The sequence below is a fragment of the Haemaphysalis longicornis genome, unplaced genomic scaffold, assembly GCF_048455015.1.
Source record: "Haemaphysalis longicornis isolate Haplotype H1 unplaced genomic scaffold, Haemaphysalis longicornis Haplotype H1 scaffold_1, whole genome shotgun sequence".
Lineage (NCBI taxonomy): Eukaryota > Metazoa > Arthropoda > Arachnida > Ixodida > Ixodidae > Haemaphysalis > Haemaphysalis longicornis.
The window spans coordinates 26356497-26602398 of NW_027526203.1; the positions used below are offsets into that span (position 1 = coordinate 26356497).

The following is a 245902-nucleotide window of genomic DNA, read 5'->3' on the forward strand; positions in this document are numbered from 1 at the left end:
GGCGGCATGTGAAAAAGTCGTAATAAACGGATACAGAACCCGTACACAAAACGCTTCAATCATGTGACCAGTTCAGCTTGGGGCGACGCGGGTTGGAGAGCGGCAACGTTGGCAAAACATTCTACGCCGCGGCTCTGAGCTTTCTAGCGCTGGAGCGAGCGCCATTTCTTTGACAATCTCAAACATCGGTTGCCTTGGCAACAAGGCACAAACCGCTTAGAAGTCAGTTACGGTTCCGGGATCCCGGTTCAGCTCGGGGCCCCACCTCGCGACATGTGGGCACTGCAGGCGTATCATTCATTCCCACTGGGAAGTGCGAGATGCGTTTGGCATTACAGGAGGCGATGGTGTGTGTGTTGTGGACGCCTTTGTTTCGCGATGAAATGCGCCGCTGTGCTTGTGCGGGTGGATAGTGCTTCCCATGGTCTGGATTATTTTTCTCGAGCGACGTACGACTCAACCTCGCATGGGGTATGTGCAGTGTGCGTGGCTAAAAGCCATCGGCTTGTGCGCCAGAGTTAAGTGACTTGCTGTTCGTCCCCGCAAAGCGCGCGCGAGGTGAGTACCGAATTTACGACGGGCAGGAGGCAACCCATCCTCTGTCAATCGTGGTTTAGACTTTCAACGCATGTTGTGACGTTGTGTTCGTTAGAAGCGCAGCTCTGGATTGTTTTGAAGTTGAATAAAATGTATGCGTCAAACCCGGGTATTCGGCTCAGGGCGTTCTCTGCGATTGCACGAAAGAAGTGCCACGGGGCTTCAACGCTTTCTTTATGGAACGTACTCAGGTAACAGATTATCAATGTCGTGTTATGGCTGTGTTGCATTCAATACAAACGGTTAAGCGTTTTTTTTACACTTGTTTCGTTTGTCGTAAAATGCCCAAGCACTCCGGCACTCCGCTGGCAGATAAGCCGGTGAGCCGACGCTGAGCAGACTCATCTCTTTGCCGGAAGTGCGTGAAAAAGCCGCCCAATAGCAGGGTGTCTAGCTCATGACGAACATCTGGGAATCGATGATGTAGGCATGTGAAGATGGCGGCGTCCAAAAACACGAAGGAAAGGGTGAGAAAAAAACGACAAACTTTGCAACAAAAGTGTGAGCTTTCCGCTGCGCGTAAAAGAGTAATACTTGGCACAGAGGACGTTGACGACCCAATCTAACGGTTGCGCTAGTTCATTTAGTGTGCTCAAAATGCCTTTCAGGGCCCCTTTAAGTAAAACACATCATAACAGAGTTTAGAAAAGCTATGGGCAATGCAATACAAACACTCATACCTATACATATCCGGATCTATACATGCATATACGCACACATGTGCATATTTACAAAACACAATAAAGGAGAAAAGTATGTTTAACACAGCTCAAAGAATTAGGTCAGGATAAGTTAGAGAGTAAATAATGGGCATTAAACGCACATAATGTGTCATCATTTCACACGTTTTGTAGAATAAAAATTAGAGAGGCAAAGTAAGACATGAGAACAAGAAAACAGTACAACAAAAATTCCCCGCATTTCCCCGAGGGGAAGAATGTGAAAGTGCGAATGCACGAGTTGAATTTGCGCGGTTCGGTAATGTTCGCGAAAGAGAGATCACACACACACACACAACTACATAGAAAGAAAGATGCATTTATTCACAGACACCTATTTGTGTTGTCGTTGTACTTGATTGCTAGAGCGGATCTCAGCTTTGAAATTTCGTGTCAGTACTCCTTTAAGCAGGTGCATTAGCCCTTCTCACGCCCGATTCTTGGCCAATCCCCCACGTGGATATGTGCCATGTCAGCGGCCAGGCAGCGCGCGCCCATCTCCCCTCGTTGCCAAGGAAGACGAGGAGATTCCTGGCTAATCCCCCACGTGGGTATGTGCCATGTCAGCGGCCAGGCTACGCGCGCCCATCCCCACGTGCGCGGACATCGCCGGTGGACGCAGGTTCAGGGTCGCTTAAGAAGTGCATTAACACTTAAAACTCAAACAATAAAAACAATGCAGTACCTATTACGAGATAAGTAAACAGAAGCAAAATGCGTAAATAGCGAACGAGTCGACTGCGTGGAAATATTAATACCCGATGACGAAAAGTTGTGTAGAAGCAGGCAATGTTATAAGATAATAACTGCAATCCGTAGGATGTGCGACAAAAACGCCGATCCATGGGTATTGTTCTGGGGTATTGTATTCATATTGGCATTCGACAAGATTAAATAAATTTGTGAACTGCTGATTTTTCGTACGAATAATGTCCGATACGTACAGGCGAGACGAAATTCGTAAATATTCTACTGATAATATTGTATGAGCGGAATAAATAATTAGAGTATGAGAATTGTAGGGGGCATTAACAATAATTTGGATATTACTCCTTGTATACACACTGTTAGTTTATTTATGTTTGTTTTGGATGTAGTTGCCCATACTAAATAAATGACAGTAATTGAGCGTAGGTAAAAATAGTTCATTATACAAACCTCGCTTTACGGCCACAGGAAAAAAATGTGGTTGATCCCTCTTTCATAAGAATCGGCAAAACACGAAAGTGAAAGGACCTTCACAGGAGCAGTTGAATGTTAAAGAAATTTCCTTCTTGCGCAAAAGGCTCGCGAGCGTGACCCCGCCAGACGAAGTGACACCGACACGCAAGAAACCAAAAAAAACAAAAAAAAACAGGGGAGGGTGCCTCAATTCAGGTGCATCCCCCGTACACGAAGGCGCCCGCATCCAGCCGCCAACTGCCGGCCCCTCATTAGTGTCATGATGAGCTACTTCGCTTCCCCTCTTCAAGACGGCGCGCACCATCTGAATGAGTCATAGGAAGGACATAAGACGCGTTCGTAGCAGGTTCGTAGCATATGCTCACAGCTCGGTTCGAAGCGCACTGGGAAGAGCTCCACGTACAACAAAATATGCGCCCTATGAGGCCCGCTGGAATATAAGAAAACGATTGTAAATATTCTTTACGGTGTTTCCTAATACAGAATTTCCCCCGCATGGACATTTTAAAAGACGATAGTCTTTCTTGGGCTACTTAAACCCAGAAATTTTGGTCTGTCTGTATGTCTGTCTGTCTGTGACTCGATTCAGTCACCCGGCCAAAGTAAAACAATGCCTGCGAAATAGTCTTATATAGTCACAGCTAAATCTACCCGCCTAAGTCCGGTGTAATGTTCATGCTTGTCAACATTGTTGAAGAAGAACAAGACATTACGCAATTATAAGACAACAAATTATTACAGAAGTGATATTTGCAGTGTTCCTTTATAAAAAATCATACATGCTTGACTTTGGCTACACTAAATACTTTATCAACTGCAGAAAAAAAATTCACTTCGCCATCGCCTGCTGTCGTCCGCGCCACTATAACTTCTGGCGCCATTTTAAGAAATCAACCGGCAACAGTTACGAAAGGTTCCACTAGATAGGTTCCACGTTCTGCTTTCAACGCACGTGGAGTCGGGAAACGCGGTTCTATAAACTTTGAAGTAGGGTGCCTCGATTCATGGTGTCTTCGCCGTACGGCAGCGTTGGCATCGAGACACCCGGTTTGGAGCAGTACAACGCGGGAAATTTAGAAAGATTTAAGCAAACCTTTGGGGTCTTTACCTTGGGAAGAGCGCGACGCAAGAGGAACAACATGAGAGGTGAGCGGGAAAGCGAAGGGAGGCATTTACTTGGCAAAAGTCGATGAAGACTATCGTCTTTTGACGACATTTGCAACGAAAGGAGCAGATACGCGGCCAATTTTTTATTTCCCTTTCTTCTGACCGGCAGCAATACCTTGGGACAAACTGAAAACTAAAGAAGAGATTTCGTAAGCGAATTTTTTTTTTTGCGAACAACGAAAATGTCTGTGAATGTGCTTTCTATATTGTAGGTGACAATTTTGTTGCCGGCTTACAATTAATTATATCGCAATGACATGCTATGCCAAACCGCAGCGGCCTACAACTTTATACCACCCTTCACAGCGCGCAAGAAGGCATGTTTCCGGGCGCGCGCAGCTTCGTCCAGCTCATGAGCAGCGGATTCGGTCGCCGCTGATGCCTGCGAGCGGCAATTAAACCAGCGCAAGGGACCGGGCAGCTGGACGGGTGGCGCCACCACTCGGCGCTCCCCTGGTCAGTGGAATGAGCCGGTGCATTGGACTACATAGCCTCCCGTTGTTTTTGTCGTGTTTGCTTCGGTGCTTTGAACGTTTTGGTGGTGTTGTGAACGTATATGTGCGATGAAACAAAGTCTAGACAGATGTGTTGGATTCTTAGATGCAGTAATGACTACGTAAACTTCTCGGACGCTCCTAAAGTTTGGTATCGGCTGCTATGGCATGAGCGCTTTTTGCAGCGCTCTGCGCTGGCTACACCCGTTCTGAGTACGAATAAAACTACTATTAGTAGTATTATTTTCTTGTTAAATGCACTAACGGCTACGCAAACTTATTGGATGCTTGTAAGGTTGGGAATGGGCTACATTGACACAAGCGCTTTTTGCAGCGCTCTGCCACTGGCTCCGCGCGATCTGAGTAGGAATAAAGCTATTAGCAATATTATTATTCATTTCTACCACTTTGAATTATCTTCACTGGTTTCAATGACTACGGTTTCCACGCCAGCCTTAGCGCTGGGATACCTCGATACGTGTGCTTTAAATAGAAAGGCTCCTGCATACGAGATGGATTACCGTGTAGCCGTAGAAATGCTGCGGTAGTTTACACTTTCTGAAAACCGTGAACTTTGTGCCTTCGGTTTTGGTGAGCGACACTGTGACAGCATGGGAGCCTGAAAGCCGAAGTGGAAATCCCACATTTGTGGTGGCCATTTTATCAAGTGCCAAAGTTATTCACCAACTCAAAAGCCCAAGCTACAAACCACCCCTCCTGCCCTTCCCGTTTTACCACCTGCGTAGAATAAACGCTGGCACCGATAGTTAAAAAATGTGGCAGTGTTAACGTCAGCCGGTGTTCTTTAATGCTGAAGTATTATTTACAGAGTACCTAAAAAAATCGTGTAATGCTTGGTGAAGACAACAAAAACGCGCGATTAGTTGCCTCAAATATGGGTGCATCAGCCCGAGTCCTCCAGCACAGGCACATTTCCGACACGCTGGACAAAGTTTAGATTTGGAGAGGGGGGCATGGAAGTTCAAAATTAAACAGCAAAATCATCTAGCCCTCCGTCTAATAATTATGATGGTTGAACGCAAAGCTTTCTTCCTGCGAAATTGAATGGGAAATGTTCAAAGTCAAAGACGCTGCGATCAAATGACCAAACTGCGTGCTGGTCAAATTCGACGCTCAACTAGTCGAAGTTTAAATCCAGAAGGCAACCAAGAAAACCCATACGATATAGCTTGGCGATAAACCCTCATCGTCGTTAGACGAAGGTGTGCATGATTTTTCAAGCGTAGGTGGCAGCTTGTAAACCGACCGTAGCATTCAGTTGTGAAGCTGAGTTCACGTTTCGGGCACCCTCCTGTCTTGCGTCCTTCAGCCACGCAGGAATTGGCTTTTGAAAACCCATTTACCAACTAGCCAGCAACCATAGCAATTCTTGTAGAGCAATGCTTCTCCACGACAAGCAATAACGTTCTACTATCACGCGGTATTTATTCTATCAACGATTCCCGATGACTGTAGTAAGAGCATTTCTGTGAAATTAATCACGTTTCAGCCGTAGGTAATGAAGTTACGGAAGCGTCGTGCATCACAAGTTCTGTTTTGAGGTAAATATTAGAAGACACCCCCCAACTTTGTCTTTCGCTTATGCGCGACGTCAACGCCGTTTCGTCATCAACTGCCCAAGGCCAGCGCCGCAGCATTCCTAGATCGGTTGCACACACCGGCTTTGTGGGAGAATTTAGCTGCAGTATACTCCTCGATACGCTAAACTGCATGCAGGCATCAAAAAATTGCATGAAGCAGCGAACTTTCACTTCCAGCTTGACTTCCAGCTTGGCGCACTGAGCGTCGTCTGCTATTTGTAAATAATGAGTATGGGCGTAAATCCCACACATGGCATGCCACGTAAAGGTCACATCCACGCTCAAGATTTACCGATCTGAAAAATGCACGTGGGGTTACGTACTCTGTGCAAGCCGCACCGCAGAAAAACGACAGAAAGCCATGCACAGTTACGCTGCGCTGACCGCCACCGGCATTCCACTGACAAGCGGTTCGCCACGGGCGGCGCTGTTCGCTGAAGCGACGGTGGCATAGAGTTAATACTACTGACTCTAGAGCAAAAGCTGCCCGGCCAGCCCGTGCATTGAAACCGTGCTACACCCGGGCGCTGACATGATGCCACCCTCACAGCGTTGCCCGCTGCCTTTTTGCCTACTAGAGTTGGCGGCAGTAGTCGGTATTCACCTAGTAACCAACGCATTCCATCATGGCAGCCGCCGTTGCTGTGAGTGCGCCGTGAAAACTGCTGTGCACAAACGTTGTGTGAAGTTTTTCCTGTGGTAGGTAGCGAACTTTTGTGCCATGCTGCCGCGTTAGATGCAGTTTTGCATTCTCCGCAACTGAGAAGGGTAGCGCGTAGATTAGCGGGTACTTCGTACGCTCGGAGAGGTAGCTTTTGCCGGTGCGTCAGGGGAGTTCGGTCGTCGCTTCGGAGTTGAGCGGACGTGTTTTTTCGTGCTCCGGTGCTTCGGAGGGGCTTCATTTCGGCGGCCCGTTGCAAGCGCGGGCCCTTGGACGTCGCCCGGCTTTCGCTCTGCTGGTGTGGGCGGTCAAGTGCCAGCTCCCGCGCCCCCCCCCTTCCCCCCCCCCCCCCTTAGTACCCGTCTCCAAAGCGGTCGGGACCGCCGCAGACTTCGCTCTTCGTCGCACCATGCTCGCCTCCGCGCTTCACTGTTCCCTTCGAGGTTTCTCGTCTCCTAGACGCAGCATTACGCCAGCCAACAGTGTTTGTGGTGTGTTGTGTGCGACGGAATGACCACAGTGGAACTACTCTTCTCTACTCTTTCCTCACCTTTCTAATCTTTACTTTTCTTTCTCCTATCCTATTTCCCCAACTATTCCCGCTTCCGGACTGTGTTAAATGCAGGTGAGCTCCCATGAGAGCTTAATAATATCCACAGTCCATTTATTTTCCTGCTTCCTTTAAAAAGAAATCACTTCCCCATGATTGCTTTTTTCCACTGATTTTTTTTCCTGGTGGCTTCCCCTGTATTCGCGCATGCGCTGTTTCTGTATATATCATTTTGTGTGTGCTAATAGAGTTCAGTTGATATGCAGCGCTAGTCCTCTGTAGTCTCTTCTTCGTTGTCCCGTCTGTACAGCGCTATTTTAACATGTTTCACACGCCTCCCCTCCCCCCCCCCCCCCCCCCCCTGTATGCGTCAGCTGATTGTTTTCGCAATCTATTGAGGTGCTCTTTACAACTACTTGCTGTTCTAGCGAATGGAAGTTCAAACTGGACAACGCTTCCAAGAAATGCATGTAAATGGAAATCGTATTTGTGACTGCACTTTATGCTAAACAAACATGCTTTCTGTGCCTGTTCCTGTGCCTGTCTACGAGGCCCCTGCAGCACGTGTGTCAACTTTTTTCTCCAGTTGAAATGCTTTTAGGTAGTGGCCCTTGCATTAGCTTAGATTCAATAACCGTGAAATACCCAAGCCTAATATTGATAAGTTATGTGCATCAAGAAACTCTCTTAAGAGATTTTCCGTTTTTCTAGGTACGCTTAGAAGATTTGTCATTGATTGTATTCTTGGGGACGTCACACAAGGTACATGATTAATGTTGTCAGGTTACATTAGGTCGCAATAATTCTATTTAATAGCAGCTTAAACAAAATCTCGACAAAAGCAAACCAGAGACTAGAAGATATCATGAAGAACGCGCATTTCCATTCTGGGTTTGTGGAACTATAGCTTTCAGTACTTCCAACTACAAAGAAAGTAGTGCAAGTGTTCATTAGTCGCTGCAGGGCTCTTTACCTTTTAAAATTTCATGCCCCCTCTCCCAGAATAAAGAAAGAGGAAAATTGTGTGAGGAACTAACTATTTCCAGCAAAGTTATGGCAGGTTTAAAGCCAAAAAACAGACAGGGTTAAAAGCCAAAAAACCTTTTTGAAAAAAAAAAACAATTTCATGATAAAAAACCTAAGCACTGGAGAAGAGGAAAAGAACGAAATAAACAAATACAAGCAGAGGCAGAGGAGGAAACACTTGACCACTTCCTGTTGTCTTGCCGGCGGTTCTCTTCCCTCCGAAATCGTTACCTGGAGGCTCCCCTCCGGCGCCTGGGTCTCGCCTTGTCGGTGCCTAATTTATTGTCATTTGGGGCAGTCGGGCTTGGTCGGTGCAACGGGGATGTTTTTCGCGCTGTTCACTCATTTATTGCCGAAACAGGTCGCTTGCCTTGTTAATCAATAGCTTCAACCCATTTTTAATCGTTTATTGAAATACCTGTTGTTCCAGTAGTATTGAATTTCTTTTGGTTCCAAAATTGTTAGCATCACTGTACCCTATTTTCCCTTCGTTTGAAACTAATTACTAAGCTTCTTTAGCAGTGAAATCACAATAAGACTTGGCCAATCCCCCAGAGTGGGTACGCGCCATTCTCGTTCCGGATCCAACCAACCAACCAACTATAAAAGAGCAAAAAATGAACAAAGCAAATGCGATTCTACGAGGCAGTTAGTCACGAAAGCTTCCACGAGGGAGCAGACACTTCAGGAGAAATTTAAAAAAATTAGAAATTATGTACCCTATTTACATTATGTACACAGAAAATCAGTCATATTTCAGTGGTTTTAGACAAGATGGAGCTAAAGTAGCCAAATCAGTTCTTGCCTTGAAGAAGCAGATTGCAGTGATTAAGAGAGAACAGTCACAGCTGCTGTAGGGGTGTTACCAGTATGCAGCATCCTTCGTTTGCCCATTTTGTCATTTTGCCTGCTTGTTTTATGCCTATCTTTTTTTCGCCCATGGTGCTGTCTTTGTACTGGCCATTTCCACGCCATGTTTTTTTTCTCCCGAATTTTTTATCCTTTATTTTATGCCAGTCCTTTCCTTTTCTTTCAAGTTTCCTGTTCCCATTTCCACATGTAGCACAGCCAGCTGGACAGTTCTTCTTCTTTCCTTGGTTAACCTCCCTAGCTTTCTTCTACAGTTTCTTCCTTTCTTTGAAGTCGCACATTAGGTCATCTTAGCCTTGCTCTTACCTTCACAAACTTCCCTAGAGGTCTGGTGGTATTACTGGTGGGGAAATAAAATTTGTTGGATAAGAATTGCTTGTACATATGACCCTCTTGCTTTTTCTGTGTTTGTTTTTGCTTATGATACACGGACTGATGGCATTGCGATGGCCCATAATTTTTGATGAAAACAAGAATGCTGATGACCACAATCTGAATGAGCATTAGCCAGAACTTTCATAATCAGCTACAGCATTACTGGAACCCAGCTTCGGTGATGCAACTTCGTGATCATCCTTGTTGCTGTGAGCACGCTGAAGCGTGGAAATTCTACAAGGTCTGGTGTGGCACCTTTGTGGCCACCGGTTTGATGTTGGCATAAATGAGAAGGCTGTGCTACACATATCGAATTCCTTCGTTCTATCGCGTATCGCATTCGCATATCGCATTCCTTCCTTTTATCTAGTGTATACAGCTGAAGAACGTCTCCAGATGGCCCTGACTGAACCGATACGTGCAGATGTAACTGTCGCAAATAATAAAATTGAGAATTCAATTTATTGTCGGCTTTCTTAATGACTGCCATATGCAATGCACATTAAGTGTCTGAATACTCTATATTAGCGATTGATAGTCTCATGCTAGGCAGTCTGATTCACCTGCTATAGTTATGTTTGGCAGCTGTTTCAAAATTAACCACTATGATTGAACTAATGAGCGGCAATAACAATTTATAGGTGCACTCAAATAATTTACTTTTCAAGGGAGATGTATATCCTTCGTCGACTTCGCCTTGCACAAAATACATGACGGTCCCATCGCGACCCAAGAAAGCGCATATGTGTGTTACCTCAACATGCTTCCTAGGCTGTTTCTGTTGACAGAGATTTCCGGCCGAACCCGCAGGCATTTCAGGTAAAACTGCCTGCAGTCGGGGTGGTCCCGATAATTGGGCGTGGACAGAAGTGGCCGTTTCCGTTCATTGGCGAAGGCACCCAGGGAAGGACAGAATAATTTTTCTTAACGCCCCACCACACGGGTGCCCATCTCACATGAACGAAGTTTACTCCTCCCCCACCTCTTCTGTGCAGGTATATACATGGGCCATATGAGAGCAGAGGTGCAAGTATGCGTAATTAAACAACGTCGCTGATCCGCCGAATTTAAGAAATGTGTCATGCAAAGCATCAAATATATTCTCGAAAATTTCAGATTGCGTGTTTCAGCGATCGAAGAAGCATGCACCAATCGCACACACGCATACAGGAGATTTCTGCACCTACATTTGGGATTACCTTTCGGCTTCGCCTTGTCCTCCTCTAGAAAACCACCTTATCGTGCAAATAAAGTTACCATTATTATTATTAGTTGGCGGTTGTTTTATCTCTGACTCAAGTAAAACACCGTTCAGTGAAAGTATAACAGCACCCGTAAACAAGAGCCTAGTTATACGGTAGGCATGGTAAAATGGTTCGTACATTTGTTTGTTTTATTTTACGAATCATATACGATTAAAAGGAGCCGATCTGCCCAGACATGTTTCGCGTAACATGATATGACCGGCTGACGGCGAGTTCAAATCGGCAGCAGCCACTACGGACATGTAGAGAAGGTGTCCTTGAAGATAGGCGGCGGCGGCTTTATTCCGTATCGTCGGCAGTCTTCGCAAGCAACGAAGTGACACAGCAGACACTAAGGCGTGTTAGAGTGAACCTTTGTAAATTAGCCCCACACGACTGACGCTCCTCACAATATACCGAAACTAAATTTGGCGCCTCAGCCCGACGTCTTCTTTTTGCTTATAATTTCATTTATTTTTGTTCGTCAAGCATGAATACTTCAAGAAAACTAATAAAGAGCATACAAACTCGTAAAGAAACTCAGTTATTGCCATAAAAGTTGCCTAATTTTAGCATTGGGCCCTAAATTTGTGCCTCATTTTCAAGAAAAATTGTTAGCCATATCTTCAACTACTGATCTGGCAACTACAGCGTGGCATCATGGCGGCATTCATGTTTAGACACATTTTTGAGCCAGCTTTAGGGGGGGCGCTGTGAGCGCTGTGAGCGTGTGGACGTGTCTCTGTGCTGCTCCCTTTTGCATCGACTTTCCTGCGCCCATACAACTCCTGGTGCACGAGAACGGACACCATCAACGTTCTGAGTGCTCCTGGCTTCGAAACCGGTACCTCGGAGGGCGCTTCGGCGCCCACCGCCTTCTGCCACGAATGCCTTGCCGGTCGCTCGACGGCTAGGCTTAACTCGCCTCTTCAAGATCCGCGAACGCCGCCCGATGTCTGCCGCTGCTGCACGTGCTACCAGTTCTCGAGCTGGCTGCTCTGGCACGCGGGCGGGCGCACGTGGGCTTGCGCCGCCCTTGTTGACTCCTCCACCGGCGGAACACGGCTCGCCTATGGACCATGACTCATCGACGCCGGGCGTGGCCCCGGAGTCCTCGACAGCAATGGATTGTGTCTCGTTGAATTCCGGCCAGCTACGAGGTACGCCTACGGTTCCTGCTACTACGCCGCCTCCCAAGAGGGCGATGCAACGCCCTTCGGTACCAGCATCTGACCTGACATCCCAAGATTGCAGCGCCAAGCGCCAGTGTCCGACTCTCCCATCAACTGGTCTCCTGACATCGACATCTGCAGGGTCGTACAAGGTGGTTGTCAAGCCACGCTGCGCCTACGACATGTCAAAACTGCCCAATCAAGTCATGCAACGCACTCTTGATGGTTGTCTCGGCACCACAGGGTTTAGTGGCTACACTTACCACCGCCCCACCAACACGATCTCTGTGTGGGTGCCTACCCTGGAAGCCACCGCCAAACTGCAGACCCTCCAATCGATACCGGTCACAGAAACATTTACCCTCCCAGTCCAAGCCTACCTCACCTCCGGAACCGACCTCAAAAGGTACGTCGTGAGTGGAGTAGATGTCGGGCAGGATCAAGCGACTCTAAGTGCGGACCTCACCTGTCCAACTCATAAGGTGGTGTCGGCGCGATACCTAGGGCGCAGCCGTACATGCCTCGTCACCTTAAGTGGGCCTTCGGAACCACCTTCCTGCCTTTACTACTTTGGGTGTATCCTTCGGGTTCGCCCGTACCGGCCGTCCGCGATATTCTGCTACCAGTGTTTACGTCCTGGACATATGAAGGCCTCTTGTCCGACTCCTCCAAAGGACGCCGACATGGAAGCCCCGACAACGCCAGAATATCGCTGCTCATTGTGTCGCAGCAACGACCACGACATAACGTCTGTGAAGTGCCCAACAAAGTGCCGCGCAACAGAGAAACTGCGGGAAAACCGTCGACAAACGCGCCAAAACAAAGCTGCGGCAGACACTGGCAATATGTTAGCACTGTCGAACAGGTATGAAGTATTAGCAGAGGAACAGGAATGTGACGAATCTACGGAGCCAAATGGGAGCCAACCGCTCGGCGACCACACCTACGCTACTGCGGTGAAGCGGCGACGTCAACCACCAGGCAATACCCGCAAGGAACCATTGCCTTCAACTACGGATTGCGCGGATAGCGTGGCTGCTTTGGACCACCGTTTGGCGGAGCTAGAAGCAGAAATGAAGCGTATCCGGCAACGTCGTGCAACCTTAGCGCAACGGGCGAAGCACCAGGAAACACCTGTTTCAACAACTGCCACATCAGTGCAACGTCGCGCGACCTTTGCGCAACGGGGACAGCACCACGATGCACCTGCTCCTCCACCTGCCACTTCAGCGCCGCTTCGGGAATTACATCCTGATTCTTCTAACCTTACGGCCACAGAACTTCTCACTTTCGTAGCGGAGCAACTGCAACATCTGGCGACGGTTCTCGTGGCGCACCTACGTCCATGATGGCTTCAGTGGCCCCTCAAGGTGCGAATGCTTCCCCAAGCCCGCTACGACACAAGTGTGTACTCCAGTGGAACTGCAGAGGTCTCGCGACCAAGGTAGGGGAGCTGCAGTCTCGTCTCCGCATGGGCACACTTCAAGCGTGGGCTCTGCTCTTGCAGGAGACAAACTCAATGCCACGCATTAAGGGATTCACTGCGTACTCTTCACCTACCATTCCGGACCGCCGTTGCAGCAATGCATCTGGTCCACCTGGTAAAGTGGCTGTGTACGTAGCCACCTGTTACCCCCAGACTCAAGTGCCGTTGGTGTCTTGGTGCAGTGCGTGGCAGGAAGTGGTTGCTGTATTGGTTCGCCTACCCCGCACAGACGTGATCCTGGTGTCGTGCTACGTGCGTCCGTACAGTGGCAGTGCACCCCGACTGCGAATGGGCTGGCTTGCTCACCTTCGCCGCACGTACCCCGGACGACCTGTGCTAGTCGGTGGGGACTTTAATGCGCCTCATGAGGCATGGGGTTACCCTTCGTCCAGTGCGCGTGGTGTGGCAGTCTTAGATACATTTACAAGCCAGCAGTTTGTGCTACTCAATGCTCCGCACATATCGACACGTCGCTGGGATCATCCTCGCGCGCCCCCCTATGCCCCGGACCTTTCCTGGTGGACAGGCGTAACTCCGGTCTCATGGGACCGTGAGCCGGACTGTTGGGGCAGTGACCACTATCCCTTACGTCTTGGTTTAGCTCCAGGGTCCCAACGATGCCTACGGCGCCGCTGTCGTGTGACTGACTGGGACTTGTTTAGGAGGGTGTTAGACAGCTCCCTACCTGGAACCCTATGCGATGCAGTGCCTATTTTATGCGCCGCCCTTAAGGACGCAACGCGGACAGCTTGGGTGGACGAGTCTAGGCCAGTTCCTGACCTGCATCTCCTTCGATTATGGGCAGCTCGTCGTCGTGCTGAACGGGCTGTGAACCGGTATCCAGGATCTCCAGAATTGCGAGCTTCTTTAAATCGTGCCACAGCCGCTGCCCGCCGCCACGAGAAGCGCCTTTCTAGACAAAGGTGGTTAGATTGGTGTGCGTCCATTGGACCGTCCTCAACGACATCTTCCATCTGGCGGACATTCCGCAGCATGGAAGCTGGTGCACGACCACCGGACCCTGCCACTAGTGCGTGCCTTGCCTCTGGGAAAACGCCAAAACAATTTGCCCCAGAGTTAGCCAAAGCATTCTTCCCGGCGTTCGACCAGGCTCCACCACAATTCATCGGCCAACTTTACCTCCCTCCTGAAGCAGGTGCGTGCCCAACTCAGGTGGACATTGATGGCATACAAGGGCCCTTTACAATGGCGGAATTTGTGGCCGCCATCGACCAGGCCAAGTTGCGCACAGCTCCGGGACCAGATGGTATCACCTATGAAGTGTTCAAGAACGCTGATGGCCCAGCTCTTCAGTGGATGCTTGACTCACTCAACGCCATCTGGGCCTCAGGGGAGCTCCCAGCTTCCTGGAAACATGCGGAAGTGGTTCCGATACCAAAACCAGGCAAGCCAGTGGACCGCATGAGTAACCTTAGGCCGATTGCATTGACATGCACTATCTGCAAGCTGCTGGAGCGTATGCTCGCTACTCGCCTGTCCTGGTGGCTTGAGCGCTACCTGTGGTATCATCCAGCTCAGATAGGCTTCCGCCAACACCTCGGTACAGAAGATGGCCTGGGACATCTTTCGAACATGGTACTTTTGGGTGGCAGAGCTCGCAGCATACGAACGCTCCTAACCATGGACGTCCTAAAGGCTTATGACCATGTCAGTCACTCTGCGATCCTTACCATCTTACGTCAGTTGAAAGTTCCAGTCATGGTCTGCAACTTGGTGCGGTCTTTCCTCGACAGTCGTACCTTTTCTATACGAATCGGCAAGGAAAGTGTAGGGCATTTCACCTCAGAGCGGGGAGTACCCCAGGGCTCTGTGTTGGCACCAGTGTTGTTTAATGTGGCACTCCTTCCCCTCGCGTGGCAGTTAGCTACCATTCCGGACGTTTTCTTTCTAATCTACGCCGACGACATTACAGTCTGGTCAGTACATGCAGATTTGAACAGACAGCAAGCAGGCCTCCAGGCGGCCCTAGACAAAACGGCGCATTGGTGTGCCAAGATTGGATTGACACTTTCGGCTGCAAAGACGACCTTCATGTCGATCACAAATAGGTGGGGCCGACGTCGTCTTTCCCAGACGCCCCTCTCCTTGGCCTTAAACGGCCGTGCCATCAATCCCGCATCGTCAATGCGAGTGCTTGGCGTAGAAATAGACGCCTCTGGGTCCGCTGCTCCATGGATCCGCTGCGTGCGCGGCAAAGCCTCCAAGACGCTTCATCTCTTCCGACGGATCTCACAAAAGACCGGCGGTGCCTGTAGTCGCATGGCACGTATCCTAGTTCGATCTGTCTTGCAACCCCGGCTGATATACCAAGCTCAGTTTCAGCATCTCACACGAAGGGACTGGGACCTACTGGAAAGTGTAAACCGAGAGGCTATGCGAGTTATCACAGGCCTGCCTCGTATGACCCCAATTCCGACGCTACAAGCGGAGGCCCAGCTGAACACCCTCGACGAGCTTGTTGAACAGCGGAGGAGGGCACGTCACCTGAAAATTCAAACAATTCCCGTTGCTGCGGCATTGGCCCACTACTTCGATTCCAAGTCACCTGTTATATTACGAAAATCACCTGACCTTCCCCCTTGGAGCCGAAGCCAATCCACAGACAACCGGCCACTGACCCGGATACGCCGTTTTCATAATCAGTCCCTGCAGCCCAACCCTTTTCCCTCGGAGTCGGATGGCGCAGCCGAGGCAATGCAAGTGTACGTCGACGCAGGCATGGCCCCAAATCTCCTACACACCAGCCTTGTGTGCCCCACTCATCCAGAACTGCAGCAGACCTGCTCATACCTCACCGAGGCACCTCTTCCCTCAATCATGGCAGAACTTCTGGCCATCCGGGATGGGTTATCCTCATTAGAGCCTCGATTACGCATAAACCCGCCGTCGTGCCTTCACCTGTACACAGACTCCACACAGGCAGTCCGTCAACTCCGACGCGTCGCCAAGTCGCTCGACTTGACCTGCGATGTGCATCGCATTGTGAACTCTTTTCCGTGTCCCGTGCGAGTTCTGTGGAATAGACGTTCAACACCTGCCCACACTGACGCTGACGCGGCCTGCCATCCCCAGAGGGTAACTGGGCCGCTACCCCTGCTCCAGTTGTCGCAGAGTGACACCCTCATCATTCACAAGGAGTCTCTCCGGCGCTCCACGCGTGCCCTTCTTCCCCCGCGTGGGTCGGACCTTCCTGGCGGTTTAACCCGCCGCGAGGAGGTGGCGCTTCGGAGAATCCGCGTGGGCGCAGCTTTGACCCCGGCGATAAAGGCCTCATGGAGGACGCAAGTTCCCCCAGAAACATGCCCCTTCTGTAAAACCCCTGCCACTGAAGCGACCCTGGACCACCTCCTTGGTTCATGCTCGGGCCTCCAGGCAGCACGAGTTCGTCACATGAGGGCCCTTGGGTACCACCCAGGACGACCACCTGACCTTCGCCGCTGGACGCACGGTCCCCAATACCGGCCCCTCCTCGACTTCATTGTGGAGACGGGACTGCTGGACTACATCTAGTTTATGCCAAAGGGCGTACTTGCGTAAATAATAAAAATAAATGAGCCAGCTTTACCCGCCTGGACGGTGGTGCCATACAACAGCTGCCCAGTCCCAATACGCCTCGAGCTTCGCGATCGCTGCGCCGCCTGCCGCCGCTTCTCCGCGGCGTTGACGGGATTTGCGCTGCGTGGCTCGTGCAGTGTTCTGGTTCTGTTTCGCTTTTTTTCGCCTTTCCGCGCCCTAAAAAAACTTGTTATGGTGACGTCTATAGGCAAAGAGTAAGTTTAGGTCACTTAAAAAGCAGCTGCGTCTTCGTAGAGTACGCGATCGCCAGCAAGAGCTACCCGGGGCGTGGTTCTGCGAGCTTCGTCGCCGCTCTTCCGGGCGTCGGCGACGGAAGCAACATATCACCCATGTCCCCTCCAAAACATCAGGCACAAATGAATTCTACTGTCGCCTTGTTTAGACCTGATACTGGCACAATGAGAGGTTGGCTTCATTTTGCAGCGTGGACAACGAATGCGGCTTCGTTTCGAATATATACATCGCAGATAAATATGTTTCGGGGATGTGATTACCCAACCCCGGGACAATAACTTATGCCTTTTATAACAATATAAACCATGCGAAAATGTTAAGTATATTCCAAGCCTGTGTGCCGTTAAATATGTGCCCACACACGCCATATAGCAAGAACGAAGGCAAGTTAATGAAACCACGGAAAAATTTGATTGATTGATTGAAGGGTTTAACGCGCCAACGCAACGCAGGTGATGAGGCGCGCCGTAGTGAAGGGCTCCGGATAAATTTTGACCACCTGGGGATCTTTTACGTGCGCCGAAATCTCGTACACACGGGCGTTTTTGCTTTTCGCCTTCATCAGAAAAGCGGCCGCCGCGGCCGGGAATCGAACCCGCGACCTCGTGCTCAGCAGCGCAACGCCTTAGCCCCTGAGCCACCGCGGCGGGTGAAACCACGGAAAAATAAATGCTGTGCAAGAGCGGTATTAAGAAACGTAATAGTTATAACGGAAATGAAAGAAAAAAAACAGTGCAGCTTCTGACATGCTAAAGACGTTCGTCGACACTTAAGCCAGGTAGGGTTCATTACACCAACTATACGCGAAATGGACTGCTATTTCGCGAGATGGGTGGGGGGAGGGGAGGGGGACGCTGTGTACAAATGCGGAGCTTAATCAAGCAATGAACATTTTAGTAATCCCACGCGCGTTCACTTGCCTTTTGTTTTTCTACTTCAACGAAGAGCTTGTCGTACGGCGGACGGATTTTTGGAAGGTAGGCTGTTCAACAAAAATTAAGCGATGAACAATGTCGTTGGAAGTGTGGTATGCGATAAGGCCCCCTGATTTGAGTTTCTGCTTTATTCTGCAGGCTCCCTGTGCCATATGATGATATTTCGAAGAAGCATTTAGTCGCGGACGCGGATTATATACTAAGCCGGTCTCCGCGCTTCTCGCAGAGGATATATGTAGCGGATGAATGTTTGCGGGCGCTCACCTCACGACCAGACGACTCTGTCGTGTGCTGATCCCCGAGTATAATTATGCATTGCCCATCGTAGTTTTGTTGAATATTCCCGAAATTAACACAGACTGGCTTGTAAATGGTGGTGATCAATATCTGAGGTATAATATTGGCAAACGTAACTGGCGTGCTGTCAGGTATCAGTGCTCCGCTGATTATGTAAGCGCACAAAACCGATTTAAATCATAGTGTATAGCCATAGCATGAACATCTGAGGAACCGGTGGTTACGGAGACACGGATAGTAAATTCAGGTCAGTGTAACTACAATCGGCTCCATCATGCGCCGGTTCCGCGACGCTGGCGTGTGGCACACACCTGGCGCTTATACAGAACGAATATACCACACTAAGATCGCTTCAGAAACATTTACACTCTCGTAAGCACACCCCATTAGCGAAGAGAGTGACTGCTCCACATAATCATGTATTTTAAAGGCCCGCAATCGGTAACTCTCAGTCGTGAATGTGCCGCAAAAGCAGCGGCGGCACTGGGGAGCGGGGCGCGGACCACTGATCTCCACTTAGTTGCTGGGTGGCGCTTCGCCGCTGTCACGGACGGGCGCGCGCACGGCCGCCGGAAGTTCAACGGCTCGTCCCGGAAGTCAGGCGTCTGCGCGCTGATAAGCGTCCCAATTGGCGCATTTTGGCATTTTGTTCTCACTTAATTGCATTTTGGCTATACACATCGCGTTCAGATCGCAACTTATGCTATACCAAAATATGCGACGTCAATATGAAGCAGAATTTAATTGCGAAGGAGAACGAAAATGTCACTTGGGTCTTGGTTTGAGAGGAGACAACGCAGCTCTAACGGGATTTATGCTAGAAATTTATACTAGGGATTTATGGTAGAAAGGAAACAACATGGGCACGGCGTCAGGCTGTAGCCGAGTTCGTGCGCCCGTTCTGTCAAAACAATTGTCAGTAAAGTGGTCACTGCAGAGCCTGCTGCCTGGGGATGGAGAGCTATATAGCTATATAACTATAGTTACACGGGTAGAGTTAACCACGGTTAAGCAAACCGCGGTTAGACAAAACCGCAGTTTGCTGCGTTACACGACAGACGAAACTGCGGTTACGTCGCTAACCATGGTTAACGCAAACTGAGCTTCGCCACCTCAGTTCGGTCACGCTAACCGCAGTTTCCGCAGCCGCAGTGCTGAAAATCGCACAATTCAGTTCGGACGCAAGTGGCGGCGCATCAGCGGAGGCGAAAAAAAAAATCACCTGGCGTTCGGAAGAGACGAAGGTTCTCAAATAGCGGGCGCCCCAAAGCTGTCCCCAAGATGCGCTTGCGTTCTTTGCATCGTTCTCGCAATCAGCGCGACTGCCCGTCAGCAGCGGCTCATTTCCCGATCTTTTTTTTTTATTAAATGCCTGTTTAGACATACACAAACAAAAGGCACATACACTGGTTAAAAGTCGCCAGCTGAAACCCGGCTGACGATTGTCACACTAAAATCTTTTCAAAGAAGCAAGGTCATTCAACAACGCCACCCAGTCAGGCGGATGGCTCTGTATACTATATAGCTCTTTCATTTGCAGCATACTTTCAATGAAGTTCTCGCGTACCGGCCGGGCATTTAGATCAGCATGGCGCACACTAGTCTTCCATAGGCTGTAAAGGCCTAACAGCATGAACATGTCATAAAGAATTCCTCCGTCGTTTACGACGGGCAAATACCTTATTCCGTGTGGCGTTAACGGTAGTTCTTTTTTGAGTGTTCTTTGCAGCACGTCCCAAAAGAATATTGGGTCCAAACAATCCAAAAAAACGTGTTCAATGGTTTTTGGTTTTTTACAAACAGAACAGTTAATTGTCCAAGGAACGAAAAAGCCTTTTTCTTGCAACCATGCATTTACCGGTAATGTATTAGTGTGGAGTTTAAAGAAGAAGGTCTTAACAGTGGATCTTACTGGCATTCTCTTAACCCGCTTAAGAACGTCCTGCCCTGGTGCTTGGGAATACACGGTTCTGTAAAGGGGTACCGGTAGCATTGTGTCGACTAAGTCTCTATACAATTTTTTTTTGTAATTGCGGATAAATATTCAAACGAAAATCGGCTTTGTAACATTTGGAATGCAATTGTCACCTCTTTGAGGTAACCATTAGGCCTTGTAGGGGGCCGCCAGCAGAAGACACTATAAAATGCTGAAAGAAATTCATTAATCTCACTTGTATAACGGTTTTCAGAAAGTCGTTACTTTGGTCTCTGACAAAACAAAAACGAGACACTAATTGCCGAAGAAACAAATGGGAGAGACCGAGCACTCCTGCTTTCACACGGCGAAACAAGTTAGTACGGCTAACTCTCTCCCAACTCGAGTTCCAAATAAATACGGCAAACGCACGGTTCACCTTTTGTAGGCACATTCTGGGCATACATAAAGTCAACACATACCAGACTTTGGCAATGAGAAACGCATTACATACGGCGGCCCTTGCGAACATCGAAAGATCTCGCCCCTGCCAAGCTGCGGCCTTTTCTTTTATCTTTTCTGTTTCATCGAGCCAGTATTGCTTGCTCTCACGATAATGGTTCAGCGGGACTCCCAGGTAATTCCCCGGCACCACAGTCCACTCGATGTTCGCAAATCTTTCGGGCGTACAGTCCCAAGCGCCATGCCAGAAGCCCTGACATTTGCGCCAGTTGATTTCAGACCCTGTTTGGTCACAGTATGCGGTCGCTACCCTTACGACTTCCAACATACTTGCCCTGTCATCACAAAACACAGCCACGTCGTCCGCGTACGCAAGCAATTTCACTTCAGCCGCCAGTAGTTTAAAGCCTCGTACATTTTCGTTCTTGATTACTCGGACGCAAAACGGCTCGAGATATAAAGCGAAAAGCAGCGGGGCAAGGGGGCAACCTTGCTTCACAGACGATCTGACTTGGATGGGTTCTGTGAGGGACTTGTTAACAATGATTCGTGTGCTGCAATCTGTGTACACCATTTTGACCCCTTGCAGGATCACGTCGCCAACGTTGACATACTCCAATATACGCAACAATATGTCATGTGGCACTCGGTCGAACGCCTTCGCCAGGTCCAGCTGTAGCATCGCTACTCGACCCGCGAATGCATCAACACATTCCAAAACGCTTCGTGCGACATGAACGTTGGTGCTTATGGAACGATTTTGTATACCACAGGTTTGATGAGGCCCCACCAATTCCTTAATCACACTTTGCATCCGTTTGGCTAAAATGTTCATAAAAATTTTGTAGTCGACGTTGGTAAGGCTAATGGGTCGATATGCCTCAACGGACTGCAGCTTCTCCTGATCATCTGTCTTTGGGACTAGCACCATATGCGCAGCCCGAAAAGAAGGGGGTACTTGTTTTAGCTCGTAAGCTTCAACAAACAATCGGTTTAGAATAATGGCTAGCTGGCATTTAAACGTTTTATAGAATGACGCCCCGAGCCCGTCTGGCCCAGGCGACTTTCCTGGTGACAGCTCGTCTATTGCATTCTCTACTTCTTTGAGACATATGGGTTCTTCAAGGCGGTTTTTAATATCCCTACTCAAAATTAGCATCAAATGTACAACTTCTTTTTCGAATCCTTCCATTAGGCGATTCTTCTGACCAAACAATTTGTTGTAATGCGATACAAATGCTTGCCTAATCTTGTCATTTTCACATTGTACTTCCTTTTCAAAAAATATTGCCTTTAATTCATTTCTGCTGGCGTACCTCTTTTCATCAGCTAGAGCGCGTTTGGTGGGCGTCTCGCCCATCCAGAGTTGGTTAGAACGCGCTCTTATAGCTGCTGCTCTGTACCGTACTACGTCTAATGCCTCCAGATGATTCTTGACTTCTCTTATCTGCTTACTAAATTTACCGGGCTCAATTCCTTCCATGCTTACAAGGAACTGCAATTGTTGTTGCAGTTCTCGCTCCTTTTTCTTTTCTTCGTGTCGAAGGATGCAACCTCTTTCAATAGCCAAAGTCTTTATGTCGCCTTTAAAGACCTCCCATGCAGCCGCGATGGTTATCGTTTCGAACGTGAGTATCTGGTTCACCTTTTCTTTAGCCGCTTTTACGAAAAGTTCATCGTTCATCAACCGAGCGTTGAATTTCCACACGTCCCAGTTGAACCGCGTCTTTCGTTTAATTTTTCCGATTTCAAACATGACTAAGCGGTGGTCGCTAAAGGACACTGGTTTTACGTCATATTTGCTACAGTTTGGCAGCAGAGTCAGTGATACATAAACCCGATCAAGCCGTGAATTGCTTTCCCCTTGAAAGTGCGTGAAAGAGGGTCGCACGCCGGATGGCAATACCTGGCCGATGTCTTCTAAGTTATAACGTCATATTTGCTACAGTTTGGCAGCAGAGTCAGTGATACATAAACCCGATCAAGCCGTGAATTGCTTTCCCCTTGAAAGTGCGTGAAAGAGGGTCGCACGCCGGATGGCAATACCTGGCCGATGTCTTCTAAGTTATAATCATGTGCCAATTCACTTGGAAAAAGTGCGCTCTTGTCCCTGACAGGCCGATTTCTAGCGCGGTCTACAGCGGAGCAAACACGATTAAAATGACCGAGGACAATAATTATTTTTTCCGTATTTAAGTATTGTTCAATGCGCTCAAAAAATACCTTTCGCTCAGCTTCATTATTTGGGGCGTACACACAGATTAGCCGCCAAGACATAGCAGACAACTCGAAGTCTACGACAAGCACTCGACCAGATTCACAGCTCACAACTGCCTGTTCCACAACACCGAGATCCCTACGAATAAAAACGGCGCAACCACCGGAGGTACCCACGGCGTGGCTCACACACGCATTATAATGTGCACGGAAAGACGACACCATGCTATCAGTATGCACTTCGCTCTCTATTTTAGTTTCCTGTACAGCAACCACGTGTAGCTCATTGTCCTGAAATAGACGATTTAATTGGCATTGCCGCCTTCTAGACCCAAGACCCCTAACGTTTAACGTTGCTACACGTAGTGCTGTTGTACCAAATGCGCGGTACCTCTCCCGTACAAACAAATACATTGGCGTGTGACTCACAATGTAGGGCTGTAGTTCTTGGCCTTCCAGACTCGTGCTGTTGAGGCGGAGGCCATTCCACGCACTTACGTAAATATTCGCGCGCGCGCGCGCGCACACGCACACGCACACACGCGCGCGCGCGCGCGCGCGCGCACACACACACACACACACACACACACACACACACACACACACACACACACACACACACACACACACACACACACACACACACACACACACACACACACACACACACACACACACACACACACACACACACACACACACACACACACACACACACACACACACACACACACACACACACACACACACACACACACACACACACACACACACACACACACACACACACACACACACACACACACACACACACACACACACACACACACACACACACACACACACACACACACACACACACACACACACACACACACACACACACACACACACACACACACACACACACACACACACACACACACACACACACACACACACACACACACACACACACACACACACACACACACACACACACACACACACACACACACACACACACACACACACACACACACACACACACACACACACACACACACACACACACACACACACACACACACACACACACACACACACACACACACACACACACACACACACACACACACACACACACACACACACACACACACACACACACACACACACACACACACACACACACACACACACACACACACACACACACACACACACACACACACACACACACACACACACACACACACACACACACACACACACACACACACACACACACACACACACACACACACACGCGCGCGCGTAATAACGCGATGGAAATCACGCAGCACTTGAGTGTCACGGTGGTTGTGCCCCCTCCCCCCCTGGCCGCTCGTCGGGTGGACTACTCGGCGGCACATTCATACTTGGGTCATATGCTTGGGTGTCGAAGCGTCGGTGGTCTCAGCGGTGTCGCTTTCGGTGGTGGCTCGTCCGTTTGCGTTCACCAGAGCGTCTTGCCTCGTTGCTCACGTCCCCGTGGGGACGTTTTGCGACAACGTTGGCGGTCGTTGGTCCGGTGGTTTCTTTCACTTCCCCAGTTTGACTCGGCTTCCCCGTGAGCACAGCACTGGTTCCCGCGGTTGATGTGGCGTCCTCGAATTCCTGCCGAGGTGTCGGCAGAAGCTCACCTTGGCGGTGCATGGTTGCTTGCGCATCCTTTGGGGGCGTTTCCTCAACACGACTGTGGGTGGGCGTTTCCTGCTTGGTGGTATTCTCGGTAGTCCCAATTGTTGTTGTTGTTGTTGTTGCGCCTTTTGGTATGGCACATACCCAATCAGGGGATCGGCCAATCAACAGAGGATGGTTAAAATGAATGGAATTCTTATCTAATCACGAGACGTTTAGGAAAGATAATTTAGACCGGTTTGAAAAATGTTTGGGAAAAAAGGAAAAAGAAAAAAAAATCCTGAAAAATCAACGCGAGGGTGACCAATCGCAATCATAAAGAGAATCGTTTTGAATTTTCAATGTAGCGCAGGAGGGCAGAGCATACATCCTGGCGGCAGAACCCCGTTTCGGATGCCCAATTGCAGATTCTTCCTCTTCGTCCTCGTCCATAAGGAACTCAGACGACTCGTCTTTCCTTGTGGGTCCTACAACTTTCGCGTACGTGCGCACACAGTTCGCCTCAGTATGTCCGAACCGGTGACAGACGGTACACTTGGGTACACGGCATTTTCGCCTCACGTCACCCATTGAGTGGCAGCGCAGACAGAGTGGTGCCGTGCCCGCAACCACCACAAGGGCGTTATCCCCGCCACTCGAATCTCATGTGGGATATCTTCGATATTCACTCCTGCCTTCAGCTTGAGGGACACCGTGCGAGTTGTAGAGCCCTTGTCGGTAGCGCCTTGCACCCTCCATCTCTGTTTTGTTATTTCCGTCACCTTGGCGTACGGTGCGAACGCCAGCCGCACATCCTCGTCGGGTACATTGGGAAGTAGCCAGTGCAACTTCATCCGCACGTCCTGGTTGATAGGGTCAATCACCAAACACCGACGGTCCTTCACTTTAAATTCCGTTTCGGCGGCCAATTTCTTCTCAGCTTCAGCGCTACTAAACGTCACGGCCCACACATGGCTCATCTGATACGCCCCCAAAGCGATAACTTCGGGGAGCAGCAACAGACGAGCCAGTGCGTCGCGAAAATCTTCTACACGATATGGGCGAGCCCGGAGATCACCGTGTAAAAATAAAGTTTTGACAACACTCTGACCTGTTGGCAGGGTAGGCAGCGTAACTTGATAATCCTCGTTTCCATATCCAAACGTCCGGTTTCCGAGGCCTTGCTTGGCCGCTGTAGCCGCCCCTGACGGAGCATCCATCCTGCGTCCGTTCACTCTTGTGGCCGGAAGCGGAATCCCTCGTTTCCCGATCCGCCCGATGAACTACGACAAAAGCCGTGCCAAATTTGTAAATTCCGCGCGTCGTCTGCCAAAAATGGATATAGCAGGTAATCTTGAAGCGTTTTCAGCACTCGGAAACGATCGGCGCGCGCGTCGGCCGTGCCTGTAAACACGCCGGCGCGCCTGCCCGCACGGCCAGGCCTCTCAAGCTTGGACGTTCCCTGTCTTCCCTATAGGCGGCGTAAAAATCGACGCCCCACGTGACCAACCTAAAGCGCTGTTTTCGACCATCAAGCCCACCAGACGGCGCAGGCAAAATGTTACTTTTGGTATAGAATACAAAACATTCATTCCGTGTCTCAAAGAGCCCACACAGTTCGCTTACAATGTGTTATTTAAAAATACTATTAACAAGTTCCGCATCAAACATCCGTTGAGCAAAAATGTACGCAACTTTTTACGAACAGCCGACTGGTGCACCACCTCGTTTCTGAATTCGCAACCACAAAGCCGCCAATTCAAATTGAAACCGCTGCAACGGCCGACCGTTTCAATGTGCGCGGAGCACCGGTTTCGTGACTGTTATTGCTGTTATGTGCTTTTGCGTCCATCAGTTGTTGAGAGGACTGGCAAAACACGGGAATTGAGTGCTTGTGGAATGACAAATGTGGGAAATTCCGCATCGGAAGGCAGCTGTCGAGGCCAGAATATTCGATTCTTTCAACAGAAGGTGAGTGTTATGCACTCCGCTAGAAAGACGGTGCAAAGGAAACCGTTGTCGCCGTCAATACCTCATTTGTGCCCTTCGTTCGAAATCTTAGCGCAAGTGAACGAGTTGTTATGGCAAAAAAAAAAAAAAAATGTTGTCACGAAAGCGACGTACAATTGCAGCGATCGAAATGAAATGATGTCCTGGCCTCTGTAAACTTGCGGATGTCAATAAACGATTTGTTCTCACTTGCTGCTCACTGTGGTCTGTGCCAGTCGAGGCCATCTGGTCACCTGGCGTAACATCACTTCACTAGCGCGGCGCAAGTAAACACGCGACCAGCGTGCCAGCCAGGAGCCAGCAGGAGCAGCCACGGCCGGACTCGACGCCCCTTTCGCGCGCGGGAGGAGGAGAGTCGAGTCCGGCCGTGGAGCAGCGAGCCGGCGGCCGCCGTGCGAGGGCAGCCATGTTATTAAGGAGCTCAAGCGGCCTGTGCAAAAAGCATCCGCCATGTTTACAAAGCCGTGTTTACAGCGCCATCAAGCGGGCGTACTGGGTAGTTCACGACGCCGCCACTACGCTTTTTCTGGCACTACAGGCAAAGCTAGACCTTTGCTTCTCTAAAATCCTCCCTGTTCTGTGGCACGGCACTGCTTGCGGCCCGAACCGGCCCAGACCACGGCAGCAACAGCTTATCGCATCGCCGCTCTTCGAAATCAATCTGATCGCTGAAAAGAACTTGATTGATTGTGGGGTTTAACGCGCCGACGCAACGCAGGCGATGAGGCGCGCCGTAGTGGAGGGCTCCGGATTAATTTTGACCACCTGGGGATCTTTATCGTGCGCCGAAATCTCGTACACACGGGCGTTTTTGCTTTTCGCCTCCATCAGAAAAGCGGCCGCCGCGGCCGGGAATCGAACCCGCGACCTCGTGCTCAGCAGCGCAACGCCTTAGCCACTGAGCCACCGCGGCGGGTACTGAAAAGAACTTCCGCATGCGAGAAAATGGATGTTAGTGCGGTGAAAAATTGTGCTATGTATACAATTCGCAGTTGTAGAGATAGCGGTGGTCAAATATCTACCTCGATGCTAAGCTGAAAGTTCCCAACACCGAAAATACCTAAGCAAACCAAGCCGGTTGCGAGCAGTTGAGGAAGCCCCTCTTCTCGCCGCGCACAAGTGCGTTGCGATTGATTGATTGATTGTAGGGTTTAACGCGCCGACGCAACGCAGGCGATGAGGCGCGCCGTAGTGGAGGGCTCCGGATTAATTTTGACCACCTGGGGATCTTTATCGTGCGCCGAAATCTCGTACACACGGGCGTTTTTGCTTTTCGCCTCCACCAGAAAAGCGGCCGCCGCGGCCGGGAATCGAACCCGCGACCTCGTGCTCAGCAGCGCAACGCCTTAGCCACTGAGCCACCACGGCGGGTACAAGTGCGTTGCGTCTGTGTCAGAAGCGAATGCTTTACGATATTTCTTTTTGTCTACACTGCTTCTCTTTTGTTTTTTATCGTGAAGTTAAAAGTGTCGTAATTTATTTTTGTTGCGATCATAATCAAGTGACTGCGGTCACCAAACTTGCAATTTCGCGTGTAACATCCAAAACCGCAGTTTGCGATAACCGCGGTTAAAGTTTAGTAACCACGGTTAAATTTAACTTCGGTTACTTTCGCCGTGTAACTAGGGTATAAGTTTGCCACCCAACGCCGGTATAAATCCGGCTTAGAGCGAGGGAACCTGCGTAACAAGAACCACAGCTTGAAAACGACACTGGTTGACGGTGCAACAAGCAGGCATTTTTGGCGGAATGCGTGCGAAACCAGCCCATGCGTAGCATGCGCTATGCTGGAACGGCCGGACTTCCGGGACGAGCGCTCGAGCTTCCGGCGGCAGTGCGCCGGAGAGCTCGAAGCGCCATCCAGCAACTCTAGTGGAGATCAGTGGCGCGGACTCCCGCGGCTGCTTTCGAAACGGGCCGCTAGGGGGATTTCAGTGGCGCCCCTACAGGCCGCGCTCGAGGCGTATACACCATTTTCCTTGCTAGAGGTGGGCGCCGCCATTTGCTTTTTCTGACCGGATGCTAGCGCCGTCTATGAAGCGACCGCCGAAACCTCCGCGCTGGGCTGTTGAGTGATCCGTTCTTTCCGTGCGTCTGCTCGGTACCGGTGCATTACCAAGTGAACCGTAGCGGTTTGGCGTTAAGTTAACAGTTGCAGTGCTTGCATGTGTGTGTGTTCTGTTTTGTTTTCATCATCTCCGGACGGATTTTAGGTCTTAATTTACTGCCAGAGCGGAAAATGCCCATCCCGGCTGTTGCGAGCAGCAGTAGCAGTGTGGTGGTGGTGCCGGTGGTGCTCTGCAGTTCCGCGATGCAAACGAATCGGTATGGCACCGACTGACATATATAAATCGATATCGGGGAGTAAATACGTGTTTTCAATGCCACCGTGCTTGTTATGTTCACCGATTAGTCATCTTTACGGAAGCGCGGACGTCGAATGCGAAGCGCGCACAGCATATGTGGGTCACGGTGATCCGTGCTCGCGATGGACTTTCGACGAGGCGATTGCTACGCTGTTGACATTGCAATGTAATATAATCTTTCTTAACTAGACTTATGGCGGTTACTGACGAAACAAAATTACCTGGGCGGAAAAATAGCACGACCGCACAACCAGTCAAATTACTATTCGAAGGTTGAGCCAAAGGGTCGACGTTTGGGCGAGTTAATATTGGTTGATCATGATCGTGATTATTATTGACCTAACTCTGCGCAGCGCATGTGGCCTGTCGCTCGGAGCCCACCTTTGTGAAACCGCTGCTTGCACCACAAATGCTTTACGCGACCAGCAGTAACTGTTTTGTAATTGTAATTAGATTCCGTGACAACGCAAAAGGATTAGAAGCTTTTCCTTTGACCGCGTTGTGAACAGGTTGAGCTATTTTCTATATGCAGCGTTCACGCGTATCTTGAGCTGCGTTTCCACATTGGGCTGCCTGCATGCTTATCCTGCTATCGACCAGCAGTGTGCGATGGAGAAAGTTATCCTTTCATATCGTTTGGCACTGCAATGCGTTGGCCGGAAAAAAAGTAAACAAAACGCCGTGATTTTAAAGGTTAGATTAGATGAAAAGGGGATTTTTTAATGCCAATCGGCTGTAATGACCAAACAATATACGGTGTTTTAAATTGACTACAAGGAACCAGAAGTTATTGTAATGTTTTATTGTATCAGCGCTCGTGAAAGATCCCCAGGTGGTCAAAATTAACCCGGAGCTCTCCACTACTGATCTGATTGTAGGGTTTAACGCACCGACGCAACGCAGGCGATGAGGCGCGCCGTAGTGGAGGGCTCCGGAATACTTTTGACCACCTGGGGATCTTTAACGTGCGCCGAAATCTCGTACACACGGGCGTTTTTGCTTTTCGCCTCCATCAGAAAAGCGGCCGCCGCGGCCGGGAATCGAACCCGCGACCTCGTGCTCAGCAGCGCAAAGCTCTCCACTACTGCGCGCCTCATCAACCATGAAGCGTTGTGGCGTTAAACACCATAATGAATCAATTAAACAATTAACCAATCAATCAACGCTGTATTGTAAAGGATAAAGTTGCTTCTAACATTTCAGGGGGTTCCGTTCCCTGTCGCAGCTTTGCGTGTGACAAATGGATTTTGCTCCGTCTGCTTGCGTCCAAGTGCACCCAAAAGACCCTGGAGTTGGTCGTTGGTACAAAGTCGTTGCGATTTATCAACGGCATCCATCAATATCTCAACTCGGTGTGTGTTGGGAAGCGATGCAGCAAAAACACTCCGCAACCGCACTGCATTTTCTCCAGGCAGTGCCGTGCACATGCGTGCTGTCAGCAACTGTTTCTCGCTTTCTCTGGTTGTTCAATAACCCATCACCGCGCAGTGCTGACCAAGCGACGTTTGCGCCTTGAACGGCATCGCAGCATTGGCTAAAACACTTGAAAGTTCGGCAAAAAAAATTGTCCGCGTATCTGCTGCTTTCGTTGCCTATGTCGTCAAAAGACGATAGTCTTTGTAGACATTTGCCAAGGAAATGTCCCCCTTTGCTTTCCCGGTCACCTCTCATGCTGTTCGTGTACCGTCGCGCTCATTCCAAGGTAAACACACTAAAGGATTGCGCAAGGCGATTTGAATTTACCGCGTTCCACTGCTACAGGCCCGGTTCATCGATGCCAGCGCTGCAGTACGGCGGAGACGCGCGTGAATGGAGGCGGCCGATTAGAATGTTTATAGAGCCGCGTGGCCGTGCTCCACGTGCGTTCCAAGCAGAACGTGGAACCTAGCTAGTGGAACCTTTCGTTGCTGTTGCCGTGTGATTTTTCATATGGCGCCAGGAGGCGGCGGTTTTCTGCAGTAGATGTAGAATATTATTTGCTATCGAAAAACTAAGCATCCATGAATTTTTTTAATAAAAGAACACTGAACATATCCCTTGTGTACTAATTTCCTGTCTTATATTTGCGTAATGTCTTGTTCTTGTTCAACAAAGTTGACAAGTATGAACATATAAACCGGGTTTAGACGTTTACATGTGGCTGTGAGTATATAAGACTATTGCGCAGTATCAATTTCACTTTGGCCGGGTGGCTGAATCGAGTCACAGACAGACAGACGGACAGACAGACATACAGACAGACCAAAATTTCTGGGTTTAAGTAGCCCAAAAAAGACTATCGTCTTCAATAAGCACGCGGTGCGAAATACCCCTGAACTACGCAGCGGAGCACACCGCGCCGAGCGATGTTAGCAGCCCAGCGCGCACAGGCAACACTGGTCGGCCGCCGAGAGAACTGGTTTGAGAGTATTTTGCTCCTTTCCCGGCTGCTTATGTTCCGTCGGGCGAGGGGGAAACGCACTCTCGCACGCAGCGGTCGCGGCACACGGCCGGCTTTCCCCCTCTCTGGAATGTGCGCTCTATGGTGTGCGCGCCGATCACAGTGGGCCTGGCGCGGCTGCTCCTTTGCCTTGACTACGCTCTGTAGGCATCGTGCGTGCGGGTTTACCACTAAGTTACAAATTATTTTAATGAAATGTAAATAAATGAGCCAGACTAGGAGCTTTCCAGTTGCTTGTGTGCTTTAACACGCAAGATGTTTGGCAATTTTGTTCTGCTGAGCTCTTTATGTACACCTACTTTGGAGTAGTTGCAGAAAATTCTTCTACCTTCTTTCTAAACCAAAATAGGTCACTGAAGATTGCCTCTGCCGCAGATGGTATTAGTTCCATCTCCACCGTTGCTGCGGTCACATTGCGGCAAAACCAGCTCCAAGTATTACGTAGGCTGGCCTTGGCGATTTTCACAGTGACTACCACCTTCCTAGGTTGTCCCTTTACCCAGAAATCTGAGGGGAAGGGCGAAGAGGGGCTACTGAAGGGGATTGTACCTCTCTTCTTCCCCCATACCCGATTCGGGCAAAATAAAGTTGTTCACTCGCTCACTCCAGCCAAAACTGCAGTCTATTACCCAAATGTGATGTCGCTTTGTCGGCAACATCAAACTAAGCAACGCAAAAGCGAGCGCTTGCCTGGTTGCCCAACGGCGGACGCTAATAAATTCTTATATGACGCTCTCCAGGAGCTGTGTTGTTTATTTTATTTATGTTGTACATTAGTTGTACGGCTAAATTAAGTCCATTGTGTACACAGACTCTGAAAGCGTTGTACAGGCACTGTCATTAGGAAGGTCATCTAAAAACTATGTCATAAATGCTCTCTTCAAGGTACTAATGTCTGTGTGGTAAGGTGAACGGAAAGCGTGTGTGGCCAACCCCTAGGACGGTCAGATGGCTGGATCAGGCTGTGGGAAGAGGAGGAAGACGAGGAAAAAAGAGGGGACCGGGTAACCGAAACTGCCCGATCAGTGGTTCCGGCCGGCGTCGTGGATCTCCAGGCCGGCGAGAAGACACGGCGTACCTCTCGTCCTTCTTCCGGAGGAGCGCTCAAACAGCCCTGGTGCCCGGTTGCCTCGCGGCGTAGGCCCGAGGAACTCAACTTCTCAGCAGTCTCGCCCAGTCACCGACGCTGACATCCGAGCCAGGACTGGGGTTTGGTGAGACGCCGAGAGGACATTCTCCAGAGACTTGTGTTTTGCGTAACTACCCGTCTGTGTGTGTTGGGTGCTGGGAACTATTCGCCAGTCTTTCATTTCGTGGTCTTGTCTTTGTGTTGGAAATACAAGTGCTGGCAACGTGCAACGGAGCGAGTCGTAGGTCTGGTGCGAGATACTAGTTGGACTCCTGATCATTACAAAAGTGGCGAGCCTGCCAGGATCCAGCTAGCATACTGACCGATACGACTTCCGTACCGTACAGAAAGACCACCATGGACCTCGAGAAGCTGACAGCGCTAGGCGTCCAGTACGGCCTATCTGGGCATGAGCTCCGCGAGTGGGTTGAGAAGGAACGCGCCAACCAGCGCGCTGAACGAGTCGCTCAGCGGGAAGCAAACCGCGAGGAGGACGAACGACAGAAGGCCGCGGACGAACGACAGAAGGCCGCGGATGAACGGCAGAAGGCCGCGGACGAAAGGCGCAAAGAGCTTCTGTTGCTGGAGCTCCGACTTCGGGAAGCGCCGGCAACTGCAGGGACCCAGGAGAACGGCGTTGGACCGGTCGGCACGACACCCCCTGGGGCAGTGGTCAATCCCCAGAAGGTTCTCCCCATCTTTGACGAGCGCCGTGATGACCTACATGCATATCTACAGCGCTTTGAGCGTGTAGCTACTGCACAAGAATGGCCACCAGAGAAATGGGCCACGGCCATCAGCATGTGCCTCTCTGGGGAAGCTTTGACCGTCATAGGCCGTCTTACAGCAGAAGAATCGCTGGATTACTCCGCAGTCAAAAAGGCTCTATTGCAGCGCTTCCGCTTCACTGCCCAAGGCTACCAGGAGAAGTTCAGGGGAGCGCAAGCCATGGACGGCGAGACTGGACGACAACTGGCTGCCCGGCTCTCAGGATATTTTGACCATTGGATCGAGATGTCAGGTGTGCCGAAAACGTTCGAAGGACTCAGGGACCTTATCGTCTCCGAGCAGTTTCTTCGATGTTGCCACGCGAAGCTAATTGTGTTCCTGAAGGAGCGAGACTGCAAGACGCTGAGTTCTCTCGCGGACCATGCCGACCGCTTCCTGGAGGCCCAAAATATTACTAACCTTGGGAATGGCAGTGAAGAGCCGCCCAGAGACGGTAGTCATGCTCAAAAGAAGTCGCTAAAATGCTACTTATGCAACCGCACCGGCCACACTGCCCCTGACTGTCACGTCCCTTTTAGAAACCCGGCAAAATGCAAGAGTTGCGGCAAGTCAGGGCACAGCGCTGAAGAGTGCAAAAACGACCCAACCGACCCGGAACATTTTGTCTCGTGCGCCTTCACACGGTTTTCTCAGGGTCATCCAAACCGGGTCTCCACTGCTTCCTCTAGGAACGCAGACGAAACATCAGACTTCTATAGCCGAAGGGACTACAAGGCACCTCGATTTCTAGCAGACGGCCTACCCGTTGTTGAAGGGCGTGTACTCGGGAAACCTGTACGCGTTCTAAGGGACACGGGCAGCAACACCGTTATTGTTCGGCGCAGCCTCATTCCCGACAAGAGGTTTTCCGGAAAAACAAAGGAAGTCTTCTTTCTGGACGGGTCGGCGATGTAGTTACCAGAGGCGAAGATTCACGTTGACACGCCCTACTTCACAGGGGAAGTCAACGCCATTTGCATGGAAAACCCCACTTACGATCTCGTTCTTGGTAACGTGGCTGGAGTACGAGCAGCACTGAACCCAGATCCGTGGTGGGAGAGCACAAGCAGCCGGGACGAAAAACAGATTGAGCCTTTTAAAGAGGAAAGGCCACCAGCCGTTCCAGTGCTGATGTCTGCCATTGTCAAGGCGCGGAACAACAGCCGTTTTTCCAAGAAACTAGGAGTTATGAGCTCTCTTTCGAAGGACGAGATAGCTCAACAACAGAGCAGCGACCCTTCATTGAAATGGTGCCAGCGGAAAGTCGGCAAGCGAGTTTATTACCGCAAGGGCCACTACAGCAACTTCCTACAGGAAGACAATATTCTGTACCGGCAGTACCACCGAGTGATGGGTGAAACGTACAGCCAGATCCTTGTGCCTAAGCCGCTGCGAGAATCGGTCATTCGAAGCTCACACGAAGGTACTCCGGCCAGTCATCTCGGGGTACGGCAAACGCTTCACCGAGTGCTAAGAGAGTTTTACTGGCCTGGCGTCAACGTTGACGTGCGGCGGTTCGTCGCATCGTGTACCACCTGTCAGCGAACATACTCTCCAAAAGAATCACCGCAAGGAGGTGGCGCAGGTGTCATGGAAACCGGCTGGACCCATAATCAACGAACCCTTTAAGACGTTTTTTGGTGGGACTGAGAATAGTTGTTATAACAACTTTCTTAAAAGGGGGGTAATTGTGGTAAGGTGAACGGAAAGCGTGTGTGGCCAACCCCTAGGACGGTCAGATGGCTGGATCAGGCTGTGGGAAGAGGAGGAAGACGAGGAAAAAAGAGGGGACCGGGTAACCGAAACTGCCCGATCAGTGGTTCCGGCCGGCGTCGTGGATCTCCAGGCCGGCGAGAAGACACGGCGTACCTCTCGTCCTTCTTCCGGAGGAGCGCTCAAACAGCCCTGGTGCCCGGTTGCCTCGCGGCGTAGGCCCGAGGAACTCAACTTCTCAGCAGTCTCGCCCAGTCACCGACGCTGACATCCGAGCCGGGACTGGGGTTTGGTGAGACGCCGAGAGGACATTCTCCAGAGACTTGTGTTTTGCGTAACTGCCCGTCTGTGTGTGTTGGGTGCTGGGAACTATTCGCCAGTCTTTCATTTCGTGGTCTTGTCTTTGTGTTGGAAATACAAGTGCTGGCAACGTGCAACGGAGCGAGTCGTAGGTCTGGTGCGAGATACTAGTTGGACTCCTGATCATTACAGTCTGCTTATGCCTCAAATCTCGAAATAACTATATGCTGGGTACCAGGGCATTGTAGAATCCCTGGCAATGAGGCCGCCGAGCAAATGGCTGGTGATGCTGCTCTTATGACTACAGTTGACGTTACAACAGTACCTTACACCGACCTAAAGACACACATCATACGACAGCTTCGTAACACATGGCAATTACACTGGAGTCAACAAACAGACAACAAACTACACGTAATAAAACCACAACTGGGACGCTACATAACTGACTCACACAACAGATACACTGAAGTCGCCCTGGCTAGGCTGCGGATAGGCCACACACATGTTACGCACTCCCACCTGCTCACTGGAACTTCGGGACCCACGTGTAGCAGGTGTGGAAAGGGCCTATGCGTAGTCCACATACTAATCACATGCAAGGCACTTGACACAACACGACACAAACATTTCCCTGAATTATACAGACGACACATTCCTTTGCACCCATCATACTTTTTAGCCGACGAACCAATGTTTTCTAGTCAACGTGTTTTTAAGTTTTTAGCTGAGGTAAACTTTCTGCAGCTCTTGTCATATCATGTGTAATCACCCTGGCCCTAGACACCAGCCATCTCCATTGTCTTTTGTTTTGCATCACCTTTACTTTTAGTCACATGTTTTAGTATGTACGGTCTCATCATAATTCAGTAACTTCTTCTTTGGCGCTCTGTGCCCATAGTCGGCCTTGCGCCAATAAAACCCAGCTATCATCATCATGTACGGCTAAATTGTTCTGTAGAGCAGCTCGAAATTCCAGAGAGAGGAAGTTTTGTTTATAGTTAGCGGCAGTGCTGACTGAGGGTAAGGTGTTTATATATCGATAAGATGTAATACAAACTATGTAATGAGCCAAATACTTGCAAAGTTCACCCGAAACTACCTGTATTAACCTCTGAAGGGATATGAAGCCCTGCAGAGTGCTGTCAGGTATCAGCAGGTCAGCTCGCTAGTCTGTTACACTGACACGTGCTTCTGCTTGTTGCCCATGGGCGCCGAGCGAATAACGGTTAGATCGTTTTAAAAATATCAGTTTTTGCAGTAAAGCGATCAAAATACCCGCTATACGCTATCCCGGACACACACACGCAAACGAAAAAATTGTGACGTATATATGTTTGACACGGCATCGTTTACCCACTGTGGACCACGCTACCTCTAGGCGAATTTCAGCTCCCCGTGGCCCAAAAAGCCACCAATTTAAGCCAGATCGCTTAAACGGGTCCTACGCAACAACTTTTCTATTTAAAGTATACTACGAAAATGGACGTACAACGCGCTACAACGCAAAATTCACCCAGCCGCCGTTGTCGCCCATGCGCCGCGGAGCAAACGCCCAAGCCAGCAAATCGGCCCGCACGAGAGGGCGCTGCGCACGCCACGCCAGCAGAGCGGCGATTAAACATATCAGATAGGGCAGCGGGGCCAGTGCGAACACACTCTTTGACCGGCGCTCCATGGTTCCCGTCGGCGCCCATACGCGGCGCAGAGATGCAGTTTGGCCACCGCTCCCGTGCTCCGTTTACTTCTGCGCGGACCTGTACCTCCCGTTGCGTCCAGAGAGTCGTGGGATTGAATCCAGCCGCCGCCACGTTAATGCCACTTTTTGTAGCGTAAGCTGCACTGGCCGAGGTTGAGCAGTTTCGCGTGGAGCTTGAAGGGCCGTGCTGCGAAAGCGCGAGGAGCATTGGATTGAATTTGGATTGGCTTGGATTGGATTGGAGTTGGATTGGATTGGGATAAATTAGATTGTATTGGATTGAAATCCAATTCAATTGAAGTACGGATGTGTAGAGAATTGGGTCTGCGCATTTGCCGGTCGGCGTATTCCATAGGAGTGACGTCAGCTGAGCCGCGGTAGAAGCGCTTGCGCCGGCGCGTGCCCAGCTGTGCGCCTCGGTTGCGGAGTATCCAAGTCTGACGCTGCGCCGGAGCCGCGATAGCCTTCTCGCGTGGCTTCTGGAGCACCGTGCTGCGCGAGGAGCACTGACTGGACTGGACTGGACTAGATTGGATTGGAAATTGTTTTAGCAGCAAACGCCATGATAATCAGCTGATCCTAGACAACCACGAAACCTAAGAATAACCAGCTGAACCTTAGCTCACGCTACTTATATGCTGGCATAGCCGAGATAAGCTACTGCTAATTTTTATGGCGACGTCACTTCCGTGCCGGATATCACGTCACCATAATGTTTGTGTAGCCGGGCATAACACACTTTAGTGTTGAGATGTGGCGATTCCGATTTAGCATTCCACCAACTCTATTTAATCTGCTGCATACTTGTTCAACGTGCAGATCCCATGTTAAATTTTCAGAAAATAGAGCGCCAAGGGTTTTAACATGATCTACAATTTCAATGTTATCTGTATTTAAATATATCCCTGACCTCATGTTTAATTCTGTATTCTTTGTTCGGTGCAGTACTGCCTGCGTTTTTTTTTTGAATTATTTTCAAAAAGTTTTCTTTACAACATTTCGAGATCCGTTCTAGAATTTTATTGGGCCGGCATATTAAGCTATCTTGATCTACCCAACATAACCGAGTTGATGTATCATCCGCATAGCCTATCCAAAGGGAGTCATCTGACGGTTGAAATGTCGTTTAGATATAACGAGAACAGAAGAGGGCCAAGATTGCTCCCCTGAGGTACACCGGTCGTTACACGTTTCTTGTCAGGTTGTACACCTTGGTGGCTAACATACTGATACCGATATTTTAAACAGGACTCCAGAAGTTCGTTTGCCTTTCCACGTACACCATATTGGTCTAATTTGTATAGCAGTATTTTATGATTCATGCAATCGAATGCTTTAGAGAAATCAATATACAACCGCAGTACGACAGCCTTTCGTTCAAATGCGTCTAGAATGTACTCTTTTTTTTATAGCAGAGCTATAGTTCGGTATATTTGCCTTCTTGAAAACCGTATTGATCAGTGGAAAGAAGTGAATGCTTCCCCAAAAACTCGCTCGAACGAGAATGTATTATTTTTTCGAATCCTTTCAACAGTATAGGCCTAAGAGATATCGGTCTAAAGTTACTCGCGTTATTTATGGCACCGCTTTAAACATTGCTATAACTGTTGCTGTTAGCATTTCAGAAGGAAAAGAGCCAGTTTCTAAAGCTAAATTGTACAACATTTTCAGAATCGGAGCTAGAAGGTCAATAACATACTTAACTGGGTCTATCTGCATATCGTTAGAATCTTTTGATTTGGAATTTTCAAATTCCTTAAAGTATTTATAGTCTCAGTATCATTGGTTGAAAAAAATCCCATACTGCTAGTGGAATTTGCTGTTCTATGCAGACGCGAATAATTGGTTATGCGATAGCCGCCTGGGTCGCTTACTGAGACAAAATATGTATTTAGTAGATCTGAAAGCTCTTTGTATTTAACAATTTGATTATTTACTGTTATACTTTGAACAGGTGTATCAGCATTCGGTCCAATAAGTGAGTTAACCTTATACCACAACCTGTCAGTGTTGTTTGATACGCAGTCAAAATAGGCAGAAAAGTAGTTACGTTCTGCTGCTCATAGTTTAGCATTCAGTTTGTTTCGGCATTGTTTGAAAGCACACCATTTTTCTGGGTCCTTTTTGCGTACAAACGCAGCGTATAATTGGTAATCGACCTTAATTTTGTGAAAAAATGAGTTCGTTATCCAAGGCTTGCGACATTCCTTCAGCTTAGGGGCAGTTACGTATGAAAAGTGCATTTTATAAATCTTAACAATATCGGACAATTAAGCACTGCACATTGAGTCTGCGTCAGTTTTTAAAATCACGTCATTTCAGTTGGGATTCAGGATATCCCTACGAAATGAGTTCAGTGTTACACTAGTTATGCTTCGATAACGTGCTGGAGGCCTTCCTTCCGCTATCTTTTCTTTATCGTCACGAATAATCGCAAAGATAGGTAGGTGGTCACAAATTTCATATGCTGGAGTGCCACTTCTCCCATCGAAATTACCAGTATTTGTGATAATAAGGTCGACAAGACTTTCAGATGATGGTGTTATGCGAGTAGGGACAGTAATTACATTCTTAAAACATATGATTGGAGTATAGATAAGAATTCGTTGTCCAATTTGAATGTTTTCATGTGGTCGATGTTAAAATCACCTCCAAGAAAAAGCGAGTACAGTGGAATCTCAAGAAACGGAAAGCGGTTAAACGGAACTAGCGTTTAAACGGAACAAACGTTTCACAATTAGTTGGTTTTGTATTAGGTCAATGTAAAAAAAATTCGTTAAACGGAATTTAAATTTTCCGACCACCTTATAAACGAAAACAAAAACTGACTCAAAACCGCAACTATTTGGGCAAGAGCAGCGTAATCGCGGTACGCATCACTGTACCCCCGTTCGTCCCGGATATTTCCGGTTTCTGTCTCGGGCGGTTTTTGATTTTCTCTTTGTGCGGTGTCTCTGACTTTGTGCGGCGGTTTATGAGTTCGTGCGGTGTCGTATGCGACATGTCGTCGCGAAGCCAGCATATGATGGCAGCACAAAAACGACCGCGCAATGCGCTTGCGTTGTCCAGGAAGTTAGAGGTGATCAACGACTTCTATAAAGTGGCCGCTTCACAAAAACTACGCTCGCGACGAAGTACGGTGTCCCCGAGAGCAGCCTGAGGAGAATATTACAGGACACGAACAAGCTGCGGGAGGCTTTCGAAAAGTCAGGCTTTGGTGCTGAACGGAAAAAGACTGCGAGTGTCTAACCACGAAGATTTTGATAAGCGCTTGGTAGTTTGGCTACAGAGAGCCCGCAAAGAGAACATCCCCATAAGCGAGCCACTCATTCGTGCGAAAGGAGAATTCATCCTTCACCTCGGCATAGGCGGCTTCGCATGCGGGTCGCCTCTTCACGTCACTTCGGGACCACGCGTCGTGAAGACCATTGTACGATGCTGAATCCATTCTGTCTCTAAACGAAACTCCTGATAAACGGAACATATTTTCCCGGTCCCAAGAGGTTCCGTTTAACGAGAGTCCACTATATTTGTTAACAGATGAAAAATGTAGAAACGTTTGCAAAAAAACAAAGAAAAGCTTGTGGATCTGCATTTGGCGGACGATAAATCACTGAAAACATTTTTTGAACAGTCTACAATCATTAATATTTCATAATTTATGATGAAAACGGTATTTTCCTCAACAATCTGAGGATTGTGCGTCTTCTTTATTAATAACAGTAAACCACCGCCTCGCCGCTCTGGACGACTCAAAATAAAACATTTGTAGTTAGGGTAGGAATAAGGAATAAAATGTTTAGTATACAAAGTTTTGGAAACCATAATTATGTCAAACGAGATGCCAGAACTTTCAATTAATAAATTCAGACCTTCGTGCTTGTTTTCTAATGAACAATGGACATACTCTTTTTTGCATTATTGGATTGCAGATCAGAAGGTTTCACTGCCATAGTGAAACAGCTTTAACTGTCTATAAAGTAAAAACCAGCCCTCATTTGGGCGAAGTAATCTTGTTGACATCGCTTAGGGCACGAATCCGAAGTATCGGCGTCTTATCTTCTCGGCGTGCGAAGATTTTGCCGTCTTTCGCCCATACGGACTCCCACCCGGCTTGTTTTTTTTTTTTTTCGCAACCGCGGCACCGAGAAGCTGTTTGTTTTGCCTAGTCAAGGGTTCGTTTACGTAAAAGGGAGCCTTTTCGGTGCAGCCAAGTTCGGTTATCCTGATCCGCATTTTTTTTTTGGCCTTGGAAAGAAAAGAGTTGCGCTTCTCTCGACGCCCAAGCGCACAATTATATTCGACTCGCTTTGTTTCGCGGTAGGAACCCTGTGGCACACATCAATGTCGTCTTTAGTGACTGTAATCGACCAGATTTAGGGGAAATCCCCAAGGTGGAGTGAGATTCTGCGAAGGAAAGTTTGACATCCACCTGAATGCAGCCGTACGGCGACAAAGGAAATAATACAGCTTTCTCAGAAACTTCGCAGTTGAACAAAAATTCGTCCTGGTCCAGAATTCAAACCCGGGACCACCGCTTAACAGGAACAGTCGCTCTACCAACTCAGCTAACCAGGAGGCTAGTCGTTTGTAGCGCGAGAGGCGTTTGTAGGCTCGGCAACTATTCCAGACATTATCAAGATAATTCTTGGGCATCCTGGTCGTCTGGTACACGTTTTACTTCCAAATTGTTATATCTGGTGTACTGCTCGAGTTCTTCTACTCACTGCGTAAGGCTGCGGTCCTCTTCTTCAATGATTGATTGCTGGCTGCTCGTTTATTTCGTTCATCATAGCTTGCACACAGTGGCTTAGACTTCTTATTTTTCCGGGGTGGGGGGGGGGGGGGGGGGGCAGACCTGGAGTGCGCCTCGAAGCGGCGAAAGGGGGGGGGGGCGGAGGAAGCGGTGGGGGGTCCCTATGAGATGACACGTCATCACCCCGCTACAAAGAGGCTACCACTAATCACCACCATCATCATCATAAGGGGCACCTGCAGCAGCGAGGGCCTTTTACATTGTGTCGGCTAACTACGAGGTGTCCCCAAATAAGACGTCCCGCAAATCTATGAGCCGTGAACTTCAGTGGTTTGACGCATCCAGTAAAAATTTCTTTGAATATGTGTTTTACTGGTCACATTTATTCAAAAATATTGCATGACCGAACCATCAGCACAAAAAAACGAGTTGATTTGTTTTTATTTAATGGACAGTTCTGGGGTAAAAAGAAAGGGACACGACAGGGGCGCTACGCGCTGCTATGTTCATTTCCGTTAAGAGCCCCCGAAACGGGTCTGACTTTGACCACTTATTTTTGTATCCGTGTGTGTGTTGTGCCAGCGCGCCCGACACAAATTCGCTGCACCTGGTGACGTGCCGATGGCGGGGTTGATTCGTGCCTAGGCCAAACCACTCGCGTCAGACGAGCCGCGATTTGGCGGGAAAGGAGCCGCCGAGTCTGCTCTCCCTTTCCCATCGCGACGGCTAGACCAAATCATGCCTGGAACGAACTAATCCCCGCAGACACGCAGCAAGTAGCGCCTGGAGACGCCGCCACAGAGTCGCCTTCCCTTTCCCGGTCGTGGCGGCTCGGCTGACGCAATCGCTTCGCCTCCATTCGCCAGATTCATAATGCGGCCAGTGATAGCTCCGACTGGAGACTTTGGAACTGCACTCGGCTGCAACGGAACCCTGGGGGTATAAAACCAGCCCGGAAGCAGCGGTGGTGCGGTGGCATCTCATCGAAGGCCCTGAGTTGAGAAGTGCTATCGCTCTTGTCTTAACCATGTAACGCTCTAGCTACCTTTGTATATATTGTATATAAATGCTCCTTCAAATAACCGTCAGCTCGGCTACTTCGTCGCTATGGTCTGCGCCGCGTCTATAGCGGACTGGGCAAGGCAACGTCGCAACAGTAGTGACTGAGCTGGGATGGCGCAGTCCCAACAGTGTATGAGTATGTGTTTCGGAGGCTTGGAGCGGGTATCGCTCGCAGTCGACGGCCGCAGTGCACCCAGTTGCTGCCGGTGCTTGGCAGCCGTTACAGCACTGGCCAACTGCTCTCGCGTGCTTTGTTTCCTCGAAAACAAAGTTTGCAGACAGGCTTTTCGGAGGCGTGATAGCTTGCACTGACGTCTCTGTATTCCCGTGTTGGTGCGTTGGTTGCACAGTGGAAATGTGAAGCTCTTGGTTCGAGAAGCGCTGATAGCTTAGAGCTATCGATAAAAAAGTGCGGTGACGTCGTCATGGGCAAGCAACATGTTTTACGAGGCGTTCCAAGACGCGAGATAAAGGTAAAACCCCAACGTCTGGCGTTGGCATTCATCATATAAAACGGCCCTTTCACGAGGCCTTCCACAGTGCGAGCTTAAACTCGGCACAAGTTGCTAGCGAGGAGTGGTCGCCCCGCCAGTAAACAGCAGATGAAGGTAGGGGAAGAACAACCACCGAAATTCACCGTCGTCGTCAGCTTCATCATTACACGGTGGCATAAACAAGAAGCAGCGCATAGGGTTTGCATTCGAAAGCAAGACGCTCCTCCAGCAGCAAGATGCCAGCGCTGTTCGACAAAATATGCGAGGCGAAACAAGGCGTCACACGCGTTCGACTGCACATTATGATGTCCGATTAACAACCCACAACCTGCACGCTGGGGCTATATGCTCACTTGTAAATGGACAGCACCAGGACTTAGTCCTACCAAACCTGAGCAAAAAGTTTCAAAACAGGAGCCTAATAAAACCATGTGGTTGACGCAAACCATGCAGTCAATTTGACGCGAATCACGTAAACTAACTGTGACTGTTTAAATGGGCGGTTCCGCTCACGAAACGACTATGGAAACGAGCATCTATGGAAACTGCTTAAGACTGAAAAAGGGCGACTTCGGTGCGCGTAGTGCATGCATTGTGAGCAGCCCCCATCGCTTCCCCTAAAACAATTTGAATGAAGCAAGCGCAACGAAGCAGCTACGCATTCCCAGGCCGCGCATTTGTAAACAAAAATAACTGCTCCAATCAACAGGTGCCGTAGAAACAGCAACTGTGGCCGCGCTTCCCACCGGGACCTAACCCCCTACTTTTGCCCTTTTCACCACGACCCCTTAGCGAGCGACCGCCGAAAAACGCTAACAGCGCCAAACAAGGACAGGCAAAGGAGGGAGGTGCAGTTTTCGTTGCCTGATTTTACCATCCTTGAGAGTTAAGCAGCACAGCACCACCGCTAAATGTCTGAAACTCGTACACGTGCGTACAGACTTGAGTTTGTGATGAACTTGTTTGCACTTCTGTACTCACGAGTGCAAGCACTCGAAAATACAGTATTCATGAGTATTGTAATTATGAGTACTGTGTACTCATGAGTACCAAACTCACCAGTACTCATACTCATGAGTACTTATGCTCATGAGTATTGTACTCATGAGCACTCATACTCATGAGTAGTGTACTCATGAGATCTGTACTCACGAGTAGTGGACTTACCCCTGTATACCCACTTTTTTAATCTGTGTGTGTACTCACTCATCATTGTACTCACTCGTGAATTTGAGTACAAATGAGTACAAATGAGTGTACTCACGAGTGAGTGCGCCGACCTATGCTGCCGTAAAATGTCGCTTTGCTGCCGTGCTGCTGAAGCCAAGCTATGGTGGCTAGAAGGGCCACCCTTCTAGCCACCATAGCCAAGCGCAGCGCTACATTGTTGTCAACAATCCGCACACTGAGCACATCTAACTCACCGTGAAGAAAAGCGACACGGCCCTGCGTTTTCCCCTGCCCATCGGGAGGACGGAACTGTCTTTCAAGATCCCAACCCCTATTGTAAACAATAGTTGCCAGGCAGGACGGCCAACAGTCCGATGTCTACGGGCGCAGAGCCGAGCCAAGCCCTTAAAAAATGCTCAGCCGGGGCCGGAGGGGGCTCTGCCCCCCCGTAAAGCCGTCCGGGGGGGGGGGGGGGGGCACGAGCCCTACTGCCCCCCCGAAGTTGGCGCTTCTGCTTGCACATCTTTGTTCGTCCTTGTCGCCTCATCACAAGTGTCAATGCAATATTTCAGGCTATCTCTCAGCTTACTGAACTCATCAATCATCTCCTTTCGGAAATCATCAAAGTCTTGCTTGAAGGAGTACTGACACGAAAATTTTATGATCCATTTTTGTTGCTTTTATCGATGCTTAATGGTCCGGCGAATCCAACACAGCACTTAAATACTTCAGCGCGCGATAATTAACTTCCTTAAACGGCCTGGAAATCGTTCGTTTCAATTTCCCGCGCTTTTAGCCCGAAAGGCGCATGTGACAATACCCCGCATTACCTCACCGCTTCGTGCGGACGTCAGAACACTGCGAAGGCCGGTGGGGGCGTTGTTTCGACCGCGCTGCCGCCGGAACTGAACGGCTGAGCTGCCTGAAGGTGCTAGGCCTACCAATAAATTCGATGACCGCTTTCAATAAAAGTCCTGATGACGACTTCTGTTGCGATTCGGGGCTATATTATCGCTTCCTGTCCAGAGTGTGGAACATTATTTTTGCCAACAGTGCCTTTCTGGGCCGCGGTTATGCCTGTAGCTCTGGCTACGTGCACCCGTTTGTGAATGCGCCAGCGCCCAGTCGCCGCTCGAGGGGCCACGCGTGTTACTTGACGTCACGAGTTTTTGACGAGCGGTGTCCGCGTCACTTATTTTGGCTACCACGCGATGATGTCACGCTGATGTCCATTGGCTAAGTGCCGCTCTGTGTGCTGTTCCGTCGGCGCGGTAAATGAGGTCCAATCAAAGTATGTTCTTCGCGTTGCAGGCCGCTCATATTTCAGCCAGGGTATTCTGTTGGAGAAAGGAATTGAACTGTGCAATAATATTAACGCCGAAGATTGGTGTCAGTACTCCTTTAAGGTTAACATCGCCACCATCAGATACGTTTTCCGCCCCGCGAGTACTCATCGTCCTCGGACCGCAGTGAAGTACCCAGCAAAACGAATCACACTAGACAAGAACACAGACACAACTCTGGTCGGCAGCGGTACAAAAATGGGAATGTATTTCAAGAGCGTAGCTCTTACCTGAAGAGACAGAAGTTTTTAGCCTGCGCGCACTCTGTGCCACGCTGCCGAACAAAGCAGCCGGCCGCTAAGTCAGGCATTATGTCGGAGACGGAGGGTGTTAATTTCGGGCCCCTGACTTCTTAATTAAAACCGCCCGGCAAGTAGATATTTTTCACTGGGGTTAGCCTGTTTACCTGAATGATGTTTGTTTCCCCGCCGACCGAGCTGACTTGGGCGTGAGGGGCGTAAGGAGAAACTGCGGAGGCTTCTTTGTTACTCGCCGTGCTTTTGTGTCCACCCGACGAGCGGGCCCGGAGACGACGCATACAAACTCGTCGGCCAACGAGCCAGCGAGTCATCGTTTCAGCGATCATCTTATCGGATCATCGCTTCGATCATCGAGCACCGCCGACCGATCCACCTTTGAAAGGTAACTGGGGGCATCGCTGCTTGGTCCGCATGCGCCGTAGGAGTCTGACCAAGATGCCCTTCTTTCACGCGTCTCTGGATCGCCTTGCGCAGCCCACTGTTGCGGTAGCTGCGTCGCCCAGGTTCCACCTTTCAACCACCTCATGATTTCCCCGATCTGACAGAAGTTTTAAAGCCGATAGTCTTTCTTGGGCTACTTAAGCCCAGAAATTTTGGTCTGTCTGTCTGTCTGTCTGTCTGTCTGTCTATCTGTGACTCGATTCAGCCACCCGGCCAAAGTAAAATGGATACTGCGCAATAGCCTTATATACGCACAGCCAAATATAAACGTCTAAGCCCGGTTTATATGTTCATACTTGTCAATTTTGTTGAACAAGAACAAGACATTACGCAAATATAAGACAGGAAATTAGTACACAAGGGATAGTTACAGTGTTCATTGATTAAAAAATTCATGGATGCTTGGTTTTGCAATAGAAAATGATATTCTACATCTACTGCAGAAAACCGCCGCCTGCTGTTGCCCGCGCCACTTCCTGGCGGCATATGAGAAATCACGCGGCAACAGCAACGAAAGGTGGCACTAGCTAGGTTCCACGTTCTGCTTGGAACGCACGTGGAGCACAGACAGACAGACACACACACAGACAGACAGACAGACAGACAGACAGACAGACAGACAGACAGACAGACAGACAGACAGAAAAACTTTATTTCGGTTAATGCCATTCAGGTCGCGCTTGTAGCCGGTGGCATCCACTCACCAGCGACCTCCTCAGCCCTGTCGATTAGCCGGACCTAAAGGTCCGTATCGGAGCTGCGGAGCGCAGCCTCCCAGTGCTCCTCAGTGGTGATTAGTGGGAACGCATCCTGGGGGCATGCCCATATTATGTGAGATAGGGTGGCGTGTTCACCGCACAGGTGGCAGGCTGCAGTTGGGTAGAGACTTGGGTGTACGTGGGTAAGACGGGCTGGGTTGGGGAAAGTGCTCGTTTGTAGCAAACGCCAAATGTGAGCTTTGCGGTTATCTAATTGCTGGTCCGCCGGTGGGTAGATCTGGCGGGAGAGGCGGTAGTGTGTGGTGATATCATTAAATGTGACCAGGCGATCCCTCGCAGACCGCGCCCCGTGATAGGGATAGAGATTAGGCCCTGCCCGGATCGTGAGCCCTCGGGCGTGTTCGTGGGCCGTCTCGTTTCCCTCGAGGCCGGAATGTGCGGGTGCCCAGGTCAAGTGAATTGTCTGGCCTGAGGATATGGGTGGACATTTTCCCAGAATTTTGAGTGCCACTCGCGATAATCGGCCAGTGGCGAAATTTTGAATTGCAGTCTTTGAATCAGAAATGATTGTCTTGGCGGTGGGATTCCGTATTAAGGCTAAGGCTATGGCCGCCTCTTTCGCCGTTTCAGGGCGGGTGGTTCGTACTGTTGCCAGTTTAGAAGTCTTTTAGAGAGGTCCGTTATAGCGACTTCGAATGCATCATGGTGCCTGTATTCTGCTGCGTCCACATAGATGGTATTTGGGTTATTGCTGTGTATTTTGTGGAGCGCTTCAGCCCGTTTGTTTCTCCTGGCTATGTGATGTTCGGGGTGCATGTTGCGTGGTAGTGGTTTTATTATTAGCCTTGCGTGGATGTGTGGTGGTATAGGATAGAGGTGTGTGTAGTTTGTGTCGTGTTCAATAGATAACTCTTGGAGTATGTGTCTCCCTGCGGATGATCGTGATAGTCTTTCGTACTGGCTCGTTAAGTGGGCCTCGATAAGTTCGCTGACTCTATTGTGGAGGCCTAAGCCTTCGAGGCGTGCAGTGGATGTGCCGGGGATGAGGCCAAGCGCAAGTTTATACGTTCGCCTAATAAGTACATCGACCCGTTCAATTATAGTCAAGCAAAGGTAAGGGAGAGAGTGCATGAGTCGACTTAAAACGAACACCTGTAGAATGCGGACCTTTTCGTTTTCTTGCACACCTTGATGACCCTTTGTGATTCTGCGAATTAATTTGGCTGTTTGGGTAGCGTTTCTTTCCATTATATTTAGGAACTCTCCATTTTTTCGTCATTTTGAATAAGTAAACCAAGCACGCGGATGCGCGAGACCTCTGGGATAGGGTTTTCTAGAATGTGTAGCTTGATGTTTGGCTTCTCCGGTTTACGGGTTTGTGGTGATATCAAAAGCAATTCTGACTTAGAAGGTGAGCATGAAAGTCCTGCTTTGGCGGCTTCTTCGACCACTACCTTTATGTCTTGGTGGAGGACTTCCTCGATATGCGCATCACTGCCTCGGTTTGCCCAGAGCGTAATGTCATCAGCGTATAGGCTATGGTAAAGTCCTGGGATTTGGCTGTTTTTGTGGTATTGTCACAATGGCCAGATTAAACAGAAGTGGTGATATGACCGCCCCCTGGGGCGTGCCGCGACCCTCTAATAATATGCACTAGTGTTAATCGGTATTTAAATATCTAAAGTCTAGCGCATAAATAAGGATTGTATCCACTACAGAGTTTCTCCCTCCATAATGTGACAGCAGCACCATTTGGGCATTTTCATTTTTTGGCTTCATTGCCCCCCACTGAAGAAGCCTTGTCATAGATTGCCGCCGCTGAGCACGAGGACGCGGTTTCGATCCCCGGCCGCGGCGGCCGCTTTTCTGATGGAGGTGGAAAACAGAAATGCCCGTGTGTTCGATATTTCGGCGCACGTTAAAGATCGTGGAGCACAGCAACGTGGTTCTATAAACCTTGAAGTCGCTCGCCTCGATTTGCGCGCGTCTCCGGCGTAGTGCAGCGCTGGCCTCGAGGAACCCGGCATGTAGCAGTGGAACGCGGTAAATTCAAATCACCTTGAGTAAAGGTTTAGTGTGTTTACCTTGGGATGAGCGCGACGGAACAGGAACAGCATGAGAGGTGAGCGGAAAAGCAATGGGAGGCATTTCCTTGGCAAATGTTTACAAAGACTATCGTCTTTTGACGACATTTTCAACGAAAGGAGCAGATACGGGGCCAATTTTTAGCTTGTGCGCACTCAGCGCACCGCTGCCGTTTACAACTTTTAGAGCACTGAACTACAATTCTATAGCTTTGGTAACTTCAAACTTCTTACAAGCAGACAGCTTGCGAGCGGTACGGTAAGAAAGGCATAGGGAAGAGCATAAAACTCGCCGTGCCTTGCCTACGTCACAATTAGCCGCGGTGACGAAAGCAATGCCTAGGAGACGTTCTGCGCCAAGGCCTTTTCCTGTCAAAATGGATGCCAAGAGAACCGGTGTTCGGTGTTCTCTAATAATATGCACTAGTGTTAATCGGTATTTAAATATCTAAAGTCTAGCGCATAAATAAGTATTGTACCCACTACAGAGTTTCCCCATCCATAATTTGACAGTAGCACCATTTGGGCATTTTCATTTTTTGGCTTCATTGCCCCCCACTGAAGAAGCCTTGTCACAGATTGCCGCCTCTAGGCCGATGCACTGCTGAGCACGAGGACGCGGTTTCGATCCCCGGCCGCGGCGGCCGCTTTTCTGATGGAGGCGGAAAACAGAAACGCCCGTGTATTCGATATTTCGGCGCACGTTAAAGGTCCCCAGGTGGTCAAAATTAATCCGGGGCTCTCCACTATGGCGCGCCTCATCGCCTTCATTAAGTCGGCGCGTTAAACCCTGCAATAATGCAATCACTCAATCAAACCAATTTCTTAGATTGGCACTCTTACAATATTCTTGTTCACTGTACCTTAGCCGAGTGTCCTACACGCACACTAAGGCCGTATACTGGTAACGGATACGGAAACGTGCAATGGGTAGCTTGTGAACTGGTTCGAGTGTGCGCGCGGTTTTTAGCACTAAGGACGGCACTAAGGCGCCTGGATAGATGCAAGGCTTCACTGTCACAGAGGTGCCGTTGCTTTCAGCGCCACGCATTGATCGATTGCCTAACTTCAAAGCTGCCCGGCACCGCGCGTGCGCCAGACGGTTCCGTTTATCGATCGGCTCAACACAGAGTTCCTTTCCGGCGACGCGGATGAAGCAGGTCGCAGCATCGCGAAGAACAGTGGAGACACTGCGTGCCCAAGGCGAGGACACACTAGGAATGCTATAGCGTCCCCATCTATGGGAAACATCGTAAAGCAAAGTCGCAAAGGCTTGAAACCCGAGTAATAAGACTAAACGAGGTCTGATTGGCAATATTTTCTCTGAGACTCTCATCATCGGATTTTATTTGAATCCGAAGTTGCGTAACCGTATTAGCCACGGGGCAATATATGCAACTAAGTGATGAATTTTTGTCGTCAACGGCGCGTAGCTACGGAGCGCACCGCGAAAGTGTTCAATTCTCAGGGGGGGGGTCCCATTCTTCCCCTTCACGGTTCCAGAACATAGGCGAGGGCACGTTGCCCGTTAACAGGCAGGTGCATGAGTTGACTTTGAAACAGCCGTGGGTCGGCGCGCCGATCGCATTTAGTGTGCGAGTCGCGCGGCCAGAGGATTTACGGCTCGGATTCTTCAAAAGTTTCGTTCCACGATGGCGCTCCTAACTCATCCCTAGGCTAGGGAAAAAGGTGAGCGGACCTATTACTCGCCCAGTCTGTCTCACTGCGTTGTTGCCCCCGCGAGCTTGCTGCTCGCATCCACACGGTTCCGAAACCTTTGAAAGTGCTGCCTCTCAATCTCCTGTCGGGTTTGCAGGGCGCCAGTGCACGCGGGCTTGGACTTCCGGGTGAAGGCGGTCGTACGGCGCAGCTCGCCGTGGCACAGTGTGTAACATGACAGCGGCGAAGTGCCGCGACGGCCTTTCATCTGCTGCGGAGCTGCTGCTCGTATTAACGGTAAGGGTTGTGTGTTTGCAGGCTACCGGAAGATTACTGCCTACTTATCTCTGCTTTCTTTTGATCGCAGTCTGCGATATGCCATGGCACATCGCAGGCTGCTGTGCCTCTTGTTCTCGGATCCGATACTCTACAACTGGTAAACTGTACCTGAGATCCAGCCTGCGCGGCTGATCTTTGCCTTGCTCAGTATGAAGCTGCGTGGGGTCTTGGGTTTTTCAAAGGGGGTTGGGGTGTGCCATCGATTCTTCGCTACTGTGAGTGGCTGGATGACATTTGGCGCACTGTGTTAGTACGAAAGGCAAGGAGATAAACGTTCTTTTTTTTCGAAGGGGTACAATATCGTCAGTTAGATAATATAGAGAACGAACAAACGAGGCCGAAGGCGTGAGAAATATCGCAGCCATCACAAACTCAATGACGGCACCCTGACTGAGGCTCAACCTCATTGCACGTATTCATACCTGAAAACTCAGGGCGCATGAAGAAATAAAGCAAACTCTCAGCGGCGATAAACTGTAGTTTGCGGGCGATCAAACTATCATAAGAGAACAGAGAAAATTAACTCACCTTTCTTCTTACGTAAGTGAGAGGCCAAATGCAGACTCCGGTGTAGTGTTCATTATCGAAAAATCCCGTGCTCCTATTGGCACGACGGACCTGAAAGGTTGAGCGCGTTTGCTCTCACAGTTTTGTGAGCTGCATGCCACCGGCGCATCTGGTTTGGCGTCCTCAGAAGGTTAGGACAGTTCTGCGCCTACATTTTGACTCTCGTGTTACGTGCCGATAAGTTCGTGACTCCGTGACTCAAGTTCGTGATAGGTCCGCAATTATTGAGCTAAAGCATGTTGACAATACAAGACAAAAATTCAATGCAACGAAAAACCACCTTACAAAAAGTGGTTTTAAGATGTTCACGGCGTACTGCATGTGCCCCACTTACACAAACAAGACAGTGTGCGGGTCTGCTTCTTTGCGGCGTGTATGCCCTAGGTGCACTGTTCAAGAGCAACGTTCACCGCTGGAGGCACTGCTGGACAAGCATTTCATACTTGCCTGTAACTCCTTAAATGCACATCGACCATCAGGAGGCTTGGTGTGGCGAGACTCCTCTCGGTCTCTGTGCTGTTAAAGCACAAAATACCGGGCCATCTCCACTAACGCGAAACCTGGAGAGGGGGGAAGCATGGAGCGTATAAGTATTCTTGGCGCCTTAGCGTTTTTCTCAACGGAGGTGAGACCGTTGGGAGGTAGTGGTATACAGCTTTGTTGTAAAAGTCTCTTGTCTTTTAAGCACGAAGTTTTCTACCATGAGGCGTAACAAGTATCCCGGTGTTTTTTTTCAATACGCGTTACGTTCTGGCGCGAAGCGTAAACGAGTTTACCGGTCTTTTAGTACCGTTACTACATGAGACGACGATTAAGACGACGACGACGACAGGAGACGCCCACAGCCCCAGCCACTGAGGGGCTTCGCCCCTAAAACAAAAACCACACTAGTGAAAATTGAAATATGAAACTACCAAGAGAAATGTAAAAGTAACCTTCGACGGAACGAACCTAGGTTAGTGTCAGATGCTATGTCTTCAAGTTTCAAGTTTCAAGTTTATTCAAAATAATAAATAGAGTATTGTTGAATACAATAAACCTGCTACAGAAGGAGGTCCCAAAGTTAAAAAAAAACTGTCGGGGGGACCTCCTATGACAAAACAGATTTAGAGAATATTACATAAATGAAAGCAGTGCTTTCTTAACAGTAACACGAGCAGAATTATTATATAAGTTTAGACAATGCAAAAACACTTTAAAAACAACATATATGTAACCATTATTAGAAACATAGAAGAAGTATAAATACAATTTGAGCACATACAGTGATTTGAAAAAAAAATTCTCCAAAAAATATAACAATAAAATGAAGCAGCAGTGTTTGTGGAGAGATGAATACGAGTAACTATTCAAAGCAGAAAGAAGTGAGGCTAAATATGCAGACAAGAGTAACGCAGAGTCATGGGAAGTGATGAAGTGGGCCTAGAAAATTTCTTTTAGTGAGATGAAAAAGTGAATGAACATTACACGATGTTTTGATTTCAGTGGGAATGGCATTCCCACCAGCGAAAGCGGTGGTAAACTTGACGTAATCTGTACGCGCCTTGGGCAAAACAAGGTTATTGCGTTGAGCAAACCTAGTGTTATTAGTATTTAAAAGATAATTAATATTGATGTCGTCAATGTGCGCGTCATGATTAGTAAGCCTATACATAATTATTGATAATTTTAACCGGAATAACTGTCTAATCGGAAGAATGTTGAGGCTATGATAGATTGGTTGCGAATGAGACAGGAATGAATTAAATGTCATTATTTGAATGGCTTGATTTTGTAGACTTTGGAGGGGATCTAAATGCGTCAAATATGGGTTTCCCCAGCATGATAAGCAATATGAGAGATGGCTGTGAATATACGCATAGTACAAGGCTCGAATAATATGTGGTTCAAACTGTGAACGCGTGTTAATATTTCCATGAATACCGCAGGAAACGTTTTGGAGCAGTGACTGAGCGTGATAATGAAATTTCAGTTCCTTATCTAAAAGTACACCAAGAAATTTGACCGTCTCAGAAGTTTGTATTACGTGGTTATTTATGGATACAGATGGAAGAGCGTTTATCGTCATTTGAGCTGACTGAAGTAACATAAATGTTGTTTTTGTTGGATTAATAAATAGGTTATTACACCATCACAGATTCACTTTATTTAGGTCTGTATCAAGTTGGTTCGCTAGTGTTGCGGTGTTTTTATGAGATGCATAGATAGTTGTATCATCCGCATACAGAAGGAATTTGGTGTGGGTGAGTGAAAGGGGTAGGTCATTATTAAACAACAGAAATCGCAAGAGAGAAATAGAAGACATTACGCGTGAGTGCAAGGTTCACTGAATTTTTGTAACTACTTATCGCGATTAGGTGTTGAAAATAGAATTCCCAATTCATTATCGACTGCAACTCCTCTTTTCAGCTGAGACAATCGGATATATGGCTGCACGATTTACCCGATCGTGTTTGGCATAAATTGGTACGATCTCCAATGACGAGTACAGTTCCGCACTGGCGATAAGCGGCTACGAAAGGGCGGGCTGGTTATAAACATCTTTCCAGTCTGCCTGCTTACAGAGGTATGACCGCTTGCAGACCTGCCGGCGATTCCAGCACGATTACAGCTGTCGTTCTGCTTGGACGGCAGTTTCGTTCCATTTTTGGTTTTGTTTCTTAGGCGAGACAAATAAATAATTTCGTTGTAATTGCTTTGAAGGATAAATAGTCGTTTCAAAGTATTATAAACCACTGTGCTGCCGCCTACGATGTTCCGAACCGGAAGCATTTCGCTTGTCAGTTCACAGCATCCTCTGGCGAGCAGGAACGACACGTGGAGTGCATGGTATCTGTACTGCGCTGGGAAAGGACTGATGAGTGTGGTCGAAGTTGTGGCAAGGTCGCTCTACGCAAACCGTGCTGGGAACTTGCCGCCGTGGTTGTGGCGTTGGCACGGTGGCACCGGCTAAAAACCTATACGTGAGCTGAGGTGCCCCCGGAATTATGTGCTTATCAAAGCTCGTGCCGTGCTAGTTTTACTCCGTGTTTGCGCAGGCAATAGCTGTCACTGCTGAAGAACCGCAGTGAAAAGTAATAACAAGTTGCTGTTTAAAACACGTAAATTTACCAGGGGCATAAGCACTACTTATAATGTGTTCAACAGCCGAACCTGTCTACTCATTACCTTGAAAGTTTTCAATTTCGAAACCTTGGCTCCCATTATTCTCATAATCATTTCCTTATGCTTGTTGCATCAGTATGACTAGACAGATACTGAAATCCACATAGCCGCCGACCAAGGAAACTTAGCGGAAACATACTTTTCTACTGGCTACTCACTAATTGCTACTTGTGTTTTGGAATTGTAAAATGATTTCATACAGGCCTGAGTACATGACTCTAACACGTTTCCAAGTGCAAAGTCACAACGCCTTCCCTAGCTTCAGCTTTATCAGCTGATGTCAGCGAGCTGGGTGGGGTTGGGGGTGAGCACTTGCCGGGTTCCATCCCTACCCAAACAAAAATTATCACAGTTTTTTTAAAGCAAAGCCTTCTACCTCTACTCCCCAAGGGTTCTTTCGCGACCGTTGGTGTCAACAGAAAACTCCCGCAATAAATAAAATAATTTACTGGAACCGCCAGGAAACGAACCTTTAACTAATAGCGGAACAAAGCGAGAGCGCCTTGTCTTACCGATGTAGCTACGAGTCCACACACAGACGCGGAAGACTGGTGGTGCACTCACCAAGCACATCTACGGTTTTACCCCCTGGATTCTCGTCGAATGTAACGTGATAGCGTCACATGACTTCTTCCGCCACTGTGCACTCCGACCACGGCACGTCTAGCAGCCCTGTGCGCGCCTTGCGCTTGGGCCAGGAGTTACAAAAATTAATGGAAGCAAACACCAACGCATGCCATCTCACTTCCAGTACGCCAATGTGCCAAAGCCTGGGGCCTGCAGTGTTCACGTAGAAAATCACAGCTCCTTGTTGTTCGGCCTCACGCCAAACGACACATCAAGGGACGCATTCAAACACTCCTTGGGGGCCAGGCCATCACTCCAAGCCCAAACATCAAGATCCTGGCCCTAAATCTCCAGGCCAACACCACGAGTGGCGTATCCTTGCAGCGCCTCAAACACAGCATCAATCAAATCATACAAATGATCAGGAGAGTTGCCACAAAGAAGCGAGGCCTCAAGGTATCCCATACCTTTCGAATAATTCAAGCTTTTGTCCTCTCGAGAATCACTCACCTCAAACCCCTATCTACTTCTCGGCAAGGAGTACATAAAGATGCGTTATATAACAATTAGAAAGGCGGTTGAGCAGGCCATTTGTCTTCCCATAAGTGCGTCCACAGAGAGGCTGCTTAGCACTGAGCTGTACAACACGGTGGAAGAGGTGATAGAGGGCCATCTTTCTAACCAGAAGCTCCGATTTAGCAGAACTGTGGCGGGTCGCCGCATCCTTCACCAGATTGTCTGGGCAGCACCGAATGTCACTCCGCTTGTTGTACTCCCGGACTCTTGGCCACAATAACTAAAGGTGCTTCCTTTGCTTAAAAATATGAACCCCTCACATAACGAGGGTCGCTGACAAGCAAGGGCTCAAGCGCTCAACACCACTCTATTCCGCTATTAGTTCCAGGTTCGATTCCTGGCGGTGCCAGTAAATTATTTTATTTATTGCGGGAGTGTTCTGTTGACACCAACAGTCGCTAAAGAGCCCTTGCGAGGTAGAGGTAGAAAGCTTTGCTTTAAAAAATAGTTTTGACTCATGTGCTACACCTATACAACTCAACCAACTACCGCTCATGCATTACGCATTGATTTAACGTTACAAAGAATACCTCTCAAGTAATAAAGGGTGCGGTTAAGTGTATTTCACTTCTCTCTGGTTTCACTATTTGTATAGCGACATGAGTGAATTTACGTGACGTCGCATGGGTAATCGTTGTGGGTGCTGTACCCAGCTTTGCTTTCCAACCACATTCGCAGGGTGGATTGGCGCAATTTTTATCCCAGCCCCATCACACAGTGGATTCGGTTATGCAAGCGCTGTTAAGAACCCCGGCTCTTATAGTCTCTTATAAAATTCGAACCTCTACGTGCATGATGCTTTGATTTCTGATTTTTATTCGAAAGTTTGCTCTGCAGCGTAGTACGATGGAGGCGGGTATGGCTAAATGTTCTTCGCTTTATTTATTTCTCCGTTTCTAGGAATGTAACGTCGTTAGGGCTTTGGGTTTTCCGTGCACACTCTTGCGTGGACCCAAAGCGGTACTATTGTTGAGTAATATACACCACGCATTTTCGCCGCTGTTAGTTAACCGGCGCACTTAACTTTGCAAGGTTTGCCGCAACTGCCCCTCCTGATCAGCACCTTTAAAAGCTACACGCGACAAATCGTCCAACGACGCACAAACACACACAACCAACATATTTGTTTAGTGTTTTTAATTCGTCAGATAGCCACTTGCAAAATGGTTGCTCCACATGGTAACTTGAGAATGGTTAATACCAAACTTAGTTCAAAAGGATTACTCTGGACTGCATTACTACGATGACGTAATTAATTTTACTCATCTTTCCGCTTTCACACTTCAAAATGTCTCGCGAAGGCACGGTCACTTACCGACAGCTCCAGAAAAGCATATTTCCACGTGGTACATTACTACACTGCATACACCCGAAAAAATATATATCCATTTGTACATTCCGCCCATAGCCATGCACCCTCTACCACGTGGTTGGGAGTGCCGCCAACACCACCCATTGCGGCAAATCACAACCCCTCATTCGAACAGTGCAAGGGTCGCATGACCAGCTCTAACCCGGATCCCCACTAGCATTTCGAAGAACGGGAGAGACAGGCCGCCCAGGCACAGGGCTTCCTGGACTAGGAAGGTACCCCACCTGGCGGTCAACCAAATAACTCTAATTTACCCAATAAAGGCTTACTCCTCATCCTTATGCATGTTTTAGTTGTGACGTTCACCGATTTTCCGACATATATTAGCGCGTAATATTGAATAAATCATGAAAAAGATGTTTGGGAGGTGCGAAACTGCCTTTAAAAAGCTCTCGTCACTCTTACTAAAACTCCTAACTTGTTTAAACGCCACAGAACTAGTTGGTAATGGTGTAGACGTGTACTCGAAATATATCGAAGTTGTTATATCTCCCGCTGGGTATGCGTCATTAGTGACCATGATCATCATCGCTTAGAGCCCTGTCAGTAAAGTTATCGTCCCCGCTAAGGGCAGCCATGGCCCAGGTCTCGCTTCTCTCGTTCTTCCGTTAATATTTTCTGGTGCCGTTAAACCCGGGAGGATGACCGCACGCGACGACGAAGGAGACCACCTACGTCCCCTCCGGCTTGAGGTACCTAGAACCCCGCGATTTCGACTGTTGTTCCGCTGATCAGCCCCGCCCTCAGCCGGAGGTCGGCATGGCTGGCCCTGACCGCCCACCTACGACTGACTGGAACCTTCAACGGAACGCAGATACGCCCCGTCACGTCCAGGGTACCATGCTTGGGTACCAAGCTGGTGACGACCTGGACGCCCTGCGTTCGTTGAGAAAGGTTCTTCGCGCTGCAGTTACGAGGCTGATTAATACAGCGACCGCGCTCCGGCAAGCTCCCTCGCCATCTGCGTTGGACTTGGAGTTGGCTATCAACGAGCTCGAACACAAGGACGCCGAACTCAACAAGCTGAACGATATGGTGGGTGAGCTGCTGGAAGGAGACGAGTTCGAACACGATTGCTACGAGATTTTGCACTACCAGGAGAGGATATGCGGCTCCCTCAGTCGGCTGCGATCGACTTTGAACGATCTGCTGGCAGCCGGCATTAAGTTTACCGGAAAGGGAACTTCACACCGTCCACACGACCCCTCCCACGTCGGCTCGCACACGTCGACTTCGCCAGTTGTCCTGTCGATGCTGCAGGTTACAACTTTCAACGGTGAGCCACGTGGGTGCAAGGGGTATCGGTGCCGTGTCGAGACGATGGCCCACAGCCACGTACCAGATATTGACAACGCGAGAGAGAGCAGCGAGGTAGCGTCGAGCGTTCAGGCAAAGAACAACTGTGACGAACGCGAGGCCACGCCAGCCGCATACAAGGACAACTCCGCTGCTCCCGTCCAAGTACATGACAGAACGCGTGAAGTAAACGGCGTGAACGAAAGGATAGAGCAACTATCGTGTGAGCTTGAGTTCGAGTACATCTATTTTCCCAGCTTCATGAAGGGTGAACCATTACCGGACATTTGTGAAGGCCGGCTAGCACCAAACGTTGCAGCAGCGCGCGAGGTCGCACCCATCCAGGAGTCTGAACCGTTCCATCCACCTGAAGGCCTAGAAGCGGAATCACGCTGGCTGATTGCTTCGGCTGCGTATGAAGAAGCCGTAAAGCGGTATTCTGACCGCACCCCAAGCAGAAAAATAAGTACGGCGGAATCGCAAACTATCGAAAAGCGAATGCACAAGAGCCATTTAGGAACACCGCTAGACTCGCTGCTCAGGGGGGACCGCAACACCGAAAAATGAATAATTTCCCGACACCGCTCCCACTACACTTTCTACAGACGACCTGCTGGATTTGAAAGTTTTCAGCGAGCTGGACGCCTAGTTTTCGCGCCGTCCCCCTCGCCTTGGCGACGCCAGGCTCTGCTGAAAGTTGTATGACGGCAGATGCACCGTTGGAAACGCAAGAAGGAAGAGCACTTCACGACAGATTTACACGGATTAAATTTGCGAAACGGAACCCAAACATTACGGTTGTGGACTTCTTGTTCATCCTCGCAGCAACTTTCTTGCGTGCGGAGGGAGAGGTATGATCAGCCGTTTTGAGCCGACGAAGAATTCGGCGACCTTTGGGCACCGTCATAATTGTATCAGCCTGCGCACCCAAAGCAAGCATGCGTTCCCTGCAGGTTAGAGACACCGGAAATGGTGCAGTTCCCTTTCCGTCGTACTCCGACCATCGCGACTTTGTATGGAGTCTGTTGGAAGCTGAGAAGCGAAAAGAGAAATATGAAGGAGACTCAACGAAAACTGCAAGTCTAGATAGGTGACGCAGCGTGGAGAAGTCGAAAACTCTGCATGTCTCTGCAAGGAGCCCGAGGATTCACTCAAGCTTTTAAATGGACAGCGGTACTCAGTTCATGCATCGTTTGACGGACTTTGGTTGAGACGCAGTAACGGTGTCACCTGGAGAAGTCAGTGACTAGCCAGCAAGTTCCATGTTCGGTGCAGCGTTTGTACAGTGGCGGACACGAACGTTGCGCGCGGGGGAGGATGTTGAATCTCCCGCTGGGTATGCGTCATTAGTGACCATAATCATCATCGCTTAGAGCCCTGTCAGTAAAGTTATCGTCCCCGCTAAGGGCAGCCATGGCGCAGGTCTGCCTTGTGTCGGTCTTCCGCTATAGAGGTATCGGTGTTGCACTGGCTCTTCCAGGGATAGCCTCTTTTTGAATGCACATGAATGATCTCCTGAACATGCCTAGCTTATCAAAGTCCGTAATATACGGTAGTGACGTTTTTATACCGTCTCAAAACCTGCTTGTATTAACGGCGTTCAGGTTAATTAAATATGCTTCTATAATATTATTGAAAGCTCAACGTTTCATCTCAAATTTCCACCCTCGCTATAATCATGTTACACTTGCGATATCACTCCTCATTGCTTACAAGTTAACGAACTTTGACATTATTAAAGGGGTCCTGAAATACCTTCCGCCGATGCTTGGATGTACATGTAACCAAATTAAGCAATGTATTATCAATCTGCTCCTGCAACAACTTCCTAAAGCGATGAGTATTAGCTGAGAAATCGTAAATCAAAAACCGCGCATTACCGTCGTGCCGTATTTCCTCCTTCTTTCAACTTTTTCTTCGCTGTTGACGGCGCGTGAGCCTTCCCTCCCATGATGCTGCGCTCCTCACCGGTGACGTACTTCCGCTATTGCTCCCCTCAGACTGGCGTCTGCTACGGGCAAGTTCTTTCGGCTTTTTCATCTTTGTTTAAACCATGGACATGGATCCCGCACTCCGCTCAAGGCTCGAAAAGCGAACGAAAGACCTTGCCGCATGTGTGCGGCCTGGCCTTGCCCTTTCTTGGTGTACGTTTCTGCAGTTGCTATCGGCGGCACGTGACTTTTTATCGGCGGTGAACTCGCTGCCGCACGGGGAGAATCGCGCGTTCGTTCCCTTTGATGCACCGCGCACTGTTTATCTAAAAAGCGCCGTCTCAGATGTGGCCCCGCTAGTTCCGGGTCCTATTTTGCGGCGGTGGTAATTCCTACCGGCGGCATGTAAAAAAGACATTTTAAACCGACACAGAACCCGTGCACAAAACGTGCCGGATCGGATCGCTTTATCAGTGGCGATGAACGGCAAGGCGCAGAGCAAACCAGCGCCGCACTCGAGCAGCGAGCACCCGTATTCTGACAAGCTGCACCCATGTGTTGCATTCAACACTGACGGGAAAGCGTTTGTTTGCACTTGTTTGGATAGTCGTAAAATGTCCAAGCACTCCGGCGCTCCGCTAGCAGATCAGCCGGCGAGTCATTTTGCAAAACATTCTACAGATGGCGCCGTATGCATTAGCTTGTCGCTGCGCAAAAACTGATGATACGCTCTACTAAAACTCCCCTCGCGGTGTTTACGTAGCGGGACGCAAAAATTTAGCGTATGCAAATGCAACAAACGCTGTACTAAAACTCTCTATCAGCAGCGAAATAGCGTGCGTACGTGAGACCGCTTGCGTTTCCAACATGGCGGCAAGTAGCGCGAGATGGAGGAAAGATGTTTTGCTTCCGATCAACCAAGTTCTTTACCCCTGTGTTTTTAAATACGTAAGTGGTTAGCACGTCGCCCTCACGCAGCTCTGTATCATCGTAACATCGCTGACTGTCTGAACGAAGCTTGCAGCTAAGCCAAGGCAGCGACCGAAGTTGTGTGTGTGTGTGTACATCGCCTCCTGTGTTGTGGACGCGTTCGTTTCACGATGAAATGTGACTGTACTTCTGCGGGGGGATAGTGCTTCCCATGGTCTGGATTATCTTTCTCGAGCGACATACGACTCAACCTTGCATGGGGTATGTGCAGTGTGCCTGGCTAAAAGCCTTCTCTGCATGCGCGCCAGAGTTAAGTGACTTGCTGTTCGTCCCCGCAAACCGGGAGCGAGGTGAATGCCGAATTTACGGCGGGCAGAAGGAGGCAACTTTAACACGTATCCGCGGGCAGGAGGAGGCAACTTTAACACGCAACACGAACAACTTTAACACGTACCCGCAGCTTGACATACAATCCTGTCAATGTTTTCTGTGGACTTCTCCATACATCCATTTCATTCCAAAGAAGTTTTCCGAGAAATAATGGTCTCTTCAACCCGATTTTTTTTCGAAACTTGTATTTGGTCGGTCACCGTTTCTGAATTGTGCCTTGTTGGTATTACCCGATTTTATTTCCATTACTATCTGACTGTTCTGGCACGTGCTTTATTTAGCTAATGCTAAACCTAAAGCTATTTTGTTTACCAGTTACGTTAACTATAATAGGCGTGATCACGATGCTCCAGCAAATATAAGAGCTCGTGAAAGGTGCGCAGCCAAACAGCACAATGTGTTTAGGAAGTAAAAAGTCGATCACGCTTTTTTAGATGCAACGCATCTCATGCTCGCCCCTCTGTCCTTCCTGCGTCTGTCTGGCGTTGTCCTCACAGCTGCGCCTCTCCTCCTCTCCTCTCTCCGGTAGCGAACACTCTCTCCCAAACAGCTGCGGGTTGGCGCAGCGCGCTCTCACTCCGTGGCTAGGCGCCGTGGGCGGCGCTGCGCTCGGGGCTTCGCATGTGCAGTACTCTCTCTCTCTCCCCGCTCTCCTCTCCTTCGGGCGCTGTGAATATAAAGCGGCATGCCGCGCTCCGGCGGTCTCAGTCGACGGTCGTCCGCCCACCTCCCCTTCGCGTGAGAACCCCTGCTATAAGCGTAATCAATACGATGGAAAACGCCAATGGAACCCCCCATGAGATGCGTTGCATCACACCAGGGTTCCCGCGAGGGGAGGTGGGCGTAATTTTTTCAATATTCCGTACCATGCCAGTTCTGGCCAACGTTTGCATTGACACCTTTGTCACAAATATTGTCTGTGCGCTTGCGTTCATCTGAAATATTTAGCTCCTCGCCCATGTACCACTACTTCTAGATACCAATCCCCTGCACGTGTTCATCCCGAAAGCATGAAAAGAAAATTGTCGTATCACGCAAATAAGGGGGTTGCAATAATCGCCCCTGTCTTCTAGCAAATTTTAATGCCCCCACGCCGGTGTTATGCAGAAAGTCAACGCCAGCCGATATCCCGCTGTGTGCGTACTATGCTCACATACAAGAAAAGAAAAAAAGCGGCATCGCTCAGTCAAAGGCTCCCCTACCAGCCAATGGTGTCGTTCTATCAACGTGACGTCGCGGCCAACCGCCTTGCAACTGCAGGCAGCGCTCAGAGCCAAGCTTTCCTGGATGCATTCGTGCCGAAAAGTAGTTTTTCAGGTCGCCTTCATTTTGAGCGGAGAGAAAAATCTTTGCTAAAATTCTGTATTTGCGCGTTATAATGTAACGCATCAAATAACTTATCGTCAGCTGCATGTAGCGAGCTTCAATTACAATCCTGATGGTGAATTTCCGCTCTTCCGGGTTTTCCCTCAACCGCTTGCTTCTTGTTTTATGCATTGGCGGCCCCATTTCCCGCCATGGATCCCGAAGAAGTTGCATCTGAATGTGCTTTATCGTTCTCGACTGAGGATTGTGGTGCGTTTCCATCTACGCCACGCCGATGGTACAAGAAAAACTAAAGCGGCCTTGTCATCTGCAGCTGCGAACGGGAGATGATCCGGAACGCGTACGTTCGCTTGCGGAATCTTCACCCAGAGCGCAATGTTGAAGAAACGGCCGCGACAGTGAGCGATCTTCTTGGAGTTAGCGTGAGCTTGGTGATGGACGTTGCGAAGGAGATGAAAAATAATGATGGGAATGTTGCGACGCCCTCCCAAAGCGCCTGCGAAGCGCCGGAAAGAGACGATGCACAGAAGTGTACGACGACTTCCGAAGTGCGCATTCCGGTCGTCCGTGCATCGCTTTTTTAGCAGCAACGAGATCCCGACAGTGAAGGCAATTGCTGCGGATATCAACGCTAGCGGCGATGTTACTCCTCTCAAGCCATGGACTGCGCTCCGCCTGCTGAATGACATCGGGTTCAGGTATGGGAAGAGGGGCCGGAACTCGCTGATGATCGAGCGGGATGACATTGTCGCGTGGCAGCAGAAGTACCTCTAGGACATCGCCAGGTACATGATGGAAGATCGAAAAATCATCTATCTTGATGAAGCCAAGGTGAATGCGGGACACACGCTAACGACTGTTTGGACGGACACGACGGTTGCTTCCCACCACGACAACTTCATGCGTGGTCTGACGACAGGTTTGAAGCAGCCGTCAGGGAAAGGACAGCGCCTGATTGTAACGTACATCGGCAGCGAGGACGGCTTCGTCAGTGGTTGCCCGCATATCTTTCGGGGTACAAACACCAGCGACTACCACGAGGAGATGGATGGCACCCGCTTTGAAAGGTGGTTTTTGGGGCTGTTTTGTCGCAATGGCCACAAGGTAGTGCAATTATCATGGACAATGCCTCGTACCACTCGCGGATGGAAGAAGCAGTGCCTACGACATCTTCGCGCAAACAGGTCATTCAGGACTGGCTGACGTCCAAAAGACTTGCTACGGGTGAAAACTTGCTTAAAAAGAAGCTCCTCAGGCTTGTGGCGTCTGTAATGACACGGTAAATCAAGGATCGATCGTATTGACGGTGCAGCTAAAAGGGCAGGATGCATTGTGCTTAGGCTCCCACCCTACCATTGTGGGCTCAGTCCCATTGAGCTCATATGGGCACAGATGAAACGAGGTGTTGCAGCTACAAATGCCACATTTAAGCTGGCAGATGTAGAGGTGCTGCTGAGGGAAGAAGCTGCCAAGGTAACACCTCAACACTGGGCAAACGCTGTTCAGAATGTGATCAACATTGAAACAAAGTTCAGGGGAGACGGTGGAGCAAGTGCGCATGTTAAACCTATTATAATCCATCTGGATGAAGATGACGTGGACTCCCACAGTGACCTATCTGTTATCGAGTCCTTTGAAGATGTGTAAGGTGGTCAGCTATTCGCCAGTGCCGCCTTTTCCCCTTTCAGTTAGTGTGGAATGCGCCATTTAGCTTAAGTATGTGTGTTTCCATAGCTGCAGGAGCAAGCAACTCCTTCAGACAGCAGAGAATACCAGTCATTCTGTTTGTGTGGTTTATTGAGACTTGTTTCTGGAGTTAATTGAGCATCCTGTGTGGTGCGTAACTTGCTCATGGTTGATTGCTTTGATATGTAGCTATGAGAATCCGAAGATGCCATTACAGTGTTTGGTTTGTTATTTCATTTGCCATTACTCAATGTTGTGTGCTGTGTCGTAGAATCAACAGGGATCTTTCAGTGAAACAGTGAGGGTGGCAGAAGTTATTTCAACAAATGATGTATGGTCTCATTTGCTGTGGTGAACCGAGCGCGGTGTATTGTGTGGTGCTGGCTCAGGGTTGGTTGCCTTGATATGTAGCTATGAGAATCGGAAAAGGCTGTTGCAGTGCTTGGTAACTGATCTCATTTGTTGCAAGTGTGGTGCAGGAATTAGGCCGAATGACTGCAGTCCTGACACGACACTGCGTGGAAGATGTATCCATAAAAAGAAATTGTACATCTCGAGCTAGAGAAAACCCACACTGTTCCAACCTATTTTTTAGAAGCAAGGCCACGCTTGCGCTGTGCAATAGTTTTCGCTGCAGAGGGAGGATGGCTATTCGCATGTATAGCATGAGCTGTGAGCAAGCAGAGTAAAGCGAGTACACAAATTCACTTCAACAGAATCACTTTGGCAGTGTGTGACTCTAGGGCTTCTTGTACGACACTATAGAAATGGCGATAAAGGCACGTTTCCCCTACAGGAAAAGGCGCTAGTTTAAGTTTTCACCCCAAGATTTTTACGTTGTTTGGACACTTATACACGTATGGGATACGGAAACAAAGTTGCAAATTGAATGCCTACGTGAAAGCATGTAGTGAATATTGTGTGTCCGTATGGCTGGATGAGCCAAGTTGTGTTCTTATAGAGCGTTAAGAACAAATAAATCTGCTTCAGTGTCTTATTGCTCGTTTCATTTGCTCTGCATAATTCAGCAGTGTGTCTGTTTAGCTGTCTGAGCCAAACCTGACTTAGGATACAGCAGGGAGGACAAGAAAAGTTGCTTCGGAGTTTTATTTATAATTTCATTCTGTTTAGCTTATATTTGGCTATGTGTGTCTTGATTGATTGTAAGGTTTAACGCGCCGACGCAACGCAGGCGATGAGGCGCGCCGTAGTGGAGGGCTCCGGATTAATTTTGACCACCTGGGGATCTTTATCGTGCGCCGAAATCTCGTACACACGGGCGTTTTTGCTTTTCGCCTCCATCAGAAAAGCGACCGCCGCGGCCGGGAATCGAACCCGCGACCTCGTGCTCAGCAGCGCAACGCCTTAGCCACTGAGCCACCGCGGCGGGTGCTATATGTGTCTTACGCAGGACTTAGAAAAATAGGTTTTGTATGTTGTCTACTCCACTGGATAAAATTCACAAGCACAGCTTAAAAAACAATCCCCAAAGCTTTGGGAAGGGGAAACAAGGTTGGTTTCAATCGATCCTCCCATGTATGGGATTACTTTTATGTAGTGCATATTTGGCAAGATAATAAATTTTCTCCTGTACATACGAACCGATTTTGGCTCTTGCGTAACAAGAAAAGTATGATATGCATTGACCAGTTTCAGTACAGAAATGTGTACCATATTTGTGCTTCAATGCATCCATTGAACCGACATGTCATACATCAACCAGTGCAGGTAACATTTTATGCTACAGATCGTTAAGTAACCATTCAAACATACTTCATTGCGTGTGTTAAGAAGTCGGCATCAATTCATGTGCTGTCATTGTGATCTACACTCTTGATATATGTGTAGACATTGCACGTGTTAAGTTGCGAACAGTGCTGCGGCAAGCAGCAGCTTACTATTTGACTTGGCATCCACGATGTTGAGCACTGATGGAGCAGCGGGATTCTCGCTCTAGTAGCCACTTGTGACGCAACAGTGAGAATGGGTGAAATGCTGACGTGTTTTTCACTCTGAATTCTCCATTTAGAATTTAGAAAACATGCATGCAGATGACCATTGCAGCAGCAGCTTCTTACTTAAGTGACATAAACAAAAGCGAGCAGTGCCTATATACCTGAAATAATGCACATCTCTCATGCAAGAATTTCATTAGGTGAGCAATATGCATGCGCATGTGTAGAAAAAGCTGAAGGGTGGTTTATTTGATTTAAGTGATGCCTTTCATGTCTTCACATGCATTGTTGCAGCTGGTCATACAGGAGAAATCTAGCTAATGTAATGTCACTATCGCGAAGCACAGTTTGTTCTCGAAGCATAAGTGGGACAATGAAATTGATTGATTGATTGATTGATTGATTGATTGATTGATTGATTGATTGATTGAAGGGTTTAACGCGCCAACGCAACGCAGGCGATGAGGCGCGCCGTAGTGGAGGTGTCCGGATTAATTTACACCACCTGGGGATCTTTATCGTGCGCCGAAATCTCGTACACACGGGCGTTTTTGCTTTTCGCCTCCATCAGAAAAGCGGCCGCCGCGGCCGGGAATCGAACCCGCGACCTCGTGCTCAGCAGCGCAACGCCTTAGCCACTGAGCCACCGCGGCGGGTGACAATGAAATTGAAGTTACAGTGGTAATACTAATGTGGAATCTTCATTATCATAGACAATGCAAACTCAAGCCACATCCCTATTCGTATTTATTTCACAAAGGTTTTTGTCCGGAACAACAACCTAAAGCACTACAAAAAAAAAAAAAAAACATGCGACGAAAATATACTATTTGCAGTTAACACATTTAACAATGAAATCTCAGCGTAACCGAAAGTTTGAAGGTTTATTGAAAAAATATAGTTATTACATTGAAATACATTAATTCATACATACAGAAGGAGGTCCGAGAGTGAGACACTGTCGCGGGACCTCCTGTAACAACGTTATATGGTGCGAATATTCCCAAAGGTGTAGCAGCATTCGATGGCGGTACAGCAAGAAAAATTATACAATAGAAAGCGAAAACATGGCACACAAAGAAAAGCTATGGTACCGCATTGGTTCTGCGAGTTGTTCAGGCGGCGTACAACACACTGATGTGTTAAGTGCCGAGATCCGCAATTGCTCTCAAAGAAAAAAGCTTTTTAATCTACAGTGAAAAGAACTTACGGAACAAGACAATTTAATTTCAACCGGTATTGTGTTCCAGAATGCAATGCCTGAAAACAGAACTGAAAACAAGTGAAAACAGAACCGAGAAACAAAATAGAAAAGGTGGCATATTAAATCCCATCACGCAGCTAAGCTACAGCTCGTACGCAGTCACGGTCAAAAAGTGCGAAAATTCAGCTTCTTGTATTTGGCGACTTCATCACAATTTGGGCGAATACGCTTGCGCCCAGCATGAACTTGGGACACAAGGCTCGACATATATGATCTAACGAAATGCAGCGCGTGACGTCGTGCTGCTTGCGTTTCGCCCCGTGCATAACTCTCCATGGTGTTAATGTCGTGTGCTCTGCAAAACAGTAATATTGATAACTGACTGGCGTAATCTACGCGAAATAACGAAGGAGTTCTCGCCCCCTGTCCCAAACACTGGTGCGATAACGTGGGTTGCACAGACACAGGAGGGACTAAACGGTAGAACGAGAAGCACTTCACGCTCAAGACCAAACGCCCGCATAGGATGATGACGACCGCTTTGTATCATACAGCGTACACAGATTGCAGTAACTGCAGCTGCGGCTGTTTACCGGCGACGCCGAGCGCTCACAAAGTAGAACAAAAACATCAGAGCGGTTGTCGTTACCGAGCATGTTAAGAACACTGCACACAACACTCAAAAAAGGAATACGACTGAACGACACTAAACATCGCCCTCAGAGAGCCCGACGACGCCGATGGTTTGACACGAACAGCGGAGGCGGCCATTTTGGTAGAAGTCTGTAAGCGCGGAAGAACATGCTCTGATTTTGTCCGCGAGCGCGGCGTGGAGGGGGTCTACCGCGAGGTCATGTTGATACGGCGACACCATTGGCTGGATGGGGGTCCTTTGATGAGGAAAAGCCGCATTTTTCTTGAGTTGTATCCGAGTATAGGCTAGCATTCACTGTTTTTGGCGTGGCGGCCATCCGTGGCAGTAAGCCATTCTGGAGAAATAATGCCGTCACACCAGAGTGGACACAATGACAGCTGCAGCACCTCTCGGCTACGCTACGGGCGTTAGGAATAGCGTTACACTTAGAGCTATTACGTCGTCAACCGATACCCGCACTTTGACGCACAAGGAACTTCATGTTGCTTGACACATGCTTAAGCTTAATTCTTTCAGGCTAGCAAAGCTAAAGTGTAAACGACGACAAAGGCGGCAACTGTCGTATATGCGCCAGGGATTAGGCCTAAAGTTTCGCTTTAAAGCCTTACATCAAAGTGTATCCGCAGCTTGAGACACCAGGATGATGGTCCTTGCTTAGTACGTCATTAATTTTAACGTGAGGGCTACCAAATCACACGAAAATAACGCATGCGCAGACAAGGATGAAGAGACGAGACAGACACGACGCGCCTATTTCCAATCCTCCTTTCTTTCTCCTTGTCTCCATCAGCGATATTTTCCCGTTGGAACGTCGTACGACACTGCCAAACTTGGACTCTCGTAGGCTACCATACGCTAAGCCTAAGCACAGCCATAAAATGGGAGCTTTGCCAAGGTTTTCAGTCATAGTAACGGCGAGAACAAAAGAACGTAAATCAAACAGCAGCAGCAGCAACTACCGAGCATGCTCCGTACTAGAGGCGGAACGTTATACCTTGTGGTCTAACATCATCGATCGGCACCCCCCGGTTTACGCACAATGAGTTTGACGTTGCTTGGCACGTCGTTAAGCATAACTTTAGGGATACCAAATGCTAAACCTAAGCATAGGCGTAACAAGGGTGATTAGCCGGGGATCTCAGTCATAGTAACAGAGGGAAGGAAAACACGCAAGGGTGATGGCGATGCCTTCGCATCCACGTCATAAACAACGCAACCGTGGATGTAATCGGAAACTTTCTTTGAAGGTCAGCAAATTGTCTGCCTGGGTCTTCCGTAATTTAGCAAACGAAAAGAAACGGTCGAGAAAAAAAAGAGGGGGGGGGGTGCACAAGCTGTCTCTGCGCTCCATTCCCCAGTGGTCCCGGCAACACTGCTGAATCATATATAGGCTGTTGTAATGCCACAAGAGTACCGCTTAGTAGACGGTTTTTAAGTGAGTAATGGAGTGAGTAGTGCGATGGCACACGACACCGTAAATTGCGAGGAAGCATCAGAGGCTACGAGTGTAGTCAACCGTGGGCCATGACCTTGGCCCGTTATTAGGACGGCAGAAAAGCGGCCGAATTCGTGCTCCAGACAGAACGAGTGCACGTAACTAAATTTCGATCGTTTTCAAACTGTCCCGCAGTGTTTTTTGAGTCGCTCACCCCACCGAACCTTTCTGGCTTTGTAAGTTTACCGTAGCGGCTCAGACTGCTTTCTTTCATTTTGCGAAACAAGTTACAGCCAACATCGAAAATTGGGCGCGTTGGTACGTACACACAGAAAGCAGCGCACAATAAGGTTTCGACGGGGACAGGACAACGACTGCGCTCAACGATTAGCGACGAAGATTGGCGCAGTCCCCGTCCTGCCTGCGTCCCTGTTTGTGCACTGGTTTATTGCGCAGTGGTGTCTGTGAATTTACAGTCAACTCCACCAATCCCGCGCTGCCGCGGGAACAGAGGCGGAAGCGGAAGTGTAAAATATGACTCGCTTTAATGCTGCGACTACTAATTCCGTATGGAGATGGGATCAACGAAACCCGCCACGCACGTATACGCCCTAAAGCGGAAATGCATTGTATTTGTATTTGTTGTAGCTATATTTTCCGGTGTTACAGCCATTCTTAGGGAGCACAGTCATGCGTTAATAATGACAAACCTCAGATAAATGCTTTAACGGCAAAGTTCCGTTCAACCCATAGACACAAAACTTTGCCCGTCGAGGGAACCCTCCTATGACCCGCCGCGGTGGCTCAGTGGCTAAGGTGTTGTGCTGCTGAGCACAAGGTCGCGGGTTCGATTTCCGGCCGCGGCAGCCGCTTTTCTGATGGAGGCGAAAAGCAAAAACGGCCATGTGGATGAGATTTCGGCGCACGTTCAAGATCCCCCGGTGTTAAAAATTAATCCAGAGCCCTCCACTACGGCGTGCCTCATCGCCTGCGTTGCATCGGCGCGTTAAACCCTAAAATCAATCAACCCTCCTATGCCATCAATAAAAGCAATTTGTTTAAATACCTGTCAGTTATCACGCCAGCTACAGCCGTTTCTTGGGGCCCTAATCATTTCGCGTGGCGCTGATGTATTGACGCGATAGCGCTATTACGCGCATTTCTAGCCGTCCGCTATCAGCTATGCTCATCAAGCGTACAAGGAAATACGTCATCGCTGCCACCCGGCAGGTACGACTGAGACAGCGAGATGCGATGGCCGAGCCCTCGGATCTTCCTGGAATTAGATGGAATACGTCGCAGGGGCAACTGAAGTGTGGAAAGTAGGATAATGATACTCCAGAGGAAAGGATAGAAAGGATACGTGGATACGCATTTTTGCGGGGCCCATACCTGCGCAGCGAAGTTCGTTACACACCCTATCGATGGTAGCATGCTCGGCAGATACGGTCGCCTGCTGTTCCCGCAACTGAAACCATCACATCAAAGCGCCTCTGCACTGGAAGATAAAGAGAAATTAAAATTTTGATAATTCACATGCCGAAGCCACACCTGCGCTATGAGGTGCGCACTAGTGTAGGGATTCGGATAAACTTTGACAGCATCGGGATCTTTAACGTGCGCTCAAATCTCCACACATGCATTTGCATTCCCTGCTTCCATCAGGAAAATTCCGCCGCATCCGGGAATCGAATCTCGTCCTTGGGCTCAACGCACTATGCCTTACCCACTAAGCCACCGCGTCGTATTTTCAACCGGAACTGCTGCTGGCACCTGCATTGGGTGTGCGAACGAAAACACTGAGCGAAGAATTAACACCGGTCTCTCAAAAATCAAGGAAGGCATATATTATGGGCAGAAACAAAATAAAATAAAATGTTGTATATAGCGTCTAAAAATATGAAGTCTGTGACTACATTTTCGATATTGCCGCGGTTCTGTTTCTGCCTCAACTGTGTTTGGAAAAGGAGGGGTGGCGCATGCGGCCGAGTTTGAAGTCACCCTAAAAATGGGTACGGATTTACTCCTTGAGAACAGTCACGTACGAATATTTGGCGTGGCTCTAGAGTCAAGCGGCCGCGCCAATCTCAGAATCTCCAAAAAAGAGAGAAAATCGGTAAACAATTGCAAAATATCGCACGCCTAGCCAAGAGAAGAGTAGGAATGAGAGCAGAAACGGTACGACACATGCAGTCACTGATCATGAGCCGAATATCCCAGAGTCTACCTTGATACAAACTTACACGCAGCGAAGAACATCAAGTGAATACTACCATCAGGACAGAAATACGGGAGCCCTCAACGTCGCAATTTTTACCGAGAGACGAACTGCCAACTTGTGGGCCACCATGGTAACAGAGTGGACACCCACAGACGGGACGAAAAGAAGGGGAGGGTCTGATTGATTGATTGAAGGGTTTAACGCGCCAACGCAACGCAGGCGATGAGGCGCGCCGTAGTGGAGGTCTCCGGATTAATTTTGACCACCTGGGGATCTTTATCGTGCGCCGAAATCTCGTACACACGGGCGTTTTTGCTTTTCGCCTCCATCAGAAAAGCGGCCGCCGCGGCCGGGAAACAAGGGGAGGGTCTTCTGCAATTGTGCTTTAAAACGCTTTGGAAGAAATCAGAGAAACCGCTCCCCTAGCAGAAAAAGTGGGGCTTGGAAGGCAAAATCGGGATGGGTCATCGCCCCCTCCCCCTCCCCACCTAAAAAGTATCGATTGTACGCCATCGCAGGCATGTCACCGATCGTACGACTCCGCATGAACACTCTCTACCAAAACCGTGGTTCCACACCTACGCAAGGACAGATGATATGACAGGATCAACTTCATTCGAGGAAAGTTCTAGTATCATGAGGACACAGTATACACTGACTCCAGGACGCACGAAAGTAGCAGGCGGAATTGTAGCGTACGAGCACTTTGGCAATCTTTGTAACTGATGACCCGCCAACACAGAGGAAAAAAGAAGCGCAAGTTGTATTCGGTTAGGTAAACTGACTAGCGGGTGTATCGAGTAGAAGCGCAAACACCATTACAGACTCTCAAGAGGCGTTAGGCTTTTGGCGGCCGGAAGAATACCTTCACGCTACGGTAAGATACTCCTACCCACAACGAAGAGAGTTAAAAACGTCACCTGGACACCCGGACACAAGTATCTGGAAGAGAACGAGGCACCGAGCCAGAGGCACGCGAACCCACGTACCGTGCACATTGCGTCTACGACAACCGCACTCCTTTCCCCGAAAACCATTAAGGACATCTTCTTATCGTGCGCTTAAGAGCAGGATTTTTCCTGTACTACAAGGGGACCTAATTGCGAAAAATCACGAAATTTGTGGCGAATAAATTAACAGAAGTATGGGTAAATAAATGTGGTCGAAGATGGTCGGTTGGAACATCATACATCGTCATATATCCACTCTCTTCCACGCAGCCGGGTCACGTTCAAGGGTATGCTCAGATGATAGCAATTCAGACATTACACATTACACATCTATCGAGATATATGACGGGGGATTTTACCAGCTCATTGCCTCAAGATCTGCACGAGGTGATTGAGAGGGCAAGGAAAGAAACTGCTGCATCTGGAGCCCTAGTTTCCGGTTCCACCCTTGAGTTCCTTGCGATCTGTTTGCCCGTTTTTTTATAAACCCCAATTTTCTCACTCTCTCCTAGCATAAAAACAAGAGCAGTCAGTACGGCATAGACTTTAGAGAACAAAAAATTTGAAACACTTAGACTGTAACCTTCACGCTGAAATTGACTAAAACCCCGCAACCGCAACCTTTCACGCTCGCATCTTAATTCACAAAGGCGCAGAGGGCTTCTGTCTCTCAATTGCCATGGCAATTAAACACGATTCCTGCTAGGCTTTCTGCCTTCGCTTTCGTTCAATGCTGTGAAGCATAGATCGTAAATGCAGCAATTCCGTTCGACAACGCTCCCTGAGAGTCGATGTAATGTTATCGCGTTGTACATCTTAAGAGGGAAACTTCGATGACATAAGCAGCCTTTTCTTTTTAAAACTGCGGTAGCTAGCCTATTACCAGTGGTAATCTATCGGATGAAAGTCGGTGCGGTTACTAAACCGACCTAGCAGATAAAAGCGGTAGGATGCATTGTAGTGGGCCTGTCATGTAATGCGTGTTGATGCCTTTCCACACCTGCAGCTGTTCCTGCAATCACGTAGGACGCCAAACTAAAAACCAAAGAACTAAAAGAACGCTCATATCAAATTTTCGCGTTTTAGTATCCCAGCAACGACTATCATTTGTGAAAAAGAAAAGTGTGTCTTTTTAAACAATGCCGCGGGCTAACGCCCCTGCTCGTGTCCGATTGACCCAGTATTCGTGGTCCTCAAACCGTGAGCTGGTCAGTCCGCTTTGCCAGGGCTTTGAAACAGGTACAGGCATGGTATACAGGGGCCATTGAGGTGTAGAAAAAGCAAAGTGTTCTACCTCAAAATCAACGAGTAAAACTAGTGTAACAAAAAGAACAAATAATTTCTCAGGAGGACTACCTCAAGACATAGAAATGGTCCAAATGAGACATTTGCACATTTCTTTTTGCTAGTATTTGGTACCGTGCCGAAGAGCAGCCTGCGAGCGGCTGGTGGGGCCGGGATCAATATCGGGTCCTTGGTAATTGATCATGCGGGACATCGTGAGCGCAAGTAAACATCCCTCGTGCACAATGAATTGTGTGGGAGGGCGTGTGCTCGTCTACGTACTTGTCTGCGTGCGCACTTTTTACTTCATGGTTGTTATGGAACACTGGTATGGATTATTCCGGTGGCGTTTACTCTGTTCGGTGTTGATCGATGGAAATGAGCCGCTCGACATTCGAGCGCCATTGAGGGTGGAGTGGAGTATGTGCACCAGGAAGCCGTAGTTTGCTTACGACGGCCACACTATGTGAATGGTCTTTTTGTTCTGCCATTCCGCAAAGATTAATGCGCACTCGAGATCACACGGCAAGCACAGGATTAGTGTTATATGCAAGCAGAGTTTTAACGAAGTTTGCGAACAGCGCTATTGAAGGGACCACAGCCAGGCTTCGGAGGGTGGCCGTGTTGAACAAACAGTAAAGATGTAAAAAACGGGGTTTAACTCTTCGAAGTAGCACCCCAGCTTCGAAGCACGCCGTAGTGGAGGGCTGCGAATTAATTTCAACGACCTGGGTATTTTTAACATGTGCTGAAATGCCTACACTGGGGAATTTGCGTTTGTGGCTGACGTTAGAAAAACGGCCGCCACGGCCGGCATCGAGGCCTCGTCCTTTGGCCTCACCGGCACCAAAAATTAAACTGTATCTCAAAAGTTCGGATTGCGGTCTATCTCTCCGAAGCTGCACTTCGAGGCGCATCGCAGAGAAATGTTACAAATTATTGTTGACGAACACAAAAACTCCGAAATTCGCTCAAAGGATTGATCTAGTTCCCCTTGGTCAGGACAGACTATTAACATGACTGGTGACTGTGAACCTGGGATCTAGTGCTCGGTAGCGCAATTTCTTAACCACTAAACCATTTAAAACACCAGGGAAGATTTGTTTATGATTTCTCTGTGACATGTATAGCGTACATAATAATTTCATTTGGCTGAATTCTCCCCCGGTTTTTCTCAAGAGATCTGCTTTGCCACAAAGCATTCGAACACGCCTTATCCAAGCATAGGGAAAAGTTTACGACCACCGTGAAATGGTTCGAGTGCTTTGCGTCGAAGAAAGCAGAGGTGACATCGCCTTGGCTTTGGCTCGTGGGCAGATGGCTTGGGTTGACGAAGATGGCTTGAGCGATGGCGACGGGAGCAAAACAACGGTCTTTTTGTTGACACCGGGTGACATGCGGGGAATTCGCTCACCTTATCCTATCATGGAACAAGGATCTGATAGCAGCTTCGCTGTAACCCCCCGTATTCACAAGCGAACCTCAAGTGTCACTTTTGCCTTCCTACACTTTTCAGCGCCCTGACGTGTTTCAAGAACCAAAGTTATGCCGAAAGGTCGCCTATTCGCGAACTTATCGGCCCCCCCAAAAAAGCGCTACGTAAATCAGTTCCCAGCATACCTTACAGGCCGACTGCACTCAAAATATCGCCCTCTTGGAAACTTTATGTGCGTATAATCTGTCTAAAAAGACTGCAAGATACAAAATATGACAACTGAAAAACGCGTATCCACGACGCAAAAGAACATCAAAAATCGGAGATTTTAAAACCTAAATTGAGAAGAGGGTGGCCATTACGGTAAGGCTGAAGTGACGTGGCAGCCGGCGAGCGAGCGGCCGCAAGCAGCTGGCCGGCCAGAGCAAACCTGCGGGCAACGCTTCGCCCTCGCCCCGCAGTTCTCGACTGGTTCTCCTGGCTGGCCGTAGGGAAAAAGCGCCGGGCCGCGTACTTTCACGGGTCCATAAGCCATGTCCCTGTTGGTTTGGTCGTATACGTACCGACCATTCCAAACAAATTTAGCCGAGGCGACAGTTGAGGGGAGTTGCCCTTCAAGTGCGCCGGTTCCAGACGGTTTTATGAGCGGTTTTATAGATGGCGACCTGCCCATAGCAGCTGGTGGCAATGGGAGCAAGCGTGACAAAATACTGCTCTTTTGGGACGGCGGCCTCGGCCAGGTGGCGCAGAATTTGTTCCCCAACGCTTATCCGCGAGCAGGTACAGGAAGAACTGTGCGGAGGTTGCGGCAGGGAGTCGGAAACCATGCAACATCATTGTAACAGAGTGCAAAGGTATCCGTCGAGTCCTCAGTGAGGTAGACATCCATCTTCCGGAAGCCCTTGGCTTTAAGGTTAATGTAAAAGTGAATTGGAAAGCAGTATATGCTAGTAAAAGAAGGTTGCAATGATGGTGGGAAAAGAGCAGAGAGGAAGCTAGGAAGATATCCGAACAAAGAAGTCAGTCTTGCACAAAATTACTATAAAGGGTCATTTTCTTTTTTCATGGCGAAGTGATTGCACAGTGGCGTTACGACTAAGGTCGCTCCGCAACACCACCCCGTTATAAAGGTGAAGCCGCTAAGCATGATGATCATCATAAACAACCTAATTAGCTTTGCTTAGCTCGCAGCGCGACCTATCGATTGCTTCCACAAAATGTAGCAGTCGTACCAATAATTGCCGGTAATACCGGCCAGCACCGAGAGTTTACGGTTCTGCCTAGACCTGCTTCTTCGCTGCGCAAACCTTAACGTACAAGCCTTAACTGCACTGCTGCTGCACAGGCCTGCTCTATAATCATTCGTTATTTCAAAGCATTTCACTGCATTTAAATATTCAAAATACAGGGAATTTTCTCGTAATGCGTAGCATTGTTATGCCGCCTGTGTTGAGTGTGAGTTTTCTCCATCGATATTTTTTGTTTTTTTGCTAAATCCTGTCCGACCAATTATCTCCAATCACGCTATTATAATGATTGCAGGTGAAACTTTTGCAAAATCTTCAGTTTTGGGAAATGCAGGGTGTTACACGCTTCGCCATTTTAAGTAATTATTTTATATTTTTATTATTCTCTGAGTTTTAAAATTTCGTTCGACGAATTCTGACCATGTACGCTATTATAACGATTACAAGTGTAAATTTCCTGCAATCTGCATTATAGTTGAAATGCCATGCGGTATACGTTTTGACATTTTCCGTAATTTTGCAATATTTTTTTGTTTTTTTTTTATTTTTTCAAAATTTCGTTCGACGAGTTATCTCCATTTACGTTATTATAACGATTATAGGTAGAAATTTCGCGAAATCTGCATTATTGTGGAAATCCCCGGTGTTACACGTTTCGCCATTTTCCGTACTTTTTATATTTTTGTTATTTTTACTTTTTCAAGATTTTGCGCGACCAGTTATCTCCATTTACACCATTGTAGCGATTACAGGTGTAAGTTCCGCGATACCTGCATTTTTGTGGACATGCAGGGCGTTACACGTTCCTGGCTGTGGGGGTACCCGGAAAATAATGCTTTGCCGAGGCAAAGAATACTTTGGCTTTAGGTCGGGAAGCTTCTTTTTTAACATGAAGCTCGTGATGTGAAAGTGCTCTAGTTCACAGGGAAGGCTTGAATTTGTATAAAGCAGCTCCAACAGGGACTTTGTACTTGCTGTTCTGTATATGCTACCTGATGGAAATTTCGGTGAATTTTATGGGTTTCTAGCGACTATTTTATCGTTTGTGAACGTCAATCAATACGCCTTAATTTTAGGAGGTGTTTTAAACACTGATATGTTGATAAAAACTCCTCAAAGTGAATTATCTGCAATTCTCGACACCCACTTTTTGTCTAGCGTAATAACCACTTCCACACGTATGACTGCAACTGGTGAAACCCTTATAAACCTTTTCATTGCGAACCTATCGCTTTATGACGTATGTTCAGGTACCATTAATGTGACACTTAGCGACCATTTGCCCATTTATTGAGTCACGGATATGTACAATACGACAAAAGAAGTCACCGCAAAAGTAATACCGTATGTAATCGATTCTAAGCACTCCCTCTTTTCCACGATCGCGATGCCCAAAGTTAAGGGGGGTGCTTAGATTCGAAAAACGTAAATTAACCCCCCCCCCCCCCCACCCACCCCATTCCCTCTTCCTTTCTCGCAGCCGTATCTCGACGAGACAGGCACAAGAACGTATGTTTAGTTGCTGATATCTGGAAGAAAACTATATGCAGACAGTGAACCGACTGCTTAACTGATACTCAGTCACTCTCACTACTCTCACAACTACTCGAGCGTGTCACACCGCTTGAGCCGGTGCTCTCAGTATCCCACAACAGGTCGTCTTCCGGTTCTTTGAAGCGGTTTGTAATTGAACACTTCGTAAAAGACTTCTCCACAGTGCCAGCTTGGGCCCCTTACCATGCGTGTGAAATCTACCTTGCAATGGTTGCTTAGAAAAGGGGTGCTTAGATTTGCATGAAAACTTTTTTCTAATATTTTTCCGAAAGTAGGGAAAGGTGCTTAGAATGGGGGGTCCTTAGAATCGCGAAACTACGTTTTATCAAGACATCAACGCGGCTACACTGCCGCGGTTGCGAGATGAACTCACCACGACTAGTTGGGACGAGACTTTTGCGTGCCGTTCGGCTGATACCTCATATGCCCATTTCAAAGAATTTTTAATTTGTCTATAGAAGATTTATTCCATACAAATAATTAACAAAGCCATAGCGTGCCGTTAACCCTTTGGTAACATTAGGTCTCTTAAAAATGATACGTAAAAAAACAGGCTATACAGGTGTTCTTGAGAAATCGCTGTTTGAGTACACTGAAGGCACTTAAGGCCTAGGCTAGCCAAACGCGACTATTACTCTACTAGTTTTAGCGGCATCATAGGTGCAAACGAAATGTGGAAAAGATTTTATCTTCAAGTAAACGAGCGCTAGGCGTCGACCGAGTTACCATTGACAACCATATATTTCAAGGAAAACCATTACCCCATAAATTCAATGGCTACATTACTGCGTCGTCAGATAGTACTTAGGATGGAATTGCTTTACGTTATTTACCAACGACTATAGCCCCCTCGATTTTATTAACCCTGTGGAAGAATGTGAGGTAGCAAACGCTTTAATAAAACTTTAAAAAGTATTAGCGATGACATTGACGGCAAAAAAAAAAATAGAACCGATTAGTTTTGTTATTGCTTTGTTAAGTCCGTACTACATGGAGCGATTTCGCCTGTGAATTCGCTGATGCGGCGCCGCTCGTGCGGCAAAACCACCTTTTTTCGTTGCTGCGGCAAAGTGCCAAACATTTGAAGCGGTCGAGCAAACGCCGCTCGTGCGGTGTGTGCGGCGTAGAGGGGCCGGACCTGCGGCCAACAGGAGCACAGCTCGACACCACTTGCACGCTTGGAAACCAGATGGCGTTGCTTGTATGAGCGCGACAAAAGCGCGGGCATACCAAAACGTTTGTCTTCTCTGCTGTGTGTGCGTATATTGATAAAGAACTGGCGATTCTTATATAAAACCGCAAATAAACTTATATTTACCGCAAACTAGGCAGAAACAACTTGCCAAGAAAGTAAAATAAAACCACCCTTGATAAAATCACAACAACCTTTGCTGGTGGCAAACTTAATTCAGTCTGCAAACAAGGCGCATCTGAAATGCGAAAATGGCGGCGTTCGCAGGCCCCATGTAGACGACAATTCCAGGCATTGCGAACTTCGCAAGTGCGAATGTTCGTTCCAGCGGATTCGCAGGCGAAATTCACTCCATGTAGAACGGGCTTTAGTCGCCTGCCTGTACCACATACAGAATATTTTTTAAGCCCAGGTTTGTTTGCATCAGCGGATGAAAAATGCAAAAGTCGGCATACTTTACAAAAGTAGCGACAGCAACGAAATGGGTAATTACCGGCCAATATCAATATTGCTCATATTTTCGAATGATCAAGGAAAAAATCTTTTTCACTCGACTGAATAAATTTTTGGTCTTCGATTCTGTAATCACAACAGTGCAATGCGGGTGTGCCGACAGAGACAGCACTGTTACACCAAAGATAGCTCATACTCGGCAAAATTGAAGCAATAAAGCTAACACTAGTCGTATTCGGAGACTTTATGAAGACGTTCGACGGGATTGATAACCAAACTTTGTTAGAAAAATTGTCTTACTGCGGTTTTAGAGTTATCGTAACTAATTATGATAAGGAGCAACCTTAGTGATCGGTAGCAGTGTGGGTCTATAAATAGAGAAACATGTACGTCCGAAAAATCAAACGTGGTGCACCGCAGGGAAGTATATTAGGACCTCTTTTAACCTTAATATTAAGGACATTGTACAAGAGGATCAACCAATAGCGTACATTATTTATGCAGATGACGCGAACCTAGTTTTCACAGGAACAAATGTGGATAATTTGGAGCAAGCACCTAATGAAACCTTAGACAAATTATCGAAATGGCCACATCGCAATTGCTTACACATCAACTCTAAACGTAATGCCGTTGTTTTCCACGCGAAAAGAGTGGCATGCAATCACACGCACAAACTGTTACTAAATAATTTTGCAATTGAACTTTCAGAGACAGCCAGAACTTTAGACGTAATTTTCCATAAACATATGTTATGAGATTCCCACACTGAACAATTATGTATTAAGCTAACAAAAGCCCTTCGTATGCTAAGGAGATCTGTTTTTTCCGCCAGTTCCCGGGAACTTTTCATTTTTAACACGCTCTTTTTGCTCTAACCTACGTTACTGTCAGTTGGTATGGGCATCTGGCACTCAGGAATCTACACAAAACTTGCATACACTGCTAAAAAGCACATTGCGAGCTGTGGCAAATTTAGGCTACCGAGACCACACATGCTATTTGTTTATTAAATTTAAGGTTTTAAGTTTTGTGTTACATACGAACATAAACCGTTGTTGTTTTTCAGATCTCAAATTTGCCGAAATTGTGCAAACCTGAGAGGCTTAGCGCATTTGGAGCCGAATATTTGTTGCGTCCTAACCACTGCCACATCCCCCGACCACAAACAAATCATGAACTTCAAATGTTAAAATTGTTGGCCCCACACTTACTAAATAAGGTCAGGCTTGCAGAAGAGCACTTACGTCTCCTTTCAGGTATTGATATATTTAACATGTGCACACAATAAAGTGCCACAAACCTAGAAGAATCACAGCCAGTCCATCAAAACACATCCCACCCAACTAGCCTGGAGCCAAGAAAATCCAACCGTTACCTAACGGTAGCGCCATTTCCACCGGTTTTAACAACTGCCTCTGCAACACAACACTCTTTTATGATTTCTTTTGCTGCTTTTCAGCCTGCGGGCTATTCATATTCACCCATTCATTTGCGAATATTGACATATTGTTAGTTTGTTTTGTTAGTGTACGTTTAAATGCCATAAACTAGATTGATTTTACGTCGTCCTTCGAACTTCATAGTAAGTCATCACAGATGACGTGACAAAATCGGTTAGAACAATGACGCAGCGGTGAGAAAGCTTTTGAAATTAGTTTTGCGCTTGCGAAACTGCTTGCAACTCGGCAGATCAAACGGAGTACATAGATTGAAGGTTCTGTACTTTAACGTAAAATTGCTCGAGGCACTCAAGTCTGTTTACGCGCTTTGAAGGCGAAAGACTGGGCATATTTATTTATTAACAATTCCCTTACTACTACATTGTATTTGTTTCTTTTACATTTGCTTTCGTTTATACGTCTTTTGGCACGAATTACTTCGTCAGATTCCTTTCTGCTACACCATGTTTGCATCTCTTTATTGGCTTTCATATACTCGTCTTACTGCCAGATTTACGCAAGCAAGCAGAGTAATACATGCCACAACCTCCCTAGAATCTGTGTTCTGCGAGGCCGGTGTCCACCCGTTTAATCACGTGCCATCACGTCCAAGCGTCGCGCAGCACGCAATATTTTTAAGTTTTATGTTTCCAATTCACAGTTTTGCAAGTTTTGCGAGGCAGGTACATTATCCCCTCAAAGTTTCCGATCCCGGGTAAATCCCCCAAGTGGCCATGTGCTACCAAGAAAGGAGGAACGACGACGACGATGATGATGGTGGTCGGATTTTAATGGCGCAAGGCGAACTGGAGCAAGCAGCCCCAAAAAGAGGGGTTAGCTATCTAAAATTCAAAGAAAAATGGTAAAATCGTTGAGCAAGGACAATAGTAAAATCAAAGACAATTAAGATGACTGGTGTAAAAGGCCAGGTTCTTATCACGTGGGATGTCCAATTTGGCGTAGTCATTTAACGTTGATAAAAAATTAAAAACACGTTTTACTTGAAACATAGCTAGTACTTCCCTAAAAAGTACGGTGGGTGCGGTGGAACGTGTTGTCTGTAAAGTTCTCTGAAGTGTTTATGTTGTGTTGTGTCGAGTGCCTTGCATATAATTAAGATTTGAGCTACAGACAGCCCCCCCCCTTTCCCCACACCTGCTGCACAGCGGCCTAGAAGATCCAATGAGCAGGTGGGAGTGCGTCACATATATCCTAACCTTGCTAAGGCAACTTCCGTGTGTCTGTTGTGTGAGTAGGTTGTGTATAGTCGCAAGTGTGGATTTATTAAGGAAGTTTGTATTCTACCGGTTCGGGCCATGTTTTACGAAGTTATCGCCTGGTGTGTGGTTTGAGGTCAGTGTAGGGCGTTGTTGTTATGTCCACTCTGTTTCTGAGTGCAGCAGATTCGGCCCTTCCATCTGCCACGTACCTCATTTCCGAAAATTCCAGAGTGGCCTGGAACCCACCACACTTTCATTTCTTTTTTTTTTTTTTTTTTTGCGAGAGTTTGCCTTACGGCATAACAGTTATATATACAACATTACATTGGTTTCACGCAGAAACGTCAACAGAGACCGGTACTGAGGCCCCCATATCCACCGCTGTAGATCAGGGGGTCTCCCAGGATGGAGCCCTGTGCCCCGGAGGTGTTGCAGGCGAGAGGTTTGAAGGGCAGGGCAGGTCCATAGAAGGTGGCTCGTGTCGGCTTCAGACGCAGGGACCGTACAAAAGGGACAGGTGTCCGCAAACGGTGCGTGATAGCGGGCAGGCCAAGCGTGGGTCACTGCTGGGGATAATGCCACCCCAACTCGAAGCCTCCGCAGCAGGACCTCCTCCCAGCGAGCGAGCCCACTGGGGAGGTCGGTTCCACGCGGTGGAAGTAAAGCACGCGTGGCGCGGCGGAGGTTCTCCTTTTCCACCAGCAGTTCTTCTCGGGTGGACACCGGAAGAAGTGGCAGCGGCCTTTGTAGGTCTATACGGCGACAGGCGCGATCCGCCGCTATGTGGGCAGGAAGCATGTCCCGGCGAACCCACAATACACGCACAGGGCATGGGTATGTGTCCAGGATCGCGTGAATACGTGCCGACATGCTGGTGCTACGCGCAACGCGACGTAGATCACGTATCGCCGTCGTTGAGTCCGTGTAAATTTCCAGTTTCACACCGGTAGTTACAGTCGATGAGAGCGCTTGGAGACCATCCCGAATTGCAGTAAGTTCTGCCAACAGGCTTGGGAGAGGTCGGAGGGTCTCGTAGGCGCAGCACTGGTTTAAGGTTGGGTGAGAGGGACAAGCCAAGGCTGTGGTTACGAGGCAGTCATGTGCCCCGGCGTCCACGAAAGCCTGTATGACTCGTGTCCGCGTCGCAGGCGCCCAGTGACGGACATGAAGGAGGGCTGCATCCGGAGGTTGATGAAGGCCAGAGATTCGGACATGTAGCCTTGCCAGAGGCTTGTTGTCCGTCACCTGATGGTAGAGCCAGGGCGGTCTAGCCGCAGAAAAGGCTGGCATCGTATCAGGAACGTGGCCCATATACGCAGCGAGAGCCGCTGCCTCCGGTACATATCCACGCTTTAGCAGGCGAGCGGAACGACGCTGATGGATGATCTCATCTAGGGTGTTTAGCTGGGCTTCGGCTTGTAGCGGCGGGATTGGTGTTATGCGAGGGAGGCCAGTAATGGTGCGCATGGCGGCCCTGTTGATGGCCTCAAGCCGAGCCCAGTCCGCTTGCGTCATGTGCTGGAACTGGGCCTGATACACAAGCCGTGGCTGTAGTACGGCGCGCACTAGGAGACGGGCAACAGTCCAGCAGGCCCCGCCAGACTTCTGAGCGATGCGGCGAACGAGGTGGAGCATCTGTCCGGCTTTCTGCCGAGCAGATCGGAGCCACTGAGCTGCTGACCCTGATGCCGATATTTCTAGTCCTAGGACCCGAAGACGGTCAACCACGGGTATGTCGTTCCCATTCAGTTGCAGTGAAACGGGAGACACTGCAAGGAGGCGGCGGCCCCAAGCGTTGGCCACGGGAAGTAAAGCAGTTTTCTCTTGCGAGAGAGAGAGGCCCGCATACTCGCACCACCTCTGGCAGTCTGTTAGTGCTTGCTGGAGACACTCAGCTTGTCGTGACAGGTCTGGATGCACTGACCACACCGTAATGTCATCCGCGTACATGAGGAAATATAGATCTCGGATTGAAGCAAGGTGCCAAGCTAGCGGCAACATGACGATGTTGAAAAGAAGCGGAGACAAAACAGACCCTTGTGGTACGCCTCGGACTGGTGTAAAGAGACCGAAACTTGCTCCGTTGATGCGGATGGAAAAAGAACGGTGTTGAAGGAAGTATCGGACGAAATCGCAGACTTTGTCTGGAAGGTGAAGGCCATGTAGAACTTGTAGGATGGCAGCGTGACTAACATTGTCATACGCCTTGCATATGTCCATGGCGAGCACAGATCTCACACGGCGGGATCGGCCTCCAACTAAAACCATAGATGAGAGGTATTCCAACCCATCCTCAGTACCGAGATAGGGCCTGAATCCAATTTGCGCCGGGTGATACCATTGAAAGGTATCAAGCCACCACTGAAGCCGTGTTGCAAGCATTCGCTCTAACAACTTGCACAGCGTCGATGTCAGGGCGATGGGGCGCAAGTTCCGAAGTACATGTGGTGGTTTCCCGGGCTTTGGAATGGGAACAATATCCGCCCGAAGCCAAGAGGCAGGTAGTTGACCGGAGAGCCACACCTGATTAACCGAGTCCAAAAGCGGCACGAGGGCTGGGTCGTCGATGTTCTTGTACACCTCGTAAGTTATGCCGTCGGGACCCGGAGCAGTCCGCTGTTTAGCGTGATCGATCGCTGCCAGGAATTCAGCAACTGTGAACGGTGCCTGGATTCCCAAAACGGCTTCATGAGTAGGCCGTAATCCAACACCGTTAGGCAGGGGGAACGGAGACGGCATGGCAACTGGCACAACGTCAAATGCAGGAAACAAGGCCCGAGCAACGTCGGGGGCGAATTGTGCCGGGTCCTTGTTTGACGCAATACAAGCGCTGGCAGCTGCATCTGGAGGCCGACTGCCCGATTCCATTGCGCGAAACGTGCGCCAGACAGACGCCGTTGAGGAAGATGGGCCTAGAGAGGCGCACCACTCAAGCCAGCGCTGCCTCGACAGTCTTTTTCGTGCCGCCTGGCAGCAGCGGTAAGGCGCTGATACTGAAGCCTGGCTGGTAGGGACGAAGGATCCCGTGCGGAAATTAATTCAGCTTGCTTGCGCTGAGCCCAAAGCTGCAGGAGCCGAAGATCAGGCTTTGGGCGGGACTCCTCCACCCACGTATGTTGAGAGGAGTCCATGAGGACACGCCGAAAAAGAGCGGTGGGATCCGGGATGGGCTCCGAGAAGGATGCATTCAGTGTGGAACGGAAGGTGTCCCAGTTCACCACTGTGCAACGGCGACGAAGGCGACCCGTCGACTCTGGAATAAGGCCCAGGCGAATGGGGTGATGGTCGCTGCCCCAGCAGTCAGCTTCACGTTGCCAGGATACCGTTTGTGCACCCAGCCACCACCACAAGTCAGGTGAATAGGGGGGCATCCGTACGTGGGTGCACCGGCGTGTTGGGCTAGTAATGTCATTCAAAAGTGTAAAGCTGGCATCGGTGAAGTGCTCCAAAACCACTCGACCACGCTCACTTGAAGACGGATATCCCCAGTCGCAGTGCGGAGCATTGAAGTCCCCCGCCACAAGAATGGGACACCCAGGGTTAGCTCGCCGTAGTTGGGTAAGCCAACCTAGCCGCAAGCGGGGAGCACGACCACTATAAGGGCGCACGTAGCACGACACCAGTATTACCGCACAACGCGGGAGCTGCACTTTTACCGCCACCACTTCCTGCCAGTCTGTACACCACGAGTTTAGAGGGATGGGGTTTTGAGGAAACCGAGATAGGACATAAACGGCCGCCTTGCCCGGAGGAGTAGAACTTGAGCTGCACCGCCGATCAGGAATGGACGGCTCAGCATACGCCGTAAATTGAGGCACTTTCATTTCTGAGTTTGAGGAATATTCTGACATAATGGTTCTAAGAGCAAGATTCACGATGTGGTTTGTAATGACTTTCTGGGTGACAATAGACGCGTGACGCTAAGGGAATTTGTTCAAATGAAGAACTTCGGAATATGCTGTTCAACAACGTGACTTACAAGAAAAAATGCCGAATGCTTCTGCCGTAAACATGCCGGTGTTTTCATTCATGGTTCTGCATGCCTTAAAGTTCGGTCCATGTGCAGCACAAGACACTGCGGTGGAAGTTATGACTAATCACTGAAAACCTCTGCAGCCCCGTATGTCTCCCGCAGATACCTACAATGCTGCAAAAACCGAATTCTTTGTACCTTGCTTTCCCGAATTGTATAAAAGATAAGTCACACGATACAGGGAGAAGATGTCACGGTGTTATATAATCAGTGGTAGTTGTTTTTAAGGTGTCTAAAAAGCAGACGGAAAGATCACAATGTTCTTCTCTCGCCTTGAGTGAGAAAGAAAAAGAAATGGATGGTCGACTTTCAAAGAGTTGGTGTGATGATGTATCATTAATGATGGAATTAAAAGGATGGTTAGTCATAGCCATGATTTTTGAGGCATGCAGCAAGTCCATGTATATCCTATGGTGATGTAGGGACCACCTATCGCACTCGACGTGGACTGTCTCTGGCTGGGTCAGTGCGGAAAGCGCTACATGCAAGGGCAAGCCCCAGATTTAGCACGGGGTCGAGAATTTTTATTGCCGTATTTATTGCAGATGAACGAGCAAAATAACAACAACAGCAACTTTTGCTCTGCTGCTTGCAACATTCTTGGACTTTTTCCTGCGAACTCTTAAAAAGTTATTCGCTTCTTCCCTTTTGAAGATGTTAATTGGGTTCCCTACGACGTTTTTGTTCTATTGGGATTGTATAGCTTGTGTACGTGCCGCATGATTGACCGGCGTACGAAACCCATATGTCACCCAAGGGCATTGTGCGAGAGTAGGCAACGTTGGTGCGGAGCTTTTATGCGGCGCAGAGTGATCCACCGTAACGGCTCCATCTTTTCGATGCGTGGGTCAGCTTGCCTGAGTTTTGAAACGGTGCCGATTTTTTTAGACCGATGCGCTTCTTGCTACGCTATCCGTTAGCTTTTCTATCATGTATTAATTGTTAGATATGAGTTTGGCTACATCTTCTATGCATTAAAGGGAGGAAAAACACTCTCAGCGCAGTCGGTCGATCATGGGCTGCTGCTGTGGAGACCCGGTTTCAAATCCCACTTTGTGAAGCACGTGGTATTTAGTCATGTACTCGTTACAGCGGCAGCCACTTTATTAACCGGACAACGGCAACAACGCTTTTTTCGCAGAATGGGCACTTAAGGCTTTCCCTTTAGTAAATTAATTATGCAATGCTTTTGAATACCTCCAAGTGTCCGCGTTTTTTAGTGCAGCGATGTCGAAGACGGGTACAGCGATATTTTTCACTTTTTATTAGTTTGCTTCAAAAGACTGATCAAAACCATGCTAGTAGAAACGCAATAAAATGTTAACAGCCGGTCCTTTTTAAGCTCGTATCAATGGGTTATGCCTCCCGCTTCATCGATCTGCTTCGCGATCGAAAAAAGAGGCGGTTTCACCTTGTGCAGGAGGGCAGACGTTCAAATTTAGGTATAAATATATATATCTGCCCTTCTAGATATAGATACAGACGCAAGGTAGATGTAAGCTTGCCTTCGGCGTTTCGATCGGAGTCCGGTTCTTTTCGGGAGCGATTACAAAGCCAGGCAAGTGCCGCGGCAGCCCCGGCACGCGCATTTTGCCGCTTGAGAAAACGTGCCCCAAAGACTGCGTAAAGTAGCCAACTTACTTTGGCAGGAACCCACGCTTGCGCCTTTCGGAAAAATGAAGGAATGAATAAGCTCCTTTGCGCGGGGGTTTCCGACCACCAGGTTTGGTGGCGTTAAGGGTGGTACAGAGGGAGATGCATTGGGAGGTTATGTTTCCTGGCGGCTTCACATCCGTCGGTGAACGTGCTTGAAAGAGCGAAGTACCTTAGAGAGAGGTTGCAACTTTCTTGGCTTCTGCTGCCGGCGCGTATAGTCAATCTCTCAGTGATCGCTTGATGTTTTGGGTCCGCCCTTCTCGTGTCACAAACCTACGGGGGTCCAGATAAGGCGTTTCACGTAGGGTTTTACAGCGAAGCTGTCTAGGGCTTACTCCTCCGGATGTCTTCATTTAGCGACCTTTCAGCACACGACGCCTTCACCGTCGCTTTCTGGAAGTCGTAAGTTCGGATCCCAACCGGCGGCAGTTTTCGCCGCTTTTTTTCTTTCGTATTAATGCATTTTGTGAATACTTTTTCTCGCTTCCGAAACCACATCTTTCTTCGTCATGTTCCGATATATACCGTTCTAGTCATACATTTTACTTTTTTCCTGTGTCACCTGAAGAGGTATACTTAACTATTTTGGGATTGAAAGATACTAGTGCAGGGCTAGAAAATATCTGTGCAGTCATTTAAAAGCTGTTGCTGATGTTATTTCTAGTACGTTATGCATAATAATAAATCGCATTTTTGAAGGTGGAATTTTTCCGCAATTTTTAAAAAAGGCAAAATTTATTTATGTGTTTAAAAAGGGAGATAGGTTACTATTTTCCAACTACAGGCCGATCTCTATTCTATCAAGTATGAGTAAGATTATGGAGCGGTTATTTGTACAGCGTTTGAACAATTTCTTCGCGAAATTTGACCCCCTTAAGCCCAATCAATTTGGTTTTCGCGATGGTAGCTCGAGTAACCTCGCACTCCTATCCCTAAGATTATATTAAAAAATCAGTAGACTCCGGCATGCTAGTCAGCTCAGTGTTTATAAATTTCACGAACGCTTTCTACACAATTAATCATAATATTTTATTCCATAAACTTTATCTGTACGGTATAAGGGGCCCTGTATTTTCTTTTTTGAGGAGCTATTTAATTAATAGAGAAGGCAAGGTTTACAATGGCGAACATTCTTCTGATACCAAAATTATAAATAGGGGCCCATCAAGGGTCAATTAGTGGCCCCTTATTGTTTATAATTTATATTAATGACACCGTGGATCATCTTCAATCAGATCATTGTGTTCTTTACGCCGACGACACCACATTATCTTGTGCCCACAAATCGCTACCGCCCCTTGTTTCATTGCTAAATGGTGTTTTAACAAAATCCATGGATTGGTGTCACAAGAATCACCTAATTATAAACCCCTCAAAAACTAAATTTTTGTTATTTAGATCGGAACAGAAGCGCGTCCCCTTTAAACCGGCGATAAATCTGGGTACTGACACTATTCAGGTCTCTGACCATGTCATTTTTCTTGGCGTTCACCTTGATTCGCATCTCAAATTTCGCAATCACTTCCATTATTTAAGACGAAAAACTGCTAATGGCATTAGAGCCCTCATTAAGGCTCGTCAGTTTTTTCCAGGTCACGCGCTTCTATCTTTGTATTTTGCGTTTATTCACAGTCATTTGACTTATGGAATTGTTGCGTGGGGTAATACGTATAAGTCCCACATTTCATACGTCCAACATGTCCAGAACCAAGCCATCCGCATAATCACAAATAGCTCCTTCTATTCCAGCGCTAGCGCACTTCTTGGCCAAAATAACGTGTTGTCAGTTCGCAAACTATTCCAATATAACATTATTACTTTATTGTTCAAACTGCTGACTAATCAACTTCTTTTCTATTTTATTGAGTTAAGTTGTCTCACTAATACCAACCCAGCCAGATTCACTGCAAATTACTTGCTTCCTTCAGTTTCAACAAATTACGGAAAAATGACTTCGCATTTTCCCGCTATTTCAAGCTAGAATAGTCTGCCGGATGCAATTAAGTCACTTTCTTCTTTATCGCCATTTAAAAAGCATCTTAAGGGCACAGGGTAAGCCTTATACTTTCCATGCATTTTTGGCCATTTTGAGGTACATTTTCTCGGCATCTAATAAAGGTATCTTAATAACGTATATATCATTCTCTATCAAATTTTGTGCTCTTTTAACGGAACTAGACTGATGAACATCCTTAAAAATTCAGTTTTGTATAATTTTTGTCCGTTAGTACCTAAAATTTGGCATTATTTTAGTATTAAAAGTTGTGTAACAAAAAAACTGTTGCGTGCACATTTTCAATTCTAGTACAGCAAGTGTGACAAGTTATGTAGATGACAGGGAAAAAAATCAGCTCGTTGTCCTGGAAGATATAGGAAATAATGGTATCTATGTAACAAAAAACATTGTTCTGAGATAACTGAGTTTAAAGTAAAAAAAGAGGTGAAAAACAATACTTTTTTGCCAAAAACACCACTGGGGCCATTTATTTAAAAATAACCAGCTTCGTAATCAACGTCGAAGTCAGTTTTTTCCTCTTCAGCCGGTCGTCTGCCTTTCCTTGACTATTTTTCTGCACCATCGTACAGATCTGCTCACAAAGTATTTCGCTTGTGGTCAACATGTTTAAGCCACTTGATGGTGGTTTTGCGCCCAGGTTTTAGTCTGAATGATATCAAAATGCTGGCTCATGCGTTGATATCATCATTCAATGAAAGAAAAGCATCCAATGCTGCAATCATGAGAGTGTGAAGCCCAAAAAAGATGTTTTTTTTTGTGTGCGGCTTCGATGGGCAAATGTAGAAAAAACGTGCAACAGGGTTGTTGTATTGCCCTCGCTGAAAAATCAGCTATGCAATAGTTGCTAAAAAATTTCTTAATACAGTTTGTCCAGAAAAGCGTTTTGATCTGGAACTGGAGGTTTTTTAATGAAAAAAATGACAATAAATACTGAGAACATTCCTAAAGAGGATTTGGGCACTTACTAGTTGCTTACGGGAAAACTGTTTCTTAGCGAGAAATAAGACTTTTTAACTCAAGTGTGAATATGGAAATGGGCACAAAGAACTCAGCTTGCCTAATTGCGAAGAAAAACAAAAAGTCATTTTTTTTAATTTCGTTACCCTGTGCCCCTAAGAGTTTCTTTTGCAGTTTTGATTCGTACACAGTAGTTGTACGAATGTGTAATTTAGCGTGTGTTTATTTTTTGTTGTTGTTGCATGCTTGTTTGTTGTCGGTTTTATTGAATATATGTGTGTTTGTGGTTTTGTACTGCTAGTGGGATACAATTTTTTTTCTTCAGTGTCAGCCACATTCCAATTCACATTGCTCAGTTTATTTTCCACTTTTTTTCAACGTGCGCAATACTCGCCCCTTGAACTGCGTTACTTTTTAGATGCGACTGCATCTCATTCTCTCGCCTTGTCCCTCCATACGGCGTTGTTGTTGTCCGTCCACACCCCTCCCCCAGTCTCCTCGCCGCGCGAGCTGCGCTCTCCTCCGCTCACCCCCTCTCCTCTCCGATAGCGAACACTCTCTCACGAGGGGCATTGGATTGGATTCGATTGGGTTGGCTTGGCTTGGCTTGGCTTGGATTGGATTGGATTAAATTGGATTGGATTAGATTTGGATTTGATTGGATTAAAGTGGATTGTGTTGGATTGTGTTGCGTCATAGCCGCGCCAGGTTGCGTCATAGCCGCGGTCGTTCCAGCACCGGCGTCCCGATTTCGGGCACGTGCATAGACTTGATCTTCGCTGCAAATTGCACGGTGGTCCCGTTACTTCACCATCCACTACCCGTACACTTCAACGACCACAAGGCCGTCATCGTTAACGTTACGCCACGTGTTAAATTAAAAATACATCATACGCGTTTTTCACACGTTCCACGCAATTAGAGAATCAACCCAACGGAAACACCAAGTGAACCCCCAAGGTGCGTCACATCTCCACAGGGTTCCCCTCGCGGGAAGGTGGTGTAATTTTTTGTCTTCTCTTGGCATAAATTCTTTGAGATTTCGCTTAAATTCACTGTTTCGTCTATTCGTTTTTCCTGCACATTCTGAATTGTTGTTTTGCTTAAAATTGTGATTTGACATACAATACAGTGTATTATGTCTAGTTTTTCTTATCCTCCTTTCTTTTTTCTTTCTTTTTTCTTTTTTTCTACCTCTTTTCATTTTTCTTCGTTCCATCCTTTTTTTTTCTAGTTTTCTTTTCTTCTCGTTCTTTTTTTTAATTTAGTCGGTCTGGTAATGTTACGACATGAGTTCTTCGTTTGCTTTGCTCTGTTGTTACTTTAGCTCTGTAACTGCAACTGCCAGACTTGTGACTATTTAAATTGTCTTTAGCTGCTTTCATTGTATTTTTTTATGTAATTATATATTGAGGGTCCCAGTGCAGTATGCTCTAAGGAACCCTCGTCTAGATATATCTTCACATGTAACCTTCCTCTTTTACTAAAGTCAATAAACTTCTTCTTCTTCTTCTTCTTCTTCTTCTTCAAAACAACTATCTGTTTCAAAGATAATAAATGACCTACCACATTATCCACTTTGCTTTCCTTGGCTTTCTTGACTGCCTGCCCTTATGTTTACCCTAATTCAACGAGCCCCTCATTCCCTATTCGAATTCGCTACATGCAGTTTCTCTGTTTCTCATGAAGTTTCTTTCTACATGCAGTTTCTCCGACATGCAGAGTCTCTTTTTTGACAGCCTTGGTGCTATAGGTAGCTTAAAGGAGCACTGACACGAAAATTTTATGTTACACTTTTATTGCTTTTATCGATGCTTAATGGTCTGGCGAACCTGAAACAGCACTTCAAATACTTCAGCGCGCGATAGTTAATTACATTGAACGGCCTGAAAATCGTTTGTTTCAAATTGCCGCGCTTTCATCCCGAGCGGCGCATATGACAGCCTCCCGGTTTGACCTCACCGCTTTGTGCGGTTGTCAACGGCGCCCGCTTGAGAGGGTGTTGCGCCCGCTCGCCGCTTCCCCCTTGGCGCTTCCTCGCCGCCGACGGGCTGCACGCGAGTTTCGAGGGCGTCGCGGTCCTGGCGCAACACTTTAAAGGGACACTGAAGTGATATGTAAACATTGCGGGATTACTAGCGCAAATTGTAGTCCGAAGTCCCCAGGCCATGTTTCGACCACTCTAGGCGCGTTTACGCGATTTTATTTAGTAGAAAAACTAATTCGAAAATGCTGTCCTCCTCTCTTTACGCTCGCCCATTTTCTGTGGCGTTTTCGTGTGACGTCAGGAGGGGATGAGCTGCCAATTGGCTGCGCCACGGCTGCGCTACTGCACGGCTCCCCGGCCGACAGAGTCAGTCGGCCCAGCGTTTCGTCCGCCGGCCGCCGGCGGGTCGTCGCAATCAAGGAGGTTAAAAAAAAAATTGCTTGGTCGCAATTCGTTCGCTTAGTTGTAACGAAGCCAGGACACGTTTGTGAATGGAACAATGTGCTTTTCTTTACTTGGTTTGTTTGTACACTGTATCTAGCTCCAAGTCAAGGTCGCTTCACACAAGCGCACATGCGACGCTTCGCTGACTGGTACGCCAGTAGGAAAATATAAGGCCTCTTGAAGGCGGGAGAAGAGTCAGCGAAGTCAATATAGGTACTAAGGAAATAAAATCAACTGATATTTTTACCGTACAGCGTAAAACTAGGGCGCGGGAAGCACTTTTTTGCGCTGGGCGCACAAGCACAGCGGTCAGCAGCACGACTACGCATCTGCGAACGCTTTTCCGTCTACGAAATGCAATTGCTAGACGTGAGCTACTGTGGAAACTCGGGCGACGCTTACTGCACGATCGCAGTACAACAAATAGTCACCTAAGCTGCTTGAAATGCCAAAACTAAATAAAAGTGTAAACCGGTTATACAATATATACCCTATATTAGCAAAGCCTTCGCTTCCCGCTCCGTGGCTCAGTGGTCTGGGGCGTAGGTGTGTCACCGCAAATGTTTTGCAAGTCACGAGTTCGAATCCCCGCGGGTACGTGCTTTTTTTTTTTTGTAAGTTAACTTTTTTATTTTCCGCCGATGCTTTCTATATTGAGTTCACCTTTTTTTGGGCCGCAACGTTCATGGCTCCACGAACTAGTTCACATAACGCGCGCAGGCTGGCACTGGCGCGCTAGCGAGTTTTCGTTGGCGTGCTGTTGCCATAAGCACCGACTGCTTGCAGGCAGTGGGCACAGGCCAGAATGACCAGACCCTTGGCCTGGTGCGAACACGCTTTTTACGATACTGGCATGAGGGAGGCAAGCTCCAAATATGGGGGAAAAGCGCATGACATTTGGGCGGCTGCGGGTACGCGGAGGGCTTTCATGCACTGCGTAGGTCTCGGCTAGTGAATGCTACGACTACAAGCCGTCCTGGGAGGCTTATCTTGTGCATTTTACAGCCGACAACATGGCAGAAGCGCGGTACGATGATTACTGAGATATTGAGAATGCCCATCCAACAACGCCATTGGTTATGTTTTACAGAACCGAAACCGAAACCGAAACTTGTGTGATTGCTAATCTTGGGCATCGTCCAATCACGGTGCCCCTCCTCCCAACGTCACAGCCTTAGTTGGTGCGGCCGCCGCAAACCGCGCATGGTAGTTTTTCTTCTTTCGCGCTTTGTAAAATAATTACTGATTTGTCAACCGGATTAACGATGAAAAGTGTGCTAATTTGAGCCAGTCTACGCAGTGCAAGCAAAAACGGGAGCTTGACAAATTCACTTCAGTGTCCCTTTAAGGAGCGCCTGCGCTATCATCGCCCGCGTTGGGCCTCCGCGCCTCGACTAACAGAAGAAACGGACAACCATGACCAAGCGTCTCCCCCGGCCGGCCTGTCCCTGTCCCCCGTGCCCACCGTGCCTGCCGTGTCCACAACGTCCGCCCCGTCCCACGCCTTCCCGAGCCCCGCCCATCCCAGAACGCCGCTACATGACACGCCTGGCCACGAAGGCGGCGTCGCAACCAAGCCGGGAGGCTGAGAATTGACTTGCAGTGGAGACAGGTATGGCTCGCCCTGATCATGCATGGTCCCCCTCTTTTTTGTCAATTAGGAAATTAATCGACAAGCGTGTTCGCTTTGATTTGCACGCTGCTCACTTGGAAACATACGTCAACCAGAACGCCGCACCAAAAGGCCTTCGTCTAGCCTGCACACCCTCGATGTGCACATTTAATCCGGAGGAAATCACGAAATTGGAGAAAGTGCTGTCCGATGCGTCGGTGGGTCTCACGGAGATTGTTTCGCAGCACAGCCGAAGACGGGCCATGGAGCTTCTAGATGCCGAAATTCTAGAGAGGTCGCAATCGAATTTATCCGACTTAGAATGCAAGGAACTTAAAAACTTTGAGACGACAAAGAGGAAAGAAATATCACAACAAAAAATCAAGAAATTGCAACGCGATGACATTTCCCCACAGTTTATAGTCCACCCCGTGCAACCAACCCATCCCGTAGGCGTCACCCCAGGTCCCGATGCTATATCTCGCCCCGTGAACGCACAACAAATGAACGTGGTAAATCTGTCAAGCAAAACATTATCCTCGGCTCAAGAAAAACTTCTCTCAAAAGGTTTGACATTTTGCCCAGCCTCCGGAAATTTCAATGAGTTCCAACTATATCAGGATCTGGACACATTCGCACGTAATCTGCGTCTCCGGGAATACTTCCATGACCGCCCCAACACAAAAACACAACTGCCTGGTGCGTCAAACAAATCCTGGACACCGAAAGACCGACGAGACCAGCACTTAGATATGTATATAGCGGCTGTACAGAAGGATGTAATCCGGGCATATGCACAGCACCAACCCGGGCGCAACAACCTGTCAGTAGAAGAGCGAGCAGCTTTAAATTCCCTTCAAGCGGACACCAGCATAATTATCAAACCAGCGGACAAGGGGGGAGCCATTGTTATACTTGACAGGTCTGAATACTTGGAAGAGGGAATGCGACAACTAAGCGACAGACAATTCTATAATGAGCTACCAAATGACCCCACAAAATTCTATGAAAGGGAAATTCACAACACCCTCAAATCTCTCGTAACGGAAGGTAATATAACTGCCGCGATGGTTAAAATTATGTCACCGGAACATCCTGTCCCTGGTCAATTTTACTTGCTACCTAAAATACATAAGAGCAACCACCCGGTCAGACCCATTGTATCCAGTAACGGGACGGTGACAGAAAAAAATTTCAAGCTTCGTTATTCACATAATTAAGGACATCCCCCCTACGTTCCCGTCCTACATCAAAGATACCAGCCATTTTCTACAGGAAATTGCTGGTATCGTCATCTCCCCAGGGTGTTTTCTGGGTACGCTGGACGTCTGTTCATTGTACACAAATATTCCCCACTCGGAAGGCATCGCAGCGACCGTGGCAGCATTTACTGGCTTAAACAACCCATCGATAGACATAGAGAGCGAAACTCTCGCAACGCTTCTAACCATTGTACTAAATTATAACCACTTCGAATTCAACGAAAAGCACTTCCTTCAGATCAGCGGCACGGCGATGGGAACCAAGATGGCTCCAAATTACGCCAATATTTTTATGGCATCATTGGAAACTCCTTTCATTGAGAAGCAAGAAAAGAAACCACTGTTTTACAGGCGTTTTCTAGATGACATATTCATGATATGGAACCACGACAAAGCGAGCCTTGTCGACTTCATTTCAAAATTTAACTGCCTCCATCAATCAATCAACTTCTCCCACGACATATCTCAAGATACTATCAACTTTATGGATGTAGCCCTTCAGGTACATGGCAACTCCCTCGCGACCACCGTCTACAAAAAACCCACGGATCGCCAACAGTACCTGCATTTCGACAGCAACCACCCACGACATTGCAAAGTTGGAATACCATACTCGCAGGCATGCAGATACCGCCGAATCTGTTCTGATGTCCAAGAATTTGACAGAAACTCGCAAAATCTAAAGAACACCCTTCTGAATCAAAATTACCCAGAAAATATAATTGATGACGCATTCAACCGGGCCCGCCAAACAGACCGCCAGTCGGCATTGTCAAAAGCCAATTCACAAAAAACGGAAACACCCCAGACCAACCTGATATTAACATACGGTGCGAACATGCCGCGAGTGAACAACATACTGAGCAAGCATTTCAACATGATCAGACAAAGTGAGCACCTGTCAGCTATCTTCCCCGAACCACCCCGTGTAGTGTATCGTAAAGAAAAGAACTTAAGAGATATGCTTGTTAAGGCTAAAATTGGAATCACGAAACAACACTCAGGCTGCCGCCCATGCGGGAAAACGCGCTGCAATATCTGTCCCCTCATCACCCCAACCGACACGGCAAAATCTAACTTTTCCAAATTTTCCTTCCGAATAAAAGAAAGTCTCGACTGTGATTCCAGTAACGTCGTATACAGACTGCACTGCGAAATGTGTGGCAAGGAGTATATTGGCCAGACCGAGAATGCATTCCGACTCAGATTCAACAAACACAAATCCCACGTCACCTCACAGCCGGATCTACCATTTTCCAAACATATGCGCCTGCCGGACCATTCCATTGAGCATATCAGAATCACTCTCCTGCAGTCCGGCTTCCGCCCTTCCCTCGAACGCGAGCACAGGGAGTCCTACTTTATACATAAATTCCAGGCATTCACCCATGGCATCAATGAGGACCCGGGCCCCCTCTCATTCTTACGACAAAAAGCTGCGCCTTTGACGGAAATATCGGGACCTTGCGGGCAATGGAGGGGGTGAGCGCGGAACCGAGACGTGCATACAACTTAAGAAAGAAAGCAAGAAGGAAAAAAGGAAACCCCGCTTTAGGGACGAAGTCAAGCAAAACAAACGGGTAGAACGCCCCCCCCCCCCGCCCGTTCGGCAACCACCACCAGCCTAATCAGTGACCTTGAACAGCTGTGAGCGCGCCCCGCGGGCCCGCCGACGCACAGCGGCCTGAATTATGACCGCCGCACCACTGACAGACAAACGGCCGAAGAATGCGCCGCAAATGAAACCAAATCCAAGTGTGACTTGTTCTGCGGCTCGCTGGCCGCGTAGCAAAGCTTGGCTGCACCACTCGGTTTCGTCGAAGCGGCGCCAAGACGAGAGCTACTGTAGGTTTAACCAGTAGTAAAACAAAACCGAAAATGGGACAGAAAATTCTGAGTATGGCGCGGGGACCATGCGTCGAAGGGCGGGCCGTGCATGTATGCGGCCTTGGAGTTTGACCGAATCGACGATCCATGCCTGTGCCGCCATCTTATGTCCGTCTCCCTTCATCCCCCCCCCCCTTTTTTTGCCCCTTTTCTTCTTCCCGCTGACTACTTTAACACCATTTGCGGAGCGCGCAGGACTCACTCTTGTTTTTGATCTTGTGTTTGCTTGTGTGCCTCTTGTTACGTGTTTTCGTGCTGCCTTTTCGTCCATGTTCTTTCCCCTTCCCTCACCTTCCACCTTTCTAGTCAATCGGAATGCCTCACTTGCTCAAACTGTTTGAAACACCCCTCACCCGCGACCTCTCTTGCAGGGATGAGGGAAGTAACCCTCCCTCACAGAAGTTTTTGTATAAAGACGCAATGTGAGAAATTAAAATACAGCCCTGAAGAAGGAGTTTGTAACTCCGAAACTGTTGGCAACAAAAACAGGAAACGTGTCAGTCGACTTCTTTCACTATTTTTATACTGGCCCATCTAACCTCATGATATATCTCTCTCTCTCTCTCTCTCTCTCTCGATATATATATATATATATATATATGAATATATATATATATATATATATATATATATATATATATATATATATATATATATATATATATATTGGTAAGGCATTCGAGATCTAATCAAAAGGCGTGGGTTCGGTCCCCACTCTGGGCGCGTGTTTTTCTTTCTTTCTTCCTCACGTAATTAATAATAAAAAAAAATATATGTAACGTCACCAACGGTAAAACATAGTCTAATCATTCCCCTATGCCGCCATTGGCGTTGTAGACTGCCGGCATTTGTTTCTATATATATATATATATACAGAAAGATAGGGCAGCAGTCTACAACGCCAAATGAGGCATAGGGGTGTGGTTAGGCTCTTTTCTTTTTCACTACGGTTAATGAAGTAAACATTTTTTTAATATATATATATATACGACAGAAATAAGGGCTGGCAGTCAAGAAAACCTAGGAAAGCAAAGGGGAGGATGTGCGAAGTCATTGACACAGATAGAGAATTTGGAAATAAAGAAAGTGGAGAGGAAATGCCCACCGGGTGGGATCCGCACACACGACCTCCAGAATACCGGTCTGGTGCGATGACCACTACGCTACCGGCAGGGTTATTTACCCCTCCACTTTCAGGGGTATTTTTGTTAAGGTATTTTTGTTTCCTGAGATTGGGGGTGGTAGCCAGCGCCACTCGGGGTGAAGGGGACTTTCTTTTTAACCCCCGGGCCGTGACTCGAGTGTCTACGACATGTCGAGAGTGGTCAACCACTCTCGACATGTCGTAAGAAAGAAAGCGGAGAAAAATTGCCCGCCAGGTGGGATCCGAACCCACGACCTCCAGAATACCGGTCTGGTGCGATAACCACTACGCCACCGGCGGGGCGATTTCCTCCCCCGCTTTCTGGGGTATGTATATCAATGTAATTTTTTCTTGTGCTTGGGGGTGGTAGCCAGCGCCACTCTGACTTCTCGGGGTGAAGGGGACCTTCTTTTTAATCCCCGCGCCGTGACTCGAGTGTCTACGACATGTCGAGAGTGGTCAACCAGCGTTGAACCCTCTTAAGCTCCCTATGGCACCAAGACTGCCAGAACAGAGGCCCTTGCTATGCATGTAGCGAATCAGAATAGGAAATGAGGGGTTCGTAGAAATAACACAGAAATAAGGGTTGGCAGTCAAGAAAACCTCGGAAAGCAAAGAGGATGTTGTGATAGGTCATTGAAACAGATAAAGAATTTGGAAAGAAAGAAATAAAGCGGAGAAAAAAATGCCCGCCAGGTGGGATCCGAACCCACGACCTCCAGAATACTGGTCTGGTGCGATAACCACTACCCTACCGGCAGGGTGATTTTCTCCCCCGCTTTCTGGGGTATTTATATCAATGTAATTTTTTCCTGTGCTTGGGGGTGGTAGCCAGCGCTCAGAGTGGCGCTGAGTGGCGCTCAGAGTGGCTCAGATTGGCTCGCGGCTGAAAAAAACGCTTATAAACCAGAACCGACATAGTAATAAAGGCAGCCGGCCAAGGTGATAGCGTAGTTGTTTTGCCTATGGGAAAATACAAAGATGACGCTTATAGGCAGCTCAAGAACCCTTGCCACTACAAGCCCTTAGATAACGATCCGAGCCAGGAGTACAGCGTAGCATTCCTTCAGAGTCTGACAGATCTGCGATCTAGAGAATTAATACGACCACTAACTTAAACTTTATGAAACCGAATAATAAATAAGCAGGACATTTTTACCTCCTCCTAAAAGTCTACATAGTCCCCGTTGAATCATTGCTTACTGCCGACCTTCCTGGCAGACGCATAGTTTCGAGTAACAATACCGCAACCGAAGCATTACCTCTGTTTCTGAATCATTAGCTATCCGACATTCCAGCTCTTCTGCCCTCATTCGTTCAGGACAGCCCCCACTTCCTCCGCATACAATAAGAGACAAGTAAGGGTTCGCGCCTACCTAGTGGAACCCTCCTTGTTACTCTTGACGTTGCCGCATTGCATACAAATATCCCTTTCGTCGAAGGAATCGAACCTATTTCAAAAGCTTTATCAGAGACCCGCACCAACATGCGACAGAAGTGTACATAACTTTGTTAAAAGTAGTTTTTACTGTCAATTATTGTGAATTTGTCTCGTCTTACTTCTTGCAAGATTTTGGAACCAGGCTGGGCGCTCCATGAGCGCCGACCTACGGCAATATTTTCATGGGGCAACTTGAAGCCGCCATTTGAACTCTTTTTCGCATAAACCTCAGGTTTACCTGCGCTACACAGACGACATCTGCATTATTTGGAAACATTGTCGCGCGACTCTAGAAACGTTTATATCTCTTCTCAATTCTTCGCATCCGACTATTAAATTCTCCTGCCAGCATTCTGAAAAAGAAGTGAACTTCCTGGATACTACCGTCTTTCTAGACAACGGTAAACATAAAACCATTGTTTTAAGAAAACCAACAGACAGGCAGCAGTATCTAGATTATAAAAGCCATCACCCGAGACACTGCAAAGAAGGGATCTTTGTAGGATAAGCCACCAGACTTAGTAGAGTGTGCAGTGATGACAGGGACCACGTAAAGCATCTAGACGAACCACGTAAAGCATCTAGACATCTAGTCCACCCCTATGAATAGGAACCACCCAAAAACTCGCTCTATCAGGCGAGGCATCTAATCTCAAAAGGGATGCCGTGCTCAACAAACAGCGAAAAAACCAAAGCGCCAGGCCACTTGCCCTAATAACTAAATTCTCAGACGCCCTCCCCAACGTAAACAATATCCTGCGGAAATACTACCCCATTTTAGCCAGTAACGACCGACTTAAAAAGACGTTCCTGGAAGCACCAAGGGTTACCGACCGGAAAAATAGGAATCTAAAAGATATTTTAGTGCATGCTAAAACAGGTCCTTCAAAGCAACCAGTCATAGCCAGCTGCTCCCATCCCAGATGCAAGACTTGCAGGCACCTGCAGACCGATGGCATTGTAAAAAGCACAGCCAGCAATTATGATCACATGGTCAATTCAAGTTTTGCGTGCACTTCATCCAACATTGTGTATATGTTACAATGCTCAATGTGTCACAAACAGTATATAGGCGAAACGAGTCAACCTATGAGGCTACGTCTTAACGGTCACCGGACAGATACTCTTAGCAAATCCTCCTTAGCTGTAGCGCAGCATTTCAACCAACCAGGCCCAAATTTTGATGACCTTAAGTTCTATATACTTCAGTCAAACTTTGTCTCATAGGGAAAGAAAATACGGAGAATCCTATTTAATTCACAAATTGAACTCCATAGAACCTGCTGGAATTATTGCGTCTAGGGGCAACTTGGAATCCTTGCGGTATTCACAGGGAATACAGAATTAGGCATTGTCTTCCTTGTACCTTGTCCAAAGAGTATGACCCCTCCCTGTTCCTTTTCCCTGGCCACCTAATTCCTTTTGTTTTCATTCCTTAGCTTCCAGTTTAGTACGCGCAGGCATCCATCCAACCTTTTCTCTGGAATTCCATTTTTTTTACTTTTTTCGGTCTTTTTTGCTCCGCTTTGTCTTGTGCCCCGTACGTCCCTCTAACTTTATCTTTCCGTTTTAGAGTTTCAGGAAAGACCTGTTCCAGGAATGTTGCTGTTGGCGACACATGCCATTTCAGTATTGCGGTTATTGCATTTTGTGCGTGTGTGTGTGCGTGCGTGCGTGCGTGCGTGTGTGTGTGCGTGCGTGCGTGCGTGCGTGTGTGTGTGTGTGTGTGTGTGTGCGTGTGTGTGTGTGTGTGTGTGTGTGTGTGTGTGTGTGTGTGTGTGTGTGTGTTTTCTTTTTTTTTTTGACCTAGCTATTTTCCTCCTTATCTACTTTTTCTTTTGACCTGGGGCTTGCAGACCGCTTCTGATAACGACTCCTCTCACGGTCTGTTCTGCTTCCGGCGTTTCTGAGAACCTTTCTGTAGACCGCGCGGCGGGGCAACAAACACCCTCTTATTCTTTCTCTCCAGGAATTTCCCATAATATCGTCCCCAGCTGACTTCCCTCTTACGGTCTTGCGTCCAGTTTCTCAGCAGGCAGTGATTTGCTGATCTTTTTTATGAAATCCGTGGTATAGCTCGGTTCCATATTAGTCGCAAGGTAGGAGGGGGAAACTAAATCCTCAGCACAAATGTCGAGCGTGAGGCCACGTGTTCCGAACTTGCGTTCACTGTCGACACATAAGCATAACCGTCGTTTTCATGAATTGAATCCCGAGGCACGAAAAAATTTTTCTTTATCGTTGTGTTCGGGCCGGGCTCAACTAACGCCACACGGGAGCTGCCCGTGTTCATATGACTAGACCTCACAGAAACGAGCATGGCTGACGTAGGAGGCAAAAGCGCATTATCGGCAACAGCCAGCCCTCCTTTGATGCTTTCGGTAGCATCCTCGATGTAGGCAAGCAGATCTAGCGGTAGATCAGGAAGCGGCCGGCACAGTCACAACCTCTTCAATCTCATCTTCTACTAGTACACAATACACTCTGAACTTTTTTTCCTCCCATATACTCCATAGAGGTTCTTTTTCGTCTGTCCTCTAGTGGTCCTCCTTGTAGGAGTTTTTTTACTACATGGAACAGGGAGGTTTTGTTTACCTCCTCAAAACAGGGAGTTTTTAGGTTATAGAAATGAGGTATTTAGGGGGTGTTAAGAAACGTTCGGGAGAATTTAAGGAGGTCAAAATGGAGTATTCTTTACTTCCTGAAGCGCGTTTTTAAGTGATGTTTATGGAATTTTTAGGTGGTTGAATAGGAGCCTATTATGGCTCCCTTTGGAAGTACTTATGTTAGTTTAGGGGCGTTTTTAGGAGGTTCAAGGGAAGCATTTACTTCTTTTGAATGGAGTTTTACGAAAGCTTGGGGAGTTTTGTAGGCCTTCCGAAAGGAGGTTTTCAAGGCCACAAGGGAGAATTTCTAGTTCCCTGCGGGAGTACTGATTTCACACGGTTTTTCTCGATTTCAGGTTTATTTCAAACGAACTATCGCAGACAAGTTTACATGGTACATGGTGTACACAAGGAGGTTCCGAAATAAATACTTATGGCGACCTCATATTAGAAATCACAAATGGTACATTGCTAAATAACACGCCAGTTAGGAATTGAAGACAGCAATACGATGCTAGTTGAACAAAACGTAGAAACAATATTACTACAAGAACTGGAAATACGCGAAAAACAAAGATAGGCACAAACACAACCGCATGGTAAGTGAAATCATTATAGAATACTAGAGGATCGAGAATGAGTCAGTACTTATCAGAACTTATCAGTACGCATCAGCGCTCAGTACACAGTGAAAAAAATGGCTGCAGTGGTTAACAACAACAAACAAAATTCAGTAGGTGGTGAAATGAGCGAGAGCTGTCTGCTAGTTGAACAAATTGTAGAAACAATAATAATACAAGAACTGGAAATACTTGAAAAACAGATAGGCACAAACACAACCGCATGGTAAATGAAATCATTATATAATACTAGAGGATCGAGAACCCGTCAGTATTTATCAGAACTTATCAGTACTCATCAGTACTAAGTACACAAAGTGAAGAAAAAATGGTTGCAGTGGTTTACAACAACAAAACAATTTTTCAATTTGTCGTGAAATAAGCGAGAGCTGTGCAACGATTTGATATTGAAAGGTAACAAGCATTTTGTAGGTGGTAAAGGCACAAGAGATAAATGATGTAGGAGACAGACTGCAGTGAGATGGCTATGGATAAATGAGTAATATAAAGAACGAAAAATATGCTGCAGAAAATACCAGTGCGTTTTGATAAAGACACAACTGCGCCAAGAAAAGTGACCGAGTCTGACGGGTTAATTGCAATGATATAGAACAGAATGGTGGTATCGGACAGCTTCTTTAGAGTGAGAACAAAAAGCCATGAAATTCGTGTTTTTCGGATAATTTTTAGTTGATTTATTTCGCACCAGTTGCCAATATTATTTAGATAATTGTTTCAAGTTAAATTAGTTTGTTAATATTATTGCTTCACTGAAAGATAGCTGTATTATGAGCATACAGAACGGCCCATCAAATATCCCCTTTTCAGTAAAAAAAAGAAAAAAGAAAGAGTCAGAAATTTAATACGGAATTCTTTTGACTACTATCCAATGATTACAGGATTGAAAACAAATATTAGTGAGCGATATTGATGCGATAAAAGTTAATTAGTTCTAAATCCTTCACACGTGGTTTGGCGCAGGCAGGGTCCAAAAAGCCATGTTCCACAAACGTTAGAGCTCTGTGTGCCTTCTTGGGATATTGAATGTTGAAAATCCAGAACGATGCAAACAGACTACACAGTCCTCCCAGTAAAGATGATGCAGTCAAGACACGCTGGCCATCGATGTGGAGGCTAACTTCCCCGTTCACGGAATGCAGGCAGGGAGTCAGAGGAACATCTGCCTGAAAAAGCAAAAAAGCAAAAAAAATGCCCCACACGTAAAATGCAAAACAGACACTATGGTTAAATGAACTTAATAATTCGGTACAGTAATAAAATTGTAAGGCCAGGTTCCCTGCGAATTCCAGTACCTAAATTAGGAATGCAAAGGCTTCATAAAACCAAGTGCCAGTACATTAACCGTCGTGGCTTTTGCAGCAATAAAAAAGATATTAATTCCGCACAATATACTCGAGCACAACTTTAAATGACAGTGAAGATAAAATGCAAGTCTCTGTAGGTTGATAGATTAGTTTTTGTTTTTGAATGAAAAACACTTTGGTATTGCATGATTTTGTTAACTGCTGTTTCTTGCTTTAAGATGCCAGCTTGCATCTATTCAAGTGAGTGGGCACACAGTTAAAGATGCAAACCCTTACACTGCCTCTCCCCTACCATGGTGGCTCACTTTCATAGAAAAAGTGGAGCTTTTGCGAGCTGGACGGCTGTTGCAAGCCGTGGCAATACTCACTTCTGCTGGAGGGGCCAACTTGGTTTCCGAATGCAGCCTTGCCTTGCACAGCACAGCCTATCCTGCCTTAAGATCTATGAAGTCATTCAACTCGATCATGTATCAGGATCTGCAGAAGAAAATCGTGTCAGCAAATAATGAATTCATGCCGGACAGGCACCCACTGTTTCAGTTATACTTGCAGATACCTCCACCTATTTCCCCCCTGGTGTGTTCTAATTTGTTACGGCTTGTCTCATCAAGTATGGTCATTTGTCATAACACAGCTAGTCATACAGGAAAGTCCTTCACTGGGTCAGAAAACACTTTCTTTTTTTACAGTAGTAATAAACTAGGCGACTCAGTCATCCGTATTCTGACACCTTAATATTCTGTGTCACCGAGCTGACAAGCGTGATTGGTGCATAAGGTCATTTGTAGCCGCAACCGTTACTACAGCCTTGTTAGCTAACGTAAACCTCGTTCATGGCACCAAATTACTTGTGATTGCATGGCAATAAAAAAAAACAGCTGAAATGGAAACGCTATTCTCGCAAACTTACCAACGCTGCATGCCACACACACCTGCCTTAGTTAATTTACCGTGATTGTAGAAGTTTCCGTCACGTAAAACCACAGTGCACTTTTTGGAGCTGCAAGCCCCGTGTCAAAATCGGGTGTCAGATGAATCGAGTAATTTTTGTGTATGGTCTTACTATTGATTATGACAAATTTATTACCAACAAAAGAAGAGTGTGTGCATTGTTCTTGTAAAAAAATGATATCCTTTTTTATACCCGGCAGACTTGTGTCATGCTACGGCAAACTCTGTTCTCTTCCATAAGGGCATGAATTTGTGTTTTTAATTAGGTGGCCTTAGCTGGCGACTGACGGGCCCCGATTATATACAGACCCCTCATTATCATCCGAAAGGGAGTAAAAACATTTCGGTTTCGAACCACGTCGCCGTCGTGGTCCACACTATATGCATTTAATCGTTCGATAGGCTGATAGCATCTTTTACGCATGTCACCGTTTCCTTAATAGGGTACGCTGTTAGATGTGAAGAGTCGACTCAAGCGAGCAAACAACCCCACCGAATCTACAGGGCACAGTTTTCGAAGGGGGTGGCCGTCTGATCTGCGGCTTTCGCCGACCAGAGCGCTAAGAATGAGTCAGAGCCTTGAACGAAAACAACACAAAGACTTATATTTGGACAGGCAAGCCATCAGGAGCGTTAACAAATAGATATTACAAAGTAGAGCAGTTAACTAAAAAGAACACGAGCAGTTCGATGCATATGAGAGACAGAGTCCCACAATATTCACCGACCGGGCCCGACGATGCACCGTTGCCGGAGGCGATTCGGCTACCTGAGTAACCGTCACGTTGCTTTGAAACGACGCCGCGCGCGACAAACGATTTCATATCGAATGCCCTGTTACAAACCGGCCTACAAAAGAATGCGAATGCATACCCCAAAAGCCACAAACAAGTACAATAAAACGAGTGTGCGCTTTTTTCTTTGCAAGTCCAGCAATATTCACCGACCGGGCCCGACGATGCACCGCTGTCGGAGGCGATTCGGCTACCTGAGTAACCGTCACGTTGCTTTGAAACGACGCCGCGCGCGACAAACAATTTCATATCGAATGCCCTGTTACAAACCGGCATACAAAAGAACGCGAATGCATACCCCAAAAGCCACAAACAAGTACAATAAAACGAGTGTGCGCTTTTTTCTTTGCCCGTGCGTGTACGTGCTGTGTGCGGCACGGGTACTTCGCAGTTAACCCTATCCAAACGTTTGACAAACGCATCGACTGATGAAAGAGCACTTACCAGCGAGCTGTCCACAGCTGTCGCCGTATCCAAATGTTGTTAGCGGCCGTTCGTCGTGTGACAGGGGCACATAAAAATCTTTCCACCAAATGGCACTCCTAGTCCTTCTCAAATAAGAAAAAATGATGGCCCAAGGCGAGGCGCTTGAAGCTCCGGCCGCACCAAGTCACCGGCCGCGCTGCATTGATAGCACGGAGGCTGTTTACATCCGGGCAGCAAGTCGTGCCGCCAGGGCAAGTTGAGTCGCTGCAGTCGGGTGCGTTGGCGCGCTGGCACGAGAATTTAAATTGTCTATATATGCGCAAGCAAGCGAAGCAGATGAACATTGCAATTGTTTGCAACGGCGAGAACTGTCTCTTTGTTAGCAGCAGAGTTTGACAACACCTACCACCAAAATAAACAGATTGAAACAACACGGCCGCGCTGTCTGCTTGTGATCGCGCTGGCTGAAGCATCTATACGGGTATACGTACGGTATCGGTTTTGTAGCTGCATGCAACTGTCACGTCCTGCTTTCTCGTTCTAATTAGCATTAGTCCATGGTTGAAGTGCTGACACACGGAAACAACACAAGACTAACATGGCGACCGCCCGCTTGAGATGATTACCCCAGATGGGGAGTTTATTGTGGACGTGGTTGTTTACAAGGGACCGAACGCCATCTCACAAATGGTGTTATGTCGTTCTAAATCCTCCCTTTTGCTACACGGATGGGCAACGGTACTACCATGGAGGTTCGTCCACTTGTTTAGACCATGCCTAGGGAGTACATTTTTTGCTATAAGTACTTTTCAGGGCACATTGCTTGATTAAAACTCCATTTCCGGCTAGTTTGCGTTTACAGTGTACGCTTGACAAATGCTTCTCCGATACTGGGCCGTTACAAGATCTCCCGTAGAAACAGCTATGTTACAGTGTTATTCCTAGCGGTCTCAATTCCTCCTTCGACAGAATGTCTTAAATTAGAGATACGACTCATCACATATCTCATAAAATATGGATGTTTGAACCACCCAGGATCTCTGTGGTAGGTTCAAGTGTTAGAAAAACAAATTAGTAATCAATCCCTCGAAAACAAATTATGCCTTCTTCAGTTCAGGAAAACAAAATAAGTCGAAATATAACACACCGACACGCAACCTCTGTTTCCTAGAGTCAAGGCACATTACTTGGTGTTTAGCTGGACAGCCTGTTGAAATTCAATCCGCGTACTAGTGCAGGGATATCAGCCTGACTTACGGTACTCACCTAAAAACAGTACGGCATACTCGTTCCCAAGCCTTTCTCATTATTATCCGCAGTCCATATAAGGCTGATATCACACCTCTCTCTCAGACGCTGTATTTTTCCATTAAGTGAGATCATAACATACAGTATAAGCATTTTGGTATGACACCTGTTTAACAGCAAAAATCTCGTGTGTAATCGGTGGACATCGGCGTACCGCAATAACAGGCAGTTTCGCACCAAAATAACTTCAGCCTCCCAAACGTACCGTCGAGCAATCGAAAGCACACTTAGTGACAATTCAGGAGTGGAACAGTCTAGCAATAATGTCAAAACTTCCCGATCTTTCTTGCCAGAAACACGCTTGTTGCGCTCACCACATCAATATGACCAGACACCATGCGCCCTCCGAAGTGGGACTACGTGGGTCTTACTGAAATAGGGAAATGTACGCATATATATGGCCGTATATTTCTACGCATGTGTGACCTGATATGAACACATATAGTTATTTCATGTGCTTACGTGTATATATAAGTTAATCGGTGTGGTTAGTAATTCTTCATCCCAAAATTCAAATTATGGCTTTAAGAGTGCCGAAGCTACACCTGTGCTATGAGGCTGGGCTCTATTGGAGTGCTAAGTAGGGAGCTAGTCCACAGTGGAATGTTTAACGAGTGCAAAACTTATACACACGGACGTTTTCTTTTTACGCCGTAACCGTGTGGAGGTTTAAATACAGCTGCGGTCCTTAAGTCCACGTACACCGGCAGGAACTTCTTCCTCAGTGCACACCAGCAAATCGATGCGGAACGCAGGATGCCCTTCTGGGCCGTAATGGGTCAGATTTCATCAGAAGGTTACTTCCGCTTTCAAAGGGGTTACAGGCTCACATTTTGAATTGAACATAAGTCTACTGACATTGTCGGCAGACTTCGATTGACCCGCTGTTTAGTTATCCTGATTTGTGAACTAAGGCTCTCTTTGCTTTCGCGTACATGGAAGAGTTTCGTCACTTATGGGACTCCTAGTGCGGACTGTTGCACTGTTACCGACCTGCACAAGACGGGGTGACGGCAATGCCATGAATGTCAGAGGCGTGCCCTGTGTTTTCGCGTCCTTCGTTTTGTTGCAAGTTCGAACTGTATTTCGCCAAGAATGTACTATCAGCACAGATCAGAGCCATTCAATATCGTTTGCTCCGTCTGTACGCTGTCCTCTGTAGCATCACCAAGAGACTGACGGAATCTTGCTCTTTCCATAGCCCGGCATTGTCCGGAGTTCGGAGCCACAGGTCGGCCTTGTAAGAGAATGGTTACAGAGACATATAATAAACACATACAAACGATACGTTCGCTACTTGAGTGTTGTGGAGTTACCTCTGCACTGACGGGCGATTTTTCTGCGCTCTGTAACAGCGCACACACCGTTATGGGCGCGCTGTAGTTGCAGCAGCAGTAGATGCCAATGCCCGTCACAGCATCGACCTACGACAGCACATCTGGGCAACGACAGAAACAAAAGGCGTCGCTTTGTTTCGAGAGCGCCGTCGCGAGCAGTTTTCAAGGACACGCAGCTGCCCTGTAAGCCGTGCGAAAGGGCCTGAGGATTACCCAGCCTCTCTGGGCCGCAGTCCCGCGTCCGAGACGGAAATCAGCCTGCATATTTCGTGTGCGCGTAGTGCGCTTTCGGTGAATGCCGGTGCTTTTGGTATTGCCCACGAGTTTGCGTGCAGTGCCAGGGCCTTTACAGTGGGTGCTCTGGGCGAAATTAACCGCTGCGATTGTACAGTGGTAAGTAGACAGAGCAATCGCTATTTGTCATACCCAATCAAACCTTCGCACAGTGTACAAGTTCTGGGCCTGAGAAATTACCCGGGAGGTGCGTCGACAATATTCAAGGAGCTTTGAACGCGGAGATATCGGCCCTTGCCTGCCCAGTGTAGTTAAAATCGCAAGGTAACTGAGGGACAGATCGTTCGCAAAACAGGAAGTTGTAGTTTTCCAACATTTAGAACAGAAATGTAGTTTTCCAACATTCGCTGGCACACTTGTCCCTCCGTGTCGGGGGGAGGAACACATTTGGGCTTATGTATTCTTGATGCTGATCAGATGATTAAAAAACACTTCTCCATATTACTAGCCAGAATAACATGCTCTAGATGTACAGTTTGTGCTATACGAAACACCACCGGTTGGTCCTGTTTCTGCGAACAGAAAAAATTGTGTGAAACACCGACATGCCTTGAGAAGACTTTTAAGCGCGAAAAATTTTTTTGGACGAAGGAGAAGGCAGCGCATGTCTCTGTCATCAACGTCACACAACCAAAGCGTATATGTTGCTCCTAATATGCCTCCCTATGCCCTGACGCTCGAAACAACCAAAGGTGTCGCCACTGCGAAAGAGAGTGAGCGCCGTGGTGCCGAGTAATAGTCAGTTTTTCAGGGCGCGCAAAGCGGTTAAGTTAGTGGTTATAAAAGATTATTTTCTACGTTCAAAATATTTACTGCTTGTATTTAGAGTACTCAACAAAGCCATGCAATCAATGTGTGCCTGTCTGCTCTACTAGAGTGAACTAGAAGATAGAGTGGTTCAAACGCCCCATGGGCCGATGTATAAATGTGAGGCAAAAAAAGTGGCCGAACCGTGTAGGGGCGCTCCGAGCGTCACCCCCTCCATGGTGGCGCAACGGATGATGTACTCGGCTCTTACGCAAAAGGCCTGGGTTCAAATCCCCTCCCTCTCCTACCCCAGGGCAGTTCTGTTTTCTTTTTTAGTTGGTTGAAATTTTAGAGCTGTAACATAGCCAGTGCCTTTTATTTTACTGCGGAAAAAGATAACATAAGCTAACCCCATTTGCGAATCAATAACTGGTCTTTCTGTTTTGTTGCCATCTCAAAATACACCAAACAACCTTTTTGCGTGCGCCGGGATTAAGGTGGCCATGTAACCAGTGTTCTGTAGCAAAACTTCATGCCCTTTTTAAAGGCGTACAAAGCTGAATTCATGCACGTCGCTTACAAATGAAGGTAGCGGTATACATTAATTTAAATAAAATAATGTAATGATGACGCCCTTTCTGTGAAACGATATCTGCCATGGTTTTATATGTGCCTGATTAGGCTGCATCTCACAAAACGGCAAGTGTACGTGTACGGCATGTACGTGTTTGTTGTAGGCCGGGAAGCTGCAGTAGTAATTCCAGCCAGTTCATATGGCCGATGCGTTAGTATGTGTCCTTTTTTCTCTTTGCCCTGTAGGTATTTTTAAAATGCGTTATGTGTTGGTTGTTTTAAATGGCCAACCCCTCCACTAACAACCGCACAACATAGCCCAACTTAATAATTTATGCACAGGCACTTTTGTTGCCTAATGACGTAATATTTAAAAAAAAGGAGAGGCTCAGGCGGAATTTGAACCCGGGTCGTTTGCGTAGAAGCCCAGTACTGTACATACGATGGAGGGGTAACGTTCGCAGCACCCCTAAACAGTTCGACCCTTTTTTTTTGCCTCACATTTTGGGGCCCGTTTGAACCACTCTATACTTCTAGTTCACAATAGCTCTACAAAGAGGTGGCTTTATTATTGCGTGCTGATTGCACGGCCTACACTGACCGCATCCATGCCGTAAAGCAATAAAAGTCTATTCAGCATCGGATACGAAAAAAAGTAGCGCACCGGACAAGATGCTCTTTCCAGGGGAAGCCAACGCCTCGTTGTGCATGTGCGCTCGTGTGTTTATGCCTATATGTATTCATGTGCTTGTGCGCGTGTACTTTACGTGGAAGCTTTTCACACCCAAGCTGTACGCGGCTACATTGCCAAATTGCGTGTGCACCATCGCGTCGACAAAGAATAACTGAAGCATCTAATCGCTCTTTCGTTCCAAACAAAGGGAACGGCGGGTGCGCAGAGGGAATAGAGGGAAAGGGTTAGGGCGCGTGGCCCCAGAGAATCTACGGTTTCACAGCGCGCTCTCCATAAACTGCGCCGACGATGGCGACAACGACGGTAATGATGATGATGATGATGGTGATTGTGGATGGGGGTTCTCGAGACTCGTAATGTGTGTACGTGCGAAAAGAGCAATGTTTGCCTGTAAGTCTGGCACACACCACATTCGGTGCCAACCATTGCCCACCATATTCTTTCGTAAGCCTAATGGCTTTTTTTCTTCTCTCTGCCAAGGCGGCCAACGACGTATACAGTGAGAAGATCCCCATCCAAGACATCTCCTGTCTTCCAGAGACTGCCTCCGTGAAATATCGGGTCACCCCAGCTGGGGCACAGCTAACTGGGGGCTGCGGCGGCGACGGGGCCTAATGGAAGGGGCTGGCGAACATATCGGGTCGCAGCGGGCTGCAAGGCACTGACAGTGGGCCCCCTGCTCTGCTTCGGGTGAGTTCCGGCTATGGCTGGTTTACCCAACCATACCAGTTCAGTCATATTCACATTGAAAGTATTGGCGTTGACACCTCGTTCCATGAACCGCACTGTAACAGACCCCTGCCCCCCCCCCCCCCCCCCCCCACCTCGTATTCACTTTCCGTCAACGCTACAGATATTCCCTTGACTATATCCTACAAGTGCTACCCATGGTACCAAATCCTACCAAGTGCTACTTGGGTGGCACCCGCGGGTTTGAAAACGTTGGAGGGTTTGTCTGCGGTAAAGGAGGAAGATTGTGCGAAAGCAAATAGGATTCAGAGTACGCGCACAGATTTCTCATGATTTACCCTCAGAATCCTTGCGCCCTAAAAATTGATTGATTGATTGATTGATTGATTGATTGATTGATTGACTGACTGACTGATTAACTGATTGATTGATTGAATGATTGATTGATTGATTGATTGACTGACTGACTGACTGACTGACTGATTAACTGATTGATTGATTGAATGATTGATTGATTGAACTCTTTGACTGACTGCATTAGTTGAGTTGATTGACTGTTTACTAAAGCGCCTTGCAGTACACCGCTGCGGCCATGTGCCACGGTCAGCGAGCTACATTAGTGTTGCATAGGGCACCTATGATTGCCTGATGCAACTATATAGTTTCCCTCTGCAAGCCACACAAACGTATACGTTTGGGTGGCTTCAGAAGGGGGCGTGAAAGAGCCACGGTCACCCGTTTAATTTTCAGCTAAAATAAAACAAAGGGCACCCGGTCGACCTCTTCAATTTGCTTGAGATGTTTTATATTGTTTTCTGATGAAAGTAATGTCCAGATTCATCAAAATTTTCTGTTAAAAAAAACAATTTGGAAACCGGGCAAAATCTTCATATCTCACGTGGCGGATCCCCGCCTGTGTGCCCTTGCACCTCGCCCAACTATAGCGACGTCCTTCTACGAGAAGTTTCGTCGGAGGCAATTAGTAATTTTTATACCTAATCTACTTGTGGTGCATATGTTTCTAAATAATGTTCTCTCAAGCTCAGAAAATGTGTTTTTGTAATAAAATGTAAAACTTGACTAAGAGCCCAAATTTTCCCGAACTTTGCGGCGGAAGATTGCCATAGGCAGCGTCTAAATGTGAAATAATTTGTTAACTCTTTTTTGTATTTTGCTTTTTCCTTCTTTGTAATTTCTTTTAGTCTTGCTCTTTTCTCTTTTTTTCACAGAATCAAGGCTTTTGTTCCATGCTGCTTGTTGTCATCTTTTTATCAGTGTGTTCTGGGATTTGCGTAAACAAACTATAGGCGCCTTTTTACAGGATTAATTGTTATCAAGTTCGCCTCAGATCAATGGGCTACATTTTTAACGTCAACCTGAAGATTTGAAAGATAGAGTGGTACTCAATTTTTATATATCTTTCTATAAATCTAATATACAGACAGCTACTCTACCATGCGTGGAAAGTAACGCCTACACGGGCATCCAATGAAACCTGTGATGGTCTGGCACTGTCACAAAACATGGTGGTCAAGCACTGCAATCGCGGGAAAATAGAAGTGAATACTTTTTACTACAAAGGCGTTAGCACAGGGCTAGTGGGAAGAGTGAGACGGACGCGGGGCTGTCTGCATATGGAAGAAGAAAAAGCATCCAAGGGACCCAAGGATAACGTTGATGATGACGATGAGAGGACGAATTGGGCAAGCTGAGATAACCGCATTATAAGAAGTGCTTAGTTGATTTCGTCTTTTGTTTCTTTGAAGATGTAACTTTTTTGAACTTCTTCGCAGACCCATTGACAATTCAGAGACGGAAATTGTCGCGTATTTTAAAATCGCTGTAGCTTACGTGGTTCAATGGGTTACCATTATCAAGATAGCTACGTAGCCACGAGATTACCCAACGTTACTGGATGTATGCAACATCGGTGGTCATATGCGTCAGCTCTGTGATTCGCCAAGGCCAGCAAAGGCATACGCAAATTAGTCAGGGATGATAAGTTTGCCGAACAAGCTTTAAAGTTGCGCCTACATTTAGGGCACATTCTTTGTATAGCAGTAACAATGGTGGTGTAAAGAAGGGTGGAAGTTACGAAAGTACACCTAAACATAGAAGTACCGATGGTACCGATGCGTACTGCTGTTGGTACTGAGCGCACTATGCTAGTTTTTGCTGAACAGCAAGCGGCACTTTGGGGTTGTCTCAGATGACACATGGATTGGCGTAAGTGATGGCGTCTTACGGGACCTTATTTGTCGAGCGAGCACCGTCTTTTACGAAACGATTACTTGCTGCCTTAACAAAAGCAATCCGGCTACAAACACGGTCAAAAACAAACCAAAGGCAGAAAACGGCCAGCCACGGTATAGTGGCGCCATCTAGGTTGACTAGCGGTAAACCAGGCTCCGCAGCACATTAGGTTTGGCTTGAAGACACGCTCTTGTGATTTCATTGCAGATGTTTTGAAAGCACATGATTTGGCTGGGGAATCAAAATTTTAACTTAAATTCAATAATTTCTGGTTAATAAAGCATCGTTTGCTTCCGGACAAGCGCTGGGTACACTGCAAAACATGAAATACTTCGAATAAAACAAGCTTCTATTTTGTCTGCATGGCTCCTTCAAATTTCAAATAACGAAATACCCGGACAAATATTTAGACACGTAATTTAGAAAAAAAAAATACAAATGGACACCACATCCCCATCTTCAGTTCTGACTAGTGAACCGCGCTACTTACGGTAAAGAAACGACAAATTTTGTATGCCATGCTTGCTTAATAAATTCTCCTGTTTACGCAATGTCGAAATTTTTACCGTTTCTATGAAAGATGTGCGGATAATGGTATCATTATGCTGTCGTTTGTATATTCAGTTTGTCTTCCTTTTGTGTGTTTGTTCCTTGCACTTTTGTGGAGCTATTTTTTAGGACTTTGTACGTAATAGCCCGTTTTTCTTTTCTTTTTGTGTATTGTACAGAGCAAATATCCAGTAATAATGTGTTTTTGATGCGTTGGTTTATTGATGGAGCAACCTACGCAAATCACATTAGCAAATTACAAAAAATGCCTTCCCAGCTATTGTATGTTACTTTTTCAACATGTCAATTCAGCGGCAAGGTTTGTTGCCCAAGATTACTCATACTTCAGCTCTCCAAGGACCTTGTCCGCTTCTCCGAGTTTTTTTATTAAATTAAATGACATCGCTTCCTTACGTAAAACCTTGTACTACCACTGTCTCGGTTTAAGCTGCCGTTTCTCTGACCTTCATTCACAGGACTCTAATAATCAGAGTATTCAGCCGTCTGATTTGCCTACAAAATCCAGAATACGAGATAAGTGCAGTGTCGGAGGCAGAGATTTAGGTAACGAAGAAATCTCAAGGAACAATGATAGCAGCGAAATTACTTCTGTGCTAATTTCTCTAAGACAGGCTTCGTTGATATGCAACCGGACTGATGCATTTTACTGCTGTCCCCGAGTTCTGGGAGTGCCACCATGTCAATAACCCTTCGTGGAACAGAAATTTACCGAAGAAAATCGCCAGACACTCACATTGTATTAGACGTTGAGAAAAGTTACCTGCAGGCTTTGTCTCGGATCGGAGGCTGATTATTCGGTCGTTTGTTGGGTCTGTCACTCAACTAGAACGTATCTCTCGCGTCCTCGGCCAGAACCGACGTCGTTCGAGGCATTTTGGCGGGGTATGTTTCATGACCGTGTCTGTTGGGGTCGGCGGTCGGCGCAGAGGAGCTGGCTCGAGTGGAGGGCCATGTCTGGAGTGTCATCGTGGCGTGACTCGTTGCGGACGGTGACGTTCCAGCGGTCACCCTCCAGCCGCCACCTGGACGCGGGTCGCCTGGGGTTCGAGGTGCTCGTCGCTGAACCAGGATGTGGTCTAGTTGTGGCCCACGTGGACCCACAGTCGGCGGCGCACCGGGCGGGCCTCATGCAGGGCGACCGCATACTGGCCGCCAACCATGTCTCCTTCCGGGACCTCGACCTGGGCGCCGCACTCCAGGTCAGGGATCACCTTGTACTCCCGGAAGGGCGTATCCGGCTCATAACATTTTGAGCAGGTCAAGGTTCACCTTGTACTCCCAAGAGAGCGTGTCTGGTACATACATTTTGACCAGGTCAGGGGTCGCCTCGTACTCCCGACCGAGCGGGTCCCGCACATAACCTCCTGAGCTCGTTACTAAATGTTCGCCGTGTTTTCTGTACATCAGTGGTTCCAGACAACGGTACTTGCGCAATAAACTGCTACCATGTGACCGATGTCTTGTGCATCACTTATTTACAGCTCTTTTGTGACGTCGTTAGTCAGACCATTGAGGCGGATATACCGCTACTGAAATGGAATCACCGCTTAGCGTAACTTTCCTAATTTGCTTCGGGCCGTGCTTCGTCTGATATAAATGCGTGGTTTCCTTTGACGTCACAACTACTGAGACGCCCTAAAAACTTACCGATTCATTTCGTACTACCTTGGTTTTTTTTCTAGCTGGAGAAGCTTTTTTTTTTGTTTTGAGTGCGTCGACACGTCAACGTTGCCTAGATATTAGCTTACGTATTAAAAGGTTATTTGTAGTGGAATGCTTCGCGTGACGAGTTTCTTAGACCGCGCTAAAAATTGGTGCGACCACACGCAACAGCTCTGGGGAAGTTTACTGTCATCCTTCAATTTCACGCAGATTGGTCAGCCTCACAAAAGCGTCCGGGTCTCAAGCTCGCCATCAGATCTTAGGCTTTTAACTGCAGCCTATGTTGCACAAAAAAAAAATGCAGCCCATTCGTCGCAACTGGTCGGACTCACCATTAATTCTTGGGGTTTTGTTTTTTCCATAGTGTCAGTTTGGATGAAGTCGATGCTTTTCCTGTTTTGATTTTAAGGAAAACCACGGCACTGAGGGAAACATTCGAGGTAGTTGCAGAATCACTAAACTGAACGTTCCTAATCTTGGCAGCAGTGATTACATTTCTCCCCAGACTGAAGGAAGGAAATTAGAAATACCGCACTACAATCTTTTGTTACGCAAAACTTGCACAAAATGTATACGTTCCCTAAGAAAGAGAAAAACAATATGTAAAAGCTGATGCAAACACAGAAACATTGGCCTCGAGAGCCCGCTGTGGCCACATGAAGCCAGATGTAAAATCGGGCGCGCAAGGATAGGAAATGGGATGAGGCCATAACGTTTACAGCCGCTCCATTACGACGACTGTAGATTTGGACCTTACCCCTAACCATGTGTTGAGCCCCCAATACCATCAGTGTTAAGACTTCGAGCGAAGTGCGTAGAATTGTGGGCGGTCTTTCCCTCCTTTGGCGTAACGCGGGAATTTTTTGAGCTGCAACAGCCACTTGGACCCCCCCCCTTCCGCCCAGTCGCACCAGTCCATTTGATCCTTTTACTTGCTGAATAAAACTGAGCTGCTGACTGCTGACTCAAAACAGAACTTCGAGAAGCCTTTGAAACTCCGCCGCTGCGACCTTTTAGAGAGTGAGGAATATTAAGCACCCAATTAAAACGTGGCCGGCAGGGAGGCATAAAATATGGTTCGCGGCGCGCTTTAATTAGTCATAGCAGTGTTCAGAGCGGCTCATCCGAAAGCTCCGGCCATGCGGAATTAAGGAAGCAAGAAATACGTCATCGATCGCCTAATGACGCAACTTCTGGAATTCGAGCCGACTTTGGACCGAAATAATAATTTCTATGGGAAAGTCACCGGGGCGATAAACTTGGAAAGCGAACCGCCTGATTGGCAAACGAGAAAGAAAAGAAGGACGAAAGAAAACGAATAACTAAAAATTAAGGCAGCAAGGGAAAGTATTTCATTTTGTAATAAGCGTCCTTAGTCCAGGATGCCTGCTCAAGGAGCTGTGGTAAAGGCTTTTTCCGCTGTGAACGTCGATTCGTAGCACTTATATACGGGGATCCGCTAATCACTCATGTCCGATGCCCTACGTGAATTTGTGCTTTAAGTTGGTGCGGAGCAGTTTCCTGTTTCATACCGTATGCCGTACAGTAGTTTTGCCTTCTCCGCACCATATGACCTCCGAATCTGTCTAGCTATTCTCAGTTTACTAACACTCGACCAATCCCTCACAAACGAATCCACCATACCTAGATGTGACCTTAGCGCAGCTCCCCTTTTCTATACGTTTACACCCATAATAACCTTCACGGTAGTCAAAACATGGAACCATAAGGAACCGTAATGAAGCTTTCCCGGCCTCCTCTGCCTCATAATGACACAAAATGTATGCAAAAAATGGCAAAATTTCTTTTTAATGTCACCGGAGTTGTAGGCCCTTGTTCATAATTGCCGGCTTCGGTAGCCGTAAGCCCTTAGTTTAATGCCGAGTGCTGACAAGTATTTTTTTTTCATGCACGGAAGCAGGCACATATATTTAATGATTGGTCGGGTAGTAACGGTTAAAAGCGAGCGTTCGCCGTAAGCAAAATGAGCATGCAGCTGCAGTTCTACAGTGAATAGAACGCCTCACAAAAAATTGGCCGCGTATCTGCTCCTTTCGTTGCAAATGCCGTCAAAAGACGATAGTCTTTATCGGCTTTTGCGAAGTAAATGCCTCCCTTCACTTTCCCGCTCACTTCTCATGTTGTTCCTCTTGCGTCGTGCTCCTCCCAAGGTAAAGACGCCAAAGGTTTGCTTAAATCATTTTCAATTTGCCGCGCCCCACTGCTCCAAACCGGGGGTCTCGATGCGAACGCTGCCGTACGGCGACGACGCGCGTTAATCAAGGCGCCCTACTTCAGCGTTTATAGAACCGCGTTTCCCTACTCCACGTGCGTTGCAAGCAGAACGTGGAACCTATCTAGTGGAACCTTGCGTAACTGTTGCCGGTTGATTTCTTAAAATGGCGCCAGAAGCTATAGTGGCGCGGGCGACAGCAGGCGACGGCGGAGTGAATTCTTTTTCTGCAGTTGATGAAGTATTTAATTTCGCAAATTCAAGCATGTTTCATTTTTTTATAAAGGAACACTGCAAATATCACTTCTGTATTGATTTGTTGTCTCATATTTGCGTAATGTCTTGTTCTTCTTCAACAATGTTGACAAGTATGAACATTACACCGGACATAGACGGGTAGATTTAGCTGTGACTATATAAGACTATTGCGCAGGCATTGTTTTGCTTTGGCCGGGTGGCTGAATCGGGTCACAGTCAGACAGACGGACAGACAGACAGACAGACAGACATACATACAGACCAAAATTTCTGGGTTTAAGTAGCCCAAGAAAGACTATCGTCTTTAAAATTAGGCGCGCTTATTGAAAGAGAAAAACATCCATAAATCTTGGCAGCACCCTAAACGAAGAGGAATAACATGACTGCGGCCATATTTTCTTTAAAATTTTTTATCTTGGTCGGCAAGAAGGCTGCGTATGGGTCATCATCTGCAGTAGGAAGAGAGAGGCAAGTAAGACCTGCTGAATGCAAACGATCAGTTAAGTGTGGCAGTATATAGTTGTTGCAATGGTTGAAATTATGATAACGGTAAAATGCTCTTCAAAGAATTAAGGGCAGCAGTAGGAGTAGGCTGCACGCTTCATTTACGGGACGTGTTTATCGTGAAAATATTTGACCGATCGATTCATCTCTTTGGGATGTCGAAAAATCACGCTGCTGCTTCAGGAAAGTACAGCCTTTTGCCCTTTTTGTGGTGATCTTCGGCATTCGTCTGAGGGGAAATGGGAGTGAAGCGCCATCATCAGTGGTTATAACATCACAGGTCATCAAACTGGTCCACAAAAGCTTCGTTAGAGTGTGAAGTCTTTCTCCCCTTGCCCGTTCCTCTCTATTATCAGCAGCGATAGCGCAAAGCACGTGACTCATTGCGGCTTTTTTGACCAACAAGCCGAGTTATGCAGTCTTTGCCGCATGCCATAGAAGCCTGGAAGAAGAGCAAACCACGTTGACGTTCAGGCGATACACGATATTGCTTTGAGCACATGTCATGCGGCAGCATCTCTCTTCTGGTGATGACTCGCAGCAATTCGTCCGTGCCAGATCGTTTCCTGTGCACATCCATCGTAGTGTGGAACCACTGGCTTAGGAAATTCTAGTTGGAATAAAGCCGCCAATAGCGTAGAGAGAAAACAACAAAAGAAGGGTTGCTAAACCCTGCTCGGGAACGGTGATTGACTCCGTCTAAAAGGATTATTTGACGGCAGCAAAAATTGTAACGGTTGTCGCCCAATCAACTGCAGAGTAATGGGCGTTTCAGGGGTCTATAGTTTAGGTGTGACGAAATGTCTGTTGTGAACAATTGTTACCAAGAGAAGGGTCAAGATAAGCTCCCACAGGCGGTATTTACAAAACACGCTTGTTTCTCGGATACTACGATGAGCTGGAATTCGTTGGAAGAGGCCTTTGCGCTTGGGTAGGCACGAGGATTATTATTATTATTATTAATACCGTAATTACCCGATTCTAACGCGCACCTTTTTTCCGGAAAAATAGGCCGAAAAATTGCATGCGCGTTAGAATCGGATACGGAACCGAAACTGCCGAAACAGCGGAAATTTCGTCCCACCCATCGCCATCGCCATCTCAAGATGGCATTAAAGTTTTTAGCAACAATTTTTCTAACGCAGGAAGCATAAGCGCCTAGGATTTTGTATCGGCGTTCACACAAATCGTCAAATCATTCCACTTGCGCACTTGATAACAGCAATGGCAGCAGCGGCTCTCACGCGTTCAAAACCAGCGGTCGGCTGAAGCATGCGCCTCTGGAGAAGCTTGCGGGATGGGCGTGCGAGGCGTGGGCCACGATCCCATCGACCATGGTTGAACGTTCGTTCAGAAGTGTGGCATCGCGAACGCTCTTGACGGCAACGAGGACGAGGTGTTGTGGTCAGCGGAAAGCGACGAGGAGTGAGATGAGTGAGATTACTTCGGGAAATAAATCGTCCCGCATTCCATTTTTCCCGCATTCGTTTTTCTGGGTCACTAAGTTCCGTGCGCGTTACAATCGGAGGTGCAAGTTTTTTCGTTTTTTTTGCCAGGAAAATCGGGTGCGCGTTAGAATCGGGTAAATACGGTATAATATTATTATTATTATTATTATTATTATTATTAACCACACCCCGCAGTAACTATAGTAAGCTAGAATACTTAGCCAAGTATTCTAGTTCACTGTAGCTGTAACAATCGCAGTAGCCAATCTGGCAACATGTGGCAACCACACCGACGCAGTGCGTCTGGGAGTGTCGGTTAGCTATGAGTTTACCGCGGTGCAACTATTTTGTCGTATATATATCACAATCATGGACTGTAATCATAATTTTTTCTTTTAATATAATAGCAAAACGATTAAAATACGCCTCAGTGAGGTATTGCGAAAGTTCGAAGAATTTTCTAACAGCTGGCTTCGCCCGTCAGAATCGCAGAGGATGCACTGTTCATCTATTCCTCCATTTGCAAAAGCAAACAGAAAGCGAAATAAATGTAGCTTATTTTACAGCTACGTCGATTTTTTTCTCTATTTATCTGCATAAATACTGTCATCGTCAATTTTGCTGCCCTTTACGTATTTTGACGATTGCTAACACGTTACAAGCCAACCCAGGTATGAAGCAACGCGAAAAACTCTACTCTTTTCATAATTACCGTGGTGACGCGCGGTTTCAGCGCCAGTTTCCTGTCTGGTATATCTTTTAAAAATCCCGTACACCACCGTGTGCTTTACGCGGTGCAGGTTTTAGAGAGCCACCGCACTCTGCGGCTCAGCGTCGCCTCGCCATCTCGCGGCCACGGAAGCTACGCCTGGGTGACGCGCGATGGAAGGCCGACTTCGCCACCCGCCCACTGGGGGGCGCCAGTACACAAGGTGGGTACCAGAAGTGCGCGAGTGCTCCTTCTCGCGGGCGCTTGATGGGGCCTGCTCGCTGTGATCGTCCAGCCGTGCTGTAGACGTTACCCGAAAAAAATTCGCTGCGTATCTGCGCACTTCGAAGCAAATGTCGTCCCAAGACGGTATTCCTCTGAAACCCCTACAAAGTAAATTCCTCTCTCCTCTTTCCCGCCACCTCGCACGCACTCCCCGTCCCGTATCGCTCTTGCCACGATAAACACGGTGTAGGTTTGCTTAGGTCAAATCAAATTTTCCGCTTTCCACTGCTCGCGCGATATCTAATTCAACCTTTCGTTACGCTTGGACTTCTTGCAATGCCACAACGACGTTTACGGCTCGCGCGCGAGCGCTTTTTTGTGTTTTGGGCCAAAAAATTGTTTCAACGCGTCTTATTTTTCTGTCACAAAAATCAACGAAGCCAAGTATTTTTATTTAAAACAACATTGCAAATAGCACTTATGTATTGATGTTTGGCTCAATTATTCTTAATGTTTTCTTTCGCTGAACAATATTGACAAGTTTGAAACTTGTTTCCAGATTTAGTGGTTTGGAAAAGTATTGCCTGTATAAACTTCTCGTTCAAAAATTGTATATTGGCTGGGTGGCTGAAGTTAAAGGACGGACGCACGGATGAACGGGCAGACAGGCAGACAGACAGACACATTTTCGGGTTTATGTAGCCCAAGAAAGACTATCGTCTTTAAAAAAACGTTACGAAATACGTAATACGTTGCGTTTAAATAAATAAAAACGTACTAGGCCCTCGTTGCTTCGCAAACAAAGAACAATGTGAGTACCTCACTGTAGAGTACCACACTAAAGAAATTTGGCGATTTCCCCGCGAAATCGTTGCCGTTCTCAAAAAGGTAACAAATGTTACTTTGGCTTTACTCTTTGTGCTTTTCGGTAATTATATTTTTACTTGGAAGAGAGGTATATTTACAGCGTAGTCGCTAATAAGTCCACCGCGAAGGCTTCATGGAGAAGCTCTGCTGTGGTCACGAACCGATCTACTTCGTTAACGTTCTTTTTCACTCGCCGGGCATTCTAATCGCCTTCATTCTCGTCATCCAGTGAGGATTACTGAGTTGAAACATCCACCACATCTGTGACCATTAATGACATGCATGAACTGTTCCGCGGAAACAGGAAGATCATGCAATAAGTGAAGGCCAAATCAAAATTTTTAACATCAACAGTTCCAACCAAAACCCAAATTTGTATTTCAACGGGCGTGATGAAAGACTCAGGTGTCAACAAAAACCAAGTCTTGCTCGTCACAATTCTAATAAAATACACTTTCTTGATACGCTTTGATTTCATTGTGTCTCTGTCGACACCTTCAGCGCTTTAGTAGTGCCCTCACCATTGTTGTGAAGGTAGTTTAGTGCACATTTCTTGGAATGCCTGCAATGTGAAAGAGCCAGTTGTCGAGGTAAACAGGGATTTTTCTTCCTTTCGACGATGTTGAAGACAGCTCGCTGGGAGCCAAGTGTGTGGGTGTGTGGGGGCAGGGAAGAAATAAAGGCAGCAAAAAGGGAGTTCTTGTCCCGGTTCCGGTCTGTTCTAGATATTTCAGCAGGGGTTATGGAATGACGTGTGTAACGTGTTACGAGTAAGGGTATCTCAAACGTTACAGGGAAAATACTAATGTAAATGCATTGCCCATCGCTTTATTAAATTACACGTACATTACGTAAATACAAAAAAGACATGCGCTGCTGCTAGCGTGTTAATGTCAACACAGCTACCAAACCCAACGAAAGAGACTGATTCCGTTTCACGGAAATGTTGTACTGTAGTAGGCAGTACTCACATTGTTGTTCGCTAGGCGACAGTTTTAGAAACAGGCACATCAGCTTAGAAATCACGGAGCAATGTATGGCCAAAGTCTTATATATGCAGAACCCAAGCAGCAGCGATATTACTTCTCATTTCCACTGAGTAACATTTTATTCTGTTCAAACTGATAATGTACGTTCAATTCACGTTAAATTGTCAAGTTGTTCAGGTAACTTGAAACCTGCAAAAGCTTCGTACAGTATGAGAGATACCTCCAGTTTTGTCCTCGAACCGGTGATGTTGTAAACTGATGTTATGACGAAGCAGGTTACGGACGAAGTCTTTGCGGCCGCAAAACATTTTAGCGTGCGAAACATAAAAAGGGGACGAAGAATCCAAAGTTTAAACTCGGGGAAAATTTGGGCAAGAAAGGCTTAAAATTCGGCTGGAGAAAAAACGAAGTCTGAGTTGCATGAAACCGCGGAATGGAAAACTGTCAAGACTTGACGCTTCCGCTAAGATGACGACAACCCACTTTCGAGAACTGTGCTCAGTTGTGACCAGACAAGCAGACTGAAAAACGTACGCCTTGACTCGATAATGACAGAACTGCAAAAACAAGTTTAAAATTTGTCTTTGTGTGCAGCTGTGGTGGGAAGATGGGAAGAACATTTTTGACAACTACAGAGTTATCAGGCATTAAAGATGAAGTGCAAGAATCTCGACATGACATGCTAATTTGTGATAATTGACGGCGGACATCGCATATGTTATTAAAGTTGAAAGTTGAATAAAATGGCCCTGCGGAAAGTAAGAAACGCAGACCATCGGGGAAAGCTTCAGCGCTTAAAGTCTGAACGTAACGCTCGTGGCTCACGGTTAGAACGTTGCCGACGGCACAAAGAAGAAACAAATATTATATACCAAACTTGCTATGAGCCCGCATGCAGAAAAAGGAAGCAGGGATTGCATAGGTGTTGAAGCATGGAATATGCAATACGCGGAAAATGAAACGCAAACAGGAAAATATGATCAAAACACGCAAATAGCGCCATTTCTTTCTATATAAGTCAAAATGACGCGTGGCTTAGTTACAAAAGCAACGTCCGTAAATGTGGCTTTCCGATTATACCAACAGCGCGCCAATACTAGACCTCAACGAAGAGTATTTTCAATTTTGCGTGTTCATATTTCATATTTTCGTATTCACGTTTCATTTGCCGCGTATTGCACAACAATGAAAATTTCAAATTTCAACTATGTTATTTCTTGAAACCTTTGAGTATTTCGTTCCTAAAATCGCTACTATTCACATTTTATTTTATTTTTTTTGCACCATCATTCAGTTTCTCTTCCAATCATGTCCAATAAGTACCTTTACTTCGTGCATCCAATGTTTTTTTTTTACTTGGTGCTGTCTTTCGGATAGAGCTAAAGCTTCCTGTAGCATAAAAAAATATCACGCGAGGAGATGCTAGCGCAGGCTTCGTAAGAAGGTACCTAATAAATTTCGGAAGTTCAACTCAACCTCCTTTGCCTAAATGACTATTGACCAAAATGACCTCCTTTTCAATGCCCTAAATAATAAGGTTGGGAGTCTATGCAGTCCGTTTTTGCTTCTGTTTATACCTATTAGGTAGTCTTCCATCTTAAGAAGGTTTGTCGGCGTTTGAAGACGAATTTTATCCCGAAAACGGTCCGGTGTTGTCATCAGGGCGTACAACGGAGCCGTGGAAGAAGGCTCTGGAATAATTAATCCAGTTTCGTGCTTACAAATGGTCGAATAGGTAATACAGGCCAGAAGAGCTAGTGTTGACACGTGTCAGCATAACATCGGGTGGAAATAGAAGGTAACTCGAGGCTGTTGTATTCCCGTAGGTGCTGTCAATGAGACAGGTCTGTACGTGCGTCGGGTGCAGTCCCTCAAGGTAGTCAGTCGGTCGATGTATCGGTTCTGACGATGCGCTTTGTCCAGGCGATGGTAGCAGCTACGTCGCCAGCCGGCTGGGAGCAGGGCAAAACTGGACGCTGCGTTTCAAACGTTTCAATGAGCCATGCAGGTTCTAGCCCAGAGTACCCCGAAACAGAAATCTATCAATAATTTGGACGCCTGCCCAATCGTTACTCCGTGGCAATCAAGGAGCTCATCCCTACGGCCGAAGTCTTGCAAACCAGGCACCGTTGGAGGATGACGACTAGGCACACCACCCTCTCACTACTTTCAGCGAAATATAATTACGCAACGTTGCAGGCTATTTTGACTCACTTACCTACTAGGAGCTGATCCAATCTCAAAAGAACCGCAACTCATGCTCCCCACACCCCACGAGACTACATGCCATTCACCCCACGCTCTATACCACCCTGTACAGATACAGCGAGCAACGCGCTGCTCTCTACCACATGGTCTGGGAGTGCCAGAATAACCGAGACTTGAATCAAATATATATACCTACGAGCAGCGGGAGACTTAACATTCCAGCTCTGACCCGAACAGACAGCTGTGGCTGAGCGTAAGGGCGAAGACGGCGGGTAGAACCAACGGACGCGTGTACTAAGGACCCCGACCGCCAGCTGAATTGAGCAAAAGGACTCTTGTCATTTTGCTAAATAAGTGTTTATTTTTCTTCCCCCTACTACTCCTTCGCGTGAGTTCGGTGGCATCGGTTGTCTTCTCCGCTGCTTGACCGCCGTCCTCACAAAATTTGATGGCACGAAAAGAGGGAAGGAAAGACACCATAGTGTGGTGGCGGAGGCTGCCTGGTACGGCAATGACATTTAGTAGAACAGTTTCCGCATACCGGTTGCTTTACTGCTTATTTCCTCTCGTTTGTTCATCCATGTATATTCAGCAGACGGGTTTGTAGTTGTGCAGCTTACATCTTTGTGCGTGCTCTAAAATGCTTCGTGTGCAGAATTCAGCGATGCCACCGCAGGAAGTTGAGATGTTAAAATAGTTCCAAACCTTGCATGTGAAAACTGTAACTCCTACGGCCAGTTCCACGGGAAGGTTCCATATAATCGCCCGGAACGTACGGCCGTGAAGCATCTTTTACTCATAATAGCGCATCGTCACTCTACAAATTATATCTTTGAATGAATATGACCACCCTGCGTCTCAGATAAAGCGAATGATGCCCCACTCCACGTGGAGGCGAAATATGTCCGGAGAGGCGCCCGTGTTAGCCACGCGATGCAGCAAGTTTTGAATCCAAATTGAAATTCTGAGTGTTTTGCACGCCGTATCTCTACAAAGGCAATGAAGCACGCTGTAGTGGTGGAATCCGACTTACTTTTGACAATAGGCGTATCTTTAACATGAGCCAAAATATCGTCATAGGTGTGTCTTCGCTTCTCTGTTCAGGTAGAAAAACGGATGGGATCTAATGCGGCCGCTTCCTTGGGCTCAGCGGTTTTCACACAGAATTGTATCTGCTATCCTTATTCTCTTGTCTGCCAGAAATATCTCTGCTATTGAAGCTAATACTGGATCTGTATCTATACTAGCTTGCACGCTTTGTTCTGCTGCTGCTTCTGGTTGTGTTCGAACTCCTGCTATTCCAAGTGTAAATGCTCCGCTGTGACAGTATTCCACTCAGTAATGAACAGCACGTTGCGCGTGCCTCTCCTCCTCTGTCTTTTGTTATCCTTTCCAGACTTCTTTGAGTCATTTAGCTATCTGATCTGTTCAGTTGGCCGTCCTATATTTGCGATAAGACGGCTGAAAATTCTCGAGTTTTTCTCAAGGTTTAGTCATTTTCGTGGTAGCGTATGGTGTTGTTTTTCGTTTTTCTGTTGAACCAAGTGCCACTTAAAAATATAAAGAAAATAGGAAGCCCTGAAGCATTTACAACATAGGAAATCATAGCTGCCAAGAAATCCCATGACAGATGGTCTGTTAACCGTCTGTTCGAGGGCAGTGGCGTAGCCCTGCCCTCGAACACGCCGCCGCAAGAAATAACAACAAACACATCCCCTGCGCTCAAACAGTATCTTAGTCGTATTTCGGTTTTATGAGTAGGAAGGGCTAGCTTTCTTTTTGGTTCACCGTAATATCTGCATAAAAATTCCTGTCCACCCAGGGCTTCCAGGGCTTGCTTCGTAAACAACGTTAATATAACTTTTCGGGATGCAGCGCTCACGATATTTCTGGGGGTGTTCCGACACCGAATCAACCTCCTGGCTCCTCCCCTGTTTGAAGGTACATATGCATTGTAAGCGTAGACTGTGGAGGCGAATGCACTGCCCTAGAAGCAGCAACAGGTGAAGAAGGGCCTGACTGCCTGGGACGCAGGTGAGCCTGAACGTGGAGAAAGGCCGCAGCTTGGGCCTCACCATCCGGGGCGGTCAGGAGTACGGCCTGGGAGTCTTCGTGATCGGCGTGGACCGACACTCCGCCGCCGACATTGCGGGACTGCAGGTGAGCGTAATGACAGCGAATTTTTTTATAGTCTATTCAGGAGTTTGCCTGTTCATAACTCCGAGGACGCGTAAGTGTTTCTTGTGAGCTGCAGCTTCAAACAGAACGTCTCTGAGTGGTGCTTCACGTTTTGCGCTGCGAATAATATCTCCGAATATGGCAGCAGGCTATTTGCGGCGTACTGGTTTGTACGGTCCCCTTCCGTATCTAACGAGGTAGCGGCCTCTGGAGATGTAGATGTTTCAGACTCCACAACGTAAGGTACATGCTGCTTGGGTCGCCGGGGTCTGTTGCGCCGCTGAGTGAGGTGGATATGAACCGTCCTATGGATATGCAACACTGATGCAGTATTGCATGAGACCCGCAAGAAAAGGAAAACCCCGGCTGGGCGCTTCCCAGTACACCACTGCGGGTATGTCCAACTAACGACAACTTACTAACCTGCTCAATGTATACACGTATGAATAAACAATTGACGTTTCGATCATCTACCGTCCTTGCACGCAGTCATAAAAGGCGGCCTTTAAGGAGGTGAATTCTAGGAGCCTGAGCAAAATGTACACACGAACACCTTCTCTAGTCCTACGAAACAGCCCTAAACGTCGAAATGAGGCTTATGAAGGAGCAGAAAAGCGTTTAAGAAAGTGCCGGGTGCAGGTCTACGTTTACCTGCTACAAGTCAAGAACAAAACGAAGAACAGCCGTTTTATTTCGTGTTGTGCTGACCCTGTTGACTCCCACTGCTGGGTGCACAGTATTAGAGGCTGTTGTGTCTTGGCGTAATTTTAAAAATACTTCAGCTGAAGCTCTCGCAGCCTAAATACTTATTAGGAAACTCTGAGCCTTCACCTTGCAAATAAACTGGCAAACACGGGTTATCCTGATGGGCCGCTAATAATTTTGTTACGGGGAACAGCTTGGTGGTATTTATAAGCGTCGGAAACTATACCAATAAATAAAGTGCCTTTCAGCACCCAAGTATCAAAACTGGCAAGCTCGAGCACAGCTGCTGTCCAGCACAAGTATAATGTAGCAGGCAACAACGGCGGGAGTCCCAAAGCTGACGTCGGGAGCCAGGGGGCGTCACTGAAACAGCTCACCGCCAATAGGTGACCAATAAAAAGCGCAAAGGCTCATGGGTACATCGTGCTCCCGCCACTTCTTGTTCGAGGTCTCGCCTGGCCTCCCGTAGGCCGGTGGCTTTCACGCGCGCCTGTGCGTGTTGTTGATTTGTCGCAGAGTGCTTACCTTTCAGAGGAGCCCCTAGTAGAATTCATCGTTGTTATTCTTTGAATGTGCGATGCATGAGCGCTTTTTTTTTTGTGAAAACAGATAAACAACAAGCACACGCTCGCGTGAAAACCGCTGGCTTACGGGAGGCCAGGAGAGCTCTCGAACCCGAAGTGACGAGACTCTGCGGGAGCAGGCAATGTACCCAAGAGCCTTTGCGCTTTTTACCGGTCACCTATAGGCCTGTTTATAATTCCCACTATCCGATTAGTGAGGCGCGGTATGAGCGCAACAGAGCTTCAGAAAGGCCAACGTATACATAGTCACTCCTCAACCCTTATCCCAGTGTCGTTCATGGGACACGAGACGCCATTGTATTTCAGGAGGGACTGGATGATGCCACTGTCCTTTCTCGTTGTACCGTCAGTGACCAGCGGGACAGAACTTTTTTCAACAACCATATTTTGTGAAAATTCCCAAAGAACTCCAGAAATTTATGTTCATGTAGAAACGCACCGCGTTTAACATGACTGTCCCTGATATCTTCAGCCGAGTTTTGTGCGGTCAAAGCGCAACAACTGGGTCTTTTCTTAGATATTCAAAAGGCATTTGATTCAATACTATTTGATTTGCTGTTAAAAATATTATCTAGCTGTGGTTTTCATGGGATCGCATTAAAAATTCTGGAAAACTACTTGCATAATCGATATCAAATAGTTGGCATCAATGATATATTATCTGCCGAAATGAAATAGAAACAAGGTGTCCCACAAGGATCCCTACTTGGCCCGTTATTGTTTCTTGTGTGCATAAATGATATCGTTAATATACCAGGTTCTTCTGATATTATTATGTATGCAGATGACACGAATATTATTTTCTCATCAAACAGTTGAACATTTTGGAATCTAACCCGCCGCGGTGGCTCAGTGGCTAAGGCGTTGCGCTGCTGAGCACAAGGTCGCGGGTTCGATTCCCGGCCGCGGCGGCCGCTTTTCTGATGGAGGCGAAAAGCAAAAACGCCCGTGTGTACGAGATTTCGGCGCACGATAAAGATCCCCAGGTGGTCAAAATTAATCCGGAGCCCTCCACTACGGCGCGCCTCATCACCTGCGTTGCGTCGGCGCGTTAAACCCTACAATCAATCAATCAACATTTTGGAATCTATTGTAAACGAACATCTGGTGCATCTTTCAAACTGGTTACAACAAAACAAGTTGGGATTAAATGCCACAAAGACAACCTATATAATTTCCCGCCCAATAAATAAGCCCTTAAACGAACATATAAATCTCAAATACGAAGGTCATGTTATTGCACGGGTACATGAACAAAAGTTCTTTGGTGTTTGGTTCCAAGAACAGTTAAACTGGTCAGTACACGTAAATCACTTAGTTATGGCTCTGGCACAAACAGTTCGATGCATTTATAAAATATCACACTTAATACCGCCATGGCTAAAAAGAAACATGTATTATTCTCTATCCTATTTAAAACTAACGTACGGAATCTTGGTGTGGGGAACATCACAAAATAATTACAATAAGCTTGTGCGACAAAAAAAGATATTACAGTGTTTCGAAAATTTTCAAGGGAAATTCCAAGACCTGCCAACTTCACCTTTGTTTTCAAAACATCCAATAGTTAGAGCTGACCAGCTGGATTACTTAAACTGATCCAGATGGTACACAAACACAAGTTATATGTAAATGGTGAAGCAGAAAACCGTCATTATGTGTACGGCATCCAATAAAACTTACACCTAAAACTAGGACTAATCACGGCAAAAAATTGGCCACTTACCAAGTACCACATGTTTTGAACATCCTAGCAGATAATTTAAAATTTCACACTAGTGCAACCGTATTTAATACTGAAACCAAGGTGATGTTTATAAAAAAGGAAGTGAGATATGACAATCACTAGGCGTGTCTCATTCTAAGGAATTTAAACTGTACTGTGTGAAGACGTGATTCTTTCATAGACATAACGAACAATCCGAAGAAATCTGTCGTCTTCTGTTGTATGTGCTGGTAACAGGTATTGCAGAAAAAAATTTTTATTTATATTGTATAACTTGGGATTCTCATTACTGGAAATGTACGATCTTTTGTATTTTTCTTAATTTACTTATTTTTTTCTCTCTATCTTATTGTCAAGCAGGAGTATTTGATTTCAACATGTCCTCTGCTGTGAACTCCTCTGTTGGGAACTCTAGAGGGTCAGGAGCCCTCGTCAGGCACTCAACGCCTTTAGCTCCTGCCCCGTCAGCAGGCATTGTAACAACGTCTGCTGAAAAATGAAGTTTTCTTCTTCTACTCGTGAGCTATCCTTTGCATAGTTGCGCGTATTATTAAGCCCCGTTTTGGGCGCGGGGTACCTTAGGACCTCGCAATGTCCGTCCGCGTCCGTCCCTACGCACACCACCATCAAGTGAAAATCAAGCGAATTTCGATTTGAAGGGTAAGTTGCAGTTTCATTCAGGCAATATTCAAGGTGCAACTCACGGCTCAAATCGAATGACGGTCGGGGCGCAAATCGGATGTCACTCGGGGTGCAACTTGGATGTCATTTCGAGTCCCCATACTCCGCACCCGCGCCATCATCCACGGAGTGGAGATGCTGCCATTTTTTCCCGGTAATCCCGTCGGCAGGTAGGCGACGAGATCCTGTCGGTGAACGAGCACGACCTGAGCGAGCTGACCCACGACGAGGCCGCAGACGTTCTGCAGCACGCGCCACGCATGATTCTGCGGGTGCGCCGCCTGGGCAAAGTGCCCTGCGATCTGCTGCACATGGCCGGCATCGACGAGAACGACCAGGACCACGCACGAGCAATGGCGCAAGACTGCAGGTAGGGTGTACCTGTGTGCAAGCCCACTAAATAAACCCCCTTCCGTTCTGCACACATGTTGCGTTGCTGCTACTAAATACAAGAACACCCCCCCCCCTAAAGAGAACAGGGGCACACTCGAAGCTTGTCACCAGTCAGTATAAACCAAACCAAAACTCAAAACTCGAAACCAACCCTTAGCCGAACCCAAAGTCATGCCTAATGAACCCCAACCCCACCCCTGACCCAACTTAAATCACACTCCATCCAACCCACGGGCTGAGCTTGACCCGCTCTTAAGACCATACCACACGCACCAAATGAAGAATCACCCCTAATCGCTTAAAGAACCACCATATCACATACAGATTCACTTCCGCTTGCGTGTCTGCTGTCACGCTAACGCTCTTGGCAACTTTCAAATCAGCCGCTGATCTCCCAGTATGCTGCACGCAGTCAACAGTAGGGCCAGTAGCAACAGCGCTGCGGTCATGAGGGACACGATCCTGAAGCGCGCCGATTCGAAATAGCCGCGAAAATCCTGGCGTGCAGAACGTCCTTGCAACGGTGGCGTCCGTGGCGACGACGCCGCCAACTGCTTGCCAGGTGCTACCACCCTTTGCCAAGTTGGCCGGAATGGAATGTAAGAGAGGCTCCATATGGAGATCGATGTATCCCGTATTTTGACCTTGACTAGATTTTATCCAGTCATTTCTTGGCCTAATGGCGAAATCGGATAGACGTCGACTTTAAAAATCGAGGGACCCAGGTTCGATTCCGACTACTGGAAGCGTTTTTTTGGGCGTTTGGTTGTTTGTGACACCACCACGAACTTCCATGACACAACTAAGTCAATGAAAGAATCGCCTGGAAATGTAGAATAATCCCTTAACCCACCTACGCGCAATGGACGATTGTCGCACACTTACTGGGGATAGGATGGTACTTTTGGGTACTTCTTCTGTTGAGTGCCCGCGCTGTAATCAAAACCTCTCTCGAACCTTAAGATCAGCTATACTCAAGCTAATTTCATTAATTTGGGTTTAATGGAAGCTGGCCAACTGTTACCACCCTTTGACAAATAGCCCGGAATGGAATGGAAGGGAGGCTGCTGGATCGCACTAGCCCATATTGTCACGAAGACAAGGACGACGCAGTTGTCTTGCAGGAGAAACAAGTTTATTGGAGCGAACTTGTGCTCCCCTAACAACTCAAAAGAATACAGAGGCGGCGAAGCAGCGGTCAACAAAGTGACTTGCGTCAGCGAGCGTCGCAGAATCGAAGGCCCCGGCGTTCGCACTGCAGGCTTTTTATCTTTTGGCGCGCGTGGTTCTCGAAACGTCGATTCGCATCGAGAACATAGTAGACCCAAGAAGATTATTCTGGGCTGTTCACGTTAGATCGGAATGCTCTCCCTATCACAACAGATAACACATGCGGCACAGAAAGAATTGAACACGCGCTTTCCTTGGCGCAGAGATAACACAGACCGGCACAGCCGGGCGGTAAAAGCAAAACACAAATAAACAAACCCAATGTATGGTTCGCGGCACCAGGGTCCGCACGGCGGAAAAGTCGCTTCATTTCCTCGACGAAGATTACGACTCCTTCGTTCGGGTGTTGCGTTCGAGTTTCCAGTAAAATCGCAGCTCGTTCTTTTCTCACCACGGTCGTGAAGGTCTTAAGGAACTCGCTTTTGAATTGCGTCCAGTCGGTCAAGGCGCTCTCGTGGTTTTCAAACCAAGTTCGGGCTGCATCCTCCAAGTAAAAGAAAACATGCCGGAAGGTTTCTTCATCGTCCCACCTGTTGAAGATCCGCACGCGCTCCAGCTTCTCCAACCATTCCTCTGGATCTTCAGCGGGGGCTCCCCGGAACGATGGCGGTTCCCGGGGCTGCTGCAGCATGATTGGCGACGTTGTTTCTTGTACCATGGTGTTGGTTGCAGCGTTCCTTCTCTTGGGCCCTTCTGGCATCAAACCGAACTCGGGTGGTAAATCTTGCAGGCGGAGGCTGGCTCTTGTTGGACTGGCTTGGCGGCTTCCCAAGGTTGCAGTGGGCATGAAGGGTGCGTACCCCGCACCTCCACCAGATGTCACGAAGACAAGGACGACGCAGTTGTCTTGCAGGAGAAACAAGTTTATTGGAGCGAACTTGTGCTCCCCTAACAACTCAAAAGAATACAGAGGCGGCGAAGCAGCGGTCAACAAAGTGACTTGCGTCAGCGAGCGTCGCAGAATCGAATGCCCCAGCGTCCGCACTGCAGGCTTTTTATCTTTCGGCGCGCGTGGTTCTCGAAACGTCGATTCACATCGAGAACATAGTAGATCCAAGAAGATTATTCTGGGCTGTTCACGTTAGATCGGAATGCTCTCCCTATCACGACAGATAACACATGCGGCACAGAAAGAAAGAATGGAACACGCGCTTCCCTTGGCGCAGAGATAACACAGACCGGCGCAGCCGGGCGGTAAAAGCCAAACACAAATAAACAAACCCAATGTATGGTTCGCGGCAATATTTCGTTCTTCACTAGATTTTATTCGGTCATTTCTTGTCCGAAAAGGGGTAAACAAGATCAAACTTCCCAAGTTGTGCGAGTGTTTTATTTATTTTATTTAAAACGTCTGCCCTTTTTATCATTATTCATTCAAATTTTAAGAACTTACAAGTGCTCGATGCTTTCGTTCTGTTCACCATCATCATCCCTTGGTGAGAGCATTGCGTGCTGGGCACCATATCTCAGTAAGGCCCCCCAAACTTGGCGCAACCGCCACAGGAGTAGTGATTGGCGCCAACGTTAATCATTATTAATTATTCTGGTTTGAGAGCAGCCACGCATGGCAGCCGCCAGGCAGTTACGTGCTAATCACTAGTGTGCGAACAAACTGGCCACTTGCTTCCTGGCTCAGGTTTAGGCGGGAACTACTGCCTGAGGATCAGATATCTCCAGAAACCTCTTCAACGCTTAGAATTGGACTCCTCGTCTTCGGGATTTCATTATAAAATATATCATCCGAAAAGTATCACGGAGCTGTAGAACCTTTACAATAATTCTTGGCGGAATCACAAGAGTGGGAAATATTGGGCTGGCGGTTGCTCCAAAAAATAAAGTTGGTCAAGAGTGTGAGAACTTCGGAGTTGTTTGATTGATTGTGGGGTTTAACGCGCCGACGCAAAGAAGGCGATGAGGCGCGCCGTAGTGGAGGGCTCCGGATCAATTTTGACCACCTGGGGATCTTTAACGTGCGCCGAAATCCCGTACACACGGACGTTTTTGCTTTTCGCTCCATCAGAAAAGCGGCCGCCGCGGCCGGGAATCGAACCCGCGACCTCGTGCTCCACAGCGCAACGCCTTAGCCACTGAGCCACCGCGGCGAGTACTTGGGAGTTAATGGTGGTGGTGCCGTGAGGTAAAAAGGTACCGCTTGTCGGTCGTTTTTATTGTTTTTACTTGGCCCCGTACCTTTTCTCAGTTTGCTACAATACCCAGAAACTTTCACGTGTCCCCGGATGGAATGGACCACAAAACTAGAACTGAAAAATGTACATTGAAGTGACCTCCTTAGATCGGAAAGACATCACAAAAAATTCACTTGGACAAAAAGTAGAATACATGGGTCCGTAAAACAGCAAGCTAACTTACCGTCCCTTCTGCACGGTATACCAATAAAAATTGGAATTTTATACACAAATTGACCTTTTTAGAAGAGGCGTGATGACGAAAAATAACGAAAGAAACAGAATAACATCAGGGCATGAACACGGCAACCGGCCAGTCGTTGCGAAGTAAGTCTGGCCTTATGAGGATATCCTACAACTGCTGACAAATGCCTGTAGCATTAGTCCCAAAGAAACTTATAAGACGTGTTCAGATACAAGATGGAGATGGCGAATAGCGCGTTCTACCTCAGGGTATAGCACTTAGAAGACTTTCGGACAACATAAACTGCCGTATTTATTTATTGCATCAAAGCGCAACCGCGGGAAAAGGCAGACTATATTGCCGCGAACCATATACGGGTTTGTTTATTTATTATTTGTTTTAATGCCCGGCCGCACCCGGATCTGTTATCTGTGTGCCATGCGAAGCGCGTGTTCCATTATTTATTTTTATTCCGCACGGGCTATCTCATTTAGATAAGCAGAGTGTTTCGCCCTAACGTGGCTAGCCCAGAATAATCTTCTGTGATCTACAATGTTCTGGATGTGAATCGACGGTTCCAGAAACGCTCGCGCGGAAAGATAAAAGCCTGCACAGCAGACGTCGCGGCATTCGATTCTGCGACGCTCGCCAACGCAAGTCACTTTGTTGACCGCTGCTTCGCCGCCTCTGTATTCTTTTGAGTTGTTAGGGGAGCACAAGTTCGCTCCAATAAACTTGTTCCTCCTTCAAGACAACTGCGTCGTCCTTGGCTTCGTGACAATATCGTTTTCGGAATGTCGTCGTCTTCTCCTGTTTTATTAAGCGTTTCCGCGACAAAACTTGACTGAGTTGAGCTTGGCTCTGCCGTAATGTGAAAGTAGGTAAAAAAAATGGCGCACCTTGCACTACTGGTGCAACGCTGGAGAAACAGCAGAGCGGGCGCGTCCTCTTTCTTCGTCGGAGACCCGGCTGTTGAAACTCACATGAATTTCCGACTTGCCGCTGAAAGTTCTCTATGACTGGCAGGCCCGGATCGCCCCGCACGGGGCACCTTGAGTATTCATGGTGACGGTACTGGCGATACCGCGGACCCCGAGCCCCCCAACATAAGCTGTGACCTACCGTGGTGATGTGTTTTTAAGGTGAAGGGTAGAAACCTGTAACGGTGGCCGTCGGAGCCTTGGTCAAGCTCCGGCCGATGGGCTCCCTGCCTGTCTACCAGGCAGGGAGCTCCGGGACCTCTTTGACTACCAGGGTAACGTCAAAGGAGAAAGTACCCCCGTCTCCCTGCTTTTATACATACTGTATGATATTTTCTCAAACCCCCCCCTCCAATGATCGGCCTCCCAAAAGAGGCCGCACCGAAGTACTTGCTAAAGAGAAGGCAGAACATTTCTATAAACATCTTGTAGTTCATTCCACAGGGGACACCCCTGTTGGCAAGAAGTCAGTCATTCTTTTGGCTAAATGCATTGAGTCGGTTGTCGGCTCAGACTATGATGCTAAGAAGCTTTCATCCGGTGACCTGCTTGTTCAAGTAAAAAGAAAAAATCAAAGCGAAAACCTCCTGAAACCGACCACCTTGGCTGACCTGGCTGTTACTGTGACTCCACATAGAACTCTCAACTCCTCTCAAGGTGTAATCTCAGAAAAGGAATTACAGTCTGAGACAGAGGTGGAACTTCTTCAGGCGCTTCAACCTCAAGGAGTAACTTCTGTCAAACGAATTGTAATCCGCAGAGCAAATGAAGAAATCCCAACAAAGCATCTTGTCCTAACATTTGACTTCACAACCCCACCCGAAAAGGTCAAAGTGGGCTTCCTAAGCTGCAATGTACGACCATATGTCCCTAATCCCAGGCGATGCTTTAAATGCCAACGATACGGCCATGGAACTCAATCATGTCGAGGAAAGCTGACTTGTCCTAAATGTTCAGAGTCTGACCATTCGTCGGATGACTGTCCAAACAGCACAGTCAAGTGCCCGAATTGCAGTGGTCCACACGCTGCTTATTCGCGAACCTGCCCAAAATTCAAAGCAGAAAAAGAAATACTACAACTAAAAGTAACAGAAAACATCACCTTTGCTGAGGCACGCCAAAAGCACAAGCTGCTTTCGGCTACATCTTATGCAGACGCTGCCCGCCGGGGGCTGGGGCGGCGTTTGGTCAGCACAGCGACACAGTGCAGCCTTGCTGCTGATGTGTTGCTGTCCCAGCCCCCAGCTGAGCAGCCACCTGCTGCCTCTACAACACCTGTAGAGGCTGCGGGGGCCCCGCCTCTTGCCGGACTGCCTTCGGTAGTCCAGCGGTGTCAGGACTCGCCCAGTGTGGCGACTCCAGCAAATGTGGCGATTGGAATCGCCGCTGGGAGCTCTGCCGCTCTCACTGTTTCCTCTTCACCTGCCCTAGGGACACCTGAGGGCAGGGAGATGGAGACGGGAGGGCCCACAGCAGCGCCCATCCTAGCTCCACCGCCTGCCCCGCCCGCGGCGCAGGCAAAGAACACCCGACAGGGTACCAAGTCAAGGGGGCCCAGTCCACTGGTCACCCCCTTGCCTTCAGATGACGACATGGACGTCGAGCCCTGCCGGCTTCCATCCCAGCGGAAGGAACGGGCTGCGGCGTCCAGGTCAGTAGAGAAGGCCAGAAAACCCCTTCCAAGAGTCCAAGCCCCAAAAGACCCTACATAAATAGTCACAGTCCAGTAGCTCCGAACACATCATAATGGGAAGAGAAAATATTGTTCAATGGAACTGCAGAGGCCTTCTGAATAATCTTGATGACGTGTATGAGATCCTGCATGCCAATCAGCCAAGTGTAATGTGTGTTCAGGAAACACACCTGAATTCCAAGAACACAAATTTCTTGAACAGTTACTTGATATACAGAAAGGACAGGGATGGCTGCACGCACTCTTCTGGGGGTGTGGCCATAATTGCCCGAAAATCTTTAGCATGCCACCCTGTCACTCTGAACACTGTCCTCGAGGCTGTGGCAATTCGAACAATAATATTTAATAGGTTGATAACGGTATGCTCCATATACATTCCTCCTGATGTTGCACTTTCAACCTCTGACTTCGAGGCACTGGTTGACCAGCTGCCCGAACCATACATTCTTACAGGTGACCTTAATGCTCACAACTCTCTTTGGGGCTCTTCTCGCACGGATGCCCGAGGTCGCCTGATAGAGAAATTTCTTACATCTTCAGGAGCATGCCTTTTCAACAATAAACAGCCTACATACCATAACATGGGACACAACACATACTCATATCTTGACTTGGCGATTGGCTCTGCAGTTCTCTTTCCTCTTCTCGAGTGGGGTGTGGGCACTGAACCATATGGCAGTGACCACTGCCCCACCTCACTCACATATATAGGTAAAGGCCCATGCAGTCTATCTTCCCATAATAGGTTCAATGAAGCACGAGCTAACTGGAATACATTTACAGAGACATCCAAACTACACCACACATCCATAGGACACCTACACGTTGAAGAAGCTACGCAACTGCTCACGGCGCACATCCTCGACGCCGCCGAAAAGTCCATTCCCCACGCCTCTGGTGCCCCGCGCAACCAGCGGAGGCCGTGGTGGAATGAGGAATGTAGGCGGGCGCGAGAGGCCCAGAACAAGGCGTGGGGTATCCTTCGTCGGTACCCCACGTCAGGAAACCTCCTCTTGTTCAAACGGGCCAAGGCATACGGAAAACGTGTGCGCCGTGAGGCAAAACGAGAGAGTTGGCGTACATTCATAACATCAATAAACTCCTACACAGACACACGGAAAGTATGGACACGTATACGCAAACTCAAAGGACAACAGACACACAGCCTGCCCCTGGTCAGTACAACAGGGGACACACTCGAAGACCAGGCTGACACCCTCGCACAACACTTCCAACACGTGTCCAGTTCAGCACACTACACGAACACTTTCCTGAAACATAAAGCCTGTTGTGAAAAGAAGTCCCTACATGACAACAACAAATCACAGACTTCTTACAACTCCCTGTTTTCACTACATGAGCTGAGGGCTGCTCTGAGCACATGTAAACCCTCAGCTCCAGGCCCAGACAACATCACTTACACAATGATACAACACCTGCACGCAGACACTCTTCTAACACTCTTACACCTATATAACATGATTTGGCTTTCGGGGCACATTCCAAACTCTTGGAAGGAGGCTATAGTTGTAGCTTTCTTGAAGGAGGGAAAGGACCCGTCGTCCCCCTCAAGTTACCGTCCTATTGCCCTGACGAGCTGCCTGTGCAAGCTCTTCGAGAAGATGATAAATCGCAGGCTCGTGTACTTCCTTGAGTACAACGGTCTTCTCGAGGGCAGCCAGGCAGGCTTCAGGGCGGGGCGATCCACGAATGATCAACTCGTAGCTCTTGAATCGTATATTAAGGATGCCTTCGTGCATAAACAGTATGTCGTAACTGTGTTTTTCGACCTCGAGAAGGCCTACGACACCGCTTGGCGCTACGGGATCCTCAGTGACCTGAAGTCTTTCGGTGCTTCGGGCCATATGCTCAACACTCTGGCTAGTTATCTGTCTCACAGAACGTTTCGCGTGAGAGTTGGTAGCGCACTGTCAAGGATTCATGTGCAAGAAAACGGCGTGCCGCAAGGTGGAGTTCTAAGCTGTACTCTTTTTATAATTAAAATGAACTCTCTTGGGAAGGCATTGCCACCTACCATTTCTTACTCTATGTATGTAGACGACGTACAGATATCTTTTAAATCTTGTAATATGTCAATCTGTGAACGTCAGGTCCAGCTTGGTGTTAAAAAACTTGCCAGCTGGGCCGACAAGAATGGTTTTAAACTCAATCCAGGAAAAAGTTCTTGTGTTGTGTTCTCCAAAAAGCGCGGGATCCATCCGGACCCAGATATTACTCTGAATGGCGTTTCAATTCCTGTTAAAAAGGAGCACAAGTTTTTAGGCATAATATTCGATAACAAGCTAACATTTGTCCCACACTTGAAACATCTTAAGCAAAAATGCCTAAAAACTATGAATATTCTCAAAGTTCTCTCTCACCAGTCATATGGTGCAGACAGGCAACTCCTTCTGCGGGTTTATAGCGCCCTAGTGGGATCCCGCTTGGACTACGGCAGTGTTGTATATGGGTGCGCAACAAAAACGGCACTGAAAATGCTGGACCCGTTGCTGCATTTAGGGCTACGCCTCGCATGTGGTGCTTTTCGCACTAGCCCTGTCCAAAGTCTCTATGTAGAATGCAATAAATGGTCCCTAGATCACCAGAGGGTGTACATGGACGTTTTATATGCCTCAAAAATCATGTCTATGACAAATCATCCTTTTACTCCGACCATTAATGATGCATCCTCACAGAAACTCTTTTTAAATCGTCCATCAATCTCCATGCCGTTTCATCTAAGAGTGCGAGAAGAAGCCTCTGAGCTTGAAGTCTCGTTTTCAGGCATTCACAAGACGCCCATCATTGATTCAATTCCACCATGGCATCTCCGCCCTGTGTCATGTGACCTGTCTTTTATGCAGTTTAGCAAGAACAGGTCACCAAGGATTGCGATTCTGCAGCATTTCTTGTTTGTGCAGCATAAGTACCGCTGTGAAGAGTTTTACAGCGATGCGTCCAAGACTGCAACTGCTGTGGCTTGTGCTGCGCATGGGCCAAACTTTAACGTCAGTAAAACAATGAACTTTTGTAGCAGTATATTCACAGCGGAAGCATACGGTATTTTAATGGTAATAAATCACATAGTCCAACATCAAATCGTAAAATCCATCGTGTACACGGACTCTCTTAGCGTTGTACAAGCACTTGCATCAGGAAAGCATTCTAAAAACTTTGTCATCAATCACGTTTTTAAGGCTATCATGTCTGCATATGCATCAAACCTTCAAGTAACTTTCTGTTGGGTTCCAGGGCACTCTGGAATTGCCGGGAACGAAACTGCAGATCGAATGGCCACTGCAGCTACACTCTTGAATACAATGGACATTGCAACAGTGCCATACACAGACATGAAGCCACACATCAGACACCAACTTCGCAACAGATGGCAAACACACTGGAGTGAACAAACAGATAACAAGTTACACGTTATAAAACCACGCTTGGGACCATACACCACTGACACACGCAACAGATACACAGAAGTTGCCCTTGCTAGGCTACGGATAGGGCACACACATGTCACACACTCGTATCTCCTCACGGGGTCTTCAAGACCCCAGTGTGGCAGGTGTGGAGATGCCCTATCTGTAGTTCACATACTCATTCAATGCAACGCACTTCACACAACACGACGCAAACACTTCCCACAGCTATACAGACTACACGTCCCACTACACCCAGCGTTTTTCCTCTCTGACAATCCCATGTTTTCTATCAAGTGCGTTTTTAAATATTTAGAAGAAGTTCAATTTTTAGACCTCATTTCATACCATGCGTGATCACTCCCTGGCCCTATACACCAGCCATGCTCATTGTCGTTTTGTTATTTTACTTGTGTTTTTGCTGACTTTTCGTAGTGTTTCAGGTTTCACCCCTCATATATGACTATTGTCTTGGCGCTCTTTGCCCCAGTTGGCCTTGCGCCATAAACATCCAACCATCATCATCATCAGGCCCGGATCGTTTTGTCCGCAGGCTTTCACATCTTTTACGAAGTGTATACCGCGCCAGCACGCGCTAGAACCCACGTCAACCGTTTTCGCGAACTCGGCGTCGGTGCTCCACACTTCAAGCGCGAACGCACGTGAACTGGCGAGGAAAATAGCACGCAAGAGATCCCGCCACGAACGCAATCGCATAGAATACGGTTTATAACGCGAGGGACCCAGATTATATTCTGACCACGGGAACCGTTTTAACCCCGAGTTCATCACTTTTTGTTTCATGCGACAGCGGTTTTTATTTTTTTCTGTTGTCCTTACTTTTTTTGGGGGGGGGAAGGGGGGGGGGGGGGCTAGGTTATGCTTTTTTCGTTCTTTTGTTATTGATTTCTAACGTCTCAAACCTGTGTGCTCCTTCCCGTCCCGTAATGAGGTGGCCTGGGAAGGCGAGATGTAATGGTTTTTGCACGCTAGGGGTGCCCAAATTCGTTGTTAGGTGCATTTATTTTTTAGCGTCAAAATTGACGCATATGGCTCAAATTATTTTTAAAATACATATCTGGCCTTTTTTCTTTGTAGGTTTTCTGCACTACGGGCCAACACAACCTTTTTTTCTGTCCGATTGGCTGCGCATGTTGTTGTTTTCCGGCGCTGTAAGCCCGCACCCCGCAAGACTTTGGGGTGGCCCAGTGGTTAGGTTGCCGGTTTCGCGGTGTACAGGTCCCGGGTTCGATTCCCGGGACCTCCCTAACCTCGCTTCTTTTTCTTGAGGCGCGCAATCCCAACAATTGCCCGTGGGCTCCTGGCCCCCACGCCGCTTTCCCTCACACTTCTTGGCCTAGCCTTTTCACTCTCTCCGCATTGCCGATGATGATAGTTATCTGGTAATGCTCAACAAAGAAATGTTTCTAGAGGTGACATTGACGGAAAGTTTTATGCGCGTTGGGCGTGCCCGCAGAAATTCTGCAAGAAAACGCGCTTCTAGTTCATTGCTTCCGCAACTCCTGACCAGATGGCGCAAATTGTCCTGCGACGCCATACTCTGTATAATTGGGAGAGAGGACAAGGTTAGAGATTGTCCGGTATGTTCCTCGATGTGTTTACATACTGTACCCCGCCCCCATCCCCATTTACTAAGAAACCGAAAATCTTTTTCATCCGATTTCTTTAGCGGGGCGCGAAACAAAAAACAACAAAACAAACCTCACAACAAGCACAACTAGCTCACAACAAAACAGTGCGTGCGTGCGCGCGCGCGCTTGTCTGCATGGTCCTTTTCTTGAACTTATAATGGGAAGCACACGCTCCTATACAGTGCTTCGAATTCCCGTATGGTTAGGAGCCATTCGCGGCCACATGCGCAAAATGCTCGCTTCTTGGATCATGGGCTATTTATTGCTTGTGCGTTAACTTAAATGAATTTTCCCTGTTTTCACACTTTGTAGAACGTTTCAAGCCAAGCCAATTACGAAGATAACGCAAATATGTACCCTTCCCTTAAGTTCCAGGATGGATCGCATGGTCTTGAGTAAGCCTTTACTCTAGCGCTAGAATCGTCCCTGCTTCTATGCTGTAGGCTGTATGCTAAATATATATTCCTTTCACATAATGCGGACTTTCCCAAGCGGTTGCATCGTGACTTTTTTCTGTAGCGTATTTTTTTTTTCAGAAACTATAGACTTAAACGGGCTTTGCGAAAATTCTCTTCAAGGCTTCCAAATTGCCTTAATTGTGAGAATTCCGTGTCCCAGGATGGCCTACCGCGAGGAGCTTTTCAAGGCGGTCGAAATAAGCAAAGATATTAGTCATCGTAAATTCCCTTAGCACCTGGGTGCCCCCGCTCGCATTATAGTGGCAGTGACGCTTAGGGAGCGTTGCTTGCGGAACACGGAGCGTGGTACATGTAAGTTCCATATACGCGATTATGTGCCCCGTGGTTGCATATGCACGAACAGCAGCACGTCGGCTACGGAAGCAGGGTTAGGGTCATAATGGTTGCGGGAAGATGGACGCACAGTCGCGAGCTCAAGTTTACGGGCCGAATTTACGACGGGCAGGAGGAGGCAACGTATCGTCTGTCAATCGCGGTTCAGACTTGCAACGCATGTTGTGACGTTGTGTTCGTTCGAAACACATCTCTGGATTGTTTTGAAGTGGAATAAAATATATCCGTCAAACCCGGGCATTCGGCTCAGGGCGTTCTCTGTGATTGCAAGAAAGAAGTGCCACGGGGCTTCAACGCTTTCTTTACGGAACGTACTCAGGTAAGAGAATATCCATGTCGTGTTATGGCCCTGTTGCATTCAATACAAACGGTTAAGCGTTTGTTTTACACTTGTTTCGTTTGTCGTAAAATCCCCAAGCACTCCGACACTCCGCTGGCAGATCAGCCGGCGAGCCGACGCTGAGCAGACGACTCATCTCTTTGCCGGAAGTGCGTGAAAAAGCCGCCCAATAGCAGGATGTCTAGCTCATGACGAACATCTGGGAATCGATGATGTAGACATGTGAAGATGGCGGCGTCCAAAACACGAAGGAAAGGGTGAGAAAAAAGCGACAAACTTTGCCACGAAAGTGTGAGCTTTCCGCTGCGCTTAAAAGAGTAATACTTGGCCCAGATGACCTTGACGACCCAATCTAACGATTGTGCTCAAAATGCCTTTCAGGGCCCCTTTAACTCTGGCGCACAAGCCGAGATGGCTTTTAGCCACGCACACTGCACATACCCCATGCGAGGTTGAGTCGTACGTCGCTCGAGAAAGATAATCCAGACCATGGGAAGCACTATCCACCCGCAGAAGCACAACGTCGCATTTCATCGCGAAACAAAGGCGTCCACAACACACACACCATCGCCTCCTGTAATGCCAAACGCATCTCGCACTTCCCAATGGGAGTGAGTGGTACGCCTGCAGTGCCCACATGTCGCGAAGTGGGGCCCCAAGCTGAACTGGGATCAGGCAACCGTAACTGACTTCTGGAGCGGTTTGTGCCTTGTTGCCAAGGCAACCGATGTTTGAGATTGTTAAAGCAATGGCGCTCGCTCCAGCGCTCAGAAAGCTCAGAGTCGCGGCGGAGCATGTTTTGCCAACGTTGCCGCTCTCCACCACGCGTCGCCCCAAGCTGAACTGGTCACATGATTGAAGCGTTTTGTGCACGGGTTCTGTATCGGTTTAATATGACTTTTTCACATGCCGCCGGCAGGAATTACCACCGCCGCAAAATAAGACCCGGCACCAGCGGGGCCACATCTGATACGGCGCTTTTTGGATAAACAGTGCGCGGTGCATCAAGGGAACGAGCGCACGACCTTCCCCGTGTGGCTGCGAGTTCGCCGCCGATAGAAAGTCATGTGCCGCCAGCAACGTACACCGCGAAAGGGCAAGGCCAGGCCGCCGCATACATGCGGCCAGATTTTTCGTTCGCTTTTCCAGCCTTGAGCGGAGTGCGGAATTCATGGTGTCAACAAAGCTTGCCCGTAGCAGACGACAGTCTGAGCAGCGCAATAGCGGAAGTACGTCACCGCTGCGGAGCGCAGCATCATGGGAGGCAAGGCTCGCGCGCCGTCAACAGCGGAGAGTAAGTCGAAAGGAGGAGGAAACGCGGAGCGACGATAATGCGCGGTTTTTGATTTACGATTTCTCAGCTAATACTCATCGCTTTAACAAAATTCTTGCGGGAGGAGATTGCAAATACATTGCTTTATTTGGGTACATGTACATCCATGCATCGGCGGAAGGTATTTCAGGACACCTTTAAAACAAGTTGTGGGTACTGAAGTGGTCGGAATAAATTTTTTCAAGCCAACACCGTACAGGGCCGGAAGTACAAGAAGCCTTGTTATAGACAAGCGTTTTATCGACTGTAGTTTGATGTATTCTGATGTCGGAAACAATGCTAGTCCCTGTTGCTTAGTCTTTTTTTTGCTATTTTGCTGACCCTCCTGCCTGGGCCTAAATAGTGGCCTACCGAACAAATAAATAAATAAATAAAACCTGTAAGAAGAAGGCAAACATACACCCAGTATGCTGCAGGGTTGAATGCCTTGCGCGTGCTTCCCGCCTAGCGCGCATTTTTATTTGTTTTTTGATTCGTCAAGGAAAGATGCTCGTGGAAAGGGAATTAACTCTGTCATTGTTGGCAAGATACGCTTCATCCAGCGGTTGTTTTTTGGATCCTTTATAACCCCCACCAACAGGAAGCATGCGGCACCACACTTACGCGAACGCTCTCAAAGAGACGCGTCCAAACACCGCGTGTTTACGTCGTAAATTTCAATTTTCCAAAAGAACGGCAGTCCTAAAAAATAATGTACTCGCTGCTATTGTACACAAAACACGGAGGGTTCTTACGCATTTCTTTTTGGTTCAGTCACTCATTCACTGATCTGAGGTATGCTAATCAATAAGGAAATGTTTTATTGAAAAATAACCCTCATGAAAATGGACGTTGAGTTTTAATAGACCCCCTATTGAGTTCCCATAGAGTCAATAAAAAGTCAATTAAAACTCGTAGCTTACAGACTGTGCTCGTTAAAAAGTCAACAAACTTTGTATTGCACAAACTCAACCAACATTTTATTGCCTTCAAGACACTGAGTTTTAATACACTTCATATTGCGTTTCTATAGGGTAAACCAAATCTTAATCTTAAATACTGCGGCCAATGTAAAATCAATTGCCTGTTCATTGCAAAAATGCAACATGAATTTTATTGCCTTCCCTATATTGAGTTTTAACAAACTCTGTATTGCTTTTCTATAGGGTCGATCGAACTCGTAATGTGTGGACTGTGGTCATTAGACAGGCAATAAACTTCTTATAAAGAAGACGCAGCAAGCATCTTATTGCCTTCACTATATTGAGTTTCAATAGACTCTGTAATGGGTTTCTATAGCCCACCCACGGAGGTCTGGTAGCTTATCGGTACATATGTGTGGGCTGCTATTGCGCCGCCTGCCCCGCCCCATCAGCCAAGATCGCGCGATGGACGTCCCATCACTACGTCTTGGGAGCACTTGGTAGCGGTGGCGCCTTGGATGGCGGACGTCACCGCCGGACAGTTCGAGCCCCTACAAAGCTCCTCTGTTAAAACTTGCCAGAAAACCTGACTCACAGGCAGCAGGAGAGAGAGAGAGAGAGCTCTTTAATGTGGGCTGGAGAGGTCAGCTCTGCTAGCGGCAGTGCTTGCTACGCCAGATGGGGATGATTACAATGCAGTGAAGTGAATGTGAGAAATCGGGAAAGCAGCAATAGAGAGAAAACAAAAGTTAAATAAAAATGGCACGCAATGTAGTGCAAGGAAAAAACTCGAAATAAAGTTAAGCAACAGGATATTACGACTATACTCAATAAGAATTTTAAAGAAAGCGAATAGAGATATATTTATAAAAACTCATCACACATTCGGTTCAGACTTAGCTCTATGCGACAAGTTGTGATGACTGGGCACTATAAGAATTTTATAGAAACCTAATTGAGATAAATTTAATAGAAACCCGTCAGAAACTCTATTCAAAGCTGACTCAGGCGCAACAGGTTGTTACGACCATACTCAAACATAATTTTAAGAAAGCTAATGCAGGGAAATTTAAAAAAACTCATCAAAAAGTCTATTCAAACTTTATTCACACGCAACAGGATGTTACAACTATACTCAATAAGAATTTTATAAAAATTAATTGTAATAAATTTAATAAACATTCGCCAGAAACTGTATTCAAACCGGACTCCCATGCAACAGGCTGTTGCGACTGTACTCAGTAAGAATTGCATAGGAAACTTGTTGAATTTATTTTATAAAAACCCCATAAGAAACTCATAAGGAACTCCATTCAAAACCGATAAGGTCTACTGACTTGGCTCTACAGACTTTTAATTAAAACGCGGTTGCCAATTTGTAATGGAAACTCAATAGAAATATTCTATAGAATGTTGACAAAAAGTTTATAAAACTCTTTTGAGCAATCTATATAACAAGTTTATTAAATCCTGGTAACCATTTTCATGAGGGAATGGCTGGTTATAGCCCAGGATTCATCAACTATCCTTCTAATAAAAATGTATTCACACAATTAAGCCTGTGATGTGGCGTCTGATAGTGTATTTCAATGATCAGATGTCATGCAATTGATGATTACCTAGTTTCATTATTCCTCAATTCGTACATATGGGCTACTGATGCAGGGTATCCAAACAATGCATAGTGTGTACTGCTTGATTGATCCTGAAATGTCCAGCAAGAAAAAATGCAGCAAGGGTAAAATTGCCTATTAAATTTATTTGATATCAGGCAGGGCGATTTCACCAGAAACAATTTATTTTTTGATGTTGCATTTCTAGCGGTGCATTTGTTTACTAAACAGCTTGCGAAACAATATCCCAAGAAAGTTCAGAAACTTGTACTCATCAGGAAAATCTGAAAAAAAAGAAAGTGAGGCGTCTACCAGCCCAACTTGTTAAAAAAGGTTTATACATTTCAATGAGTATTAGAATCACAGAAAGCTGGGCGAGCTAAACGGATTCATGATTAAGTTCTAACAACGCAACGGAACGAGGTCAAGACAGGGCACAAACGCTCGTTTGTGCCCTCTTTTGTCTTCATCCCGTTGCGCAGTGTGAACTTAATCATGAACTACATGAGTAAAATGCAGGTACACCCCACACGTATAGGACCTCTGCAGAAGCACGACCTAGGTTTACAATATTTAGATGACAAATTATGGTGCTCACAGCAAACAAGAAATCCTGAAAACTACCCCAATCTATTAGAGCAGTTTCGTGTGAACCTAGGCACGCTGCACAAATGAAATATAACATGACATACACAATATTGAAAAAGATAGAAACAATGCACTACTAACTGAGCTATTACAATACGCGGCTGCTTCTACTGACTCTCTCACCAAAACGCCAATCCACTATGTTTCCAAGGGCATGTAACCCTCCTTTAGTGACACCACAGCATTGCCTACACTGATAGCCCGTTTGTTCAACTTACCAGAACGGCCTCTCTAGTGTGACGCCAGTTTCTCAGAAACAGAAGCGTTGCACCAAAATTTATGACAGATAAAATTGCCAATAGCAAAGCATGGCACATATTCATTAGATGTGACAAATAAGACCAGTTTTGTGGAATATACATGCGTAGAGCACACAGTTAATGCAAATGTATCACAACAGACAGCTGCTTCTACTGAATCGCTAATGACTATACACCAGAACAGCTGCGGGCATGCGGAATGTTGCCTTTGGTAACTCTATGACACTGACCACATCTAAAATCCTGCTTGTTGAGCAACTTACCACAACTCTCTTTCTCTTACACAACACACTTGTAACAGAATATCTTCATCGTATGAAACCAGGACAAGCAAAACAAAGGATGACAATATCGTGCTTGCATTGGGAAGTGGCCAGGATAGAGTGGAAAGCCAAGAACGTCGATGGTATCAAGCGACCATTGTGGTGAAAGCTAGAGGTGGGCGAGTGATACAGTACTATACCGATTGATCGATTAATGCATTAATCGCGATGAAACTTCTTGTTATTTAATCGCTCGAGTGCTTTAAACCAGAAATCAAGCTTCCTGATTATCTCCCGCAGTCACCTTACATAATAAAGCACGCTCTTATAATGTCATAATTAGAACCACGCGTATGAAGTGGCAATGACGAGACTCCGTGTTTGCTTCTCTGAGAAACAGCGACACTAAGCACGCGTTCCACCCCCCATATGCCAGCCACCTTTACGACGCGAGGATCTGTTCAGCGCGCCATCTGTACAACCACACACATGGGCGATATATTGCCTTCAAATTCAAGAATGTATGTGATTTTGTCTCTACCGCGGGGAAGACCCCATGCAAAAAAAAGACTTCGAACACAAAATATAGTTTTTGGCACCAGCCGATCACAATTAATTCAGTAATACCTGTCGAGTAATCTGATTATTTCTTGAAATCGATGCCCAGCCCATTCTCGGGCCGATGCTACACTCTAAATGCCGTAACCTCTAATAGAGGTTAAAATATTGAAAATTTGTTACCTTTACTTTATCGGTTACGCTGTAACCGTTAGCACGTAACCTTTACTATGAGTTGGGCTGAAACCTGTATACATAGAAGTTACGCCCTTTCCTCTCCCTGCTCCCCCCCGTCATGCCTTTATGCGTACGCGGTCCGCGCAGCGCATACAAATAAAAAAGTCATGTCATGTACATCGCTGGAACAATTCGCACATTGTCTTTCGATACACGCGTCTCAGCCTGTGCACATAGTCTGAACAAAGGCTCAGATGCGTGTCCTGTAAACAACCTTTTGCCTTTAGATTCACTCGAGTGCGGCGTGTATTTTTAAAGCTAAGCTGTGTCAAAGTTGCACATAGTATACACACTGCGCGTACAGAAACCACCCAGTAATAAAAAACATTCACCACAAAGTGTAAAAAGAAAGACGGAAATTTATTTTCATAACGTTAGTGAACAAGATCGTGGCTCCTTTCTTATTCGTCCTGCATATGCATACGCTCCTAGCGCTTTGATTTCGGAAGATCACGTTGTGAATTACTGCTTAATGTTTTCTAGCAGGCTCCTGAGCTTTCCGTTCATAAGGCCCCTAGGGACGCTGTCCCTAGGCCGCAAAGATTTCTGCAGGAAGATCAGTGGCTGCGCTAGGGCTCGGGGATAGTTTAGGTTCTTTAAGTAGTAGACCGCCAGGCACATGACCAGCGCATTTTCAGTTGTGCCATTGACTCGAATCAATTCGTGTGGCTTGCCGCCGTGGACGAGAATCTTTTCCGAGGAAAGGTAGATATGGGGCGAGTTGAAAACAACGTTAGCAGCGATGGCGTAGAGGTAGAACACCCGCCTCGCGTGCAGAAGGACCGCAGTTCAAATCCCGGTTCCGGACAATTCCCACCGGATTAAAAAAAATCCGCGTATTGATGGAATTGCACAAAGGGGTTTGGGGTGCGGCCTGACCCCGGCGACATTGCCGGCAATGCACTCCCTCACCAGAGCAGGATTGGCCACCCTGGTGTAGTAACGGCCACAACCTCCCATGAATACGCCAATTAACCCCCGGCCCTCAGTCCCCAGCGGCTGCGAAGCAACTGACCACGGCGGCGGTCAGACCTGTGACGCAGCAGAGGGTGCTAAGAATCCCTGGATCCGGACAGGCCGCCAATGGAATCTGAACCTGGCAACGTTTAACGCGCGAACCTTATCTAGCGAAGCAAGTCTCGAGGTGTTGTTCGAGGAATTAGAGGGCATTAAATGGGATGTAATAGGGCTTAGCGAGGTTAGGAGGACGGGTGAAGCCTTTACGGTGCTTAAAAATGGACACGTCCTATGTTACCGTGGTGTAGAGGACGGAAGAGAACTGGGAGTGGGATTTCTAGTCAATAAAATCATAGCTGGCAACATAGACGAATACTATAGCATTAACGAAAGGGCAGCAGGTCTTGTAATTAGGCTCAATGAGAGGTACAAGCTCAAGGTAGTGCAGGGCTACGCGCCCACATCCAGCCACGACGACCAAGTAGTGGAACGCTTCTATGAAGATGTGCAATCGGCAATGGCTAAAGTAAAAACACAGTATACCGTAGTTATGGGGGACCTCAATGCTAAAGTAGGCTGGAGACAAGGCAGTTGGGAACTATGGTCTGGGCTGTAGAAATCGCAGGGGGGACCTACTAGTTGAGTTTGCAGAACGGAATAACCTACGCATAATGAATACCTTCTTCTGTAAACGGGAGAGTCGGAAGTGGACCTGGAGGAGCCCGAAAGGGGAGCACAAAAATGAAATAGACCTCATATTATGCGATAACCCTGGCGTCGTGCAGAATGTGGAAGTGCTCGGAAGGGTAAGGTGTAGTGACCACCGTATGGTAAGATCTCGAATAAGGCTAGATTTGAGGAGGTACCGCAACAAGCTAGTACGAAAGAAGCCGATAAATGAGCTAACAGTAAGACGTAAAGTAGAAGAATTCAGGATCACGCTGCAGAACCGATATTCCGCCCTTAACGAGGAAGCCGAGCTTACGACACAGGAAGCCAGCGACAACCTTACACGCATTATCACGGAGTCTGCAGTAGAAGTCGGGGGCACTATGGCTAGACAGGATACTGGTAAACTTTCACAGGAGACGAAAGATCTAATCAGCAAACAGCAAACCATGAGAATCTCCACCGCAGCTGACAGAATAGAACTAGCTGAGCTCTCAAAGTTAATCAATAAGCGAAGACAGCTGACATACGGAAGTATAATATGGAGAGGATCGAATACGCTGTAAAGAACGGAGGTAGCCTGAAAGCAGTGAAGAGACGTCTTGGCGTGGGGAAAAATCAGATGTATGCACTTAAGGATAAGCAAGGCAATGTCATCACAAATAGGGATGAAATAGTCACAGTTGCCGAGGAGCTCTATAGGGATCTGCAGAGTAGCCGGGACATACAGAATAATGCCGAACGAGACAGTAGTTCAGAGGAGATAGACATCCCACCAGTAACGACCGAAGAAGTAAGGAAGGCTTTGAAAGAAATGAAAGGGGGCAAAGCGACTGGTGAGGATCAGATAACAGCAGACCTCTTGAAGGATGGCGGAGAAATTGTACTTGAAAAACTGGCAAACCTGTATACGCAATGCCTAATGACCGCAATGGTACCGGAATCTTGGAAGAACGCGAACATCATCCTAATCCATAAGAAAGGCGACATGAAGGACTTGAAAAATTACAGGCCGATCAGCTTACTGTCAGTCGTCTACAAGGTATTTACCAAGGTAATCGCTAACCGAATCTCTGCAACCTTAGATTTCAGTGAACCTAAAGAACAAGCAGGGTTCCGTAAAGGTTATTCAACAATGGACCATATTCACACGATCAATCAGGTGATAGAGAAGTGCGCTGAGTATACTGAACCCCTATATACAGCCTTCATAGATGATGAGAAAGCATTTGACTCGGTCGAAACCCTAGCAGTCATTCAGGCATTACGGAACCAGGGGGTAGATGAGCATTATGTAACAATACTGGAGGATATCTACAATGGGTCTACAGCTACCATCATCCTCCATAGGGAGAGCAGTAAAATACCTATAAGGAAGGGTGTCAGACAAGGAGACACAATCTCTCCAATGTTATTCACAGCATGCTTACAAGAGGTATTCAGAACGTTGGATTGGGAACAGGTGGGAGTAAGGGTTAATGGAGAATACCTCAGTAACCTCAGATTTGCTGATGACGTTGCCTTGCTAAGTAACTCGGGGGACGAATTGCAAAGCATGTTTTCCGCACTTGGCGAAGAGAGTAGAACCGTAGGCCTGAAAATTAATGTGCAGAAAACTAAAGTAATGATCAATAACCTCGGGACAGCACAGCAGTTTGAGATAGGTGGCGAGGCAGTGGAAGTGGTAAGCGAATATATCTACTTAGTCCAAGTTGTGACCCCAGATCCCAACCATGAGGCAGAGATAATTAGAAGGATCAGAATGGGGTGGGGTGCATACGGCAGACATTCTCAGATAATGAATAGCTGCCTCCCATTGTCGCTGAAAAAGAAAGTGTATGACAGCTGCATCTTACCGGTACTCACCTACGGGGCAGAAACTTGGAGGCTCACTAATAGCGCTTTCCATTGGGCGAACAGGAGCACTTCTAACTGCACCCAAAGTGCTGTCGCGAGTACTGGCGTCTTCCAGTGGTCGGGCAGGAGCAGGGGCGTTGTGTTTCATTGGTCGAGGAGGAGCACTTTTTTGGCACCGAGAGCAGCCGAGAGCAGTTGTCGGTGCTCCGTCGCCAGCGGCGGAGTAACAGGGAACGCCGAGGAAGTCACATGACTTCATTTGCGTCACTTCTGGTTTTATCCCCGGGTGGCGGAGGAAAAATGGCGGAATCCAGCAGCCCCGGTAGTCGCTCAGTGCGTACGGCAGCAGCTAAGCACGGCCGTCTGGACAAGGAATTGCTGCTACTTTTAGATGATGAAAGCCCCACATATTCAAGCGCAAGCTCATCATCGGACAGCAGCAGCAGCGACGACGACGACGACGATTTGACATTGCATGAGTTTATGTTCGAGCACCTGTTCACTCCGCCGGAGCAGCGACCGAAGGTAGAGTCGTATCTGGAAAAGACGGTGGACGCTGTTATCGTTCGCAGCTAATTTTTGGGAGACACGATGGTGACCCCTTCATCAGGAACATGAACAACCGCTCGGCTTCTTCATTCGTCGCCATGCGGAAGGCAGACACAAAACCACCGGCACGTATCTGGCAAAACTGGCGATGAATAACTGCGTGCGGACATCACGAGCGCGCGAAATGCTCCGGGAAGCGAGCGCGGGAAACGTTTGGTCACATGACTCTTGACATCTCGCCCTCCCCCTCTTTTCACTGCTCCCGGAGCAGCACGAATGTTTCATTCGCGGAACGAAAGCACACGTCCCCGTTACTCCCGTGTGCTGCTCTGGCTGCTCGCTCCACTTGCTCCTGTTCGCCCAATGGAATTCGCCATTAGAGGGTACAACTTAAATTGAGAACGACTCAGCGGGCAATGGAGCGGAAAATGATAGGTGTAACATTAAGGGACAAGAAGAGAGCGAAGTGGGTCAGGGAGCAAACTGGTGTTAAAGACATATTAGTAGAAGTTAAGAAGAAGAAATGGACGTGGGCAGGGCATGTAATACGAAGGCAAGACAACCGCTGGTCATTAAGGGTAACAGAGTGGATCCCTAGAGAAGGCAAGCGTTGCAGGGGGCGGCAGAAAGTTAGATGGGCAGATGAGATCAAGAGGTTTGCGGGGATAAATTGGTCACAGTTAACACAGGACCGAGATAATTGGAGAATAATGGGAGAGGCCTTTGCCCTGCAGTGGGCGTGGATAGGCTGGTGATGATGATGATGATGATGAAAACAACGTCTTCGGGCACCTCCATCTGTGTTAAAAACAAACAAAAAGAACTTGTAACTATGAGCGCAGGGTCTATGATACTAAGATGTAAAATAAACCCCAAGGAAATAAATGTATGTTTGCGGCTTCTTTTTTGGGAGAAAATAGTAACTGAACTCCCAGGACTCGGGCCCTTACTTGCGATAATCTTGCATACCCTACTTGCATACCCTAAGCACTCGCAATCTTCTTCGCATCGCCCTCGCTGGACACCCCACACGTCTGTTTCTCATGGATGTCATTATGGCCTAGGACGCGAGGCGGAAAAGATTGCTTGTTTTTAAACATGTATGCACATTTATAGAGTATACGACAAAACATGCATGGTAATTAAGGCCTGAAGGATACCCAGGCCACGAAACAGCTAAACGACTAAGCGCTGATTGACAGCTCAGTTATTGCGTTGTCAACAAAAGCTTGGCGCTCCGCGCCTTCCGGTCGTTGTCCGCACTTTCATCGCACTTAAGCCATCATATAAGGTTTAAAAGTTTACCAGCTGTTGGTATTGCTCTATGTAATGAATATGACCAGTCATGCTTACCTTCCGGTACCTCCAGGACGGCGCGAAATGAACCGGGGCACGAAGAAGACTTTGAAGTTCTATACGTTGCGCGAACACAACATGGCCGAGCGCGGGAAGAAACGTGCAGCACACAACGCGCGGCAACCTGCGGCTTCCCGACAAGACTGAGGTCACGTGATTGATCACGTGGTGAAGCGCTCGCGGAACTGGGGCGCGCAAAGGTTACGAGTTCGGTTTAGACGTTAAAAATTAGTGGTTACAGCTGTTTCGCCGCAAAGTAACCTTTACGTTCAACGAGACCTTGAGCCGTAACCTTTATTCAAGTTAAAAAGGCTTGTAACGTTTATTGAATTGGCTTGTAACCGTTGATATAGAAGTTAAAAGCATTTACAGGTAGACAGAAAGGTTACGGCGTTTAGAAAGAGGGCCGATTAGCCTAGCCACACTCAGCGGATATCAAAATTTGACACGAATCGTCTGATCAGATAGTCGTCGATAGGTTGATCTAAATGCGCCAAATGCCTCACGCTCTGCGTTCGCACTTATTTATCGCGATCGGATAGGCGGCGAGGACGTTTCTCGATTCCGATGGCGCGTTTCGACTTGCGGCGTGCGACAACACCACGCCCTCCGGCTTGAATTTGGCGCCGCGGCGGCCTAGAAGCAGACGGCGCGCCTCTGTTGCTATAACGACGGGGCGCGTGCGCAGAGAGCAGGGAGGGTGAGATCAAGTGCGAAAAACCGCTCTCCACCGTATGGCGCGTACAGGCCGCTGCAGATGGCGGCTTTGGAAGAGTTTGATAGACGTACAGGTCCGAGCAGAAGTAAACGGAGCACGGGAGCGGTGGCCGAACTAGGGTGCCTCGATGCGAGCGGGCGCACATCGAGGCACCCTAGGCCGAACCATAGAGAAAGAAATACTGGTAAGAGTGGACACTCCCATAGAGCCCTGCGGCCGAATGACTGTACTGTAGTGTAGCGCACCGAGCGGACGGAGAGCCAAACTACTAACCATACTTTCGTACGTTCACTCTCGGTTTCGGTTTCGCGGACACCGATTTTGGCGGGTAGTTTGAAGGACTGGAAAGCGCTGCTCATAGCGACGGGCATCGGTACGGTATTCGGACGCTTTCATGCAATAATTAGTGTTTATTTGAATATATCATTCTCAGGCTTAGTGCCCGTATACTTTTACAAAAAAAAAACTTTTTTCTGAAAACGTGAAATTGCAATTTACAGTACCATTCACACTTGGTTAAGAATTCTGTCGCGTGTTCACATGTTGCCGAGCCACATAAAAGAGACACACCATAAATGAAGAAATATTTATTGCATGGCACTAAACGGAACAAGTTCAAATTGTCATCATTCTTTGCAACACACATATAATAATAAACAGTGAGTAATACACAACAGAGACAATACACAGTAGTGAGAGGAAAATACGTTTCCAGGAATGAAAAAAAAATGCACAAGTAAAGGTATCACAACCACACAAAGGATTTTTTCTCCACGGTAATTGAAAATGCAGAAAACCCAGAAACTCAGCCATCCACAGGTTTACTTGTATCTACGACACCCTCAGACTGTGTGCGCTGTTGCAGTCATACAAAAATATCAACAATAACATAATCTAGACACTCGGATACTTGCAACTGTTTACAACCCCTATCTCCGCAGATAATTTTCTTAGTCTGGATATTTCTCCAGTTAGGATGTGGAAGAAGGGAAAAACTTTAGCTTTGATGGCCTCGCTTATTTGATGAACGCTAATGAGATCTATTGCCTCGGGGCAACTTCAAATCAGTATCAGTAATTGAACAGAAATCCCATTTATGTGGAGATGCACACGCAAAAGGTTAAGAGGAAAAAAATCACCTTACTATTGGTTTCTTGCAATGGTGCATTTTCCCAAGAAGCCGGGTTACCTTACGAAAGCGTTGCCTTCCCAGTAAAGGCAAAGGGCCAGGCGGGGATATTTTAGGTACGCGCACGTAGTCAACCGACAGGTTCCAGGCTCGATTAAGGCACACAAATTCATGCCTTCCGCTGTCAATACGAACAGTTTAATATAAGAAACAGGGAAGCAGTATATGCTTCTCGTGTATGAGACAATGGTGGCACATTACAGAATCCCATAAGCATTTGACAACGTAGGTCCCAGCATGGTTCTCTTCATCTAGGCCAGTCCGACAACAGGCAGCACATATGGTGACAAACGACATTTAGCATGACCTCTTACCCTGGCAGTCTTCATAATGTAAAAGGGTTTTTCTGAATGTACTGTTTTCACAATATTACAACTAGCAGCAACAATAACTTGCGAGTGGAGTTTGGAGACTGTATACGCTGTTGTTAGTGGTTTTAATGATATGAGGCATGTCAGTGATAAAAAACCATTTGTTCCTTGAGTCAACGATAGTCTTTTCAGTGGTCACGCCTTATTGAGTGCCGAGACTTGCGTTAGATTTTAGGTGCTAATGGCAAGGTTCAATAGATGGAATACAGTTGCGGTATCCATCAGAAGCATCAATGAGGTAGCAAGAAGCATTGCAGGCAGTCATCAATACAACTGAATAACTCTGGGAGAACAGTTGGCACGGCCACTTCTGTGAGTCCTGTGAGGGCACGATTCATGAAGTGCTTGCACCATGTTTGGTATGACGAATGCAGCTGGCTGGTTGGCTCTGTCTTGAGGGCACCTGTAGACCTGCACAGGTGATAGGTGATATAGTACACAAACTGCTTGCAATGACAGATGATATGCGAATAGTCTGTAAATTTCACTGCAACTAGTATTCAAGTATTGCCTCCAGTGCATGCCACCTATTTAAAACACAAGTTCTCTTATTCTATTCAGCAATCATGCGGTCAAGCTATTAGCAACACTTAAAATATGGGTCTTTGTAATTTCGCAACACTGGTTAGGCACATTCTTAATGCAATTCACCTATTGTTTGGGTTAACAAGAATGATAACGCTGCTCACATAGCCTGAATCCCTTTGTCTTTTTTGTAAAATCAGGACAAAGAGCGAGAGCGAGCTGAACGTTAAACAAACCTGTTGCCCCACGGGCTCGCGAAAGAAACGCATCCCGAGAACGGGCACCTGGCGAAAGTATATTTGGGCGCTGTGTGGGCACCATGGCAAGCAGCAGTGAGCGTCGTACTGAGTACTACTGACCGCCAAAGGCCATGCCTTAAAAAGATATGACAAGAAACACACAGTTCCGACTGAATAGGTGCAATCTGCGCAATACGTGTTTAATGAAACTAGCCAAAATATGACCAGAGAAAAGAGAGCAAACGCTTGAAAAAACGGCAAGTGTGGAACAGTTGTATGCAATGCCTGCGATACCGGAATTGATATACGATGTAGAACGAAGACCAAATTTGATGGTTTCAATGCACTGCCCACTCACCCCGCCTCGAGCAAAGCTGTTATCTGCCGACGAAAGACGCGTTTTTACCGTACCTGGCGCGCCAAAGCGAAGCGACGAGCGCGCGTTATCGGCGTCGGCGAGCGGGTTCGCTTTGTACGCAGGCAGCTTGGTATGCACCCATGTGTAAAACTTACGATGAGTGTACGGCTACTGGTTATGCCCAGATAAGCCAAATTAATGCAGATACGGCTACTTCGCCGTGTACGTTAGCCCGGACGGCTTTGCAGCGCATCACGGCCATAATAGCAGTAACAGTTGGCCAAGCTAGCAATGGCTAGCTAGTATAATACAACGCAGCCTGCGGCTCACGTAATTCAGTGCAGCGACAGCGCACAACGCCTGCTTCGCCTACGGACCGCCGGCCGGCCGGCCACTTCCGCAACTCACAGCCGTCGTTTGCGGCACGTAAACGCTACGTGCGACGACGGGCGCGTACCGCTGGCATCCCTCAGCGCTAGATAAAACTGCACAACCAGCCTAAAATACCATTACGTCCAGCTAAAAAATGGTGTCTTACGCCTTTCCGGCGCGTTTCCAAAGCGCTTATCTTAAAGACGCAGCACTAGCTATGCCTCATTCCCTGAGGTTACTCAGTGCTCGCAGCGTTTGCAGTACAAGGAAACGTAAATATGATACGCCACACCAGCACTTTAAAAAAGAAAGTCTCACCTTTCGTTCAGGATGCAAAACCGATGTCGCAAATAAAGCGCTAGGCGTTTCCTTCTCAACAACAGAGGTTAGCACGAGGCTGCAGAAACGCACGTGCAAACGCTGCCGGAAGAGCCAAATGGCGGCTTGCGCTTGCGGCTTGGCCAGGCTTGGCGCAAAGAAGCCACAAAAATTTACATTGACAGCCATTCAACTTATTACACAAATAAAAATGTGTAGTCTAATGTGTAACAAAATTTTAAAAGTATAATATTGTGTGTTAGTTTATTTTAAATATATAATTTTTTACCACTTGCGCCGACTGCCGGACGGCGCGCGAGTCAGGCCACTCGGCCGCGATAAGCCCGTGTGTCCACTCTTCTAATTTTTTATTTCTCTATGGCCGAACCACGCCGAACTGCATCGCTGCGCCGCGTATGGGCGCCGACGGGAACCATGGAGCGCCGGTCAAAGAGTGTGTTCGCACCGCCCCCGCCGCCCTATCTGATATGTTTAATCGCCGCTCTGCTGGCGTGTCATGCTCGGCGAGACGTTCTTCAAAAGGCAGCGCTGGGCTATAAAGGGGCGTTGGTTGCATTGCCGCTCGCAGGCATCAGCGGCGACTGAATCCGCTGCTCATGAGCTGGACGAAGCTGCGCGCGCCCGGAAACGTGCCTTGTTGCGCGCTGTAAAGAACGGCATAAAAGTGTAGGCAGCTGCGGTTTGGCATAGCATGTCATTGCGATATAATTAATTGTAAGCCGGCAACAAAATTTCCATGTACAATATAGAAAGCACATTCACAGACATTTTCATTGTTCGTGAAAAAAATCTCGCTTACGAGATTTCTTTTTAATTTTGGGTTTCTCCCAAGTTATTGCTGCCGGTCAGTCCAGGTCTGCACTGAAGAAAGGGAAATACAAAAAAGTCCATGCGGTGGAAATTCCGTATTAGAGAACACCGTAAAGAATAAGTACAATCGTTTCCTGCTATTACAGCGGGCCTCATAGGGCGCATATTTCGTTGTTTCATTAACCCTTTCGCTCCGGTTGACGACGATAGCCGCCATAAGATTTTGTACCAAATTAACTGATTAAGAGTATGGTCGCCATCGGTTATGACGACTATACTCGTCATCGATCATTTTTGGGCCTTGACGGCGCTTTTCTGTAAGACTTTCAAGTCATGCGGTGAAGCCATCTTTCAATTCAATACGGAGTTTAATTTAAATCTGCAACACTTTCTTAACTAATATAAGGTGCTCGTTAAAAATAAGAACGTCGGTTTTAATGCCACCACAAAATGTGCGCCCTATGAGGCCCACTGTAATAGCAGGAAACGATTGTACTTATTCTTTACGGTGTTCTCTAATACGGAATTTCCACCGCATGGACATTTGTTTATTTCCCTTTCTTCCGAGCAGACCAGGACTGACCGGCAGCAATAACTTGGGACAAACCCAAAATTAAAGAAGAAATCTCGTAAGCGAGATTTTGTTCCCTAACAACGAAAATGTCTGCGACTGTGCTTTCTAAATTGTACATGGAAATTTTATTGCCGGCTTACAATGAATTATAGCGCAATGACATGCTATGCCAAACCGCAGCGGCCTACACTTTTATGCCGCCCTTTACAGCGCGCAACAAGGCACGTTTCCGGGCGCGTGCAGCTTCGTCCAGCTCATGAGCAACGGATTCGGTCGCCGCTGATGCCTGCGAGCGGCAATGCAACCAGCGCCCCTGTATAGCCCAGCGATGCCTTCTGGAGACCGTCTCGCCGAGCATGACACGCCAGCAGAGCGGCGATTAAACATATCAGATAGGGCGGCGGGGGCAGTGCGAACACACTCTTTGACCGGCGCTCCATGGTTCCCGTCGGCGGCCATACGCGTCGCAGCGATGCAGTTCGGCCACCGCTCCCGTGCTCCGTTTACTTCTGCGCGGACCTGTACGCTTGTCCCGCGCCTACTCTAGGTAAAAAATTCAGAGCCCTCCCACCCTATGAAGAGGGATGGCCAGCAAAGCGGCGGTGCCGAGCCTCCACTTGAGGTTTGACTGGGTCGTAGTTCAAGGGGTGCACGGAGGAAAACACGTTTGTTTGCCATTTGCGATTGAGCATTGTTCCTGGTTATTAACTGAAAGTCCAGTCCTGTCCAGTCACTGCTCTTCGCTCATGCTCGGCACGCCTCTTCAGGAGCCACGTGAAACTGCTATCAAGCGGCTCCGACGCAGCGTCAGACTTGGCTAGTGCGTAATTGAGGCGCACACCTGGGCCCGTGCCGGCGCCAGTGCGTCTGCCGCGGTTATGACACGACATAATCCAACACAATCCACTTTAATACAATGCAATCCTATCCAAGCCAAGCCAAGCCAAATCAATCCAATCGAGTCGAATCCAATCCAATGCCCCTCGCGCTTGCGCAGAACGGCCCTTCACGGCACACGCGAAACTGCTTAACCTCAGCCAGTGTAGCTTACGCTACGAAACACACAATCATGGGTTTAAATTTATTATAGCGCGGGTATGGTCATCACAGCGCATGCTGTATGAAAGTCCTAGGACCTTTTTAATTTTGTATGATTTTTTCCATGCCCCGGGGGTGTGGCGCGCAGTTTTACGATTCCGGGGATTTGAGTGAGCTCCACAACGTGGCACTACACTCGCTAGCGATTCCAGTCTACATCGCTCTGGGACCGGAGACGATCTGCTGGATCCTAGCCATTTACAGCTTTGCTGTAAAAAAAACGGTGTGTAATTTTTGGATCGACTGAGGAAAATGGTGTTGCAAGAAGTGAAGTCCGCACTTTTCTGATAGCTCAAGCTGCAAGCGCAACACGTACGGTCCCGACCCAACTACCGTGGATTGTGTCGCCGAGATAGGCGTGTACTATAGCTTTTATTAGGTTAAATGAAGGCGATCCGGCATAACTTGTATTAACAGCAACATGGGGCCCGTCTGCAAGATTGACGGGTGAGGAACAGGCGATATCACTGCGAAAGCCTCTCAAATACAGCAAAATACTAGAAACAGACAGCTGTATGTAATCCGAGCCGGGCTTGACTAGTTCTATTTTGCACTGGACCGCCATCTGGCGAGGTGGAGTGGAGATAGCACGCCGGTTCATGTTCTGGGAGTCGCTGGTTCGAAACCTGACTTTCGAGAACTGACTGAACACGCATATTTCAGCAGAAGAAACGCCCCCGAGTCACGCGGAATCGTCAAACGACGTGCAACCAAGCGGGAAGTTCCTTTACTGAGTCTGTTTACAAAACGCCGCCGTTGATTCTTGGCATGGAGCCACACTGAGCAACACAGCGGCGGTGCGCCGGCGGACGCCATAGCCGTGTCTTCGCTCCATGTAGTTCAGCCCGTTCAGTCCGATGAACATAAGGCGTCCTGCCGCGGCGGATTTTCCGCCGCGCGAACTTCGTCGCGAAAGTTTGCTCAATGTATCCTGGCCTTTAAGGTGTGCGAGTGCTGGTGTTGCCCACATGGAGGGAATTTCGGTGACTAACTTCGCCCAGCGGCAGCAGCCGCCGGGACGCGCCGTGGACTCTGCGTAGCCCTCCCGCCTCTCACATATTCTAGTTCACAATGCCACGAAGGAAGTAAAACGTTCCTCTCTGTATCTAGCATAGCACTGAAGAACTGCGTGCTTGTCGTCGCCGCGTTCGCCGGCGGCAGCCGCACGGCCGCGTTCGCCGTTTTTTTTGCTGCAACTTCGCTCCATGTGGGCCACGCTAAATTAACGATGTCACAATACCAAAAACAGCAGAGTCCACGTATCGGTTTTTCTTCTAAAATGGAAAATAACATACCTTTTTGGTTTTCTGTGTGTTCTCTCCAATTTAGCCAGTTTAACGTATTTTCGTACTTCCATAGTAACGTTACGACCCCCTGCGGTGCAAGTAAAGACATGAGCTAAAGTTTACGTAGCGCGGCAGTAGTTAAATTTCAACATTTCTACAAGCCATCTTCAGAGTTACTTTTTTTCGGTCAATAGACGTGACGTTTTCTGCAGAACAGTGTGTTCGAAGCTGCCACTCTCCTCACTTGCTGCTGCTCGTCGGGACCTGACACCTGCGGAATTCCCGCCTGAACGTATTCCAGGCCCACCAGAACTCCATTTTCGGCAGCCCGGACATGAACCGCTTTAAAGTTTGATCTCTCTCTCTCTGTCTGTCTGTCTCTCTCTCTCTCTGTCTGTCTGTCTCTCTCTCTCTCTCTCTCTCTCTCTCTCTCTCTCTCTCTCTCTCTCTCTCTCTCTCTCTCTCTCTCTCTCTCTCTCTCTCTCTCTCTCTCTCTCTCTCTCTCCAATTAAAGGGACACTGAAGTGATATGTAAACATTTCGGGATTACTAGAGCAAATTGTAGCCCGGAGTTCCCAGGCCATGTTTCGACCACTCTGGGCGCGCTTACGCGATTTTATTTAGTAGAAAAATTAATTCGAAAATGCTGTCCTCCTCTCTTTACGCTCGCCCATTTTCTGTGGCATTTTCGTGTGACGTCAGGAGGTGCCGAGCTCGCAATCGGCGGCGCTACTGCACGGCTCCCCGGCCTTCAGACAGAGTCAGTCGGCCCAGCGTTTCGTCCGCCGGCCGCCGACGGGTCGTCGCAATTCGTTCGCTCAGTTGAAACGAAGCCAGGACACGTTTGTGAATGCAAGAATGTGCCTTTCTTTACTTGGTTAGTTTGTACACTGTATCTAGCTCCAAGTCAAGGTCGCTTCACACAAGCGCTGCACAAGCGCACATGCGACGCTTCGCTGACTGGTACGCCAGTAGGAAAATATAAGGCCTCTTGAAGGCGGGAGAAGAGTCAGCGAAGTCAATATAGGTACTAAGGAAGTAAAATCAACTGATATTTTTACCGTACAGCGGTAAAACTAGGGTGCGGGAAGCACTTTTTTGCGCTGGGCGAAGAACCACAGCGGTCAGCAGCACGACTACGCATCTGCGAACGCTTTTCCGTCTACGAAATGCAATTGCTAGACGTGAGCTATTGTGGAAACTCGGGGTACGCTTACTGCACGAGCGCAATACAACAAATAGTCACCTAAGCTGCTTGAAATGCCAAAACTAAATAAAAGTGTACACGTGTTGTACAATATATACCTTATATTACCAAGGTCGGCAGAGCCGGTCTTGTGGCCTAGTGGTCTGGGGCGCTGGGTGTGTTGTCGCAAGTGTTTTGCAAGTCACGAGTTCGAGTCCCCGCGGTTACGTGCTTTTTTTTTGTATGTTAACTTTTTTGTTTTCTGCCGATGTTTTCTACATTGAGTTCACCTTTTTTTTTGGGCCGCAACGTTCATGGCTCCACGAACTAGTTCACAGAACGCACGCCGGCTGGCACTGGCACGCTAGCGGGTTCTCGTTGGCGTGCTGTTGCCATAAGCACCGACTGCTTGCGGGCAGCGGGCACAGGCCAGAATGAACAGACCCTTGGCCTGGTGCGAACACGCTTTTTACGGTACAGGCATGAGTGAGGCAAGCTTCAAATATGGGGGAAAAGCGCATGACATTTGGGCGTCTGCGGGTACGCGGAGGGCGTCCATCCACGGCGTAGGCCTCGGCTAGTGAATGCTACGATTCCAAGCCGTCCTGGGAGGCTTATCTTTATGCATTTTCACAGCTGACAACATGGCAGAAGCGCGGTACGATGATTACTGAGTTATTGAGAATGCCCATCCAACAACGCCACCAGTTGTGTTTTACAGAACCGAAACCGAAACCGATACTTGTTTGGTTGCTCACTTTGGGCATCGCCCAATCACGGTGCCCGCTCCTCCTAACGTCACAGCTTTAGTTGGTGTGGCCGCCGCAAACCGCGCATGGTAGTTTTTCTTCTTTCGCGCTTTATAAAATATTTACCGATTTGTCAACCGGATAAACGATGAAAAGTGTGCTAATTTGAGCCAGCCTACGCAGTCCAAGCAAAAACGGGAGCTTGACAAATTCACTTCAGTGTCCCTTTAAGGGAGGGTGACTGAGGTGGACTGGGAAGACGCACTGGCATGTGGCAGGGTGGTATTGAGGGTCTTGCAATTTCGTTCAGCCTATATAGCCTGAGATGTGACAGACAAAGACTCGACAAAATAGTGAAAATCAATTATTTCAGAACTTGACTGCGGGACCGAATCACATGGCGAACCGGCGCCCCATCACTGAGGCAGTTCTCGGGGCGGCCGCAATGGCCCCCTGTTGTTCTCTCCCTTCCTGGACTCATTTATTTAACCATGGATTAACCAAGGCCTAAATTAACCATGATGAGTTCTCATACGGCTGCTAATTTGTGAAATCAAGAATTATGGGAGCCAAACTCTACAATCCAACCACAAATAGAAACTCGAAAAAAAAATTCAATGTCCTTCCACTCTGTGCAGAAGGGTGACCAGCGAAGCTGGGCGCAGTCCAAAAAGTGCACGAAACAAAACACGTTTGTACGTCATTTGCGGGTAAGCATACTTCTAAGCCGATGAGCTAAATACAACTTGTAAGGACTCGAGCTTTTTTCTAGCAGACAAACATGCCCGTGTCCCTTTTTCTCTTGTGTTGGAAGCATCTTACCGCCTGCGTAACTCGCCGGCCCAAACCGCTTGACTAGAGAACGGTCAGAGCGCATTGAGCCCTGATGCATCCACGTTTAAATTCTAACCAGCACAGCGGGCATGTCATCGGTGAGGACATACAGCCTAGCTGCGCGTGCATGCACCCTCTCCCCCCCCCCCCCTTCATCCCGACCCTGCACGCACAAACTGGCAGCCGGTGATGTGCCTGTGCTTATACGTGAAAGAAACGGGTGAAAATATCACCCCGAAAGTCCTTCAAGCTGAGCAAGAATTATTGTCCCATGTCGGCGTTCCATGCGGGCAAGTTGCTCTTGATCCGGGAGGCGTTCGCAGCTACTGCACGAGGTGCAACTTGAGGCGGCAATGACGGTGGCTGTATGTTCTGCGGCGGCGGCTTTCCGTTGTTTTCGCTCCCATTTGCTCCTCTGTACGCGGCGACGCTGCTTTAAAATCCCCGCTGTTCTTCCTCTATGCGAACAACACGCGTCCGTCCGATAGCGAGATAAAAGTGGAAGTGCTCATAGTTGCGCTTGCGCTGTTTTCATCTGATTGCGCAACTTGGGAAAGAGGCAGCGGTAGTGGGGAGGATATAAAAATTGAGGGGGAGGCATCAGCCGGAGCGGTGCCGGACAAATCGGCTTCACCGGAATGAAAACTGAAAAAAAAAAAAGGGGGGGGGGGGGGGGGAGGGTTGGCATATGCAGTCCCCTATGGTAATTTCACTGTCCCTTCAAGCTAAGCGTAAAAGGTTCAGCAGACTGGGACCATCGCCATTCCAGCACGCCGCGGGCACCCGACGACAGGCACTATGAGCAAAATCATTCGTTGTTGGGGCCTGACGTGTATAGTTTTGGAAGAGCACCAATGAACGAAACAGCGTTTTTATACACAGAGGGCCAAAAAACGCTACGAAAGAAGGCATTACCTTGCGTTCGCATTATAGAAGAATTGGTTTCATGGCGATCCTATCCCTCAATGCCGCAGATTAAGTGAGTAGTTAAGGAGGCAAATTCTTTGGCATTGACGTGCATATTGACTTTATATATTTCTACGAGCGGTAGTACGAGGCGATTTCCTAGTGTATTCCATTATCGAAAAAATTGACAATTAACCTACTAATTAAGAGCAACAATTATTACATGATTATAGGCATTCTAAGGAAAAAAATAAAATCTTTCAATCAATGGGTGCAACATACGTAAATACAAGCAATTTACGCCAAATCTATATTGGCACCATACATTAGGGGTTGTTTAAGGAGAAACCCTGCAAACTTTTTATTAGGTGTTCGTATGGGTTATCCATGACAGAAAAAAAAACAATTTGACATCTGAGTGGGCCTGCCACGGCTTATTGGAACAGGAGGCCTTTTAGGTTTTTTCACGTCGTTAGGGCTGGGTGTACAGGCGAAACGTCATGCTCGCCCGTTCAGAAGCTCTTGAGGGTCAAATCAGAGCGTCTTTTTTCTGCATTTGTACGGGTACATTTGTCAGAAGAAACCAGCTTGATATATCAGCACTCCGAGTATATGTAGAGAAATTCCTAAGAACAAAATATTGACAATAGATTCGCCTAATATAGGAGTGTATTGGGGGCGAAACTCAGAAACTGATGTTTAGATGCTTGTATGTGCTACATATTTCAAAAACACCCCGCTCGATATATTAAGGGTTCTTCAAGGTTATCAGGAATCTCCGGAAACACAAATTACACCACGTTAATTTTGTGCTAGTGCAATTAAAAAAATCAGTTTTAGCAAGCCCCAACGCAATGACATAAATCTACTCACGAAAAAGTCTAAGTCTATAAGTTCGGCATTTTCGGCTGGGCGTTTATGAGTCAGTGAGTCGGTGGGTCTGTTGGCTCGTCAGTGGGGCATTTCTCTTTTCAGATATACACTAACTATTAGCCCATTGACTCGAGCTACCGCTGCGTATTTCCCCCTTGACCACTGTGTATTACGAAGGCATATCTCTGCTTAAGCTTTACACTGACTGCCCTTGGGAACGATTGCTACACCCTAAAGGAGGGAGTTCTCTTTGCAGTGGAGGGAAAATGCACGTTTCCCATCTCAAATCCGCAGGATGACTGTCCCCTACGGTGGAGGGGCGCTTGGAGGCGTGGACCAGCTGGAGTGTGGGCTGTCTGTTGACACGACGCCTCGGGTGGCATGCAGCAGCAGACGGCTCAGCCCCAGGCGCCAAACCAGCGAAGAGATCGAAGAGGCGCTGGACGCCAAGTGCGCCCAACTACTCTCGCCCAGGTGCTCCTCTAGATGCAAGCCTACGCCCAGCTTCCTTGTTCCTTACCGATGGATGCTGCTAAGTCACACGGCTTTCCTTTTCAACCACAGACATATCCAACGAACCATTCTGTTTCTAAAGTCCACAAAGATCTCCCTACCAATACGATAAACACTCCACTGTATCAAATAATCAATAGCTGTCAGTTGGTACTAAAATGTTGCTAGAGCGCCGTGTACAAAAAGAGCTCCCAAATGTATGAAATGAGTTGCGGCATCCTGTGAGATCCCGTGAATTCGAAAAAAAATTGAATTCGTCTCCTACAAATCAGTGTGTCGAACAAAAAAAAAAATACCGGTTCCGCTGCGGTTCTGGTTCAGGCGAAATCATTTCTTTCTGGTTCAGTTTCGGTTCGACAAAATCACGTACCGAACCGGTTCGCGAACCGGTTCGGAAGCTTGAACCGGTTCGCGAACCGGTTCGATGAGTGGAATTATCACTGAAATTAGAAAAAAAAAACATTTAGTAGTTTAAAACGACAGTCAAATAAAAATACAAACAAGAATTCAAAATGCTGCTGTTCCCCAAGGCCAGTGGCGCAATTGCAAAGCAAACTTTAAACAATTTCAAGATATTAGAAAAACAGATGAAGTGGCGACGATTTACCACCTACTTTCTCGCCCGGACTTTATGTTGTCCAAGCGACTATTCATAATGCCACCGCCAAGAGATATGACGGTGGGATATATTTTCTGCCCTTTGCTCTTTTGTTCAAATCGCAATCGTCGCTATGGGATCGCCCATCACGCTAACCTTGAAACCTTAAATTTAGGCCTGCGTACAGGCGCGTTCAAGTACCAGTGCTTAATACCAAGGGCGCACATTTTTTATATTTGTAACAAAACAGAAAAATCCTACAACAGGCACATAAATACTACCAATGAACTAGATTATGTGGTCACCCTGAATAATTTGTTAGCTGTCACCTCACCGAATGTATAAGCCACATTTTTGTTACAAGTGAGCTTTAGTTAACAACGATCAGTCACTGCATTATTCCTCTGACCACTGCAATTCCTTTTGTGATAGCTGTACCGGATGTGTGCATTGCAATCAGTATGTCATCGTACCGCCTGACTTCCGGCCATCGTTCCGTGTGCTACATTGCGGAATCTTATAACAGATTATGCTGTTACAAAATAAAAGGGAAATTTGACGTGCGAAGCATGAGATATGATTTTTTTGGGCAGACGCTCTTTAATTCGTCCACAGCAGTACTCCCCTCCGGAACGAGTAGCAGTAGAAGTAATGTAGCGAGTTGGACAGTCAGTACAAGTGCACCTTAAAAAAAAAAGCATATCTAAAAAAGAAAAAAAACTGCAGAACAAGCCGAAAAGATGATCGCTGGGTGAATGGGGCCGTGTGAGGTACCGGCCTGCCTTTCTGCACGTGTCATCTGCTTTATTATTGTTTCTGCTTCCAAGACAAGGTCGACGGCTGCAGTTTCTTGCCAAGGGATTAAGTGCGCACCTTAACAGTTTTTCCTGACATATCTGTTGTTATTGGTATCTGTAAAAAACGGTACCTGTCCACTGTACTGTCCTCAAAAACTGATCACGGAACTCACTTCCTTCGCATTGATGACACTTTTGGTTGTGAAAGGCAAGGCAAAGAAAAGTATTGAGCAATATCCACGTTTTGGCACCCTTTTTTACTTATTCGGTTTTACTTACTTTTTGCGTAAGATTTTAGAACAACGTGATTCGTCTTTTCTTTTGTGTTGTTTTCCGTGTAAACACATTTAAAAAAAAATTTATGCTTCGTGCTATATCTCTGCTCCGAGTCGCAGCTGATGTTGCAGGCGGGCAGACTTATTTTAACCAGCTGGTGATATTAAACGTGGATCAAAATCTTGATACACGGACGTTCTCGATTTCCATCTACTCCCGGAAAGCGGTCGTGGGGCAGGGAGATCGAGGCCACTTGTGGTCAGCAGCAAACGGCTTAGCTACTGAGCATCTCCTGAGGTAATACTTGTCATGTAGTAACAATTTGCAGGTGTCGGACGTTTTGAAAAAAATTATGAAATGCAAAAAGTTCGTACACATCGGGTGTAGGCTTTCACTGTTACGCAGTAGAACATTCCTGAAGCCTGACTGCTCCAATAAAGTCGCAGCTAGGGAAGGGCGAAGTCGTTCTATATCCCCTGCAAGCTGCCGAGAATGAGATTTCGTTTGGTCACCTTGCACTACGCTCGCGCTTCCAGCAGCAACAGACCTTTGCTACATTGGTGCTCATTCATTTCCCCTGTTGTTACAGAGAGCGTGATAATGTGCAATTGTCTGGAGGGGAAAGTGCGCCAGAGGGTACGAAGTTGATGGTACGTGAAAGAAAAAAAAAAGCCTGAAATGCTTTGACTGTGCAATATCAACAAAGGGGGGTCGAACAGGTAACCTTTATTATGAACCGGTAACCGTTATTTTTTTTTTCGGTTCAGTTCCGGTTCGGTTTCAGCGTGCTCAAAAAATGATGGTTCGGGTTCGGGTTCAGCTCCGGTTTTCGGTTCGGTTCGGCTCCGGTTCGACACCCTGCTAAAAATACGGTAATTGCTCGCGACATTGTTTACTTATAGCTCTGATGCCACACCGTGGGCTACAAAACTCTCCAGAATGCGTTCACGAGTGAGAGGTTGCGGAAGAAAAACATAACGTGCTTGTATCCACTTCCGGGCTGAGGGCTGTGAACACCTGTTTCATAGTCCCCTTGGCACAAAAATGCCGCAGTCAAGATGTATTAGGGCGCAAGCCGTGCGCGTCCTTACCACGAGAAAACGCGGTGTCGCAGTTATTGTGCCCGAAAGATGACCGTAAATATGCTCCATTAAGCAAGCACGGATCAATGTCAAAATAGACGCGCCACCGAAGTATTGTACAAATACAAACACTGCAACTCAGTTGCTGTGTCACAGAAGCCGTTAAAGGGACACTGAAGTGATTTGTAAACATTGCGGGATTACTAGCGCAAATTGTACCCCGGAGTCAGTAGGCCATGTTTCGACCACTCTGAGTGCGTTTACGTGAATTTATTTAGTAGAAAAATTAATTCACATATGCTGTTCTCCCCTCTGCATTCTTGCCCATTTTCTGTGGCGTTTTCGGGTGACGTCAGGAGGTGATGACTTGGCTTGACTGCGTTACTGCACGGCTCGCCGACTTTTCGACAGAGTCAGTCGGCCCATCGTTTATGGTACAGCGTTAAGGCCGCCGGCCCGCGACGGGTCGCTGCAATTCGTTCGCTCAGCTGAAACTAAGCCACGACACGTTTGTGAATGGAAGAATGTGCGTTTCTTTAGTTTGTTAGTTTGTATACTGTAACAAGCTCCAAGTCCAGGTCGCTCCACACAAGCGCTGCACAAGCGCACATGCGACGCTTCGCTGACTGGTACGCCAGTGGGAAAATCTAAGGCCACCTGAAGGCGTGAGAAGTCATCGAAGCCAATATAGGTAATAAGGAAATAAAATGAACTGAAGCTTTTACCGTACAGTGTAAAACTACGGAGCAGGAAGCACTTTTTTTGATTGATTGATTGATTGATTGGTTTATTGTAGGGTTTAACGCGCCGACGCAACGCAGGCGATGAGGCGCGCCGTAGTGGAGGGCTCCGGATTATTTTTAGTGCAGGAGTATCTTTAACGTGCGCCGAAATCTCGTACACATGGGCGTTCTTGCTTTTCCCCTCCATCAGAAAAGCGGCCGCCGTGGCCGGGAATCGAACCCGCGACCTCGTGCTCAGCAGCGCAACACCTTAGCCACTGAGCCACCGCGGCGGGTAAGCACTTTTTTGCGCTGGGTGAACAAGCACAGCGGTCAGCAGCACGACTACGCGTCTTCGAACGCTTTTCCGTCTAAGAAATGCAATTGCTAAACCTGAGATATTGTGGAAATTCGGGGGACGCCTACTGCACGAGCACTATACAACAAATAGTCACCTAAGCTGCTTGAAATGCTAAAACTATATAAAAGTGTAAACTGGTTATACATCATGTACCTCATATTTCCAACGCCGGCAGCGCTGCCCCATGGCCGAGTGTTCTAGAGCACTAGGCACGTTATTTTGCAAGTTGGAAGTTTGAATCCCCGAGAATACTTTTTGTTTGTAAGGTGATTTTTTTCGTTTTCGGCCGATTTTTTCTAAACTAAGATCACCATTTTTGGGCCGTGACGTTCACTGCTCCACGAACGAGTTCGCAGAATGCACGCAGACTGACACTGATGCGCTAGCGAGTTCTCGTTGGCGTGCTGTTGCCATAAGCACCGACTGCTTGCGGGCAGTGCACGCACAGGCCAGAATCAGCAGACCCGTGGCCTGGCGCGAACGCGCTTTTTACGATACGGGCATGAGTGAGGCAAGCTCCAAATATGGGGGAAAAGCGCATGACATTTGGGCGTCGGCGGGCGGACGTTCATTCACTGCGTTGACCTCGCCTAGTGATTACTGCAATTCCAAGCCGATATGTGAGGCTTATCTTAGGCATTTTACAGCCGACAACATGGCAGAAGCGCGGTATAACGATTACTGAGATATGGAGAAGGCCCATCAGATAACGGAGGATGTCACGCATGTTGTTTTGCAGAACCGAAAGCGATACTTGTTTGAATGCTAATCGTGCGCCTCGTCCAATCATGGTGCACCTCCTCCTGTCGTCACAGCTTTTAGTTGGTGCGGCCGCCGCAGACCGCGCATGGTAGTTTTTTTTCTTTCGAGCTTTATAAAATAATTACCAACTTGTCAAACGAATAAACGACGAAACGTGTATTCATTTGATCCAGTCTACGCAGTGAAAGAAAAAAACTGGAGCTTTACGAATTCACTTCAGTGTCCCTTTAAGTAGGCGGGGGCTCCGAGCTCACGTATGATGTCGCCGCAGGAGTGCCGTGCACTAGAAAAATGACGTCGTGCGAGAGAGGCGGGGCATATGTTGCGTGTTGTGTATAAGGCGTAACGCTACCTGCCTCTGCTGCGTCAGATCCGCTAACACGAGCACCGAATGCAATACCAGCAGGACAAACTTTAAGAACTTTACTCGAAAATGTTTCACCCACCCGACACAAATGCTTTAGCATTCTTACACGTGAACAATGTTAAATGTCCCTTCCTAGTTTGCGGCTCTCAGACTATTGGGCGAATCGAGAGAAAACTAGCGCGTGAAATATCAGCGGAGACTTGAGGACACATCCTTCTATTTGATAATGTGAAACGTAAATTCCCCGTTAAACCTTATAATTTCGCTTCTAGCTGCTACACCTATACAAGCATCGTTATTCGCATGCTGGGCTATTGAGCTGTTTTCGCAATCCTGTTGTACTCTATTCGTCGTGTGCGACTGCCATTTCCGTCAGAAGCAGACTGCTTTCACGTATTTTCACTCACTGATTCCTCCACTGATATTATTTGTGCCGAACAGAAGGGGGTAAACTTTAATCGGGGCGCCTTGAGGTGATGTTGTAAGGCTGCCGAGTGTGCGCGTGTACCGTAGAGGTAATCCCCGTGAGGTGGTAGAGCGAAGCCCTTGTGCGCAGTGCACGCATCTCCCTGGCCTACTACCGAAACGAGTACGAGACGCGTGCCATGACCGTTGACGCTTTGGTGGCCGTGCTGCTGGAGCTGCTGGACACGCCCCACAAGTACGCCCTGCTGGGACACCTCCGGAATTCCATCCGGCCGGAGGACCTCGACAAGGTACGTGCGCCGCGTATGTACTCAGACTGAACACCCGAGCCAGAGCTGCGCTTTATAAGCATTCGAGAGCCAACCAGTGTTGGGTCTGAGCGCCTCTTTACTCAAGGTTTCTTCTTCGTGTGACTCTCTTCGCTACTCTTGAAACACATTTCATGCGCTAAACGATTTTTTGTCTGTGCATATGCTATAAAAGTGGCGTTTTCCTTCCGTGGATTTCTTGTGACAAGGTCTCTTCCTTGGATCTCTTGTGACGGTATCTCGGCTGACGTCTCAATCCATCACGGGTACGCTGTATGTTTAACGATCGGCTCAAATCCCCTACGTCTTCGACGAATCCAAACTGGATATCTATTTCTTATAAGAAAATCTCAGTTGGGAAGTAGAGCTTTTTTGTAGATGAGCACGGGATCGTAGGTTCCGTTCAAAGTCGCGAATACTGCTTATTGGAATAAAAAAACAAAAGCCCCCGCGTGTACGAGATTTTAGTGTTGACAGAGAACTCCGTAACTGCCGGTGGGGAGGGCCTATCCAGCAAGCACCAATGTATCCTGGGCCGTCAGAGCGCCCGAAGATGGCACTTGCTGTTATGAAAAGTTTACTCATTCGCTCATTCTCTAAGCAATCGCTCAGGAGCCTCAGAACTATTTGTTTGGGACCCCTTGGTCGCCGTATGTCCCTGCACGTATCTTTCTGCTCGTTAAAATCGCTTTGTACTTTTCTCGGGGAGAAAGGTTTATCACCCCGTGAAAAAGTGTGCCATCCCTTCTTAAAGAAAGTTGAGATAAGCGCGAAAGCTATAAGTGCGTCCCATCGATCGTGAAACCTTCAAAAACCAAAATCGCAAACGAAGAACAAGCCCATGCAACGATTTTTAAACGCACCTACGAAGGATCTAAATGTATACCGATGCGTGATTTGTGAGATAAAGATATACTATTGTACTCCTTCTTCATGATCGATGAGCGTATTGTCTTATCTAGAGCCATTCTTTTTTCGCGATTTTCAAGTCACCGGTTGGACCCAATGGAAGCCCGGTTTTACGCATGCGCCCTGTGTCCAGAGATCTTATCAGAGCTTTTCGGTCGAACAACCGCGCTATGGGAAAATCCATTAGTTTCTTGACAGGATGCCATCGGTTCCACTAAGAAAGCTTTCGGTTGAATATACGTTCGTTGTAGTTGCCGTACATCATGTTTTCGAACAAGGGACGAACGCCACGCAGAACCATAGGTCACATTTGCTGCTACCATTCATCCCTACGGCCTCGCCGACGCACTCGCAATGCGGCCGCGGAGTTGCAGCCATCATAGTCGCCGTGTGGTATTGGTGTCATCGCTTCGTACACATGGCTTGCAGGGTTCGGCAAACACCCCCAGAAGGGAGTTGTACTGCAATTAAAATAAATTGATTTATTCGCACGAAACCTACAAGAAGACTTGGCAATTCTTGCGGGAGAAACAATGCATACGCAACTTGATAGCCCTACTATAAAAAAACTGAGGGAGAGGCAGGAAGCAACAGCGATACAAAAAAATTTGAGCGAATCAATAAACAAAAGCATGAAAAGTAGCAAGTAAAGCAGAACAGTTTGGGAAAAGCCAGGAATCTTAAAAGTGGGGGAGAAAAACAGGGAAGACAGTTGTAAGAAATAATGTGGCGTCAATAGAAACAGAAATCAAGAGGAGGGTTGCATAAAGACAATGTCTAACCGAAAACGACATGACCTTCAGTGAGAGGTGATGCGCTATGAAGCCATTGGCAATAAATAAAACTAATTACAAGAGCATTGCAGCTGCAATCGATCAGCACGCACATTTTAACTTCTGCAAAAAAGAAACTACCGAATATAATCGGCACATTATATAGCTGGTCCAAAAGTGATATAACTAGACAGCTCAATTCGAAGGACCTTGCAGCACCTCCAATAAGCACTTTCACTCATGTCTTCATGCCTGGAAGCAGCATGAGAACAATAGTCATCGCCCGCAGGGAGAGGCTCTGCTGATCGTCGCAGCAGATAGGCCTTCCAGTTCCTCCCTTGCTTTTGTAGCGATTTTCTTTATAGTGGCTATTGGCGTGTTATTGTTCCAACTGAAAGTAAGTGGTCCCATAGCGATGACGTCTCCCGAATGACGTCATTCGAGAGCGCAAACAACGCCAAGAACGGGGAAAAAAGTTTGGAGCAAGCATCTATGTCATCTGCAGCTGGCGTAGTGCAGTTATACTTTGCTGACGTACTTTGCGACCCCCTGTTCTAAGTGATGAATGCGCTTATCGACTACGTTCTCAACGCGTTTGATATTCAAAAAAGTTTAAACTCGGGTTTCAGGGTTTCTCTAAATGTTAAAGTAGCAGCAGAACACGCATCAAAGACACACAATTTTCTCTACGAACTTTTCACATAACCAATAACCAGCTACTAACTGGATGCTGGTATTTTCATGCTTGCAATAAGCGGCTGCAGCCTGGACGAATCACAACGGGGAGGAGAAAGTGACACGAACCAACATCGAGGTTTCTTGTATCCATGCTTTGAAGGTTTCTGGGCTGTAGTTTAAAAAGGCTTCTGAAACACGCAATCTTGGCTCAGCAAAGGCGTGCGAAATGAAATGTAGACTCCGCGTAAGAAATATCAAATTTCGCACTGTGCTCTCAGATCTTCGTAGGCGTGCTTCATTGCAATTCTTTTACAAATGATGAAGATTGTGACCATTCGGCTTGAATCTACGATTTGCAGTCGTCGATCTGTTTGCGCATTTCGCATATCCGAGGAAGGCAGTACCGTGGACCTCCGCTGGAGAATCTCTGTGTGTTTTCAGGGCGTTATCACAATGCCACAAACAAAACTTTATGGTGATATGCATTGTTGTAACTTCATCTAACAGTCGTCAGTATATCATCATAATGGGGTAAAACGGTAACGTTTGCAGTTTTGCTATCTTCTCGAGAGAATGATTCCATGTGTAGTCCTACAAACTTCCACAAGGCAGACAAATGTGAATGCGCAGTTCGACGAGCTTCTCTACCGGCGGGAAGTCCAGGCGGCGCGGTCCAAGGAGACCCAGCAGCAAGTGCAGCTTCAGCTTCAGCAACAGCAGCAGCAGCAGCAGCAGCAACAGCAGCAGCAGCAGTCGTCGGGTGTGGAAGGCGCCTGCGGGGGCGGCGCCGAGCTGCCCAGCGAAGACAGCGGCGTGGACTTGGCCAGCGGAGGTCCTCAGCCGGCGGGCGGCCAGCAGGGCAGCCGTAGGCGCCGACCTCCGTTCCGTCGGCACAGCAGTGGTGGTGAGTCCGGCGACAAGCAGCTAGCCGTGGAGGACCGCCGCTGGAGCAGCGTCAGCGAGCCACCCATGGACCCGGACGTGGTACGTGCTCGCACTTTTACCCTCGGAGGGCGCGCTTTCCGCAAACCGCCTATAGTCACACCCGAGGCCCGGTTGAAAAGCCGGGCTCTGTAGTCCACGTCTTCGAACCCTGGATTCATTACCCACTACTTGTACGGGTGTCATAAACGTTGAGGAAACTATTTCACGATCTTCTTGCAATCATTTACGTTCGAACCCCATAGACCCTTCATTTCTATGCCGACAGGTCTGCAGAAAAAATGACTAGTCTAGAATGTTATGAGACTAAGAATTTTGCCCGGAGGAAGGTTAGAGTACTTTCTTGTAGAGAGCACCGGTGATGTCGGTCAATGGAAGTGCCTTGCAATAGCCACAATAATCGCGTTGTCTTCACGACAGGCGATGACACAAGGAAAGGAAAGGCCTAGATGCCCGGTGTTTCTCGAAAAACCTGCGCTCTCAACACAACCTGCCTTACTACTCAGCTGAGCTGTTCACATTCGGAGGAGGCAAACCAAAAACAGCATGCTGTACAAGCATGCATTTGAAATCGCTGTTGACATTGTTTTAAAGTGTGCGAAGTAAAATGTTAACATATCTTTTTACTCCTGGGGAATGATGTCAGCAGGGGTCTAGATCATTTGTAAAAGAATGCACGTTTGTCAGGAGGGTCACATGCTGCTTTATTACAGTTTCTAGCTGAAATCTACGCGCTGATTCCGTAAAATAATATCCAGAATAAAATTTTCAGAACATTTCCTACCAGTTTTAATTCTCGGTAGTTGCACACCAGCTCGGAAGGAATCTCGCGTGGATGAGGTATTCCGTTCATTAATATTATGTACATCCTTCCAGCCACTCGTTGGTAGACAAAATAGAAGTGATTAAATTCTCGTATTTAAGATTTGACTTCGATTTCTGTAGCGTTAGGAATTATTAACGAACAATCAGACGTATGTGCTACTCAGTTATCTTTTTTGTTGTGGTCAGGGAGAAGGGAGTAGGTTGGAGGAAGTGGCTGGTTGGCCCGTTTTAAGCACGAGTTTCTTTTACCAGACATTCTTAGCAATGCTTCTTCACCAAAAACCCAGCGTAGGGCACTGTGTTCAACGAACGTATCCTGTCAGCACACACAAAAAAGAAATTGCCGTGATAAAGGGACGTATATTAGGCACAATGCGTGCACGGTACTCAGGAAGTTGCTGTTAGAGGTGATGGCGTGAAATGTGCTAAGAGATGCGCGATCCCTTGAAGCGCTATCCATGTCGCTTGTATCGGTTTACGTTACATAATCGCGCCGCCCTTCGCATGCGTGACTTCCTGTACACGCCTTAATACCAGGGGGCTAACACCGATCGCCTGGGTCGGTTGTGGCGTTCTGTTCTACCTGACGTTTCATCCGCCGTGGAAGGAGCCCGCATGATGGCCCCCAGCGACGGTGTCCGGACGGTGAAGCGGTCGCCTGTCTTTACGCTGCAATCGTGGCACCGTCACGCAATCTCATCAGCTTTCCTCGTCGGCATTCGATCGATATCTGCTGTTCCGCCGCGCGCTAAACAAAGGTCACTGCGCACTGTCTCGAGTAGCCGAGTCTCGAACCTGCGACCCCACGCTCGGAGCACGCCTCTTGGTTTCCCCATTCCGGATACTCCGTGCTCATTTTGAGGCCTGTGGCTATCAAACCATAAGATCCTTCCAAGTATGGGTTAACAATTTTTTAGGACACCTAATCACTCCATATATGATGCGGTGAATGCGAAAGCATTAGTGGAGAATCGGGATGCTGGTATGCTGGTGTTGTGTACGCCGCTTTGTTTTATAGCCGTTGTTGATATAGACGGTTCAGAGTCCATTGCCATACACCGCATCGAAGAAATTTGTGGAACGAGTGTCATGTGTAATGTATACATTCTACACACGGTAATTTCGTGGAACCTACAGTGGGAGGTGTCCACCGGTGCGCATGTGTCCTCGCATTATCACCGTCCCCCATCTTTCGCCCTTTTCAATGTTTCCGTCCTCTTTCGGTTACTATGACTGAGAGGCTTGGTCAATCACCAGTGTTTGCCCTCCATGCATTTTAGTAGCGGGAACGTGCATTGGTGCTCACCTAATTGGTACTTGTGTGATTACCATGCTCACATTTATCATTTAACATATGTCTTTAAAGTCCAACTGCACTCAAAATTTCGACCTCTTTAAAACCATATTTCCGTATAGTCTGCCTAAACAGAAAGCAAGATGCAAAATACAACAGCTGAAATGCGCGTGGACGACGCAAGCGGTCAGCGAAAATCGCCGATTTTGAAACCGAAATCGAGGAGAGCGCGTTCATTAAAATGACGTTACAGCCATCCAGCGAGCGTCCGGACGGTCAGAAGCTCGGGAGCAAGCCTGCGTGCAAGCTCTACGCGCGCACAGGGCAGACACTGGGTGAAGAGCTCGCAGCAAAACTCGACTCGTTCTCCAGCTGCGTGGCTGGCCAGAGGAAGAAGCCCCGGATGGCCGGAGCGTCACAGGTGCGTCGTGGCTGTTTACACTATCCGCATACAGTTGCAGCGTGAACTGCGGCGGAGCTTTGTTAAACGCTTCTGACTGATTAACGAGGCGTTTCACGGGGCTACCACTCGTGTCCCAGCTGATTTGGTGGTACTTACTGCACATTAAAAACAAATTTGCTCGAGGTGGAATTTGAGTGCAGTTGGCTTTGAACGCACGCTTCTACGTTTGTACGTAGAAGGCCTCAACGTTTTCACTTCGTTCCCCTTTGGTCGGCTGGAATCACCGTGCTGTGATGGTCCAGCAGTTCCGTGCTACGGAAGACCTTTGTTCGAACGCCACCCATCGCAAAATTTGCCAGAATCTGTTTTCAACTCGATTGGCTACTTTGTTTATAAGAGCTTCCCTGAGAAACTCGACATCATTTAAAAAGCACTCATTGGCGTGCATTTTATACTCTCAGCGGTCTGCCATTTTGTGTACCGTATCTGTAGGCCACTTTCTGTGGCCTCAAGACTGCATTTTCGACCAACATGGTTAACTGATGTGTTCAAATTAACAAGCGGAACGTCGTACCGTCTAACGCATGAAGTCCGCAGTTCGTGCGGGACCGTTAATGAAATGTGTTCCCATGACGGTAGGGTACCAAATCACAGCTAGAAGACAGCCGCACTCGAATCTTATCCAAACCTGAGTATCCGGTGTGCCACAGTTCTCCTTCTTGGCCATACACTACACCTTTAAGAGTAAAATTGAACATGGGTGGTCTACAAGACCCGTACTTAACTTTGCTTAATACCCCTCGCCCTCCCGAGAGAAAACATCTTTTCGAACGAGCTAACGGTCAAGGAAAACCGCAGTAAAATATGCAGCAAACAAGTTTGTTGTCCTACGACCTCTCAGGGAGGATTTCAGTAGCACCAAGGTCACTGAATTAGTCGGTAGCGCCAAATTTTCCGTTACAATTTAGAAGAGCGGCGACGTAGTCTCTCCTATATTCCAAAGCTGAGGACCATTTTTGTAACAACTACGGAGCTGGCGAAGAGGGTAGTAGCGCCAGATCTGAACAGAAACGCGTACACATTCTTTCGTGCTCCCTTTGTTTTGCCTTCCACGCAGTGCGCGTACACATTTGGGAGCGGTGTTTTACTGCTAGACATACACGAGGAAGGCGGGAAAGAATGAGAGGGGGTGCGCCGACCGTGTGGCCGCGGAGACGGGACAAACTGTGTCGCGCTCTACTTGGGGCCAGGCCCCAATTAGTGCGGCTGGTGTAGCCGGCGGTGGCGGACCGAACCCGTGATCCCCTTTTTATAGCCGGCAATTGCGGCACGTCGTTGGCGGGGGGCTATACAGTTGCCTCTGAAGGGCAGCGGAGACAAAAAGAAAAAGAAATCCTTATGCCGCCTCGACGCTTGCGCTATTAGCCGGAGCGTCTCTTTTGCTTCTCCGTTTGCTTCTCCTCAACGGTTCTGTTGTCTGAGCGGTTCGCTTCTCCGTTACTCGGAGAAGAGGGGGAAGCGGTGGTGGAGAGAGGCGTCCTGCGCCTTTTGCGCAGTTTTACAGCTCTGACCTACTGCCACGACTTCATTACGTCTGTGGTTTTTCTTTCTTTTTAATTTTCACGCAACGGTTTTCAACATAGTTCCTTCCCCTCTTTCTTTCTCATTTTTGCCTCGTATACAGCTTTGCTCTTTTTTTTTCATTTTCCGCGTTTTCTGTTTGTTATTTCCATCTGTCCCTCCCTGCCTCCTCTTTTCATCCTCTCCCTCCGCTTTCGTACTCGAGTGCACTGGTGTTTGTCCCATCCAGTTCGTATCCACGCTGGCGCACGCATGTGGGTGTGGCGCGCGTGCTGTCTTCTTTGTGACGAGGTGCGCAAAGCCACCTTTTATTCCATCAGCATAATTGTTCAGGCCCCCCAATGCACCTGGATGCTCGCAACAACTGCGCCGAACAAGAGTGATGGTGACCTGCAGAAGATTTTTTTTTATCCGGAAGTCGCCCTTTAGCAGCGTATCCTTGATTGGATGACTGTTAACTGTGCGTCCTCGCGTGTGCGTGTGTGTGTGTGTGTATGCGAGAGAGGGAGGGAGAGAAGGAGACGGGAGGAGCGACATAACTGCGGTGACCGTGTTTTTTTACCCAACCCTTAAAAATGGGGTATTTCTGACCATAATATAAATAAGAAAAATTCGCAACCGACTGTTATTTGGTAGTTCTGGCAATACATTATTGCAGGAAAGGGATGACCTAGAAAGAAGGCTACATCTAATCCGAAGACTAACATGGCAGAAGAATTCATGTTACGGTGCCTTTAGACGAATATCTTACCCGGTGGCCCCCGTTTCCGTGAGATCTACCCTACCCTGTACTACCCCAAACGTAAACATGCCCACCCCCTCGTATTGTTTACCACATGGTATGGGAATGCCACCTCACCCCACTCCTACACCCCCCTTGCAACCCAATACCTTAGAAGATTTTTCGCCATAAGTGAAGAAGATTTCGCCTAGAAATTTCGCCATATGTGGCCGTGGAAAAAAGAAATGGCCACTACTGACAAAAATAAAATCAGACAAATACTCAATTACGGTGTTTTAGCATCAGTGGACCGTGGTACCGTTACCGCAGTCGTCAGCTTAACGTAACTGTGAATTTACTGCCCACTAACGGAGTCACCACGTCGAAGGGAGGACAAAAATGCGTTTTCGTCAACCCCGCCGCAGATTCGGCTGTGCGGCACTCGTAAAAGAAACGGGCTGTCCTTTTAGCCCAATATTTTTCAGGAGAAAGTATCCAACTGTCATTTTGGGCTGTAGTCGCCATTCCTGTCACGACTTGCAGTGGAGCCGTCGAGGCAAAGGCTGCCTTGCAGTCATGCCGGCATAATGGCTCAGGTGAAAGGATTTGAGGTCTGTTCTGGTCACGTCGCATTCAATAATTTTCCATGGTGACACCTTGAAAAAAAGCGTGGCTCCGCAACGAATTCAACTGACCAACACTTCTATCTTCGTGCACTTGCGGGCGAACCAGTCAGTCCACATGCCCACATTCCCGGACCCGTCCCCATTTGCGAATATTGAATCGAGTAACATGAATGATTGGCCTAGTTGGTATTCCATGGTTTGGCACAGTTGAGCGCAAAGAATAGACAGGGACTGAAAAAGGACACGACACAATTGCGCTACTACAACTGAAGTTTATTACACAGACACCCCGTTTATAAACACGCTAATAACAGATAAAACCATACAAAAAACATAAAACGAACAAAAAAGGGCAAGAACAAAATAGTGGTCACATGAGATTATATTTTCAAGCTCAGGTACACCTGCGATCAACGCGTGCGCTATCAACCCCAAGAAATTTCATTTCTTTGGCCGATAAGTGCAAAGATGGCACGCTGATGCAGCTGTCTTGAGAACTCTGAATACTTGCTGCTTCTACTATCTCCCTAGTGCGCTGGTCCCTCGATTTGAATATCACCTCGAATTTGTCAAACACTGAACTGCGTAAGCAATCTTTGCAGTAAGCGGTTAAGTGTTCCCCTATGCCGCGGCGTTGTTTGAACTGACCGTTTTCGACGGTACACTCCTGTACCGGCAGCTCGCTCAGCTTTACGAGTTTTAGCTGACCGTTTTTGACGGTCCGTTCAGCTCCGGTAGCGAGCGAGGGCGCCATTGCGCATGCATGGCGTGCTTGGCGGCGAACGGCATTGGCCCCAGTCACGGCTAGGTCAGCTGGTATACCCCCCAGGTAACCGATAATTGCGCCACTAGCGCCAATGTGTCCCCTGGTGCTTGGTAGGCCAAACTGTCAAACCAAAAAACAACAATAAATCACTCATGCTGCTATGGCAACGCTTTAGTTGATGGGCGAGGAGAAAACGCCATGCCGCTTATCGTCTTCTATGGGCTGAACGAGCGCGACTGTCGCCTTCGTGTGCCGCAAGCGTGAACAAACACCGCTTGCATTTTGCTTTTCAGATTGTGTTGCTGATGCACATCTTGTTTTCGACAGCTTTCAGGTGCTAATTTGCTTGGACTCTCAGCTAGTGCACAAAACATTTGTTTCGATATCTTTTTTTAGTTGTACACGCGCGAGCCAGCACGCCCTGAAGCGTGACAATTTTGTTTGGCGCAGAAAAAGTAGTAGGGAGGAAATGTGGTTTTATTAGCAACGTATCGCAAGCGAAGTTCAATACATGCCACAATCGCACAGAGCTGTGTATCTGGTATACTAAGTACAAATGTCCGCATTCTGTGTCGGTTATACAAACATAAGATACATCTTCGTACAATTAATCGTATACAGACGATTGCTGCGGGGGTCACCACGTTCATTTACTGTACACAATACAATTCTACAGAAACGATGTTTCATAAAATCACGCGTTCCTGACTAATAAAATGATTATGAAGTGAGATGACCAGCCCATTTCGCCACCATTAACAACCGCTCCATATTCTTATTCTCGTAAACTTGCTAGCCCAAAGAAACCTTTTATAGCTAGCGAATTTTCTGCAAAATTTCCCTGTAAGTCACACCTAGTCAGTGGAAAAAATACGACCATGGATATCAAAAAACAACACGCAAAAGCGAAAAGGTACAAAAAATGTGACCTACCACAGATTGAAAAGCGAAGCGCAGCTTGGCCGTCGCGCAGGTAACTCAAACTTCTCGTAACGCGGAACGCAAGCGGTCAGCTACCACGTAAATAATTTGAGGATTCTTTCATGTTAATTCGGTCAATTCCGGAAAATGTGGTGCATACAAGTTTTCAGTGCATGACCCGTTGCTTGTAAGCACAATTTTAGGGAACAGTTTAGAAGACGGTAACGCATATTTTCAGAAATTCAAATAGGTTGCCAAGATGCGGGTTGAAATGCGAAGGGCGCTTTGGGAGCGGGTTGTAACGGGAAGGGCGTTTTGGGAACGGGCTGAAACAGAAAGCGCCCAAACGGGAAGGTCGTTTCGGGAACGGACGCACACGGGACGGGTCAAGCGGGAAGGGCGTTTCGGGAATGGGTTCAAACGGGAAGGGGTCAAACGGGATTGGGTTCTTTCGGGCTACACCCGCCCTAACACCAGCACCCACGCTCGTGAAATAAACATTTATTCCTTCTCTTCCCCTCCAATCTCTCTCCTTCCACGATAAACATGGTGTAGGCTTGCTCAGGTCAATTCAATTTTCCCGTTCTCACCCTGCTCACGCGCTATCTATTGCAACCTTTCATTACTCGTCCACTTGAAGTGCCGTCTTGAGGTGTAAGCTCGGACGCCAGCACTTTTGGTATTTTAGATGAAAACATTGCTTTCAACTCATTTTATTTTTAATTTGCCATCGCAAAACTCGAGCTCACATCTATTTTTAATAAAAAAGCACTGCAAGTACAAGTTGCGTATTGATGTATTGTTTCAATTATTCCTTGTGGTTTCTTTTTGCTCAACTGCTCAACAGTGTAGATAAGTATCAAGAATGGTGCCAGATGTAGTAGTTTGGAAAAGTTTTGCATATATAAACTACCTGTTCATGAACTCTTCTAACATTTACCCAGGTTGCTGAAACGTACGTACGTACGGACGGACGTACCAAAACTTTTGGTTTAAGTTGCCCAAAAACGACTGTTGTCCTAAAAAAATTTCGCGTTTCACCCGTGGAAGCTACATCTGCGCCATGAGGCTCACCGCAGTGGAGGGCTCCGGATTAATGTTGACCAGCAGTGGTCTCTAACGTGCGCCTAAATCTCTACGCATGATCGTTTCCGTTTTTTGCCTCCATAAGAAAAACAGCCACAGCGGCCAAGATCGAACCTCCGTCCTCCGACTCTGCCGCGCAACGCCTGAGCCAGTAAGCAATGCGGCCGGCGTAGTAGCCAAACACAATAAATTTTGCCAGAGAAGTGTCTAAAGGGCAGAACAACCGCGGTGCTTTACACGTGGGTGAATCGTTTATTCAAGAGCGAAACAGGTAACCTTATGTTTCTAGCTCAACCACAAGTGAACATCGGCTCCTCAATTCGACGTCCAGTTGAGGCAACCCAGTCAGCTACAGGAATCTGTTAAGGGAGTGACACAGGGTTTCACATAATTTAGTAATTTTTATTACCTACAGAGGCGAACTCTATTCAATATTTTCGCTATTTTCTTTAACGCCGCACAATATCTGCTTTTACCTTCTTCGTTTGAGCGACCTCTTACTTTGGTTTGTTGATAACGCGAGTCATGTATTCTTGTATATTTTTGAGCTCACAGCATTTTGCGGCAAAAACGGGATTTCGTTAGTCGGGTATGGGCGCATGCTTCGCACTGCAGTTATTAGGTACCTAGAAAGAAACAAGACGAGTCACAAGCGCTGTCACCCGACTGCTTGTTATAAGAAAAGCACAGCGCTTATAGGCGGCACTAAAGCTGACATTGTGGCCATTCCGCTTATTACGACAGCCGATCGCCCATTTCCGAAGACGGAGAATATTCGTGTTGAAATGATTTCGGTTTCTATGTGGAAGTAACTAGCAAATCAACATGTAATCAGTGCGTTTTTGAATGCTTCAAAACAGGGGGGCAAGGGGCGTGAACCTATAATCAACTCATTCCATGGAATGTAAAATGAGTGCGCCTTTAGAGCCAGTGGCCCGGGTCGTAGGCAATATCAATATCTCTCCACCACTTGCTACAGCGTGAGCATGCCGCCCGTGTACACCGCGGTCAAGGCTAGCAAGTGTGTTAGCGGTTATGCCAACAGAGTGGCCCAGCTCGTATTTAGTATATAGTCCTTCTTTCGAGGAGACCGTGCACGACATATTCGAAAGCACAATTCTGCCTGCACCGAGTAATTCAATTCGCACCGCACACGCGAATGCGCCGGCGCTCGGGCTGTCTCCCCGTTAGCCGTCGGTTTTCGCACCGTTTTTTCGGAACCCTGCCGTTCGCTGTCAGGTCTGGGGAAGCGGGAAGGCTAGCATGGTTGGAGATAACTGCAGTAAATGGGCCAGTCACCTGAACCACAGCACTGCGCCCCGAATGAAGACAAGAACCGTTAACACCAACGGCGCGCCTTTAGTTTAGGGTATTAATGCGAAAACATAAGTTGACTATGTTGGTCGAACATTCGGCGCCCACGACCCACGAAATGCGGCCCACGGATGACACACAAAATGGCCGGAACTCAGCTCACAAAATATGGCCGGCTCCTCAAAGGATATGATGTTGCCCTGCTCATCACTGGTTCCTGTAGCGACGTTTCTGCCAGTGCCTTCTCGTGCGAATCACGCGCACATCACTGCCTGGTGGCCCCTTTATGCGTGAACTGAAAGAGATAATTTTCTCTGGCCGGACCGAGCAGGCTTTGCGCCTTCAGCGACATCCAAATGCATGCGGTGCACGGCTGCAGGATCAAACGCACAGGGTTCGGGCTGCTACTTGGTGGGCTGCCACTTACAGGAGCATGCTGTGATGTCCTGTGATCACACAAGCAGGTGGGAAACAAAGTGTGTCTCCGCAGAATGTCATTTTCGCCGGGCGATGCCAATGCAGGTGTGTATTGTGTCATAGTAACCCGAAGGAGGAAAGGAGAAAAAATAAATTAATGATCATCTTAATAATGAGACGACGTGTGCGCGTTGTGCGATTAGACGCAGGCTTTCGCAATCACACAGCATAAGGATTGCTTAGGTGCCGTGCTATATTTAGTAAATTAAGCTACTTTGATTTCAGCAGGCAGTATGCAATGCCTGCTATAGGGGCTGGAGCTAAACGCATGTGATGCTTGACGGGGGTTCTTCACACCCTAAAATCGTACCCTCTTCGCACCTTAAAGGAGTACTGACACCACATTTTGACGCCTAAAATGATATAATTGGCTTCAGTAGTTTGTACAGATGCCTCACAGAAATTTTTGCAGCGATCCGAGGCCATAATCACATCTAAAATCGATTTTGATTATCCCAGCCGCGAGCTTCCACAAATCGGCAGCACTAGCGAAATCGCTTTCGGCGTGACGAAACATCGGCCTGCGTGTCTGGCTGGTTCAGGGTGACGTCATATAGTCGTTTTCGGAACCGGAAACGATATCCTGCGCTGGTGTTGTCGGTGGTATTCGTTTCGGCAGGAGACGTGGGCGTAGCTGTGTGAGCAATGCTTGTAAACTTTGCGTGTTCGACGTCTTTGCTCTTCAGTTCGTGGACGGCGCAGTGCCGGCACCGCGCGGTGCGCGATGTCGACGGGCACCGCGGCGACGCGGCGGTGCGCGTCGCCGAGCTCGCCCAAGTTGTGCTATGGCAAGCTCGCGGGATGCGAAGTACTGCTCGTGGAAGCCTGTCCGAGCAAATCGACGACGACGCCAAGATGCATTATTTTCCACGCGAGGACATGCAGCGCTAAACGTGGACTGAGTTCGTGCACGGCGGCGGCCGCAAGAACTGTCGCCCCAGCCAGCGGGCTGGGGGTTGCTCGGGTCACCATGGGTGTTGGGAACTGTAGGCTTGGTATTGTGGCGACTATTTGATCGCTGGTATCTGTACAACTGCGAATGACCGCCCCTTACACAACTTTTTACCACACTATCATCCCCCTTTTCGCATATGGAGCTTTGTTTTGGCGATAATTTCCGTTTCAGCGATCGGTGACCAAGACATCTGCCGTGGCCTGTTTTGATTCTAGCACGCAGGTGGCGCCATCTTTCGGCCGCTCGCCGCACCGCGGTGCCGGCAGTGCTGGGTCGGAGCGCCGAACCTCCGCTGCCGGTCAGCGTAGGCGTACCATCACGGCAAATATCTGAATGCCACTTTTAAATTCAGCTCTGATGGCAAACCCTAGCACAATTTTCAACACAGTAACATCTACGTTCTCGCATGTGGAGCTTCTTTTTCGCGATCAGAGTGATTAGAAGAGTGGCGACAAGCTGTTGCTATCACGGTCTGCGCCGGTTCGAGCCGCAGCGATATAAAAAAACGGACGACGGCGAAGACATCGCCGGCCTAATCGCCTGGACAAATAAAGTTGTTCTGTCTGTCGGGTGGCAGTGACTCATCCGAGTCCGACGATTCAGACGACATGTCGACTGCGCGGGCGAGTGCGGAGCATATTGTCACGAAGCCAAGGACGACGCAGTTGTCTTGCAGGAGAAACAAGTTTATTGGAGCGAACTTGTGCTCCCCTAACAACTCAAAAGAATACAGAGGCGGCGAAGCAGCGGTCAACAAAGTGACTTGCGTCAGCGAGCGTCGCAGAATCGAATGCCCCGGTGTCCGCACTGCAGGCTTTTTATCTTTTGGCGCGCGTGGTTCTCGAAACGTCGATTCGCATCGAGAACATAGTAGACCCAAGAAGATTATTCTGGGCTGTTCACGTTAGATCGGAATGCTCTCCCTATCACAACAGATAACACATGCGGCACAGAAAGAAAGAATTGAACACGCGCTTTCCTTGGCGCAGAGATAACACAGACCGGCACAGCCGGGCGGTAAAAGCAAAATACAAATAAACAAACCCAATGTATGGTTCGCGGCATTACCCCCCCTCTAAGAGTGCATCGACCCGATGCTAACATAAGCGACAGTCCGAACAAATGAAAATAAAAGTTCGTCATCGTGCGTAGAAAGGTTTTAAGCGAACCACGTGGACGACTTCAGGCCGCGTGCGTCGTCGTGATGTGCCGGAGTCACCATCGGGGATCACTTCGTAGGTAAGTTGGCCAACACGTCGTAGAATCTGGTAGGGTCCGAAATACCGTCGCAGGAGCTTCTCACTGAGTCCGCGTCGTCGGATGGGAGTCCAAACCCACACACGATCCCCTGGTTGGTACTCGGCGTCTCGGCGTCGGAGGTTGTAGCGGCCCGCATCCACCAGCTGCTGGCCCGTTATACGAACTCGAGCGAGCTGGCGGGCCTCCTCCGCACGTTGAAGATATCCGTGGACGTCGGCGTTGAGGTCGTCGTCTTCTACGTGCGGAAGCATGGCGTCGAGCATCGTAGTCGGCCTTCTACCGTAGACAAGCTCGAACGGCGTCAGCTGCGTCGTCTCGTGGATAGCCGTGTTGTACGCAAACGTGACATACGGGAGAACTTCGTCCCAAGTCTTATGTTCAACGTCAACGTACATTGACAGCATATCTGCGATTGTCTTGTTCAGACGTTCTGTTAGTCCGTTCGTTTGGGGGTGGTACGCGGTCGTTCTTCGGTGATCCGTGTTGCTGTAGCGTAATACTCCTTGCATCAGCTCTGCAGTAAATGCCGTTCCGCGGTCTGTGATTAGGACTTCCGGGGCTCCATGTCGTAGCACAACTTGGCTTATAAAGAACTTCGCCACTTCTTGTGCAGTCCCCCTCGGAAGAGCGGCGGTCTCTGCGTAGCGCGTCATGTAGTCTGTCGCTACGACAATCCACTTGTTCTGTGATCGTGACGTAGGGAACGGGCCTAAAAGGTCCATTCCAATCTGTTGAAATGGTCTCGATGGGACGGCGATCGGTTGCAGAAGTCCGGCGGGTCTTGTCGGCGGCGTTTTTCGTCGCTGGCAGTCACGGCAGCTCCGGACGTAGTGGGTGACGTCAGAGGTAAGGCCGGGCCAGTAGTACCTCGCCTTGATTTTTCCAATAGTGCGGGCTGTGCCCAGATGTCCGGAAGACGGGTCGTCGTGGCACGCTTCCAAAATTTCGTCACGAAGGTCCGCGGGGATGACGAGGAGGTAATTCGCTCTTGTTCCGGGGCAGAAATTCTTCTTCACAAGGACGGAGTTTCTCAGGCTGAATGCTGGTAAGCTGCGTTTGAAGGTCCTAGGAACGGCAACGTTGCATCCCTCGAGGTACTCGATTATGACGCGTAAGTCGGGGTCGGCACGCTGCTGGGCGGCTAGGTCGCTCTCCGTCACGATCCCAAAGAACGCGCTGTCTTCATCAGAGTCTTGTGGTGGGTCGACGGGGGCGCGGGACAGGCAGTCGGCGTCGGAGTGTTTCCTGCCGGATTTATAAACGACGGTAACGTCGAACTCCTGCAGGCGCAAGCTCCACCGCCCAAGACGGCCAGAGGGGTCCTTCAAATTGGCGAGCCAACACAGCGCATGGTGGTCTGTTACAACCTTGAATGGCCTTCCATACACGTATGGGCGAAATTTTGAAATCGCCCATATAATAGCCAGGCACTCTTTCTCAGAGGCAGAATAGTTTTTCTCCTCCTTCGACAGACCACGGCTGGCATAGGCGATTACCCTTTCGCAGCCGCTTTGCTTTTGGACAAGGACGGCACCCAAGCCGATATCACTGGCGTCCGTGTGCATTTCCGTTTCGGCATTTTCGTCGAAATGAGCGAGCACGGGCGGGCTTTGCAGGCGTATTTGCAGCTCGCAGAATGCTTTTTCTTGGTCGTTTTCCCAGCTGAAAGGGGTGCTATCTTTCGTCAAGCGCGTGAGTGGCTCTGCAATGCGTGCGAAGTTTGCCACGAAGCGCCGGTAGTATGCGCACAGCCCGAGAAATCTTCGCACGCCCTTCTTGTCTTTCGGCCTCGGGAAGTTCGCAATCGCTGAAGTTTTTGCCGGGTCAGGTAGGACTCCCGCGGCGTTGACGACGTGGCCCAAGAACTTGAGTTCCCCGTATGCGAAACGGCACTTTTCAGGCTTTAGCGTCAACCCCGACGTACGAATGGCCTCGAGTACAGACTCCAACCTTGCAAGGTGTTCGTCGAAAGTCCGGGCGAATACCACTACGTCGTCGAGGTATACGAGGCAGGTGTGCCACTTAAGGCCAGCTAGCACAGTGTCCATGACTCTTTGAAACGTCGCTGGTGCTGTGCACAGCCCAAACGGCATCACCTTGAACTCGTATAGGCCGTCTGGGGTTATAAATGCAGTCTTCTCTCGGTCTCTCTCGTCCACTTCGATTTGCCAGTAGCCGGTCTTCAGGTCCATCGATGAGAAGTACTTCGCGTGGCAGAGGTGGTCGAGGGCGTCGTCGATTCGGGGAAGGGGGTACACGTCCTTTTTCGTGATTTTGTTCAGTCGCCGGTAGTCAACGCAAAACCTTAATGTGCCGTCTTTTTTTTTTACGAGTACGACGGGCGCAGCCCAGGGGCTTTTCGATGGCTGTATAATGTCATCGCTCAGCATGTCGTCGACTTGAGTCCGGATGGCTTCCCGTTCGTGTGAAGAGACGCGGTACGGTGACTGTCTGGTAGGTGGGGCTCCATCTTCGGTTATTATTCGGTGCTTCGCTAGAGTGGTCTGACGTAGTTTTGCGCTCGACGAAAAACATTCGCTGTAGCGACGCAGCAAAGCCAATAATTTTTTCCGTTGTTCTTGCGGTAGCGCCGGATTCACGTCGAATGGCTGCGGGAGCTTGAAGGTTTCTACGGGTGTGCGTTCAAAGTCGGCGACTGCGATCACATCACTTGCTTCTTGCGTTTCTTCGAGGAACGCAATTGCAGCTCCCTTGTTTAAATGCTGGTACTCTTCGGTGAAATTAGTGACCAAAACGTGAGATTGGCGTTGCTTAAAGTGCGCAATGCCTCTTGCGACGGAGACGCCGCGGTCGAGAAGCAACCTTCGATCACTCTCTACGATAGCGTCGATGTCAGAAGCAGCATCCTCACAGTAGACGGCGATCATCAAGCTTGCGCGGGGTGGCAGGGTGATGTGATCGTCGGCGATCCTGACAGCAGCACGGTGATCGGGGTTCGGTTGCGGCGTCGTGGAGTGATCGGAGGAAAATGTTATCGACTTGGTCTGCAGATCAATTATTGCGCCGTTGTCCGTCAAAAAGTCAATTCCGAGAATCACGTCGCGGGAGCAGTTAGGCAGAACGACGAACGCCGCAGGGTACGTTGTGCCGTCTATGGTGACGCGCGATGTGCACATTCCACTTGGCGTCACGAGGTGGCCTCCTGCTGTGCGTATGTGCGGACCGTTCCATCTGGTCATAACTTTCTTCAGTTTAGACGCAAATGGTCCGCTCATTGCCGAATAGTCGGCTCCCGTGTCTACGAGGGCGACTACGTCAAAGCCGTCGATGGACACCTTGACGTCGGATGCCGCCTTCCTCGAGTTCCGGGTGCGTCGGGGCGTCGCATCTCGGCTTGTGCGTGTTGACGGTCGGGCACTGTGCGTCGTCGTTGTCATCGTCTTCTCAGCGGACGTCTCGTCGTGTACGGGAGTCTCGTCAGGTCTGGGTCGGGTCGTCGGGATGAGGGCATGTTGTGAGTCACTGTCTTCCGCGAGTCGTTGCGTCGTTGGAGGGTTTTCATTTTTCCGCGATCGTGCAACTTTACCTCCAGAAGTTGCTGCTTTTAGTTTCCCCCGCGTGGGCTGGGGGACCTTCCACGTGAGAACTCAGCATTGCTACGGCGGTTCGGCGACTGGTATGGGTAGGGTGACGGCGAACGGTTGAAACGGGCTGGTCGACGGCTGGTGTTGGACAGGTACTCTTCGATCTCCGATGGGTGCTGGCCAGTTCGGGGGCGGGGTGCGTCGACGGAGAACCCTCGCAAACCGAGCCTCCTGTAGGGGCAGCGACGGTAGACGTGGTCGGCCTCTCCGCAGTGGTAGCACAGCGGACGATTGTCGGACGTTCGCCACACGTCGGTCTTCCTTGGGGCAGGGGGTTGCGCCGCAGGTGGTCGGGCCGGCGAGAGGGGACGACGGTACGGAGCCTCGTGACGATAGGGTGCAGGTTGGCGAGGGCGATGTACAACAGCCGCGTAGGTCATGGCTTGCGGCTCGCGAGGTGCTACTGGCGTCGTTGAAGTTCCCAGCGCTTGCTGCACTTCTTCTCTAATGACGTCGGTAAGAGAAGCGACTTGTGGTTGCGGCGTCGTCGGGAGCAGTTTCCGCAGCTCCTCCCTCACTATTTCGCGGATAGCCTCGCGTATGCTATCAGCCGGAACCCGCATGTTGTCGATGTAGTTCGCACTGGCCGCGCCAACAAAGTTCCGGTCATACTGCTTAGCACGCATTTCGAGAGCCTTCTCAATCGTGCTGGCTTCGGTCACGAATTCAGCGATGGTTTTGGGCGGGTTGCGGACAAGTCCAGCAAACAGCTCCTCCTTCACACCGCGCATCAAGAAGCGTAACTTCTTTTCTTCCGTCATTTCGGGGTCCGCGCGGCGAAATAATTGCTTCATCTCCTCAACGAAGATCACGACCCCTTCGTTGGGGTGTTGTGTCCGAGTTTCAAGCAAAAGCGCAGCTCGCTCTTTTCTCACAACGGTAGTGAATGTCTTCAGGAACTCCCTTTTGAAGTGAGTCCAGTCGGTCAAAGAACTCTCATGGTTCTCGAACCAAGTTCGAGCAGCATCTTCTAAGTAAAAGAAGACATGCCGGAAAGTTTCTTCGTCGTCCCACCTGTTGAAGATGCGGACGCGCTCCAGCTTCTCCAACCATTCTTCGGGGTCTTCAGCGGGGGCTCCCCGGAACGATGGCGGTTCCCGGGGCTGCTGCAGGACGATTGGCGATGTTGTTTCTTGCACCATGGTGTTGGTTGCAGCGTTCTTTTTCTTGGGCCCTTCTGGCATCAAACCGAACTCGGGTGGTAAATCTTGCAGGCGGGGGCTGGCTCTTGTTGGACTGGCTTGGCGGCTTCTCGAGGTTGTAGTGGGCATGAAGGGTGCGTACCCAGCACCTCCACCAGATGTCACGAAGCCAAGGACGACGCAGTTGTCTTGCAGGAGAAACAAGTTTATTGGAGCGAACTTGTGCTCCCCTAACAACTCAAAAGAATACAGAGGCGGCGAAGCAGCGGTCAACAAAGTGACTTGCGTCAGCGAGCGTCGCAGAATCGAATGCCCCGGTGTCCGCACTGCAGGCTTTTTATCTTTTGGCGCGCGTGGTTCTCGAAACGTCGATTCGCATCGAGAACATAGTAGACCCAAGAAGATTATTCTGGGCTGTTCACGTTAGATCGGAATGCTCTCCCTATCACAACAGATAACACATGCGGCACAGAAAGAAAGAATTGAACACGCGCTTTCCTTGGCGCAGAGATAACACAGACCGGCACAGCCGGGCGGTAAAAGCAAAATACAAATAAACAAACCCAATGTATGGTTCGCGGCAATATGGAATCGTAGCAGACGATGCGGCGAACGTCCCTGACGTCACGGGTGAAACCGTGACGTAAGGCTGGCCCGCTTGCAGGCTGGCCTTCGAACGGCCATTTTCCCGCGCGGCGACCAAATTTGAAACTGGTTGCAATAAACGTGCTATAATTAATTCTGTGTTGGCGGCTGACGGCTTTCGGTTCGATTTTCGTAATTACTGGGCCAATAGGTATTCTTTACAGCATAAAAACTTAAAGCGAGAAATTTCGTGTCAGTACTCCTTTAATGTGCTTAAGCTGCCGTGCTTAGTGCGCGAGTTTCCACATCCACGTTCTCCTTAGAGCTGAAGTATTGGTCGCGGCATGTCGGCGTTACTTCATTGGTGTTGCTAGCTTTCCGAACCCTCTTGGCACTTTCCTCCAGCGGGCATGCGTATCGCAGAAGGCGTGGCCTTGCGGTCGGGCTGTCCCACTCCTTCCGCACAACAGAGCTTCAGAAACGCACGATGCTGGCCGTGCTTGGCACTCGCTCTGTAGCCCGGCACAGAATGCACCAACCTCTAGAAACCTTCGCCACCCCCTCCCCTTCGTGGCGCCTGATTTCGTATTTTCTGTTTTGGCGGCAGTGTCCTTGTTCTACACACCTCGGGCGGCGAATTCTCGGGAATCCAGCTTGCGTGCATAGCAGCTCATCTTGGCCCCGACGCCCTATCCGTTTCCGAATAACTTCCCAGCGAGGACGGCCTGTTAAGCTCCACTAAACTCCAGCCCCTCGAAGCGTGAACTCGCAACGCGTTTTACGGATCGTTTTGCCCCCTGGTGTTTTTATCTCTCAACGCCCCAGCCGTGCTCGCGCGGAAATGTTGCATCGGCGGCGGTCGCCCCCGCGGCGCGCCGTAACCTTGATCTCCGTGACCGATGACGCGCGCATCGCGCCGTGATTGAAGTGGAAGGGTCGCTCCACGGGCGTCCCCTCGTGACCCAGTCCGCGCAGCGGGCATTCACGGACGGCGTAGGCCTGATTTGGCGCCCCTCGTCCGCCCCCGATGTGGGACGCGTCCAGTCGACACCCGCGTCGAGACGCCTCTTGTGTGAGCACGAACCGTGTTTTGGGAGCACGGTTGTCGCAGCCACCGTCGCAGTCAGCCATGGGTGATCACGGCGTGACTCGCACCGGTCGGTGCCCGTCGCAGCAGCTTGGTTTTTATAGTTGGTTTGTTTATCTGGTAGCCAAATAACAGGGAAGAGTTCATTGGGCAATTACGGTCAGTTTTCGAGTTTAAACGCGTTCACCGCATAAATTGACGACTGTGGGTGTTCGTCGTTGTAGGAGATGCAGGCAAAAGCGCTGGAATGTTTATACCCGGCATAGTTTCCGGAAAGGCGTCAACCGTGCTCCTATCTTGTGAAAAATGTTCAAGTTTTCTCGAATGATTTAGTTATTCAGCATCATCCAGTTTTTTCCATTTTCTCTCTCAAATCGTTTAGGTGTGGGATAAACTCCAAGAACTGTGGCGTGTGTTCCCTCGCGACGAGCTTGGCTGTCTAATTCCGCAATCTTGTTGATTCACGTCTGGGCACACCGCTCATGTTCGCGGGCCCCTCTGCTTTGGCTGCTTCAATGTATACTTTCATGCAAAGCAGAAGTTTGTTACGAAAACAGCGTCCGCGCCTGCTTCGCTGCAACGAAAAGCTTACATGGCGCGTCCTTCTTTTTCTGGCATTGCTTCACCCTTTCCGTCTTCTTACACACTATACGCCTCGAGCGCGGCCTGTAGGGGCGCCACTGAAATCCCCCTAGCGGCCCGTTCCGAAAGCAGGCGCGGGAGTCCGCGTCCCGCTCCCCAGTGCCGCCACTGCTTTTGCGGCACGTTCACGGCTGACATTTACCGTTTGCGGGCGTTGGAAATCCATGTTTATGTGGAGCAGTCACTCTGTTCGCAAATGGGGTGTGTTTACGAGAGCGCAAATGTTTCTGACGCGATCTTAGTTGGGTATATTCGGTCTGTATAAGCGCTAGGTGTGTGTCACAGGCCAGCGTCGCGGAACCGGCGTATGATGGAGCCGATTGTAGTTATAATGACCTGAATTTACCAGCAGTCTCTCCGTAACCACCGGTTCCTCAGATTTTCCTGCTACAGCTATACACTACGATTTAGATCGGTTTTGTGCGCTTACATAATCAGCGGAGCACTCATACCTGACAGCACGCGTTACGTTTGCCAGTTACGTTTGCCTCAGATATTGATCACCACCATTTACTAGCCAGTCTGTGTTAATTTCGGAAATATTCAACAAAAATAAGAGGGACAACGCATAATTATACTCGGGATCAGCACACGACAGAGTCGTCTTTTCGTGAAGTGAGCGCCCGCAAACATATCTGCTACACATATACTCTGCGAGCAGCGCGGCGACGGGCTTAGAATATAATCCGCGTCCGCGACTAATGCTTCTTTGAAATATCGTCATATGACACAGGGAGCCGGTAGAATAAAGCAGAAACTGAAATCAGAGGGCTTATCACATATACCACACTCTTCCAACGACACCTTTCATCACTTGTTGAACAGCCTATCCTCTATACTTCCAAAAATGCGTCCGCCGTACGATTAGCTGTTCGTTGAAGTAGAAAAACAAAAGGAAAGTGAACGCGAGATATTTGTGTGTGATTAATAAAACGTTCATTGCTTGATTCCGCTCCACATTTGTACACAGCGTCCACCTCCCCTCCCCCCCCCCCCTCCCCCACCGATGTCTAGCGAAATGGCAGTGCATTTCGCGTATAGTTGGTCTAGTAAACCCTACCTGGCTTAAGTTTGGACGAACGTATTAAGCATGTCAGAAGTAGCACTGTATTTTTTTTTCATTTCCGTTAGAGCTATTATGTTTCTTAATTCCGCACTTGCACAGCATTTATTTTTCCGTGGGTTCATTAACTTGCTTTGGTTCTTGCTATAAGGCGTGTGTGGGCACATATTTAACGACGCACAGGCTTGGAATATACTTAACATTTTCGCATGGTTTATATTCTTATAAAAGGAATAAGTTATTGTCCGGGATTGGGTAATCACATCCCCGAAACATCTTTTTCTGCGACGTACATATTCGAAGCGTAGCCGCATACATTTTCCACGCTGCAAAATAAAGCCAACCTCTCATTTTGTCAGTATCAGGTCTAAACGAGGCGACAGCAGAATTCATTTGTGCCTGATGTTTTGGAGGTGACAGGGGTGATATGTTGCTACCGTCGCTGACGCCCGGAAGAGCGGCGACGAAGCGCGCAGAACCGCGTCCCCGGGTAGCTCTTGCAGGCGATCGCGTACTCTACGAAGTCGCAGCTGCTTTTTAAGTAACCTAAACGTACTCTTTGCCTATAGACATCACCATAACAAGTTTTTGTAGGGCTCGGAAAGGCGAAACAAAGCGAAACAAAACCAAAACACTGCACGAGCCCCTATCAGCCACACAGGCAACTCCCGTCAACGCCGCGGAGAAGCGGCAGCAGGCGGCGCAGCGATTGCGAAGCTCGAGGCGTATACTTTGGCATCTGTGTCTTAACCGCTTTTCCGGAAAGAGATAGCTGACTGTTTGGGCCCAGTCGGTTGCGCGTCCGAGAGCTCTTTCGAGCTTTCGAGCTGTCGGATACGTCACAGGTATATACGAGCTAGTATATATATATATATATATGCTTGTATATATGCTTGTATATACACAGGTATATACGTGCTTGGAAGGGGGGGTGATTTTGTAGTGATATTTATTGAGTACATGTACATGTATATGCACTTTGGTGACTTCATGAGAACGTTTTCTTCAAAATGAACCAAATACTCCTAACACAAATCCGAGAAAACGGCGGAAGTTTGTTACCGGACCTAAACACAACGTTGTCAAAACTATTATGATATTTTTTACCTGTAAGCTATGGACGTTTATGGCCACAAGTAATGAAAACTATGTGGTGAATTTCAGCAATATTAGTATGGTAAGTTTGGTTTTGACTTGTACTGAACTGAAACATTCAATTTCGTGCGGAATTCCTATGAAAATGTTATTGCAATTGACTTTCGAGAATGCAACGATGGACTTTTCGCGGAAAAGGCATTAAACATATGCAACACGGCTTCAAGAATAGTAGAATTATACATGAAGAGCCGGTTTGTCCTCTTGGCAGAATTAGCAGCGTTTTTCAAATTCTTCCCTAGGGTAATTTCCTTGGGCACGCGTGAAGACACTCATGAAGTAAGCAAGCTCTTCATTGTCTCGCCATAAATTTCGAAAACGTTTCACAAGCAGGCCGCTCAAATCTTCTTCTTCACCTTAATGAAGTGACTCGTAACCACAAAGAGGGGAAATTTACCATGGATTGTAAGCGGCGGCTAATTTGTTACGTACCTATATGGTAAATATGGAGTAATAATAATAATAATAACGAGATTTACTTCGTAGGGACAGGGTACACAAGATGAAATGATAGGTTCACATCTCTCAGTTTCATATCGTTTACTTCTTCTTCTGTTCACTTTGTCTTAGGCGTTGGGGGACAAATGTGTCGTACCCGCCGCGGTGGCTCAGTGGCTAAGGCGTTGCGCTGCTGAGCACAAGGTCGCGGGTTCAATTCCCGGCCGCGGCGGCCGCTTTTCTGATGGAGGCGAAAAGCAAAAACGCCCGTGTGTACGAGATTTCGGCGCACGTTAAAGATCCCCAGGCGGTCAAAATTAATCCGGAGCCCTCCACTACGGCGCGCCTCATCACCTGCGTTGCGTCGGCGCGTTAAACCCTACAATCAATCAATCAAATGTGTCGTCGATCTCTTATTAATGGTTGTCTGAATTCATGATAAGCCAGCTCGCAAAAGCAAAAAGAAATTCTGAAAACACCCACGAAACAGTCCGAACAGTCACGCCAAAATTTTAACTCGTGCCACAGCAAGATCTGACTTGATACGAACTACGATCTGCGTACACGTTTGCATGCGTTAGCTCAGCTATTTTGTTGCCCCCGTTTTTTAGGGGAAAGTTGTCGAGTTTTTCTTGTCAGTGCAGTTTTATCCGACGTAGTTTTGGTTTGTGGGTGTGGCTCATTTCGAGAAAAAAAACGCCTCACATGTGCATAAATTATTCAAGCAGAAAAATCGAAAAGACAAGAAAAGTATCACAATAATAAGACGCGCTTTGGTATAAAAGGAGTACATTGTTGAAATTCCCATGTTTTTGCAAGAAATGGATGGAATTTCTCTAGCTTTGTAGGTCATTATGTGAACATGTTGGATAGATCACTTCCTGAAAGGGGACGTAAGTGATCTTTTGTAAGCTTGACCTCATTTAGTACTTCTGAAGTGAAGAATTTGAACGCTTGAAGTTCATAATTCGTTCGGGGATGTGCCAGTGGTCAAAAGCTTGCGAGGGACGGAACAAAATTTTTTCTGTAACTGCGGTAAGCATCGCAGGCTTACGCTATTTCTGCGAATTTCAGATTTGCTCACCAACAACAAAAAAAGCCGTTTTTGTTATTTCTTAATTACAGAGTGTTAGCGAACCCCCCCCCCCAAAAAAAAAAAAAAAAAAAAAAAAGGAATCAAATGCAGTAGCACAAAGCGCAGCAGTTCTATTCCGAAAATTAGACATTATTAGCAAGTTGGCTTTTGCATTGTAGGTGACTTTTAATGATTGCCGTTGCAACGGGAAGGCTGGATTTCCGCCTTTAAATGCGCGCGGTATGAATGATTGACTCAGAGAAAGTAGAGTGTTTTGCGCAGCTGGTAGCGTACGCTACGCTAGCATTACCGTTGTTCCCTCACCACAGTGCGCATGTGCCCCAGCACGCTATTTCTTCCGTCGAGCGAGACGAAAACATGTTTAGGAGCCGTTCCGCGCGTGGCGTGTACCTGCCCGTGGGCGTCCGTTTTGGAAGCCCTTGAAAACGAAATTTTTGAGGTTGCTTGAAAGACGCACGCTTGGCTGGCGCCTACTCGTTTTAACCGTAAACATATTGCAAATCAGATATCGTTCGAGGAAGATGAGGGTGCAAAGAGTGAAGTCTGCGCGATTCTTATAGCTGAAGCGAACACGGTCACGAACCCAACTTCTGTAGATGAAAACCTTAGGATTATCGCTTTTTTCGTATTAGCCCTAGATATATAAAAAAAACACATCACAGTTGAGTAGATGGTGGTACACGCCGTCGTCAGTGTCGTAATATTTAGCGGCAATGCGAAGTAAAAAAATACAAAGCTCGCTAGCATTTGAGCCCAGATCCCCGCACGACATACGCGAGTCCTCTTTTGTAGCTACAAATCACCAGAAAAACAATCACCTATTCTTCTCTCTGGAGGTAATTGGCTTCTTTAAGGCAAATTCAAGTGAGCTATTTTTGTTCGAAAGCAAGTGAACGATGCCATTGTCATTGTTATGACTACATTGTTGTGACCCATTTGTGACCACCTTCCTTTCTGTCGGTGAGATCAGCCATGTAGGATGGCTTTTAAGTGCGAATGCACTTCTTAAGCGAGCCTGAAGCGTCCGCCGCCGTCCGCATAGCAACAGCTGCGGGTGCGCGCGCTCCTCGTCTTCCTTGGCAACGGGGGGAGATGGGCGCGCGCTGCCTGGCCGCTGACATGGCACATACCCACGTGGGGGATTGGCCAGGAATCTCCTCGTCTTCCTTGGCAACGGGGGGAGATGGGCGCGCGCTGCCTGGCCGCTGACATGGCACATACCCACGTGGGGGATTGGCCAGGAATCGGGCGTGAGAAGGGCTAATGCACCCGCTTAAAGGAGTACTGACACGAAATTTCAAAGCTGAGATCCGCTCTAGCAATCAAGTACAACGACAACACAAATAGGTGTCTGTGAATAAATGCATCTTTCTTTCTTTGTAGTTGTGTGTGTGTGTGATCTCTCTTTCGCGAACATTACCGAACCGCGCAAATTCAACTCGTGCATTCGCACTTTCACATTCTTCCCCTCGGGGAAATGCGGGGAATTTTTTTTAGTCTACATAAAGGTGATCTGGCTGTTTTGCGTGTAGCCTTAGCAAAATAGGGCTCATCTGCAAGATCGGTGAGGGAGAAACAACTGGTATCACGGCCAGAATTTCTCGAATTGAAGAAAAACTGGCCACAGCAAGATGTATTGGTTAACGGCTTAGCTTAAAATGGTGTACTTCTCAGTGTTATAAGCGGTGGTAGCGGTCGTGTGGTTGTGCCGGCTTCGGAGGTCACTGTCGTTCGAATCTAGTACGTGCGTTGGTATTCTTTCTTTTGCGGTTTAACTGTGATTACAACTCCCCCCCCTCCCTCCCCCAATGCGCCAAGTACTTACTCGCAGTTCTTTCCACCCCCAAGAAATGCTGGATTCGAATTGCTGTAGCACGCCAGCGCTGGTCTTAGCTTCCCGCTTTGAATTAATGTAGCAGTAGGGCAACAATTTCAAGGTAGGCGTTGTAATGAATGGTAGCCATGCTAACCACGCCCAGTCAAGCAGACGGGGAGCTGTTAACAACGTATGTTCATGATGTTTTCTCGGTTTTCACATTTACCACTTAATACATTGTGTCACATTTCCAAATCGGCTAGTAAGCATCCTGTGATATGAATAAAGATGGCCAAATATTTTTTCCCGGCTAAACTAGGGCAAATAATTATTTCCTCTAAACTTTGTCTCTCGTAATTTGAGTTTCGCCTTAGCAGTGGGGACAAGGACAGACAGGCGCTTTAGGCAGCCCGTCTACGGTGGTCATGACACCACCACGGTACTATACCTAACACGCTAGCAAAGCGCGGGCTTAGCGTGCGGAACGAGAGCACGCATGCGCAGTCAATTCACCGTACACACTAATGCTGGCGTATAGTACGCTACCCCATACATTAAAACTCTGTAGTGCTAGTTCTGCGCGAAGGCATTACGACGTCATGGGGGTGACTAAAGCGAATGGAAGCGTATCGAGGAGGAAAAATGGCCTCACCGCGCACTTGCTGGTGATCAATAAGCGTATGAAGTATGTGTATGAAATCAGAGGTGGCAGACTGCTATTTTTTATAGCTACTATGCTTGCTGGTAGGCTTTAGTTAGAATGGACCAGTTCAAACCAGTTTTTACGCTATCAGGACCAGCATGCCAAGCTGATGTCGCATCTCCAAGTTGGCGGGGTATTGAGACAACTGCCGCCGCAGTTTGAGCGAAGAATTAAGAGCCGCCTACAAAGCTGTGCCAGAGGTTACGTCAGAGGTCAGAGGGTACGTCAGAGGTGACGTATCAGAGGTTACGTCATGTACTGTTAGCATTTTAATGACGCAGTTTCTGTGAACAGCCCACGTTGGGTACCTAATTCTACAAAATCCGTCGTGTTCGGAGCATGCCACGGGTTCTGTGTGCGTTAACAAGCTAATAAGGTGGTAGCCGTTGAGTTGTTCTCGACGTGCGTCGGAATACACTTTTGTTAGCATTTAACTCTGTTAGCCTAGCACCGTAGAGAAACAGGGCGCAGGTAATGTATACAGAGAGCGGTTACGCCGCAAACAAAAATGAACTCTTGAAGAATTACACTATTGTTACACGAACACGGGCGAGCATTAGAAGCAGTGCTCGTCAGTAAATTCGGTAAAACTTGGGGCGAAAGTAATGTTGGGCACAAGCCGGGCCGAATTGTTTTACAGCTAGGGCAACAGTAGCGAGCTACTGCGATTCACGCAGTAGCTCCCTACGCGTGCGCTCTGTGGTGAGAGAGCCTGTTTTTCGCTCCCTTCGATACCACAGTCCAACTTAATAGCGTCGGTAAATGCGAGAGCGCAACTATATCATCTATAAACCCAGCCAATCTCTCTCCACTTACTTCTAACCCTTCACCAGTCACCGTTGTGCTGCCGAGCCCAAGGACGCACGTTCGATCGCGGCGGTGGTGGCTGCTTTTTTAATGGAGACAAAAAGCGCTCGCGTGTAGAGTTTTCAGCGCACGTTAAATATCCCCAGGTGGTGAAAATTAATCCGGAGCCATCCACTAAGGTGCGTCTCATAGCCGAGGTGCAGCTTCTCAAGTTCTCAAATAAATCAAGTTCTAACTCTTCTTTAAACTGTTTTTTTTTTTGCATGAGCATACGGTTGCGCCGACGAATTTTCGGCGTACACGGGGCCACCGGATTTTCCTTCCTCCCATCCATATAAAACTTCCGTTTAAAACGTTATTTTTGCGTTGGTGACGTTAAGGTGCATAGTGGCCTCGCCGCGCTTGGTTCGCCAACTTAAAGACCAGAAGCTGCACTCAGAATTTCAAGGCGAAGGTTTAGTGTTCTTACTCACAGCGTCTGTAACACGAAAATGCCCAAGTGAAAGAAAAAAAAAATGCTTCCAGTGGCTGGAATCGGACCATGGTCCCTCGGGTTATAAAGCCGGTGTCTATATGAATGCTGCTTTTCGACATGGTCGAAGCGGTTTGGAAAACTTAGACGACAACCAAAGAATCCGTCACGAGAAAGCTTCGCGTTCAACCATTGTCGTCGTTTGACGGAGCTAGCAGCATGGTTTTCTATGTCCTGTCGCTGGAAGCATTCAGGGAGAAAGCTGCAGTTGCTGCACGCATAAAATGCAAGCTCCGTGGCAGGCATCGGATCGGGCGAATGGCGCCGGGAGGACGCACTCGACTGGCCACGGGTAGCGAAAGCTGTCTGGTCAGCACCAGCGTTCCCGGTCACGACAGACTGAGCAGGCAGCCACTGAACCACGATGACTCGAAGCATATGACCGTAGACTGGGCGTAGCGGGAGTGTATTTCCAGGGCCAGTCAATGAGGCGGGAATGAATCCAGGTGTCCGAATCCTCAAAGCGTGGCCGTACATAGGCGGGCTTGTTTAGAAGGTCAAGCAACTCTTTCTGCTGTCGGGAAGTCGCCTGGGGAAAATGCGTAACAGCAATTTGGCCGCGAGTCGCCGTAATGATATTTCTGCAGCAGGCAATGTAACCACAATAGATCCAGTGCTGCGCTTAAATGCACGTGGTTCACATGCAGGAAGCGTGCGGGAGTCATGTTCCATCATTCATTTCAAGTGCAGTTTGAAAGAATAACACGTGATCTGTAGGGTGCCCTGAACTGCCAGTTGTGTGCAAGTGATCTGTAAAGGAACTAAAATCCACACTACTCCCAATCTTGTTACAGGAAATCCGTTATTAAACAAAAGGCGAACATATTTAAAAGTAATCGCACATATTGATATATCGTGGGTTAAGCAGAAGGTCGCCCTGCTTAGATATTTTTACAGGGAAGCTGCTAGCCTCTCGTTGGTCGGAAAATTTCGTGTCGTAAACAAAAAACCCAGGCACGACCCAGTAGTTCTCGCCCAAGACGCCAAGCTCAAGCTTCAGACTAATAAGGCGTGCAGCATAGAGCTCAATATTCGTGTAAAGAAAAACCTCCAAACAAGCATCGAAACCGCATGATGGATGATGAGGCGCCGGTGAACAATGGGAAACCCCCGGCATGTTTTCTGGTAAACATTTGATTTGCAGCTGCTCTCGAAAGGGGAAGGGGGAAAGACTTCATTCGAGGGCTAGCGCATGCGTCAGACTAGGCAGGACCTAGCAGTTCTCGCCCAGTACACCAAGCGCATGCGTCAGAACCCAGCATTTTCCGCCAGAGAAGCCTAGTGCAAGCGACCAGCCCGCCGAGACAATGAGGAACATTTCATACCCTCCCCCATCAACATGTGTTGGGGTGTACAAACGCTGCGCTTTCGCAGGGCGGGATGGCGTCCTTTTTTTTTTTAACATTGACCTTGTTAACCTTATTTTAGCGCTGGTATGTATATTTCCGCCGATTTTTTTAACCCTCCTTTCGCCGTGCCTTTGGAAGACGATTAACGTGCATTACCAGCCAGGGAGACCGTGAAAATGCTGATCCTGAAAGTGTTGATATCGAGGCATCACCAGTTCGTACACGCACGACACATTCTGTGCATCTCGTGTCTTTCATGCTTCAGCGTGTGAACAAGGATTTTTTCTCAAATAATCAGTTTCGTAGAATTTACATCAAGTAAATATGACTAATTGATATTTGCCCGCACTGGTATACCGCATAGCTGGCACACGATGCAACAATGGGCACCTTCCGGTTTTGGATGTTCCATAGTTGATAGTTTTGTTCTCTGTACAGTTTTCACTTGTGTTTAAATACACCACTGTATTTGATCAAGAACAAATTGCAGTACCAGAATAAAGTGTACGGTACCATCTTTCGATCACCCCCACTCGGCATTAGAAAGCCGTCACCAGATTGTTGAGGGTAGGGGGCTTCTCTTTTCCTCGAAATGAAACATAACTCACCAGAGTCTCATCTACCGAGCGCGTGCCGCGAAACGGCCGCGTTGTGAACAGCGGATGACACCGAAACCCCGCCCGCCGTCATTTATAACTGAACAAACTGTGCGGTAATATAACTCAGGGACGCACGCACGGTTCCCAGCAATTGATTTACCACTACCCTACACCGACGCAACGCAGAACGTGCCTAACCAGGTACTTTGAACATGAACGAAAGGGTGGTAATAGGAGAAAATGTTCATCGCAACACCTGGCGCTTTAAATCGATATTGAGTCGAGCCTGATCGAAGTCAATCCAGGTCGGGTGCTTGTACACGACCGGTTTAAATTATGATCGTGCGCTATTCCGCTCCACTCAATCCTGGTTCCCCAAACTAAATTGGGTTCTTAGGCGCTGCCGGAAGCGAGTGGATATAATCTCGTCACCGCTTCGCAATGCCGTGAAAGGTGGCAACTTAAAATGGCGCCGCAAATTGTATCAAACTCCTTTTTGCGGAGACGGGTAGCGGAGGTAAACGCATCCCAACGTTATACTATGCAGTAATGAACATCCGAGCTAAACGTAAACTCATACACCTAGAGCTGACAACCTGCACAGAAGCGCCCAGAATACCCCAGTCATCTCCGATATGTCTCGGAGGACACTGCTGTCGCCGGCTTTTCTTTTAGTTTAAGCAATATGTGTTCTTTTTTCTCGAAACAATTTTCGAGGAAATACGCAAGAAAATTAAATAAACTCAATATACTGGCGAATAAGGTCTCGTTCAAAGCAGCCGCGGTTTTCACGTTCCTTGCCATTGGAACGCCGAAGTTCAATGGCGCATTGAGGCAAAAGGTCAGACCATTGCCCGCAAGTTTCACCGAAATCATCAAGAAAACTTGGTTTTGGCGGACACCCAAGTTACGAACACGATGGTAGGATCCTGGTTACTTCAGCTGCCATCGCGCTGTTATTCTGTGGCTCCAGCCTTCAACACTCAATTCGGCTGGCGAACTGTAGTTAGTTATTTTTACAGAGGCTGCTTCTTTTTTTCTAAAAGTGATGTCTTAGTGTGTACTAAGTACAATGGGAGGGCAGTGTCCTCAGGCATGACCTCTCGTCTTCGTATACAGTTCGACTGCTATTCAAGGCCGGATAAGTTTCTCCCTTGCACACGTCATATTCAAGCGGTGATTCATTCGGCCGTTCCTTCTAGTAATGATGCTTTCTTAATGGGAAATAGAGAGGGGGGAAAACCCATTTAGCATTAATGTCGCTTTGCAGCGAGAGAAAGGAACAGAAAAGAAAGTAGCGCAATACGTGTACGAAGCAGTCTATACGGAGACCACTCTTGTCTGGACGAACTACAAAATACGTGGTAGAACACATATCGGGGAAAGACACGGGTTTGCGTTTCAGAGAAGGGCGGGAAAACGAGCACAAAATCTGCACATGTTACGTGCCTTGAAAGACGAACACTTGCATCTACCTCTTGGGAGGCTAGCTGACCGCCTTGCGCGGCGACCGGCTTCAGCCTTGAAAGCTTTCTTTACCTTATCTTATTTTTTCCATCGTATACCATTAAGGTGACATCATGGTTCCTGTGCGGCCATTGATCGCCACGACGTACGTCTTTTACGTGTAGATGTTTTGTAACGGTGCCTTTTTCTTTTCACAGTTCGAAGTCGCGCGATGTTGGGTAAGTCGATGGAAAGCGCTTATTAACCTTGATACTCCTCTGGTGGACTGAAAAGGCGAAAAACTAGGCAAGGAGGCAAGACTACATTGCTGGAGTTATTGATTCGGCTCGTTCTTATTCTATTCCATCTAGGTCGCATTATTCTTCATTTACGCCCCCGGCAGCGATGCGACTTCACGCTTGTATTCGGGATACAGCACGCGTAGGTTCGAATTTGAGCCAATGTAATGACTACCATCGATGCACGATGTTCGCGATTTAAAGGTAATTTTAAAAAGCGCGCCAATCCACCCTGTGAATGTGGTTGGAAAGCAAAGCTGCTAACGGCACCCGCAGCAATTACCCATACGACGTCCCTTAAATTCAGTCACGTCGCTCTACAAAGAATGGCCGAGACGGTGGAGGAGGACAAGATGGAGAAGGAGAAGGAAGAATACGATGAGGATGAGGAGGAGGAGGATGAAGTACTTCTATTCAGATTTCTGAACGGCCCAGAGTGCGGCCCAGGGGAGTGGTTCTTTCTTCACTGGAGCCCATATGCAGTCCGCGCCGCCTGTGCTGTCCACCAACCGAAGCGGGGGAGGCAGTAAGGAGCGGGACAGCAACATCTCCCATTTCTTTTGTTGGGTAGTTGACGGAAAGAGAGGAGGGTGCTAATGCCTAAAGTCGCACACCCTGCGTATATGGCAGAGTGTTCCTGCTTCTGAGCAATATTTACATTCAGGGTTGTAGCGATTCGGGTACACTAGGTGAAGACTCGTCGGGTGTGGGAAGGAGCCGGATTGTATGCGCCGTAGGGGAGTTTGTTTCTGTCTGGAAAGATCAGGGTAAGGCACAGGAAGGGTCTGTCTCTGAAGGCAATAATTTTAGGTTATGTCCCTGAACAAGACAGGCGGGTGACTGTCCTCGTGCAGCTCCATAGCACGGGGGTGAAGGCGCAAGCTTGTAGGTGGCCGTATTCCTTGCCCTACATGGAAACGTGGGCGGGTGTCCAGATGAGCTGAATGGAACCGTTTGGGGAGTGGGTTTTTAACACGCGCAGTGCAGGTCGGGACATCCAACCCGACTGGTAATTTCGGTAGGCTTGTTGGGAATCGGTTACTACCTTCCGAACCCCTGGTTGAGTGAGAGCCAAGGGGATGGCTTCCTATTCTGCTGCCTTCATGTCTTGGGTCTTGAGTGAGGTGCACGCAAGAAGGTTGGATCTGGAGGTAGCCACGATGAGGGCGTACTACTGCCCTTGATGTTGGGAGGCGCCAGTGTAGATAACTGCATGATCCCCACAGAGGGTGGTGTTGAGCGCTTGAGCCCGTGCTTGTAGGCGACCCTCGTCGTCTGAGGGGTTCATATTTCTAAACAAAGGGAGCATCTTTAGTTCTTGTCACCAAGAGTGCGAGAGTACATCAAGCGGAGTGGAATTCTGTGCTACCCAGCCAATCTTGTGAAAGATGCGCCGACCCACCGCTGTTCTGCTCATTCGGAGCTTCTGGTTAGAAAGATGGCCCTCTTTCAGCTCTTCCTCCGTATTGGGGAGCCCCCTGATGAGCAGCCTCTCTGTGGACGCACTGACGGGAAGACCAAATGGCCTGCTCAATCGCCTGTTTAATTATTATATAAAGCATTTTTATGTCCTTCTTGCCGAGAAGAGACAGGGGGTTGATTTAAGTGATTCTCGAGATGTCAAAAGCTTCAATTATACGAAAGGTATCGGATTCCTTGAGGCCTCGCTTCTTGGTGGCAACTCGCCAAATCACGTGTATGATTTGATTGGTGCTGTGTTTGAGGCGTTGCATATATATATACGTCACACTTGGTGTTGGCCTGGAGATGTGGTTCCAGGATCTTGATGCTAGGGGCTTGGACTGATGGCCTGGCCATCAAAAAGTATTTGAATGTGTTCCTTGATGTGTTGTTTGGCGTGAGGGCGGAGAGACAAGGAGCTGTGATTTTTTACGTGAACAGTGGAGGCGACAGGCCTTAGCACATTGGCGTACTAGAAGTGAGATGCCATGAGTTGGTACGAGGTTTCTTATATTTTTGTAACTCCTAACACACGCTTAAGGCCCGCACAGGGCCGTTAGACGTGCCGTGGGCGGAGCGCAGAGCGGCGCGTGAGGTCTCGTGACGCAATCACGTCGCTTTCAGCGAGAATGCAGGGGCAAACCCGTAGATGTGCTTGGTGAGTCCACCACCTGCCTTCCCCGTCTCCGCGTGGGCTGATTCTGTTAGACAACAGGCTCTCGTTTTGTGACGCTATTAGTTCGAGGTTCAATTCCCGGCGGTACCAGTAAATTCTTTTATTTATTCGCGGGAGTTTTCCGTTGACACAAACGGTCGCGAAAGAACGCTTCTGGGGTTAGAGGTATAAAGCGTTGCTTTAAAATTTCTCCACCCAGAGATACAGAGGATGATACCAAGCTGGACTAGGGCTATGTGTTAGTTTCGTCTGCTTTTCGAACGCTGATTTTTAATGAAATTACCGTGGTACAAGTAGCATAGGTCGCACGCTTTCCTTGGTGCTTACGGGTGATGCCTTTTCCCCTTCATTTGATCCTGTTTGTGGTAAGCCTGCACAGTTTGAATAACAGTCTCGTTAAGCGGGACTGTTTTCACGGAAAAAGAGATAAGTGAAATTGAATTTCCCCTGTCTGGATACCCGCAAGAAAGTAGGGAGACTGAAAGGAACTACATCGGTCACAGTCCAGGGTTCCCGTAATTGCTTGTATATTCCGTAGCGCCGCATTATAGGAGTCTGCATTTCACGAGTCAGTGCCCCATGAGTGCAGAAAACATATTGTCGTCGCTTTACATTGAAGTAGGTGGCACAATGGCTGATTTATAACACGACATAACTGTCTCGAGCCTCGTTTAAGTGAGGTCCCAGTTGTAAGCTCTATTTCGTGTTCGATTTGCTATGGAATGTTGGCCCAGCTCTTGCTAAGAAGATTCTAACGTTGATTTCCCGCGTGTTCGATGAGTGCGCTCGCCTCAACCGTTGCTTCACCGAGAACAGATACACACCCGTCTTTAACATTGTGTCGGCGCGACGAGATTAGTGCCAGCATGCAGGAAAGGAGGCTGATCCACAAAGCAGCTATGATACACGTTGACGCACACTGCGCAAGGTAGCATTTCCTAAGACGTGAGCAAAGTGCTCTGCATATTCCTCACAATTTTTCGCAGAGCAGTTGGACGTAAGCTTTGGTCATGGTGCGGCTTTGTAAGCGCCCCACCAGGAACGCTTATCTTTCTATCTAAATACTCCCCCCACCGCCCCCGCCCCATATAACGTTTCCCATTTAACCGGAAACGGGAGTGTCCAGTCCCAATGTAGCTCAGTCCCAATGTAGCTCGCCAGGGGATGGGAACACAACGCGGTTTACCAAGAAACCTGTACACACACCACACCTGCATAAGTGAAAAAGTTTAGTTCTCTACTCTTAAGGACGAAGCATCAACGAGCGGAGGGGAAAACAAGCACAAGTAATCAAGACTGCAGGGTTAGAAAGAATAGTTTAAAATAGTAGTTGTGAACATGGCATAATCCAGAACTGTAACTACGGAGGCGTGGGTAGGTGGTTCCAGTGGCGCGGGTCGTGGGTATGAAGGAGGCGTATAAAGATTCGACGGGCATGCGTGCAGACCGACTTTTTGCGGATGATATGCAAGATGTAAGAGAAAGGTGGAAATTGAGCCCAAATGTCGTTGTTCGGGATCAGGTCGATCACACAGTACTTGTTTTGCTGCGTAGAAAATAATGTCGAGCGTCGCAATTAAGCGCCGCTGCTGGCTCGCCAGCGGAAGGTTAAAACGGCGGGTCGCGGCCGCGTGCCTTCCCACTGCGTCGGTTGACGGGAAGAGGAAGGCTCCAAGTGGGTTATTGGATCGACCGCGCGTGTGCTTTCAATCGCGGGCCGTCAAGCGCGAACGACGTGGCCCCGATAGGAGACCGACCAGGCAGCAGCCATGCACCTTCGACGTAGGCCGACCTTCCTTTCTCCGAGCGGCTGTCCTTTGTCTTTCTGGAGCAGCAGCAGCACGGCAGACGTGAAGCAAACCGGCTGCTACACTCGCCCGCGGCACCGGCTGGTTCGCGTTTGACACGGCAACTCTCGTCGTTTCCCGCGTTCGAGTAGTCAGGAGGATTTGATTTATCCTTCTCGTTGTACTGGTTACGTGCCGGGAATACTGCTCCGATGTCAGCTCAAGTTGCTTATAGGATGCGAAATTAATTCACGTTTTGTTAGTTTCAGCATGAAGGATTTCGCGGCACCCGGCTACACTTACTATCCTCCCTCGGTGATGCGGCAATACGAGCTGTAACTTGGCTGCAGAGAAAGGCCACCCACTCGTAGGTTTGCTATATAATTTCGTCCTGGGGAACAACTGTGCAGCATGGGGTCTTACACGCCCGGCTGGACCTCTCAGGGGTCCGTCGAAGGTCGCTTTGTTTTGAGACAGCAATGCTATGAAAGCCTCGCTGTTCCGTCATTGCAACGAAATCTGGCCTTCGATTTCCCAAATTTCGAAAGGCAAGATATATTTCTGCTGTATTTAGCGCCGGGGTTTTGACAGCCCTCACCTGGTTGTCGTCAACCTTGTTTTCAACCAAAGGCATTCATATTGCCTCCCCCCCCCCCGTGCTCCCGTTTCTTCGATTCTGCGCGAGGGAAAATTTTCGCATATAGAGAGGAATGGGACAACGTGAATGCCCCTCGTGCAGAACTCTAAAAAACGTGCAAGGGGAAGAACACCGCGTTCTGTGAGATCCGAGATATACCGGGAACAAAATGGTGCCAATCGCTCGAACGTTCCAACGGGAATTAAAACATTTTTTTACACCCAGTCTCGAGGGAAAAAATGGAATGAATGGGTTAGCGTAATTGATGTGTACTCGTATGACCTGCCTTCCACAGAGCGTGAATTTATTCCAGGGTGCAAACTAACCTGCACAATATGCAAATTCAGGGCTCGTCATGGGAACGGAAAACGTGCACTTTTGCCACTTAATGGACCCAGTAATCTGTGCTTCGACGTTTATAAAGACATTTGATGCTTTCGTGGGGACTCGTAACCATCTCCGGGCGACAACTCGAGAACACGGGATGAAGCGTCAAGTGAGCCATGATATTTATTAGTTTTGTTGTTGCATACTAAGGAAAAATAGGACCGCGCAAAAGTGGTCCGGCTGCTACGTGATTTTCGAGCTAGAGACATCGCTGTTTATACTATAACAAGGGAGAGAGGCGTGCAGTGCTGCGCAAATGACAGTTAATGTGGGTACATGGTTTACTGTCCAGGATATTGGTGAGTGCGATCGCACATGAGCTGTATGTCATAGGTATGAGGGTACAGAGATTTAGTGCATAAAGCTACACTGTGCATGATTTTGCTCCTATTTACTGATCTGGTATTGCTGTTCCTATTTTTTATAACACAACCTTACTTTTGTTTAGTCAGCCTAGACCGAATTTACGTTTGTTTCGGCAGATACATCAATAGTTTTTTTGCAATTCTCAATGGTTAGTGGTTTCTTGCGTCGTTTCACTTTTTAGCGTGAATATCAGATAAGCTGCGCGATTCTTGTGAACATCTTCATGTACTGGTGCAGCATGTTTTATTTGTTTTGTTCGTTTGGAATTTTTACTAGCGTCTACCGTGAAGTGTAGGGTCGAAGCAGACGTATGTTTTTTGTTTTATTTTTCTGCGGGAGAAGGCCCTATGGCATAAAAGAAAGTCTTCAAAAGTACAACACTGCACCCATTGCGCGTAAAAATGCGAGAAGAGACTGGTGCTGGGCGCCCCGTGTCCATTGCTGTATATCTGGGGGTCACCAGGTATGGAGGCCTGTGACGTTCAATGCGCGCGTTCAAAGTGCTAGGAAGGTCAATGTTCCTTCACCTGCATACATTTTTCGTGTGTGTGTGCGTGTGTGTGTGTGTGTGTGTGTGTGTGTGTGTGTGTGTGTGTGTGTGTGTGTGTGCGTGTGCGTGTGCGTGTGCGTGTGCGGGCGCTTGTATGCGTCTCAGCTATATTCTAGACACCGATTATTCCTTTTTCTGTTTTTTCTGCGGTGTATCAATAAAATTACTGTCGTCAAAACACCGATTTTGCTCCTAACTGAGTTTGATGGCGCTAAAACCACACCATACATTTCTCTCCGTCTCAATTAATAAACAACAGCTGGTTGAGGCATAATGCAATTGATGACGCGAGAGACACTGGGGTCAGAACTATAAAGTCTTTTTATGGTGTATTGACAATTTGGGCCGTCGTTGCCGTTCGTGTTGCGTATTCGTAGCCTATCGTTGCTCACTCGGCCGATTTCGTCTCGCAACTATCGCTAGCTCTGCACTGCGAGCGAACCCCAGAGTTTCCGGACTTGGTAACAGTGAAATGGTGCTCGGCACTGGCATCCATTGTGGAAAAGCACGGCTTTAATGCTTCCAGTTGAAACACAGTAGAGCTATTCAGTCCTTATCGAGGTACGCACACGGTCCTGTCTCTCGTGGACGCGCACTTAGCGCACCTGCTTGCATAGGTCGTCGTATTCACTCGTGAGTATAGTCATTTGTACTCAAACACATGAGTGCGTACTATGATGAGGGAGTGCAGACCCAAACAAAAAGTGCATATGATGATGAGTGAGTACAGACCCAAACTGAAAGTGGGTGCGATGACGAGTGAGTACAGACGGGAGGATATGTATTTGCGCGTGCTGTGCTCATGAGTACAGTACTCGTGAGTACTGTACTCCCGAGCACATGCACTTGCAAATAGTACTCATGAGTAATGCCAGTGGTTGTGGTTTTGATCAGGTGCTCGAGTCTTGACGTTCGTGCACATGTTTCACGCACTTCGCGGCACCTCTTAAAGGGAAGTAAAAAGAGGCGTTAAGAGAAAAAAAATGCGGCTTTCTCCATTCCCTCTTCCGGGGTACCGCTCTCGGCAGCCGCTCGTCCCTGGGTTGCCATAGCGAACGCCAGGGCACGCTTGAGTGGCTTTGCTGCACGTTCTTCGTTCAAGTTGTTCGAAGGGAGGGGCGCGGGAGGCTGCTAGCATGCGCAACGCACGCTCAAGCGCCCAAAGCTTTATTGCACTAAAGAATCGGTAACCATAAAAGCTTTCGCTTGTTTAAGTTATTCGAAATGGGGGAAAAAGAAGCAGGAGTACCAACTGGTATGGGATGAAAGCATGGTCTGGCTCTCTGGCTTGCTCGAGTCCATAGACCTAATGCACAGTGTGAATGCAAGTGGTTTATTGTGAGAAAAAAATAGTATAAACACTTCTGTATACAAGAAAATGTGAGAACAGATTGAGTTCAACTGAGTACAGACGAGTAGAAGAGGGAGTGAGTTTAGATTGAGCACGAGTACTCGTGAGGACTAATAGTTTGAGTACAAGTGAGTGGAACTACAAATGGGTATGAGATTAGTAGAGATCGGATTTTAGGCAAATGCCTCACTGTTTTTGCACTCTTACTGCGCCATTTTGGTATATGAGCGTGAAATAGAGGTTAGAAAGCGTTTTTATGATGTTTTTCTACTGCCTACAAATGCCTAGTTTGACGTTTATACCTTAATGCTTATCAATTCATATAGGTGATTATTTGCTATATCGGCGCCTCTATGAACACTTTCTCGCCTGAACCTTCGCCGTGCTTTAGCCGCAAACCATCTTCATCTCTTTGTATGACCTACCGCATTCCCCCCTTGGTTTCCGAGGTTTTCTTGACTGCGAACCCTTATTTTGTCTTAATTCAACGATGCCCTCATTTCTCATTTCTCATGTCGATATATATATATATATATATATATATATATATATATATATATATATATATATATATATATTTATATATATAGCGAATCAGAAAATGGGAAATGAGGGGCTCCGTGAAATAAGACAGAAAATAAGGGTTGGCAGTCAAGAAAACCTCGGAAAGCAAAGGGGAGGTTGTGGTGGGTCATAGAAATAGATGAAGAATTTTTTGAGTCGAAAAGAAAGTGGTGAAAAAATGCCCGCCGGGTGGGATCCGAACCCACGACCTCCAGAATACCGGTCTGATCGCAGACCGGTATTCTGGAGGTCGTGGGTTCGGATCCCACCCGGCGGGCATTTTTTCACCACTTTCTTTTCGACTCAAAAATTCTTCATCTATTTCTATGACCCACCACAACCTCCCCTTTGCTTTCCGAGGTTTTCTTGACTGCCAACCCTTATTTTCTGTCCTATATACATATATATATATATATAAATCTAGAGAAAGATAAAACTCACAAAGCGCGCAAAAACAGTATAAGTAAAGAGTCGGATACACAGCAAGAACAATAACAAACAAGGTTTACTTACGTAGCGGCAACGGGACTTGCCTTCATCAGAGTAAAGTTACATGATTTTGCTTTAAAGTTACCTGATGTAACTTTACTCTAATGAAGGCAAGTCCCGTTGCCGCTACGTAAGTAAACCTTGTTTGTTATTGTTCGTGCTGTGTATCCGACTCTTTACTTATATATATATATATATATATATATATATATATATATATATATATATATATATATATATATATATATATATATATATATATATATATATATATATATATATATATATATATATTTATATATATATATATATATATATATATATATATATATATATATATATATATATATATCTATATATATATATATAAGGGTTGGCAGTCAAGAAAGCAAAGGGGGAATTGAAAACCCACAACCTCCAGACCTTCTCGACTTTCTTTCTTTCTCTAAAATAACTGTATTTGTCTGAAGGACCATGAACTACCGCATTTTCCCCTTTGCTTTCCTTGGCTTTCTTGACTGTCTACACCTACATATATATATATATATATATATATATATATATATATATATATATATATATATATATATATATATTTATATATATATATATATATTATGGAAAAAACTGCAGCCTCACTTCAAGTTTAAGTTTAAGTCCAGTTCCAGGACGATTTTATATGTTGCCTAAAATACATAAAGCAGGAAATCCAGGCAGACCAATCATCTCCGGTATAGGGACGGTAACAGAAATGATTTCTAGTTTTATTGATAGCTTAATCAAAGACATTCCTCCCACACTACCTTCGTATGTAAAGGATACAAACCATTTTCTGGCTGATATCATGGATCTAGTTATACCGGCAATAGCCTGCTAGTCACTGTCGACGTCGCCTCGCTATATACAAATATTCCACACTCGGACGGCATCCGATCTGTCATCCAGGCATACAATGATGCCGCCCAAGACAATTCAATTGATGGTGAAACTCTCGGCGTACTTCTAAAGCTTGTCTTGGAGCTGAACAACTTTGAGTTAGACAATAAGCACTACGTGCAAATCGACGGCACCTCGATGGGAACAAAAATAGGACCCAACTATGCTAACATTTTCATGGGCACATTGGAGTCGGAATTTCTAAGCAAGTCACAGCTTCACCCTCTTTTCTATCGAAGGTTCATTGACGATATTTTTCTCATTTGGTGCCATGGGGAAGAGGAACTTCTAAAATTTATAAACACTTTCAACAACGCCCTCGTTTTCATGCTCCCACTCATATTCCGCATCTGCCATTAATTTTATCGATGTTTCAGTGAGAATATTAGACAACAAGCTTGTGACCTCAGTGTAAAGGACGCCAACAGACCTACATCAATACTTGCATTTCAAAAGCAACCATGTTAAACACTGTAAACTCGGCATACCATACAGTCAGTCTCTGCGTTTTAGAAGGATATGCTCTGACCCAGCTCATTTTGCCTCTGTCAACAACTAACTAATGACCTAACACGACAACAATACCCACCGTCTGTCATCAGTGATGCCATTAGGAAGTCTGAAAAACAGGACCGCCGCCACCTGATAACCAACTCAAAAGCCAAATCTTTGAATGCGACCCCCAACATTATCCTAACATATGCCGCTTCGTCCTCGAGCGTAAACTGCATACTCAGAAAGCACCACAACATTCTACTTCAAAGCGAAAGGTTGCGAAGTGTTTTCCCTGAGCCTGGCGAGATTCAGGACTAGACAAAACTTTGTAATTCTTCCATTGGGCGCATGGCTACGTCTGTACGCGTTTGCGTCGTCATGTACGCTTTGACTCTTTTTCTTGTTATGCGCTCTGCGCTTCCTGGGCTCCATTCGCTGAATTTTTTTCTTTTCCTCAACTTTATTTCGAGTTTTTTTCTTGCACTACATTGCGTACCATTTTTATTTAACTTTTATTTTCTCTCTATTGCTGTTTTCCCGATCTCTCACATTCACTTCACTGCATTGTAATCATCCCCATCTGGCCTAGCAAGCACTGCCGCTAGCAGAGCTGACCTCTCCAGCCCACATTAAAGAGTTCTCTCTCTCTCTCTCTCTCTCTCTCTCTCTCTCTCTCTCTCTCTCTCTCTCTCTCTCTCTCTCTCTCTCTCTCTCTCTCTCTCTCTCTCCGCGCCATGAACCGACGTGCGAGGAACATCAGAGATATTGTAACGTCATCTAAGGTCAACACTGCCCGTTTCACAGGCAGCGGACCCTGCAATAAGCCTAGGAGCAAACTGTGCCCCATGATGACTAAAGCCTCTGTCGCCACCAGCACTACATCTTCATTCTCTTTCCAGATAAGAGGAAACTTTGACTGTGAAAGCGCAAACAAGATCTACCTGCTTGAATGCACCATATGCCACGCCCACTACGTTGGTCAAACTGAGAATCCGTTTAGAAGGAGAATCAACAACCGCCGAGCGCACATAAAGTCCCTACCACACCTTCCCATATCTAAACATGTAAATAATCTAGGCCACCCCTTCCACGCGTTCACAGCCACGGTGCTTCAGTCCAATTTCAAAACGCATTATGACCGTGAAGCCCGTGAATCGTACCTTATTTACAAGTTTAACACTGTCTTGAGCGGCATAAGTGAAAACACAGGCCGATTGTCTTGCTTGCCCAAAGAGGCACCGGAGAAGGCTGATGCAACGAACAACTGAGAAACTTTGTTCTTAAAGGGAAGCGTTTTTACTTCTTCTTTTCTATCTCTTTTCAAATCTTTGTATAGTGTAATGTGTACGTAATGTACTTTGTACTGTGTCAGTGTACTGCTTGCGTATTGTTGCCGCACAGTATAGGCACGAATGTACATAGATTTCACCATTGTACCCTTTGCATTATTTCATTTTTTTATTGTTTTATTATTATCATTCTGTCGCCTTTCGCACTGAACAATTGCTATTGGTAAATTGATCTTGCATGAACGCTCTTCGAGAACTTCATGTGGCACTGTATATCTCCCTCTTTGTATGTGTTATAAAGCCTTATGTCGGTTCCCAGACAGTTTATCGAACGCCGTTTTATCGAAAAAATGCCCGTTTTATCGAACGCCATTTTATCGAATGCCATTTTATCGAACTACCTACCTCCGTTTTATCGAAAGTGTGGTTTGCCGGCTTTCATTGTAATTTTCGGGGTTTATTTTGTTTAGCTAGCCATCACATTGGCCTGCATACTTCTGTGTCGCGTAGAGCCCACGTTTTGCTTGATACATCTGCTTGCTCCGCCCACAACTGAACTGTATTTAAACCCAACTGATCTGCACTATTTGTATCTTTGAAAAACACTCGTCCCCGGTCGAAACGTTATAATAAATGTTATGTTTTTCAGTTTGACTTCTCTATCGTACAGCTAACCTCATAGCCAGGAACCTTTTCTCTTAACTATATATATATATATATATATATATATATATATATATATATATATATATATATATATATATATATGGAATAAGGGGTGGCAGTCAAGAAAACCTCGGAAAGCACAGGGGAGTATGCGGTAGGTCATAGGAACAGATGAAGAATTTTTTGAGTGAGAAAGAAAGTGGTGAAAAAAGATATATATATATATATATATATATATATATATATATATATATATATATATATATATATATATATATATATATATATATATATATAGTAAGGAAATGAGGGGCTCGTTGAGGAAAATACAGAAAGATAGGGCAGTCTACAACGCCAAAGGAGGCATAGGGGTGTGGTTAGGCTCTTTTTCTTTTTTCACTACGGTTAATGAAGTAAACATTTTTTTTAATATACAGAAGAAAGAAAGAAAGAAAGAAAAACACGCGCCCAGAGTGGGGACCGAACCCACGCCTTTCGAACCCACGAAAGGCGTGGGTTCGGTCCCCACTCTGGGCGCGTGTTTTTCTTTCTTTCTTTCTTTCTTCTGTATATTAAAAAATGTTTACTTCATTAACCGTAGTGAAAAAAGAAAAAGAGCCTAACCACACCCCTATGCCTCCTTTGGCGTTGTAGACTGCCCTATCTTTCTATATATATATATATATATATATATATATATATATATATATATATATATATATATATATATATGTATATATATATATATATATATATATATATATATATATTATGAAGCTACGTGTACTAGACCTGTCAAGAACTGAACTAGGGGCTGGAAAGAGCAAACTAAATCACCCGTGCGCCGCATCAATCAGCTGTCCTTGAACAAAAACTCATCGGCTTGTGTGACGACATCGCGGAAGGTTCCACAGCGCCTTCAGTGTGCGTCACCTTCTTACCCACGGCTGATTCATACAGCGACCGGTTTAGCTCACTTACGTTGGCCCGCACGGTAACGGTTTGTAATAAACAACTCTCCGTTTTGCGTTTTCCATAAAGGAAGCATTGTGCTCAGCCGGCACCCTTCCTGGTGGGGTGCGTGGCCGTCCACGTCTCACAACCACACATGCACACATGCACGCTAGTTAGGGACAGCAAAAATATCCCTACTTTTGCAACCGGCGGCTTCGTTCTTTACCTTACGAGGTAAATGGTGTACCTGCGTGCCTATTGCAAACTTTACCCATGAAATGTCATTGGCAGTAGCCGATCCCACGTTATAATTTTACTGTTGTACGCGCTTGCCTGCGTGCTAGTGTGCATAGACAGCTTCACTGCATATTTTAAAAATAAGTGGCATTCAGCAGTACTAGTCACCAGGTCCACACCTGACAAGGCGGTAATCATAAATACTGTAACGTCGATTTTACAAATTGACGTTACAGTATTTATGCTCGGGGGTTAAAAAGAAGGTCCCCTTCACGCCGAGTAGTCCGAGTGGCGCTGGCTACGACCCCCAAGCACAGGAAACAAAAAATACCTTAACAGAAATACCCGGGAACGTGGTGGGGAGGCAGCCCCACCGGTAGCGTAGTGGTCATCGCACCAGACCGGTATTCTGGAGGCCGTGGGTTCGGATCCCACCCAGCGGCCATTTTTAAAGCAAAGCTTTTTACCTCTACCCCCCAAGAGTTTTTTCGCGACCGTTGGCGTCACCAGAAAACTCCAGCGAACCAATAAAAGAATTTAGTGGCACCGCCGGGAATCGAACCTGGAACTAGCAGACTAACAAAGCGAGAGCCCGTCGTCTTACCGATTTAGCTACGAGCCCATGCAAGGTCCGGGAAGACAGGTGGTGTATCCACCAAGCACATGGAGGGGTTTACCCATGCGTTCTTGCTGAATGCCACGTGAAAGCGTCACGCGACCAGTCACGCCCGTCTAGCGGCCCTGTGCGCACCTTGCTCATGTGCTAAGAGTTACAAAAATGAAAGGAAGCTCACACCAATGCATGGCATCTCGCTTCTAGTACGCCAATGTGCTAAAGCCTGTGGCCTACAGTGTTGACGTAAAAAATCACAGCTCCTTGTCGTCCGCCCTCACGCGAAACCAAGGAATAGATTCAAATACTTCTTGATGGCCAGGCCATCACTCCAAGTCCCAGCATCGAGATCCTGGGCCTACTTCTCGAGGCTAACACCAAGAGTGACGTCTCCTTGCAGCGCCTCAAAAACAGCATTAGTCAAATCATACACATGATCAGGCGAGTTGCCACCAAGAAGCGAGGCCTAAAGGAATTCGGTACCTTTCGATTAATTGACGCTTTTGTCCTCTCGAGAGTCGCATACGTGAACGTTTTCTTCTCGACAAGGAAGACATAAAGATGCTTTATATAATGATTACAAAGGCGGTCGAGCAGGCCACTGGTCTTCTCATGAGTGCGTCCACACAGAGGCTGCTTAGTACCGGGCTCCACAACACGGTGGACTAGCTGATAGAAGGCCATCTTTCTAACTAGAAGGTCCGACTCAGAAGTGCGATGGGTAACCGCCTGTTCACCAGATTGGCTGGGAAGCCCAGAATGTCAGTCCGCTTGACGTACTCCCAGACTGTTGGCGACTAAAACTAAAGTTGCTCCTTTTGCTTTGAAATATGAACCTCTCACATCACGAGGGTCACCGAAAAGCACGGGCTCAAGCGGTAAACGCCGCCCTCAATGGGGATCATGCAGTTATCTACACAGACGCCTCTAAACATCGAGGGCAGCAATACGGCATCATTGTGGCTACCTCCAGAACCAACCTCCTTGCGTGTACCTCGCTTAGGACCCAAGAAATGACGGCAGCAGAAGAGGTAGCCATCACCTTAGCTCTCACTCAATCAGGGTTTCAGAGGGTAGTCACGGATTGCCAGCAAGCCTACTGGAATTACCAGTCGGGTCGGGTGTCCTGACCTGCACTCTGCGTGCTAAAAAGCACTCCCCAAACGGTTCCATGCAGCTCATCCGGACACCCCCTCACGTTTCAATGGAGGGCAACAAACACGCCCACCCAACAAGCCTGCGCTTTTACCTCCCGTGCTATGGAGCTGCACGAGGACAATCACCCGCTTGTTACGTTCAGGGAGATAACCCAGCATTATCGCCTTCTGAGATAGACCATACCTTCGCTTACCCTGACCATTCCAGAGCAAAACAAACTACCCTACGGCTCAGATAATCCGGGCTCCTTCCCACAGCCTACGCGTCTTCACCTAATGCTTCCGAATCGCTATGACGCTGAATGTAAATTTTGCTCAGAAGTGGGAACACTCCGCCCCGTAATCGGGGTGTGCGACTTTAGCCCTGAGCACCCTCCTCTCTTTCCGTCAACTACCCAACAAGAGCAATAGGAGATGCTGCTGTCCAAACCCCCTCTACCTACCCAGCTTCTGCGGGTGGACAGAACACAGGCCGCGCGGACTGCATATGGGCCCCACAGAAGAAGGAGTCACTCCCCAGGGCTGCACTCTGGGCCGTTCAGAAATCTGAACAGAAGTATATCTTCCTCCTCCTGCTCCTTCTCTGCCACAAATCTCGTCGCCTCCGCCCGCGGCGCAGAGACGGAGAAGTCAGATCGTATAACACCGAGTTGGAGCTTACTTTAATTTCATAAAAAAAGTTTTCACTCATGTGCTACAGCAATACAACTCAACCAAACACCGTTCATGCATCATGCAATAATTTAACGTTACCAAGAATATCTATGTGAAGTAATAAATGGTATGGTTAAGTCCATTTCACTTCTCTCTGGTTTTACTGTTTGTAGAGGGATGTGAGTGAATTTAAGTGACGTCGCATGGGTAATCGTTATGGGGGCCGTTTACAGCTTTGCTTTCCAATCACAGTCACGGGGTGGATTGGAGCGATTTTTTTCACCACTTTCTTTCTGCCTCAAAAAATTCTGCACCTCTTTCTATAACCTACCGCATCCCCCCCCCCCTCGTCCCCTTTTGCTCTCTGAGGTTTTCTTAACTGCCAACTCTTTCTTATTCTTTCTTTATTTACCGAGCCCCCCTCATTTCCCATTTCTGATTCCTATCACCACACACACACACACACACACACACAAACACACACACACATATATATATATATATATATATATAGCAGAACAGAGAGATACGGGACGAGGGACTCGGTAAAGATACATATCAAGGTTGCAGTCGTCATTGCCAGTGCTATTCGGCTTTTTTTCGAAATATATAATAGGGCCGAATGACGTGTGCTTGTCACGTTTCTTTGATTCATTGATAAATAAGCGAAAATATAAGTCGAGAAAAAATCCGCCGTTTTCCGGGAGCGGGACTCGAACCCACATCTCCGCATAACCGGTGCGGTGCGTTAACCAATTACGCTATCCCCACAGCGGCTTCTCTCTCGACTTTAAAGCGGGGGTTTATATTTACAAGAGCTCTGAGGCCGGTCAACTAGCGCCGCCCCTCGACTACCGCGGGAGACGTAGAACGTCTTCTTTCCCAGCGGCCGCCACGTAGAACGTGGTCGGAGGTATATATATATATTGAACAACCCTGGTATCCATGTTCATGGTGGGAAAAGCGCTACGACGACGAGGACAAGCAAGTACACGGGACCAAGCGTTTCATGTTTCAGCTGGCGCCTTCTTGGACACTGACGTCAGGTATCAGCGAACTGATATGAAAGGAAGAAGAAGACGAGACGCACTACGGGTGAAAAAGGAGGATGAAGACGGTCCAGCTCTGAGTCTATGAGCAGCGCATCATTTGTGTGCACACGTTCGCCTTGTAAAATAAACCTTTACCAATCCTCATTCGAAATCATCGATAGAGAAGTGCTGAAACGGCTGGGTACATGATACCTAGTCTTACGGACACGCCTGGCACCCGCCAAGACATCCCGATCACTCCTGTTCACGGGTGCGCCAGTCGCCGCCTGCTAGGACTGCCTGCGAATTGCGAGCCATTGCTCGGTCGGACACCCAATATGACTGGACGAGATGCAAACGCAACATTCACTCCTTCCAATGAAGCGATTCTTCAGTACGTCGTCCAGCAACCTCGCACATCTAAGCCTTTCTACGAGGAAGCATTTGAAGATGCGGAGGGCTGGCCGGAACACTTTGAGCGTATCGCGAACTTCAACGGCTTGAATCAACAGGGCAAGCTGCACAACATTAATTTCTCCCTGGAAGAAGCGGCCCGAACTAGGTTCGAGAACAACGAAGCCGAAAGGTCAACCTGGCAGGAGTTTTGTCATCGACTACTTGCGACCTGCGTTAGCGTCGGTCGCAAAGAGCGAACTAAAGCTGCACTACACGCGAGGGTCCAAAGTCCCAACGAGTCCGTCGCCATGTACGCATAAGATATGGTGTGCTTGTTTCGACGCGCAGATTCATCCATGGCGGACAACAAGAACACGCGGCACCTAATGCGTGGTGTGAAGGAGGAGATATTCACAGGGCTCGTCAGGAACCCTCCGCGCAGGACCTCCGAGTTATTGCCGAGGCCACTACAATAGAACGGGCACTTCAGCAAATGTCACGGCAGTGCTACCGAACTGATGCCACCAAATTCAGCGCAATCTGCATGACAGGGCTGCACTTCGAATACCTTCGCGAACTGGTAAGAAAAATCGTGCGAGCAGAGCTCCAGGCGCTCCATGCAAATGAAGCTTCACCTCCGACTGTGTCCACCGCCGGGATCATAAGAAAAGTGAAGCAAGCGGCGCGGATTCCTGAGTCAACGGAAGAACGGCTGCCTGAAGAACCGCCGTGTTCGTACGCTGCCGCCATGCGCCAACCCTATTACTCCGCACCTCCGACCGTCGCCAGGATTGCGGACAAGCCGCTATTCAACCCCAGGCCTCGTAGCAACCTGCTGTACTCGCAGGAAATGCCACCCCCCCCCCCCCCCCCACCACGCAAAAGTAATCTCCGGCGCACTTCCAACCACAGGCCACTTTGTTTCCACTGCGGAGAAGAAGGACATGTCTTCCGCGCATGTCGCTACCGTTATGCCGGTTTGCGAGGATTCTCACCGAATGCGCCACGTCGGAGAAGTGGTGAGCGCCCGCCGTAGATAGAAAACTACCGCGCCGAACGCCATGAAGCCTGCACGCCACGACGCTCTGAGGCCCGTTCGCCATCCCCTATGCAGCACCAATCCCTGAGCCCACGCTTTGCCCTTAATTCCACCGACCGTTCATCGCGCAGCCCTGGAACCCGAGGAAATGGAGGTTAGCGACCCCGGGAGGTGAGGCCGCTGTCGTCGACATATGTCAAGATCTTCCCTTGCGACGACGACGATGACAACTGCGAGATTCGGGTGGCCAGACGGATACCGGGAGCTGCACCAGTGAACATGTGACATACGACGTATTGGTAGAAATCGACGGCTGCGAGATGACTGCGTTGGCTGACACTGGTTCGGAAGATTCCGTTATGAGCCAGACGTTGTCCACCGAGCTGAATAAGGTGCTCACTCACGCCCTGGACTGGCTTGCAGATTCGTACTGGCGGAGGCCATTTGATCACCCCTGTGGGTAGGTGCACGGCTCGAATCCCGATCCATGGATTCACACACATCGGCATCTTCATCGTGCTTCCTGGTTGCTCAAAAAGTTTAATTCTTGTTATGGACTTCTTACAAGGAAACGGTGCGGTTATTGACTTGAAGAAATTCACGATCAGCTTCTCCACAAAACAAGCCATCGGAAGTAGTATCGAAGACCGACGCAACACGGCTTTACGTATCGCTGTCGACGGTGTCACGTTTCCTGCTCGCGCCAGCGTGCTCTTCCAGGTAAAGAATGCCGCATTCCATGACTGTGAAAGAATATCCGAAGGGAACATGAGGATAAGAGTATCTGAATAGCGAGGGGACTTGTCCAACTGAAAAATGGGTGCACGTCTGTTTTGCTCACTAATTTCTGCAATGAGCGTCGACATCTCGCGAAGAACACCACAATCGCGTTCATCGAAGAGGCCGCCGACGTCATGCATCTATCTAGCCACACTAGGAACGGCGCCACCGGATTCAGTGACCACTGACGCCATGCTACCGGTAAATATTAACCTGAACCTCCCAGCCACTCGAAAGGATGCTTTGATGAGTCTGGTGCGCTACGTTTCTAATTGCTTCGCCACGAGGTCTAAGGTTCGCCACACTCGCGTGGCGAAGAACCGCATCATAACGGACGAATGCGCCTGGCCTGTTGATCAGCATCCATACAGGGAAAACCAAGTGAACGAGATGCTAAATGATGACGTTATTCAGCCTTCTAAAAGTGCATGGGTCTCACCCGTCGTGCTCTTCTGGAAAAAGGACAACACGCTCCGCTTCTGTGTCGATTACCGCAGATTGAACAGCATGACAAAACACGACGTTTATCCACTCCTCAGAATAGACGACACATTGCACCACCTGCGCGACGCCAAACTTTTCTCTTCCTTGGACCTGAAAGCTGGATATTAGCAAACTGAAGTTGATGAACGGGACCGTAAGAAGACGGCATTCGTGACAACGGACGGCCTCTATGAATTCAAGGTACTCCTTTCGGCCTATGTTCTGCGCCGGCTACGTTCCAGCGCATGATGGATACCGTTCTCGCGGGGCTAAAATGGCAGACGCGTCTGGTATACCTTGACGACGTGGTTCTTTTCCAGCTCGGTTGAAGAACACCTGTCGCGGCTGAGACGTGTCCTAGAGGCCATCCGCTCTGCAGATTTAACCATCAAGCCTGAGAAGTGTCACCTGGGATTCGAGGAGCTTGAATTTCTCGGCCATGTTGTCAGTGCGGCCGCCGTTCGGCAGGATCCCGAGAAGACGACTGCCGTCGCTTCTTTCCCTCGACCTACCGCTGAAAGGCCGTGCGACGCTTCTTGGGACTCTGTTCCTACTATAGGCGATTTGTGGAAGGCTTTTCAAGAATTGCTGAACCCCTCACGCGAAAAATGACGTCCCGTTTCTCTGGAGCAAAGATCAGCAGGAGGCATTTGAAACGCTGCGTAGCCGCGTTCAGACTGCGCCAGTTTTTGCCAATTTCGATGATGCCGCCGATACGGAAATTCGTACAGATGCCAGCAACGTGAGAATCGGGGCTATTCTTGTCCAGTGGCAAGCTGGCGTAGAAAACGTTATAGCTTATGCTAGTCGTGCCCTTCCCAAAGCGGAAAGAAATTATTCGGCGATCGAGAAGGAATGCGTCGCCGTCATCTGGGCAATTGGCAAATTTCGTCCATACTTGTACGGCAGGCCATTCAAAGGAGCGAGCGACCGCCATGCCCTCTGCTGGCTCGCGAACCTGAAGAATCCATTCATCGGGGCGACTTGCTCGTTGGAGTTTAAGGCTGCAAGAGTACTACGTCACGTCGTGTACAAGTCCGGAAGCAAGCACGGCGATGCTGACTGTCACGGGCACCAGCTTCCGAGGGTCCGTCCGAGGGGGGCGATGATTTTCCCTTCATCGTGATCATCCACAACACGGATATTCTGACTGCCAGCTGGCCGACGCGGAGCTGCGACAACTTATCGAATACGTGCGAAATGACACCGTTGTGCCACCCCGTGCCTTCCGTGAGGGAATAGCTCCGTACTGTCAACGCGACAACCTGCTCTATAAGCGGAGTTGCGACGGCAGTAACGAAAAATTCCTGCTGGTCGTACCATCACCACAAACGTAAGGGAAGTTTGCAAGCATGCCATGACGAACCTACGGCTGAGCACTTAGGCGTCACCCTCACGTCTGCCCGAATTCGCAAGAAGTACTACTGGGCAAAACTGCTGTAATCGGTCAAACAGTACGTAAGAGCATGCCGTGATTGCCAGTACCTGAAGTCACTACCGTTAATACCAGCAGGCTTACTCCATCCGTTAAACTCCCCTCCTCCCCCTGCCCCCCCCGACGTGCCGTCAAGAAGACCTATATATATATATATATATATATATAGGGAGCAGTTGAGATTTTGAAGATGGTAGAGAACACAAGAAAAGAAAAGTTTCAACAAGGTAAAAGCACGATTGTTGCCAACGTTTCAGCAAAGAAACGTTGGCAACAATCGTGCTGTTAACTTGTTGAAAGTTTTCTTTACTTATATATATATATATATATATATATATATATATATATATATATATATATATATATATATATATCTATAAACACAGAATTAAGAATTGGCAGTCAAGAAGACCTCGGAAAGCAAAGGGGAGGATGTAGTAGCTCAGGATAAAGAATTTGGAAAATAAGAAAGTGGAGAAAAAATGCCCGCCAGGTGGGATCCGAACCCACGACCTCCAGAATACAGGTCTGGTGCAATAACCACTACGCTACCGGCTGGGCTACTTTAGCCTCCAATTTCTGGGGTATTTATGTTCACGTGTTTTTGTTTCCTGCGCTTGGGGGTGGTAGCCAGCGCCACTCGGACTACTCGGGGTGAAGGGGACCTTCTTTTTAACCCCCCCGCCGTGACTCGAGCGTCTACGACATGTGAACCCTCTTAAGCTCCCTATGGCACCAAGACTGCCAGAACAGAGGCCATCGCTATGCATGTAGCGTATATATATATATATATATATATATATATATATATATATATATATATATATATATATATATATATATATATATATATATATATATATATATATATACATATACATATACATATATATATATATATATATGTATATATATATAGGTCAAAACTTGGGTGCAGACACTTGGAAAACACTGAACAAGGGTTTTATTGTTCCCAACAACGGTAGTCCGGAACTTCTTACCTGCTCTATACCTCACGACTACTGCCCCCACCACGGTGGAGAACCTGACCTGGAGATATCATAAAACACCTACCAAGTCCGTCGTCATCGGCGACCCCCAAGTCAAGCATTTTTTCACAAATTTTCACCCCCTCCGGCACAGAACACCGGCGTTTGTTTGCCAACTTGATGCAACCGTCGGCGACATTGGGCCCCTCGTGGACTTCGTTCCCCGGACAGCGAACACGTTGGTAGTCCACGTCGGCGCAAACGACAATATGAAGCGACACCGATCGGCAGCGAGCACGTTTGACTCGTACCGGGACGTACTGGAGTTTATTCGCCGTGAACGCCCGGACATTGAGATGAGAAGACCTTTATCACCCTGCTCCTGCCACAGACCCCAAACCGCCGCCGTGGAGGTGCCAACAGAAGAGCCCTGCAACGCTACAACAACGAGGCCTGCCGGCTCAACGAGCTGCTTCGGGAGTACTGCCGCCGCACCCGGAACGTCCACTTCATCGACCATGGGATGGAGTGGCTGCCATCGGTTCGTGTGTTCGCGGCGGACGGAGTCCATCCGAGCTACGAGGGAGTGGCCGTAATGACCAGCCACCTGAATCAACTTCTCCTCAGGAACGCCGCCCGCTTTACACGGGAGTGGGCGGACCACGCCTCGGATTTTGCAGCTACCCCGGCCGTCACCGGACTTTTAGACTTTCCTGTGCCACAGACCCAAAAGGACGAATTGAGCTTCCAAATCGTGGGGGGCGCTCGGCGAAAATCCCCGCGACGCCCCACGCCGGGTGCTGCGGCGGCTGAGGGGACTGCAGCGCTGCCGGCCGGCCGACTCAGCTACGCCCAGGCGGCTCGCGCGGGGCCATCGGGGGCGACAAATTGACAGTGCGGCGGCTCAGGTGAGGTCTGCTCTGGCGTGAAACGTTCCAAATCATTCCTATCATTACTTAAAACTGTAGAAAAAAAGTACGATTTACCTCACATGCCTCCTATCTAAATTCCTACGTCAAGATAAATTCGGCACCCAAGGGTCTCCAGCTCGGGTTGTCACCTTCAATGTCGATGTTTAGTGACACCGAGAGAAAGGAGTGGGAAAAGATCTTAAATGACGCGTCCGTGAGCCTGACGAAATTGGTTATGAAGCACAGCAGTCGGAAGGCCGAGGAACTCAGATCAGCTGAACTGGTAAAACGCCAGGAAGAAATTCTCTCTAATCCGGAACAATCTGAATTGGAAAGATACGAAGATAAAAACAGAAAATTGCAGAAAAACCAAAAGGCAAAAAAAATTGCAAACGGGACAAAATTTCAATTCGTGGGGACGACGGCGCTCTGATGGTGGTTGCCGGAGTGGAGGCCAGGGGAGGACAAGAGACTCTATGCGACTCAAAAAACAGCCTTAAATGCTCTAACGTTTTGAACCTCCCAAATAAACAGCCCTCTCCCGCTGCGCGCAAGCACTCGCATTCTAACGTTGTGAACATCTCAAGTAGGGAGCTCTCTCCAGCGGAAATCAAATTACTGTCAAAGGGCCTAAACATCTGTCCTTAATCGTGAAACGTTAATGAATTCGAACTTTATCAGGACCTGAACAACTTTGCGAGAAATCTGCGCCTTCGGGAATACTTTCATGGGCGTCCAACTGAAAGCAAAAAACTACTTCCTGCCCCTTCAGACAAAATGTGGACACCAAATGAGCAACGGGATAAGCACTTGAGCCCATACATTTCGGCCGTGCAAAAAGATATAATCAAAGAGTTCGAAAAACGGTTGCCCATCCGCAGCAACCCCGCTAGGGACGAGCGTGAAGCACTGAAGTGCCTGAATGAGGACACTGCCATTGTAATAAAACCTGCAGACAAGGGGGGGGGGGGGGGCGCTGTGGTAATTATGAACAAGACTGACTATTTATTTATTTATTTTACCATAGAAGCAAAAAAAGACGTCAAAAGCACGCGACAAAAGTTTAAGGATTGTACACACAAAAATATAAAACAATGTTTAAGAAACTGGTAAAGCAAATGCAATAAACGCGGCCATAAACGAAATCACACTCGGAGCAAAAATAAAAGCAAATGGTAAGCGCACATCAATCGCCGTAAAAGAACACAGTAACGGGGGATCGATAGAAGCACACAATACACTAAGAAGAAGAAAAAGAGAAACAATAAACAACGAAAAACTAAAAAGCACTCCTTACTAGAAAGTATTGGGGAAAAAAAATTCACAGCAAATCAGAACTTGACAATGATTCTCGGAAATGGTTAGGGTTAGTAATGCAAGCTAATGAAGCAGGCAGGTAGTTCCACTCACGGCACGTTTTCGGCAAAAACGAATGAGAGTAGGTGACAGTGTTTTGGTGCGGGATATGAACTTTGTAACGATGGTCAAGACGTTCAGATATGAAACGTGCGGGTTGTATCCAGCGTGATTTGAGTACATGGTTATTATGATACACTTTCTGGAATAGGCACAGACGGGACAGTTTTCTGGAGGTAGCGAGAGGAGTTAAGTTCAGACTGGATTTCATAGTAGTTACACTGGCCGTACGATGATAGTTAGAAAGTATGAATATTACAGAACGGTTTTGTACAGCTTCAAGTTGGTTAGTTAGATTAGTATATCCAGGATCCCAAGTTGACGAAGCATACTCTAGTATGGGGCGCACATAAGTAACATATAACTGTTTTTTGAGAGAAGAAGGGGCTAAGGAAAAATTTCGCTTTAAGTATCCAAGCATGCGGTTAGCCTTAGATGTTATAAAATCAATATGTCGACACCAGGAGAGGTTGTTAGTTATGTTCACACCAAGGTATTTATATTCGACTACGGACTCTAAGGGGGTACTGTTTAGAAAATAACCAGGACAAGTTAATTGATTACGGGATATCCTCATCACTTTACATTTAGTTATGTTAAGCGCCATATGCCAAAGTTTGCACCAAGTATAAATATTATTAAGGTCAGATTGTAGACATTCAACGTCAGAGGAACTAGTAATGTTACGACAAAGCACACAGTCATCAGCAAAAAGGCAAATAGAAGAAGAAATATTACTAGGCAGGTCGTTAATATATATCAAAAAAAGTAAGGGCCCTAGCACAGAGCCCTGAGGTACACCTGAGCGCACAGGTACCTCAGGAGAGTTAGTTTGATTAGCAGACACAAACTGAGTTCGGTTAGAAAGAAATACTTCTAGCCATTGTAAGACTAGGGGATCAATTCTCAAATTACGTAATTTCAATAGGAGAAGTTGATGATTAACTTTATCAAACGCTTTGGAAAAATCCAGAAAGACACAGTCAGTTACAAAAGAGGAGTCAAGGAATGCATGCAAATCATTGGTAAACGTAATAAGTTGAGTTTCACAAGAAAAGTGTTTTCTGAAACCATGTTGGGAATTATGAAAAAACTGATTGGACTCAAGAAAGTTAACCAAATAAGTGAATATTATGTGTTCGAGGATTTACAAGGAATGGAAGTAATGGATATGGGACGGTAGTTTGAGGGGTTATGCGCGTCACCTGACTGGCAGAGTGGAACCACCCTGCCGTCTTCCATTCCCTGGGCAAGTAACTCTCGTCAATAGATTTGGTATAAATGAAATACAATATATTTGAGCTGTATAGTATTCTTAAGAAATTTAGAAGTTATGTCATCAGGACCACAGGATGACGACCTTTTTAATTTAGATATTATGGCTGCAATACCAGCAGGATCAAGAGTTAATGGGTCCATGGGAAAAAAATTAGACTCTTGCATTGGGGGGAAATCACTGATGAAGGGGTCAGAAAAAGAATTCGCAAAACTATCATTAAGTACAGAGGCACACAAATGGTTCGCAACTGGTTCTCCCAACATGTCTACCAGACAAATGTTACAGTCCTGCTTCGGCTTCATAGTGCTCCTAAAACGCTTAGGGTTAGTTTTCAGTAAGGAGGGTAAGGTACAGTGGAAAAATTACTCTTAGCCGTTTTCAATGCTTTCGCGTAGGATGCTGCTGCTAGCTTATAGGCAGCCCACCTCGCCGAACTTGACGATTTTTTAGCAGCACGGAAGAGCCTCATTTCTTATTGGATAGTCTTTTAAGATACCGCGTATATCAGGCAGCATTAGAGTTGCTGTACACATTCCTCAAAGGTATGTATTTATTAATTAAGTCTAAAACCTTAAATCTGTAAGAGGACAGCAAGGGACAGCGACAGCTAGCTTACGAGACATTCTACCGCAAGCTCACAGACGACCCAACATTGCGATTTGAAGCTGAAATTGTGGATTCCTTGCTGCGTGATGGGAAAAGTCCTTGCTGCGTGATGGGAAAATAACCGATCCGATGTATGAAGCGATGCTACCCCAAAATTCTAAGCCAGGACGTTTCTATCTCCTACCTCAAATACCCAAAGAAAACAATCCTGGTCGCCCAATTGTATCCAGTAATGGAACGGCAACGGAAAAAATATCCAGTTTCATTGACCACCTAATTAAAGACATCCCGCAGACTTTCCCCTCATACGTAAAGGATACAGGTCACTTTCTCCGCGAGGTTTCAGGCCTCGAGGTCCCAACCGGCAGTTTTCTCGTCACCATGGATGTTACGTCCCTGTACACTAACATTCCTCACTCTGATGGAATCCTTGCCGCAGTCTCATGCTACGGTGACTCTAATTTCTGCTTGGACGTAACCCCTGGAACACTGAAAACCCTTCTCCACCTCGTCCTTGAGTACAATAACTTTGAATTCGACAATAGCCACTACCTCCAAATTAACGGCACAGCCATGGGTACCAAAATGGCACCTACATACGCCAATATCTTTATGGCGTCATTAGAAACATAGTTCATTGCAAAATGCTGTCCAAAACCTATCCTTTATAAACGATTCCTCGATGCCATCTTCATTTGGAATAATGATGAGGCAAGCCTCTGGGAATTTATCTCAGAAATCAATGCTCTGCATCCATCAATCAAACTGACCTATCAGATATCAACTGAAACCATACATTTTTTGGATGTCACGCTCATATTGGACCAAGCGAGAGTCTCAACAACATTGTACAGGAAACCCGCTGACCGCCAACGATATCTTCACTTCTACAGCAGCCATCCCCGCCATTGTAAAACAAGTATACCCTACTCACAAGCACACCGGTACCGCAGGATATCCTCTGGACGGGATGATTTCGAAAAACATGCTGAGGAACTAAAGACCGCCCTGATTGGTCAAAAATATCCAGAAGAAATTATTGACGATGCGATTAGCCGAGCACGCAATTTACAAAGGAGGAGGAGGAAGTGATTGTTGGGGATGAGGGAAGGGGAGATAGGGGCCAATAACTGGAGAAGACATTCTGACTGAAACCCTAAAAGAAACCCACCATGAGATGAGACTAACTTAGTCCTTACGCACTCGTCCAAAACTTTCCAAGTAAACAACATCCTCAGACTACATTTTAATAATATAAGGCAGAGTGAGCGCTTGTCGGCTGTTTTTCAGCGGCCCCCCGTGCTGTGTACAGACGGGCCAGAAACTTGAAGGACCTTTTGGTCAGGGCAAAAACAGAAGTACCTGAGCGAACTCTAGGCTGCCGGCCATGCGGCGAACCGCGATGTAAACTTTGTCCCCACATGGAGACCACTAACGTTGCCCAGGCCACAAGGTCAACCTTTAAATATGAAATCAAAGACAACCTCAGCTGTGACACCCCTATTGTAATCTACAAACTCCGCTGCCTTGTCTGTGAGGAGGAATATATCGGCCAAACAAAAACATCTTTCCGCAAAAGATTTAATAATCACAAGTCACACGTGAAGGGCCTCCCAGACCTTCCGCTGTCCAGGCACCTCCGACTCCCGGGTCACTCGTTTGCAAAAATACAGGCCGTCTTAATTCAGTCCGGCTTCCGCAGCACATACGAGCGGGAACAAAGAGAATCCTTCTTTATACATACATTTCGGACGTTTGCCGAAGGAATAAATGAGACCAATGGGAGATTGAGTTGCTTTCGAAACTGACGTAACCAACCTGAGATGTTTTGAGGGAGGGCGAAACGAATAATCATCCCATAGTTTTTTTCTCCCCCTTTTTTTTGTCTCTTTTAAGTTCGTAGAGCACATCCTTCGCCCCTGAGGGGAACCGCGTTGTGCCGGCATCTGTGAGACGAGGGGGTCGGTGGGGGGGGGGGAAGGGGGAGGGCGGGTGGCGGTGCGGGACGGTTGGCGTGGCGACTGCCCCTCCGGCGACGGTGAGGTGATAAATCCTTCTCCGCCTATGGTTCTTTCAAAGGCGTAAATCGTTTTCTACGCAAACTTTCCGGACCATTTCACTCAGAGGCACCCGTACGAGCCTCCGCGCATTGGAGACTCACTGATCCTTTTTTTCAAGGCTGTCCACGAATGTTTCGTTTCCCGATCAGCTTCCTTCTGGCACCTGCGGCCATGTGGTTCTTGTACCTGTCTAACGATGGTCTCAAACCGCCATTAACAAATGCCTCTTTTTCGTTCTTTTTTACCATTCATCACCAGTAGGCAGAGGTTGGCATGCTTCTCTGCCATCCACAGACTTTTCGTTCAGGCTTTCGAGCTTCGACTCTCCAAATTTTATGTATCTCTCTCTCTCTCTTTCCGCACGCAGACGCAGCACGCCGTTTTCTCTGTAGACACACATTTGTTGAACTTTATGCGTCTGTTTTCTGTCTATCAATGCCGCAACTGTGCCTCCTTCCCATTTACAACTTTCCTCTTTCCCTTCCTCTTTTCTTGCATTTTCCCACCTTCTGTAGTATAGTTACGACATGTTATTCTTACTCTCCCCCTCTTTTACTCTCCCCGAGAGCTCTCATTGACGAGGGTGAGGAGAAAGGGAAGCCCTCGGAGGCAAAGTGTGTATACGCGTTTTTCTGTCTACTCTAAAATAATCCCTGAAGAAGAAAGGTGCTCCTTTCGAAACTGTTGGGAACAATAAAACCCTTGTTCAGTGTTTTCCAAGTGTATGCGCCCAAGTTTTGACCTATTGCTACGGTAGTCCGGAACCTCTTACCTGCTATATATATATATATATATATATATATATATATATATATATATATATACCTTGAATGGTACAGAGAAGTCAGTCCATCTGGAGTTGACTTGCTACAGTGAAAACCGATAAAACACGCGAACACACGAAGATCCCTAAAACGCCCATTTATTTATTTATTTATTTATTTATTAGTAATACCCTCAGGGGCAATGGCACTACAGAGGGGAGTGGTCACAACCATGAGTACAACAACAAAAAAGCAGCAAAGGTAATACACGAAAAACATCTTTACACAAAATTAGGCAGAGGGAAAAAGCGCAGCAAGCAAACATAACTGCACCCAACAAGACATGTTTTATACAATGCTGACTATGGCATTTTTAAAAAGCGTATGGTTAACAACGGTTGGTGTTGGTGAGGGAAGACAATTCAATTCTAATGGTACAGATAAAGCACCCAAACTCTAAAAACGTAGCAACGCCAACTTACCGCAGGCAGAACACGCACAAACAATAAAAGATGCAGCAACATCCAGTTAGCTAACGCACAGGAGTTAAATTCAGCGGAAGTGTTCACAGAATTCTGTGCAGGCCGCATTCGCGGATAAAAGACAAGGATTTGTAGCCTGTTTCGCAGCGACAGCCGACTTCCCTGGTCCGAGTGCATCACTGAGTGCAAGACGAACGTCAGCACGTAGACGCGGTGCTTCTCTTCATGCAGAGTCGTGGTGTAGCGAGCGAGGACACACACATAGTACATGACTTATGTCCTCACAAACCTGCAAGTCACACATAGAGCGAAAATCACTCGGCCGGTCGGGGGACGGTAGTCGTTGCATCTTTTTGAGTGGACCCCATAGACGTCTGCCATTTTAGTCAGAATCTAGCGCAAGACAGCTTCGCTGTAAAAGTATCCACTCGGAAAATACGGGCTCACTTCGTAGAGCGACCTTCTAGTTTTGTAGCTAAGCGCTGCTCCACGCAAAAAACAGAACGTCGAACGGCAATTTGGGCCACTGCGGCTGCTACGGTATGTTCCTTCGGTTGGTGACATTTCGGCCAAGTATACGTACGGGACCGCGTAACGACAAAGGTATCGGTTCTTGAATTGCTGTTTTTCTCCCCCGGCGTACAAAATGTGCCAGCGTTCGTGACTAAGCCCTACGCGTGCCGCAGATGAGGTCAACGAGGAAAGATAAAGACTTCGGCGACTGCAAGGGGAAGCAGGCCGCATTAAGCCTCATTCCTGCCTTTCTTCAACACAGCGCGTGAATTAGGCCCGCGAGTGAGCGGGGCCCCCTTGAGGGCAGCAGCGGCGATGTCGTAATTCCTCGAAGAACAAGTAATATCACCGGAGTAGTACGCCGGTTCTTGGGATGACGCAACCCGTGACTCCGCACCCTCTCCGAACAGCGAACGTGTGGAGAATGAAGTGCATTGAATGGAAGAGCACGCGAGAAGCGTGCCGCACGAACGAACGCTAAGCGCGCCTGCTGGACGTACAACTCGCATTTAGCAGCGCGTACACGAATAACGCATGAAGGCGCTATTAAGGTCGCAAGACCGATGATATTGCGAACGTCTGTTCGAATTGGCTCCGGGTTTACTTGCAGCAGGGTTGCACTAGGCCACACGATAGAGAGAGAGAGAGAGAGAGAGAGAGAGAGAGAGAGAGAGAACAACTTTTATTTAGCTTATTTATGCGTGGGAGTGGCTTCTCAGTCCAGAAGTCTAAAAGATCTCTTCGCACGTTCAGCCCTCTCCGTCAGCATGACCTGGTCGGCGACGTGTGCGCTAGCCAGCGCAGTCTCCCACTGCTCGAGGTTTGGGCTAGAGAAAGGGGGCATTCCCAAATTATGTAATACAGGGGGCCTGTTTGTCCACAGAACTTGCAATGCGTGAATGCTGGTTAGGGTATTGCTTATGAAGTCGAACCGGATGAGGGAACGTGTTGGTTTGTAGCAGTGGAAGCGTGGATCCTTGGTGTTTACTAAACTGAGGGTGTGGAGGTGAATAGATCCTTCGTCCTAGCCGGTAGTGCTGGGTAATGTCTCGGTAGGAAGCAACAAGGCTGGGGTCAGGCTCAGCTCCCTTGGCCTGGTTGGCGAGTGCGCAGGCCGTCTCATGGGCGAAATCGTTGCCCGCGAGAGAGGAGTGTGCCGGGGCCCATACTATCACGACCTTCTGGTTTGGGGGGTTTGCGCTCAGGAGGCGGTGTGCTGTTGGAGTCCCCATTCCCGAAATGTATCTTCTGCAATCCTGCTGTGAGTCGGAGATGATTGTAGTTGCTTTGGTTTGAGTAATAGCCAGTGCTATGGCCACTCCTTCCGCCTCCTGACGCGATGTTTTGGGAATGGTTGCGCTGGTGAGGAATTTGTCTCTTGTCGTCACCACCGCCACCATTGCTCTCTTTGTTTGCAGCTTGCTGCATCTGTATACACTGTTCCCTCGTCATTGAAATAAGTCTTATCTAGGGCTTTGGCCCTGGCCTCTCGTCTTCCTTCGTGATGTATGGGATGCATGCTCCGAGGGATTAGCCTGAATTGTATGCATTACCTCGTATTTGACGCAAGAGCTCTGATTTGTAGCTGACCCTGGGGTGTCCACTGAAGGTTCCCCATGAGCTTTCTGCCAGCGGGTGTCAGTTCAAGCCTTAATTTGTGGCTTGTGAGGTGACCTTCGATTAGTTCGGATGTGATGTTGTGGAGGCCTAACTTTAGCAGTCGAGCTGTGAAAGCGCTAATGGGGATTCCTAGTGCCTCTTTGTAGGCTTTGCGTATGATGACGTCGAGTTGTTACTCTTCCCTCTTGGTCAGCACTGCGGACGCTGCAGTGTAAGAAATGCGCCAGAGTATGAAGGCCTGGGACAATCTGGTGGTGTCCTGCTCTTTCAGTTCCCTCTGTCTGTTGGCCACCCTCCGTAGCATCTGAGTGACTTGTTCTGTGTTCGTCTTGAGTTTTTAATCAGGGCGGTGTTATTTGTGTCCGCCTGAATGTCTAATCTAAGATCTCGCACACCTTTGTAGGCCTGATGGGATGGCCTTCCAGCCTGATTGGAACATTGTCCTTGCCTTTCTTTCGGCCTCGCCTGCGCACGACCAGAAGTTCCAATTTTTTCGCCGCACATGCATAGTCCTCACTCTTTAGCGTACTCATTGACAGTATCGGCTGCTTGCTGGAGCGTGCCTTGGAGGCCGCCAATGGAATCTGTGCCCGAACAGATAGTAATATTGTCGGCGTAGAGGCCATGTTTTATGTTGAGAATTTGGTCTAATTGTTTTGGCAGCACAAAAAGGGCAATGAAGAGAATGGGGGATAGGACAGATCATTGCGGGGTGCCCGTGTCTTTGAGGGTAATTGGGTCCGAGGAGACGTCCCCTATCTTTATGATGGCTTGGCGCTACGACAGGAAGTGGGCAATGTAATTATACATCTTTTTCCCCCAGCCTTGTTTCGCCAGTTTATGGAGGATGGCATTGTGTGGCGCGTTATCAAACGCCTCTTTAAGGTCGACGGCCAGTATGGCCCGGGGCGAGTGTCTGGTGGCAGGGGCGTTATGCCCTGCTTGATGTGAACGGGGATGTCCTGGCTTCCCAGGTGCCTTCTGAAACCGACCACGGAATCAGGCATTTGCTCTTTGTCATCATGGGGTTGCTTAAGCCGCAGAATAATTATTCTCTCCATTATTTTTCCCACGCAGGAGGTCAGTGATATCGGCTGGAGTATCTATGTGGGGTGATTTTCCTGGTTTTGGGATATATCGCACCTCCGCTGTTTTCCCCCGAGATGGGAAGTTTGCCTATGCGCCAAAAGACGCTGAAATACTCCGTGAGATCTTCTAGAGCCTTGTCGTCCAGGTTAGCCAATATCTTGTTGGTGATTTGGTCTTGTCCGGGGGAACTAGAGCATTTACTGGCAGCAATGGCTGCTCGGACCTCGTACATGTCGATGTCTTTGTCCAACTCGAGGTTAGGTGCGCCTTTATGGAGAGCAGGAGGGTCTCCCTTTCCACGACCAATCACGATGACGATGATGGCGCGTCCGACAAAGACAAAGAAGGATATGATGGACGCACACAATGCAGCAACGACGACGAAACGTTGATGAGGAGATATTTAAGATTCGTGCTCGCAGTATATATATATATATATATATATATATATATATATATATATATATATATATATATATATATATATAGTCAGAGTGGCGCTGGCTACCACCCTCAAGTGTCAGATACACTTCTAGTAAATATAAATAGCCCAGAAAGCGAAGGAGAACACAGTCGCCCAGATAGCCGAATTGGTAAGGCATTCGATATGTAATCGAAAGGCGTGGGTTCGGTCCCCACTCTGGGCGCGTGTTTTTCTTTCTTTCTTCTGTATATTTAACAAAAAATGTGTTGTTCATTAACCGTAATAAAAAAGAAAAGAGCCTAACCACACCCCTATGCCTCCTTTGGCGTTGTAGACTGCTGACCTATCTTTCTATATATATATATATATATATATATATATATATATATATATATATATATATATATATATATATATATATATATATAGTGAGACAGTCGACGAGAACCCTTGAGCTGCGTTTTATTTGCGAGCGCCGGCGGACACGGCCACAAAAAACAGCAACTGTTTCAGCAGTGGAGATAATGATCACCCGTCGAGAAGGAAGATGATGAACGCGCACAATGTAGAAACGACAACGAAGCTATAAAATGGATATTGGCCGCGCTCCTGTTGCGAAACCTCTCGTATGCGAAGTTCACGCTCACACTATTACTCCCCCTCTGCTGAAGCGGCCATCCTGGCCGTCACTGTCAGGTAGAAGTATCGCGGCGAAGGAAAGGCGTCATCCGGGAAACATGTGCGGACTCGGTTCCACGGCACCGACGGTCAGTGATACCGCAGCCGTTACAGGGTGATGTACTGACCGTCGGTCAGTGACACCGACGGCCAGTGACACCGCAGGCCTTACACGATAATTCACTGGTGAGGTTTGCTCCAGGATCCTGTAAGGGCCGATGAATCGCGGCAAGAGCTTCTCGTATAATCCAGGAACACTGAGGGGAGTGGCAAGCTAACTTCTTCACCAGGTTGAAAAGCTACCGAACGATGCTTCTCGTCGGGACGAGACTTGCGGTTTTCTTGACAGGCCGCACCGTGTTCAAATGGGCAAGACTGCACCAGTAAGCCAGTCGAGAAACAAACTGGTCGGGAAGATTCGCTGTTGGCGGAACTGGTGCGGAGAGGAAAGAGGCGTCAAGTACAGAAGAAGGGGAACTGCCATAGACGAGGAAAATTGGGGGGAATCCAGTGGTTTGCTGCACAGCGGTATTGTGGGCGTAGGTAACAAACGGTAAAATGGTGTCGCAGTTGGTGTGGTAAGGGACAATGTACAAGGAAAGCATGTCCGAAAGAGTCCGATGGAAGCGCTCCCTGAGGTCGTTTGTTTGAGGGTGGGAGCTCGACATAGTTTGTGAGTGGTGTCAGCGGCTCGAAGCACTTCGTAAAGTAGAGCAGAAAGGAACATCCGTCCACAGTTACTGAGAAGAACTAGGGGCAGACCGTGGCGCAGGAAGATGCCTCGCAAAAAGAAGTCGGCAACTTGTGAACCGCTGCGGAGGGAATAGCAGCAGTTTCGGCATAACGGGTCAAGTGGTCCACTGCTGTGGCAACCCACCGATGGCCGGCTTGAGTTACAGTAACAGGTCCGTACAGGTCAATATCGACAATATTGAAGGGAGCTGAAGGGCATGGATGGTGTGGGAGCGTCCCCACTGGGGTCGAAGTGGGTGATTTGCGGCGTTGGCATGGTTCACACGAACGCAACATACTTGACGACACTGGTTGAGAGGCCGGGCCACAAACAACCACTTTTGATGCGGTCGTATGTCTTCTGGAAGGCATGGTGAGCAGCCGTAGCGTCATTATGAAAAATTCGCAAGATGTGTGACCGAAGACAGCCGGGAACGACGGGGACCCACTAATCGCCAGTAGGGTGGTAATAGTTGTAGTAAAGGCCACCACCATTCAAGAGTCTTTTTAAGTTAGCGACGTGACCGACTGTTGGATGGTCGAGCAGAACCGTCCAGATGGTCAATCAGGTGGTGGCAGTACGTATCGGAACGATGAAGAGAGAGGAGATCAGATGGGAGTTCCGGGCTGACATGTTCCGCGACGGCAATAGGGATAGCTGCCACTTGCTGAGCAGACGCTAAGCAAGTGTCCTCCGTGGAGGACAGTGGACAACGTGAAAGAGCGTCGGCATCAGCGTGTTTCTTGTCGGTCTTGTATATCACGGTAAAGTTGTACTCCTGTAGGCGAAGTACCCAGCGGACAAGTCATCCGGTTAAGTTTTTGATGGACGATAACCAGCAGAGTGCGTGGTGGTCGGTCAGAATAGTGAAATGACGTCTGTACAAGTAGGGCCGCAACTTTTGAATTGACCAAACGGCAGCAAGGCACTCCTGCTCGGTAATGGTATAGTTTTTTTCGGCTTGCGTCAACCTGCGGCTGGCATACGCAACTACTTGTTCCATAGAAGCAGGAGTGTATTGCAAGAGCACAGCCCCAATACCATGACCACTGGCGTCTATGTGTAGTATTGTTGGAGCGTTTTTATCAAAATGGGTGAGCACAGAAGAAGAAGTGAGGGCCTGCTTGAGTGTTATAAACGCTGTCTTACAATCGTCACCACTGAAATGATGAATTGGCAGGGAGGAGTTTGTGCAACGGTGAAGCAATTGCAGAAAAGTTGCGAATCAAACGACGGAAGTACGACGCCAATCCAAGAAAGCTGCAAAGCTTTCTGACGGACGGGTCGGGTAAAAGTTATGACGGCCGTAATTTTGTCGGGATCAGGACAAATTTTATCTTTGCTCACAACATGACCCAACACTTTGATCGATTTACTCGCGAAGTGATATGTTTTGCATTGAGTTGCAGGCCGGCATGACTA

At 47.8% G+C, this 245902-nt stretch overlaps 1 protein-coding gene and 1 long non-coding RNA gene across 2 annotated transcripts; one reads left to right on the top strand and one right to left on the bottom strand.

Annotated features, from left to right (window-relative positions):
- Positions 1-117825: 117825 nt before the first annotated feature.
- On the top strand, positions 117826-232797 carry LOC144160159 (uncharacterized). The gene is made up of 9 exons (XM_077691766.1): positions 117826-118074; positions 123781-123912; positions 130013-130138; positions 134023-134222; positions 170671-170850; positions 176411-176570; positions 179684-179932; positions 182263-182430; positions 232297-232797. The coding sequence occupies exons 1-9, from the start codon at positions 117826-117828 to the stop codon at positions 232795-232797; spliced, it is 1965 nt and encodes a 654-aa protein (XP_077547892.1).
- Positions 159240-162164, bottom strand: LOC144175654 (uncharacterized). Its single transcript, XR_013323667.1, has 2 exons — positions 162040-162164; positions 159240-160638 (listed from the first exon to the last, which is right to left on the bottom strand). It is a non-coding gene; the product is annotated as an uncharacterized LOC144175654 (long non-coding RNA).
- Positions 232798-245902: the final 13105 nt, after the last annotated feature.

Coding starts and splice junctions, on each gene's coding strand:
- LOC144160159 (XM_077691766.1), top strand. CDS start 117,826: ATGTCTGGAGTGTCATCGTGGCGTGACTCGTTGCGGACGGTGACGTTC. Junction 118,075..123,780: donor ACCTGGGCGCCGCACTCCAG/GTCAGGGATCAC, acceptor TACGCGGTGCAG/GTTTTAGAGAGCCACCGCAC. Junction 134,223..170,670: donor GCAATGGCGCAAGACTGCAG/GTAGGGTGTACC, acceptor TCAAATCCGCAG/GATGACTGTCCCCTACGGTG.